The 288,358-nt window shown below is 45.7% G+C and overlaps 1 protein-coding gene and 1 non-coding gene across 7 annotated transcripts; one reads left to right on the forward strand and one right to left on the reverse strand.

Moving 5' to 3' along the window:
• Positions 1-20,367: 20,367 nt before the first annotated feature.
• TRNAG-UCC (transfer RNA glycine (anticodon UCC)) lies at positions 20,368-20,440 on the reverse strand. The gene has a single exon. It is a non-coding gene; the product is annotated as a tRNA-Gly (tRNA).
• A 31,596-nt stretch (positions 20,441-52,036) lies between these two features.
• On the forward strand, positions 52,037-187,454 carry SIPA1L2 (signal induced proliferation associated 1 like 2). 6 transcript variants are annotated; one of them, XM_052639382.1, is made up of 22 exons: positions 52,037-52,070; positions 70,272-71,987; positions 91,636-91,769; positions 93,490-93,678; positions 101,306-101,480; positions 106,351-106,454; positions 116,946-117,103; positions 120,407-120,983; positions 125,242-125,516; positions 138,507-138,764; positions 140,726-140,809; positions 142,480-142,580; positions 142,933-143,036; positions 144,698-145,083; positions 153,123-153,347; positions 158,003-158,156; positions 160,369-160,633; positions 168,768-168,899; positions 181,228-181,281; positions 181,789-181,912; positions 183,005-183,086; positions 186,332-187,454. In XM_052639382.1, exons 2-22 carry the CDS (start codon positions 70,511-70,513, stop codon positions 186,476-186,478), a joined length of 5,205 nt encoding a protein of 1,734 aa, XP_052495342.1. In that variant the 5' UTR covers positions 52,037-52,070; positions 70,272-70,510; the 3' UTR covers positions 186,479-187,454. The 6 variants fall into 6 exon arrangements, 5 of the variants coding, with proteins under 5 accessions (XP_052495342.1, XP_052495344.1, XP_052495343.1 ...); XM_052639384.1 differs by having other exon boundaries at positions 160,369-160,588; XM_052639383.1 differs by having other exon boundaries at positions 140,729-140,809.
• Positions 187,455-288,358: the final 100,904 nt, after the last annotated feature.

Raw genomic sequence — 288,358 nt, forward strand, 5'->3', positions numbered from 1 at the left:
CCTGCTTGCCAGTGCGAGAGACCTAAGAGACCCGGGTTTGACCCCTGGGGGAGGAAATGGCAACCCACTCCAGTTCTTTTGCCTGGAGAATCCTACGGACAGAGAAGCTCGCTAGGCTACGGTCCATTGTGTCGAAAAGAGCCAGACACGAGTGAAGTGACGTAGCACGTACGCCCAGTCTCCTGAAGTCTAGACTCAGAAGCGAGTGTTTAGGCCTTGATGGAGGTCTCTGTGAGGAGTGGTGTTGTGGGATTTGTGGGATTTTCCATGAGGTTTGCAGAGGCATCCAAGTCCTAATTCTTCCTCACTCACCCTTGGGCTGGGGTGGGGGAGAGGACAAGGCCTGCATGGATGTTGGATACATGTACAGATTTTCCTGACAAAATGAGTGAGGGGACAGAGCTCCCCTGACCCCCCACGCCTTTGCTGTTCAAGCTGCGCCAGTGTTAACCTACTTTCCCCCTTTTTTCTCCATGTCTCTCCTCCCAGCTGAAGCTTGGCCTCCTCCTTAGTCCTCCCACAGTACCCACCAGACACTCTTCCATTATATTCTGTTGACACTTGGTTCCCATCTTCTGTGGAGTGAGAGGTTGGCTTGCTCCATCAGGCAGAAAGCTTCATGTGGCAACAGCTCCTAGTGCTGAGGAAAGGGTTTGAGTGCTGGAGGTGTTAAAGGAGTATTGTTAAATGTTAAAGTAACTGCAAAGGGATTCTGTTTCCAGTTCCTTTCTCTCGTCTTATCTCTACCCAACTTAGAAAAAAACCCAAAACACTGGGGTAAATATGCAGTGGCATATTATTCAGCCTTAAAAAATCAGGTCATCCTGTCCTGTGACCACATGGATGAGCCTAGAGGACATCACACTCAGTGAAATAAGCAGACCCCGGAGGACAAGAACTGCGTGATTCCACTTAAAATAATCAGACTCAGAGACACAGAGCAGGAGGGTGGTTGCTAGGAGCTGGGTAGGAGAGGAAATGGGCAGTTACAGTCCAGCGGGTATAAAGTTTCAGTCACGTACATACAAGGAATAGGTTCTAGAGTCTGCTGTGCAGTGTTATGCTTGTAATTCAGTGTTGAATTGTGCACTTTAAATGTGTTATGATGGCTGATCTCATGTTGTCTTCCTTTGTTGTTTAGTCACCAAGTTGTGTCCCAGTCTTTGTGACTCCGTGGACTGCAGCACGCCAGACCTCCCTGTCCCTCAGTATCTCCCAGAGTTTGCTCAAACTCATGTCCATTGAGTTGCTAATACCATCCAACCATCTCATCCTCTGTCAACCTCTTCACCTGCCTTTAATCTTTCCCAGCATCGGGGTCTTTCCAATGAGTCGGCATTCTTAGCACAGTTAGAAAAAAAAAAAAATTGTGTGTGTGTGTGTGTGTAAACAGCCACCAAAGGGGGAAAATAAAAACAGTCCCTGAGTGACAGCGTGTGTGTGTGTGTGTGTGTGTGTGTGTGTGTGTGTGTCAACAGCCACCAAAGGGGGAAAATAAAAACAGTCCCTGAGTGACAGCAGTGTTTTGTGTTGGGCACACTGGAATCACAGTGTGACTTGAGGGGTGAGGAAATGTCTCAGGTTGAGAGTCTCATTGCACTAACCTGATTCACAGTGAAAACAGACTCCTCTGACTGGCCAGTCGTTTGCTCAAAGTTTGTAGCACGTGTTTTAACACTGAGCTGACATCTTGTTCGTGATTTAGACATTGCTGTGGCCTGGACACTGGTATTAGAGAGCACTGGGGCTGTGTGTGTGTGTGTGTGTGTGTGTGTGTGTGTACAAGTATTGAGACAGGCCTGGTTACTGGTGCTGGTGAGTGGTCACTGGTGTTGAATGCTGGACGTCGACAGGTGAGCTGGTGTCCAGAATGCATTTCCTGGAGCAAGTGGCATCATCTGACATTCATCTGCAGAATCCCCCATGATTCAGAAGTTCTCTCCCCATGTGATTGGCTGTTTGAATCTGGGCCTGGGTGCATATCCATGTGGACTGTGCGTTTGGAGTGGGTGAGGTCTGGGTTCGGGTTCTTGGCCTACTGATGATGGGGAGGTGTGACCGTGGCTCATGGCGCTGGCAGAGGCGCACCTACTGGCCCCTGGGCCCTGATGCAGGGCAGGAAGAGGCGGGAACCCTGCTGCTCAAGATCAAAGGTCACAGGTGCGTGGATAGAAATCTGCGCTGATGACTTGGCCCCTCGGAGGCATCTCATTATATTGAGAGGAGTTTTTATTTTTAAGTTAAAAATGCAAGAATAAAACGTGGCCATTCTCTGATGCTGGCTGGCTTGCTTGCCCTGGAGTACTAACAAGCATGTCCTTATAGTCAGTGGAGAAATGGTGATTTTTGAGCTGGAGGGAATATTTGTATTCTTCACAGTGGAAAGAAAATATTTGCCTTCACTTTCTCAGAACCCGGTTTCACTAGGGAAACAGCTGAGGAACCTGCTGGTGGGGACAGAGGGCCGGGCCGCGCTGTGCCTGCAGACACAGTTTTCTGGCGGAGCTTCTGGCTGAGGTGTGAGGGGCCTCTCTGGGCAGTGGGAGGAAGGCCCCTCTTCCTGATCCTCTGTGACAGTCCCCACCGAGGTCTGCGGCTTGGGAAGGCTGCGCTGCAAGAAAAATGTACTTCTTTTTTTCTCCAGAGCCAAAACAATAGCTAGTTCCCTCGTATAAACCACCTGCTTGGTAGGAAATGGAGCAAAACTCTCAAGTCCCTAGTGCCACTCAGAGGATTTGTGGTTTCCCTTCCTGTCTGTAAACAAAAGCAGCTGGTTACAAGAGCCGGGCATTAATTGTTTACAGGATGTTTGCTGTACCAAAGGAAGGAAAAGTGCCTGTTACAGAGTTGCAGTCATTGTGTGGGGGGTATTAGAACATAATTTAAGGGTGAAGAGAAATTCACTACATGATACTTAGTCATGAAACGCAGATGGTTTAATCAGGAGGATTTTTGAAGACTTATTTTGTACACTAGAGTTGAGGGTTTTATAGTAAATCAGCATAAAAAATGTAGAGCCTCTGTAGAGGAAAAAAAAAAGATTCTTAAAAGTTTGAAAAATCGTGAGGCTTGGAGACTTGAAAATTTTTGTCATTGTACAAGTTCATGCTTTGTTAGCAAGAAGCTTTCCGCATTTGTAGTGCAGTTGCGTCTCCCACGTGGGCTGCCTTTGGGTACGTTTTGGTATAAGGACTGCTGTGCCCAGGTGCCCTGGGGGTGTGTGTGTGTGTGTGTGTGCGCGCTCCAAGGTGTAGACCGACTGTCTCCTTCACCAGCTCCTACCTAGCGTGGGAGCTCATAACCAGGAGGTGGGTGGTGAACATTTGCCGAGTGGATGAATGCATGGGTGGGTCTAATACATTAGTGAAGATTGAAGCCATATGATACCGTGAATAAGTTATTTTCTGATTATCTGATGTTAGGAAGCCTTTTTGATGAGTGCTAGTTTTGTTTTAAATTTATACGCATAAACTCCTTTATTTATTTGGGCCGTGCTGGGTCTCTGTTGCTGTGCACGCATTCTGCGGTTGCGGGGAGCGGGGGCCACTCTGCTTGCAGGGCTCCGGCTTCTCACTGCGGTGGCTTCTGTTGCTGTGGATCATGGGCTGTAGGGAGCACGGGCAGCTGCATTTTCTGCACATGGGCTCAGTAATCGCAGCTCCCGGGCTCTGGAGCCCAGGCTCGGTGGCTGGGGCGCATAGGTGTAGATGCTCCTTGGTGTGTGGGATTTTCCTCAATCAGAGATCGAAACTGTGTCTGCTGCATTGGCAGGGGGACTCTTTACCGCTGAGCCACCAGGGAAGCCCGATGAATGGTATTTTTTGGATTGTGGGGAAATAGATATGATATTTTTACCATTTTAAGTGTACAGTTCAGTGGCATTAATTTATATTCACCTTGTTGTACAACCGTCACCACCATCCGTCTGGTGGTGAGCATTTTCACCTTACCAAACAGAAAATTTGTATTTATTAAACACGAACTCCCTGTCCCCTGGTGATCTGGCAACCACCGTTCTCCTTCCTGAGTGTAGAAATTTGACTCCTGGTTACCTCGTATAAGTGAAATCATACAATACTTGTCCTTTTGTGCCTGGCTTACTTTATTTAACAAAATGTCCTCAAAATTCATCCGTGTTTTGGTATACGTCTCAATTCCCTTCCTTTAAAAGGCTGAATAATGCTCTGTTGTATGGATAAAGCATAGTCTCATGGTCAGTTGGGTTGTTTTTCCTTTTTAGCTGTTGTGGATAGTATTGCAATGAACCTGGGGGTATAAACATCTGTTTTAGTCTCTGTTTTCAATTCTTTTGCGTATATATCCATATATGTCCAGAAGTGGAATTGCTGGATCATATGGTAATTCTATTCTTTTTTTTTTTTTGAGAAACTTTCCATACCACGCTTTAGGTTTTTAAACTCAGAATTGGCTATATTGGCTGCATAAGTTATGCCAGTGAGAATTTCCTTCCTCCCTCTTCCTCTTGCACATAATCTTAAATTCAGCTGCAGTTGAAGGACAAGTAATAGTACCTCTTCACCCACGGTTTCAATTCTTCATGCAAATTGAGGCAGATTAGAAAAGGAGGCTTTCGGAAGCCAAGACCTATCATAGCCTTTTCGATAGGAGACCCTAGAATGTGTTAGGGGCGCCATTCATACTGAATGGGGACAACAGTTGTAAACCTGGCGTGGAGCGGGTGTCTTGCAGGCAGCAGAGAAGCCCGTCAGTAGTGTTTCTTCCAGGCTGTGCTCACCTTGTTGCATATGGAGTCTGTTCAGTGCCATGTGTGAGAGTGGGCCCTAGCCGCTTTGCTCCAGTTTAGTTTGCAGAAATTCTCATGATTCTTCTTTTTAAAATTATGTATAATAAGAGATCATGGTCTTAGGAACCAGGCTGACTTGAGTTCGTACCCTGTTCTCTGTGACTTGCTTTGGGTGCTTTGGGCAAGTAACCAGTCTTTAGAGCACCAGTCTCCACTCCAGGGGCAAGGCGGAAAGGCCAGATTTTTTTTTTTCTTTTTTAATTAAAGTTTATTTGATTTACAATGTTGTGTTAATTCCTGCTGCACAGCCACATAACTCAGTTATCCATATATATCTATTCTTTTTCATATTCTTTTCCGTTAAGGTTTAACACAGAATATTAAATATGGTTTTCTTGAGCTTTTTTTTTAAGATGATTGTGAATTTGTAAGTGACACATATTTAGTAGGGCGCCTGGCACATAGTCCTGTGTACTGACCACCGCTGTTCTTCAAAGCAGATGCTGTTTAACAGAAAGTGAAAAAAGTGAGTGTTAGTTGCTCAGTTGTATCTGACTCTTTGTGACCCCAAGGACTGTAGTCCGCCAGGCTCCTCTGTCCGTGGAGTTCTCCAGGCAAGAATACTGGAGTGGGTTTCTTCCTCAGGGGATCTTCCTGACCCAGAGATCAAACTGGGGTCTCCTGCATTGCAGGCATCCGAGCCACTAGGGAAGCCTGCTGTTTAATAGAAGTTGGCTCCAAAATAGCTACCTGGAGCAGCAGTTCTCAAAATTTTGGTCCCAGGTCCCCTTTACACTTAAAAATGACTCAGGATCCCAAGGAGCTTTTGATTACACAATCAAAATCTTATCTCTACTTACACTTATCTCTACTGATAACTCACAGTGTTGAAACTAAAGTCAAGACATTTAAAAATATTTCTTAATTCATTTGAAATGGCAATAAGCCCTATAGTTTTTATTATAAATAATATGTCTCATGAAATCACTATTTTCCAAAACAAAAGACATCAGTGAGCAGATGACCTTGTTTTAGATTTTTTTGCAAATCTGTTACATATCTGGCATCAGAAAATAAGTTAGATACCCCTCTCTTTACACCATGATGTGTCTGCCTCTAGGAGACTGCACTACATTTTGTGTCCTGGTTTTGGTTCTGGCTTTGGATTTGGATTTGAAAATGGCTTTGACCTGCGAACCTCTGGAAGGGTCTTGGGAAGTCCAGGGTCCTCAGATCACACTCTGAGAACTTCAGAGCAGGAGTTTCTCTGTGAGTCTGAGCTGGGTCTCTTTCTTCTCTTGCAGGATCTTGCTCTTGGCCGTGTGAGCAGGAGCCTACCACCTCAGCCAGGTAAGCCTGTCAGCAGGTCGGACCTGTGAAGCCATCCTTACTTCCACAGCTTCTTCCAGTTTGAAAGTGTGCTTTTCAAAAAAGATGCTTTCTGTTCCCCTTGGCTTGCAGATTGAATGTTCTGATTTGTCCCTCCTGCAGAGCAGACCGGACTGCCCAGGTGGCTCAGTGGTAAAGAACCCGCCAGCCTATGAAGGAGACATAGGAGACATGAGACTTGGGTTCAGTCCCTGGGTCAGGAAGATCCCCTGGAGGAGGGCATGGCACCCCACTCCAGTATTCCTACCTGGAGAATTCCATGGACAGAGGAGCCTGGCAGGCTATAGTCCACAGGGTAGCAAAGACTCAGACACGACTGAAGCAACTTAGCACACACGTACAGCAGACCAGGATGAGCATTCCTGTGAGAAGCCTCTTTGGTTTGGAGTTGCCTACATTGGGGGCCTCAGGGGCAGTCACTTGCAAGTTCCAATTATTAGCTTTCTTTCCTTCCTTCCTTCTTCACTTCCTTCTTTCCTTTTTCTTACTTCCTTTCTTTCAGCTATTCAGCTATCACGTGGATGCAGTTAGAAAAGTCTGTGTGGAAATCCTCATAGGGTTGTTTTAACACGGGTTATCTTTATACCCAATTCCAGGCAGCATCACAAATCTATTCAACAAATCTGTTGTTTAAAAAAAGCATGAGTGGAGTTCATTTGTTTTGATTCTTTCTCTTCTCTTTTGCAAAGCCTTGTACTCTCACACATTTGTATGTAATGAGAACATTGTAATGGACGAGCTGCTCTGTTGCTGTTTAGTTGCTAAGTCGTGTCTGACTCTTTTGTGACCTCATGGACTGTAGCCTGCCAAGCTCCTCTGTCCATGGAATTTTCCAGGCTAGAATACTAGATTGGGTTGCCATCTCCTTCTCCAGGGGATCTTCCTGACCCAGGAATAGAACCCGCGTCTCCTGCATTGCAGGCAGACTCTGTACTGCTGAGCCACAAGGGAAGCGTTGCATAATCCTGAATAGATGATTTTATCATTCCATGTCCTCGTTTCGCATTGATGAAGTTAGGACTTATTTAACCCTCATCCAGGCTTAGAAGCCTGTTTATCAGAGGATTAGAAGACTTGTTATGTGGGGTAAGTCAATTATGATCATTAAGGGATTACTTAGAAAAATTTGGGTTGAGCTCCAAATTGTTACTCTTACGAAGATGAATAAAATTTTCCGAGACAGCCGGTACCATGGTGTGATAGTGGTGTGCATTTCATTCGTCCTTCAGATTTCTAGTAAAAATTTTTTAACTCCTTTGGCATCTTCTTATCAGAAAGCAGCTGTTTTGATGCCTGGACTATTATCTCGTTCCTCCTTTCTCTGCTCTCAGCTTCACATTCAACCTCCTGCCTTTCTGGAAGGAAAATAAATATTGTCAGGGTGGTGCTAGGCTTCTTTGTGATCCTGTCCTTTTTTCGTTTTGGCCATTTTTGTTAAGGTCAATAGAATTCTAGGACTCTATGGACCTCCAGAGGCAGCATCATTTGTCTCCATTTACTTAAAATATTCTCAGACTGTTAAGTTCCTCATGAGCTTGCCCAAGTTTCTGAATCAAAAGCCTAGTTTCTCAATTTGATCTATTAGGAAACAGCATCAACGGGTGCAGGGGGTGGGGGTGGGGGTCATTTGCTTGCTGACGGCAGCAACAATACCGTATGTTGTCAGGACCCAGATGTCAAGAGTGAGGTGAAACTGTGACGCCTGGGCATCAGGAAATGCATTCGCTTATATGGAAGACTAATCTCATCCTCAGGCTCGTCTTTTTTGCTCCTATATTCATGAAAGTTAAAGGGGCATTAACATTCTCCAGAATATGTTTAAAAACATTTGTGTCCCACTAGCAGCCAGATTTAGAAAAGCTTACCCACCTCAGGGAGACAGTCTTAAAATCTGAAGACCTAAGGGGAGAGAAACCCTGGATCCTCCAGTCACACGTGTCCTGGAGGGTGGTTGGGTTCAATAATTGTTTATTGGATAATTTCTGTAAGTGGATCCCTCTGGTAAGTGCCAAGGGGAAGAAGATGATTAAAATGCAGCCCTTCCCTTTCAAGAGTTTACAATCTTAACAGGAAGGAAAAAAGTATATACAAGTAGCTCTAATACAGGGTTCACATCCTGTAGGCATCAGATGCTGAGATAATGCTAGTGAGCCGAGATGACCCCTCCACGATGCCTGGCATGCCCTGGGCACTTAATACACACATTTCAGTGGACAAATAAATGCATTTAGACATGTCCATTTTGCTATACTTTATTCACAGCAAAAAAAAAAAAAAAGGATGTGAAGAAAGAGAAGATTTGAGAGATTTCATGGGACCCAGAGATCATGAGAATTTGGTGAGGTCGCCAAGGGCTTAGGGCAGGCGGGTCAAAGTCCCCCACATAAGATACCTTTCTCCTGTATCCCAAGACCAGTCCTACTGGTTCCTGGCCTCCTCTTCCCAAGCCTGGGAGAATGCTTATTAGTTTTCTGTTTTCCCTGAACCCATCACTTGTTTTCAAGTGATGACTTGAACAGAATAGGATTTGGTCCCTAATTTGATAGGTCTAGCACCTTGGTTTCTCTTGGACTGGTTCAGTGTAAGCAGATTTAAAACAGGAAACCAATCCTGCTTTGTATTAGGAATTCTTCTTCTTTAAAAAAAAAAAAATCAGTCAATTAATTAAGTAATTTCTGGCTGTGGTGGGTCTTTGTTGCTGCCTGGGTTTTCCTCCAGTTGCTGCAGCGTGGGGGCACTCACGAGTGAGCCTGCGGGCCGCTCAGGGTGGGGCTTCTCCTGCTGTGCAGCACCGGCTCTAGGGTGTGTGGGCTCGCGCAGCTGCGGTGCACCTACGGGGGCTCAGTACTTGCCGCTCCCGGGCTCTGGAGCGCAGGCTCAGTAGTGGCGGCACACGTGTGGTTGCTCTGCAGCATGTGGGGTCTTCCCGGAGCAGGGATCAAACCCACGTCTCCTGCCTTGGCAGGCACCACTGAGCCACCAGGGAAGCCCCTCGGAACTACTTTTTGAATGGACACAATGACACAACTCGGGATTTCTTTCTTTTTCTTTATTCCAGTTTCTTGTTCTTCCCATTAATTTCTGTCTGGTTGAATACATGACAGTGTGCCCATTATATTACAAATGATTTCCCCCCCCCCTAAAATGTGATTCTGATCAATTTGATCACATGAGGGGGGACTTCATGATCAAATAGTCTTACTGTATCTGCAGCCCATTCCCTTTATCTTCTAATAATTATGGTTGTGCATTATTGCAGCTTTATCTGCTTTCTCTTTACTGTGTGGTAGGTACTGTTGGGTACTCACGTCATGTTCCAGCAGCACTGAAGTAGGTATTACCATTCCCCTTGTAGAAATAAGGGAACTGAGTCCAAGGGAGCATAAATGGTTTGTTCAGGGTCACAGAACTAGTCATTATGGAGCCCTGAGGACCTGGGCTGTCCCAACTCACTATGACCGTGGCCCCAGGGCAGGGTGTCCAGTTGAAGGCTGAGTCATCCCGTTAGTCTACAGAGATGTCCCAACATGATCTCTTCTGCAGACAGCTACGAGGAGCAGAAAGAAGAGTTTGTACAGTTGGATTGCTAAGATGGCTATATATTGATCATTCATAAAGATAAGCCTACTGATACTGTGTAAAACCAAATGGAATCCTAACATCACTTTAAGGATGTGTGGTGGAATAACATAGAACAGTTATTGCATATTCTGAAACTGCAGTGAATGCTGAGTGAATGGCCCGCCCACAGCCTGAAGACCTACTTGTCTCAAGCCTCTTAAAACACACTTGTCCTTAAGGGTTATGAGTACCAGATCTTTGACAGCTTTGTTGGTTTTTTGGTGGCTTCTCAGTTTAAATGATAATTTGGCATGATTTCTGAAGGGTGGCTGTGACCAATATGAACATCAGCGCATTAGGGATTATCATTAGGAAATATTTGAAATGCGTTATGTCAGACATTGCGTATGCTATCTACAGCGTTACCACTGATAAAACACCCACAGTTCTGTGCTGTAAAGACTGTATTCCCTTGGAGACAGGCTGCTCACACCCATCTTGGTTCAGGAACCTGAGAGTCAACACGGCTTTTTTAGAGAACATGTAGTTTTGTAAGCTTTCTTTCCTTTGTTTGTTTAAAAAATTTTTTTTAATTTATTTATTTGGCTGTGTCTGGTCTTGTTTGGGGCACACAAGCTTCTCTCTAGCTGTGGCTTGCAGGCTAGGTGTGGGATCTTAGTTCCCTGACCGGGGATCGGACTCACATCCCCTGCATCGTAAGGCGAATTCTTCACCACTGGACCACCTCCTCTGTTTTCATTAAACATTACTCTTTGGAGAAAATATCAGTGGAAGATTTCAGTGGAAGCGTTCCACACTGGAACAGTGGATGGTGTTAAGATCTGGATTCTGAGGTAAAATATTGTTTTTCCTTGATAAAAACAACTTTCCCTGGTAATTAGTAGAGTGTCTGATAGAAGCAGAGAAGCAAAGCAAGTGTCCCCTCTGAGAATCACTCCATGTTCCGCAGCCCTCCTGCCCTGCCTTCTCTATGACTGGGAGGCTGCAGACGAGGCTCCTTTGGCCCCTTTACGCCTTGAGACGCAGTAGGAGTCAGGGCGTGGCAGCCTTCCCTTCTGGAAGGTTGTTCAGAGGAAGAAGCAGAGTCCACCCGTTGGGTGAAATGTGCCAAGTACCTGTATTTAATAACCTGCTAACAGGTGAGCGTGTTTTCTGTGGCACTGAAGCTTCTCTCTAGTTGTCATGCTCTGGCTTCTATCGTTGTGGCGTGCAGGCTTGGTGGCCCCGCGCGGCATATGGGCTCTTGGTTCCCTGACCAGGGACTGAACCTGTGTCCCTTGCACTGGAAGGTGGATTCTTAAACACTGGATCACCGGACAAGCCCCTAAACACACTGTAAAAATCAGACGCCTCGATTCTGTCTTCTCCTCAGTGTAGTGAGGCAGCTGCCAACCCTTGCTGTTTCAAGCTTCTCTTTCCTTCTTTGGGAGCAGCTCTGAGGTCGTCTCCCCACCCTGTCGGTGAGGGTATTCCAAGGACAGAGGTCACCCAGACACTTCAGGAAAGTCGCGCTCTCAGTTGCCCGAGCCGACTCCCACGTATTTGCAGACAAGCATCTGGAAAATGGACTTGGTGGAAAAACACAGTTTAGTGACAAGAACATTAAAGAACCTTCATTTTAAGGTTGGACGACAACAGGGTTTGCTCTGCAGGTGGTGAGGTTATTAACTTAATGTCACTGTTGCTGAAAAGAGAGTGGGTCTCCTGATGGAGGAGACATGTCAGAGTCCCTGGGGCGGCTGCCAAGTGTCGTTTCTTGGCTTTGTGCAGGAAAGAATTCAAGAGTGAGCTGTATTAACATGAAAGAAGATTTATTCAGGGAGGAAACACGCTGCATAGACAAAGGTGGGCCACCTCAGAAGGTGAGAGCGGCACCAGGGTGTGGGGGTGTCAGGTTTTACAGGGGTGGCTGATTTCATAGGCTAATGAATGGGAGAAGTATGTCGGTTATTTTGGGGAAGGGGTGGGGATTTCCAGCAGTTGGGCCACCACCCACTTTTTGCCCTTTCATGGTGGGCCTTAGAACTGTCATGGCAGTGGTGGGGGTGTCCCTTAGCTTGTTGGTGGGTTACAGTGAGCGTGTGCTGAGGCTCAGGGTCTAGTGGGAGTCAGCTCATCTGCCATCTTGGACCTGTTTGGTTCTAATCAGTTTGTGTTCCCTTGGGTTAGGTAATTCTTCTAAAGGTTGTGCCCTGCTCTTTCCTGTCTTATCACCTTGGGCAATTCACTTAACCTTTTATGTGTCACAGTTTGGATACTGGCAAAATAGAGATGATAACTTACCATAAAATTTTTATTTGAATTCAGAGAGGCAGTGTTTGTTATAACTGATCTAGCTATTTTATTAATTTCCTTTTGATTTCATCTGATAAATGTGCGTAAGTCCCTTTGTAAGACACTGTAATTTATTTTCCCCCTCTCAGCTTTATCATCCCCACAATGAAACTCTATGGTGCTTGTTGCTCAGTGTGAGACCCCATGGATCGTAGCCCGCCAGGCTCCTCTGTCCGTGAGGTTTTCCAGGCAAGAATGCCAGAGTGGGTTGCCACGCGCTCCTCCAGGAGACCTTCCAGACCTGGGGACTGAACCTGCGTCGCCTCACTGCAGGTGGATTCTTTACTGTCTGAGCTGCAAGGAAGCCCTTGTAGATTCCCCTTTTTATAAATACACTGAGAACAAGGAAGAAAAAAGCAAACGCCAAGTTAAAATCGGAGATTAAGGAGAATTAAAGTTTGGGTTTTAGTTTTTTCATTTTCTCATGATCTTATCTGAGTTTTTGGAAGCTGCCCGTTGTCGCTTGATTTTTATTCTGTCCAGCAGTGGTTTCTAGAAGAGCAGCACGCATGGCCTCTGGGTGGCCCATCCTTTGCAGGCTTCATCCCTGGTGCTTACGTAAGCAGATAGGTTAGGGGTCCCTGGAGAAAGAGATCTCGACAGGAGAACCCATTTTCACCTAACCTATTTTGTGACCTAAGCCTGGCCACAATGCTTGCCCTTGAACAGGCCTCAGTGATTAAGGGAGGAGATGCAGAAACTAGGGAGGCGCAGTCAGAAAACAATAGTGTAGGACTTCCCTGCTGGTCCAGAGTTTAAGGATTTGCCTCACAACGCAGGGGTCATGGGTTCCACTCCTGGTCCTGGAGGATCCCACATGCCGTGGAGCCACTAAGTGTGTCAAAACTCCCGAGGCTGCCCGCTTCAGAGCCTACGCTCGGCACCCAGAGAAGCCAGTGCGATGAGGAGCCCACTTGTCACAACCAGAGAAAGCCTGCACGCAGCAGTGCAGACCCAGCACAGCCCAAAATAAATGCATGAGACTTTTAAAAAAGGAAAGAAACAGTCGTCCCCCCTGGGGGCAGGGCCCTGGTTCCTTACACCTTTGAGTTCTGCAGAAACTAAGGCCCATCCAGCTGGAGGGTGGAATGCAGATGCTGACCCTTCAGACTTCATTCAGTTAAAGCCTGGACTCGGTTGACTTTTGCCCCAATTCTATGCTGAATTCTCCTCTACTCAAGCCCCTTCATGAACTTGCATGTATCCTTGGCTTAAAATTTCTCAGTTTTTCTCTTCAGGGAGACAACAGGTTTGGGAAGGATCCCAGTGTTCTCTTTATTCCTTGTGAGTAATTATAAAGCCTTCCTTCTCCCATGCTTTGCCCTGGTCATGTCTGCACCCACCAAGAGGTGAGCCCAGTTTTGGGATCACAATTACCTCACCCTCTAGGTTTTTGGTGGCTTCCCCTCGCCTTGGGGGGCTTCCCTGGTATCTCAGTGGTAAAGAATATGCCTGCTAGTGCAGGAGATTCAGGTTCAGTCCCTGGGTGGGGAAGATCCCTGGAGAAGGAAATGGCAGCCCACTCCAGTATTCTTGCCTGGGAAATCCCATGGACAGAGGAACCTAGTGGGCAATGGACCTGACTTGGCATAAAAACTTTGTTTCCTTAAGCAGTGGTTCTTAGCCTCACCAGAGAAGCTTTTAAAATTGTCAGGTGTTTAACACTGATACTTAAAAACTGAGTTGGAAACTAAATTTCTGATGTCTATATCTTTCAAAACTTGCCCAGGGGAAGACTGAGAACTCTGCTTTAGTGTAAGGGACTGTGAAAGCGGTACAGGCAATAATCGCTATGATGTGGGTCTCTCTTTCCTGTCTGTTTATGTGGGGGAAAACAGACCTCCTAAAGGTGACAGGTGGTGCAGTGGTAAAGAATCTGCCTTCCAGCGTAGGAAATGCAAAGAGACAGGGGTTGAATCCCTGGGTCGGGAAGGTGCGCTGGAGTAGGAAATGGCAACCCACCCCGGTATTCCTGTCTGGAAGATCCTATGAACAGAGGAACCTGCCTGGCTACAATCCATGGGGTTGCAGAGCCGACACGACTGAGCGACTGCACACACATAAAGGTGACTGTGAATATTAGAGGAATGGGGGCCTCACCCCCCCCCAGTGACTGCACACACGTAAAGGTGACTATGAATATTAGAGGAATGGGGGCCTCACCCCCCGCCCCCCAGTGACTGCACCCACGTAAAGGTGACTGTGAATATTAGAGAAATGGGGGCCTCACCCCACCCCCACCCCCAGTGACTGCACCCACATAAAGGTGACTGTGAATATTAGAGGAGTGGGGGCCTCACCGCCCCCCCAGTGACTGCACCCACGAAAAAGGTGAGAGTGAATCTTAGAGGAATGGGGGCCTCACCCCCCTCCCCCCCAGTGACTGCACACATGTGAAGGTGAGAGTGAATATTAGAGGAATGGGGGCCTCACCCCCCCTCCCCCCGCCGCCGAGCAACTGCACACACGTAAAGGTGAGAGTGAATATTAGAGGAATGGGGGCCTCACCCCCTCCCCCCAGTGACTGCACCCACGTAAAGGTGAGAGTGAATATTAGAGGGATGGGGGCCTCACCCCACCCCCCCCGCCCAGCAACTGCACACACGTAAAGGTGACTGTGAATATTAGAGAAATGGGGCCTTACCCCCCTGCCCCCACCAGTGACTGCACACGCGTGAAGGTGAGAGTGAATATTAGAGGAATGGGGGCCTCACCCTCCCCCCGAGTGACTGCACCCACGTAAAGGTGACTGTGAATATTAGAGGAATGGGGGCCTCACCCCCCACCATTTTCCTGTGCAGGCTCTTGGGCTAAATTGGCTTGCTGGCTGTTGAGACGAGGTGAGGAAGCCAGGGAGGGGGCAGCGCGGGAGCTTGTACTGCCCGGAGTGCATTTGGTGTTCTTTCCACCCCTTTGTCTATTGTTTGGAAGTTGAATGTGTAGAGGTGATTCCTCCGTGTGATCTGCTTGCTGAACTGTACTATTTTTAGGCACTAACCCACACAATAGCTTTATAAAAAGGCTATTGAACCTTTTGAGGCTGCTGGATTTTGTCTGACAAGGGCTGAGTTACAAGGAGGCTCTCCCGCCTCCCAGTTCAGGCATGTTGGATTTTTTTCTGTTGTTTCTTCTTTAGAAAGCGTCTGAATAGCTTCAAAATACAGTGGTTTGGCAGCCTGGCAGGTGATGCCAGATGTCTGTGTGGTTCTCCTCCAGGCCCCTGCTCTCCAGACACAGAGTTTCACAGGTGTATGTTGGGTTGCTAATTTTTATTTTGTCTCCTTTTCCTCTTAAAATGTGCTAAAATATGCATAGTTCATAGTGCTGGGGGCAAAAGTGAATTCATGAAGCATTTTCTTATTTTTGAGTCTCTGCCCTCCTTCTAAAGAGATGTGTTTTCCTCCGTCGAGGGGATCCCCTCGTCTGGGTCTGCTTAACAAGTGGGATTAAACAGCAAGCCGGTATGATGTTATTGTAAATTTGTTTTAAAAATGACAGTCAGACCCTACTGGTTCCTAATCCAATCTCAGTCTATGCATCCATCCATTAGGAGGCAGAAGCAAGACTTAACTAGTAGTTGTGATGGAAAAACAATTACTCATGAAATAATGTGATCCCCTTAATGTGTCCACATAATGGAGTGGATATTGTTTGTGATCCTTTTCTTCTTTTTCTCTATCTCTCTTCATTAAAATCCTATAATAGGCAGTGTATTAGAGTTGCCCCTAGATGGCTTTGACTTTTTAAAGTACGTATCTTCATAAAGTTCACTCCCATACTCATTTTCCACCAGGCAGTTAGCCAAGTGAAGATTCCCTTCCTTGGTGCTTGGTGATGGGCAGACTCCAGCTTATCTATGACAGCGTGCGTGATTAATAGGGATGGTGTTAACTCCTTTGTGTCAGTGTTATGAATGTGTGATTCTCCTTGGCTCTTCAACTGTGCTATTAGGATCCATGTCCTAGGTCCTATCCATGCCTATCCGTAGTGATATGCCTGGCCTGTCTTGATAAGGGGAACATTTTGGTTTTCCCAGATACATGTGGGTCACTTCCCCTCTTGAGTCTCATCAGTATTTCTCTAGGATCTGATACCCTTCACACCTCCTTGAGGGGTTGTTGCCAATTTGGGCAGCTCATCCCTGTTGCTGCCGTGGTTATTCTGTCAGAGTCTCTGGGACCTCTACAGGGGCTGACTTTCTGGCGCTCTTTTGCCTCCATCCCTGAAGGAGCCTGCCCGCCTGCTAAGTCACCTCAGTCATGTTGACTCTCTGCAACCCTGTGGACCATAGTCCACCAGGCTCCTTTGTCCATGGGATTCTTGAGGTGAGAATACTGGGGTGGGTTGCCATGCCCTCCTCTAGGGGATATTCCCGACCCAGGGGTTGAATCCATGACTCTCGGGTCTCCCGCATCGGCAGGCAAATTCCTTACCACTAGCGCCACCTGGGAAGCCCCTGAAGGAGTCTAGTTTCCAAACCTGCTCACTACTTGAGGTCTTTTTTTGGTCTGTGGCATGCAGGCTCTTAGTTCCTGACCAGGGATCGAACCCGTGCGTGCCCCCTGCAGTGGAAATGCAGAGTCTTAACCACTGGACCGCCGGGGAAGTCCCATCTGAGGTCTGTTTTGAACTAGCCGTTCCCAGGCCCCCTGCACACACTTCCCCACATCCCTTTCTCTCCTGCCCCTGGATTCTGGTTGACAAGGTTAAGATGGAGGCTCGTATTGTAAATGGGATCCTTCTCCTACAATCGTCCGAGTGGACCTCTGCATGTTTGGGAATCATCTTGTCATTCAGAGTGCCATTGTATAGGCGAGGGCTTCCAAGCCCAGCGTGCTAAGGAACTTAGGCAGGGTCCCACCTAGGATCTGCCAGTCATGGGTGAGGACTGTCCTGTTTCTGTGTTGTATTGTAGATGTGGCAGAAATAACCAGCAGGATCACTGGGCCGTTGCTCCTGGATGCACACAGATTGCTTTCCTGCTCATTTATTTTCCATCTCTGACAGAGAGGGACATGGGATGACTCTGTGATCTCTGTATTCAGCCTACCTAGGACCAGACTCAAAGGTAACCAGTGTAAGATCCAGCTTGAATCCTTGTACAGTGAGACACTTACTGTTAAGTGTATCACTTTGTCATTGTTGTGGTCTCATGTTTGTGTTGAGTGGGGACTTCGGTTACTTTGCATGCTGGTGGGTTCATTTGCTAAGTCGTGTCCAGCTCTTTGCGATCCTGTGGACTACAGCACACCAGGCTTCCCTGTCCTTCACCATCTCTCAGAGGTCGTTAGCAAGTTTTATACAACAAAGCAGGATCATAAGAGGGGCCCTTCAGAGTCCAGCCAGTCAAGGCCTAAATGTAGTCCTTATTCTGATGTCGTAGTGACAGACCAGGTGCATATTGCAAATTCACTTAAAATAAGCAAAGCTCACTTCTTGAAATTTGTGTGAAACCTCTATTTCCTTTACCCTGATAGACTGTGATGTGGAGTTGGGGAGACAGTCTAGGAGGACAAGGTGGTCATTTATGTCATTAGAAGGTGAAAGAAAGGTCCAGGAACTCGTTTTTGCCCGACTTGACCTTGGTAACCTGGAGATTGTGATGTGACTTCTAAAGACTTGATCCTTATAGGAAATGTCTGTATCAGCTGACTCCTTATCTGTGTGAGCAAATGTGTAAGACTCACAAGGCATTTTTAATTCTATTTTGGCTGCACTGGGTCTTCATTGTGGTGGGCTTCTTTTGTTGAGGAACATGGGCTCCGGAGTGCACAGGCTCTCTAGCTGCGGCTCAGGCTCAGTAATTGTGGTGCGTGGGCTTGGTTGCCCCACGGCGTGCAGGATCTTAGTTCCTTGACCGGGGATTTAACCTGTGGCTCCTGCAGTCGATGTGCAGAGTCTTAAATGCTGGGCCACCAGGAAAGTCCCGGGGTTGTACTTCCTACCAGGCTTGTGCGTTTGGCTGTGGAATGCAAAGCACTCTGCACCTGTTGGATCCGGCTGAGCTGAGTTTATCTCATTATTTGCCTGTATCTGGAACATCCCTTTTGTATGACGATGTTGAGGAAAAGTTTATCGAATGAGATGCTGGTGCCCAGTGATGGTGCTCTGCGTAATGAAGTACTTTTCCTCGCTGGGCTGATTTCTGTGTCACCTTTTCATCCCCTGTGGGCTGGCAGGAGGGAAGCTGGGCTCTGACTCCCTGTGGGGCTTGGACAGCTGAAGTTGCAGATGTCCAGAAACTTGTGTGAATTCAGGTCCTCCCCTACGTTACATACTGGAGATCACCGACACCCCTCTCCTCTCACCTCCCCACTCCAGCCCCTGCCCCCCACTGGTAGGATGAAGACTCTAGAGTGTGAAATTAACACATCAAGGGAATTTATATCATGGTAGCCTTGGGCTGGTTTTTGCAAATTAAATTTTGCAGACATTAGCCTCAGCTCAGCCCCAGCACTATTAATTTCATACTGGTGAAGCCAAACTTGTTTCAGTGACGTTTCTACCCTGAGAGGTGAAGAATCTGGTTTACATTAGGATGGTGAGTCTTGCTGAGTAGATTGTTGTCTCTTTTGTAAAACCTACTGTTAACCGAGAGAGATTACCCTCAGTAAAACTCCTTTGACATGGTGTAGCAGTTTGAGAACATGTGTAAGTATGCAGAATGGTGCGTCAGCCAGCCAAAGTGCCAGCCAACTCTTTCAGAAGACTCTTGTGGGTAATATTCATTATTTGGCATTCAGGAAAAAGAAAAAAAATATTCCCCAGTGCACTCTCAGACCCAATTTTTTCATTATCTCTGAGACCCGTAATCACATTAACTATGTTCACTAAGCTAAGATGCCCAATTAGTAATTTACAAAAATAAATATAACCATCATGGGACCCGGAATACTGACCTCTTCTTGATCCCCATGTTCACTGCCTCCAGGTAGGCAGAGGTCAGAAGGTTGCTGGGCACCTTTGCAGTGGGAAAAGGGGAGAGGGGTGAATTGAAGGATTGCTGGACCCCATAGTGACAGTTAAGAGGAGATACCCTGTCTAGCGGGCTTCCCTGGTGTCTCAGATGGTAAAGAATCTGCCTGCATGTAGGAGACCTATGTTTGGTCCCTGGGTCGGGAAGACCCCCTGGAGAAGGGAATGGCAACCCACTCCAGTGTTCTTGCCCGGAGAATCCCATGGACAGAAGAATCTGGTGGGATACAGTCTATGGGGTTGCAAAGAGTCAGATACCACTGAGCGCCTAACCCTTTCCACCCTGGTTAGGGGTCCTTTGCCCTAGGATGCTAGAGTTTGCTATAGGTTTCTTCTTTCCCCATATCTCCATTCCCTGACCAAAACGCCTTCCTTAATTATATTTTTACATTATTTAGACCTTTAACAGTTAAATTTTACAGGCCTCAAGGCTTCTTGTTCTTTTAAATTTGAATCTTGGTGGTGGTGGTGGGGGGGGGGTGTGGGGGTTGGTGGTGGGGGTGGGGGGTGGGGGGGATGGTGGTGGGGGTGGTGGTGGGGGTGGGGTTTGGTGGTGGATCCCCTTGCTTCTCATGCCTCTGGGGAGGGTTCCCTGTTCCAGATGAAAGCCCATGGCCTCCAGTCTCCAGGTAGGGTTCTGTTTGAACCGTGTTGTTTACGACGTGTCACTTTTTCCAGTAGGGCTGTGTCTTTGTTCTGGCTTCCTCTCCGCACCAGCGTTGCTTCACTGATGTGGATGTAAGAGTTTATATAAGAGCATTCTGCCTGAATGTTTTACCTGTGGGCTCTGTCTGTCACCTGGTCCTGTAGCACTTGGCGTCATGCTGGTACCGGCTGCTGGGCGGGGTGGCGCTTGCTAGCTCCGGGCTGCCTGGCGTTGTGTCGTTTAGCTGACAGGTTTTGTTGGTTGGTTGCTTTTTGCTTTGCATTTTCACCGTGCCAGGTACCTTGTTAGGCACAGTGAGAGAATAGGAAATTGAATAACTTTCTCTGCTTTCTAGAGTCTTAGTCTAGCAGGGGGACAGACAACATGTAAATAAATAAGTAATGATATTGGGTAGTGTTTGCCAGGATACAAAGTGGGTGAGAGCCATTGTCCCAGAGGTGGTAAGAACACAGGAAAAGACTCATTGCCTGCAGAGAAACTGTTCTTGCCGAATTTAGGGAAGTCTGTAGTGCCCGGGGTTTGGGGTAACCAGGGCTCAGTGGTAGCGAATGGAAATTCTTCTTTTTTAAAAATGTTTATACTTATTTATTTACTTGGCTGTGCCAGGCCTTAGTTGCAGCATGCGAGATCTTTAGTTGTGGCATGGGGGAGCTAGTTCCCTGACCAGGGATCGAACTCGGGCCCCTTACATTGGACGTGTAGAGTCCTAACCACTGGACCACCAGGGAAATCCCTGGGCTTGGAACTTCTGATTGAAGTCATAGTCTTGTAGGGTCTAGCAGCCTGTGGGGTTCAGAGAGTCAGTGGCATGCATGTTGAAGAAACACACAAGAAGAATTTTGTAGACCCTAGACTAAAAAAAATTAGGCTTCCCTGGTGGCTCAGTAGGTAAAGCGTCTGCCTGCAATGCGGGAGACCAGGGTTCGATCCCTGGGTCGGGAAGATCCTCTGGAGAAGGAAATGGCAACCCACTCCAGTACCCTTGCCTGGAAGATCCTATGGACAGAAGAGCCTGGTATGCTACAGTCCATGGGGTCGCAAAGAGTCGGACATGACTGAGCGACTTCACTCACTTACTCAGACTAAAATTAAACACCTACCCCTGGAGTATAGTATGTTGCTTCCACCGCTGAAAAGCTAACTAAACTCTCTGAGTCCCTTATCTCACATTTAACAAGGACGTTGATAACCATGTCATTGGACGTCCTACCCTAAGTTGAATGCCTCAAGCGGAGCCTGGACCGAAGCTGGCTTTCAGTGTGCTGTGTCCTCCTGTCCATTCTGTAAGCCTCCTGAGTCTGTTCAGTGGACTTTTCCACCAGCACCTCTGGTGGATTTGACAGGCACTGACCTTGCCAGCCTCTCACCTCCTTCTGCCCTTTTTCTTTATTTAGCGGTCGTCTTTAGTATCTGTTCATCGTTTGCTGATGGAGCACAGGTGAAAATTTACATTTGTGGGATGTAGGATTTTCTCTCCATTCCTGACTGTGGCCCTAGAATGGTCATAAGTGTCTCTCTGGTCTCTCTCTTGGCTGTTCTGGTTTCCTCCATTCTGTACTCTTTGAAATTTGGTATCTGGATCTAAAAAATGGAAATGCAGTGGACTTTAAAAAAAGTTATGTATTAATTTTATTTGGAGGATAATCACTTTGCAACACTGTGATGGTTTTGGCCATACCTCCGTATGAATTGGCCATGAGGTATATATGTGTCCCCTCCATCCTGACTCCTCCTCCCCTGAAATGAACTTTTTAAAAGAAGCGTACTTTAAGGTTTTTGGGTACATAATCTTATTTGTTGTTTTGCAGACCTAAGTCTGAGCCCCGTGTTCATTAGCTCGGAGCCTTTCAGTCTTCTTCTATTTTTAAAACACTGTAGAAGAGACGGTAAAATGTTTTACAAAGCAGAAGTTCAGGATTCTCAAGTGTGATTGAAAGTAACTCCTGGTGATGCATCCTTTCTCTGGACTTTATCTTGTTCTGTCTCTGAACTGCACACTTATGTGTCCAGTTTCCCATATCTGCGTGAAGTCTGTGTACCATTCATAGCCGCCTCCTAAGTGGCAGGGGTCACATTCCTGTTAGGGTCTGCGGCACTTCGAGCATATTTGCAGAATTTATTTTCACCAGGTGCGTTAAAACTGCACTGTGGCCCTACGTATCACTGAAGGGAGGGAAGGGAAGTTTTGGATTTCAGTCTTTCTTTTAAAAAGTAAGTGAAGGAACTTCCCTGCTGGTCCAGTGATGCAGATGCCACACTTCCTTTGCAGAGGGCCTGGGTTTGATCCCTGGTTGGGGGAACTAAAGACCCCACATACCGTGGGATGGCCAAAAAAGTAAAACTAAATTAAAAAAAAAAGTGAATGATGTTCACCAATTGGATATCTCTGCTTGAGCGACAGTGGCAGCCCCACCACCTACAAAAAGCCTTGGGGCCCCAACGCTGACATTGGGCCAACGCTGAAATTGAAGTGGAGGAGATTGGAGGGTCTACCAGCATAAGCCTTGATGATAGAGACTTGGTTCGGTTTAGTTCAGTTCGTTCTTCTGTTGGACAGTGGGTAAAGAATCCGCCTGCCGGGGCAGGAGATGTGGGTTTGATCCCTGGTTTGGGAAAATCCTCTGGAGAGGAAATGGCAACCCATTCCAGCATTCTTACCTGAAAAAATTCCATGGACAGAGAAGTCTGGCAGGCTACAGTCCCCGGGGTCACAAAGAGTTGGACACGACCGAGTGACTGAGCGCGCACACACATTCCTTTGTTAGTTTCTAGAACAGGCAGAGTTATCAGCTTTAATCACCATCTGCACATGAAGCATCGATGAACAGCGCAGCAGACCCTGAATTCCTGAGGCCAGTACTTCAGCCTGAGCACTCCTGCTATCTTTGGTCGGAATGTCGCGTCTAAGAAATCCCATGTTAGCTCGCAGGGACTCTCACCATGGGGAGGCGATCCTTGACCTGTTGACAGTCCTCTGCTTTTACGTGGGCTAGTCTCTGCTTCAGAATGCCGCTCAAGGACATTGTTGCCAGGGAAGCAGGTTTTCAGTTAATGCCCTTGTGATGGATGAACACCCCCCCCGCCCCCCCACCATTCTTCTACAATGGAGAATTCACAGAATGGCTTCATTTAGAAATGGTTTTTGCTGTTTTCTAGGACTGAGACTGCGGTCCACTCTCCTCCTGCTGTTCTGTCCTTTTCATCCGTTCATTTATTTGGAATTCCCAAAGACCCAGTGGGCTAGTGGGTGCCTTCCGAATCTGCTGATCTTCTGTGAGGCTGATGCCATGGTCTAGAGCTTTGCCCTTACATATGCTAATTATTAGGTTACCCTGGCAGTTGGGGGGCTTTGTTGGAGGGCCTTGAAAAAGGTGGATTATACATGGCTGTCTTCTCTGTCTTGGAGATGTTTCCGTGAGAGCCTGTGTATGGCAGAGCAGTGGTAGGACCTGCGGGCTGTGGCACGTGGTTAGAGCCAGTCTTTAGGACGTGGGCGGCATGGGGATCTCCATGCTCGCCCTCGTCGGGTGTTGAGTTTGGAGAGTGTTCTGTGGATTCTCTAGCCCCAGGTTAGCGCCAGGTTAGGGTCAGGGTCACTGTGAGTCAGGTTACCTCCAGACTTGCCTCCAGGAATGCCTGCTTTCCAGATCTGGCCTATGTACCGTAGGGGTGTGTTTTTGAGTCTAAACACTTTCCTGTTTAAATTTGTCTTGGGGATACCTCAACTACAAGATGACACAACACATTTCTCTGAACAGTTTCCTTTGTTCAGTATAAGTGTAGCCTGTTTCCCTAGTACTAATGAGCACAGGCTCTGCGATTCAGAGCCTTGAATAGAGTTTGTGTTATATCTGACTTTGAAGTAAAAGCCTCGGCCAGGATTGACTAATGAGTATACATCCATTTGTTTTGTTTTGGGCCACACCTCGGGGCATGTGGGATCTTAGTTCCTCCATCAGTGACTGAATCCTCACCCCCTGCCTTGGACGCTGAGTCTTAACCACTGGACTGCCAGGGAAGTCCCTGTGCATCCATTTGTAAATGCAGCTTCTGGTTCAACTTATGTGCTTTTCTCTCATAGGCACTTATTATAAGGATGCAAGTCAAATACTTAATAGGGAGAGAAAAGAGGACTTTTGGTTTTGTTAATTACAGACACTCGTGGATGGTTCGCAGCCTTGCTCACATAGACACTCATTGTTGGAAATTATTTCCCCATTGTTAGTTTAATAAAAATAAGTGAAACTTTTTTAGTCTGTTTGTTAAAATTAAACTGATAAACTCTGGAATTCCTGGGAACAACGTCCAGCTCGTTCAGCTCGCTGTGACAGCCGCAGGGCCAGGGTGCACCCCAGACATGCCTGGCTGCAGATACCGTTTCTAGAAAGAAAAACATCCTTCGTGTGCCATAGTGTCAAAATATGTCTGCGTTACGTAAATGGCACACTCCTTGAAATAAGTAATTGTTTCATTCTTCATTAGACTAGCCTTCTTGCAAAAGCAACCTGCAGAGAACTCGAAACAGTATCCTGAGAAAGAATAAAGGAAACTGATTTGAGGTAAGCTTTGTGGAAAGGGTTTTCCTATTGAATGCTTCCTTATTTGAGAGATTGGATTAAGGTAAATTTGTTAAAAATAGAACCTTGAATGTAAATATTCTATTTTATAATCCCTTCTTTTAGCAGAACCCCTTCCTGTGACTTTTCCTATGTGAGCCAGTCTCTCATTGGAACGTATTTGTCTTGTTACTGAAGTTCCAAAGCAGTCTTGCCACTGATGTGCCTTATTTTACTTAGAGATTTCTCCTTCTTTTCTGACTTTCTCTGGTAACTGCATTTAAATAATTTTTGCATTTGTTAACATCTGTCACTCAGAAGTACAGACTGATAATCAATATAGAAATTTAAAATCGAATGTATCCATTTTGATCCTCAATAGTTACTCTGTTGGGGGGAAAAAAGAAAACCAAGAACAAACTCATATTTTCTAGAGAAGAAATTGAAAGCAGTGTTGTGGGAAGATGGCTTTGTTCATCTTGCCTACTTGAGTGGATTATAAGTTTCCTTAAGTCAGAGCTTTGGGTTTATGTATCTTTCACTGCTTGCCATGGGGCCTTGCCCATTAGTAAATGCTTAATGAATGCCCGATTTCAGGAATGAAGAGGTTCGTGGAAGTTTGACTTTGTTGATGCCTTATTTGTTCTTAATCAGAAAATTTTTGTTGTGGTCACTCTTTGATGGCTCCAGCTCCATAGTCAATGGAAATGTTATGTGTGTGCTAGGAATTCAGAGTCTGGTAACAGAGAGAGGAAATATTCACAGAGGTCAAATTTTAACATGAGTTTTATAGTTGAAGAGGATTTAAATGTATATATTCTCTAATATTCAAGAAAATTAGAGATACCAACAGACTGTTTCATGCAAAGATGGGCATAATAAAGGACAGAAATGGTATGGACCTAACAGAAGCAGAAGATATTAAGAAAAGGTGTCAATAATACACAGAACAACTATACAAAAAAGATATTCATGACCCAGATAAACACAATGGTGTAATCACTCACCTAGATCCAGACATCTTGGAATGGGAAGTCAAGTGGGCCTTAGGAGGCATCACTATGAACAAAGCTAGTGGAGGTGATGGAATTCCAGTGGAGCTATTTCAGATCCTAAAATATGATGCTGTGAAAGTGCTTCACTCAATATGCTAGCAGATTTGGAAGACTTAGCAGTGGCCACAGGACTGGAAAAGGTCAGTTTTCATTCCAGTCCCAAAGAAAGGCAATGCCAAAGAATGCTCAAACTGCTGCACAATTGCACTCATCTCACATGCTAGCAAAGTGATGCTCAAAATTCTCTAAGCCAGGCTTCAACAGTACGTGAACTGTGAACTTCCAGATGTTCAAGCTGGATTTAGAAAAGGCAAAGGAACCAGAAATCAAATTGCCAACATCTGCTGGATCATCGAAAAAGCAAGAGAGTTCCAGAAAAACATCTATTTCTGCTTTATTGACTGTGCCAAAGCCTTTGACTGTGTGGATCACAACAAACTGTGGAAAGTTCTCCCAGAGGTGGGAATACCAGACTACCTTACCTGCCTCTGAGAAATCTGTATGCAAGTCAAGAAGCAACAGTTAGAACTGAACATGGAACAACAGAGTGGTTCCAAATCAGGAAAGGGGTACACCAAGGCTGTATATTGTCACCATGCTTATTTAACTTCTATGCAGAGTACATCATGCGAAATGCTGGGCTGGATGAAGCACAAGCTTGAATCAAGATTGCCAGGAGAAATATCAATAACCTCAGATATACAGATGACACCACCCTTATGGCAGAAAGTGAAGAAGAACTAAAGAGCCTCTTGATGAAAGTGAAAGAGGAGAGTGAAAAAGTTGGCTTAAAACCTAACACTGAGAAAACTAAGATCATGGCTATCGGGTCCCATCACTTCATGGCAAATAGATGGGGAAACAATGGAAACAGTGAGAGACTTTATTTTGGGGGGCTCCAAAATCACTGCACATGGTGACTATAGCCGTGAAATTAAAAGATGCTTGCTCCTTCGAAGAAAATCTGTGACCAACCTAGATAGCATATTTAAAAGTAGAGACATTACTTTGCCAGCAAGGGTCCATCTAATCAAAGCTATCGTTTCTCCAGTAGTCAAGTATAGATGTGAGAGTTGGACTGTAAAGAAAGCTGAGCACTGAAGAATTGATGCTTTTGAACTGTGATATTGGAGAAGACTCTTTAGAGTCCCTTGGACTGCAAGGAAATTGGACCAGTCCATCCTAAAAGAAATCAGTCCTGAATCTTCATTGGAAGGACTGATGCTGAAGCTGAAACTCCAATACTTTGGCCACCTGATGTGAAGGACTGACTCATTGGAAAAGACCCTGATGCTGGGAAAGATTGAAGGTGGGAGGAGAAGGGGATGAGAAAAGATGAGATGGTTGGATGGCATCACCAACTCAGTGGACATGAGTCCGAGTAAGCTCCGGGAGTTGGTGATGGACATGGAAGCCTGCCATGCTGCAGTCCAGGGGTTCGCAAAGAGTCAGACTTGACTGAGCGACTGAACTGAACTGATATACATGTATATTATATACATTTGTAAGGGGAAGAAATGGCTTACCAGGTGGTGCTAGTGGTAAAGAACCCACTTGCTAATGCAGAAGACTTAAGAGACATGGTTTGATCCCTGGGTATGAAAGATCCCCTGGAGAAGGGCATGACAATCCACTCCAGTATTTTTGTCTGGAGAATCCCAAGGACATAGGAGCCTGGCAGGCTGCAGTCTGTGAGGTCGCAGAGTCCAACTCAACTGAAGTGACTTAGCATGTATGCGTGCACGCTTGCAAGAAGAGGAAAACGTCCAGTAATTGCCAGAGAGGGGAAGAATGTAAATACAGTAACCGGTAGGGCCCTGCCTGTGTCAGCGTCCGGGTGGGCTTCTCGGCCTGGGCAGTGCGGCCACCTCCCGTCTGGAGCTGGGCCTGGGGTGAGGCCTATTACTCTTGTGTTGCCTAGAGCCTGTCACTTCCAGGAAATCACTTTTGATTTCATTGGTCCTGCCTCTTCCCCTCTTCTTTCTCCTGTTTTCTTCCCGACACCATTTCCTGGGGTAATCCATTTATTTATGCATTCTTTTATACAGCAAATGTTTACGAAGTCAGTGAGAGCCACACTCCCTTGGTTTCAGCTTTGTACCTCAAGAGTCAAGAAAAACGTGATGTTATTTATAGGCATGTTGTTATTGATACTGATGAAAGCTTTTTTTTTTTTTTTGATGTGGACCATTTTTAAAGTCTATTGAATTTGTTACAATATTGCTTCCGTTTTATGTTTTGGTTTTTTGGCCTCCTGGCGTGTGGTATCTTAGCTCCCTGAACAGGGATCTAACCTATACCCCTGTGTTGGAAGTTGAAGTCTTAACTACTCGACCACCAGGGAAGACCTTGAAAGCTATCTTTTAATCACTGATTCCTCTTGGTCAGGTACAGGGCTAAATACTGTTTATAATCAAAACCCTTCTCTGACTTGAAAACCTGGGGCTTTCAAGATAAAGTTACGGTTCCTTGACCTTGCTTTTAATGCTCAGCGCATCTGCTAAATAGTCTTTCTAGCTATAGCTTTTACTGTTTGCTTAAACATGAATTGATTGCTCTGGCCAGACCTGTGGATAACATCACCCTGTGTGAGGCTTTGCGCAGCCTGGAGCGCGCGGCCCTTTTTCTCTCTTTGAAGATAAGGGTAGAACCGTTGTTTGAGGCACGCTCCCATCTCCCCTGCGCCCTGGGCCCTGAGCCTCCTTCCTCTCACAGATCGAGCTGTGAGGACCGCCCGCCTCTCCAGTCTGGCACAGGGCCTGGTTTCCACCACTTGCTCAGATGCCTGCTGCTCGGCGCCCTCAGTTTGTGGTATCAGTGCCTCGTGGAGCAGTCAACACACTAGCAGCCATGCTCAGCGTCCGTCTAGTCCTTGGATATTAAAGGTCTGAGCGACCCTCAATTGTGTAGTGTTTCAGATCTCACCTTTTCATCTTGTATGTGGAGAAAAATTTGTTCTGGATCATTTAAAAGGCAGAACATATTCAAGGGGAAAATGAGAGGAGAAATCAACTTAATTTTTTCTTTGGAGGGCCAAACACGAGCATCATATTATCTCATTGAATCTTCCTGCCTGTCATACCACATCATTTATTACTCCTTTATGAATGGGGAGGCTGGCTCAAAGATTCGGGGTAGTTTCTCCAAGGCCACCCAGATAGTAGGTGGAGGGAAGAGGATTCCCCTTCCTTTCATGATGCTTGTTCTCTGAAGTCCTTGCAGTTTCCACTTGTCTTTGCCTGTCTCTCAATTCTGTGTTTTTGTTTAGCTGTTCCTCATCTGCACTCGCTGCTGTAAGCTGGAGCCTGATTAACTGATTTAACAGCATCTCTTCCATGTTGCCCTTTCCCCCATTTTCCTTTTCCTTCCTATTCCCATATTCTTGATTTCTTTCCTGACATGTATATATATAATTTTTTTTGGCTGCACTGGGTCTCTGTTGCAGTGTGCATATTCTTGATTTTTTTCCTGAAATATATATATATAATTTTTTTTTTTGGCTGCACTGGGCCTCTGTTGCAGTGTGCATATTCTTGATTTTTTTCCTGAAGTGTATATATATATAATCTCTTTTTGGCTGCACTGGGTCTCTGTTGCAGTGTGCATATTCTTGATTTTTTTCCTGAAATGTATATAATTTTTTTTTGGCTGCACTGGGCCTCTGTTGCAGTGTGCAGCTTTTCTCTAGCTGAGGCACATGGGCTACTCATGTTGCAGCACAAGGGCTTCTCAGTGTGGCGTGCAGGCTTCCCTACTTGTGGACCATGGGCTCTGGAGCGTGCAGGCTTTGTTGTACCGTGGCATGTGGGAGGGGTCTTATTTCCCTGACTGGGGATTGAATCTGAGTTCCCTGCATTAGAAAAGTGAAGTAAACTGTAAAAATGTTAGTCGCTCCGTGGTACCTGACTATTTCAACCCCATGGACTGTAGCCCTTGAAATTCTCCAGGCAAGAATACTGGAGCGGGTAGCTAGTCCCTTTTCCAGGGTGTCTTCCTGAACCGGGAATTGAACCCTGGTCTCCTGCTTTGCAGGCAGATTCTTTACCATCTGAGCCACCAGGGAAGCCCTCCCTGCATTGGAAGGCAGACTCCTAACCACTGGACCCTCAGGGAAGTCCCATCCATGTTTTTGAATATTTTAAAGGACATTTTGAATACAGGCCCTTTTGTTTGTTGCTGTTTGTCTGTTTTAACCCATATACCTCTTGAGTTTTCTTGTCTGTACCACTAGCCCAGGTGGAAAAGAGTTTGCCCAGCAGTGGGTTCTGTTATCTGCATTTCGAAGATGACAGGAGTGTTGGGTTCCTTGATATGAGACCAGCAGAGCTGTGACGGCAACTGACTTTGCTTGTAGCGGCAGCAACAATGACCACAATTATTAATGCTCAGAAAGGCAGAATCAGCTGTTTTTCTAAAATGTTTTTGTGCTTTGTGTAATACTGTTGAATGCTTTTCTGGTTGAAAATACTGCTGCTGTTAGGATTATTTCTTGTCTAAATGAAGGTGCTGCAGAGACTTTTGTGACCGGCAGTCCTATTTGCCTGAGTGAAAGCTATCCTTGCCATTTCTGTATTAGTTTGAAAATATAGAGGAGAAAAATAACAAAAGAAAGAAAAGGCATAGTAATTAAGGCTGACTTGTGGTAGATGGCGGGGTAGGAATGTTCTTATTTAAAATACTGGGAAATGTAAATATTTGACTAGATATAATGTGACCATACATTCTTCACTGGATTGTGATTATTTAAACCTTCTGTTGAGCTCTTAGACAGATGGTCTTCTGAGTAATGAACACGCTTTTGAATACAGCAAGATGCCATTTGGTAAACTGATGAATTGGCATTATTAATATTTTATGCAACAAAAAACCCAGTGTGAGAGTAGGCAGCTGCAGATCAAAAAATCCTGCGCTCCATCTTACACGGAGGTAAGAGTCTCAGGCATTTCAGCAGCCATCCCATTTCTGTTCTGTTTCTGTGAAGGAATGAAAAAAAGACTCATGATCACAGTTACCATTATCCAACTGTATTTACTAAGAGTCTGTGTGTGGCTGGGCTTCGCAGTGACCCAGTCTGCCTTCCTCCTTGCAGGTTATTATAATAAGACAACAGGATGCAGTGAGTTAGGCACATAGGGAAACAAAATTAAAACGATCAAGAAGAACAACAATACTGAAGAACAACAAGAACAATCAAGAAGAACAACAAAAAAACTAATTATTTTCGTACATTTCAAGCTGAAAATGTAAGCTTGATCTTTAGCTTAAAAAAAAACAAAAAGGCTTAGTTTTTCTTCCCACGTTTGTGCCCAAGCCCCTTCCCTTTATCCCCTAGAATTTTAGACACATGCAGGACCTCAGTGTTTTGTAATCATTAGGAAAAAGTGTCCTGTTTGACTTTCCCAGATAATAGAAGCTTTCATCAAATACCATGCCCATCTTAAAATCACTTGGCATAGTTTTTTAAATGAACATCATCATGTTTGTTATAATTTATGAATACATTAGAAATTGACGTGGATCCCTTTACTCAGATATCTGGGCTCTCAAGGGCATGTGCTTTCTTTTTTAGAAACAGCTTTACTTTGCCTGTGCTGGGTCTTTGCTTCAGTGCACAGGCTCAGTGGTTGCGGCACGTAGGCTCTCTAGTTGTGGCGCATGGGCTTTGTTGCCCCGTGGCACGTGGGATCTTAGTTCCCTGATCAGGGATTGAATCCTCATCACCTGTACTGGAAGGTGAATTCTCAACCATCGGCCCGCCAGGGAAGTCCTCGGCATCAGCTTTCCATTGTTGTGTAGTTAGAGAATCCACTGCTTACTTGCTGCTGCTGCTAAGTCGCTTCAGTTGTGTGCGACCCCATAGACGGCAGCCACCAGGCTCCCCCGTCCCTGGGATTCTCCAGGCAAGAACACTGGAGTGGGCTGCCATTTCCCTCTCCAATGCATGAAAGCGAAAAGTGAAAGTGAAGTCTCTCAGTTGTGTCCGACCCTCAGCGACCCCATGGACTGCAGCCTTCCAGGCTCCTCCGTCCATGGGATTTTCCATGCAGGAGTACTGGAGTGCGGTGCCATTGCCTTCTCCGATTGCTTACTTGAGAAGGGTTTAGAAAGGCCAAGTCCTATCTTAGTGTCATTATGAGAAGTTTTCATCTCGTAGGAAACCTGGAAGAGTCTCTGGGCCTTCCTGGTCAAGAAACTATAAGGTTCTCAGAGACCTGCCCACACTCAGGTGCCTTCTGTGATTCCTTATAAACTGCAGTGGGCACGTGGCTAGCAGAGTGTTCTGTTCCTCTGCTGACACTTAAGGTGCAGTTCCAGGGTTAAACACTGTGCCCAGACTGACCATTTTCATACTGTCCAGGCTTATCTTCCAAAACTAGTGTATTACTTTACCATGTTTCTGCCCAAGTAAAGAACCAAAAGCACTAATTGTGAGCTGCGAAGGTGTTAGATGAGGCTCCTCTTCTCTCCGCATGTCAGCTCACTTGCAATCCTGAGCAAATGGTATAAAACGAGGCAGGTAAGAGCTTAATCCAGTAGTGCAGCAAAACTGATTAAAGCACACTTCCATTCACGTTGGACCAACCTGGATCCAGCTAGATCCAGCCCCTGCATGGACCAGACTGTCCCCTTCCCTGCCTCTGCACACTCCACTGCAGCCAACACCCTTGCTTATTTAGCACCTGGCCCAGGTGTCGTGAGCGGCCCCGCGAGGACCTGGCTGGGCTGCCGTCCAGACCAGTTCAGGGAGCTGGAATCCCGTGGGACAGTACGTTCCTGTCATCACCAGACCAGACAGAGATGCCTATCTGTGTCCCTCTCCCCACTGTCCCTGTGGGGCTTAGCTACACCTGCCCTACGCTAGATACAGAGTGAATGTTTGTATAAATAATAAATGGATGAAGTGTGTCAGTTGAGCTGATCACTCTTGGGGGTTATGAAACAAGTGTTTCATCCTCCATAAGTCTTAATATTATAGAAAGGGAAACGCCAAACAATACAGCTATTCTGTCTTTCGTCCTGATTGTGAGTTGAGGAAAGCATACACAGGGTAGGAAGCAAATAGAGGTGGTGAGTGAGGTTGTTTGTTGTGTCTCTGAGAATATTTCCCGGGGTAGGGGGGTGGCTCTTCAGCTGTGTTTGCTTATTCTACCAAACCCCAATCTTGTGAGCCTGCTAACAGGGCAGCTGCAGAAGGAAACCATCCAGTTCTCGAATCTGTGGTTTACAGACTCTGTGAGCACCTTTGTGATTCGGGCTCTGCTTCCAGTGTATGCGTGATTATTAATAACAATGTTCATACTAATATTTATTTTTCTTTGCTCGAGTAATTGCTCTGTAGAAAAGCTTGTCTGTAAAAAATGTATTGCGTAATTACTTCTCCGGAAAATTGGCTTCTTCCTTCCTCTTAGGGGGATTGAAAAGAGTAGGAATCCCATTTGGGGACCACCAATCAAGTGTCAGAGCTTCCCAGGTGGCAGTAGTAAAGAACCCACCTGCAGGGGACGTAAGAGACGTGGGCTCGATCCCTGGGCTGGGAAGATCCCCTGCAGGAGGGTATGGCTACCTACTCCAGCATTCTTGCCTGGAAAATCCCACGGACAGAGGAACCTGGCAGGCTGCAGTCTGTGGGTCACAGCGAGTCGGGCACGACTAAGCGAGTAACGACACACAGTCTGTGTCAGGCCCTAGTGCAGGCCATTCTCTGTGGCCTTTGCACAGCACGGGTGTTAAACCAGCCACCAGCAGAGTAGTCTGTGCCTCCACCTGACTCACAGTCAGCCGCAGCCCTGCAGGTGAGAGATCTTGGGCAGGTCTGTAGTGTTTTGGAGAAAACTGCATGAAGACGAAGGAATTTGAAAATGAAATGTGGACTGTTGGTTCATCACTTATCAACAGGAATTGTTTCAGTAAACACCGTAGAAGGCCTCCAAGAAAATCTTGGTAATAATGTGGTTCAGTTGATGGAGGTGCTGACACTCTTAGATTGATCTTTTTCATGGATTTAACTTTTCATCACTGTGCTCTGTCCACCCTCACCAAAGTGATCCTCAGAACACATTTTGAAAATAAGGCTCTAGACACACATGACTAGAAAGAGACCTGTGATTCTGTCCCTTGGAGTGACTGATGGTCACGCTGTGACCCCTCATCCAGAAAGGCTTTGTGTCTTATAGGGGCTGTGTTCCCACACAGGGGTCACCTGGATGTGACTCCGAGAAGCCAGCTTCTTGCTAACCTGTGGATAGTAATCTCCGGTTGTTATTTATTCCAGTGATGGATCCTGCATACAAAAATCTGTTTTCTTTTAGGCGAGGCGAGGCAAGGTTTGGGGCCAGAGTTTGTTTTATTACTTATTTATTTAGCCTTTTATTTATTTGGAGAGATGTACTCCCATGGTCCAAAGCATATTTGGTCAGATGTCTTTCTCTCACTTCCCTTCCTTGCAGCATCTGCTGCCGTCAGCCTCTCGCCCATCCTTCCAGAGGTGTGTCACACGCATTCATGCAGATACTAATATTCTTTATGTCTAGTCCTAAAACGGTAGCCTGTGAACAGAACCTTGCATCTCTAAGTATGTTTCTTAAATTCCTTAGCTTTATATAGAAGTTAAGTTGGTTTGGAAAAAGGCATTTGTTGATCTTCTGTTTAAATGGTTCTGGAAGGCCAGGTGAGAGAGTGACTGCCCTCTTGGCAGGCACCTGGCACTCCTGGGGGTGAGACAGACCTGGTGCCTGATGTGGCAACAAACCCTCCCATCCAGGAAACATTTCTTGACTAACCAGCATTCTTACTCTCTCCTTGCCCATTTCCTCAGACGCTGTATGATTCATTGGCATGCTGACAGAAAGTTCCAGACCATTTTCCCCTCTTGCTCCTGCTCCTTGCCCCGGAGAACACACCTCACCCAGTGTGTCCTTGCCATTGCCGACTCCCCGCTCATCTCTGACCACGCTAGCCTTGTACAGTCTATTGGCGCAAACTTACCCTTTAACTGTATATGGTCCTTTATTGTCATTTGACTCATCAAAGTTAGACTGTGAGTTTGAGGACAGACACCCCAGCTTACGCGTTTTAGAGTTGGGTAGGGGGTAGGTGGTAGTTTAGCAGTAAATCTGTGTTGGAATCTAGAATCCTGTCTCTGAGTCGCTACAGAAGACGCTTCCTGAATATTTCTTGGGTCCCAGTGTGACGTCTCCAGCCCCCGGCTTCCATGACCCCTTCCAGCCTCCAGTGCACCCCTCCCTCTCCTGAAGCGCCCTGGTGGCTTCCTCTTTCTTTCTGGGCCCTCGTCTCTGGCCTGTTTCTGCCTCCTGTGCGTCACTCAGCCACACGCACGTTCTTCCGCTCAGCAGATAGCACACACCTTGTGATGGCCAGTTTAATATGTTGCCCTGGCTAGACTGTGACGCCTGGCTGTCCAGTCGAGGGTGCTGGCCCAGTGCTGCTGAGTAGGTATTCTGTAGACGTGACCCACTTCTGCAGTCTTAACTAAAAGAGATTAAGTAAAGAAGGTGATCTGGGCGGGCCCCATCCCATAGGTTCCGAGGCTTTCTGGAGGAAGAGTGCATTCTGCGTGTGGACTGCAGTCTCTGCTTGGCTCTTGTCTCCAGTTTCCAGCCCATCCTTGGAATTCACACTTGCCAGGACCCGCCCCTCCCCCACCAGTTGTGTAAACCAGCTCCTCGCCTTCCCTGTATGTGTCTACACAGGCGCTGCTCATTCTCTTTCCCTGGTGGAGCCCTGACTGATCTGCTGCTGGAAGCCTCCTTGAAGGGAGTATCCAGTCCCCCTGCCTTCCTAACGTCTCCATGGACTCATTGCCTGTGAAAGCACACAGCAGACATGAGACACAGCCCTGGGCCATATGGCTTCAGCCTCCTTGTTTTTTGTTTTTTTCTTTTTTAAAGGATTTTGCTTGTTTTGGCTGCACCACAGGCATGTAAACTCTTAAACTCCAGTTCCCCAACCAGGGGTCGAACCTGTGCTCCCTGCGTCTGAAGGCAGACTCGTACCACTTGACCACCGTTGAAGTCCTGCCCCCTCTCCTGAGAGCCCTGGTCCTCTCAGCAGCAGCCAGCCCCCAGCCCTGGCCACGGCTCTGCCGCTCTGTCCTGCCTCGGCGCTGTCACCCGCTCCTGCCGCCCAGAAGGTGCATCTTTTGCCTCCTGCTCCTCCTCTGTGTGAAGGAGGTTTCACTGCTTCTGAGCATCTCTCCTGACCAGCCCCATCTCTTGTTTTCTCGAGGCAGCTTTCTTCCTGGTGCTTCCTTAGTGCCGTGCAGCCTGTTCTCCAATCCCCAGAGCAATACTGTAGAACTCTCTGCCTCGCCCTTTCCTGGACTACATACTGTTTTGAGGAGCTGAGTTTTGTCTTCCAGAATGCCCACTGCCTGGCATAGTCCCTGGGACAGACTGAGTGGAGTGACTTGTGGTCATTAGCGTGTCATGCTTGGGGCTTTCCGTTACCCCATGAGGAGCAGGTTGAAGTGTGTTGGGTCACACCTGGTCACACCTGGCACCTTCCTGAGAGCCAAGCGTGGGGCTGTCTGGGGCCATGTGACCAGTCCTCTCACTGACGGCTGGCTGGGCAGCCTCTGCCTTCCACATCTCTCACCAGACAAAGCAGCAGGTTCGTAAAGTCATTGACTCTGACTGAGGAGGAGTGGGCCATGAAACCCTTTTGTTAAAGTAGATGAGAAGTGGTAAGTCGATGAAGGAGGAAATCTCAGAGTAAGAGTGACTTTTTAGACTTTCTCTCTTCTCCGGGCAGTGGGAAAGGAAAGTCTTGTATCAAGAGTTGAGGTGCTTTCTGAGGTGAGAGGGGCGTCTTCACAGGCAAAAGTGGGGTCACGCTGAGGATCAGCTGGTGGCAGGGAGCCTGGGAGCCGCACCCCGCGCTTTCCTAGTCTTCAGGAGCATGGGGCTACTCCGTGCTCCTTGTCTGGATCCCTCCAGCTTCTGTGAGCCCTGGGATTTAGACCTGGCTCTGGGTCTGCTGGCAGATCAGAAGGATTTTTTCATTTTTGTGATCTGAGAGTTCCTAACCGACCTGCAGTTGGCCACCTAAGGAGCGTGGCTGCTGGTCTTCCTCTATCAGTGATACCAGACGAAGGAGGGAAGACTGGAACCCCCACTGAGCCTGTAAATAGTTTATGTTCTGAAACATTATCCAACACTTTGGCATCATAACTTTAGCTCTTAAAGGAAGCCAACAGTCACTTATTAAAAGAAGTAATATGGCTGTTTATTGACATGGAAAGAAGTCATGGATATACTAATTGAAAAGAGAACACTATTGTGTCTATAGTATTTATATAACACTGCATCTGTAGTGTGGTGAAATTCTATTATTGTTACATTGTGAACATGTAAATCATTATTAGAAAACTAGAAGGACATCTTCATAAGTTTTTCCTTTTTCTGGACAGTTTAAATTTTTTTAGAAATAATTCTCGTACTTTATCAGAGTCAAAAGGTAATTATGACTTCTCAATTTTGGGGGGAGGGATGACAAGCGGTTAAAAGAAAACGGACAAAAACAAAAAGCCACAGCTTCTGTAAGGGCGGTAATCTTATGTATGATCACTGATTTTTCTGTCTGTTCCCCCTTTTTTTTTTTAAAGGTAAGCAGATTACTCATGAAAAACCAAAGTCAACTCTGGTTCTCCTAGGGTACCTAGCTCCCACCTGAGCCTGTTAGATATCTGAGCTTTAATTTAAGCTTTTGAATCACATGCTGAAATTAAATGAGAAATGTGTATGAGAAGTGAGAAGTTGGAAATCAGTTACACTGTCTGTGGCCCCAGATTCTCAGTGGTCCACTGCAGGGGGCTTTGTACCAGTGCGTGCTCCCTGAATCCCTGGGCTGTCTGGTCAGAATCCCTGGGCTTAACAGTTGCTCCAGGCTTCTTGTGATTGTAATGCATGCTTGCAAGTGGAACTACTGTGTGTTTTTTTTTTCTTTTTAAGATTTATATGTTTAATTTCTTGGCTGTGGTGGCTTTCTGTCGCTGTGCAGGCCTTCTGTAGTTGCGATAAGCATGGGCTACTCTCTGGTTGCAGAGTGCAGGCTGGAGGCACGCTGGCTTCGGTAGTTGGGGCTGGCAGGCTCCAGAGTGTGGGCTCAGGAGTTGTGGCTCACAGGTTTAGTTACTCCACGGCATATGAGATCTTCCTGGACCAGGGATTGAACTGGTGCAAAGTTGATTCTTAACCATTGGACCACCAGGGAAGCCTGGAACTACCTTGTTGTAAAGTATGAGAGTTTGGAAAGGAGCACACAGCCTTGTTGCTGGTCTGGCCTGTGCACAGATGTGTGAGTCCTGATAATTCCTTTAAAAAGAATGCCCATGCTTACCCAAAGTGCAGAGGGCTCCATGCTCACATACAGGGAGTGGGTACACTACAGCCTGAGAGAAAGGGGGCCAGTTTTAGGAGCTTGTTTTGATTGAGATAAGAGCCTGAGAATATTCCAGGCACTGGGGTGCGTTTGTCTCTTTTCCTTTAGGAAGACTTGGTACCACTGCTGTGGTTGTTATTAGGCGCCTTTTGATAGTGAAATAGGCTGACTCAGCAGGTGGGGATGTTTGCAGCTGTTGTTATGATTCCAGCTATCATACTTCTTAACTTCATTGACCAAGCTTGTTTCATGTATGTCAGGGCAGATATTATTTTGGAGAGGTTAAGGTCATTATTGTCATTTAAGCACTTTCATATTTAGAAAATAAATCATGTAAAACATTCCCTGTATCCCAAGATGTCCCAGAGCGTGGAAACAGTTCAATGCCTCTTCCATGTAGATGCGGATAAAAATATAATTTTTATAGCAGAAAGAAGGAAGATTTGTGAAGGGGGCTGGGTTTACATAAATAAATGCAGGTGCTTTTCTGTATCCCTCTACGTGTATGGTGGTGGTTTAGTTGCTAAGGCATGTCTGGCTCTTGTGACCCCATGGATTGTAGCCTACCAGGCGCCTCTGTCTGTGGGATTTCCCAGGTAAGAATTCAAGTGGATAGCCATTCCCTTGTCCAGGGGGTCTTCCTCTCCCAGGAATTGAACCCAGGTGGTCTCTTTACTTACTGAGCCACCAGGGATGCCTGTGAAGTGAAGTGAAGTCGCTCAGTCGTGTCCGACTCTTTGCGACCCCATGGACTGTAGCCTACAAGGCTCTTCTATCCATGGAATTTTCCAGGCAAGAGTACTGGAGTGTGTTGCCATTTCCTCCTCCAGAGGATCTTTCCAACCCAGGGATTGAACCCGGGTCTCCCGCATTGCAGGCGGACGCTTTAATGTCTTAGCCATCAGGGAAGCCCTATGGCCATATGTAAAACATTTGTTAGGAAAATATTATGGCAAAGTTAGAAATTCCAATCTTCTGAAGCATCAATTGTTTTATATCATGATAAAAAATATCTTTCAGGAAATCATTCAAGTTACGCTTATTTATATACGGCACATTTTTCTCTTGTTAATTGGATAGACCTCAGGTGAAAACAGAAGTGCTGTGGCTTTGCCGTGGTCTCTCGAGTCTGATCTCCCAGCAGCCGACTGTGGGCCTGCCTTCAGACGCAGTGGCGGTTGGCCGGTGCTGGACAGAGATCCTGGGGAGGGCTGTCGCAAGCCGAGTGAGCGTCCTGGAGGAGCACGCGTTTATGAAATGTACTTAAAATAGCTTCTTGCAGATTCTTGGAAAACATAGCTGTTTTGCTGTCGCCAAGGGAATTAGTAGGTGGCAAAGCCTGATTTTTGTCATGTGCAAATGCCAGTGTGTACAAACAAGTCTGTTCTGTTCTCAGCCCTGGGTGGTTTGCATAGACTTTGGGAGGACTACTTGTGAGTAGGAGAAAGGAGCAGTTCCTGGGGGGCTCAGCGGCTTCCTGGAAATGAGGTGGCTCTGCCCAGACCACCAGACACTGGCTTGATCATTTCCTAGTTGTGTGATCTTAGCTACTTTTGATCTATTTCTTCCTTTGTACACATGATGTTAATTCTTTCTGCAGTAGAGTGCTGTGTGAGTTAAATGAGGCACCTTGATAGGACTTACCATAGATGGGAGGTAACTGTGCCTTTTTCCCCATCCCTCTGTGCAGTTTGGCTTAAGTTCCTTTGACTGATACTCTGGCTTCTTGGATAGCCAGGAATGCTATAGATTGGGGTTGGGGTTGGGTTGTTGGGGCTCCTGATAGCCATGCTGAGAAATTTGCATTCGATCTGTGGCAAAGGGAAACAACCAGAGGTTTTAATAAGTTCTAAAGGACTGTGGTGATCAGACATGTGCTTCATGAAGGTTATTCTGGTCCTGTGTTTATTATCAGAGGTTGATGCATTTTAGAACTTTAAGACAAAATAATTATGAACCATATATAAGAGAACTTCTTTAAAGGTGCACTTTGCTTCCAATCATCATATGATTGGACCTACTAGAGATGAATAATTTCTAATGGATGAAATGCCCACACTTTCAAGCATGTTCAGTTCAGTTCAGTCGCTCAGTCGTGTTCGACTCTTTGCGACCCCACGAATCGCAGCACGCCAGGCCTCCCTGTCCATCACAAACTCCCGGAGTTCATGCAGATTCACGTCCATCGAGTCAGTGATGCCATCCAGCTATCTCATCCTCTGTTGTCCTCTTCTCCTCCTGCCTCCAATCCCTCCCAGCATCGGGGTCTTTTTCAATGAGTCAACCCTTAGCATGAGGTGGCCAAAGTATTGGAGTTTCAGCTTTAGCATCAGTCCTTCCAATGAACACCCAGGACTGATCTCCTTCAGAATGGACTCTTTGGATCTCCTTGCAGTCCAGGGGACTCTCAAGAGTCTTCTCCGACACCACAGTTCAAAAGCATCAATTCTTCGGTGCTCAGCTTTCTTCACAGTCCAGCTCTCACATCCATACATGACCACTGGAAAAACCACAGCCTTGACTAAATGGACCACGTATGATATAGATTTAAATTTGAATTAGTTAAAACTGCAGGATCTATTATTTACATTGCATATCTTTGAAATGATCTGATTGCAGCTTAACTCGCTATAAAATGAAATCTACCCTTTTTAAGCAGTAGGTGAAGGTGAAGTCGCTCAGTCATGTCCGACTCTTTGCAACCCCGTGGACTGTAGCCTACCAGGCTCCTCCGTCCATGGGATTCTCCAGGCAGGACCACTGGAGTGGATAGCCATTCCCTTCTCCAGGGGATCTTCCCGACCCAGGGAGTGAACCCAGATCTCCTACATTTCAGGCAGATTCTTTACTGTCTGAGCCACTTTCCCACGATGACGTAAGTAAGTGGTAGCAGTGCTATTTGTATTTATCTTAATAGCTTTAAATGATCACATCTGTGTGTTTTTTTGTTTTTTGTTTTTTTTTGGCTGCGTCATTCTGTACACAGTATCTTCGTTCCCCAACCAGGGATGGAACCAGGGCCCCCTGAATTGGAAGTGCTGAATTCTCACCACTGGACTGCCGGGAAATTCCCAAATTACTACATCTTTACCTACAAATGCTAAATATTCAGAGGGTATTTTCTTAGATTCAACACGATTTTTAAAAAGGAATGACAGCATTTTGTGTTGTCTGTTACGGGTTTGGGTAGGTGTTTTTTAAACAGTAAACAGAAATAGAGATTAGAGGCTCAGCCTGCACATTGCTTCCCTGCCCCGTTTGCTTTCTGTTTATCTGTAGTATCAAGGTTGTCTTTCCTCCAGGTCAAGCAGATGGACTGTTCTTAGATAGGAAGTGATCTTATTGATAGCTTGTTTGTGAGGTACAGTGAAGACTGGTTTCTCAAAGTGTTGATGTGATTTTCTTTCACAATTTCTTTGGTTTTTGAATTTTCCTCTTCCCTTCTGCATTCTTTTGGTTGGTCTAATAATCAAATTGACATAAGAGAGATTAACAGGAGAAAAACTAATTTCATACACAGAGGCCCCAGAGGTATGGCACCTAACAAGTGACCCAAACAAGCTGTTTACATGTCTTTATATTTTATTGTTTTAAATTGTATTGGGGTATAGTTTATTTACAATGGTGTGATAATTTCTACTGTACAGCAAAGTGACTCAGGTATATAGGTGTAAATATATTCTTTTTCATATTCTTTTCCATTACAGCTTATCACAGGATACAATATACTTCCCTATGCTGTACAGTAGGACCTTGCTGTTCATCCACCCTATATGTACTGGCTTGCTTCTGCTCACCCCAAACTACCAATCCTTTCTTCCTCCACTCCCTTCCCCCTTGGCCAAGTCTGTTCTCTGTGTTTGTGAGTCTATGTTTCATGGACATGTTTGATTTGTGTAGTAATTTAGATTCCACATATAAGTGATATCATATAGTATTTGTCTTTCTTTGACTGACTCCGCTTAGTATGCTAATCTCTAGGGCCATTTATATTGCTGCAAATGTACATGGCTTTTTAGACAAACAGCTATTTGTGGAGGTTTGACAGAACGGAAAGAGTCTAGGCTTGCAGTAGCAGATTCATGAAGAAGCGACGCAGTTGTTCATGCAGCCTCCTCTGCCCGAGTTCCCGTTCTCCAGCGACAAGGATGCCCTCCACCCTCCGGGCACAGGGAGGATGTTTCCCATGGGAGCTTTGTTTCTTGCTTTCCAGGGGACAAAGGAGGGTCAGAGTGTCCTTCTTGTACTGGCTGTTTCTCAAATAACTTTAATTCAAAATAATAAAATGCCAAAGTGACATTTTAGGGGGCAGCCTGCCCTAAACTTCATCGATGTCAATTAGAAGCATCAAGGAGCAGGTAAGTTGATGAAGGAATAAAGACTAAATCCTGCTGAACACTTTTATTGTCCAAGAGTTATTGTGTTAACTTACTACTTTAATACATAGATTCAGATACAGGCAAGAAAATAATTTAGGGGTTGTCCACTGTCAGTAAACCTGACAGTGTCTTAGATGAAGAAAAAAATCAATTCTTGATATCATTTCTTAAAGAAACTCCTATTGGCACTGAGATCTTAGAATGCAGGAAGCTGTTAGGGGTTTTACATGTTCAGATGTATTTTGGTTAAGCTTATCTGGTAGACTTCAGAGCTGTTTTCTTGGACCTCTTCTGTGTATCAGTGGAGACACCCTGGCTGAGTTCTGTCCTTATATTTCTTTTCCCTCTTTACTTCAGGGTCCTCGGCCTGTGGGGTTTCTGTCTGCAGGGAGGGAACAGGTGGTGTCTGAAGCAACAGTGCAGGGGTGCAGCTGCGCAAATGAAAGTGTGGAAAAGGATTCAAGGGAATTTAGACACCTATGCATTTCATTGCTCTTTGGCTGTCCCAGTGGGTGCTGTTGATATGACCTTGTGAGTTACGGGGAGAAAAGAGGCTGATGCCATGGACTGCCCAGCTCCGGCCTTGGCACTGGGGCTTGGCTGGGCTTTTTCTGCCATGGCGCATCCAGGGAGCATGTGCAGGCCTTCAGGTGCACCACGGGTCTCCAGATCGGTCCTCCTTGGGCCTTCCCCTCTGCACAAAAACAGCAGTTCATCACGGAACCTGGTAGAATCAAGGCAGTTCTGGTTGCCAGGTCACTGGGGCCTTCTGATGCCTGAGCACCATCCTCAGGCTCCTGGTGGGTGGACGCGGGGCCCCAGGGTGCAGCTCCGGGCTTCCAGAAGGCTGCGGATGGGGCATGCAGAGCTGAGGAAGAGCTGCTTCCTCAGTCCTTTCAGCTTCTCTCCCGCACGTAGAGTGAGAGTGTTCTGCTCTCCGTCCAGCTCAGGGCTGAGCGCAGTGATGCACGGGGTTTCTAAGGTCATGGTTCAAGGCTAAGGCCATCTGGGCCCTGATTCCCTCCGTGGAGTACTGAATCGCCCAAGAAGTTCCTTCCTAAGTAGTGCAGAATGGAAATCTCTTCTTCAGCCCTCACCGCTCCTCATAAAAGGGCTTTCTGGGTTCCGCGTGACTAAGGAATCCACTTCATTTCCACCTCATCTATCAAATGAAGAAGTTAAACTGAGATGGAGTATTCTGGCCTCACGTTTGACAAGACCCTCAACCTCAGCATCTTTTCACCCCTGGATGGAGTACTGGGAGGGACTCTTTTTGAACCCTCAAGGCCTTGCTTGAGAAGTCAGCTGGCCACCCTGAGCCGAGAGATATGATTCATAGCTGGGACCTTCGTCCGGGGCTTCTGCTGCTTTCCTTACAGTGACAAACCCAGGAGAGGGCTGGAGACTGCAGACCGCAGACGCCGAGTGGACGAGCTGCCTGTCTGCTCTGCAGAGGGGCCCAGGAGGGGCGGCTCCTTCCAGGGTGCCATAGACAGACTGCGTTGTTAGCACTCGCAGCCAAGGTCAGACAGGTTTAGGATGCATTGAAAGCAATGCAGACAAAACTCATATCCCTGGAGTATCTGTCCCTGGTCTGAGCAGATGACAAAACTAGGAAAAATTACTTCATATTCTACAGCTTGCAGATTTAAATACCAAGGTCAGATTTTGTCTTCCTCATGCCTGGTGAGTCAGCCCGCCCACGATGGTATTCTTAGTGGACTGGTAAAGCAAGTCAGGGAGAGGTTGAGCTCTCTACCCCAAATTTAGGCAACCCCTGGGTCTCATTCCTTTGTGACCCCATGGACTGGAACCCACCAGGCTCCCCTGTTTATGGGGTTTCCCAGGCAAAAATACTGGAGTGAGTTGCCATTTCCTTCTCCAGGGGATCTTCTCAACTCAGGGGTGGAACCCACATCTCCTGTGTCTCCTGTATTGGCAGGCAGATGTTTTACCGCTGAGCTATAGCCCCTCTAAGGGCCACAGAGGTCTGGAAATAGCGATTTCTTCTCGGGTGCGTGTGTGCGATGCGAGTGTATGCGTGCATTCTGGGGCTTATGTGCAGTGGCAGCACGCTACAGGTAGGGGATTCCAGGTTTATGCAGAGCAGATACGAGCCTAAGGAAAGCGCCGACAGGTTTTCTAGAGTGAGTCTCTTTGTCTGGGCGGCTTGACACCAGCAAGGTTAGGTACTGAGTTTTAGGTTATGCCGGTTGAGTACCATTGGTGGAAAGTGGCTGTGGGTTTTTTGGAAAGGCGGTCTGTGCATCCCAGAGGTGTGTTCTCCTGGAAGAAGGTGCTTTGAAAGGAGCAGAAATCGCTGTGATAGCAGCGCTCCTCTTCTGAGTCATTCTCTAGGTGTGAGCTGTTACTCAGGTCAGTCCCTCCCCTCCGCTACCTTTGAGAAGGGGGTGTCAGGGTGTGGGGTTCAGAGATGGGCCTGGGCCACGCCAGGCTGGTTGTGCTGGAAACAGCCGGAACCTCCTCTGGGCCCCTTCCTCCTCCGCCTCAGTTGTGGAGTCTGTCCTGTTACCCTCATGGCAGACAGGTATGCCAAGCCCTTCCTGGTGACTGGCGCTGGAGTGGAGTGTTTGAGCTTACACTGTTGCCTGTGACATTACTGAGACTTTTGGGGATTCATACTTAGCAAGTGTTAATGCGGGCTTCCCTGGTGGCTCAGTTGGTAAAGAATCTGCCTGCCATGCAGGAGACCGATGGGTTTGGTCCCTGGGTCAGTAAGATCCCCTGGAGAAGGAAATATCAACCCACTCCGGTATTCTTGCCTGGAAAGTCCCATGGATGGAGGAGCCTGGCGGGCTACAGTCCATGGGGTCGGAAGTGTCAGCTATGACTTAATGACTAAACTAACACCCGCAGTGGGGATTGAAGCCAGCATTTAGTCACTGATGGGATGCAGGAGACTGTCACAGATAACTTCAATGATACTTGACTAAAAAGGTCACGCCCAGAATATTTTTCCCTTATTTTTCCAGGGTGACTTTAATGAAACCACTTTTTTTAGAGATAGCTTGTCACATGTTAGGTGAGTGTTAGGCTCAGGAGGAAACTGAGCTGAGGACTGTTGAACTCATCACTCAGGGGAAGCGCTGTTCTGAGGTCCATTTGCATCACCAGGGTTAATCTTCAGGTCAGTTCTGTCATTACCTCCATTTTACAGATGAGAAAACTGAAGCTCAAAAACTTCAGTTTACTTGCCTAAGTCACACAGTCAGTGATTGCACAGCTGGGGGTCTAACCTCTGCTGATGCCACAGCCACTCGTACACAAAATCTGTCAAACAAGGACGGTGGGCGGAAATGTCAATTTTTAGGAATTTTTAAGTCAGGAAAATTAAAAATGTTCCCAGTTCAGGAAGCATCCTGTTTGACTTCATGTTTTTATCTGGGAATGTCAGTATATATTTAATATAGGAACTCTAAAAAGAAGGATGAGGGCTTCCCAGGTGGCGCTAGTGGTAAAGAACCTGCCTTCCAGTGCAGGAGACACAAGAGACTCGAGTTTGATCCCTGGGTCAGGAAGATCCCCTGGAGGAGGGCAAGGCAACCCACTCGAGTATACTTGCCCAGAAAATCCCATGGAAAGAGGAGCCTCGTGGGCTCGAGTCCATGGGGTCGCAAAGGGTTGCACACGACTGAAACTACAGCATGAACACAAAGACCGGTGGATTGCTACGTTTGTTCTTTTTAAGCAACTCAAGGGTTTTTCTTGTCCTATTATTGGTTTCGTCTTATATTTGTCTACACATGGATATATCCTAATTTTATTGATCAAAATAGGATTTTCTCCAAGAGACAGGAGCTTCTAAAATTACAAATTGCTCGGTACCACTGTACTAACCTCCAGTGAATACGACAGCACGGTCTTTAGAATGCTAACATTTAAGCCGTTAGATCTTTAGAGACTCGCACACAAGAGAGACTGGTTTCTAATGTTTTCATCTGCGTCCCTTTACCTATTGCTTCTGTCAGTCAGCTCAGGTTTTCTTTTCTTTTTTTTTTTTTTGGGGCAAAAGAGCTTTTTATTTCATTTGTTAAAGTGCAGTCACTCACAGGAATATTGCAGTCATGAGAGAAGGGACTTAGAACTTAGGTTTTGGGGTTTGTTTTCATAACTTTTCACCAGTCTGCATACAGACTCTTATCAGTGTTGTGAGCTATCAGCCCAATGACTTGTTTTGTTTTGTAGCCCAGTTCCTCTTAGGTTTGACTTTTGCTTTCAGTCTCTGGGATTTTGTGACTGGCATTGAGTACCGTTCCAAGTAGAGTGCAGGGAGCGTTTCTTTACAAGCTGTGACAGAGACGTGGTGGGAGGGGCTTTGTTTTGGTCCCTTAGATCTAGTTCATGGTGTTGACCAGCGTGGACTCCTTGCTGTTAAGTTGGATTCCCTTCAGTTTTCCGTAAAGAATCTTCTGTATGTGAAAACCATCCTCGTGTGTAAGGAACTGGTGAGGACGTCTTGCTTCCGAGCACTGAGGCAGAGCCGTGAAAACCATCCTTGTGTGTAAGGAACTGGTGAGGACGTCTTACTTCCCGAGTACTGGGGCAGAGCTGTGAAACCAGCCTCGTGTGTAAGGAGCTGGTGAGGACGTCTTGCTTCCGAGCACTGAGGCAGGGCTGTGAAACCAGCCTCGTGTGTAAGGAGCTGGTGAGGACGTCTTGCTTCCCGAGTACTGGGGCAGAGCCGTGAAACCAGCCTCGTGTGTAAGGAGCTGGTGAGGACGTCTTGCTTCCGAGCACTGAGGCAGAGCCGTGAAAACCATCCTCGTGTGTAAGGAACTGGTAAGGACGTCTTGCTGAAAACCATCCTTGTGTGTAAGGAACTGGTGAGGATGCCTTGCTTCCAAGTACTGAGGCAGAGCCGTGAAACCATCCTCGTGTGTAAGGAACTGGTGAGGACGTCTTGCTTCCTGAGTACTGGGGCAGAGCCGTGAAACCATCCTCGTGTGTAAGGAACTGGTGAGGACGTCTTGCTTCCGAGCACTGAGGCAGAGCCATGAAAACCATCCTTGTGTGTAAGGAACTGGTGAGGACGTCTTGCTTCCTGAGTACTGGGGCAGAGCCGTGAAACCATCCTCGTGTGTAAGGAACTGGTGAGGACGTCTTGCTTCCGAGCACTGAGGCAGAGCCGTGAAAACCATCCTTGTGTGTAAGGAACTGGTGAGGACGTCTTACTTCCCGAGTACTGGGGCAGAGCCGTGAAACCAGCCTCGTGTGTAAGGAACTGGTGAGGACGCCTTGCTTCCGAGTATTGAGGCAGAGCCGTGTTGCCAGTGCTGATGAGGGTGATGGTGGGGATCCCGGCAACATGAGCTAGAGGGCGGCCCCTGGTTCCTGGGTCCCATCGTGTGGTTTTCTCCCCTTTGCAGCCCCCGTCTCTCCAATGGAGGTCTGTCCTCTGGGTCTGGAGAGCGCCGGCCTCATCCGCAGGTCCAGGCAGCATGTGTGTGCCCTTAGCCTTGGCTCCCATCACACGCTGGGTGTGAGTGTCAGAGCATTCTCTCCTGCTGGAGCTCCAGGGCATGGGCCTTGGGGAAGACAGTCAGCACTGTGGTATTTGTAACTCTGACTGAATGTTAAACCGCTTTTACGTGGAGTATGCGTCACTTATTTTTCTGCTTTAATGTGTGTAAAACTGGGGCTTCCCAGGGGGCATAGTGGTAAGGAAGCCATCTGCCAATGCAGGAGATGATAAGAGATTCGGGTTTGATCCCTGGGTTGGGAAGATCCCCTGGAGGAGGGCATGGCAACCTGCTCTAGTAGTCTTGCCTGGAGACTCGCGTGGACAGAGGAGCCTGGCAGGCTCTGGTCCATGCAGTTGCAAGGAGTCAGACATGACTGAAGCGACTTAGCGCGCACACATGTATAAAACTGGTAACCCTGGTAGAAATGACTAGTAGAGGTTTTGTTATTGTTGCTCTTGAACATTTGTAATGCACACAGTACTGAGTACTTGTGAAAAGAGCTGTCACGATGGTGTGGTGCTGAATCCCTTACTACTAGGGGTGTGTTTGATGCCAAGAGTCATGACTGGCATCTGGCAGCGTTGGGCCACTGTTTCATGGTGCGTGATATGCCTAGCAGAAGTTTTGTTTTGTTTTGTTTCTTAAGAATGAGAAAATTTGCAATTGAAGACTATGTTATAGAATTTTATTTTTTGTTTTGCTTTAGACTAACTTTCAGACATGTGGTTTGCAGAAAACTGTGATTTTGGTTTTGTAGTGAAACCGTTTTGCCAGTGAAGAGCATTAACATGCAGGCTTCTGCTCATGTCATCTTTCAGACTAAAGACGTTTTACAATCAAACCATAAAAATGTGAAAATAGAGATTTATAACAGAAATGTTGATTCAATTTGAGCCGAAGCCAAACGTGCATGAAAGAAAATTAGATTAAACAGTAGATGTTTAGAGAGACTGTAAATTATGACAGCTTTAGCAAAACACATGCTATGGATGTTTCCCAGGCTCTGGGAGTCTTCTCTCTGGCAGTTTTGGAACCTAGCTTCTTGATGTTACAGCCATTTATTAAATTCTTTTATCTTTCTTTGGACTCACGGACTCACAGCTTACAGCTTAGAGTCTGGTGATCAGGAACTCTTATCAGATACATTCCTGTAGGATCAAACTCTGGTGTTGTCAGTGGAAGTAATTCCCTCCTGTCGTATCATATTATATTTTTAAGGGTCAATTGCCATTTTAGACTATGAGTATAAAGCTACCAGTTACACCTGATTTATTCCATTTGTCAAAGCTCAGCAGATACTCTATGCAACTAATTTATTTTCTTATACTATTCAGATGTGGGGAAGTTCTTGACATTGTAAGAAGGTGGAAGCTGGGTTGGAGAGCATGTAATGGGAGGGTTCATTGAGTGGTTGCATGTAGATGCTGGAACAGAGGGTCTTCTTTCTGAAAGATCCAGAGCCCTGGCCTCTGCCCTGCCAGATGAGCAGGACCCCTCTGTGGTGGTGATGGCCAAGCCTGATGCCAGCCTCTGGGGTCAGTGCGGATGGCGTGTGCTTTTGGCTCTTCCTCATCAGATGTATGATTTGCAAATACTTTCTCTCATTCCTGGATTGCCTTTTCCCATCGGTCTGCTGGTAGTGAACTTTGATGCCCAGACATTTTTGGTTTCGATTAAGTCCAACTTCATAATTTTGCTTTCATTGCCTCTTTTGATGTCCTATCCAAGAAATGGCTACATCTGGTGCTGTGAAAATTTTGACCTGTGTCTCCTCTAAAATTCTGTGAATTTTGTAGCTCTCGCTCTTGATGTTTCTGCCTCTCATCCATGTTGAGTTAATTTGGGTGTATGGTGTGAGGTAAGGATGTGCATTCCTTTGCCTGTGGGTCTCCAGTTGTCCAGCACCATTTGCCGAGGAGACTCTGCTTTCCCTCTTGAAAGTCTTCCTCTTGAGAGGTCATTGGACCCACACATGAGGGTTTATTTCTGGATTCTGTATCTGGTCTGTGGATCCACGTGCCTTTCTACCAGAACCACACTGTATTGATTATTGTAGCTTTGTAGTAAGTTTTGAAATTGTATCAATACAAGAGCCCTCCAGCTTTCTTTTTCTTCAGGAAGAAAAAGAGGCTATTTGAGGTCCCTTGAGATGCTGTATGAATTTCAGGATGGATTTTTCTAGTCACAGAGCACATCATGGGGATTTAGGTAGGGACTGAGTTATATCTTTACGTCACATTGGGTAGAATTGATATTTTAACAATATTAAGTTGTCCAGTCTGTGCACATGGCGTGTCTATTTATTTCAATCATATACTTTTAAATGCGTGTTATTTTTTGGCAGTAGTGCAGATTTGCGTATAGCCAGGCAGACATGGTTAGACTCCTGCTCTGCTACACTTAACATGTTGACGTCAGATGGATCTCTTCGGGGCCTCAGTGCTGTGCCTTCCTCTTCTCTAAGTGTGCGTGGCGTAAGTGTTTGCATATTGGGTACCAAGGGTCTAGCCGAGTGTGTGTGGCATCGTTCCCCTCTCTCTGCGCCTCTGTCCACCGTGGCCATCTGTTACGTGCACCAGCTTTGTCCTCTCTTCTACCCACCACTTTGCCTGTTCTTCTCATGTTTTAGGCTGGACTCTGACCCCTGGACACCTAACTCTGATTTAAAACCCGCTTTCATTCTTTAGCTTTCTGTTGAGGTCTTCCCTGCCACGCTCTTCGGTGTGTAGGCCTGGACCAGCTAGGATCCAGCCCTTGAGAAGCATGGACTTGGGTGAATGTCGTCACTGTAGAGAACATGTGGGTGGCTTTCAAAGGCAGCCGCTGACACTGCTTTTGAATTAATGGTTTAGTAACACGGCATGCTTGTGTCATGTTTTAGATTTTGCAAAGTGCTTTCCTGCCCCATGGATCTCAGAGATGAATCAACCTGAGACGTCTGAGGCACTTGTGAAAAACAGTCTGGGGCCCCACGCCCAGCTGCATGAGTCACAGTTCTGGAGAGTGGCTAAAGGGTTTGGGATTTTGACAGACTCTCCTCAGCCAGTTTTCCAGCAACTGGTCTGGGGCAGGTCCACAGACAGCCTCTGGGGAAGCCCTGACTGTCCTCTCTGCCACTTCTGAAATCTCCAGTTCAGAATCTGACAGGCCAGACCTGGGCACAGACAGAGCCCTGTCCCCAAAGGCAGGGTTGGCCCTAATCGGGCTCATCTCCCTGTTTTTTACTCTCGGGACCTTGCTTCTAAAGTCCTGCCTAGAGTTCCTCTGTGAGGAAAACAGAAAACCCTAACTTGAAGGAAAAAAAAAGATATACTCCAATTGTAAAATTTATTGAGTGCTTTCTAGGTACCAGGCACAGACATGAAGCCTGGGTATTTGTTGAGAGTATAGCAGCTAAGCCTCAGAATCTTTTTTTGCAGAATATACACCCCAGTTCTCTAGACACTGCAGTTCATTTTAACAGGTATTATGGGCTGTGCTTTATCACCCTCAAGAAGTGTGTGAACAATTTTGGAAGCTGAATTTACTTTTCATCCCCTTCCCCATCATCCTCAGGAAAAATGCACAAAAAATGCAAGGCAGGTCAGTGTGTATCATGTGCCCAAGTGAATGAGACATTAACTGGTTCACAGTTAAGGAGAGCCTGGCCTGAGCTGGGTGGGCAGGGTTTGAAGCTCGGCCTGCGATGTTGAAGACAGCCACAAAAATCACTGTTGGTGTGGATCAGGTTCTCAGTGTGTCTCAGGCCTGTGCTGGTAAGAATTCTGCACACTTGATCCCATTTGACCCTAGAATCCCTGCTCCTCTGATGATCGTCTCCATCTTAATAACTTTTTGCCTTCCTGTTAATCAGGCCCCCATGTTTCAGAGTCATCCTTGACCTTTCTTGCTCAGCCCATTCATCAGCCCGTGCTGCTGGGTCTGAGTTCTCATTCCCGATTTCCCCTCCCAGAATCCGTCATTCTTAGCAGACACTCTCGCCCCGTCACCCTGTCGTGCCTGGTGATCGCAGTGGCCTGACCTTTGTCTACTGGAGCCTGTTCTTACTGAAAACAGGTTACCTTCACTCCTGTGCTCAGAACCTTCTGGAATAAAAGCCCCTCCTAGTCCAGCCCTGCCGCCTTTCCAGCTCCTTTTCCAGGCTCCTTGATCTTAGAGTCTGCCCTCAGCTCCAGTCTTGCTGTCCCTGATAGGAGACCCTCTCCCTGGCCTCCTCCTGTCCGCCTGTGTGGGCCAGGCCCTCCTCCTTCCCTCCAGCTCTTCCTGCAGCCACCTGACCCTTCTGGTAACATCACACCCACACCTAAACGTCCCAGCCATTTTAATCCTGCCCTTATGGCACTCACCGCTGACAGGTTGTGTTTATTTGTCCTCTTTATCATGTGACTTCCGAGACTAGATATTCTGTGAAAGCAGGGCCTTTTCTGGCCCATTCATCCTACAGCAGTGCCAGAATGGAGCAGGCTCGCAACTCTCTGTGCAATAGGTACAGTAAAACCTCTTTTACAGATGACAGACCTGAGATTATAGGGGTTTCGGGAATTTGCCCAAGGGAGACACCGTAAGTGACTCATCCAGGCTGAACTTTAGTCTAATGTCAGCGTCTAAGTTCTTAATGGGAGTGAACTCCAACAGGAAAGCATGGAGGTGGGAATGGGATGGTGTTTTGGGGAGACAGAGGAGATTCTAAGGGTGATGTTGGTCAAATGGAGCTCAGTTTGGGAAGAGTTGTAAATGCCATATTGAGGGGCTTGAACAGTTTTGTTTTAAATTGGGGATAAAAGTGATTCCTACCACATAAAGTTATTGGAGTTAATACTTGATAAGAATGTGCTTGGCACTTAAAAAGTGCTCAATATATATTGTGATTAGAATAGATCTTTTAAAAAAATGTGACACGGTATCTTTATTGGGGCTTCCCAGGTGGCTTAGTGGTGAAGAATCCGCCTGCCAATGCAGGGGACATAGATGTGGGTTCCATCCCTGGGTTGGGAAGATCCCCTGGAAAAGGAAATGGCAACCCATTCCAGTATTATTGCCTGAAAAATCCCATGGTCAGAGAAGCCTGGATGGCTATAGTTCATGGGGTTGCAAGGAATCAGACACTGCTGAGCGACTGAACACACATACGCTGTGTCTTTATTATTTTTTATTGAACTGTAGTTAATTTATAATGGGTTAGTTTTAAGTGTACAGCAAAGCAATTCAGTTTTATATAAGTATATATATAGCTATATATATGTGTGTGTGTATATATTCTTTTTTAGATTCTTATCCATTGTAGGTTATTACAACATATTGAGTGTAGTTGCCTCTGCTATACAGCAGGTCCTTATTGTTTACCCACTTTCTATGTAGTAGTGTATATCTGTTAACTCCAGACTCTTAACGCCCCCCTCCCCCCGCTGACACACACACACCCCGACCCGAGTATATCTTGTCAGCAGAGCAGGCCTGGACTCTGGTCACCGGAGTAGAAAACTTGTAGTGCTTTGAACTTATGTAAATGGTTTCTAGAGTTTTCTCAATTTTAATTTCATTTATCTTCCTTAAAGCTAGCTAAAAAATACTGTGAGTAAATAAATTGCCAGCTGTTATATCTGAGTAAGATATTAGTACTTGAGAAAGGGAACATAGGAACATTTGAGAATTATGCATTTAGCTTTATTTTTCATCCTTTAGAATTGTGTCTAAGCTGGTAACTTCTGATCCGAATTGTGTAGGAGAATCACCTTTTCAAGCTACAGACTGAGGGTTCCCCCAAGGCCCTCTGAACCAGGATCTTGGGGCAAGAGAATCCAGGTATCAGGTGTCTCTTAGGTAATTTTGAAAAGTAGAAACTGCACCCACAGTGTATTCTGAGAAAGAAGGAATATTTTGCTCAGAAAGAGGTTCTAAAGTTTGAAGAAACCTTTCTAGTAACCCTGCATCTTTACAGAGGGACTTAGGCCTGTGCCTAAAAAAAAAAGAATGTGTGGCTAAAATAAGACTGCATCTATAAGGGAAATAGAATCAATGGTGATTCATGCTGAGAGTTCTGGCTCAACAGGACAGAATGTGGGAAAAACAGGTTGGTTCCCCTTCGGTGATACAGAGGTCAGAGGAGTTCTGCTTTAATCACCATGACGACTCATCCCTGAGTCTGGGAACCAGTGCTGCTTTCCCAGGTCACCCAGCCTGGTGGTGCAGTGCGGCTCCCAACGCATGGCCCCGTGAGAGCAGAGGCTGGGCTGCCCTCGAGATGTGACGTGGGCCCAGGGCTCACTCCTGCCTTGTGTTGGCCAGAATTGGCAACACCTACGTTTTTTCCCATGAGAAAAAATGTAAAATTTGCATCTCTTTACTCCTTGTCTCCGAGGTGAGAGAGAAAGGTGATGCTTTGCCCACCATTCTTACCCATGTCCTCTGCTGCTTCCCAGTTTTAGAGGTGGGTGGGCTTGTAATCCAGGTGACTGGAATAGGGAAGGTGCACGGCTCTGAACATGATTTTAGGTCATCTGAACCAGGAGCAAAAGCAGGAAGCCCTCAGTGGGCCAGTCTCCTGGCTCCGCTCCTGAACCCTGGCTCATGAGTTGCTTTCCCTGGAGGTTTGCATTGATCTTCTCCCAGCCAAGAGCTGTGTCACCATCCTTCCGTGCCCAGCTTGGCGTTTAGTAGGTAGATCAGTGGGTGTTTGTCACATGGATGAATCTGATGGAGACTATGATACAGTGAAGGAACGGAGCATCCTTTCAAGGTAAAGTTTCAGGGTAAACAGAGTGATACAATGAAGGAACAGAGCATCCTTTCAAGGGAAAGTTTCAGGGTAAACAGAGTGAGTTGCAGGCGGATGCAGTCCTGGGTGGTAGCTTTGAATGAGCTAGGTTTTGTTCACATCTGATGGAAGAAGAGAGACTTTGCAAGCAAGGGGATTTTCTAAGCAAAAACGTAGTATGGGGAGGGCCCAGGGGGGTGATTGTGCAGAACCTAGCCTTAGTGAGATGCATGAACCAAAATTGATCATTTCTATTAAGATCACATTCAACTAAAAAAGGAAAAAGAGCAGCTGCTAGCAGTGAGTGTTTGGGGACCCCAGTAGGAGATCCATTTTGTTCCGAACCAGTTGTTTGGCCTTTGGCAAATCAGTTAACTTCTGGGTTTATAGAGTAGGGGTGTCAGAATAGATTCTACGTCTCCCTTAAGATCTAACATTGTGACTGAGTGGGTGGTTGATATTGAAAACACCAGACAGTGATCTTTGGTGTAAAGGAAGAAAGGATGTTTATTTGCAGCAAAACCTAAAGGACCAAGTAAAAATGCTATTGGTGGTGGTGTTGTGGAAATTTTGAGGTTATTATTTGGTGGTATTGTGGCTAGATTATGTGGAATCTGCCCTAAGAAACACCGGAGATTCCCTCAGGATATTGAGTCACGGGCAGGATGAGATGGTTGGATGGATCATCAGCTCAATGGACATGAATCTGAGCAGACTCCAGGGGATAGTGAGGAACAGGGAGGCCTGGTGTGCTGCCGTCTATGGAGTTGCAAAGAGTTGGACACGACTGAGAGGCTGAACAGCGAAGGAACCGACTAGGACCACTAGCTTACGAGCTGGGCCCATGCACAGGTGTGCTTAGTACAGCTGGGCTGGGGCACTGCCACCTTCCTCACGGCCCGTCGCCCACACCCCCTCCCCCTCAACCATACCTTCCCGTAGGCCGCGGAGCAGGAAAGACAGGCCCTTTTACTGTGCTTGAAGTTAGCAAATTTGCCTTAGGTCGACTTCTTTTTTATAAAGTCAGTAATTTTTTTACTGCTTTTTATTAAGACTGTATGTAACTTTGAGAAGCTACCAGCAATGGTGGAACGAATGAAGCCGCCTGGGTTCTCGTTCTGATCTCCCTGACAGTCCTTTGATTATACTAAATTAGCTGGCCTAAGATTTCCTTATCTGAAATGGGAGGGCAGTCTCTCTCTCATCTTTTCACAGGTCTTCCTGGGATCAAATGAACAGAAAAGGATTTGGGAAATGGTAAATCCTTAAATAAATGTAACGCATTCATATTGACATTTTATGATAAAGGATATTGGTTAGTCAAGCAAGTTCTCTGGGCCCACCCTGGATTTTTAGGGAGCCCCTGGTGATCCAGACGATTGCCTTGCCAGCGACGTGAGGTCAGGTTTCCATGGCTGTCGTTGCGTATAGGTCTCAGAACAGGTAGTCATCAGACCTGCCTGTCTTCATCTCTCTCTTACTTGTTGACCTAGAGATTCAAAGAAAGTAACGATTTCTGTGACCATCATTTTTGTAAGGAAATAGGGTTCCTAGTATTCTTTCTGCTATTTTAATAAACTGTTATGTGTTGTATTAGGTGGTCATTCTTTTTTTAAAAAGAGACTTTATTTACTAATTTTAAATTAATTTTTATTGGCGTATAGTTGCTTTACCATGCTGTGTTAGTTTCTGCTGTACAGTGAAGTGAACCTGTTACGCCTATACTTATATTCCTTCTCTTTTAGATTATTTTCCCATACGGGTCATTATAGCGTATTGGGTAGAGTTCCCCGTGCTATGCAGAAGGGCCTTATTCGTTGTTTGTTGTTGCTGTTCATCCGCTCAGTCTGGTTCAACCCTTTGGAAGCCATGGCCTGCAGCACGCATGCCAGGCTTGCGTGTCCTTCACTATCTCCCGGAGTTTGCTCAGATTTGTGTCTGTGGAGTCAGTGGTGCTGTTTAACCATCTCATCCCCACTGCCCCCTTCTCCTCCTGCCTTCAGTCTTTCCCAGCATCAGGGACTTTGGTAGTGAGTCGGCTCTTCGCATCAGGTGGCCAGAGTATTGGAGCTTTAGCTTTAGCATCAGCCCTTCCAATAAATATTCAAGGTTGATTTCCTTTAGGATTGACTGATTTTATCTCCTTGCAGTCCAAGGAACTCTCAAGAGTCTTCTCCAGCACCACAGTTTGAAAGCATCAATTCTTCGGCACTCAGCTTTCTTTATGGTCCAACTCACATCCATATATGACTACTGGAAAAACCATAGCTTTGACTATACAGACCTTGTTGACCAAGTCCTTATTATTTATCGATTTTATATATAGTAGTGTGCGTATGTTAGGTGGTCATTGTTTTACTTTTTTCTTCAGGTAAAGATCTTGGGTCTTAGGTACTTTATTAAATAAATAATCAGCCCAAGTTAATTATTATGCATCTATAATTGAAAGTGGTTTATAGACTTGGCATTCACTTCATACTTTTAAACTTCCAAATGAAGTGTGATGAGGGAGTGTTTCCTCTTCAGTGCGCTGGAATCCATTCTCTGTGACTAGTGGAATGAAAATGTGTCACCCTGGAAGCAAATGCCTCATTAAAGAAGGATGTGATGGGGAACGACTTCCTGCAGGAGTCTTTGTAGAAGCGCCCCCGGCTCTGAGTTTGCAGGACCCCTCATCTTCTAGCGTGCCTTTCTTCACGCTCTCTGTGTTCGTTTCTGGCTCTGCTGGGCCTCTGTGGCCCGTGGGCTCTTTCTCGAGTTGTGGAGAGCCGGGGCTGCTCTCCAGCTGTAGTGTGCTGGCTACATTGTGGCTGCCTCCCTGGTTTTGAAACACAGGCTCTAGGGCGTGCAGGCTTCAGTGGCTGTGGCCGGTGGGCTCACTGGTTGCGGCCCCTGGGCTCCACTGCACAGGCTCAGTAGTTGTGGTGCCTGGACTTAGTTGCGCCGTGATGTGTGGGATCATCCTGGATCGGGGATCGAACCCGTGTGTCCTGCGTTGGCAGGAGGATTCTTCACCACTGAGCCCCCAGGGAAGCCCTAGAGTTTTGAGTGCACTTCCTGACTTCGTGCCAATGACATGAGGACACTTCCGGGTGAAATCAGACAGTGAGGGGATGTGAAGGAAGCCTCCTCTGCGGCTCTCCCCTTCTCTGTTTCGCTCCGGGTGAAATCAGACAGTGAGGGGGCGTGAAGGAAGCCTCCTCTGCGGCTCTCCCCTTCTCTGTTTCGCTGATACCAGTGTCTGTGCTGCAGGGTCCTGTTTTCTCTTAGGATAAGTTTATTGAAACATAGAGATGGAGAATCCGGACTGGACACTGGTATTAGCAAAATTTTTCCTTACCTGCTAGGTCCTGGGTTTATCATGGCCCAGGCTTTTGGAAGCTGAGCTATTTTCTGTTGGGGACAGTCTCCCCCTCCCCCAGTAGGTTGGCTTCATCCCTCATCCTAATCCTCCAGCCCCTGAGCCCGCCGCCCTGCAGGAGAATCAAAGAGGCAGCATGGGCTTTTCCTCCCGCTTCCTTCCCGCACGGCGTGGCAGTAGTGCTCATGTCGTGCCTTTGTGTGGTTCAGTATCTTATGTGAGCTCTCACTTGGTCTCCAGGGCCTGTCTGAGGTGTGCAGAGCAGACTGAATCCCCATCACACACGTGTTGTTAAGTCTCAGTGGATGCCTGGATGATTGAAAGGCCCACAGTTGATCCTGTCCTCAGAAGTGGACACCGCTCTCTTAATCCTGAGCCCTTTGTACTGTCTTGCAGTGTACCCAGGGTCACAGGAGGTTGTAGGGATGTGAAAATAGATGCAAATGTAAGCCATTATTTTTCTAACCAGAGTAATTCCCAGTGTGTGAGAATGGAAGGCACCATCTTTGTGAATATTTGCTATAAAAAAGCCATATGCTCTTTAAGTTAAACAATAGGCATTGCTCATCTAACATTGATATCTGTTTCCATGTTTAAATATCTTACTGTGAGACTTGAAGGAAAGGAAGTTGACGGTCACCTCTGCTTATGTGATAGAGTAATATGTTCTCTGTAACTTAAACATGCATTGATATTATGGGTGATTGTTTTTAAAATATTCTATTTATGGAGTTTAGGGCTTCCCAGATGGTGCTAGTGGTAAAGAATCCTCCTGCCAGTGCCGGAGACCCAAGAGACATGGGTTCGATCCCCGGGTTGGGGAGATCCCCTGGAGTAGGAAATGGAAACACACTCCAATATTCTTGCCTGGAAGAATCCCATGGACAGAGGAGCCTGGCGGGCTACAGTCCATAGGGTCACAAGGAGTCAGACATGACCGAGTACACGGTGATGATTTATGGAACTTAAATTATATACACTTGGATTTACATATTTATGTATAGTTACGAAGTTTGGAACTTTAGGGGAAAATGCAAAGAAGAAAGCAAAACCCAGCCATTAGCCTACCTATAATAGAGGCTCACTATACTAGTATGGGGACTTCTCTGGTGGTGCTAGAGGTAAAGAACCTGCCTGCTAATGCAGGAGATAGATGCAGTTTTGACCCCTGGGTTGGGAAGATCCCCTGGAGTAGGAAATGGCAACCCGCTCCAGTACTCTTGCTTGGAAAATTACATGGGCAGAGAAGCCTGGCGGGCTGCAGGCCACATGGTCTCGAAGGGTCGGACATGACTGAGGCAACTTAGCATGCACTGGTGGCTCAGTGGTAAAGAATCTGCCTGCGATGCAGGAGATGCGGGTTCAAGGCCTGGGTCGGGAAGGTCCCCTGGAGAAGAGAATGGCTGACCCACTCCAGTATTCTTGCCTGGGAAATCCCATGGACAGAGGAGCCTGGCAGGCTATAGTCCATGCGGTCACAAAAGAGTTGGACATGACTTAGCAACTAAACAACAGAATTTCATTATAATATGGGGGTGTTTCTTTGCAGTATTTCTATGTCTGTAGGTTTTTAACACAAAGGTTTGTATTTGACCCCTTTCACATATTATGATATTGTAAATCCCCAAAGCCATCCTTGTTTTTCAGAAATTTGGGGGTTGTGTAATATTTCGTTGTACCATATTAACTGTATTTACCCCTGAAACTTCCCTGGTAGCTCAGACGGTAAAGCGTCTGTCTACAATGCAGGAGACCTGGGTCCGATCCCTGGGTCGGGAAGATCCCCTGGAGAAGGAAATGGCAATCCACTCCAGCACTCTTGCCTGGAAAATCCCATGGACAGAGGAGCCTGGCAGGCTACAGTCCATGGGGCCGCAAAGAGTGGGACACGACTGAGCGACTTCACTTTCTTTCACTTTTCACTGACTGTTAGGCTTCCCACGTGGCTCAGTGGTAAAGACTCCACCTGCCCGTGCAGGAGACACAGAAGATGTGGGTTCAGTCCCTGGGTCGGGAAGATCACATGGAGAAGGAAATGGCAACTAACTCCAATATTCTTGCCTGGCAAATTCCATGAGCAGAGAAGCCTGGAGGGCCATGGTCCATAGGGTCACAAAGACTGGGACAAAACTTAGTGATTGAGTGTGCACGCACACACTGGCTGGTAAACTTGTATCATAATTTTCGGTCTTAAAGTTCTGGAGTGAATATCTTTCTATGCAAGTTTTCTCCCACATCTCTTACTTCTTAGGTAGATTTTTCAGGTGATGAGTATGAGTCAAATGTATTGTACAGTTGTCTTTATTGGTGTTCAGAGAGGGTGCCTTCTGCAAATAGTGTCAGAAGTGGGGTCCTGTTGTTTTAGCTACATTTCTCCTATTGCGTGTGCATTTCTCACCCAGCTAAGAGGCTTCTTGAGGATTAAGAAGCTCTGTCATTCATGTTTAATGCTCCTCCAGGCCCCCCAGCATCCAGTCCAGGGCCCAATAAAACTGAATACATTTATTTACTGGAGTAACAAAAGGGTTTTTGTATCACACAATAAACCTCATAAAGCTGTTCAGCAAAACTCAGTATCCTGTAATTCAGATAAACGAGCTCAATGAGAAGATAGCTTGGAGACTGTGTGATTAGTGAATGGAGTTTGTTGTGTATTGGCTGCTAAAATTACTATTTCTGAAAAATCAAATACTAGACTATTGTCTAGGTTGGTGCAGTTTTCTTTTCATGCCCTTTATGTTCAATTGAAAGGAAGCATCCTCAGATTGAATGGTTTTCTGGTCTACTTGTTGGGTTTTAACAAAGAACGCATTGAAGGTAGCTGCTTTGTATGTTTAGTTCAGTTTTCAATAGTATTGATTGATTTTAGTTTTGTTGAGTGAGGTGAGACAGAACCTTTGCTCTGCAAGAGTTTTCACTGTGGATTCATTAGGACATACCAGGAGTGAGAAGAAAGTGAGAGGATTGCTTCTCTTTCAGGTAAACAATGGGAAAGATCCCTAAATGTAGTTTTTAAGGCTCCAGCCTCCCAGGTGTTTATTATAAAATGCTCAGGTCCCTGTCTTGGTCACCTAGTGTCATTAAACCTTCATTTAAAGAATCGAACAGATTATTTTCTATGATATTTAAATGCAGATAACAGAGGTACAGTCTAAATCACTTGGCACCAAGTAGGAATTCTTTTCTTCTTTCCCTGTGTTTCCCTAAGACACAAATGCCTCAGCTTAAATTATTAATTGGAATGTCTGATTTCCTACTGTGTCATCTGTAAGTCAGGGGCCACATAACTGACAAAATGCCATAACTAATCACCTCCTGAGGGAAAGAGGTGCAGAGCCATCTCTTTTTATCTCTTTCTGATTTAAAAGATTTAATGGGAAATAGTCAATACCCACAGCTGTTCATCTGTCTCCTTGGAAAAGTTCCATGATCAAAATATTCCATTTCAGAAAATGGTTCTTTGTTTATTCTCTCTTGACATACACATACATGGATGGAGGGATGGCTGAAAGTAGCTTACTCTACCAGGAGTGAGTTACTATTTTTTGTTGACACACTAGAAGTTTCCAACTCCAGAATAATCTTGTTGTAATATAGTTGTGAATCTTCCCAGATGGTAAAGAGTCTGCCTGCAATCCAGGAGACCTGTGTTCCGTCCCTGGGTCAGAAAGATCCCCTGGAGAAGGGAATGGCAACCCACTCCAGTGCTCTTGCCTGGAGAGTTCCATGAACAGAGGAGCCTAGTGGGCTTCAGTTGTGGTCCCTAAAATAATTTTTAAAATATTTATTTATTATTTATTTGGCTGGTCCAGGTCTCAGTTGAGGCACCCCAGAACCTTTGATCTTTACTGTGGCATGCGAAATCTTTCATTGTGGCATGTGAACCCTTAGTTCTGGCCTGTGGAATCTAGTTCCCTGACCAGGAATCCAACGCAGGCCCCCTACACGGGGGACGTGGAGTCTTAGCTACTGGACCACCAGGGAAGTCCCCCTAAAATTATTTTAATTAGAAGTTGTAGTTGGGAAGCAATTGGCACATGACTGAAGATTGAGATCATCTTCTGGAAGCTTCTGTTTGCCTCTCGGAGAATCAGCTTAGCTATTGCAGTTCAGTTTCTGCTTTGTGTTCTGTTAGTCTTTGCATGTAAATCTGTCAACAGTAGCTGTGTTGGGTTTATGAACATGACTGTACTCTTTGGAGACAGTGATGTGTTGAACTCATTTTAGCTGCTTGATTTGCAGTCAGTTTATCAATAAATATTCATTCATACATAGATCGATTCTTCCAACTAATATTCTTTCAAACTTTGAATTTAGGAAACATAGAGACAAGCACTTGGCATTTGGATCTTATTAAATCTTTAGGCTGATGACTTTGATATCAAAGGATTATTCCCATTATACAGATAGGAAACTGAGGGTCAGAAAGGATAAGTCACTTTGCTGTGGTCTCAGCTAGCCTGTGGTAGAGCCTGGCTGCTTGCTGAGCATCACGTGCAAAGCAGTCTCTCTGCCTGCCCAGAACTGAGAATCTAGAGGGGGTTCGTGACATGTGAGCAGGCTGGTATAAAATAGTGTGTGTGGTGTTAATGTAGAGTGAGAAAGGAGGCAGGCTGCTAGGGGAGCCTGCATTGAGATAACTTTAGAACCAGCGGTAAAATTTGAGAAGGTTTCCAGAGAACTCATCTATGAACTGAGCTCTCACTTCTGACACCTGTTAGTAGAGTGGAGGGAAGAAGCCTTGCAGAGCGTTTGGGCAGGGGCCACCCTGTGCAGATCCCCCTGAGCAAAGTCAAAGGGCAGCATGTGTGGGCCTGGGGTGGGGTTCGAGCAGCAGGCAAGGGGCTGGTTAGCTACTCATGGGCCAGACCCTGCATGACCTGTGTTGGGGAATTACTGAAGCGTTTTAGGATAATCTAGGAAAAATAAGAGCGGTGGTGGCAGTTGAGACGGCTCCGTCTGTGTGGATTTGAGAACAGTCGGAAGGTCAAGCTACAGGTCGCAGTTTACGCGTGGACTGTGAACGGAGGGCAGGGTGAGTCCCGACTGCTTGGCGTGGGCACGGGGGGCTGGCGGGCCATTCCTGAGCTGGGCATGGGGCCGGGGGGGAGTAGATGGTTAGGGGCTATGCTGGAGGGTGTGAGCTGTCACAGCGTAGTGTGGCCCTGTGGTCATGGAGACATCTTCAGGCTGTGCATAGATTTTAGAGTCCTCAGCATACAAATTCACATGAAGCTGCTAGAGTTGCACAAGAAAATGGACAGAATTAGAAGGCAGCCTCGAATAATCCCTGAGAAGCATCAACTCTTGAAGAAAATCAGAGGAGGGGCCAGCCAAGAAACAAAAAAAAGAGAAGAATCCAGAATCATTGTGCCCTGATAGTGTCATGATAGTATGTTGAGTCAGTACTTTGGGGTGGTTTGATTTGCAGCCATTACAGTTTAGATGGATGGATGAAGCTAATCATGAGTGCCAGCTAAGTGCCAGGCCCTAGTCAGTGGTAGACAGAGTGGGCCAGAACCCTACTCTGGTGGAGCATGTCACCACCAGAAAGTCACATAAGAGCTCCACCTAAGAAACCTTTGGTTTGACCCTTTTATGGAGCACAGATTATTTTTTTTAATCATTAAAAGTCATTTTTATTGATTAAAGAATTTGAGGAATTAGAATAATTACAATTGATATAATCTCATTGAAAGTGAAAGTGAAAGTGAAGTCTCTCAGTTGTGTCCGACTCTTTGCGACCCCGTGGACTGTAGCCCACCAGGCTCCTTTTCCCATGGGATTCTCCAGGCAAGAGTACTGGAGTGGGTTGCCATTTCCTTCTCCAGGGGAATCTTCCCGACCCAGGGATCGAACCCAGGTCTCCCACATTGCAGGCAGACGCTTTAACCTCTGAGCCACCAGGAATCTTATTGAAGCATAGTATATTTACAAAATTATGTTAGTTTCAGGTATATTGCATAGAGATTGAGTGTTTTTACAGATTATAATCTATTAAACTTATTATAAAATAATGGCTGTAATTCCCTCTATAGCCTTGTTTGTTAACTAGTACATAGTAGCTTGTATCTCATACCCCTGATGTGCCCCTCTCCCTTCCTCTTCTCTGTTGGTAACCGCTAGTTTGTTTTCTATGTCTGTGAGTCTGCTTCTGTTTTGTTACGTACATTCATTTGCACTACTTTTTATTCCATTTTATATGTGGAACATGGATTCTGATTCAGCATCAGGTAGTCACAATACAGGGATCCAGAGGAGACTGAATCCTTCAGACACTTTTTACTTTACTTTGATGAAGAAGTCCTTAACTACACCAAGGGCATTGCTTTTCTAGGGCCATCACTTGAGAAATTCTTCCAAACAGCAACATGGAGTGCTTCAAAAAGCCGTTTAACACCAGTGTGAGAAGTATCCCCTCCAAAAGAATTATTCTCCACAAATGTTACGAAGCCTCAGGAGATGAATTTTTCTCTTTTTTAATATTCTCATTTCCCCAAATATTTATCTTTTGTACCATCCCAATGTTTAATTCAGTGGAAAACAGTGGAAGCAGTGGCAGACTTTATTTTGGGGGGCTCCCAAATCACTGCAAATGGTGACTGCAGCCATAAAATTAAAAGACACTTACTCCTTGGAAGAAAAGTTATGACCAACCTAGATAACATATTCAAAAGCAGAGACATTACTTTGCCAGCAAAGGTCCATCTAGTCAAGGCCACGGTTTTTCCAGTAGTCATTTATGGATGTGAGACTTGGACTATAAAGAAAGCTGAGCACAGAAGGATTGATGCGTTTAACTATGGTGTTGGAGAAGACTCTTGAGAGTCCCGTGGACTGCAAGGAGATCCAACCAGTCCATCCTAAAGGATATCAGTCCTGAATATTCATTTGAAGGACTGATGTTGAAGCTGAAACTCCAATACTTTGGCCACCTGATGGGAAGAGCTGACTCATTTGAAAAGACCCTGATGCTGGGAAAGTTTGAAGGCGGGAGGAGAAGGGGTCGACAGAGGATGAGATGGTTGGATGGCATCGATGACTCAATGGACATGAATTTGAGCAAGCTCGGGGAGTTGGTGATGGACAGGGAAGCCTGGCATGCTGCAGTCCATGGGGTTGCAAAGAGTCGGACACAACTGAGTGACTGAACTGAACTGAATGTTTAATTCAAGATAAATGGCTAAGAATGAATTTTCATGTCCATGCATGCTGTGGTTGCTAAGTTACTCAGTTGTGTCCGACTCTTTGTGACCCCATGGACTGCAGCCTGCCAGGCTCCTCTGTCCATAGAATTCTCCAGGCAAGAATATTGGAGTGGGCTGCCATGCCCTTCTCCAGGTCTACCAAAATATGGTTATTATGAACTGTCTATATCCATTTATGATCATCATTATGGGATAGTAGCCCATTTGTCAAATTTTTTCATATCCTTGATGTTCGTGGTCTACTATGATAAAGATTCAGGTTAGTGGATTGTTTTACAGCTCCTTAGTCATAACTTCATTGATACCAGGCTGAATGTGCTTGAACATAATGATATCATGAGACATGTGCTTCAGGTGCCTAGACCTTGCGCATGAACTCACCTCAGCTCTATCGTCTTCCTGGCCACAGAGAGGATGAACCTAGGGAACGTTTGTTCCTGTTTCTATTCCCTACTCAGATATACATGTTAGTATTAGAATCGGTAGAATATGAGTATGAAAGATGCATGTTTTTATGGTAGTTATATTTTATTATAAATCTGTTATATAATTTTAACCATTTTTTCTCCTTGAATGAGGCTCATAATTTGTGTATTTTGTGGTTTTCAATCCATTTGCTACAGGTGCAGTCCTGGTAAGTGGCTCAATCGTTTACTATAATATTGCTCTTGAGGACTCACTGACGTCTCACGGAAAACTTGGGAAAACATTCTATTTAAACACATCTATGCTTCAATATCACATTTTCTCCATTTCTGTCCTTGAAGGATTATTACCAAGATCATTAGAATGAGAACACCTTGGTCCTTCTGGCTCTGAAATTCTTTAGTTTCTCTGAGTGGCCTTTTGCTGGGTCTTCAGCACTTCCTCTCAAGACTGCCCCACCACCTGTGAAGTCAGACAGCTTCGCATGTAGATTTTAAAATGCTCACAGAGTACTGGTTACATCTTCTGATTTTTTTTTCCCCCATCAAGAGCAAAATCCATAGAACTGAATGTAGTGTAAGAATAATTGGAAACTATTAGGGGAGGATGTCCTTGACATTAGAAACGCACTCAAGGAAAGGGAGAGCACTGTCTGGAGAAACAGGGTCAGGAGAGGGTAAGTTCATTAAGTGATGACAGAAGTCAGAAGAAGTGGGTTGGCTTCTTTGTTATCTGAGAAGTAAGAAGCTGCAGTTTCTGCTGAGATGCTGGGGCAAGAAGGCCTTTCAGCAGCTGCTACAAGGACAGGACCGACCTTGATAATTGGCTTGTATTCCACACTAGTGTCACAGACTCAACACCCCCTGCACGACTTTGGGTAAAGAGAGTTCTATACTTTGGGGGTTGCATTTTCCCAGTTCTGAAGTGATGCCGGCCTGTAACCGTCTGCTCTCTGCTTTGTCTGGAGGCCAGTCAGAGCCCTCTCATTTCTGCAGGCTCCTGTTTCAAGACTCTTCTCTGAAATGTCATCCTTTTCCTATCCCTTCCATCATTTTGGGAATCATGAGCAGTCAGCCGCATGGCACGCTGCCCTACTCTTGACATACATTGTAGATGTGAGCACAGAGGATTATAAATATCTGATCAGTACAAAGGACAGAGTTGCGTACAGGTGTTTGCAGGATGCTTCCTGGATTACACCTTCATTGCTTTCAGGTACTTGCTACTAAGAGTGTGAATCCCTGTCTTTTAGAAACGTCTCAACCGCATGCAAACAGGAAGAAGGTTAGAACTAGGGAAAGAGCTAAAAATAATGAGAAACAGAGAGGTCTTATGTTTCAGGCTCCTGTAAGCCAGGCAGCTTGGTCCGGGGCCCTTCCTTGCGCTCTGTGGGGGGCAGGCCTCGCAGGGCTGGCCCGCTGGAATAGGGCGTCCTATGCCTGTGCACACACTTGTGCCCGGCTCTGCCTCCCTCTCACCCAGAGTCTGAAATCCAGGTTCTGGATTGCTCCAGAGGTCACCGCAGCTCATGCTTCGGCTTTTCATTCTCTCCATTATTTTCTCTCTGCGCTTCGCCCCCTTTAGTGCCTTTGCCCTTCCGGCTGTCTTGACATCTGCTTTTCAAAGACACTGGTTTCAATTCTTCCCCATGAACCACAGTACTTTTTTAAATTACGTGATATAACTATTTCTAACTTACCTTACTGAAAAACAAATGCTGTCATTGTTTTCGGGTGTTTTATTTTTATCACAGTGTTAAATAATATGAGTACTTTAGTGACACTTTTAAAAGAAAGGTGCCCTCTATAATTCTGTCATTAGATTTGGGGAGCTACGGCAAGCTGGAAAATGTGGCCAGGACTACGAGCTGGCAGGAAGGGACTTGCAGGCGTTCTGCTGCAGCTTTAGATTAAGTGTATTACTCAGTGACTGTCAAGAACTGTTTGACTTTGAGCACTTTGAGTTGTTAGTGGCAAACATAAAACGTGTTGTGCGTACTGTGTGTGTGCTCGGGCACTCAGTTGTGTCCAACTGTTTGCCACGCCATGGACTTACCCGCTGGGCTCCTCTGTCCATGGAATTCTCCAGGCAAGAATACTGGAGTGGGTTGCCATTTCCTGCTCCAGGGGATCTTCCCAACTGAGGGATTGAACCTATGTTTCCTGCATCACAGGCGGGTCTTTACCACTGAGCCTCTAGGGAAACCCAAATGGGAGAATAAAGGGGTGGTCATATTTCTGTCCTCTTCAGCGGTAATCACGTTGTTTAAATTTTCCATTCTTGGATCAGTTTAGGGAGTTTGTATTTTGCCAGGAAATCTTAGTTTCTTCTCTGTTTCTAAATTTGTTACTGTAGAGTTGTTTGTGGTATAATTCTTTTTCATTTGGTTTTATTTCACTTAGACATGTGTGTGTGATCATGTCCCCTCTCTCATTTCCAAACTTGTGTAAGATTATTCTTTCTTTCCCTTATTTCAGATTTGGGAAGAAGTGTATCCATTTTCTTACTCTTCAAAAAAAGCTTGGGGGAGAATGGATATATGTATATGTATGGCTGAGTCCCTTCGATGTTCATCTGAAACTACCACAAAATTGTTAATTGGCTGGACCCCAATACAAAATGTTTTTGGTGTTAAAAAAATTAAAATTAAAAAGAACGTTTAAAAAAAAATCCCCCTTTGGGATGTGTCTGTTTTTTCTATCCCCATTCCATTAATTTCAACTTTTATCTTTTTTCATGCCTTCTCTTCTGGCTTCTTTTGGTGCATTTTGTTATTGTTGAGGTGGTGGGCACTTAGTTCCTGATTGTATTTCTAGAAGCCTCACAGTTCGGTGCTTGGAACTGGATCCTTAGTAGGGCATGGTTCTTTTTTCTGCAGCAGGGATACAGATTAGTAGTAGATAATGAAAAGGGGTGTCACATTAATGCCTCGAGAATTCACATAGCTCTGTGCCAACCATTAGACGTCATCCTTACCCTTTCAGATTGTGTTGAGCGTTCAGTAAGCCCCAGACTTATCAATAGAGTGTATACATCACATAGACGCCTGCTACAGTGACTCAAACCCCATTTCAGCAGAGAGCTACCAGGCCAGAAGTTGTTTTCTTTCATTTCTCAGTTGTCATTTTTTCAGTTTCCAGGAAAGGACTTGGTGATAATCTAAATTATAGAGGGCATAACTATAATTCAGAATCATCTGTGGTTCTTTGAAATTTAATACTTATAAGTGAAATAGATAAGATGCTTTCAGCTCTGGTCCCTCTCTGAGCACTCTGGGCAGATCCTGGTCTGCTGAGTCCAGGGAAGCATCTGTCTGCTCACTCCCCCTCGGTTTCCTCATTCTAGAACATCATTATTCCCTCAGTTATGAAGCTGCCCTGGGCGCAGACAGCATGTTGTCATGCCCACTCTAACTTATTATCATTTTTCTCCAATGGAGAAGAAAGCAAGCTGCCATCATAATATCTGCTATTTCTGGAGATCACCACATGGTCATCAGAAAGTCATTAAGAACTCATTGGAGTGAGTCCTTACACTGTTTAGCTATTCGGAATTTTAACATTACTCCTAACTGAACTGCAGTTGTTTTTTATGCTTTGGTGAAGGCTGAGGGAAAGCAGCTAGCTATATTATGCCTTTATTCTCATCATTGTTTTCAGAAGAAGTAAAATCATTCTTAGAAGTAAAATCATTCTTTTTTTTAAATTCCTTATCCAGCAGCAAGATGCCTTGACAGCCGTGAGTTCAGGAAATATGTAATACCTGGAAAATATTTTTGTTTAATTAAAAACAGAATAAATTGAAAAATTATTTATAATTAAAGCGGAGGGTTAATGAGGTCAAGTTTTCTACCGGCCACAAAGGTGAATCATGTTTTAAATCTCTGAGCTTCTGTTTTCCCCCACACATTTGTCAAGTTGCTATTGGCATAATGAACTAGAAAACTGTGCTTGTTTAGGCACCAGATTCTTTTTTTTTCCTTAACATTTTATTTTATATTGCAGTATAGTCGATTAACAACATTGTGATAGTTTCAGATGGGCAGCAAATATCATTTTCGCAGAGAACTATCAGGCCAGAAGTTGTTTTCTTTCATTTCTCAGTTGTCATTTTTTCTGTTTCTAGGAACAGATTTGATGATAATCTAAATTATAGAGAAAATAATACATGTATTACAGTACATATATTACATACATGCCATATATATACGTGTATCCATTCTCCCCTAAACTCCCCGCCCATCCATGCTGTCACTTGACATTGAGCGGAGTTCTCTGCTATACAGTAGATTAAGAATCTGACACCAGATTCTTAGAAACTCCTTCTCACAGTCAGGAGGGTCTCTGTGAATTCCTATCTGTTTACAAGAAAACATTCTGAAAACTCATTGTTAATGCCTGATACTGACCTTTTGCTGCTGGACATTTTGAGTTTACCTGTTTCAGTTTAAGAATACTCAAACAATTGCATTACTGTTGTGTTACTCTTGTAACTAATTGAAATGTTGCTTGGTTAACTGAGTTAAGCCCAGCTACATCATTAGATAATGTTGATATGGAGATGAAGGGCATAGCTCCTGGCTTAGGGGAGCTTCCAGTTCAGTGGTGGAGGAGACTGATCGGTAAACCAGAAGAGTATAAGAGAAACTGCTGTGGTAGTGTGGATGTGGGTGTTATGGAAACACAGAGGAAGCACTCTTTTCTCAGATGGGGGCCCGTGGTGGGAGGGTGCTGCTTGATTGTGTGATGTAAATGCTAGGCTGCCAAGTAGAGTGAGAGGGCAGAGCGTTTGGAGAAAAGAGGAGCATGATGTGAACCATGAAACTTCCTGACAGTTTGGGGGGAACTGGAGAGAAGGGCCGGTAAGAAGCTGTATGGGGAATGTGTTGAACTTGAGCTGCAGTGATTGTTAATGGCTGTTTTCTGTTTTTTAATTCAGGTGAAGGAAACACTCCTGGCCAGTTGTCTTAAGGGATGCTGTTGGAAAGGACGGAGGTGTACAAAATTATCACAGACTGAGAAGCAAGTTGGTTTTGGGGGAACCATACTCTAAGGATGTTGTTTGCTTTTGGTTAACAAGAGGAAATACAACTCTAGAAGAAGCCTTTGTAAATAACAATGTAATTAGATTTACAGCAGTCTTTCTGGTGAGACTTGGAGCTCCTTGCCTTGGCAGACATGAGTGACCCCAGACAGTCACAAGAAGAAAAGCACAAGCTTGGCAGAGCCTCTTCGAAGTTCAAGGATCCTCCCAGAATCATGCAGTCAGATGATTATTTTGCTCGAAAATTTAAAGCCATCAATGGCAACATGGGACCCACCACTTCTTTAACTGCCTCCAGTTCCAATGAGGGTAGTGGTCCAGCTAATGGTACCCCGGCCGTGCCCAAGATGGGTGTGAGAGCAAGGGTGTCTGAGTGGCCTCCTAAAAAGGACTGCTCCAAGGAGCTGACCTGCAAGACCTTGTGGGAAAGCCGGTCCCAGACCAGCTATGAAAGTGTCGCATCCATTATACACAATGGGCAAAATGATGGGAGCGATGGCCAACAGGAGGAGCCGCTCGATCTGGACTTCGTGGAGGCAAAGTATCCCATCGGGGACATCTTTGTGCACTCCCCGCAAAGAGGACTGCACCCCATAAGACAGAGAAGCAATAGTGATGTTACCATCAGCGACATCGACGCGGAAGACGTCTTAGACCAAAATGCAGTGAACCCCAATACAGGGGCTGCCCTGCACAGGGAGTACGGAAGCACATCGTCCATCGACCGGCAGGGCTTGTCGGGGGAGAACTTTTTTGCTATGCTTCGAGGGTATCGGCTGGAGAACTGTGACCACAAGGCCACGGCCCCTTTCGGGTTCCCCGAGTTCTTCCCCTGCGACCCAGCAATCTCCCCCAGCCTTCACGCCGCAGCACAGATTTCTAGAGGCGAGTTCGTACGCATCTCAGGATTAGACTATATGGACAGCGCCCTCCTCCTGGGGAGAGACAGGGACAAGCCTTTCAAACGGAGGTTGAAGTCAGAGTCGGTGGAAACGTCCCTCTTCCGCAAGCTGCGGGCCGTGAAAAGCGAACATGAGGCGTTCAAGTTCACCTGCGAGCTGGAAGATGGGCGTCTTGAGAGGGGGGTCCGCCCTTGGAACTGCCAGCGCTGTTTTGCACACTATGATGTCCAGAGCATCTTGTTCAATATCAACGAGGCCATGGCCACGAGGGCGAACGTGGGCAAGAGGAAAAACATCACCACCGGGGCCTCGGCGGCATCCCAAACTCAGATGCCAGCTGGCCCGCCGGGCAGCTGCGACTCCCCGCTGGGGAGCAAGGAGGACCTCAACTCCAAAGAGAACCTCGATGCCGATGAGGGTGATGGCAAGAGTAACGACCTGGTCCTCAGCTGCCCTTACTTCCGGAATGAGACAGGCGGGGAAGGCGACCGGAGGATCGCCCTGTCCAGGGCCAACTCGTCGTCCTTCAGTTCTGGGGAGAGCTGTTCCTTCGAGTCTTCGCTCAGCTCTCACTGTACCAACGCAGGCGTCTCAGTCCTGGAGGTGCCCAGGGAGAACCAGCCCATCCACAGGGAGAAGGTGAAGCGCTATGTCATTGAGCACATCGACCTGGGGGCCTACTACTACCGCAAGTTCTTCTATGGCAAAGGTAAGGACACACCCTTGTGTGTCCCGGGGTCCCTCCCTGGGGCCACTTGCGACGTGCAACTTTGCGTCAGATCATCACCATCAGGGTGTCTGAGGCCGTTGTCCACTGGGCTTGACCTTGTTCTGTATCATGGAGCCTCCACCATTGTTGGACTGATCCTTCTTTATTAAAAAAAAAAAAATTAAAACCTTTCAGCCACACTGTGCAGCATGCTGGATCTTAGTTCCCCAACCAGGAATTAAACCAGTGCCCCCTGCAGTGGAAGCTCAGAAGTCCTAACCACAGTCCCGAGGTCGCGTCTGCCTCTTTTGTGACCCCATGGACTGTAGCCCTCCAGGCTCCTCCGTCCATGGGATTTCCCAGGCAAGAACACTCGAGTGGGTTCTCATTTTCTTCTCCAGGGCATCTTCCTGACCTAGGGATCGAACCTGCATCTCCTGCATTGGCAGGCGGGTTCTTTATCAGCTGAGCCACCAGGGAAGCCCCCTGGCCTCTTGACTGTCAGGGAATTCCCTTATCTCTTCTGTAGAGACCCCCAGTTCCCTTCCTTCACTGATCCCTGGTCCCTAATATGGAAACACCTACTCTTTCCTTCTCTCAGCCAATTTGTGAGCATCACAGACGTCAGACTCCATCTAGGTTTACTCCGTTTAGGGTGTCTTCATTGATGAAGTCTGTTGCTCTTGCATCCTCTGAATAGTCTTTTATTCTGTGAACAGTGAATAATTCTCGTCCTTTTGCCTCTAGTTTTTTCTGCATTTTTCTCCTGTACCTTGGCTTCATCTTTTAAATTTTATGTCTTCACAGCTCCTACTGCATTGCCGTGCCTATTGGAAGTGTTAAGCAAATCTTGTTGAAAGAATGTATGAATGTATGAATTAGTAGGACAGGCAGATTTAGGTTTCTTGTGTTTTTACAAATAGGCTTAAAGGTTAAGATACAAATAATTCTTTGCGATTGTTATTTTAGAAGTTCTTTAAGTACATGTAATATATGACAGTTGATGTTTACTTTTGTTTGTATGTCCTTGAAGGATACATCCCTCAGAAGTCATGTAGTTGAGGCCTTCCCTGGTGGTCCAGCAGTTAGCGCTCCATGTTTCCAATGCTAGGGGCATGGGTTCAATCCCTGGTCGGGGCATTAAAATACCACGTGATATTTTAGGATGTGTGGCACGGCCAAAAAAAAAAAAAAGAAGTACAAGAAATTATGTGATTCGGTCTTCAGCCTTTCAGTGTGCCCTCAATTATTCCAGAGACATGAGAATCCACTGTGTGTCAGAGACCTATAGAGAAACGTGTTTTACACGCACACAAGTAAGACATGTGGAATGAAGCACCCAGGGACTCTCACCCCACCTTCTTAGTGGGTGTGACTGCCTTCCTTTCCCCTTCCTTCCCGACACACTCTTTCGGGCTTCTTTTTTCTGAACGAGGTTCCCCTGCCAGCCCCTCCACCCTGACATTCCCCTTAGAGCGCTGAGTTGGTGGAGGTGGCCCAGCCAGCTGGGGGAGGCTCTCCTCCTGTTCCTTCGTGAGTACACCATTCTGCCACTGGCATGGATAAGTTTGAGCTGACTGCACTCTGAATTTGTTTAGTATTGGTTTCTATCTTCAGAATGCTTCTCTGCAGTCTGACTCCAGCTGTTTTGGGGTTAGGTCAGTAAATACTTACGGCCTGCATCTCATTTGCATTCCTTATCACATCTTAGTGTAGCAAGTCTGCACGATGTATACAGAGTAAAGAGCCGATGTTTTCTGCACCCAGGGTGGCCACCGTCTCATCCATTTAATGTCCTGAGGATCTGTTCCATGAGATGATTTAACTGACCTCAGAAGGTCACTTCATCCACACAGTCCCTGGAGCCTTCTTAGGGACTACACGCTTACATTTATTAAATGAATAAATGAGTTATTAAATGAATAAGTTTCCCCCACTTTTGCATCAATCTAAATTTAACCAATCATCCATAATCACAATATTATGAAGTCATATAAATTAATGAGGTGAATGTAATGTTGATAAGCACCCATAGCTAAGTAAGCAGACACTGGAATGGTGACTGGTCATATACTTTTAGTTGTTGTTGTACTGACGACATGGTGTGACTGAAATAATTTTCTCAACATGTTGGCTCCCCGGCTATGTCCCCTGCACTCCCATCTCAGCCCTGGTCCCTCAGTATCACCAGTGTGAGCTGTTGCCTTAGAGCCAGTGAACTCACAGAACCCAGGACCTTCTCTTTAGTCTATGCCAGAAATAAGTCATGGCCCTCAGGGGCAGTGCGTTATAAAACTCTGCTCATGGATGCTCTTGAGGTAGAAGTGTGGTTGTTTTGGGAAAGGAATAACAGACTGGTTCCAAATAGGAAAAGGAGTACGCCAAGGGTGTATATTGTCACCCTGCTTATTTAACTTATATGCAGAGTACATCATGAGAAACACTGGGCTGGAAGAAGTACAAGCTGGAATCAAGATTGCTGGGAGAAATATCAATAACCTCAGATATGCAGATGACACCACCCTTATGGCAGAAAGTGAACAGGAACTAAAAAGCAGTGAAAGAGGAGAGTGAAGAAGTTGGCTTAAAGCTCAACATTCAGAAAACTAAGATCATGGCATCCGGTCCCATCACTTCATGGGAGATAGATGGGGAAACAGTGGAAACAGTGTCAGACTTTATTTTGTTGGGCTCTAAAATCACTGCAGATGGTGACTGCAGCCATGAAATTAAAAGACGCTTACTCCTGGGAAGGAAAGTTATGGCCAACCAAGATAGCATATTCAAAAGCAGAGACATTACTTTGCCAACAAAGGTCCATCTAGTCAAGGCTATGGTTTTTCCAGTGGTCATGTATGGATGTGAGAGTTGGACTGTGAAGAAAGCTGAGCGCTGAAGAATTGATGCTTTTGAACTGTGGTGTTGGAGAAGACTCTTGAGAGTCCCTTGGACTGCAAGGAGATCCAACCAGTCCATTCTAAAGGAGATCAGCCCAGGGTGTTCTTTGGAAGGAATGATGCTAAAGCTGAAACTCCAGTACTTTGGCCACCTCATGCGAAGAGTTGACTCATTGGAAAAGACTCTGATGCTGGGAGGGATTGGGGGCAGGAGGAGAAGGGGACGACAGAGGATGAGATGGCTGGACGGCATAACTGATTGACATGAGTCTGAGTGAACTCCGGGAGTTGGTGATGAACAGGGACGCCTGGCGTGCTGCAATTCATGGGGTGCAAAGACACGACTGAGCGACTGAACTGAACTGAACCATGGAGAAATAGACTTCCTGCTTAAGATCATTTTTTTTAATTGATGAAGCTGTCAATGCTAGTGATAAAATAATCTCTTAGAGTTATTACACCCTGAAATCCTTAAGCAGTGAGTCATGCTGGCAAATTGAGTTTAGTAAGTAGTTTTTGTGATTCACCCTTTAAAACATCAGGATGTGAAAAAAGGATATACATGTGTTCATGTATGATGCATATTTATACAGATACTTACTGCTGGCATCTCATTTGCATTCCTTTGCATATCTTAGTGTAGTAAGTCTACAGAGTGTATACAGAATAAAAAACCAAGGTTTTCTGCACCCAAGGTGGCCGCCCTCTGATCCATTTAATGTCCCTAGGGTCTATTCCAAGAGATGATTTACGTTTGCCAGATTCTCTTGATCCTCTAGCTGCTTTTTGTAGTTTTTCTCTTGAACTCTTACTGTGACTTCCTGATGATTAGAAAGAGCTGTCTGTGAGTGGCTTATTTTCTCCACTTTTTCTGACTTGCTCCTGAGGATTTTTTTGGACTTTAGGAATGACACCATTAAACTTGGTGGATTTGAGTGTGAGATAAAACATAAAGAAGAAAAAAATCTGAGCACAGAAGACCTGTGGGTGAGTTGTAGGTCAGCGTAGACGTGTGGTTTGAAAGCTCGGGGTTGCTGGGCTCCCCCTGGGTCTGCGAATGAGCCAGACAGCTAAATCCTAGCCTGCTCAGCAAAGCCTGCACGATGAGGGGGCCGGGCAGCCACCTCCGAGGCCCTTCCTCTCGTGCGCTGCGGTCCGTACTGGGCGCCCTGGCTGTTTGCAGCTAATGGGACCTGCGGCCGGGAGGGAGCAGGAGACAGAAGCACCCTGCCCAGCCCTGCTGCTCAGTGCGCTCATGTCGCCATGGACGGTGCTTGCTTCCACCTATATTTAGCTCTTTCCTGTGGGCCCATGCGACTTCAGAATGCGGTCAGCTCCAATAGTAGCTGCTGATGCTCTGGCTGGTCTCTCTGTCCAGCCATTAAGGACTAAAGACAGAGGCAGCAGCCTGGGTTTCTGGTGGCCAGGTGGCTAAGGCTTCCTCTGTGTGGGAATGGAGCCAGGCTTTTTCCAAGGACCACATGCTTAAAAGCATGTGTCTGCCAGATAAAGTGCAATGATTGAATTAATGATTTCCCCTCATTTTTGCATCAAGCCGGATTCATACCAGCTTCAACCATTGGAATAACCCCCAACATGTCACACGTTGGAGGAACAGCATTGTTCAGGAGCAGGGGCCCTGGGCAGACTGGCCCAGATACGGAGGGTGTTTTTGCAAGTAGCTTTTTTCTTTCCCCTTTCTCTTTTCCCTTCGCTCAGTTGTTCTCTTTGGAAGAGGGCTGTCACAGAATCTTTTGACACTTTCCAAAATGCCTTTTATTTCCTTCATGATTCTTCATTGTTCTCTGTGAAACTTCATTTTCAAAAGAATGACATGGCTCCCAGCCTCTGGGAAAGGTTTAAAGACCCCATCTCTAACAAGGCGGTGGACTCTCTACTGGGCAGTTAACATGAAATGGCTGTGTTTTGTGCCGACGTGTATTCCTGTGACACAGAGTCACCGAATGGCTTTGCAAAAGGATTTATGTAGGGGAGTGTCCTGCCGTGGTGCCCTGTGGGCAGCATTGCTTGTCTGGGCAAATCCGTCTGTAGCCTTCAGTGAAGCAGCTTTTTGAAAGAGCATGGGGATTGTAGCCAGCCTGGTGAATGCTCCCTAATGTCCCTTCCTTCTACTGGCGATGACCGTGTTGCTTTGGGCCAGGCTGCTGTTTCCATCATGGATCACTAGTGAACTTATGGTTTCCTTCTGGGAGCTAAGGCCCCCTGGAAGGAGGGAGATTCCTGCTGTGGACTTGATGGGGGAACTCCTTCTAGCTTTCTTTTTTTTTTTTTTTTCCTTATACATCCAAAAGTTTTATTTAGTATTCACAACTTAAAATTTTATTTGGTTTTCTGTGCTTTTTAAATTTTTTTTTTACTTTATTTTACTTTACAATACTGGATTGGTTTTGCCATACATCAACATGAATCCGCCGCGGGTGTACATGAGTTCCCATAATGAGGTACCATTTCACACCAGTCAGAATGGCTGCAATCCAAAAGTCTACAAGCAATAAATGCTGGAGAGGGTGTGGAGAAAAGAGAACCCTACTGTTGGTGGGAATGCAAACTAGTACAGCCACTATGGAGAACAGTGTGGAGATTCCTTAAAAAGCTGGAAATAGAACTGCCTTATGACCCAGCAATCCCACTGCTGGGCATACGCACCGAGGAAACTGGAATTGAAAGAGACACGTGTACCCCAATGTTCATCGCAGCACTGTTTATAATAGCCAGGACGTGGAAGCAACCTAGATGTCCATCAGCAGATGGATGGATAAGAAAGCTGTGGTACATGTACACAATGGAGCATTACTCAGCCATTAAAAAGAACACATTTGAATCAGTTCCCTTTAGCTTTCCTTGGAACACAGCAGACCCCTGGGGGCTTTGAGCCATGTAGAGCCACTAGAGAGCAACTGGCTGTCCCCAGTGCGGCTGGAGCTGCAGCCACTCGCTCAGCACACAGGCTGTGGGCTCTGTGTGTCTTGTGTTGTTTAGGTGGTTGTGCACCTGAGAGTTGCTCATGAGTTCTAAAGCTGTCCAAAGCCTTAATTCAGCTCACACACCCAAGAATGACTCCAGAAGGTGAAATAAGTCACTTCGGGGTGAACAGAGGTCAAATAGAAGGATAAAGCCGCACTTCTTTGGTGACTCAGGAGTGAAGTGAAAAATGACAGAATTGTGTCTGAGCCTTTGGGAGCATTGTCTTGGGAGGGCCACGTATCTGGTTTGGGAACGTGTGTTTCTATGAATGTGGTGGAAAATACTATGATTGACAATATTTATTCTTTTTTTTTTTGGTCGGGGAGGTTGTTGTTGTTGTTCAGTCAGTAAGTTGTGTCTGACTCTCTGCGACCCCATGGACTGCAGCACAGCAGGCTTCCTGTCCTTCACTGTCTCCCATAGTTTGCTCAGATTCCTGTCCATTGGATCAGTGATAGCATCTCACCGTCTCACCCTCTGCTGCCTCCTCCTCCCTCTGCCTTCAGTCTTTCCAGCATCAGGTGTTTTACAGTGAGTTGTCTCTTGGCATCAGGCGGCCAAAGTATTGGAGCTTCAGCTTCAGCATCAGTCCTTCCAATGAATATTCAGGGTTGATTTCCTTTAGGATTGACTGGTTTAATTTTCTTGCAGTCCAAGGGACTCTCAAGAGTCTTCTCCAGTACCACAATTTGAAAGCATCAATTCTTGGGTGCTCAGCCTTTTTTGTGGTCCAACTCTCACATCTATACACGGAAAAATTATAGCTTTGATTGTACGGACCTTTGTCAGCAAAGTGATATCTTCGCTTTTTAATATGCTTTTTTTGGTTTATAATTTTTAAATGGCATATAAATGTTGTATGATCATTGTGGGAAAATAAGAAGAGGTAGAGAAGCAAAGGAAAAAGAAAGAAAACTACTCTAGTCCGTGAGAGAGAATTCCCGGGAACGGTTCCTCTTTATCCTGCTAGGCCTCTTCTTTTGCAGATAAACACATGTAAATATAACCTTCTCCACTGGGTGCTGTGGAGCTTGCCTTGGGTGCCCATGCTTCCTTCACGGACACTTTTGTCATTGTGTACAGAGCTCATTAGCACGCTAAGAGTCATGGTCAGTGATTTATCCCCCGTGGGTGCATGGGGAGATGCCAGGTGTTTGCTAGCCATGCCCTGGGCAGAAGAGTTAATGACTGTATTTGCTTTACTTTAAACAAAAAAGACCTATGAACTTGACAGGAGCACAGAAATAGACATTTATGTCTTACATCTATAAAGCTACTCATGTAGAATATATTGATGAATATTCGTTTTAATAATAGATCTTTATTTGAAAAGCAAGTTATTATAAAAATGCTTACATTTTATAAAATTTGGAAAATAATAAAAATTTAAGTCATAGCCTTCCCCTTCTCCACTTAAATGTGGGCTATGCTCACTCACCTGCAAAGGACAGAGTGTGGGAAGAGGGGACAAATCTGGCAAACACTGCCCCAGCAGGTGATCCAGGTCAGCATCAACAGCAGTAAACCGTGTGGGCGGTTATACCCTTGATGTGATGGGAGTGGCGTTTCTGTGATCTTCCTCTCCAAACACATAACCTCAGTCAGTTTAGGGAAAAACATTAGACAGATCCCAGCTGAGGTACATTCTAGAAAAATCCCTGCCCAGTACTTCTCACAACTGCCATGGTCATGAAAAAAGGGGAGTCTGAGAAACCGTTACTCTTAGAGGAGCCTGGAGAGACAGGGTGACAGTGTCACGTGGCGTCCTAAGTAGGGTCCTCAAGCAGGAAGAGGACATTAGATAAACAGTACGAAAATCTGAGCAAACTATGGGCTTCAGCTGATAATGACATATCACTATTGGTTCATTAATTGAACAAATAAACCAAAGTATGGAAGATGTTAACAGCTTGAAAGCTGGGTGAGTGGTATAAGAGAACTCTCCCATCTTTGCAACTTTTTGTAAATCATAAAATTTTTTAATCGTCTACCCAATTAAAAAAAATTTTAAGTTTAAATTCACATGATATATTTACAATCAGAATCTTTAAAATAAGAAAGAAAAAACAAATATGATTCTTGAGTACCAACCCTACAGGTTGTTGTTACTTTATCCAACTCCCATTAAGATTCTGCAAACTGCTGACTCCGCTGTTTAAAATAGAGTGAAAACTAACAAGCTGTCAGTTTTGTACAGCCCTTCCTGTACATACTTGCCATGAGTATCTTTCTCAAATTTGAGAGGCAGGAGGATTGTCAAGCTGTAGGATTTCCTATTTCTGCTATCTGAATTGAAACGCACAAGACATCCCCTTTAAATCTCCCCCGCCCCTTGAAATCTTCAGGTTGAGCTGAGGGACTATTTGGGATGTCCTTGGTGCTGTAGCCCCCACCCCTTCACTGAACTCTCTGAAGGAGGCGTTTGTGCCCTACTCATTTTTTTCTTATGATTTTTGGTGACAAGTACAATGAAAGAAGTATGTATCTTGTGGAAGTCCCTCATGAGGAGCTGGGTGGGTTTACAGGGCAGACTCTGTAGTGAATGAGTTCTTAGTTGTCCTCATTTTCTCCCCTCTTCCTGGTTCTTAGGGGTCCTAGTGTTTATAGTTCCACCGTGTGCTCCTGAATATGAATGACAGAGAACTTCTTCGGTTTCCCCTTCCCATCTTAGCTTTACAAGAGTTCTTAGGGGTAGGCAGATTGGAATTCTTTCCAAAAAGGTTGGAACTTTCCAGAAAACAGTGTTTAGCTGTTTCCAAGTAGACCAGGTATCCAACAAAAGCCGTATCCATACAACAATGTAGGGTATTTCCTGGCTTTTCCCAAGTCCATTGCTGTCCGTTGTGGAGTCCAAGGTCATACAGCTTACTGCACGACAGGCTAACAAGTCGAGACAAGTTGGTAGAGCAAGGAATAGCGACTTTATTCAGAAAACCAGCGGGTTGAGAAGACAGGCTAGAGTCCTAAAGATCCATCTTAACTAGAGTTGGAATTCAGGGTGTTCTAATACTGAAAGGTGAGGGAGGGGTGTTTGGCTGTTGTAAACTTGTTGGTGGGAATCCTTTGTCCTTGCACCGTCCGGGTTTGTCAGATCGTGACATTCCTGTAACCCTCCAACAAGATAAATGTTATTCTCTCTAATCGCTAAATGAATGGGGAAGTGTTGTATCATCAAACGTCAGAGCCTTGAGCATGGGCTGTCCTGTGTATGTCCCGCTGCAGGCAACATTGTTAACTTGTAGCAAAAGCAATAGGGTACAAAGGTTAAAGTAAAAGAAACAGTACCAATATGAAGTCAGATTAAGGAAATGGCACCCCACTCCAGTATTCTTAGAGAATCCCATGGACAGAGGAGCTTGGTAGGCTACAGTCCACGAGGTCACAAAGAGTCGGACACGACTGAGTGACTTCACGTTCACTCTCACACCTTAAGATACCAGCTCTTCAGCTTTGAAGGCCCTTCCTATGTCTGGCCCAGCCCTGCCCAGCGGGTCTGTCATACCTCCAGCTGATCTTTTAAGTTCACTGATTTTTAAAACTACGCTTACCCTGGTCTATGTGAATTTACCCTTTTCTCTGACGGCAGTCTTTGTCATTAATGTTTTAACTGAAGAGTCATACTTGTTTTGTACGTCTGCCGAATGAGCATATAGTAAGAAAGGATTCTTCTAGAATATGTGTGACTGCTCACTCGCCCCTCTTGCTATCAGCTGATGGTTCTATGGCAGTGGGGTTCTTTTTTCCAGTGGGCAGAGATGTCTGTCCACTCTGGTAGCTGGGGCCTGTGACTGTGCTGTATCTTTCTTTAGAAGACTTTTTATTTTGTATCGGGGTTTAGCCGATTAGCAGTGTTGTGATAGTGTCAGGTGAACAGCAAAGGGATTCAGCCATAGATAGACGTGTATCCATCCTGCCCCAAACTCCCCTCCCTTCTAGGCAGCGAGTTGGCCTATCTTGATGGAAAGAGCATAGACTGAAATCAGGCTCTTGGGTTTACATCCAAACTCAGTTTGGGGCAAATTCTTGAACTTCATTGTACCTCAGTGAATCATCTACAAAATGGGATCATTAAAAAAAAAAATCTAAAGAAAGGGCTTAGAGCAGTGCCTGTTACATTCTGTGCATTCTTGTCCTCCCAAGAGTTCTTAAATAAATGTAGGAGACTTTCCTCTGAAAAGGAACTATTATCCCCACCTCTGGTACAGCAGTTAAAGGGCAGTCTTTTAATTGTTAAAAGATGGGAAAAAAGTAGAGAGAACCAGATGGGAGAGTGGGCCCCAGGGAAAGGTATCTGGTGAAGTCTGCCACTCCATTCCAAACACAGTCACTTGAGTTTCACTAATGTGGCAGTTGTGGGCATGAGGATAATTTTACATATGAAATGAACCCCATGCCTGAGCGATGCATGGCTGCATTTGCTTTGAATTTCATGCCTGGTGGCTTCTTTTTTCCCCCCTCTTCTGGTTTTATACAGTCACTGAGGAGAATTAATAGGGAATTGAACACTATTATATTCATATGGGTGAACTGAGTACCACCTAACAATAATACTATTCTAAGATGCAAATTCCTCCTTTAGTGGGCACAGTCAGCTCAGTTCTTAACTTCAGTGCCTGGCCAGTGCCTCCACAGAGTTCCCACTGAGGTCCAGAGGGGCTCTTAGCAGGGAGGAATCACCCAGCTACAGCCGAGATTCAACCTGTGGGTTACGGTCATATGGGTTCCATGTGGCAGATGGGGTGGGGGGGCTGTGGCTGGAGAAACATACATACTGTGCTGGGGAGGTCACAGTTCCCGCCCACTGCAGCACCTTAGAGCTGTACGCTGGTTCATCGTGTCCATCCTTTGGCCTCAGGCGTGTCCTCAGTCAGCTGCTGAGGAGTAACGCTCTCATATTTCTCTTGGATGAGGTATTAATACTCTAATATTTCTGTATAGCTTGACCATGGTGGCAGTTAACTGGGAGAACTTCCTTGCATTTTGGTACTGGTGTGACAAGGAAGAATAAATCTGCCCCCATATTAGATTTTTTTCTTTTACTTTAACCTTAGTATACTATTGCTTTTGCTACAAATTAAGAATGGTACCTAAAGCCTGGAATATACAGGAGAGTCCATTCTGGAGGTGCTGATCTTTAAGGGTATTATACTTTCTTTTTCCTATGGAGATAAAAAGTTGCAGAAGAGAGAATAGCGTTTGTCTCACTGGAAGTCTACAGGAACATCATGATCTGACCTATGTGGATGGCTGTAAGAACAAAGGATTCTGAGCCCCGAGAAGCTTACAACTAACTGCACCTCTCCCTCACCTTGCATTTAAAAGTGCTTTTCTAAACCCCTTTGGGGGAGTTGAGGAATTTTTGAGCACAAGGCTCTCGTCTCCTTATGGCACTGCAGTAAACCTGTATTCCAAACTCAGAGTTTTGGATTGTTTGGCCGCACTGTGCTTAGGTCACATGAACTTATTTGTGGTAACACTGGTACAATAAAGTTGGAAATTAGGGTCTTTGGAACATTAGGTCTCAGAGTACCTGCTGCTGCTGCTAAGTCACTTCAGTTGTGTCCAACTCTGTGGACCCCATAGACAGCAGCCCACCAGGCTCCTCCATCCCTGGGATTCTCCAGGCAAGAACGCTGGAGAACACTGCCATTTCCTTCTCCACCTAGTAACTTATTAAAACCCACCTACCTGTATTTTTTGGGGCTCCAAAATCACTGCAGATGGTGACTGCAGCCATGAAATTAAAAGACGCTTACTCCTTGGAAGAAAAGTTATGACCAACGTAGATAGCATATTCAAAAGCAGAGACATTACTTTGCCAACAAAGGTCCATCTAGTCAAGGCTATGGTTTTTCCTGTGGTCATGTATGGATATGAGAGTTGGACTGTGAAGAAAGCTGAGCACTGAAGAATTGATGCTTTTGAACTGTGTTGGAGAAGACTCTTGAGAGTCCCTTGGACTGCAAGGAGATCAGTCCTGGGTGTTCTTTGGAAGGAATGATGCTAAAGCTGAAACTCTAATACTTTGGCCACCTCATGCAAAGAGTTGACTCACTGGAAAAGACTCTGATGCTGGGAGGGATTGGGGGCAGGAGGAGAAGGGGACAACAGAGGATGAGGTGACTAGATGGCATCACCGACTCGATGGACATGAGTTTAACTCCGGGAGTTGGTGATGGACAGGGAGGCCTGGCGTGCTGCAATTCATGGGGTCGCAAAGAGTGGGACACAACTGAGCGACTGAACTGAATTGAACTGAACCCTGTATTTGTTCAGATCCAAAATTAATTTCATTCTTTGTCCCACTTAAAAAATTAAAGGACAGCTGGACAGCTCCTCCCCTCAGCAATGACTGGCCCTCTCAGCTTTTATGCAGAAACCCTTTCTTGCTCTTGTAGTGTTTTCTTTCTCCTCCCCATTCTCATAGCGGATAATACTAAAATGTATACCTTATCAAAGGAACCCATCGGTATCTACCTTACTTCGCAAGTTACACTTTTTATTCAAGGCTTTCTTAAAATTGTGTCTCCTAAGATAGCATCCTTACATTCAGGAGAGGCTTGCTGTCTCATCTTTAAGTTGTGTTCATTTTACCGTGTATGAGTTGATTTTTACAATTTAAATCTTCACAGTAATGTCATCACCCTTGAGTTGTCTTTTTTTTTTTTTCACTTTTTATTTTGTACTGAAGTAATGCCAGTTAACAGCAGTGTGATAGTTTTAGGTGGACAAAAAGGGACTCAGCCATACACATACATGCATGCTTTCTCCCCCAGTCTCCTGCCCATCCAGGCTGCCACGTAACACTGAGCAGAGTTCCCTGTGCTGTACAGTAGGCGCTTGTTGGTTATCGTGTTAAACAGAGCAGCGCGTGCATGTCCATCCCCATCTCCCTAACCATCCCTGCTCCCCATCCTCCCTGCTGGCACCCGTAAGTTTGTTCACACTTGAGTTGCTTGACGTGAAGGAGCTCTAAAGCCAGACCGCCTAGGCTTGCATCCTGACCCAGTCACACGGGCTTCTGACTTTGAGCATGCCATTGACCTGTCAGCTTCAGTATTACTTTCTGTGAAATGGGAATACCTGCTCATACGTATGGAGATGAATGAGTTAATTTATATTAGGTATCCTTAATACTGTTATTTTCACTGTAATACACTGGATTTTTTAAGCTTCACTGATGCTTTGGTTAAATTTTGGTCAAAAGAGCCTTCATATAACCAAAAAGCATCATTTTCCTCATCAAATTTGATAACTTTAATCGATGAAACATTAGCAGGGAGTTTGAAGTTCCTTGAGGTTCTCTAATGATTCTTAATGTAAGTATCTGTGAAAGCAGGCCCTATTGTTTTCATCATTCATTCATTTATGAATTTGTCATTCCTTATTCATGTCTGTGTAACTCCTGGAACAGAGGAGGTGATTGAATAGTGGTTAGGAGGGGAAGATGACAGAAGATCCATCATAGGTAGATTAGACAGCAGTCACCTGCAGCCATAGGTTTAACCCAGAGAGGCAGTGAGCTGACAGTGAAATCATCAGCTGACTGTTGGAAAAGCACAGAACCATGAAAGGAAAGCTTTGCTGTGTGATGCACATGAGCAGTACTGACCAGTGCAGGGGGATGGGGCCCGACCTAGTCACCCGTGGTTCTGGTGGACTTGCTGGTGGCACCGTGACCAGGTAAGAAACCTCGTGAGGGAGAGGCGCAGGGCTTCTCTCACATGCTGGCCTCGGCAGCCTGGAGCGTTGGGAGCCTCGCCTCTTCAGTGCATGAGATGAACCCAGGACGTCTGCCGTCCAAGATTTGACAGTGCCTGGAAACAGCCTTTGGACTGAGGTTCTGCATAGCGCTTAAAAAAGAAAAAACAGCTCTTCCAAATTAGAATGTTTTCTTTTCTTTACTGAACAAAGTGCACCACAACGATGTGCTGAATCTCATTTCCTGCGCTGAAATGTTGTTAATCGATTTTTTTTTTAATCTGGCCTTTTATTTGGATGATATGTGGATTTTCATTCAGCTTTCCTACAGTCTTTTCACAGCTTCTCTTCTGCCAAGGAAGGATTTTATCTGAAGCAGTTTTATGGAAATCAGGTGCTTGGGATGAAGATGGGCCCCTTGGGTGCGGGGCTCATTGTCCTGTCCCACAGAGGGCGAGGCTCTTGTGATGCACATGAGCAGGCTGAGCAGTCCTGAAAGGGACCAGGTGTCATTTGAGGGTTACCTCGGCTCCCTCCTGGAGACACAGGGAGCACCTTTCCTGCGCTTCCCTTCATGATATGTGGAATGCCCTATGTAAAAGCTAGACAGAGTGCCCCAGTGTGCAGCAGAAGATAATTGTTTTTCCTTAGAAACACATCCAGGTAACCTGCTGTATTCCTTGGTGAAACTGAAGGCACGGAGAGATTCCTTAGAAAATAGCTACGGGGACTCAGAACTGGTGAGTCCAAAGGTGTGGTGGTTGTACACAGCAGAAAAGTCACCTCTCCTTGCATTCAGAAGCGTGTGTCTGCACTGCTATATTCAAAATGGATAGCCAACAGTATAAGCATAGCACATGGAACCCTCCTCAGTGTTATGTGCCAGCCTGGATGGGATGGGGGTTTGAGGGAGAATGGATTTATGTGTACGTATGGCTGAGACCCTTTGCTGTTCACCTAAAACAACCACAACGTTGTTAATCGGCTATATCCCAATACAAAATAAAAAGTTTGAAGTTTGGGAAGAAAAAGATAGTGTGTGTCTGTGAGAGATGGAGAAAAGAGTCAAAAACAAGTGTGGGGCATGGCTTGGAAAGATAGACGCAAAGGAAAAAAATGTTTTTCTTACTATAATTTGCCATCTTTGGTGGAAAGGGTAATATACACATTAAAAAAAAAATAATTCCTGATAGAAATTACTCAGTAAAATATTATATATGCCACTGCTTTCTTTAAAAGACTATCCTGAATGTAATGTAACCTCTGATTACAGATTAACTTTTTGAGACTAAAAGTATGAATCTCCTTCAGTTTGACTCAAGCTGTGTTGGGCTCAAAAATCAAAATGCCCATAATGCTGTTCATTTTATGTTTGCTCTCTTTTTGTTTTTCACTGAGTTTTTTGTCAGTAGGATTCCTGCCTTCAACTATAACGCTTTTCTCAGGTTATTGATGATACATGTATTATCTATATATATTTTGGAGTGGGGGGTTGGTGCTGAGGTTAAGAACGACCCAAGGTTATTAAGTAGGTAATAAGTAGGAAAGCTCAGATTCAGAAACTGATTATCAGGCTCTTTAGACTTATAGATGCTCATGCTAAGTCACTTCAGTCATGTCTGACTCCGTGTGATCCCATGGGCTGTAGCATGCCAGGCTCCCGTGCCCATGGAATTCTCCAGGCAAGAATACTGGAGAGAATTATAGATATTTAAGAATAAATGAATTTAGGGATGCTAGTTAAACTTGGCCATTTGTACATACATGTTCTCTCTCTCCCTCCCAAACACCACTAAAAAACTGATGGTGAAGGAGTACAAAAATGGCATAAAGCCACAGAGGAACAAACGAGGAAGGTGCCACGTAAGGCAAGGTATGCCAGAGTTAACTGATGAGCAGGACGGTCCTGCACTTGGAGGATGACTCCTCCCCCAGCGCTGGAGGTCAGTGTGTGGTGGGGACAGGCCATCAGAAGATAGTCTACTCCACAGAGCAGGTTGGTGGAGTGAGCTGTGGTGGAGCAGCCTTCAGAGAGCTTTGGGCTGCTTCTAAGATGCTGCTGTTGCTGCTGCTAAGTCACTTCAGTCGTGTCCGACTCTGTGTGACCCCATAGATGGCAGCCCACCAGGCTCCCCCGTCCCTGGGATTCTCCAGGCAAGAACACTGGAGTGGGTTGCCATTTCCTTCTCCAATGTATGAAAGTGAAAAGTAAAAGTGAAGTCGGTCAGTCGTGTCCGACTCTTCACAACCCCATGGACTGCAGCCCACCAGGCTCCTCTGTCCATGGGATTTGCCAGGCAAGAGTACTGCTTGAGTAAATGCCAGTGGTGACTGCTGCTGCCCTACCCAGGCTCTGGGATTGGGTCACCGCTGCATCCCATAGCCAAGGCTTCTCCCCAGTCATGGCCTCCCCACATCTACCTAAAAATATTAGAACTAATAAGTGAAGTCAGCAAAGGTTCAGAATACAAGATAATATACAGAGATCAGTTGCTTTTCCATAGATTAATAATGAACTACTGAAAGAGAGAGTTAAAATAACAATCCTGTCTAAAATTTCATCTGAAAGAATAAAATATTTAGGAGTAAACTTAACTCTGAAAACTATAAAATATTGATGAAGGAAATTGAAGATGATACAAAGAAATGGAAATTGAAGATGATACAAAGAAATGGAAAGATATCCTGTGCTCTTGGATTGGAAGGATTTTAAAATGGTCCTACTATCCGAAGCAGTCTACAGATCCAATGCAGTCTTTATCAGGATACCCATGATGTTTTTTGTAGAACTAGAACAGATAATTTTAAAATTCCTATGGATCCACAAAAATCCCTAAATTACCAAAACAATCTTGAGGAAAAAGGAACAAAGCTGGAGGTACCACCTCCCAGACATCAGATTATACTACAAAGTGATAGTAATCAAAACAGCATGATACAGGCACAAAAACAGACACAGATCAATGGAACAGAACAGAGAGCTGAGGAATAAGCCCACACATTTATGGTCAAATGTAGTTTATGATAAAGGAGGCAATATACAGTGGAGAAAAGACAGTCTTGTCAATAATTGGTGCTTGGAAGACTGGACAGCTGCATGTGAAAGAGTGAGATGAGAATGTTTCCTCACCATCTGCAAAAATAATTCAAAATGGATTCAAGACCTAAATCTTGCAGGCCATAAAGCTCATTGAAAAGAAAACAGGCTGAACACTCTTTGACATAAGTCATAGCAGTATTTTTTTGAACCTGTCTCCTGAGGCAAAAGAAATGATAGCAAATATAATCAAGTGGAACTGAGTTAAACTTAAAAGCTTTTGCAAAAGAACCCGTTGACAAAACTAAAAAACATTCTACCATATGTGAGAAAGTATCTGTAAATGATGACCAACAAGGGGTTAATAATGAAAACGTATAAATACCTCACCCAACTCAATATCACAAAACAAACAGCCCAGTCAGAAAATGGGCAGAAGACCTGAACAGACATTTTCCCAAAGAAGAAATACAGATGGGTAATCAGCACGTGAAAAAATGCTCAACATCACTAATTGTTAGAGAAGTCAAGGTAACAATGATAGATGACCACACACTAGTCAGAATGGCCATCACCTAAAAGTCCACAAATGGGATATGTTGGTGAGCGTGTGGATTAAAAGGGAACCCTGCTACACTGTCGGTGGGAATGCAGATTGATACAGCCAGTATGGAGAATAGTATAGAGGTTCCTCAAGAAACCAAAAATAGAGTTGCCATGGGATCCTGCAGTCCCAGTCCTGGGCATATACCTGAAGAAAACTATAGTTCAAAAAGATACCTGCACCCCAGTGGTCATAGTAACACTGTTCACAATAGCCGAGACGTGGAAACAACCTACGTGTTCATCAGCAGATGAATGGATAAAGAAAGGGTACATTCTTTATTATTCAGCCATAAAAAAGAATGAAACACCGCCATCTGTGGCAGTGTGATTGTGCTTGAAGTATATTATGTTTAGTGAAATAAGTCAGAGAAAGACAAGTAATTATTGATTGGTATGTAGAATCTAAAAAATAAAACAACTGGATATATATAGCAGAACAGACTCACAGATTCAGAAAACAAGCTAGTGGTAACCAGTGAGGGGAGGAAAGGGTAGAGGGTCAGGGTAGGGGATGAAGAGATGTGGGCTGTTTGGGATGAAATAGATAAGCAACAAGGATATATTGTACAGCACAGGGAATTATAGCCATTATTTTATATATAACTGTTAATAGAATAAAGTCTATGAAAATACTGAATCACTATGCTGTATGCCTGAAATGAACATAATATGGTAAATTAGCTATACTTTTTTTTGAAAAAGAAGTTGAAAGCATATGGAATCTTCCTGGACCAGGGATTGAACCTATGTCCCCTGCATTGGCAGGTGAATTCTTAACCCCTGGACCACCAGGGAAGCCTCTGACTTTCTTTTGATTCATGTTCACAGGTTTTATCAAATGCCTACCAAGAAACTGATCTGAGCATTTTTGCAAGTAATTCTTGAAATATGTTCTTAATGCATCAGGCTGTTGATAAATAACTCATTGTTGGTAAATAATTCATTTTTTGCAATGTATTTTTAATTTATTAGTTAATTATTTATTCGTTTTTAGTTTCCCTGGAGTTGTGCATGTTTGTAACAGTTAAGCAGACTGTTACCAGTACATAATTTACAAGGTTGAGGTATCCATGAAAAACAGAGACTCACTTCCTATTGTATAAGCCCAGGACCGAGGCAGTAATTCACCTTTTTAGTCCCTGAAATAGGGGACTTGCTGCTTCCAGTCCTGACTGGTTCAGAAGGAAAGTCTGTCAGTGTTTATCTCATTTGGTTGCAAGTAAAAAGTAAATGGTCTGCCTTTGAAGATGTAGCCAGTGTTCATTAGTGGCTTTGGATAATGTTTTCCTTGAGTGATACTGTTTTTCTTTGTTGAACTTAACCTGTTTTCTACTTTATGAATAACATTCCTTATTCCTTCAGAAATTACTGCGGCAGAAGATGTTAGCATAACCCAAAGAGTTTGGAATACCTGTGGCTTTTTTCAAGCTTACAAACATGTGATAGAGCATGTGTCTTTTTAACTGAAAACTATACATCAGAAAGATTGGCCCAAACCACTAAGGTGACATTGAAAAGGGATAAAAGTAGAAAAGGGGGAGGTTATTAAAGTGATTTTGCATACAGGGTGAAAAAAACCAGCTTTGTAAGTGCGCACCTTGGAGAATGGACTGGGCAGCAGTTCATTAAGAAGTAAATGAATAACACCTGGGGCTTTGCATGGAGCGCTCACTTTGCATGGATTGTTGGTATGAAGGTTTGCTAAGACAGAGAAGCAGCATGAATAAACATGGGGGTAATTGCACCCTCCGTGTTGTATGGGTTGGACCACATCTGAGTGTTGTGTTAAGTCTGGGTCCTTGCAGAAGAAGACACTTAAAAAGTGTGGTTGGAGTGAAGCTTTTATACTTTTTTCAGCAGAGCTCACTTATGCATCCAGAAGGGCTTCTCCCAGAGCTGAGCTTGCCGTCACTGGCAGCGTTCTGGAATATATGCTTCATGACGGGGGAGTTTTTCTGGGTTGTGACCCCACGGCCAGGACCATGTCTGGCACACAAGTGTTCTGTGAGTGAGAGACTAATGATCATCTCTTAGGAAGAATGTCCTTGGAGGTCCCTATGCTAGCTGCCTCATAGTCACCTACCAGGCGGGCACTCAACCCAGTGCTTTGTGCCATTCTAGAGCACTGCATGGTGGGGTGGGGCGGGGGATGGAAGGGGGTCCAGGAGGGGGCAGACATATGTATACCTGTGGCTGATTCATGTTGATGTATGGCAGAGACCAACGCAATATTGTGAAGCAAGTGTCCTCTTGCAATAAACAAGAAAAGTGCATTTAAGTTGGAGACAAAAAAATTGATCGCATTTGTGGGAAATCCTGCACCAGAGACCCTGGTGCATCTTCTGGACTAGATACACAAGTTGCAAAATCCCCGTCCTCTCCCTGCTTCCTTCTTCTCATGCCTCCACTTTCTCCATCACAGAGCATCAGAACTACTTTGGAATCGATGAGAGCCTCGGCCCTGTGGCAGTCAGTGTCCGGAGGGAGAAGGTGGAAGACCCCAAGGAGAAGGAAGGGCCCCAGTTCAACTACCGAGTGGTTTTCAGGACAAGTGAGGTACTGGGCGCTCGTGGCGTCTGCCCTGGGCTGGACCTCTGGTCACTGCTTGGGTTGTTTCCCACAGTGTGTTGCTTTTATTGTCAATGTTGATCACACCAGTTAAGATGACTGAAAGGGCTTACACTGTTTGGTTCCGAGTGAAAGATTTGCAAACTTGTGAGGGATGTTAAGTGGCAGTGATTTTACTGTCATCTCACAGGACAGAAAGGATAAAGTCATCAAAATGCAAGGTTCTTGAGCATAAGGCAGAGGACAAATCTGAACTATATGATTCAGGTCAAAATTGAAAAACAACTTTAGAATCAAATGCAGAAAACCAGGAAGCCATCCATGAGTTGAGTGTTGGCTGAGCTTGTCTGTGGCTCCAGGAGCTCTGTGGACCCACACTTCCTCCCACCAGCAACCAGGTTACTCCTGGTTGCTTTGAGTGAAAAATACGGCTGTTACACAGATGACTGAGGCACGTAGATGGGAATGTTGATTTATGTAAAGAACCAGATCTGATTTGCACTTTAGTTTTTATCCTCTTGACCATTGTAATTAGATGGGAATGTGTTGGTCACACAGTCCTGAATGTGTATTTTGGCGACTCCCGGATCTGAGTTCAGAGAGCCCCTCGAAGACTTTGCCCAAGCCTAGTACTTGGTGTCTACTTGCCTGGGCCCAGGTTCTGGGCCATAAGTAGGAGAAAAAAGCCCTCTCTGAAGATGGCATAATTTAAGCTGGATCTGTGCCATCCAGGTCAGTAGCCGCTAACTACAGGTGGCTATTTGAATTGAAGGGGATTGAGTAAGAAATATGGCTCCGCTGCCACACCTGTAACAGGTCACGCACTTCACAGCCACTTGGGGGATGATGGCTCCCAGGCCAGCCAGTGCAGCGGGGGGACGATCTCATCACTGCAGAAAGTTTTGTTGGACAGCGTGCCCTGGGCACTGTGCAGATGCTAAGCACCACTGCTACCTCCATTACCGCGGCTGCTTTGTAGCAAGAGTGCAGGGTGGGGTGGGATGGGGTGAGGGCCAGGCCTCTAGGCTGGCAGTGCTGCTGGGTTCCTTTCTCGGCACATTAGACCCGGGATTAGATTTGCTGTGTCAGAACGGTGACTCCATGAGGACATGTCCCAGATAGGAAGGAAGAGCCTTCTTGGACCTGAGTCACTTGCCCCTAGGGGTCTCAGAGTGGCCCCACCCAGCCTCAGGAATTGTCAGCAGTGGGAAGTTAAATAGAAGAACATGAAGAGTAGAAGACAGAAAAAAATAAGAAAACAAATAAAAAGGAAAAATACAAAAAAAAAAAAAAAAAAACAAAAACGAAAAGAGTAGAAGAAAAGAAGATGATGGACCGTGGGAGAAAGGAAAGGGAAGGGAAGGAGGAGGAGGTGGCCGTGACTGGCCCAGCCCTGCGGCTCCTGGCTCGGCAGCACTGTTGGCTCTGATTGTGGGGGGTGTGTCTTTATGTCTCCCTGGTGGGGCAGTGCCCCCTCCTCCTCATGCCTTGGGCACATCTGGTTATGTCAGCCGCACCCAGCTCCTTCCTGACTTCTGTATACCTCTGTGTAAAGACTGACGAAGGTTGAATCTGCTTCTTCAGACTGAGAACTGTAGTCTCCTGTACTCAAGAGCCTTCTCTTTCTTCCTCTTTTTTTTAAGGCAATTGAAACATTATGCTTTAAAGAGTCGAGGTTAACTGCAGTGTGTGCTATTTTGCCCCATAGCTGACGACGCTGAGAGGAGCAATTTTGGAAGATGCCATACCCTCTACCGCCAGGCATGGGACTGCACGTGGGCTCCCGCTCAAAGAAGTTCTGGAATACGTCATTCCTGAGCTCAGCATCCAGTGCCTGAGGCAAGCCTCCAGCTCACCCAAGGTCTCAGAGCAACTGCTCAAGCTCGATGAGCAAGGGGTGTGTATCATGTATGAGACTGAAGTGTCTGACAGTTGGTGTCCATGGTCCTGAATGTTTCCGAATTTTCCCATCCATCTCCCTTTTAAGATTATTTATTTTTAACGCCTTAAAGCGCTTTCTCTCCAGTTGTTCCCAAATGTGCCTCTATTGCTAGTTATGATGCCTTTATTATTAAGTAATGCATCTCCTGCTGAGTTGTGACTTGCATTGTTTTTTTAAAAGATGATTGTGTACTTGTTCTCTTTTTAAAATTACGTATTTATTTTTGACTGCGTTGGTCTTTGTTGCTACACGGGTTTTCTCTAGTTGTGGCCAGCAGGGACTACTCTCTGGTTGTGTGTGATGACTTCTCATTTTGGTGGCTTCTCGTTGCATTCAGAGCACAGGCTATAGGCGCAAAGGCTTCAGTAGTTAACGTATGTGGGCGCAGTAGCTGTGGCTCGCAAGTTCTGGAGCACAGGCTCAGGAGTTGTGGCTTAGAGGCTTAGTTGCTCTGCAGCATGTGGAATCTTATTGCCCAGACTAGAGACTGAACCTCTGTCCTCTCCTTTGGTAGGTGGATCCTTAATCACTAGACCACCAGGGAAGTCTGTGACGTGCATTATTTTTATCAAGGTCTGGTATGTCCCAGCCAGCAGGAGCAGATCTGATTCCTGACTGTTAGAGATCGCCGGTGTCCTTTCCCCAGGGTTTTTGTAGTTGATGTTGTTGTTTTTCAATTTATTTATTTCATTTGTTTATTTGGCTATGCCTGGTCTTAGCTGCAGAATGTGGGTCTGTGATGTGGCATGTGGGATCTAGCTCCCTGACCAGGGGTCAAACCTAGGCCCTCTGTGTTGAGAGCATGGAGTCTTAGCTGCTGGGCCACCCGGGAAGTCCATCCCCCGGGTTTAAAGGACTCACATTGGACCTTTCCCTCAACTAACATTTATTGTTGTTTACTGTGTGCAAAGCATCAGGATTACATATGGCAGTGAACAGCATGCATCAGGAGAATCGAGAAGCTAAGACCTGGTCCTTACTCTCGGGGAGGTCGCTATGACAGAGCACAAAGGCCCTTGCAAGGCAGAATGTGGCCGTGGTGGGTTTGAAGGGGCCGAAGTGCAGTGTGTTCTAGGGAAAGAGATTTGAGTAGAATTCCAACAGGGAGATATGAGTACTTAGCTCTTTTAGAAACTATGACTCTTTTCTTTTCAAGGAAAGGGCGCACGCAGGGAAGCTGAGAGTTAAAACGACGACAGTAAGCGTAGAAGAGTGAGTGCTGGGCTGAGGCTTGTGCGCTTGGTATGGGAGGCAGGAGGAAGCATTGAAGGTTTTCGAGTGGGACATGACATGCTGGTAGTTGTCCTTAGGAAGATTATTCTGGTAGAAGGGAATTGGACAGTCAGGTGAAGTAGAGCTTCATGGTGGCCTGGAGCCCATGGTGTGAATCACACAATAATCAGTTATGTGATTATTGACATCATCCGGGAGACAGTGATGGACAGGATGTAGATGCTGGCCCAGAAGATGGAAAGAGGTCTTTTAACTTCAGATGTAAGATAATTTGTAGGCAAAACGGAGAGGTAGGTGCCCAACTGTATGCAATTTGTTTTAAATGAGTGGATTTCTGTTTAAGTCCCTCATGGCTTAAACAGTTAAGAACCTGCCTGGAATGCCAGAGACCTGGGCCAGGAAGATCCCCTGGAGAAGGACATGGCAACCCACTCCAGTGTCCTTGCCTAGAGAATCCCATGAACTGAGGAGCCTGGCGGGCTACAGTCCATGGGATCGCAAAGAGTTGGACATAACTAAGCGACTGGCGCTTTTCACTTTTCTTTCACCTGGTTTAAACAGAAGAAAAAGACAATTGTGATGTTGTTCCAGAAGTTTCCAAGGAAAATACTTTGGCACATTTTGGAGGGAAGATGTGGTGTTTCCTGGCTGACCCAGTAACACTCATTGTGTTGTATTGGTGGAGTGTTTGATACTCTTGGATGGCTGGAAGTCTAAAAGAGATGAAGTTGTAATTATTCTAGCAAATCAACACTGCATTCTCAGCCAGAGGAAGCAGACACCATGATATTCAGAATGGATAATCCTGAGATCTGCCTTTCTCAACATTGAGGCCTGACATATTGAAACCAACAACTAAACCCAAGTAGTTGACTTCTAAAATTGCACAGAAGTGTTCACCATGATTATCGCTAGTAAACTGTGTGGTATGTAATGGCCGTGAGGCAGCTGAGAAAATCCTGTTGTCATGGAGGGGCAGAGCAGGTGTGTTGCTGCTGGTCTGGGGACTCAGGGTTCAGGTGGGCTTGGTGTGAAGCATTTGTCACCGAGCCAGACTTGGGTCCGCTTGCCTGCACAGAGTCAAGCCAGGTTGTGGTGAAGGTGAGTGCAGTGTTTATTTTAAGGAAACCAGTGCATCCTATAGTTCCAATTATATGTTTCGAGTGCTTTTTTTTTTTGAGATTATATTTATTTGACTCTGCTACAATATGATGTCTTGACTTCCCACAACTCTTAATGATATCTAAAGGTATCTTAGTGGTATCTTATCTCATCTTCTAGTTTCTAAAGGGTCTTTAAAAGTTACAGTCATCAGTTGGGGTGTTTGAGAGTTTCTTCCAGTTAGTGCTGTTCTTACCCACTTTCCTAATAGAAAAGCTGCCCAGGGAGGGAATGGGCCAATTTTTATGTTACTATTCTTAAGGGGTTTTAATCTCAAAAAATTAGTTACAAAGGATAGATTGTTGTTTTCTGCCTTCTTGGAGTTTGGAATCTATTCATGGTTTGACACTGAGTTTATCTGCTCTGTACAAGAGATGCTGTAATAGTGAGAGGTATGGTAGGTCCCAGGTCATTCATTCCATTCTTTACATTTGATAAGATGTGTTCAGCAGGAAGACTCCGTGCCACGGAGAGTAATAAAGAAAGTAATACTGAGCAGCACCTGAAAGTTTTGTTACTTTATGTACATAAATTCATCCACTTCTAAGATCCTTTTTTTTTAAGACTCTCCTAGTTTTTCTAACAAGTGAGTTCATAAGATTATATACATTGACTTTTTAAAAAAATTGGAGTATAGTTAGAATGTTGTATTAGTTTCAGATGTACAGTAGAGTGATTCAGTCATACATATATATTATATATGTGTGTATGTTCTTTTTACTGTAGATTATTATGGGATATTGAGTAGAGCTCCCTGGCTGTACAGTAGGTCCTTGTTTTTTATCTTTTTTACATAGTGTGTATGAAGTCACTTCAGTTGTGTCCAGCCCTTGGTGATGCTATGGACTTAGGCCCTCCAGGCTCCTCTGTCCATGGGATTCTCCAGGCAAGAATACTGGAGTGTGTTGCCGTGCCCTCCCCCCAGGGGATCTTCCTGACCCAGAAATTGAACCCATGTGTCTTATGTGGATTGGTAGGCAGATTCTTTACCGCTTGTGCCACCTGAGAAGACCATATATAGTAGTGTGTTATGTTAATGCAAAAGTCTTAATTTGTACCTCCCCGCCAGGTTGACTTTGTAAAAAAAATAATTCAGGTTGGTTATGACAGCTTACTGACTTAGAATATTTTGGCATCTTTGGATTCGTTTGTTCTTAAGCCAACTGCCCCTCCAGATATATGTTCACTCATGCACCAGGTTTGCTTGAAAGGAAATCAAAACGGTCTGAACACATGAGACTACAACTTAGAACAGGTGGTTGAGTTTAGAAAGTGCAGTGGCAGGACTTTCCTGCACACTTGAATTTATTTTCAAGGCCATTCTGAGACTTTGTCTTTTGCTACCTTCCTTTAAATTTTCTGGTCAATAATTACAGAGTTTCTGGCCTTGGGTATAGAGCGTGCGGTCTTGATCCATTCTCAGGGGGCTGGGGATCGTCTGCCTGTCTATGCAAGGTCTGTGTGTTCAGCCCTGGACACGGAAGCAGTATAGAGTTTTGACAAGTGGGTGTTTTTAGTTTTTGATTGTGGTGATGCCCGAGGTTCCTGGTTCCCTGAGGTTCCCCCCAGGACTGTGAGCATGGTGCAGTTCGCTTCAGAACAGTTAAGGAGGGTCAGTGGGAGTGAAGGTGTGGTTAAAGGTGACCTCAAGTGTAGGTGTAGAGGCCTTAGAGACGAAGCTTGTTCCAAGAGAGTTGGGGGTTTTAGTTCATGGAGAGCTGAGGCCTGACCTCCCCTTGGAATCGTGCCAGCTTTCTGATAAACCGTGGGTGGGAGGGGTCAGCCTTCGTATATTGCATTGCTGTTGATTTCATGAGGTTACTGAGAGACAGAGAGCTGTGTCTTCCTCCACACAACGTCCCATTCTGTTCTTTTATTGGACTTGCGCTACACTGGCCACTGGTTAATTCTCAGTCGCTGGAGATAATTATGTTTCCAAAGTCCCATCTTGCATCCTCTCCTACTGGCACACAGGTCACAGAGGACAAGCCGGTGAGTGTGTGTCGGGGGGCGGAGGCCCAAGTGGTGTGTGTGTGTGTGTGTGTGAGAGGGCATCTCCACTGGAGCAGAGTTCTGGGGGATGGGAAGGACACCTGGGGACTTTGAAGCCTCTCCTAGCCACATCCATGGGCCCAGGACTTCTTGGATGAAAGGCGAATCCTCTTCCCAGTTGGGATGTAGACACGCTCGTTTGTCCGGAAGCTGGAAGAAAGGATATGTGAGCGGATAGCCCTGCACTCAGCGCAGAAGCCCTGAGGGGGTTCAGTTATCTGGGTATTTGACCTCAGCTGAGGCTTCCCTCATGGCTCAGCTGGTAAAGAATCTGCCTGCAATGCAGGAGACCTGGGTTCAATCCCTGCGTTGGGAAGATCCCCTGGAGAAGGGAATGGCTACCCACTCCACTCCAGTATTCTGGCCTGGAGAATTCCATGAACTGTATAGTCCATGGGGTCACAAACAGTCAGACAAAACTCAGCGACTTTCACTATTAACTATTCTTGAGTCACAAAAGCATCATGTCCACAAGGGTAGGGACTGGAGAGAAAATATGTGTGTCCAGAGAGGGCCCTGCTTCAGCCACCGGGGCCACCCCAGCCCCCAACCCTGGGACCAGAGATGGCTTTGCGCCGGGCCTGCTCCCCAGAGGTTGCTGCTGGAGATGGTGGGGCACCCTGGGACAAGCCACAGGTGTGGGAGGGCACGGAGAAGGCGGGGTGGTGCTGGAGGAGGTGACAGGGCTCCAGGGGAGTAGTGAGCAGGGTGGGGAGCAGCCCTGGGACAGTGAGCTCCTAGGATGCAGTTGACGGTGCAGCCACCCCTGCTGGGTGCAGAGGAGCTGGGGGTGCGGGAGTGTGTGGTCCTGGGGATGCTGGGTATGCACGCCTGCTAATCACACCACAGAATTTCAGGGGGACTCGCTGTAAGGCTGGGGCCAGACAGCTGGAGAGGGCAGAAGAGAAGTCGAAACATCACAGCTCTGAGGAGGTGGAGAGTCGTCCGGGGGTCACGCTAGAGAACTAACCCAGATTCTGACAGTCACCAACGTCATCACATCGGCGGTGACACTTGTCAGTCCCAAGTGTTTCCTAAAGTACTTTAAGGTCCTGCAATGTCTTCCGAATCACTCAGAACAATGAGTGTTCATAGTGAAATAGTACAAGGCGTTTGTCTTATACTTATTTTTTTTTTAGGATGATGGTCCCTTTGCAATAAATGTGGTGTCTCTTTTGTCTCGTTACTTGAGTTGATCAGAAACGTCTATTCCTCACTCCCTGGGTGCATGGAAGTGTGTTTTGTCTCGATGTTACTAAAGACCTAGTAAGTAAATGTTAGTCGCTCAGTCATGTCTGGCTCTCTGCCAGGCTCCTCTGTCCGTGGGATTCTCTAGGCGAGGGTACTGGAGTGGGGAGCCATTCCCTCCTCCAGGGGGTCTTCCCGACCCAGGGATTGAACCCACGTCTCCTGCATTGCTGGCGGAGTCTTCACTGTCTGAGCCACCGGGGAATCAGCACAGTTCGTAGTGCTAGCAGCTTAAACCCAGCATCTCACAGGCCCACACTCGGAGCCTGGAGCCGTGTCCTCACGGTGTGATTTGGGTGATTTGCGCAGACAGGAACATCAGGCCCGTGTGCTGTCTCCCTCTCCCTCCCCCGAGCCCCAGGAGCCATCCCCGTAGGTGGGCAGGTCAGATGGTGAACAGGGAGTCATCGCTTTGGCTCCGCCCCTCCCGCGTAGCTCTCAGTCAGGGCACAGCACGTGTACCGGTGCTCAGCTGCCTGCTCAGCTCTGAGCGGCCGCAGCACCTCCACTGAGATGCCTAGCAGACGTATCCTTCCCTTTCTTGGATTGTAAGTGTCATAGGTCACTCGGATGAGACTGCTGCCATCACTGTGCTACTCGAGAGAAATTAGTACCATTTTGCCCTATTTTACTGATACAGTCAGCTCTGAGTTTTGATTAAAGGCTCTGTTTTACAGTTTGGTAATAAAAGTGAACAGTGCTGTGGACAGATGCCTTTAGGGAATTGGGAGGGCTGATAATTCGTCAGTCTTTGAGGCTCAGATTGCTGCTCGTAGGATAAAGTGCCCTGCTTTTGTGTTTGATGGGTAGTTCCTCTTTAGGGAAAATTAAAAAGCTGTAAAGGTGGATCCCATGTCTTCCCTGCCTTAGGAGGAAGTAGTGTGGTAGCTTCCATCATGGCACGGATGGACAGAGAGACAGAATCATAGCAGGAACCCTTCAGTTGCTATTAAAGTTCTTTACGGTCTATTGTATACTTAGCATATGTTTTCAAGATAGTCAAAAATGTAGAAATGACTGTAATGGCTCAGCCAGAGTTACTTTTGTGGAAATAAGACATTATTCTATCAATATACATGGATCACAATTTTCAGTGGGAGTCTTTCCTCCCCAGACCTTAATTTGAGTTGTTTTTTCCATTACAATCTTTCATATTTCCATGAATGTTCAAATAATGACAACAAAAAAACATTAAGAACCAGAGAGGGAAAACTTCTGAAAATATACAGCTTTTTTTTTTCTTTCTAACTTTGAAGATAATGCTATTTACTATACAGAGGGTATAAGATGTTTCCACAACTCTATTTTTAAATAAATGTTTGAACCTAGCTGTCTGTTTTGGAAACCTGCAAACTCCCATGTAGGCAAGGCCATTCACTGTATTTCTTAGGTTGTCTGACATTTCTCCAGCTGTTATTTTCAGGTCTCTGGATTTGTTATGAATTTGTAGGGTTTTGCAGAATGACAGTTGATTACTTTTTTTAGCTTCTGGAAATTGTCCTGGCATGCTTTCCTGTGAACAGAATTCTCAGCTCCTATAATTTTAATTTTGCTGAAGTTAGCTTGTGTGATGCTTTTTAATTTTTTAAATTTATTTTATGTTTTATATTGGAGTATGGGCTTCCCTGGTGGCTCAGACGGTAAAGAATCTGCCTGCAATGAGGGAGACCCTGGTTCATTCCATGGGTCAGGAAGATCCCCTGGAGAAGGGAATAGTACCTGCTGTACTATTCTTGCCTGAAAAATCCCATGGACAGAGGAGCCCGGCGGGCTGTGTCGGACGAGACTGAGCGACTAACAACGTAGCTGATTTGCAATATTGTGTTAGTTTCAGGTGTACACATCTGATACTTTTTGCCAAGTAATTTACCTTTCTCCCCCATTTCAGCTGAGCTTTCAGCACAAGATCGGGATTCTGTACTGCAAAGCTGGCCAGAGTACCGAAGAGGAAATGTATAACAACGAGACGGCAGGTCCAGCTTTTGAAGAATTCCTTGATCTGCTGGGCCAGAGAGTGCGGCTGAAAGGATTTAGTAAATATCGAGCTCAGCTGGACAATAAAAGTAAGCTTCAGACTTGGGTGTCTGCACAAATTTAATTCCTCAAAGGTAGGCACACCGCAGATGTCTAAGTGAGTGGTCCTGTGCCCTCCTGTTCCTGACCCCAGCAGCGGCTGAGCCGGCTTACTGGGGATGGAGTTGTGATTTCCTCAGATGAGCAGGGGGGCTTCCCTGGTAGCTCAGGTGGTAAAGTATCCATCTGCAATGCAGGAGACCTGGGTTCAATCCCTGGGTTGGGAAAATCCCCTGGAGAAGGGAATGGCTACCCACTCCAGTATTCTTGCCTGGAGAATTCCATGGACAGAGGAGCGGGGTGGGCTACAGTTCATGGGGAACCAAAGTTGGACACGACTGAGCAACTAAGCACACCCATGTACTCAGATGAGCAAGGAAAGCACATTTCTCAAGGGCATTGTGTCTGACATAATCTCAAAAAGTCAATTCTTCTTCCTTTGTAACAAGAGCAGAGATCCCCCAGTATTCTGTGAAGAATCCTTTAGTATGTTCTTTTTTCTTCTCGCCTCACCTCTGTGTTCCACCCTGTCCCACTGCAGCTTGACCAAACCTTGCATTCATTTCTGAAACGTCTAAATATTTCCACATCCATGCAGGCCATGCTTGCAGCCTTATCTTGCTCATAGCCTTTCTCATGGTATTACCTGGGGAGCTGAAGCTCTGATTAAAAAGCTGACACATCCTGTTTTCCAAGGACCTTAGTCAGATTCTCCCAAGCAGGGCACCTATGGGTTCCCTCCTATGTGTGAATTTGTCTTATCTCTCCATTTCGATAATCCTGTTCCTTATGGTCCTCATAAACTCTAAATATTCAGCCTTTGGATCTGTGTTGTGACTTAGTTGCTCTCAACACACCTGAAAATACCAGGTAGGGTAATTTTGTGTATTTGGGGAAATTCTGCCTATTGTCAAGCAGTGATTTGCTTGCCCTTTTACTGAAGAGTGAGTAAAAGGTGGGTCTGTGAGGGCATCCAGCCCTCTAGGAGGGGTCAGTGGGAACCTGTCCTGGGGGAGCGTCAGCCAGGATTGGAACCAAGGCCCTGGGGCCCAGGGCTCACCTTGCGACCATCAACGACACGTGCCTACAACAGAGCGGTGCCGCGCTTCCTGTGCCTGGCTTGTCATCAGTTCTGGGGTTTAAAAAAAAAAAGTTACCTGGAAGATAATTGCTTTACAAGGCTGTGTTGGTTTCCGCCATGCGACAGTGTGGATCAGCCATAAGTATCCCTATGTTGAGCCTCCCCACCGCTTGAGCGCCTCCCGTCCCACCTTTCTAGGTCATCGCAGAGGACAGGGTTGAGCTCGCGGTGCTGTGCAGCAGCTTCCCGGCAGCTGTCTGTCCACACGTGTGCTCTCAGTCGTATCTGACTTGTTTTTGACCCCATGGACTGTAGCCCGCCAGGCTCCTCTGCCCACGGGATTCTCCAGGCAAGAGTACTGGAGTGGGTTGCCATTTCCTCCTCCAGGGGATCTTCCTGACCCAGGGACTGAACCTGAGTTTCCTGCTTGGCAGGCAGATTCTTGACCACACATCATTGTGTATATATGACAGTGCTACTTTATCAGTTCGTCCTCACCTCTCTTCTCACTGTGTCAACAAGTCCATTCTCTATGTCTCCGTTCCTTCCCTGCAAACAGATTCATCAGTACTATTCTTCTAGATTCCATTTACACGTGCTTATATGCAGTATTTGTTTTTCTGTTTTTGAAAGTGACACTTAGAGGATAGATCACAATATCTGGAGAAAAGTTGGCTCACGTACAAGGCCCTGTGTGTCATGTCAAGGTTGGAGCTTGACTATCAAGTTGAATGTGTTTGCTCATGCCTCAGAAATGTAAAGATTAGAAACTAATATATGACACCTATTGTGAGTGTCCACTGCTTTTAAGAAAGCTCATTGAGGCCTTTTCTGAATTTTCTTTCTTTTTTCTCTGCCAAGCTCCCCTTACCTACAGACTACCATACAACCGCTAAGCATGCTGCCCTTAGGGATGCCTTCCTGAAGAATGAGCTCATTCTTCATGGGCTCATTGCTGCTCTGCATGTCTGCTGTCCTTCTGCTGTGGGAGGGGTGAGGGGACATTTTAAAAGCTCCTGATGTATACATTGCATAAAACTACAGCGTAGATAGTGCAAATACATTTTTTTCCCCTTTGTACAGAATTGACATCAGCTTTGAGTTTTTATGACCTAGGAGATATCTTTAATACATTACAGATGTCATGCTAATCATGTTAGCTCAAGGAAATAAGAACAAAATTTTGACATGTTGATTCATATTTTTATGAGCAAGGTGTTCTATGAGAGACAAAGAAATCATGGCACGTCTTCCCTTTAGAGGAACTTTCTAACAGTTGTGTTTCATAGAATGGTCAGATGAAAGTTACACCTTTTATGCAATGGGCAAGAAAATCTTAAGTTCAGGAGAATTGTGTTTAATTTTTTAATGTTTATTTATTTATTTTTGTCTGCGCTGGGTCTTAGTTGTTGCATGTGGGGTTGGCAGATGGGCATCTCGAGTTGTTGCCAGTGGGCTTAGTTGCCCAGAGGCATGTGGGATCTCAGTTCTCCAACCAGGGATTGAACCCACGTCCCCTGCATTGGAAGGTGGATTCCTAACCAGTGGAACCACCAGGGAAGTCCCCCACTGTTTCCGTTTTAACTGTGCCTGCTGCAGGACCTTAGTAAAATCTGGGCCATATTTTATTCACAAAGAGAATTCAGAGTATTTGGGCTAGAGTGTCTGAGATGTCCCCTCCAGCTTTAAAATGAGCCGTTTCTCTCTTGAGTACAGAATGACATGGGGTAGGCACAGAAGGGCCATGAGCTGCTGAGTTGCTTTGCTGAGCTGTAGAATACAGACCCCAGGCTGTGGCCACCTTTCTTTAGTTAGGTGCAGAGATAAAACCGAAGACTGCCACAGATGACCCTTTATCTCTTTTTTAGTAGAAGTATTTGCGGCAAACCCCACCAAACTTGTGAGTTTACCTTTTCCATTGCCATACTGATAGCTGAGATGAAAACTTTAAAAATGCTTAATTTCTGAAATTCATCCTTTAGTATGGGCATATTCATCCTTTAGTATGAGATAGACAAGCTAAGACCACATTTTTAAAAATTTCTCCCCCTTCCCCTCAGAATTGCACTTTTCTTCTTTCATTGCAATTTCCTGAATCTGAAGCCCACTGACCGGACTCTTAAGCATCTGTCAGCACTTCTTTTACTGAATTTTAAACATCAGAGTAAGTGTTGCGATGGGAGTCCTTGAACCTGCAGGGTTAGTTCATCCTCTGACCTTCACTGTCATTTCTTCATGGAAAGAACAGTCCTCGTTCCTTCATGACCAGCCTGCTCTCTTCCAGAGCCACTTTTGCTGTCAAGATCCTAAGAGAAGACAGTTGAAATGGAGGATTACTCCCTAAAAAGTCCTATGAAAAAATAAAAAATATGCATTTAATGAATAGTTAAAAGAGAAAATGTCTTTATTTGGGGACTTGATAGTATACAGCTAATTAGATGAATATGCTCTCTGACCATCTGCAAGTTAATCTACCAATATCCATAGATAAACATTCTACATACTCCCCTTACTTATGAAACTGCCTTCTATGCCTTCTTTTCAGTGCAAAACTGTATATTTTTTTTCTAAAGTATTTTCAGGACTATTTCTGAATGGTATATAAATGCTGGAAATAAAATATTACATGATTTAGAATGAAAATAATAAATGCTCATGAAGATTAAGTGTTTTAATGTTTTTAAAGTAAAAAGTTTTAAATTTCAGATTAAAAAAAAAAGAGAGAGTTAGCCCTAGGTAACTATTTAGAGTTTTCCCAGTAAACCCAATGGAATAAACTTCATTTTAAATAATATTGAATGGTATTGTTCCTTGTTCTTTAAAAGGTGGAAAAATAGATACAGCTCAAGGATTGAGAAAGACAGTAAGAACTGTTTACCTCTTAATTTCTGTTTATCTTTTTATCTTTATCTGTATGCAAGGTGGTTGAAAACCCCATCCTAAAATCATTACTTAGATGTTTCGTAGTCACCGTGTTGGCTTGGTGTCTGAAATTCTCAGTGAGGTAATCTGTTGATGATACAGATGGGTCTTGAATTTGCAAAGAATCGCTCTGCTTTTGAAAAGATGAATAGCTGTATGATTAACAGGGATTCAGATGTCATCGTTTTTTAACACGTGTCAGTGCATAATATACAGTAAGAGATCTCATTCATTCTCCTTGGTCTTAATCATATGACTGCATCGTCACATTGCCTGTTGAAAAGAAAATTAGTTCCATGATTCTGGAAAGAAATCCTTAATATCTTTTGTCCATATTTCCATACGAAGTCAATCCTGTTTAATTTTTCTGAGTTCTGGAGGGTCAAGTGCCCAGGAATTAACTGTAAACACACATACACACACGGGCAATATGGGACAAGGACAGCTTCTGACTAGCTCAGCCCCATCTAATCATTGCACCCAGACCTGCGCCAAACCATACCTCCTCCTCTTCTCTTGACCTGTACCCCTCGTGGCTGAAGCATCTCTCCCATGTGGCTCATCAGCCCTGGGAAGGCAGGAAGGCAGAAGAGAAGAGAGGGGAAGCCATGTGCTCAGTAGAAAGCACGTGTGAGAGCAAATGAAGAAAACCCAGGCGGCTACCATGGGCTGGAAAGTGGTGGGAACAGTGCCTGGTGTGAGAGCAGCGGGGCTGCCACGGAGACACTGCTCCTTTATAGTTGGGCCGCCTGTTCCTCCTTTCAGTTGAATTGCCTTTTGTGATAATGACCTTCTAAGTGTTGAATTGCTAATCTGCAGTGGCCTGACTTGTTCTTGTAATTAATCTTTGTTTTCAGCTGATTCTACAGGAACGCACTCCCTGTACACGACGTACAAAGACTACGAGCTCATGTTCCACGTGTGCACCATGCTCCCCCACACACCGAACAACCGGCAGCAGGTACAGCCTCCCGCTACTTCCGCAGCACGTGCCAATCCAAGGGCAGCTCTTTGGTGGTATTAGTGTGTTCAGAGTTTGCAAAGAATTGCTAGGGTTTTTTGTTTTTTTTCCTTAAATGACATTAATAATCTTTGACTTATCATTGGGAAGCATTTTGGGTTTAAAGTGATTATTACTGCACAAGTTTCATTGCACTTTTTTCTTACAAAACTTAAATACTCTCCCACACTCACCTGAATTGCTTGCCAAGCAAAACCTTAATGGGAACCAGTGTCAACCGTATTAATTACAATTTGCAAAAAAAGTCGATAAATGTAACCTGAACTTTGATATCTGCATGTGGGTAGATAAGTTACTGTAAGAAAGTATGTTATAACTCACTTGTGGCATTCTTTAATTTTAGGAGTTTGATTATATTTGGGGGCAAACCCAGAGTTAAAGCAAAGTTTGTTTTCATGCTTAAGAAACCTTTGTTTTCCTGATGTCACTTAACTGCACTCCTTTGCTCTAAATTAAAGCACCAAAGACTGCATGGTAGTTGTTCAGTAAGTATTTGTCAAATGAATGAAACTTAATTGTTGCAGAGAACTGGCCTTTCTTTTTATGTGTTTTCTGAGTGCTTGTGAAATTCCATGAAAGTAGTCAAAGGATGCTTCTTTCCGAAGAGGCTACTTGTCCTGTCCCAGGTGGCAAGAACCACCTTAGATCTCACAGCCAGGAGGAGAAGGAGGTCCCCGGCCCCAAGCCTCGTTTGTCCCGTTCGGGGCTGCAGCTCCTGTTTATTCTTCATCTTGTAGTAATTGCTAGATGGGTTTTTTCTTCCTAACACTTGACCTCAGCTCCTTGTCCATCTTGTATATTCTACAGGGTTTTCTAGTAATCTGAGCTCTGCCCACTACCTTCAGAGGATCTATCTTTTGATCACATGTCTGTGTGTTTTTATGAGATGGAGATATAATCCCTAGATCACGTGTATGAATTTGTATACATATATTGTAAACTAAGAGATTTCTAGCTCTTAAAACGTTTATTTGGAATAATGCCATGTGGACTCACTAGATATTCAGTTCAGTTCAGTTCAGTTCAGTTGCTCAGTCGTGTCCGACTCTTTGCGACCCCATGAACTGCAGCACGCCAGGCCTCCCTGTCCATCACCAACCTCCCAGAGTTCACTCAAACTCATGTCTATCGAGTCGGTGATACCATCCAGCCATCTCATCCTCTGTCGTCCCCTTCTCCTCCTGCCCTCAATCCCTCCCAGCATCAGAGTCTTTTCCAATGAGTCAACTCTTCACATGAGGTGGCCAAAGTACTGGAGTTTCAGCTTTAGCGTCATTCCTTCCAAAGAACACCCAGGACTGATCTCCTTTAGAATGGACTGGTTGGATCTCCTTGCAGTCCATGGGACTCTTATTAAGAAGCTCAGTTTAGACCATGCAGTTGTCCTGCAGATACTTACGAATCATCCAGTAATTAAATTCAGGGTGAGTTGCTGCTCAGAAATTTCATAGGGCTTAACTCAAACCCAGAGAACTTGTCAGCACATTAGTAGAAATATAACGAGTGCCTTTGAACCCCACTTACGGAGCGTTTGAACCCCAAGGTCCTGCCAGCTCCCCAGTCTCCTGAGTCACTTAAGAAAAATTACTTATTCACTTGGCTGTGTCAGCTCCTACTCACAGGACTCTTGACCTTCTGTTGCAGCACTCTGGCTCTCTGGTTGTGGCATGCAGGCTCAGTAGTTATGGCCTGTGGGCTTAGTTGCCCCATTGCATGTGGGGTCTTAGTTCCCAGATCAAGGACCCAGCCCCCATCCCTGCATTAACCATAGGGCCACCGGAGAAGCCCCTGGTGGACTCCAGACTGAATCCATCCATTGTTTCTCAGGCGGCAGCCTCTGGAATTCCAAAGCTCATTTCACTTTGCTCTTACAGAGCTCAATACTAGATTCCTCTACCCCATTTTTATTGAACTGGAATTAAAATGGTGGTTTTATGAGTTCTTTATACCTGACTTTCTTTCACTGAAACTATCCCTGAAAGGTCCTACACACAAAAATGTGGATGGAAGCACAGAGGATGGGGAGTGGGATACATGAGTGCTTTCAGTTTCCCAAAAGGGAGATTTAAAAAAAAAAGTCCCTTGCACTGAAACAGTACATCACACACTCTATAGCCTAAAGACTTATTTGGTTCCATTTTCATTTTTCTTTTGTAAGTTGAGTGAGAATCCATGGTATTGAATAAGTTATGCTGATAGATTAGAGATAGAGTATTTTAAAAAAAAAACTGTTTTGCTTTTTTCAGTTGCTTTTATATATATGGAGTACGTATGATCTTATATGTGTTTCATTGGGAAATTTACATATTCAACATAGGTAATCACGTAAAAAGGATGAGAATGTAGGGTGTGGGATAAAAATCATTGGGCTTGCATTCCGAACTTAACCGTGGCCAGTTACTTACCTTGTGGCCTTGGCAAAGATTCTTAGTCTCTCAAGAAATGTGATAATTATATAATGAGGATGGAGAAGGAAATGGCAACCCACTCCAGTACTCTTGCCTGGAGAATCCTGTGGACGGAGGAGCCTGGTGGGCTGCTGTCCATAGGGTCGCACAGAGTCAGACACAACTGAAGCGACTTAGCTGCAGCAGTGGTGTGTAATGAGGTTGTGGTCTAGGTAGCCAGTCGTGGGTGCTTAGAACCTTGTGCTGAGAAGGAAGCAGTCTACACCCAAGCTCAAACAGACAGGATGCTGTATGTTTGCGACACCTTCCAAAGGTTTGGATGTGAGGATTGACACACGTGAGTGTATCTGGACAAAATGATACATAACATCTTCCTCTTGGTGTTAGAATTCTGTGATTCTAGGGCTGTCTTTGAGGCTTCCTCCTAGGTTGGCAAAAAGCTTCAGCAGAAAAATATAGTCGTTAAGAGCAGGAATTTGAGAACCACGTTTCCTAGCTACTATCTTTGTGATCTTAGGTCACAAAAAAATTTTCTATGCTTTATTTTCCTTTATTGCTGAAGACAGATACATTTACCTCTTCTCTTTCCTGAGTATTGTATGCATACAGAGACATGCCTAGAATGCAGAGAGCCGTCAGTTCCCATTTGTGGAATGAATTAATGAATGTTTCTCAGTTGACAGAATCAGAGGAGTTAATAGTATAAAGCACTTAAAATAGTGCCTGGCACAGACTGTGCTCAGTAAATTTGGGGGGTTATTACAATTTATAACTTACGAGAATAGAGGACAAGTATTTCAGATGACTTAATTTGCATTTCATCTTCCTGTTTCCAATCCTAAAGATTTATCATGAAAAGCTAAGGCCTGAATAGCTAAGAAAATGAGGGACTGATTTATCAACAATTTCAGAAAACTATTTTAACTTTGATACTTAATACTTTGCTAATTGTAAGTTGTCATCAGAATATTCTGGTCATAGATCAGTGATGGCTCTGTGCAGTTTTGGAACATGGACTTTTCAGCTTTCTTGTGGGTTGTGCTGCTTTGCCAAATCCTCACCCACCCACCCTGTGCCCATGGAGTGTGTTACTACCAAGGGCGTAAGTGTCTGAAATGACCATCTGGGCTCATGACTGCTCTTCGAGGCCACAGCTTAGCACAGTTAACTGTCTGTACGTGAGCTGTGCCTCTGACGTCAGCCTCATTAACACCATGGTATCTGTGACTATTTAACTGGTCCAGACGCGTCCACATCACATAGAATTTCTTGTGTTTGTTCTTATGATAAATCAAGCTGAAAGCTTATTCCAAGATGTAGTAAAAAGTATTTAGAGAGTTCACCACAGTTGCAGAAGAGTTCAGTCTGACTCTTACAAAGAAAACCTCGCCAGACTTGGGAAGTGATGAGGAAGCCCGTTCCTGAATGTTTTCCCTCTTCAGTGAAATCCCCCAGGTCTGTTTGGCAGGCAGTCCGCTTTTCCCAGCACTGTCTCCCCTGGGTGCTTGTTCCCCTCCCACTTGTCCTGTAGATAAACCATAGTTAAGCTATCCTGGGGTGTTATCGGTGGAAAGATCCCCACAAGTTAGCTCAAAACATCACTTTAGCAGAGAAACCTTTTTCTTCAAGCTAAGTATATAAAACAGATAAAGGTAGCGTGGTCCTGGCACAGAGTAAGCCTCCTTTTTTTTTTTTTTTTTTTTTTTTTTTTTTTTTTAAATGTTAGAACTGCTCTGTTTGGAAGGGGTATCTGAGATCCATGGAGGTCCCTAAGGAAAAAGACCAAACTCCTGGGTTTCTGAGATTCCATCTGAAGAATCCTGGTCTTTTTCTAGGGATGGACTTGACATCTACAGAAGTAATAGGGACAGAGCTTCTTAGGCTGGAACCCCTTCACCATATAACTTGGGCAAATGGTCAGTTTGTGTACGTACTTCTAAGTCCCTCATTGGTAGGCTGAGGAAGTGAAATGAAAGTGTTAGTCGCTCAGTCGTGCCCTGCTCTTTCGTGACCCCATGGTCTGTAGCCTGCCAGGCTCCTCTGTCCATGGAATTCTCCAGGCAACAGTGCTGGAATGAGTTGCCATTTCCTCCTCCAGAGATCTTCCCAACCCAGGGATCGAACCCAGGTCTCCTGCATTGCGGGCAGATTTCTTTACTGTCTGAGCCACCAGGGAAGCTGAGGAACCATTCAGCTTCATTAAGTTCTTCATTAAGTTCCACTGCATTAAGTTCTATACAAGCAGGTCCTGACTGCTCTTGGATTCACCTATAAATAGGCATCTAGACTATTTTGGAAGCATAAGGTGCTTATTCAGCTTTTCATGATTAGCTTTATTCCCAGGCCAGAAAAAGGGATATATACTTACACAGTAAGAATTACTGCTTTTTGAGTAGGCTGGCACTACTCATTTTCAGAAGAGAAATAGTTGTATCTTCATAATCCTTTCTTATCTTCACTTTGTTATTAAATCATTAAAAATCCACATTCATGGTTTGTTTCTCCATTTCCAGAATATTCAGCTTTGCTTAACTGGTTTGTACATTTATTCTTGTCATTGTTAAAATATTGTATGTAATATTTTTACATTCGTTATATGGTGAATCAGCAAATGCATCTTTGAAGTGGTGATTAAATTTGGTATCTTCTTGCTCATCTGAGATCAGAGTGGTTAATTGTGGTCACTTTTCTGTGGAAGTGAAAAGGCAAGGTTTTCCTTCTTTAAGTATAGATCCTCTGTATTGATGTGGTAACGTGTGTGAGTTTTCCCTCTCTACCTTATTACTCAGACTACTATTTCATGTTCACTTTTTCCGTTTCATTATACAGGAAGCTCTATAGATGTCTCTTAAAAACGAAAGTGAAGTTCTAACCACTGGTGTGTGCTTTATTGAGTATAGAGTATATGGGTGAGGGCAATGCTTGCATGCATGTGTGGTGTGTATGTTCTGTGTGCACTGTGCAAAATTAAGGGAGTCTCTGGAGGAGGAGAAGCTAGCCCTGCATATAAAGAGGAGACACTTCTAAGAAAAACATTTGGTGGCACTGGGTCTAAGTTGCAGCATGAGGAGTCCTCAGTTTCATTACAGCGTGTGGGATCTCTAGTTGCAGCATGTGGGATCTAGTTTACAACTAGGGGGTGGAACTTCCCCACACCCGCAGCTGCACTGGAAATGCGGAGTCTTAGGCACTGGACTGCCAGGGAAGTCCCAAGGGCAGACACTTTCTAAGCAGAGTTAGCAAACACAAGGTGCCTACTGCAGCGACTAGCAACAGGCAGCTCTCTAGAAGGGGGTTGTGACCAGTCAGACTGTGGGAAGGATCAGGCCAGATCGGTCTTCATCAGCCCTGCTCATCCTGCCAGACTTTCTCAGACACCTGAAGGACTGAGATACAGAATTTATGATTGTTGTTTTGAATGGAAATATATTTCATATTTTGCTCACTTCTGCACTCATCTCTTTGAATTTCAGAGCTTGTAATCATTAAACATGCAGTTTTCTCTTTGAAATCATGCTCATTTTCACCTGTTTGCTTTTTAAGACAAAAAAGTCTCTCTGGAGATCTGCCTTCTCCAGTTTCAAATTAAGCATTCACATCACTGACGTTTAGAGGTGTTTTCTGAACCACATCTCACCTACTTTCTCTTTCTTATATAGGTGTAGCCTCTTCTCCCCTTTCTTCCAAAATTAGGTGTAGCGTGTTTTGTTTTGCTTTGTTTTCCTATCTTGCTAGGTTTTTTAAATAAGAATGTAACAGATGAACCTATTTGGACAGAGGCTAGTAGATCTCACCAGGTTCAACCTTATGCCATTCTTGATGTATACGAGATTGCCTGGGAATTGCTTGCTTTCACTTGCTTCTGGTTGTTGCACCAGGTTAAAACTGGACCTGTGAAACTCTGAAATTTGTTTAAGGAATTGGAAATTTGAACCCACGTGTTGCTATTTCTGTAGCATCTATATGCTTTTTCATCATGCAATTGGGTGAAGAATCATATTTTCACTTCCCTTGTCATAACAAGAGCTTATTCCTATCTCACAGCTTGAATCCAATGTTGGGAATTTAGCAGAACTGACTATGCAAATCTAATATAATATTTATTAACTCACTTTTTCCGTTGAAGACACTAAGTTGGCAGTCTTGGTGCCGAACAAGTGTTAGGAGCTTCTTATGTCTAGAAAGGCCTAGAAGACGTCATCATTTCTTAATTCCTGAAATAGTGTCAGGGACCTCTTAGTGACTAGCAGCTTGCCTTCCTGTGTGGACCACTGTGGTCTGTGCAGGCTGCCACGCCCTTTCCCTTCCACTTCGGGAGTCCATTCTACAGAGTTTCATTGACCAGTTACAACAGGATACAACTAACTACAAAAGAGAACCCTTACCTTTACATAAGAAATCCTTACCTGTATAAGTAATAAGTTATATAAATAACCTATTACTTAGGTTATTTAATGTCCGACAATGAGTAATGTTTCTGAGAACTTGTCAGATGTATTACTTTAGTCTCTGAAGAGACTCAGGTATCCTGTTAATGGGCCAGGTGTTCATTTTCTTGCACTATTCTCTACAAAGAGCTTGAGATGTTATTTTCCTCTTCTTAATGAATCTCTGTGTTCCCCACCCCGACTTTTTCTACAAAATGCATTCTGTGATCATGGTTAAATTAACCAGAATTTAAAAAATATTTCTAGCCCATTTTACAAAGCATAAGAATACATTTTTAGTGGTAACAATCCGCCTACCATTCCAGGAGATGTAAGAGGTGAGGGTTCCATCCCTGGGTCGGGAAGATCCCCTGGAGGAGGACATGGCAACCTACTCCAGTGTTCCTAGGAGAATCCCATGGACAGAGGAGCCTGGCGGGCTACAGTCCATGGGGTCGTAAAGTCAGACACGACTCTAAGCGTCAGCACAGCCCATTTTACGAAGCAAAAGAATATGTTTAAAAAGACACAAAAGCAGACTGGCATGTTATCAAAATAAGTAGCCTTAAATTTTCCTTTAACTTGGGCATTAAATTTTGTGCTTCCCGAAGTGAAGTGTGGGATTGGACCCAACATCTTCCTTCAGGAGGGAGAGAAATGGGTAGGAATAGCTACCTACACTTCACTCAGTAATGCGCCAGACCACCCTGCAAGATTGGCCCGGAGGGTGGTCACTCGGGAAGAGGGGCACAGAGTCCCCTGTGTGGCCTTGGCCACCTATCTTCTCACCAGTCTGAGAATTCCTGTGTTTTGAGGAAAGTACAGCATAAGCCACTGTATCTGTGCTCAGTGAATACACTGAAGACATTGTGAGATATTTTTATTTTTTCAAACTTTTCATTTGTTCCTGAATTTTCTAGTCCTATTACAGTACATGTAAATGATATATTTCCGTTTATCGGGGATATGAAGAAAGAATATCGTAGCCTTGTACTATTTTCAGCTTGTCGTGGTGTTTGTTTTACTTTTTTAATTTAAAAAGTTTTAAGATATTTATTTATTTGCTTGCTCATTTGGCCACCTCGGGCCTTAGATGCAGCTCGAGGATTCGTTGCTGCAGCATGAGGATTCGTCATCGCATCTTTCCGGACCGTTCGCTGGGGTGCTTGAGCTCTCTCTAGTGGTGCCGTGAGGGCTTAGTTGCTCTGTGGCATCATGTGGGATCTTAGTTCCCCAACCAGGGGTGAAACCCATGTCCCCTGCATTGCAAGGCGGATTCTTAACCAATGGACCGGCGGAGAAGTCCTCATTTTATTTATTCTATTCTATTTTTTTGGCTGCACCACTTAGCATGTGGGATCTTAATTCCACGACCAGGGGTCAAACCCGAGCCCCCTGCAGTGGAAATGCAGAGTCCTAACCACTGGACTGCCAGGGCGTCCCACGGTGCTTGTTTAAGATATATGTCCGTGCCTGCTTTTCTTTTCCTTCCATGAAATGTTTATTGTAGTTAACATCTGCGTCCATGATTGAATGGGTAAATAACACAGTGAATATACGACTAGTTTGCTACTGATTTTTTTACATGCTTCTGAAGTGGCACCTCATACTTAAATATCCAACAAACATTTTTGAAACGGCAGATGGCTCATTAATGGATATTAATATATCTTTCAACACTTCACTTGGGCGGTAAAACGATTTTCGTGTGTTTATAACTTTAACCATGGGGATTTAAATAGGAATTTTCTAGCATAAGAATCAGCAATTTAACTGGCAAGCAGTGAATTCTGGAAGAATGGACATTTCGTTCCCACTTTTCCAGGCCTTTTATCATGCTAAATCACAAGTCAGGGGCCTGACAATGAAATCGTTTTTGTATCTGGGTTTAAAAGGTTTTAAAAGTCAAACTTAATGCTCTTTACACTGAAGTATGTTCTGTAGGTGCCAAATAAATTTGAACACAAGCTTGTTGCCTTTGTTATTGCTCATAAAGAGAGATTTACTACCTGAGATTACCCTGTTCCTGCAGTGACATCACCGACTCCTGTAAAGATTACTGCCTCTATGAAAACCGAGGATCACAGGCCCTGTGAGCACAGATCCTAGTGGCTTTAGGTGCATGAGCTTATGGGGTGTATGGGTTTATCAGCGTGGATTCAGAGTGTTCAGTGTGTTACTGTGCAGTGTTGTGTGGCTGTGATTGTGTATTTGTATCATTTGTTTATTCATATTGGGTAGGGGGTGTCTGCTGTGTCCTGGGCAGGCCGTTAGATCCCAGGAAACCAGAACCCAGTCAGACACGTCTCCTGCCCTCCTGATGATTATGACCTGAAACAGGAGAAGTAAGCCAAGACTTAAAAGAGGACAAGAAAGCTAATGTGGTTGCCCTGAGCTTGGCGTGTGGCTGCAGGGCATGCACAGTGTTGCCAAGAACATTTTTCCTGGTGTTGTGGTAGCTCAGACCCGCATGGTCTAGGAGAGACTTGGGGTGAAGGGGGTGTTCTTGGCAGAAGGAACGTCTCAAGTAAAAATGTTCAGTGTTACCGCTATGGGGTTCCATCTCTTCTGCTGTAGATGTCATTTATTGGGCTTTCCAGGTGGATTCTGTGTTTCCAACATGCATTTTAAAAAGGCCAGATTTCAGTTAGTTAGTTTGAAAATATTAGCCACCAAAATAACAGCCTTCTGTACTGGTTTTAAATTTTTATATATGCACTTATGGCTGAGCAGGGAGAATCCCAGGGATGGGGGAGCCTGGTGGGCTGCCGTCTGTGGGGTCACACAGAGTCGGACATGACGGAAGCGGTTTAGCTTAGCTTAGGGTCTGTGTCGCTGCACAGGCGTTCTCCAGCTGTGGTGAGCGGGCTCTGCTCTCTAGTTGCAGCCTTCTCACCGGGAGGGCTTCTCTTGCGCAGCATGGGCTCTTGGGCGCCCGCGCTTCTGCCGTTGCAGCATGTGGGCTCAGTAGCTGTGGCTGCTGGGCTCTAGAGCATAGCTCAATAACTGTGGCACATGGGCTTAGTTGTCATACAGCACGTGGGATCCTCCCGGATCGGGGATTGAACCTGTGCCTCCCGCACCGGCAGGCAGATTCTTTAGCACGGAGCCACCAGGGAAGCCCCAGCCATCTGTATTTTTGTCGCAGACATGCACTTGTCTGTGGAAGCATGGACACAACTACGCCCCTGAGGCAAAAAGTGGAAGACTTGGAACCACTATACCTTCCCTTGGATGCCATGCCATCTCCTGCCTTTAAGTTGCAGAACTTAAGCCACAAATCTCCTTAGAGCGATTTTGGCTCTAAATGGGCTTTTATTTCAGGGTTTAAAAAAAATGATAAAGATGAAAAGGAGGGAAAATGACAGTCACATTTTAAAGTAAAAGATGAACTTAAGTATTGAGGCTTTTCTCTTCATCAGTCTTGGAAGCGTGGCCACATCGAGGAAGCTGAACTTCCTAAGAACATCTCTGCTTCTCTAAAACAAACCCCTTGAAATTGAAAGCTGAGTGCATTGTATATACTTACATATCTTGTTTTTACAGAAAACCTTGTCTATAACTGTGTGTGTGTGTGTTCACTTCCCTGACCACAGCTCCTGAGGAAAAGGCATATAGGAAATGACATCGTGACCATTGTCTTCCAAGAGCCTGGAGCACTTCCTTTTACTCCAAAAAGCATCCGGTCCCACTTTCAACACGTCTTCGTCATCGTCAAAGTGCATAATCCATGTACGGAAAACGTGTGCTACAGGTGAGTCAGCCGCCCCTGGCGCTCCGTGCTCCCAGAGTTGTTCCAACAGGTCCTCTTTTCCCAAAATATCTTTGTTGTCCAATTATTCTTTCTCAGCCCCTAATTATCCTTTGATATTTTTTTTTCTCCCTAATTACATTTCTCATGGTTACCATTCAGGTACTTTCTGTAAGTACCTTCTTCCCATTTTGAAACAGTGAAATTCCCAGCAGTTCATGAGTGTAGGTGACACCTTTCCTCAGCATTCAGGACATCATCCAGCCCTGCCAGCGCCATCGCTTGGTGGATAGCAGCCCCAGAGGTGGATGATGCGGCCTCATGAGCGCTTCCCTGAATGAAACATATGGTGATGACGCAGTATCTCTACTTGTCCAAGGTCTTGGAAACACTCACACTTGTGGGGCTCTCAAGATGGGCGTTTGATGCTTTGGTGCTTTCAAAAGGCCAGCCAGGCACCCAAGAATCGCAGGCCAGTCTGGCGGGGCCTGCCTTTCCTTCACCCCTGCTCTTCTCCGGGAAGCGGCCGTCTAGTGGGATGCTGTTGGAAGAGTGGGTCTCTGACCTGAGTGAGGGTCCAGATCTCCTGCCAGGTTTAGAGCTTAGCTTATTTTTGTGTGTCAGTTGCTCAGTTGTGCCCGACTCTTTGCAACCCCGTGGACTGTAGCGCACCAGGCTCCTCTCTCCGTGGGATTCTCCAGGCAAGAGCACTGGAGTGAGTTGCCATTTTCTTCTCTGGGGGATCTTCCCGACCCAGGGATCAAACCCAGGTCTCCTGCATTGCAGGCAGATTCTTTGCCATCTGAGCTTTAGGGAAGTCCTTATTTTGGGGGCCATTCAATTCCTTCTCTGAAAACTAAGGATAACAGTATTGACTTCAGTGTGTAGTTAAGAAGAATGAATGCTCAGATTTCAGTTAGTTTTTTTTTAAAGAAGTGATATTTGAAAAAAAAAGACATCTAGCCTGTATAAAGGACATGTGCTTAGTTGCTCAGTCATGTCCAATTCTTTGTGACCCCATAGGCTGTAGCCCGCCAGGCTCCGCTGTCCATGGGGACTCTCCAGGCAAGAATACTGGAGTGGGTAGCCATGCTCTCCTCTAGGGGATCTTCCCAACCCAGGGATTGAACCTATGTCTCCTGCATTGCACACGGATTCTTTACCATCTGAGCCACCAGGGACGATATGCCTAAATCCAATAACGTTAGTGCAAACATGCTCATTTGGCTTATTCTTCTGGGATCTCCCCCATGAATGGTAATTATGAGGAATCATCTTAAATGAACTTCCCTAATGGATTGGAAACATGAGCCTAGGGCGTTCTTGTATTTGGTGTTATTTTATCTGCTGCTATTTTTAGGTCAAATGGGGTATTTTTAATTACTTTCTATTTTTAGTTTATTCTTCTATCATGAGGTGGTTGATTAGCACAAAAAAATCTTAAAAGATAAGTAATACCTTTTCATTTTTATTTCTTTAGAGCTTTCTGGGTTTAATTAGATTACGGGGGGGGTGCCTTTGATATAGATCTTGCTTATAAACAAAGCAGCTTGCATTATGTTTTCTGTGGTGAAAGACAGTGTATACAAATGGTTCAAAGACAGGGTCATTGCCTTTTGAGAAACCACACGTTATTGCTAAGTTATCATTTACTAATGAGGTTCAAGTGTAAAGCAGCAGAATGCTTCAGGGTTTTAAAAGTGGCTTATAAACATTCATGGGCTTCCCATGTGGCTCAGTGGTAAAGAACCTGCCTGCCAATGCAGGAGACATGGTTTCAGTCCCTGGGTCGGGAAGATCCCCTGGAGGAGGAAACGGCAACCCACTCCAGTATTCTTGCCTGGAAAATCCCCTGGACAGAGGAGCCTGGTGGGCTACAGTCCACTGGGTCACAAAGAGCCGAACATGAGTGAACATATACACACACGGCGGAGTTTGCTTGTCTGTCCCAAAGACAGGCAGTCCTTCCCTGTCCTTTCATACTAGCTGAGGCCCCGCCCAGACTGTCTTCTGTCTTACAGCTCAGTTTCCCAGAAACAATTAACTCTGTACAGGGTGTGCAGGTTGCAGCAAAGGTGGGAGATCCCTGGGGACTTCGATCTATTTAGAGTCTCACCAGCTGCATCCCAGAAGATTTCACACCTGCTTTCATTTCTTAACTCACTTCTTCCAGGGTTTTCTACGGTGAAGAAAGTGAAGCATAGATGACTTCCTTTATTTATCTCGACACAGAAAATATCAGCCTGGGCAGATGTGGGGTTGGCTCTCCTCGGTCGGCAGACGCTGCTCAGTTGTTGGGGAGTAGATACTGGAGGGTTCATTCATTCACTCACTCCAGTCTTTCATCTGCTAATTTATTAATTAACTCTTATTCCAAAACAGATTTGAGGCAGTGAAAGCTTCTGTCTGATACAGGGGAGCATTATTGGTTTTCCCATATTAAAATGATTGCTATCACTCTATGTTTGAAATATCGTAAAAGGTTGTTTCCATAAAATCTTCATTTAGACTTCCAAAATGTGATCAAGTGAGCATTTCCTTCAAAAAAAAGGGACATTCAGAAATTTGGGCTCTGTAAGGATGGTCCCTGTGCCCAGTGGCGCGCCAGCAGGGCAGATCTCACTGTCAGCTGTTGGAGGGTCACTGACTCTCAGTGGTGACCAGCCACAGAATCGAAAGAGCACCAACCTGGCTGCGCACCCATCGCCCCTGCCTTAGTCAGCTCGCAGTCATGGTGCAAACCAAAGAACTGGTAGTTTATACGGCAGACATTTATTTCTCGCAGTTCTGGAGGCTGGACGTCCAGCGCCACGGTGTTGGCGGGTTTGGTTCTCCCTGAGGCCTCTCTCTTGCCTTGCAGATGGGCGTCTTCCTCCTGTGTGTTCACGTGGTCTCTGTTCTGTGTGTCTGCATCTCTGGTTGTCTTTCTGTGTGTTCATGTTTCATTTTATAAGGACACTTGTTAGATTGGATTAGGGCCCTCTGTCATGATCTCATTTTGACTTAACTATCTCTTCAAAGAAAAGACCCAGCCTCCAAACACAGCCACTTTCCCAGTTACTGGGGTTTTGGCCTTCAGCATACAAATTTTGAAGGGAGGCTACTCAGCCTGTAGCTCCCCTCCCCTGCACCTACTAAATTTGGAAGTTTTGCTTAAAAACAAAGAAAAACTTGATATCCGGAGGTGTGGGAAAGAAGAGGCGGTGAAGTAGATGGCTTCAGTTGAAGGTGTGCTCAGCAGTTACACTTCTGAAGGTAACTCTTATGGCATCGCAGTTCAATTTGTTTCTCCGTTTCCTCCCTCAGCGTTGGAGTTTCTAGGTCGAAGGATGTGCCACCATTTGGCCCACCAATTCCCAAAGGTGTCACTTTCCCCAAGTCGGCAGTATTTCGGGACTTCCTTTTAGCGAAAGTCATCAACGCAGAAAACGCAGCCCACAAATCGGAGAAGTTTCGAGCGATGGCCACTCGGACGAGGCAGGAGTACTTGAAGGACCTGGCGGAGAACTTTGTCACAACTGCCACCGTGGATACCTCCGCGAAATTCAGCTTCATCACTCTGGGCGCCAAGAAGAAGGAGAAGGTGAAGCCCAGGAAGGATGCCCACCTGTTCAGTGTGGGGGCCATCATGTGGCACGTCGTGGCGAGAGACTTTGGCCAGTCTGCGGACATCGAGTGTCTCCTTGGGGTTTCCAATGAGTTCATAATGCTGATCGAGAAGGATTCCAAGAACGTGGTCTTTAACTGTTCCTGCAGGGATGTCATTGGGTGGACATCTGGGTTAATGAGTATCAAGGTGTTTTATGAACGAGGAGAATGCATCCTTCTGTCCTCAGTGGACAGCTGTGCTGAAGACATCAGGGAGATTGTCCAGCGCCTGGGCGTAAGTACAGGTTTTGTTTTTCTACCGCCCTTAGGCCTTCAACTTCCTATTCATAGCTTCCGCTGTGGAAGTTCCACCCCAGATGTGTTACCTGGGGAACGAAGTACTTTTCCTCATGGGTAGAGCTGATTTTAAACACTGTCCTTGTGAGCGGTTACTGAATCCATGAATGGTGGAGAAGCATCCATTAGCAGTTGATCAGAAATGAAAGTGAAGCCAGCTTTCCAAAGGGAGCATTGGGCCTTATTTTTATAGTGGTTGAAGGAAGGACAGGAGAACTGACGAGATGTTGTGTGTGTGTAGAGACCTGCATGACAGTATCTTACCCGGAGGAGGTTAATAGGCATAGCATCACCATTGACCATATTGATGGTCAGAGTAAGCCCTATTTGCCCCTTCAACTCTGTGCGTTTTTATGCAGTATTTCTGTTTCATCTACCAGATTAAATATGTTATTAATCTTGCAGCCAGTTTCTTGCAGAGGTTTTATAGAATTACCTAGTAAGTTAGAAAGATTTAAAAGAAAAAGTCATGAAGGAGATTGTTATTTGCAGTACAAAGCAAAACCCTTCAGTGATGTCCATGGTATTTAGCCGTTGTATTTATAATTCTTAGTATAACAAGGGAAGATACAGATTTTAGTTTGAGTACATACAATAGAATTATAAGAATAAATCAAATAAAAGAACAAAATATGATTTGACGAAAGAATTTTTCATGTGTAAATCTTCCCCCAAGGGGATGTGTATCTGATTCATTAGAAAAAATTTAGTCAGTTATGGATCATGAGAAAAAGGAGAAATTATACCCATTTCCTGCCCCCTTTCCTGCCACCAAATACAAATTTTTTGTTATTCCAGACCACATAGAAGAGACAATGCAATCAAGGCGGTGTCTGCTGGCTTTGGAGAAATAACGTTGTTATTTGCAGGCACTCTTTACAGGAAGGGCCTCAGAGTGTTCAGCAGTATTGAAGGCGTATGTGGACAAACTGTGATGTGATTTGGGGATGATTAAGTATGTGATCAGTTTATGTATCTGGAGAATTGAATTATCTGGTGAGTCTCAGGACACGTGCTTTCAGTAATCCTGGAAATACTTCTTTTTCAGAGACCCACTGAGTCATTATAACCTGTACTCTGGAAAATACAACACAAACACATGTCCCTTCACCAACCAGCAAAATGCACGTCCCAGAGGGTCTGATACATTCACTATTCCAAGGACCCCATTGTACCATCTTTCTAGAAAAGTGACTGTGTGACTAAGCTGCCTGATAGCTGGAATATATTTGAGGAAATATTGAGTTAACCGAAAAGTTCCTTTGGGTTTTTCCATTAGATATTGCAGAAAAACCTGAACGAACTTTTTGGCCAATGCAATATGCTGTATCTAGGATGACTTATAATGGGAGATGGTAGAAATAAACCAACCCAAAGACCGCTGGGGGCTTAGAACATAAGGCTGGTGCCAGGCAGGAGACAGAGAAATGGAAAGGAAGAGGATGAAGCTGTCATAGCAGAGAGATTAGGAAGGGGCACTGTGGGACAGGTGGTGAACTCTGCATTTTCTAGTGGTGAAAACAGAAGTGCCTGTTACGCAGGTAAAGACACAGGTGGGAAATGAGAACTCCTGCCTAAAGGGACAAGCAGGGCCGGTCACTCTCCAAAGAGCCCAGGCTTGGTTGAATGCTCTGCTGTTGCCATCTTGAAACTCAGAAAGTTTTGTCGAAGGGGCCATACATTTTTATTTTGTACCAGATTTCACAGATTGTGTAGCCAGTCCCAGGTACATAGGTAGGAGGCCACCATGTGATTATTGATCATGTAATTATGTGAGGAACTCCAAGTCAGTGGAGAGCATGATCCTTCAGCCTTTGTAAATGTTAAGGAGCAAGGAACAGAAGGGAGAACGAAACTGCAAAAAGTAGGGGACGTGGCGGGTGGTTGGAAGAAATAAGAGGAAGAGACGACACGTAGGACTTGGGAAAAGCTTGGCCTTTCACTCTTCTACCTGATATGGATGCTAAATTTCAGCTGAGAGTTATGTTCCTATTGGAAAGAAGGCCGGGCACATGTCCTCTGTGACCTTTTGGTCAGCGAGCTTAGTTGAAACAAAGCTGAAAAAAGAAGTGAAAGAAAAATGTGTTCAAGTTGTATATATTACCAAAGTACTTGTTCAACAATTCTGAATTACTTCAGTTCATAGCTTTGGAAACTTCAGTCTTTCAAAACGTCACCACTAAGACCGACAATCCCTTTCCCCATTTTCCTAAGCCCCAGACTGTCACTGCACCTACGAGAAACTGATCGGCAGTGTGAGCACTGGGGTGGTAACCGTGGCAACGTCAGCCACACGGGTGACAACACTGCGCCAGTCTGGGTCCCACGGCTCTATAGGTCTTATTAAATAGGAATCTGTGTATTCAGAGCCTGTTTCACGGAGAATTTATTTTTAAAACGGAAACTTCACACCTGAGCTCTGTGCTTTGGGGGATACGGGTATGATACCTCCCGGTTTTAAATTACCCACAAGTAAGTGATGCCGTGGTCATCAAAGAGCTGCTTTGGTGGCTCAGTGGTGAGATATCCACCTGCCAATGCAAGGGACACAAGTTCGATCCCTAGGTTGGGAAGATCCCCTGGAGAAAGAAATGGCTACCCACTGCAGTATTCTTGCCTGGGAAGTCCCACGGACAAAGGAGCCTGGTAGGCTACAGTCTGTGGGGTCGCAAATAGTCCAACACAACTTAGCCACTAAACAACAGTGACAATATGTCATCAAATTATATCTTCAGTGACCCCATGTTTCTCTTCCCATTCATGTGGGCTGTTCTCAGTAAGAACTTTTGAGGGTGGCATTAACTAATTATTGGTGCTTTAGTGTACCTAGTGAGATGCTCAGAGAAGGCAATGGCAACCCACTCCAATACTCTTGCCTGGAAAATCCCATGGACAGAGAAGCCTAGTAGGCTGCAGTCCATGGGGTCGCTAAGAGTCGGGCACAACTGAGCAACTTCACTTTCACTTTTCACTTTCATGCATTGGAGAAGGAAATGGCAACCCACTCCAGTGTTCTTGCCTGGAGAAGCCCAGGGACGGGGGAGCCTGGTGAGCTGCCCTCTATTGGGGTCGCACAGAGTCGGACACGACTGAAGCAACTTAGCAGCAGCAGCAGCAGTGAGATGCTTCCTGCAGGAGTGCCTTTCTGCATGCTGCCCTTGTCCAGAGACAGTAAGGAGGCTGGCTGCCTGGCCCACGTTTGATCTGAATGGTCCTCACCACCCAGGCAAGCACGGGGAGGCAGTCCCAGGAGAGGGGGTCCCAGGGTTTAGAATAGGATGTCCACAGGTTGCTACAGAGAACACTTCTGGTTTCCTAACAGTTGGCCTTCCTGCTGCTGCCCATCCTGGGGGGCAGGTCACTAAGTGTTAGCTTGGAAAGGCATTGGGCCATTTTTTTTCCCACTGTTTGTATATGCCACACTTTATGTATCCATTCTTCCATCCATAGGCACTTGAGTTACTTCCACATTTTGAGTATTGTAAATAACACTGCTAAGCACATGTGTGTATACATACCTCTTTGAGACCCTACTTTCATTTCTTTTGGATTTATACCCAGAAGTAGAATTGCTGAGTCACGTGGTAATTCTATTTTATATTTTTGAGGAACTGCCCTACTGTTTTTCATAGCTGATGCACCACTGGGCCATTTTATAAGTTGAATTACATTGCCTAGTAGGGAATTTCCTGGCATCTAGTGGTTAGGACTTGGTGCTATGACTGCTGGGGTCCTGGGTTCGACCCTTGGTTGAAAAGTAGGATCCTGCAAGCTGCACAGTTAGGCAAAAAAAAAAAATAAAGATAATTGTCTATTAGGCTTTATTGCTTTGATGGGTGACAGGCTTCTCGTTTTTTCAGTTGCTTCAGTCTATTTGAAACAGTGGAATTTAGATGCTTGAGCGCCAAGTCAGGTGATACCGCAAGGAGAGGGAAAAGTTAGAGCCCATCTTAAGCTCTCAGGCTCTCGGTCATTGGCTTCTAGGAAAAAGCAGGACACCTGTATCCGATTTGGCTTTGAAGAATGAAACCATCATTGTATTTGTGCTATTTCTCTGCGGCTGATGCCAAGGATAATTATGATAAAGTTTAGGTTGAACCGTGTCCCTGTCTTGTTTTCTTGTCACTGGGGTAGCTGGAGGGCAGGGCCTTGGTGCCCCCCGTAGCCCTGCCTCTCATCGTCCCCTTCCCCCTTAGATTGTGACGAGAGGCTGCGAGACAGTGGAAATGACCCTGAGGAGGAACGGGCTGGGCCAGCTGGGCTTCCATGTGAACTTCGAGGGAATTGTGGCAGACGTGGAACCTTTCGGTTTTGCGTGGAAGGCCGGCCTTCGCCAGGGTAGCCGCCTCGTGGAGATCTGCAAGGTGGCCGTGGCCACGCTGACCCATGAGCAGATGATCGACCTTCTCCGGACCTCGGTGACTGTGAAGGTGGTCATCATCCAGCCCCACGATGACGGCTCACCTCGGAGGTAAGGCTCCCGTGCATGAGCGCTCCTTGGCCTCTATGACAGGTGCTCTCCTGTAAGACCCTCAGAACACGAGGTCACGCGCATCTTCCACCTAAGTTGTTTGGACATCCACCATTAGCACAACTTAAAAGATGTATTAAAAAAATCATTAGTATATAATAAATGATACACTCTCATTTTCTAAGCTCTCCTTTGGTACATTGAAGCCATTGGGTTCAGAATATGTACTTGCATGTGTGATGGAATAGTGGGAAATCAGATACACTGTTTGGTGACCACTCCATTCTGGTTGAACTGGTTCAGGGCTCTCATAAGCTATCATGGGAAACATAGAAGTGACTGGACTTGGAAAGCTCAGAGATGGATGGGTGTGAGGAGTAGGAACAAGAGTGGAATCAGAAAAGGATACTGCGGCAATGTAAATAGGAAGTTCTCAGGCTCAACATCACAGGGGTACTATGCCAAAAGGAGAAAGAACAACCCACCCACCTGGCTGTGGACCCCCTTGTACAGTAGGTAGTGTGTCTAGTGGTATCTGGAGCATCCTTTCTCCGCCTCCATCTCAAATGGAGGTCCTTCTGGCCCCCCAAGAGCTCTGGCTTAGGAGGGATAAGTGTGCTTTAAGTCCAGGCCAGGCACTAGCTCTGTGACTTTGGGTTTGTCCCTTGCTAGTTCTTATTTTCAGTCCCTCAGTCGTGTCTGACTCTTTGCAACTCCATGGGTTGCAGCACGCATGCCAGGCTTCCCTATCCTTCACCATCTCTTGGAATTCACTCAAACTCAGGTCCATCAAGGCAGTGATGCCCTCCAAATATCTCATCTTCTGTTGTGCCCTTCTCCTGCCCTCAGTCTTTCCCAGCATCAGGGTCTTGCTCTCTCGAAGCCTCACTTAATATCTGTAAGGTGGGATTATTATATTGCTTACTTCATACTGTTGATGAAGGTTAAACAAGGTGATAATATGTAAAGTAATCTGCACCCCTGGCATAGTCAAAATCCCACACATTTAGTCAAAAACAAACACACAAAAGACTACACCTTTAGGATGGTCATTTGAATTTTTTCATGCTGTAAAAGAAATTCTTACTCAAAGATAGCAAAATGACTGTGCCCACTCCCTGGTCTTGTTCCTGTGGTAACTGAGGCCCCTCTTTGTACTCTGTCCATTTCCTGCCTCCCAGCCTCCACATCAGCACCATCGAATAGCACTTTCTCTGATGACATGCTCTGTATCTGTTCCAGCTAAACAGTGGCCACTAGCCACACGGGTGGCTTGAAATGTGCCTAATGCAGCTGAGAAAATGGAGTTTTTATTTTAATAAATGAACTAAGGCTGCACCAGCCACATCTGGCTTGTGGCTGCCATACTGATTGGATGGTGTGCGTGCCTGTATGCTCCGCCATGTCTGACTGTGACCCCATGGAGTGTAGCCCACCTCATGGAGTTTTCCGGGCAGGAATACTGAAGTGGGTTGCCATTTCCTACTCCAGGGGGTCTTCCCAACCCAGAGATCGAACTCGAGTCCCCTTCATTGGGAGGCTGATTCTTTACCACTGAGCTACCTGGGGATACACTAGTTCTAAACCATGATCTTTTAAGAAAATAAGCCAGTAGTAAACCACCTTCCTCTCTGGTTAATGTACAGAATTTTACAAAACTCTGTTTCTGTTGGTTATCTTACCTTTTGCTCCCTGCTTAACTTTCTATGGTCTGATTTCCTATATCTGCCCAGTAAGGTTATAGAGTAAAGGTTAATGAGCTGAAATTCTTGAGAGTAGCAGTCACATATCACAGGAAATAACCAAGTTATTTCTTGCTGCCTTGCCAGATTCTGTCCCATTAAATTCATTTACTCCCCAAGAATCCTGTGAATCACTCCTAGGGGTATGAGTACAAGGAAATCAGAGACAAAAGTTATTTTCCTAAAAACAAGACTTGGATATAACAGAAAGCAAATCCTTTAATCTTTGAAGCTAAAATATTTGTAAGTAAAAGTCTTTAATAAATAGATTTTATTTATTATTAATAAATTATAAGCCACTTATTAGAAATTTTTCCACATGGTAAGATTTTTTTCTTCATTGACTGGAGTTATAGATTTATGAGTTTTGTGGTGAGAATCAAATATTATGCTGTCTTCAGGGTTGATTACTTCTGTTGAACTGACATAACTGTTACCATGTTCTCCCCAAATTAAAAAAAAAAGCAAAACATTTTTCTCCTATTTTTAGTTTTGGTCTGATGTTACTAAGACATGTTTTTTTAAGCTTCCAAGAGATATCATTAATAAAAATGTTGGAGTTATCATTATATTTGGTATTTAAAGCATATGATTTAGAAAAGTAGAATTTCTTAAGTAATACTGAATTGTTTTTCAGCTAAAGCAAATAAACAAAAGCTACCACATTAAAGTTCTGCCTGCTGTTTTTCTATCCAAGGATTTGTTATCTGCTTTGGTCTGCACATAATTAATTCTTTCTTTGTTTTAAATGTAAATTCTCTTACTGAAACTGTTCAAGATAATTTAGAGATTTTGCCTTTGTCTCCTCAGAATCTCCTTAATGTTATTCCCTGTAGATACACATTTTTCTCCTGATTAATCTGAAATAACTGTCTTCTATATTTTTAACCTTAGCCAGGATGAGAATAAGCTGTTTACCTGGTAGTGACTCTCCAGAAGTGGTCCACCTATCATCCACGTTTCCACAAGTCAGGAAGCTTTTAAGCCTAGCGTGTATCATCTAAGATGCTTTCACTTCAGGCTTCCAATTTTCTGTGAGTTTGAATCCATAAATTTGCAGATCTACATTGTTGTTAGTTTTGGATTCATGTTCTGTGCCAGCAACTCTCTGGACAGCCTGATGAAAGGACTCATCATTTTCCAGCAGCCTTACATCACTGGAAATTATCCTTGAAGTGACAGCCTTTGGCTTTAGACTCTCATGCTGAGGATGAGGGCTTCCCAGGTGGCAGTAGTGGTAAAGAATCCACCTGTAATGCAGGGAACACAGAAGATGCAGTTCCATCCCTGGGTTGAGAAGATCCCCTGGAAAAGGGCATGGTGGCACACTCCAGTATTCTTGCCTGGAGAATTCCGTAGACAGAGGAACCTGGCAGTGACTGAGCATGTGCACGTGCATGCTGAAGATGAAATGTCTACATTTCATCCCCACCCTAAGCAAGTCTGGGCTTCCCTGGTGGCTCGGAGGGTAAAGAATCTGCATGCAGTGTGGGAGACCTGGGTTCGATCCCTGAGTTGAAAAGATCCCCTGGAGGAAGGCATGCAGCCCACTCCAGTATACTTGCCTGGAGAATGCCCAGGACAGGAGCCTGGCAGGTTACAGTCCATGGGGTTGCAAAGAGTCAGACGCAACTGAGCAACTGAGCACAGCACAGCTAAGCAACAACAGCCTTCTGCGTTATTAGATTTTAGTAATGAAACTGTAGAGGAGGGTATAAAAGGAGAAAGGAGCAATGCTTCACTCATTTTGAAAATTAAACTGCAAACCTTTTTTAAATTTAGTTTTTATTTTGTATTGGATCATAGTTGATGTATTAAATACAAAGTTGTGTTAAGTTTCAAGTGTACAGCTAAGTGATTCAGTTATCCATACACATATATCCAGATTCTTTTCCCATTTAGGTTATTACAGATCTCTACAGAGCAGAGTTCCTTGTGCTGCACAGTAGATCCTTGTTGATATCACAACCTTTTAAATGATATCACTTCGTACCTTGATTCCTACAGCAAAATATGTAAAGATGGCCCTTTAGGTAGAACTATTCTTTTGATTTGTGGCGTGGGAAAAGGCGCCATCTTTCACAAATCAGCTCTTACTTATCAGTGAGGTGGCCAAATAAAAATATTAATTTAAATGGACGTGTGTGTAATTTTTCCTTTTTAAGTTGTCTTTAGTGTAAGAGCCATAAGGACTACTAAAATGGCCAAGTTCGTGAATTGCAAGATATTTCAGCCTTTATAAACATCATGAATAATAGAGTGAAAAATGCTTCAGTTAATTTTTGCCATTTGTCAGCCTTTTTTTTTTTTTGTCCTCCACAATATCAGGGAGAAGAAATTCCCCCCGGAGCCCATCTGCTTCTGTCAGGAGTGGGAGAGGCCTGTCATTTAATAGACTCGCTCCTAGTTGTCTGTAGGTCAGAAGGTATTTGCTTATGACTCAGAAGCTGCTGGATTAAATGAAGTCTTTAGTTGGGAAAGTATTTATATGGAATCAAAAGGCATCCCACATTTTGAAGTCCTTTTCTCAAGCCTCAGGGTGATGATAACTCAGCTGTCCCCAGGCTTGAAAGGAAGGCAGAACCCAATTTTATTTTCCTTGTGGAGTTCCAGCAGGCAAGGAGCAGGAAGGTTCCCTCTGGGAATGCTTATTAGCTGATCTCCTGCTGCGACTGGATCTGGGAGAGGCTTCATAGCGATTGGGAATGAGTGGCCAGGAGCAGTTAGGGACTAGTGCTCTTCAAAAGGAAATGAGGTTTGCGAGGGAGTGAGGGCTTTTCCAAAGCAGACAGTCTCTGTGGCAAAAATGAAGAAGAGTTTCCAAGACGCTTAATTAAGCATTTCTTGGTTTTTTGAAAGGCAGGGCATGGCCTCAGTCCCTAGCCTTCAAAGGTGACTGACATTCTATCAATGTCATTTTAAGGAAAGTGCATCAACTTAAAAGGCTGATAGAAAGGAAATAACAGCTCATCAGAATTATGCATGAGTTGTGATACAATGTGAGTGATTTAGTAAATATGTCCAATAAAAATGGAAATGAAATTCCATGCTGTGGTGCATCTGTTTTGTGTGATTTTTCATACTTCATTGACATATTGTCCAAGACGTATTTTTCTGTATAATGCAAAACAGTGGCAATTATCTCATGTTGTCATGAATCTAAATTCTTGTTCTCTGATCATTCTATAAAACTGAAGCCATAGCCGCCAGGACCTTGACCATTCAACTCTCGGAAGTACACAGAGTAGGGCAGAGAGATAGAAATGGGGAAGAAAACTCAATTTTGTCAGGTTAGCAATTGATAGATAGGTATAGATAGATGAAAACATCGATTATAGGTAGATTGGGAGACAGAGATGATAGGTAAATAGATAGGTGGTGAGTTGAAATCTGGATTAGAGCGAGGTTTTAGATTAGGGTTCCTTATATTTGTTTGGATACGTGAAACCAGTTCTACCTGGTATTGTCTCATAGACTCTAATGTAATGAATTGTAACGTGAACTGTTAAAAAACAAGTATGAAACCTCAGGTTCTCACAGTAACCCTCTGTGCCCTCTGCCCAGTCCTCTGATAGAACGTTTAGATTATCTTCTCCCTCCTAGAAGTCAGAACACTGGATTATAGAATGAATATAAGGTAGGTTATTTACTGTTCATTCATTCCTTCACTCTGAACTAGCTTGTCCAGGGCTATGAAACATGGGAAGAACAGACATAATCTTTGCATTCTTGGGCTCCTTTTCACCTGTGTGGCATTCTAAAGTATAGTACTTCTGGGACCTCCCTGGTGGCCCATTGGTTAAGACTCCACACTCCCAATGCAGGGGACGTGGGTTTGAGCCCTGATTGAGAGACTAAGATCCTGAATGCCACAGTGTGGCCAAAAATAAATAAAACACTTCCCATTTATATTTTGTCCTGATCATTGTCCAATGACGCTGGGCAATGGTGATGGACAGCCAGTGAATACAGTCTCTTGTGGAAATTTTATTTATCAGAAACCAGGTATTATATAGCTATTGAGTCTTCTGTTGAACTTTGTAATAGAATACTTTTCCTCAGCAAGCTTTCTCAGAGGGGGAAAAAAAAAAGGAAGTGGTTGGCTTCATGAAGAACTTTTTGGCCCTGGTTTGTTTGTTTTTTTTTTTTTAATATTTTAAAAAATTTATTTAATTGGGAGGTAATTACTTTATAATATTGTGTTGGTTTCTTCCTTACATCAACATGAATCAAGTTCAAAAGTCGTATTCCTTTTGAACCTCCCTTCCACCTCCCGCCTCATCCCATCCCTCTAGTTTGTCCCAGAGCACCAGATTTGAGCTCCCTGCATCATACAGAAAATTCCCACTGGCCCTGTTTTATGTTGAATGCTGTGTTTGGTCTGGGGTGCAGTGGGTGAAGACACACTCCACCCCATGTCTGGTGAGAACGAAACACAGGAAGTTGATGACTTACTCGGTAGGAGCCAGCCTCACTTCCTGTGTAATAGACACATACCTTGTCCATTCCAAGACCTTATTCAAAGGGCTTGGTCAGGTGGGTTTCTGGTTTAGATATCTCTTTCACTGTAGTCTCAGGGTTTCTCTATTTCTATCTATAAATTAAAGAAGTTGGTAGAAAAGTGAATTAATATTTCATCAAGTGCCTACCTATTTCACATGTGACACTGCCCTTACTTACCTTTACAGTCAGTTACACTGGGTGGTTATCTCCCTATTAGAAGCGTTTGATTTTTTTATGCAACAGAAGGAGTTTGTGATTCGAGTGAATGAGCACCAATTATCCCTGTCACCTTGTTGGATAATTTGGAAAGAGTCTTTCAGCTATTAGCAGGCTATTAGCATAACAGACATTAAAATGATGAAAATATCGGTGATTACTTCAGTCCCTAAGGCTATAAAGTCTCTTTAACAAAGTGCATAATGTAAAAGAATCAGATATTTTGTTTGAGGGGATCTATCTGCCTTTGTTGCCAAAGAGAATCTTTCAGCTCCTAGTGGAAACTGACACGACATGGGCTCATTAAATGTCCTTTGATAGTTTCCGAAGGAGATGGGTGAGTGCATTAGAAAGAGTGCTGAGCTAGGAGTCAGCTTCCATGTTCTAGGGTGAAAGCTGTCTCACCTTTCCAAGTCTCTGAGCCTTCTGCAAATTGTAGATGTCCTTTGTACTACCGCAGACATCTCTGTGAAATTGAAATGGTATAGTGTAGGTGGAAACCTGCAAAGTACCATTCAAGGGAAGTGTGGATTAGAAGCAAAGGACTGCATCGCAATATGTTGGAAGACTTCATGAGATTTGTGGGTTGAGGTCAAGGTTCACCGAGATTCTCCCAACAAAGTGAAACCAACAGGCAATTTCAGAGTAAATGCAAGTTGTAATTACGTGATTTAGCTGTGTTGTGGGTCCATGGTTTACCCAGTCCACACTTTGCTAATTTGTTCAACCTTTTTTTTTTTTTTTCTTCCTGGTAAGAATGCATCTCATTCCTTTAAACTTTCTCAGTTCTGTTTCTCAGTTCTTTGGGAGTTTGTTGTTGTTGCACCTCAAGAGTATTTATCCCTATTTATTATCCCTAGGATTTCTCCTACTTCTTCTTTTTTGAAAGTCATACATCCAACTTTGGTATGAGAGTAAAGAACAAAGTATCAAAATAATGATTTATTGTTCTATGGATGAATGTACACAGGGAATTTTACAGCTCCAAAATTTTCTGTGCTTCTGATTATTACATAAAGTTAAACTTCCCCATTCTGTAGTTCTGTAAATATATATTATCTAGAAAGAACTTTCAGCAAAGTATATGAGCCTTTTGCTGTTTTATATTGTCTTTCTTTATGGAAGCAAAAAATCACATTATCAGTTTGATGAAACTAATTTCTTTCCTTGATGCTTTCGCTTTGGGAAGCTTGCATACTTCCATAATTTAATCTTGACACATCCTCCGCTGTTACTGTTCCACTGGCAAGAGGTAAAACATGGGTCCGAAGCGTCTCTCCCCTTTCTGAGCTGCGTATTGGCAGATCTGGGTTTTGAGCACAGGGCACTGACTTCTCTCCCTTAGGTGGAAAACGGTTTGACTACTGTAGAGCATTTCTACTGATAATAAATTAAGGCAGCTTGGCTGGGCTCCAGCAGCGATAGTCCTGATGGTCAGGCAGTCCAAGATGAAGCCCCTTTAGAGCTGAGTTTACTGCCTGGCCAGCAGTGATTCTGGTTTCAAGCACCCATTTATTAGTGGTAAAGGGAGGGTCCTCTTCCAGAAAACCGGAGGTGTCACTTGGAAGGGATGGTGATGCCATCTTGGCGACCTTCCCGGTTGTCCCTGAAGTCCCGGGTCCATGCTACAGTGCTGAACAGTGATCATGAGTGCCTGTCAGCTGTGAGCCAGAGGGCACACAGCCTCTGTGCTGCTGAGCCTAGAAGCTGGAAAGTGGGAGCAGCCACAGACTAGAAATTACAGGTGGGAACCCCTGGTGTAGGAGCTTCTGGAAGCAGGGAGAGCATGGAAGAGTGTGGACGTAAGGCAGTTACTCAGTGTCCCTGCTAGAGGAGTAAGCTGTTGCACGGAGTCCACAATGCCAAGTGCAGAGGAACAAGTGGCGTTGTTTGTCAGAATAAAGCAGTCAAACCTAGGATGCTCTGAGGGCTCCAGCTAAGGGAGCCCCTTGTTATTCTGATAGTTTTGTAGCATCACATTTTTTAACCAGCATGTTGTTCTTGATGCTCTTGGTCTACAGAATGTTTTCCCTTCTAGGACAGATGACTGGGAGAGATTATGAGACTCAGAAAAGTTATTCTCTAGACAATCAATGTTAAAAATTAAATTTGTTTTGATCCCTGAAGCTGAGTTTGTTTTGATCCCTACCTAGCGTGGTAATTAGAAGCACACGTAGATGATGTTCGTTATGGAGCAAAGACATAGTTGTGTAAGTGCTCACGTGCCAGTGATACCCCAGCCTTATCTATGCCTTCGAGTGCCTTCTTTTGGCAGGCACACCATGAAAACGGTGCCAGAAACTAGAAATACAGTTCAAATCCACTGACTCAATTTGGAGTATTGAAAGGAGATGGAGCACGTTTATCAGTGGGGTCTGTGATTTCTCCACTAATATAGGAAAGCAAAAGATGGAGGTCTTTTCTTCAACAACAGCTCAGTTGCACACAAGATTAGCAGCTCACTTGTTCAGAAATGGGCTTTCCTAGTAGCTCAGTTGGTAAAGAATCTACCTGCAATGCAGGAGACCCAGGTTCGATCCCTGAGTCAGGAATATCCCCTGGAGAAGGAAATGGCAGCTCACTCCAGTACTCTTGCCTGGAGAATTCCCTGGACAGAGGAGTCTGGCGGGCAGCAGTCCATGGGATTACAAAGAGTTAGACGTGACTGTGCGACTGTGTTCAGAAATGACTCCTTGGATCTTTTTTGCATTTGGTCAGTTTGGGTTTGAATTGTCCTTTATTCACTGGCCAGAAATGTGTGCCAAGTGCCCTTCACCAGTGCCGGATGCTCCGATGAGTGAGGCTCTTGCTTGGCATCCTGTGTGCAGACCACACAAGGCGGACAGAGCAGTGTGCTCAAGGGCAGGTACACTTTCTGACACCGCCTGCAGCCTGATCACCTCTGAAGGTTCATTTGTAATTTTATTTTACACCTCTTCCCATTTCCCTAAAAATTGGCTGAATTTCCATATGTATCCTTCAAGGATTTCCTCATACATATGGAACAGAACTGAATTTGACTACGTTTGATGATATGTTATAGTCATATTTATTTGATGTCTTGGTCATAAGAAGTAAACAAAGCAAATATCTAGTTAGTGAGAGTAGTTACCATCAAAGTGTCATAGCAGAATTAATTTTGATTTTAAAATTAAGTCATTCTTTAGGCTTATTTTCATGAGGGCAAAAGAATGCCCGTGTTTAGTATTAAAAGATCATTTACATATGACCTTGTGCGAGAGGATGGAAATGAAATACCCAACCCCCATTCTCTCTTCAGCCTAATGTGTGGCACAAGTTTTTGTCAGTGCTCTCTCAAATATTAGTCATGATTATGCATTTATATAGCATTTTTTTATCCAAGATTGAAGCTAAATTACAGCCTCTTACTAAAGACTGTAGTCTGTGAGCATGAATTAAAGACGCTGTACCCAGCTGTCTGTCTTTTCTTTTTTCATTCTTTCTTTTTAAACCAAACCCAATAAACTGGAAACACAAAGCAACCTCTGGAAATGCAGGGTGCCCTTTCTTCCCTAAGATTCAAGGTTCACATGTGTTTCATTCAAAACACAATTCCAGGACTTTTCACTGTTAAGAGATTCCTTGACTTGGATGATTCAGGCAGCTTTAGGCTTTGAGACCCCAAAGCGTGAATCTGCTTACAACATAGGTTATAGGGTGGAAGATAGGATTCAGTTTTCTTGATGTTTTCATGTATGCTAATATCCCACCTTTATGATTTCTGATTAGGTCATTGGCCATGTGCACGAATCAGTAAGTCCCTGGGGATGTTGTGTCTAATTAAATAGAAAGACACTTGGAAACAGTATAAATCCATGAGCAAAAAATTGTAGCATCTTAGCACTTTATTTTAAAAAATGCAACCCAGTGTAAATCTCAGCTTATCAAATTTTTCCAGTTATTTAGCACATTCATTAAATCCAGAGTAATTTAAACTTGCCTGGGTAAAAGAGATGAATATTGCTTTGGGGGAAAGAGTTAAAAGATAAGAAGTCAGGTTTACTGATAAAGAGATAATCCCTACTCATTCTCTACAACAGACATCTTATCTTTTTATGATGCTTCTTTTGGTTCATCCCTTCTATTAAAGGGTAGCTAGCATCACCATTCATTTGGCTTCCAGATCCAAAAAGCAGAACGGTTTTTGATTTCGCTCGCTCTCTCCATCCCAAGCGCCAAGCACTGTTGATTTGACAGATGAGAACTTTTACCCCATTTTGCTGTTGGGAAGAATGAACTTCTCTGTGTCCTGCCTTTGTGTAGGGCCTGCGCCCTCCCCTGCCTTCTCCCCTCCAGACACTCAGGATCTCTGCTTTAACCCAGGAGTCTGAAATCTACCAGGATATGTCTTGACACACCTTTTATTCCCTTTAGTTCTGGAAATTTTTGTGCATTATTTGTTGATCATTTCCTCCCCACGTTTTCCTCTCTTTCTCTGTTAGGTGAATTTAGACTTCGTAGATTGAACTTGGATTTTCTGGGTTTTGAGGCAAAGCTCCTCTGTTTACCTTCCGTCTGTCCTGCTGGAGTTTTTTATTTTGAATTTCAGTCATCCTCTTTTTAAATTTCGGGCTTCCTTGGTGGGTCAGTGATAAAGAATCTGCCTGCAATTCAGGAGACCTGGGTTTGATCCCTGGATTGAGAAGATCCCCTGGAGAAGGGAATGGCAACCCACTCTACTATTCTTGCCTGGAGAATTCCATGGACAGAGGAGCCTGGTGGGCTGCTGTCCAGGGGGTTGCGAAGATGGGACACGACTGAGTGACTAACACTTTCACCGGTTCCTTCTCTTTCCCTGAGGGTGGTGAGCCTCGTGGCAGGGTGATTGGGTGGCTCGCACCTGCTTGTCTTTATTGTGGAGAAAGACCCCTGTCCTTTGCAGGATGATCCTGAAGCTGGGTTTGCAGGAACGAGGACACACTCGGGGATCTTGTTTCCAGCAAGGCTTTTACTTCACCTTTTGCTTTCATCTCTGCTTTCCTGGGTACCTCCTGGCATTGAGTACCTTCTTTCAGGTCATGTTCCCTTGACCATTGCTGCTGCCCCTGAGAGGTGGGGGTGGACGTTGCCTGAGGGGCCCAGTGCTGGCTGGGGGCTCACTGTTCACTCCTTCCCTTTCTCTTCCACCCTCTGTGGTGCCTGATGCTTCCTGTTCCTGCACCTGCTCAGGTGTGAAAGGGGATCGGCATGCTTCTCCCTGTCTTTCTCTTTGCACATCCCTGGGTTGGCCTTTCTCTGCTCCACTGTTGGTGTTCCACCATTTGCCTTCTATCCTTATGTACTGTGTTTCGGTGTCTCCAAGCTTTGTTGATGATCAAGTTTGTTTTGGTTTTTGTTCCCTTTGTTCCTTTGTAATGATTCTGGAAAGTTGTACTCCACTGTCTTGAGGATGCAATTCTCCTTTTTAAAGAGTGACACCTTATTGCCCTGATAGATTTCTTTTTTAAAAAAATATATAACTTTATTTATTTTAATTGGAGGTTAATTACTTTACAATATTGTATTGGTTTTGCCATACATCAACATGAATCCGCCACAGGTAGATACGTGTTCCCCAACCTGAACCCCCCGCCCTCCTCCCTCCCCATATTTCTTAGAGGGTGAATGTGAGAGTTTTTCTGTTGACTTCAGAATGTCTAGGGAGGGGCAAGGCTTCATCCGCATGCTAAAAAGGGACAAGTTACCCCGCCACTCAAAGTCGAGACTCGCCCAGTCTTCCTGTGCCCTGGCCAAACACCAGTTGGCTTTGCAGGTCACTTTAGTTAAGTCAGCAGTATCAGTCATGTGGACACAGTGTAACTTGAGGGGTCTCTGCCTTAGATCACATTTTTCAGGCTAAAGGGTCTTACATCCCTGACTGGTCAGTTGAGCCCGTGGGGGATAGTTTGTGGGGAGCCGCGACAGTAGCTCAAGGAAGTGACCATGGCAACTAAGTGACTGACAAGCAGCGACTGACGAAGTGATAACTAAGTGACTGACTAATGTGCCTCCAGCAGGATGGGCATTCAGGCTTTTCCTTGACTTGTGGCAGCTTTTGTCTAATTTGTTTTCACTTTTCTCAGATTCAGGAGAAACAGGTGACATGTGACTCAAATTCCTGATTATATGACTGTACTTTCATGTATCTGTTCAGATTATATATGAGGTGTTTTTAATCTGTTAATGTTTATTTATCACCCAGTTTCAATGCAAATAATTCCACGTATGCAGATTGGTTAAAGATCAACCCCAATCTGCCCAGGGAGTTTGCAAACTACTTGGAGAGACAGAGCCTGTGCACGAAACCCCTGACAGCCAGGGTTAACCAGAGCCACAGGCTTGAGACCAGATCCTCCTGGTCTGTGCTGGGTGACACGCAGACAAAGTACGGTCAGCCAGGTCTACTGCTGAGGGTGGATGGCCTTGTACCATCGTCCATGAGCCCCGAGAAGCACATGCGAGGCCGTCAGTGAGTCGGGCTGGCTGCTCAGTGCTGAGCACCCCCTGACTGTCTCTTCTCGGCTCACAGAGGGTGTTCGGAGCTCTGCCGGATCCCCATGGTGGAGTACAAGCTCGACAGCGAGGGAGCCCCCTGTGAATACAAGACCCCTTTCCGGAGGAACACCACATGGCACCGCGTGCCCACGCCCGCCCTGCAGCCCCTGCCCAGGGTCTCCCCGGTGCCCAGCACACCCGACCGGCTGCAGTGCCAGCCCCTGCTCCCGCAGAGCCAGGCCGCCATCCCCCGCAGCACCTCCTTTGACCGAAAGCTGCCCGATGGTACCAGGTAAGCTGGTGGCCCTGGTGAAGCACTGGCTTGGAACTTCACATGGTGGGGGACTTGTGTGTGGCTTAGTCACTTCTGAATTAGCTTGTTCTGACCAAGTGGGCAGCAGGGCCGCTGGGCAGGCCCCGAACGCTGGGGCACTTGTGGTCCCAGCCAGCGGTGGTGCTGATGGCAGGGCCTCTGGGCAGGCCCCGAACGCTGGGGCACTTGTGGTCCCAGCCAGCGGTGGTGCCGTGGACACCACCCCCCAGGGCCACCATTGTACCTCTCTGCGGTAATCCTCCTGTCAACTCGCTCTCCAAACCACATTGGGAAACCATTCTGCAGGAGCCTCTAGATAAGCGTGAACAGTTTTGAGTATAAAGAAAACAAAGCCACAAAAATCACTGATGAAATCCCATCATCCTCACGGTCACAGTATTTTCAGAGGTCCTAAGATCACTGGCATCTCTGCTTTTCTCTCTCATTTTAAGCGGAGGGAGTTGAGTTTAAAATTAAGTTTTTCCCTGAGAGGGAGCACCTGTTTAAGAGTGAAATTCAGTAGTGTTAGAAGCTGCTGAGAATTTAGAGACGTGGCACAGAGAGGTAGTTTAAAGTGAACAGCATAGTGGATTTGTTGTTGCTATTGACTTTTACGCCCTTTGTTTTAACTTTCACATAACTTATGGGCTGTGGAGACGCCAAGAGTTTCCTCACAATTCCTTGTTAGGCTTTCATCTAATAGAGCATATGTTGTAAGCAGACACTGAGCCGGGCTGCCCGCTGAACGTGTCATCACCTTGGCCTGTTACCTGGCCTCTCCCATTCTCGTTTCCTCCTATGAAAAGTAAACTTGGCTATCATAGAGACCTCCACAGGGCATTATGATGGCTGAATCAATCTGCAGAGGTTAACTGCTTAGGACACCCCTGGCCCATAGGTATAAGTCTCTATAGGTGTTAATAATAATTACCAGGATTAAAACATGTGGTCTTGCTCTGACTTCTCCAGTCTGTTTTTCCTCAAATGAGTGCAAGAATGGTGTAACTAACTTGACAGTCAATCATCTGGGCTCTGGATCTCCCTTCTCAAAGGTCTGCTGAGTTTGTATTCAGAGAAATGCATACAGTAGGTAGCCTGGGTGTAAAGGGGTTTTATCTGGAAGGCAAAGGGTCTATAGAACCTCCCTTATTAACATATAATTTACTAACTTATAAGGAATTATTTGGGGCTTCCCAGATGGCGCTAGTGTTAAAGAGCCCACCTGCCAGCACAGGAGACATAAAGAGACTTGGGCTCAGTCCCTGGATTGGGAAGATCCCCTGGAGGAGGGCATGGCAACCCACTTCAGTATTCTTGCCTCGAGAATCCCTTGGACAGAGGAACCAGTCTATAGGGTTGGCAAGAGTTGGACAGGACTGAAGCCGCTTAGCATGCACACGCACACACAAGGAAGGCTTCTAATAGCAAAATGAAAAGTTGGCAAGCACGTCTTCCTCAAATGAGTTCTCACAAGTGTCACTCATTTTTGTGTGTCTGAAATAAATAGGATTACATTCAATACATGTGCAGAAATAAATGGTTTCACCAAATTTAGAGTTTTCTCTCTGCCTCAGTTTTAAATATAGAACCACAGCGTCCCTTGCAATGTCTCATAGACCAAGTCGTAGTGATGTTTTCATAATTCTGTGTATCCTATTGCTGTCCCCCATGTTTAACTGATATCATTAGCTGTGCTTTCAATCTTTAGATGGTAAAGCCTTGTTCCTGCCACATCCCCTTCCTATAATAAATTAGCAACCATAATACCTCTGAAATCTCATGGCATCACCAATTCTCAGTTTATTTGTCCATGACCGCAATGTGTGTTTCCCCTTTTCTTCGTCATTGAAAAATGAATTCATTTGTAAGTCAAAACAAGCCAGGTCCAGATGTTGGCAGCCCACCTCCGTGCCTGTTACTGATTGTAGTCAACCTTTCAGAAGTTCGCCCAGCAATCAGTCATCGTCCAGCGACCCCGGACCAGGCAGCAGCGGACCCTGGAGACCACAAGTTGGATACGACGGGTACCACTCCTTTTCCCCTTTTGTGGGCTCCTGGGGGGACATGTCTTCAGGGCACATTCAGAAGCGCTTACTGTGCACAAGGCCACTGGGGACAGAGAGACTCAGATAGCACTTTGTTAGGGCCAGTGCTTCCAGACTGGGTAGCTCATCGTTTCTGTGAAAGTGGACTCATTTGTCTATATTCTGAAGTTGTCTGTTTTCTTTTCTTTTCTTCTTAATAAGGGAGAGTCTTTTTGAACACATGAAAATTAAGAATTTGGAGACTCTGTGGGTGATGGCCCTTGGGAGTTTCCCTTCACTTACATTGCTGACGAGGAATAAATTCACAGTCTTTCTTGAAAGTGTTTTTCTCTCCAAAACACAGCCCAGAGTCTGAGGAGGCAGATTTAACATGTGACACATTTCCTCTGCCTCCTTGAGAGCAAGTGGAAGCTGGGGGCAGGGCTGTCCCTTGTTGTGTGCACACAGCACCCAGGGGCCTGAGGGCACCTATGGACAGGACCCAGGATGGACGGACGCAGTAACTCAAGGAAATAGCTGCACACTCTTGGGAAGAGGAGGGCCGCCCCAGGAATGTGGCTGTATTTTTATAAGGAAATGCAGGCGTTGCCCCCAGCAGCAGTGTTTCTGTGCATTGTTGCAAGCCAGTGTTGCCTCTGCCGCTTGAAGGAGCTGGGTGCACTGCTGAGAGGATGGACTGTCCAGACAGCTGGGGGGCCTTGCACCAGATAAGAGACGCTTCTGTTCCTCCTCTCACATGTGCCCAGGGAAACCCTCTCCTGGGACCCTCTCTCCTTCTGGTTTGGGCTGAGAAGTAGAGATTTATAGTCTGAGTTATACGCATTCCCCGCTTTAGATGCTGGATGGGGTTCTTAAAAGTTGTACTTTTTTTTTTTTTTTTAAATTTTTGAGATGGTTAGATAGCCTCACAGATTCAATGGACGTGAATTTGAGCAAACTCTGGGAGATAGTGAAGGACAGGGGAGCCTGGTGTGCGACAGTCTATGGGGTCACAAAGAATTGAATATAACTTAGAGACTGAAAAACAATAACAAAAATGTTGTACCTACAGAAATCTTTCTTGTTTGAGTTGCATTTTTAAAGTAGGTGGGGGAGGCTTTATGTCAGTGGAAAAACCACGTCTTGGCTTTTTCTGCAGATCAGGATTTAGAACTGGGATTCTGGAAGAAAGGGTCCCTTTATAACATGAATAAGTTTTCTGCAGTTTCCTTTGGAAGAGTAAATTGTCCTATTTGGGGATTTTCATAAAACAAAAGTCCGGCCAGATGTAGTCTAGCAGCAAATGGATCTGATTTTCTTTTTCCTTAAAAAATTTGATATGAAGAAGCATCAGTACATGTATTCAGGAGAAACAGTGGCAGCAAAAGCAGCGAGCTCGTGTTCAGTCTACAGGGACCCGAACAGTCCTTTCAGCCCCTGGTGCTGGCCGCCGCCTCTATCTGTAAATGGTGTCATCCGGGTGCCTCTTTGGACCCAGGGGTGACAGAGGAGCCCCCAGGTCCAGATGCTCTAAGCTGCTCTGTCAGGCAGGGCTGCGGCAGCAGAGAGCCTCTGACGAGGGATCCCTGGGGTTGCCCCTCGGAACCAGCACCGACGGGGACACTGGCGAGACTGCGTGCGGGCGCGCCTCAGCTCTGTGTTCTCTCCAGGTGCCAGTCTCCCCTGCTGCTGGAGCACCAGGGCTCCGGCCCCTTGGAATGTGACGGGGCCAGGGAGCGGGAGGACACCACGGAAGGGAGCAGACACGCCGGTAACCTGGACCCCCGCCCCTCGCATGCCTCTCTCCTGCCCCTTCCTCCCCCTTCACTGGTTCACTCATCCATTCCCGTCTGGCCAGCACCATCCTGCCCTGTGCAGGGTAGCTGCTGGGCCCCCAAGGTCATCCGGAATGTGCTCATAGCTGGTGGTGCCTAGGAAACTGACCGTGAGCATCGTGGGGTGGTTCTGTCTGCTCTGAGGGCCTCTCTGTGGGTAGGACCAGAAGGTCCTACAACCAGTCCTGATTGTGGTCACTGAACCATGTGTTTGGCTCCTGAGTTTCTCTGCTCCTTTGTTAATGCTAGAAATTAGATCTTTAAGGCTTCTCTCTCTGTGTGTGACAGAAACCAAATGGCATGGCCCGCCTTCCAAAGTCCTGAGCTCCTATAAGGAAAGAGGCCTGCAGAAGGATGGAGGTTGCAAGGATTCTCCCAATAAGCTTTCTCACGTGAGTCTTGTCATGAACTAATGCTTCTGTTCATCTCAGCACTTGTAATTTATTAGCATTGTTGCCAGGGATTCTCAGTGGCATCACTTATCTCATAAGGGTCTTGGGTGAAGTTAAAAAGAAAAAAAAAAAGTGGGGGGGGGTTCTTTTTCTCTCTCTCCTTTTATAAAGAAATACAGAGAAAAGTCATCCAGTAAACTATTGGCAAAGCCAGGATTGTAACCTCAGCCTTTGATCCTTGGTAGTTTTAATCTGTTGACTATTATCCGCATGTGGACAAAATACAGAAGCAGAACCTGTGCGGTGGGTGATGCTGAGCCTGGTGCTGGCCGCTCAGGGAGCAGCTGCAGACGGCATGCAGGGACACCGGCAGCAGCCAACTGCCAGGCTTCCCGGGGTCCCACAGCGCCTGTGTGGTTCTGTTTACTCTTTGCAGAAATGAAAAGGAGCCATGTAGGTGACTGTAGCTCAGTGAAATGAAACTACCAGTTAAATGTGCAAACAGGAATTTTAGTTGTTGCCAGATGAAGCCAACCTTACAAAGTAGCTCATTTTTCAAAATTTGCAGACGTCTTATCAGGTCCTGACCCAAGTTGTTCCTTTTCTTCTCCTCCTCCACGTGTCATTGGCCAGCCTCAGAGCTGTTACCTGCAAACATGTGGCCTCCGTCTCTCAGCTTGTCTTGAGCCGGCCTTGCGGAGCCAACTGATGGCGCCAGCACACGGGCAGTGGGGGAGGGGAAGGGTGAACTTGAGAAGATCCACTTGTGATAACAAAGGGCATCGGGATTTGCTTAAGGATCTGATAGGGTGGAGGGAAAGAAGGAAGAAGAGAGGGATGGAAGGAAGAAAGGGAAGACGGAAAGAAGAAAGGGCCAGACCACTTGAAAATCACAGGTGGCTGGGTCTCATGACTCCACAGCCCTTGGCTGATCATCCAGGCTGAGAGGAGGGGTCGTGTCTGTACCAGAACATCATCAGATGGGACGTTTAGTCTGCTCTCTTGGTTTCATCTTCCAGGGACCTCCGTGAACCCCCAAGAGCACCCCATCTCATCAACCCCGGGTCTCCCCTGACTGGGGCTCTGGGGGTGGGTGTGGCTCATGCTTAAACAGTGCTTCTGCACACGTGAGCTGGTTGGGTCTGCACAGTAATCCCTGTGCTCAGTATAGTAAGCTCAGAGAGGAGCTGAGTGACTGGCCAAGATCCCCCCTACTGTGATTCAGACCTGGGTCTTCTACCCCACACCCAGGACTGGCCCTGTCCCTTGTCACAGGAGCATTCTCTGAAGAAAGGCTGTTTTCCTCCTCTTAATTCCCCATGTACTTCCCCAGCTTCTAGAACCTTCGTTAACTGCTTTCCGATTAGTGACAGTGTGGCAATACTTTTGTGTTGATGTACAGATAATTGAACAAAGACTTGAAAAGATACCCATTTAACTTAAGATGAATGATGGGAGGAATTATGACTCAGGGACTTTTGCCTGAAACCAGGATGTTTTTGAAAAGTAAATTCTTGCCTTGCTTCCTGCTGACAAGCGAGTAGAAAGGGTTCGGGTGAAATCATCAGGTCTGTAGCTTCGTGAGTCTGGGGAGAATAATCGCCTTCGTGTAGAAGCAAAGTGTAGGGTTTGTCTGAAGCCTCCCCGTTTCTCTCCTCAAGATCGGAGATAAAAGCTGCTCCAGCCACTCCAGCAGCAACACGCTCTCCAGCAACACCTCCAGCAACAGCGACGACAAGCACTTTGGGTCTGGGGACCTCATGGATCCCGAGTTGCTGGGGCTGACGTACATCAAGGGGGCCTCCACGGACAGTGGCATTGACACGGCCCCGTGCATGCCCGCTGCAGTCCTGGGCCCTGTGCACCTGGCAGGCAGCCGGTCCCTGATCCACGGGCGGGCAGAGCACTGGGCCGACTCCGACATCCCGGGGCCCGACGACGAGCAGGCCAGGATGTACGCGGCCCATGGCTATGCGCCTGGCATCTCCACCAGTGGGGCTGCCGACGGCAGCCTGGGCGACCTCAGCGAGATTTCGTCCCACTCCAGGTAAGGACCTCCCCACGCTGTGACTGGCAGCTACTCGGGGCACCCTGGGCGCTGTCATCTGCTGCTGGGGTGGGGGCAGGGGCCTGAAATAGGACCAGAAGGTGCCTGAGATCATTGTCACCTGTGGGCCAAACTGCCTGGCTTCAGATGGAGGGCTTATGTCCAGAGTCTCATTTGAAATGTGCATGTGAACAAGTTTGTGATTACATCTTCCTTTCTCTTTAAATTGGAGAGAAAATGAAACAGATGCTCACGGCAGTCATCAGGCCACTCGTGTTTCTCTGCAGTTCAATGTGTTGTCCCTGGGACTTCCCTGGTGGCCCAGTGGTTAGCACTCCATGCTCTCACTGCAGCAGGCGTGGGTTCGACCCCTGGTTGGAAAACTAAGGTCTCATGCGCCTCCCAAAAAGTGAAAGGTTCAGTTTGTTGTCCCAGATTTTCAGGAGGTGTGGTACCAGCTGGACAGTACTCAGATGATGACGGACAGTAAGGAGGGGTGGTCTCTGTGTTGCCGCCTGAAAGCCTGTGCCCCATTCTCCTGTTCCACGGGCCCCCTTACACAGCTGTGTGCTAGAAATGTGTTCAGATTGATGATCCACTTTCTTTTTCAATATAATGCCTAGTTACATTTAAAGGAATTACGTTCTAACTATAGATGTTTAATATATTTTTATGAGTAGTTTTCAATTCCCATATGACAAAAGTGTACAGTGACTTTAAAATGCATCACTGGTGATTCCTCCCCTCAAAGACTAAGCAAAGAGCTGCATTGATACAGGTTTGGCCGTGGCTAGAATTTCCTGCACACCAACGACCCCTGTCATTTTCCTTCTTGTCTGCAAAGCCTTCCCTCCTTCAGCTCTGAGTCATCGTCTAACTTTCCCCCAGAACTCTTCCAGCTGCTGGACTGTAGCCAGATGAACGGTGATAGGGCTGTCCCTCCAGGCATCCAGGGCAATGGCCAGTGACGATGCTCGAGGCCAGCACTGGGTTCAACACACAGGCCTCGTGCTCCTTGGCCCTGCCCTTCACTCCACCTGCTCCTCATCCTCACGTGGTCTCTGCTGAGCCTGGAGGGATGAACCAATGGACCATAGCAAGGCTCGCTGTGACCTCACACGGACACGTGAATTGCATCGGCCGTCCTCTCAGTTAAGGCATAGACCTCATCAGCGGTGCCTTGATTTTCATGACTGATACCATGGGATATGTCTCATCTTGTTGAAAAAAGTTTTAGACTTCTTAGTTCAGTTCAGTTCAGTTCAGTCGCTCAGTCGTGTCCAACTCTTTGTGACCCCATGAAGCGCAGCACGCCAGGCCTCCCTGTCCATCACCAACTCCCAGAGTTCACTCAGACTCACGTTCATCGAGTCTGTGATGCCATCCAGCCATCTCATCCTTTGTCATCCCCTTCTCCTCCTGCCCCCAATCCCTCCCAGCATCAGAGTCTTTTCCAATGAGTCAACTCTTTTAATGAGGTGGCCAAAGTAGTGGAGTTTCAGCTTCAGCATCAGTCCTTCCAAAGAACACCCAGGACTGATCTCCTTTAGAATGGACTAGCTGGAACTCCTTGCAGTCCAAGGGACACTCAAGAGTCTTCTCCAACACCACAGTTCAAAAGCATCAATTCTTCGGCACTCAGCCTTCTTCACAGTCCAACTCTCACATCCATACATGACTGCTGGAAAAACCATAGCCTTGACTAGATGGACCTTTGTTGGCAAAGTAATGTCTCTTCTTTTGAATATGCCATTTAGGTTGGTCATAACTTTCCTTCCAAGGAGTAAGCGTCTTTTAATTTCATGGCTGCAGTCACCATCTGCAGTGATTTTGGAGCCCCAAAAAATAAAGTCTGACACCGTTTCCACTGTTTCTCCATCTATTTCCCATGAAGTGATGGGACCGGATGCCATGATCTTCATTTTCTGAATGTTGAGCTTTAAGCCAACTTTTTCACTCTCCTCTTTCACTTTGATCAAGAGGCTTTTTAGTTGCTGTTCACTTTCTGCCATAAGGGTGGTGTCATCTGCATATCTGAGGTTATTGATATTTCTTAGTCCTGGAAATTAACATAAGTTAATTTTTTTACATAAATTGAAAGCACGAAGATGCCTGTACATACACACATGCTTGCTGCTGCCTTCCTGCTTTTCTTTTCCTGTCACTAACATCATCATCTGTGTCTTAGTAGCACAAATGATCATTTTGTAACCTTCTAATGTTTGTTCAAAGTGTAGCAGATTTGTAAAGCGGCTGGTTTTCTGATAACCTTGCTAGACAAGTGTAAATGGCATCACAAACAGAATTTTGCATTACTGTTGAGGAAAATTTCTGCTTTCAGAGCACCTTCATTTATGAGTAGAGTTGGGATATCAATAGGGATTTGAAGTAGGTTTTCTGGAGTACCTTGCTGCTGCTGCTAAGTCGCTTCAGTCGTGTCCAACTCTGTGCGACCCCAAAGACAGCAGCCCACCAGGCTCCCCCATCCCTGGGATTTTCCAGGCAAGAACACTGGAGTGGGTTGCCATTTCCTTCTCCAATGCATGAAAGTGAAAAGTGAAAGTGAAGTCGCTCAGTCGTGTCCGACTCCTAGCGACCCCATGGACCGCAGCCTACCAGGCTCCTCCGTCCATGGGATTTTGCCAGGCAAGAGTACTGGAGTGGGTTGCCATTGCCTTCTCCTCTGGAGTACCTTAAGCATCCATTAATGTGATGGGTCAGATGAGTAGAAAGAACTGGGAGGTGCTAGACTGCATTTCTGGTTGATGTTTCTCCTTCCCCGCCCCTGCTTTACACTGAACATGTGCACGGTGGTTGTAGAAGGGCCATGGGCCGAGGGAGGGTCTTCTTTGCCACCCAGAAGCCTTTTTCTTGCCATTCTTAGTGGACAGTGACTTTAAAGCCACATTTCAACTTCACTTGCAGGCTTTTGTTCATGTGGAATTTGTCAATAAATTAAATCTTTTGAGCACTTCTTCCTCCTGTCTGTCCCCTGCAGAAGGGCTAGAGAAAGTAATAATTTAAATATTCTAATTTTTTAGTTTTAAATTTTTTTAATGATTTTTAATTTTAAAATGTTTTTAAGTATTTTTAAGTACTATCTATATTAATATTGTATATTTAAAGTAAGATTTGAAATGTTGGTGTGTCGAGGCCAAAGGAACTTGGCTCATTAGCGCATAACGGACCTAGCTACCTCAGCGGTGCTGAGACTTGGCAGATCCAGAAATGCTGGGGCCCAGCCTGGGGCACCCGTTCTCCGTGATGATGAGTGTCGCCAGCTGTGCGCTTGTATGGTCAGCTCGGAGCTAAGGCCCACTGCCCAGGGTCTCAGTTGTGACCAGGAGTGGTCCAGGGAGTGAAAGAGGAGAAGAGGCTCTCAGGGGCTGGCATCGGCACTGAGCATCCTGGCTAGTCGCCCCCCGCCCCGCACACACTATCTCACCTTGTCTCAGCTGCTTCTCAGCACTCCCGCCCTGGCTGATGTCGACCAAATAAGGGAACTCTCTACTTTCAGCTTGTGACAATCCTTTGGTTGTTCGGGGAGCCCTCGTTCACCTCTGGAGGCCAGAAACCGCTGATGGCTGTGACGTTTCTTGCCCACCGACATGGCAGCAGATCTTTTCATTCCACAGTGAGGTGGTCTGTGCTCACAGCTTATCCTATCCCATCCACATCGCCCCCCACCTCGGCTGCAGTCATCCCTTCAGTGAAAAGCCTGGACCTGTCTCCTTCACTTGTACCCGCAGCATTTAGCACAGGCTCTTAAACATGGTAGGTGTTGCAGTGTTTGTTGAATGCAGGAAGGAAGTGTAAGAAGACTGTTGATAAGCATTTGTTGATTGAGTTAGTAAACCAGTGCCTGGATAGCCTAGGGAAATCGGAGGTGCAGAGGTTAACTGTTCCCAGTGTCCGGAGCCCAGACCTGTATATGAAACACCCTTCACGCTTTGATTCTGGGTTTTCGTCACCAACGACCACTACCATCCCCACCAGCCCCGCCACACACGCGCATGCTCCCAACAGCCATCCAGGAATAAAGCAAGTGTGAGTTGTGTATGTGGTATTTTTCTGGGATTGTACTGAGAACAGGAAAGAGATTTACAACTCGTAAAGACAAGCCGCACTGGTGTGAGGGGGGAACGGGGTGCAGGGGTAGATGTGCAGAAATCACCACCCGTTAACCAGCACCAGCATATCCCCAGCCTGTTCTCTCCTGCTGCTCCAGGCCTCTAATTCAGCAAACCCATTTGGGTTGGTTTGTTTTTTTTCCTGCAAGGGCAGGGCTCTTAGATAAGAGCTCAGAATACAAAGCTGTATTCATCTGAGCCTAACCAAGCTTTTGCAAAGTGAAATAAATCAACTGCCAAAAAAACACGACAAAAAAACCCATGTTCTGTATTCTTCTGTAAATGGCTCATGTGATTATCTGTTGCTTACCCTTATTCATGTCATCACACTCTTAGTACAAAGGATGGGAAGTTGGCAATAAAACTCTAAAATAATAACTTGAGTCTAGAAGGAAAAGATTCCCCAAAATTTTATTGCTAACAGTCTAGGATGTTTACCAGCTTCAAAGAAAAACAATGCTACTGCTGCTAAACACAGGTTTTTGCCATATTGCTTGTCAAATGGATTCAATACATTTGTTCTTAGAGTTTAACTTTTAAATTTTACGATTGGGGTAAAAGACATTTTTAATCAAGCCTAAGTGAGGAAAATCTATTTTATAAACAAATGGAAAAACCCATCAGGCTTGGACCATACTATTGTTATTCACAACACATTCTCCAAAAACGTTCCATTTGGTGATTTCAGAAGCTAAATTTGAGTGTTCCATGCATCGTATTAGTTATATTAGACTAGGGATGCCCTGGGCTTCCCAGGTGGCACTAGTGGTAAAGAACACACCTTCCAGTGCAGGAGCCACAGGAGGCACGGGTTCAGTCCCTGCGTCTGGAAGATCCGTTGAAGGAGGGCATGGAAATCCACTCTCGTATTCTTGCCTGGAGGATCCCCACGGACAAAGGAGCCTGGAGGGCTGCAGTCCATAGGGTCACCAAGAGTCGGAGATGACTGAAGCGACTTAGCACGCATGCATGCGTGGATACCCTAGACTTTAACTCTAAAATAACTCAGGGATAATCAAAGGCTTTGAAATGCATGATAGCTAAAGGAATGCACAGTCCTGCCCTGGGTTCTGAATGGGGAAACTGAAGCCATAAGCATTGTTGGACAGCTGAGAAATGAGACTATAGAGTGGGTATTAGGTAATAATATTGCATTAATGCCTGACTTGTGGTTATCACATTGGTCCTCTGTGGGAGAGTATCTCTATTATTAGGAAATATATATGGAAATATAAAGTATGATGTCATGAAGTTTGCAGCTGCTTCTAGATGGTTCAGAGAAAAACGATGCTGCTGTAGCCAGAGTAACAACTATTACATCTCGACAACGGGATATCTCCTGTCTTTATACCGTTTCTGTAGATCTGGAGTTTTTCAAAATAAGAAGCTGAGGAGAAAGATATACAGGCCTTCAGAACCCATTGCCAACAGAAGGAGTTTTCCTGTTGGGGGATTACTAACTGGTGTGCACCCAGGCAGTGGAGAGAGTTCGTTATAATAGCACCACCTCTTACTGCCTATTTATTTCCTTGCCTGTTGCTTAGGTCAGGGGACCTTGGGTCAGGGGACAGCAGTACGACATCTTTCCCAGGGCACGGACCTGGACCCCAAATTGAGGGAGCCTCCACCCTACTAGGGGCTTCCCTTGTAGCTCAGGTGGTAAAGAATCGGCCCGCAATGCAGGAGACCTGGGTTCGATTCCTGGGTCGGGAAGATCCCCTGGAGGAGGAAATGGCAACCCACTCCAGTATTCTTGCCTGGAGAATCCCATGGACAGAGGAGCCTGGTAGACTGTAATCCATGGGGTCACAAAGAGTTGGACACAACTGAGCGACTCCACCGCCACCACCATCCTACTAAGGGACACCAGACTTATCACAGGAGCCAAGTGATTCAGAGGAGCAAATAGATACTGTGTTTTATTTTGTTTTGTGTGATAATTTTTCAAATGCCACCATGTTTCCAACATACAAAGACCCAAAGATGGGTTACCTGTGTTTTGCTTTACCTTCAGAGCCTTTATAAAAAGTCCATTTCAAAATCATTTTTTAATATTAGACTTTTTTTTTTAGCTTCTGCCATTGAATGATGCTTGCTTTGTATACAGGTTTGATTTCAGAATAAGATTTTATTTTATCTAGGGGCTTATCATGTGAGGAACCCTGTGGTAAATTCTCCCAGTGGCAAGAACTTGTGGATAATTCTCTGATGCATCACTCTAAAAAGCAAATTAATGGCATTTACTTCGCTAATATTAATTCAGAAAAATCTTCGGAGCAATTCTCTGAGGTGGAGAGTATTTATCAGGTTTTTTGTTTGTTTTGTTTTGCTTTTAAAGTTTTCATTTTTTTGATATGGACCATTTAAAAATTTTTTACTGAATTTGTTACTGAATACTGTAACAAATGTTATGTTTTGTTTTCTTGGCCCCAAGACGTGTGAGATCATAGCACCCCAACCAGGGATCAGCCCACACCCCCTGCATTGGAAGGTGAAGTCTTAACCACTGGACAGCCCTTGTATGCGTTTTACAGATCAGAAAGCTGAGCTTAGTAAACGTGTCCAGGGTCTCCTCTGAACTAAGCAGTGACAGCAGTCTGGTTCCAGAACCGTTGAGGCACACTTGTGTGTCAGGGTTTCTGAAAGCAGTGCTCACCTGCCTTCCTAAACTCTGATGTTAGAACTGTAACTGAAACATTTACGACTTCATAAAATAATTCCTGATCTCTATTCTTACTTATTTTTCATAAAACATTAGAATCTTGATTTTCCTGAATTTAAAAAAAAGATCTTGAGGTTTTTACATTTCTAGGCATGGTCATATAGCCCGTGGGAGTCATTAGTCCTTCTGGCTTCAGCTGACCTGTAAGTTGTTTTTAGGGATTTTGCCTTTTGAATATTGTTTTATATCACACAGTGATACAGCATATACCCACACTGGACTGAGGAATCACCTCTACTGTGTCAGGATCCCCGAGTATTGTCCAGGAGTCACACGCCCTTCTCTTCCCCCTTCTCTGCCCCGGCTTTGGCGATGACCGTCCCCCTCGCCTTTCTCTCCATTTCGCTGTGGATTGGTACATTCCCAAACAACATATCCTTCAGTTTCACCTGTTTGTGAACTCGCTTTAAAAATGGAGCCATGCTTGATGCTTTCTGTGTGACCTGCTCCTTTTTCCACCTTGTTGGGGAAGTTCACCCCAATTGTGCACAGCCTCTGCCCACTCCTTCCTGGTGTTTTCCCGGAGTTTTTCTTTCCTCACCGTGTCTGCTCATTGGCCCTCCGTTCGCTGCTGATGCCTGCATGGGGAGCTGTTTGAATCAATGCTCCTGTCAGCACTTCTGCTGCCTGTTTCCAGCTGCACCCGTGCAGAGGCGCGGCTCGGTGTGCGCTTAGGAGTAGAATTGCTGGCTGTGCAGCTGCGCACCTTTACAGGTAATGCCTAGACTGCTTCCCACACTGTCTGCACACTCACTCCCACCAGCAGTGGGAGGAGTCACTGCCCCACATCCTGGTGATCACTGGGCCCTCGTCATCAGACTGTCCCGTTTTTGCCAATCGGGAGAACATGCCTGATACTCTGCTATGGTTTGCACGCGCGTTTCCCTGGGTTGAGCCCCTTCTCTTATGTTTATTTACCATTTGAGTTTCTTTTCTTTGGAGGCATCGGTGTGGTGCCCATTTTTCTCTTAGATTTCTCCTAATTGTGCTTTGAACATCCTGCTGGCCACAGGCGTATAGCTTTGCACGTGAACATCCTTAGCCTGTGGGAAGAAAGACTCAGCAGAGAGACAGCCCAGTTTTGCTCACAGAGGACAGGAGTCAGGCATGGTGGCCCCAAGGTCGGCGACGTGCCCACACTGCTGGGATCTGATCATATCACAGCTTCTGTCTGTCTGTTTCCCCAGCGGCTCACACCATTCAGGAAGCCCCTCGGCTCACTGTTCGAAAAGTAGCGGGTCTCTGGATACCTCCAAAGTCTACATCGTGTCTCAGGGCAGTGGTCAACAGGCCCCAGGGTCCATGTCCAAGCCCTACCACAGGCAGGGGGCAGTGAACAAATATATCATCGGCTGGAAGAAATCGGAAGACAGCCCGCCACCTGAGGAGCCTGAAGTGGCTGAGTGTCAGGGGTAAGGTGGTATCTGGTGGCAGCCTTGGGTGTCTGGGGCATGGACTAAGCTAATGTATTTTTCCCCCAGTAGAAACAAATCTTCTCAAACAGAATAATTGAGAAACATCTTTGTAAAATTCTTTAAATGTTGGCATTGATGTTTGCCTTGAAAAGTCCTCTCTTTCCATGATAACTTTAAAACAGATCTCTGTTCCTTGTTTTTATATTCAAAAAGCTGCCTGCAATAGAAAAATCAGGGTTGTGTGCTAAGTGATGGTGTGAGTATGCTTGCTAAATTGCTTCAGTCGTGTCTGACTCTTTTGTGACCCCATGGACTGCAATCTGCCAGGCCACTCTGTCCACTCCAGGCAGGAATACTGGAGTGGGTTCCCACGCCCTTCTCCAGGGAATCTTCCCAACCCAGGGACTGAACTCAGGTCTCCTGCATTGCAGGCAGGTTCTTTACCATCTGAGCCACCAGAGAGGCCCATGATGTGAGTATAGGTCCTGTAAATAACTAAGGTCAACGACAATGTGAATTCCCACAAAGCCTGTGTGTTTCCTAAACGTGTGTGTGATAGCACGAAAGAAAAAAATCCCATCTAAATTTTTAAAAGTTAATTAATCGATTGATTTGGCTGCATCAGGTCTTAGCTGAGCACTCGGGATCTGCGTTGAGGCACATGGACTCTGTAGTTGCAGCATGTAAGCTCAGTATTTGCCGCCCTCAGGCTTAGTTGCCCTGAGGCATGTGGGATCTTAGTTTTCCAGTCAGGGATAGAACCCACGTCCCCTGAATTGCACGGTGCATTCTTAACCACTGACCTTCCAGAAAAGTCTCTATTCCCCCGAATTTGAGCATGACTTTGATTTCCCTTTCAGTTGTCACATTTGTAGGGGCAAGTAGGGAGGGATGTTTTGTATCCATTGGAAAAAAGAAAAGATAAAAAATACTGATAACCAGTTCCATAACATGTGTGAAGACTGCCATGTCTTTGAAGAGACAAAGCAATCACATTTTGAGAATGCAAATCAATGGCCTGGTCAGGGCCATTTATAGTAGCTGGGGATTTGCTTATTCTTTGATGTGAAAAAAGTGAAAGTTGCTCAGTCATGTCCAACTCCTTGGGACCCCATGGACTACACAGTCCATGGGATTCTTCAGTCCAGAATACTGGACTGGGTAGCCTTTCCCTTCTCCAGGGGATCTTTGAACTCAGGTCTCCCACATTGCAGGCAGACTCTCTACCAGCTGAGCCACAAGGGAAGCCCAAGAACACTGGTGTGGGTAGGCTATCCCTTCTCCAGCGGATCTTCCCGACCCAGGATCGAACCAGGATCTGCTGCATTGCAGGTGGATTCTTTCAACTGAGCCATCAGGGAAGCTCACATTTTTTAAGGACAGCCTTAAAAATTAACCTTCACAGGCACTAAATGATGACATCAGTCTTTTGCTGTGTTTGCTTATGTCATCAGTGTGAACGGTACACGAGCGCTACAGCTGTCTTCAGAGAGCTCTTCTAGACCTTAAGGTTAGTCCATGAGCTAGGATCACTTTTTCCCTTAAGAAATGACCCCACTTCTTAAACATGTCTAGCATGGTATTGCCTTCTAAATTAAAATTACTTTTAATGCTAAACTTGAACATAGAGGACTTCTCTGGTGGTCCAGAAGTTAAGATTCCATGCTACCAATGCAAGAGGCACAGGTTTGATCCCTGGTTGGAGAATCCCACATGCCATGCAGCAAAACATAGATAAATAAATAAAAGATCATCATAGATCACTCATTTTTTTAAAACAATAATAGCAACTTAAATAAAATGAAAATTGGACATGCATTCTTTTCTTTTTTTTTTTTTCCCAGAAAAAAACCGTCATGCCAGTAATTGCAAAGGAGTTGTTTAGAAAGAAATTTTTAAGAATAACCACATGTTACGAACACGTGTTCCTGGGGTCACATTGGTACTTCTGTCTGATAGGCTTCCAGTGCTTCACAGGAGTCCGTTCTGAGGCTCCTATGTTCCACCAGTTATTTGTAGAAGTGCTTTGCACATCATTGAGAGGCTGTATCTTCCCTAAGGGTCTCCTTGAAGAGCCAGGAAAGGGTGAAGGAACCCACTTTGACATTTCTCCCTAGAGAGCCTCACCATTGGTGCATTGTAACACTCGTTTAGCAGCACTGACTTCATAAAAGAGAGCCAGCATGGGGAGTATTGTGAGTAAGGGGTTCATGTCTCTGGAGAGCAGAGGGGTTATTTCCCCTCATCACACCAGCTGGGTGCTGCAACTCGAACCCAGGCCTCCCCCAGGCTCTTCTCATGGGCCCTGCTCATCCTGTCAGATGTATCGTCCATCTAATGCAGACATGGTAATGTATCATGACTGTGGTCTTCCAGGACTTGCCAACTATATTGAGATTTGTCAAAATAATGTGTTACCAAATCACTGAAGGATATACTTTAAAAAAGATTAGCCAAGCATCATGTGTATCCCACTGAGAACTAGCAAATATTTGTGTCTCAATGTACACAAAATATAAACCAGTTGTGCCCCCCTGAAGTTCCTCATGATGCAGAAATTGCCCATAAAGTTATATTCTGGGGCTTCCCTGGTGGCTCAGTGGTAAAGAACACACTTGCCAATGCAGGAGACACAGGAAACTCAGGTTCAATTCCTGGGTTGGCAAGATCTCCTAGAGAAGGAAATAGCAGCCCACTCCAGTATTCTTGCCTGGAGAATCCCACAGACAGAGGAGCCTGGCGGGCTACAGTCCATAGCGTCACAAAAGAGTTGGACGTGACTTAGCGGCTAAATAACAAAGTCATATTATAGGTAGGCCCTTGTTAATTATTTTTGTTAATAATACAATCTTATGTTTTAAAGTGCAGCAAACAAGAGCTGCTTACTGGCTCATTGTTAAGCAGCCGTGAATGTGCGCCTTGAGCACAGTGCAGCTCATACCATCTGCAGACCCTCAGTGTCCCGAGAATACTCTAGATACATGGTGGTGGTCACCACCATGCTGGGTTTACCCATGTGGAGAATTACAGTAGGCATCAGAGATACAAAGCTAATTATATCTGACGTCCCGTTTTCAAGACTACCGCATCTCAGGGAGGAGAGAAAGGGTAGCAGTTACTAACTGCAGTATTTTATAGGCAGTTCACAGATGTATTATTTCACTGCACCACCTGGGAAGCCCACTTACTGATATATCATTTGGTAATTTTAATAAAGTCACTTAAGTTAGCAGAAAACGCTCGCGATTTTATTCAAAAACATAGGGAAACTGGGATAGTACATTTATCAGCAACTCTAGGTATTACGTTTTCATTTAGCAGTTATTGGTAAGACCCGGGTTTGGGTTTTTCTCCCCTATGTCTTTCCCGGAGTAAATAGGACCTGGAGCTCTTGCATGCCTCCACCCCGAATCTCAGGGCCCACAGCTGTGCACATCTGAAGCCCTCTTCACAAAAACTGCAGGGTCAGTTTTCCCACATGGCTTTTGTGCAGAACCCCTATCCCCCCGGGTCTTGGGTTCTTTTTTAGCTCCGTCTGCATGCCCTGCCATCCTGCAAAACCGACCAGATCTTCAGTCACATTTAGAGATTTTTATAGTTTCTGCCCCAGTCGCTATTGCTGGTGCTTCCAGCGCCAAAAAGTTTGGGACCCCACACCCAACTCGAGAACAAAGCAAGAGCTGTAGCAACTTCAGATAAATGGTTCCTAATGTCGAGCATATCTGTGTGTTTCACATCCTGATAACTTCTCAGCAAGCCATTCCCCTGTGACGCAACAGCCTTGCTTTAGAAATGGGGTCACCTCTGTGGCGCAGGACGGTGACACAGGTCATCCTCTGTGGCGCAGGACGGTGACACAGGTCATCCTCTGTGGCCTGCCTCCCGGACCAGCATCGCATTTCTGGGTCACGTGGCTTGTCCATCTCTGCTGACAGCCCAGCCCCCGGTTCTGTACTCACCACGTCTTCAGAAATGTTCCAGACCAAACCTTTCAAAAAATAACTCCCCAGTTTTCTCCCTGGAAGAGGAGCAAAAACAGTAACTCAGCTAGATAGTCTTGTTGTCCATAAATACATTTCTGTACACTGATAAGGGAGGCAGCTTCTTTACTTATTCAAGCGGCTCTGTGAAATTGCTGATAATAAAAATGCTTGGCATGTGCCCAGATCGATTACTCTTCAGTGTCAAGTTCCCCAGGGTCCTGCACGCTGTGTTGCTGGGTGGACGGTGGGGTGTGGTTGTCCAGCCACAAGAGAAAGGCTCTCTGAATTTCCTGAGAAGCACCAGGCTTTCTTCAAAGAACACAGGATAATCTCTGATGAATTATTGAAACTGTGTTTTCTGATACCGATTAGGAAAGGGAACACACAGCCTTGTTTGAAAAGTTGACTCTGTGTTTTCTCATTCAGGGCTTTGGGGATCTGATTTGTCTCTGAATTATTCAGGACCCTAACTCTGCTGTTGAGCTCATTTCACACATGTGAGATGGCATGGGGATCCGGAGGAGATGTGGCTAAAAGGAACCCGCTCAATAATTAAGAGTTGGGTGTGTGTGTGTGTGAATGTGGTGGTCAAAGGTGGAGACTGGATTTTAGTTCATAAGGGTACAGGCACTGTACATATGCTGATGACCTATCTCAATTTCCTCCCAGGCTGTATGGTGAGATGGACCTGCTGTCCTCGGCAGCTCAGCAGCAAGCAGTAGTGGGAGATGCTGTCTCAGAAACTCAGCACGTGCTCTCGAAAGAAGACTTTCTGAAATTGATGCTTCCCGACAGCCCCTCGGTGGAGGAGGGGAGGAGGAAGGTCAGTGACTTTTGTGTAGCTTTGAAGTTACCAGAAACACTAAGGAAACGCCTGAAGAGACGCCAGGATTCCCAGGGCCGTTTTCACGCTGATATTCCACCAGGAAGCAGAGTAAGGCTGAGAGAGGTCAGGAAGGGAGACTTCTGGATGGATAGAGGGAGCTGCAAGCAGGCAGGCCTGGCCTCACCTCTTAGCTGCAAGGACAGTCGGCCATGTGGCGTGTTTTTTTCATTTTTGTTTTTCCTTTTCACCATGTGATTTTCTACGTCGGCTCTGTGATTTGCTTTTTTACCTTTTAGCCATGTGATTTTGTACATGTGACTTAACTTCTGAGCCGAGTGTCGTCCTCTGCAAAAAGGAAGCAATGATAAGTGTACTGCAGAATTTACAGGCTTATAGCAGACATAAGAACCAGCCTCGCACGGGACCCATCCGTGACGGGTAGTCAGAAACAGGAGCTGTTGAAACTCACACCGCCTGACTTTTTTGCTCCAGAACTGTACCACGGGTAGGTTCTCTAAGCCATCCTGCTGTGTTGCCATCCTGTCCCACAAATGGGCAGGAGTTAGGTACTCTGCTGCCTGTTGCTACCATCAGAGTACTTATTGTCCTTATTCGTTTTAGCGTTATTATTCATTGTTACAGTCTCTCAAGCCAATTTGTTAATGTGTAGAAAGTATGAAAAAGAACTCACAGGTAATCTAGCCCAATCTCCTCTTTTGGCAAGTAACTGAGGCCCTGAATGGGGACATGTGACGTGCCCATAAGTATTTGGTGGCAGTCAGCAATGGAGTGCAGCCTTCTCCCTGCTAATTCAGCACTCTCTTGTCCAAATGAAAAGAAAAAAGTCGGGCATTGCCGTCTTGACTGTGATCAGCATAAACAGCAAGTCTTTGTGCTCCCCTATCTTCCCTATAATAAAACAATGCTGCAATTAACCTAATTGTGTTCTGAGAGTAACAGTCTAATGAGATGCTACCTCAAAGCTGCTTTAATCTAATGGGTCTGTAATCAAGTTCTGAAGAGCCTGCTGGTCGTGTGTGAAGAGGGAATCCCAGCAGAATTCAACAGAATGAGTCTTTTTTTCTTTTTTTTTTAACTTGTATCCAGTCATGTATATGGTTCTGTATGAGCTTGGGTGCAGGCTGTTGTACCAAAAATGCAAATGCCTTTTCTTTTAATAGGAACGAACTTCTCCTTGACATTTTTTTTTTTCTTCTAAGACAAACTGCCTTCTTTTCATGGTGTAAACTTTGTAGTTCATACACACTCTGGTTCCCATTCATCGGTTGGACAGCGTCGACAGAATGGAAGGAACACATACAATGGAAATATTTTTAGCCTTGTGGCTGCATTGGCAAACGTAAATAGCTGTTTCTATATTTGCTTGATGCAAACTTTCTGGTTTTTACTATTATTGATGCAAAAGGAATAAGGAATGTGGTTCAGGATATAGGAGTTAGACACTCAGATTTGATTAAATTTGTCTTGAGTTTTTGACTGCTTGCTTCGCTAGTATGAATTTTCCTTACTCTGTCTATGATTTAACAATACTTTTAATGGTTTCTTTAAATCTGATTATGATTGATTCCTATAACTCAATTTTCAATAACCGTAATAAACTTTTATGAGTGTTACTTTAAGGTGCATAGACAATAAGATTTTCCTGGACTGATACTGTCTTTCTTGAACCTGTTTGTTCTACTTAGAAAGCTGCTCTGCTCAAAAAATTGATATTATTATCTAGATTAGATTGAACCTCACATGTAGGTGATTGGTACAGAAATCACCTAATGTTAAAATGCAGTCATTTCTAATTAAAATCAAGCCACCAGTCAGTGTGGTTTCAAATAACTATTACCTGGAATGGCGACCTTCTGTATTTCCAGAAGCTGCTGTGGCTATGTGGTTATGGAGCTGCCATTTAACATTTCAGAAGTAATAAAGCTATGCATGTCTCTAATTCCTGGTAATATTTCACAGAACGTCAGAGGAGGAAAACATCCAAATCCAATAACTGCAGGAAGCCTTTGTGCGTTTGCCTCTGTGACCCGAGTGCCTGGTGTAACATCGCGAGCCACAGCCCTGCACCTTCCTGGGCACAGCTCAGAGATGCCCACAGGGCAGGTTCAGGACCCACCCGAGTTAGACGAGCTCCACGCTTCCAGCTTTCTGACATCTGTTCTCCTCTCTCCCCCGTGTGAACCCCTAGTTCTCGTTCTATGGGAACCTGTCTCCACGGCGCTCACTGTACCGCACCCTCTCGGACGAAAGCATCTGCAGCCATCGCAGGGGCTCTTCCTTTGGCAGCTCCCGCAGTTCCATCCTTGACCAGGCACTGCCCAACGATATCCTGTTCAGCACCACCCCGCCCTACCACAGCACCCTGCCACCCCGGACCCAGCCTGTGCCCAGTGTGGGGAGCCTACGCAGTGAGTGCCCGGGGCGGACAGCGCTGGCCTCACGGGCTCTCTGGGGTGGGTCTCTTACAGAAGCTGGGGGGACTTGCTTATTCTTTAATCTATATATATGATTTGGTTGGGTGTTTGGGGTTATTTTTTAGTAATTTTTAAAGGTGAAAAGACCCTGATAGCTGGGAAACATTGAGGACAGGAGGAGAAAGGGATGACAGAGGATGAGATGGTTGGATGGTATCACTGACTCAATGGACAGGGGTTTGGGTGGACTCTGGGAGTTGGTGATGGACAGGGAGGCCTGGCATGCTGCAGTCCCTGGGGTTGCAAAGAGTCGGGAATGACTGAGCGACTGAACTGAACTGAACTGAAAGGTGATAAAACCCCAAAGTGGACATTTTTCAAAAGTTAAGCACTACTGCCAATTTTGCAGAAAATTGAAAATCCCACATTAAACATTTTTATTGAGGAAAAAAACTAACCTCTCTACTGTAACTGGGCTATTATATCTATAAAGAAAAAATGTCTAAAATTTGATTTTATAAAGAGAAAATGGTGGCACGGGGCATATTTCCTGGTGGTCAGCATGCAGGGACGAAGGTTGATTTCCTCACCTTCTGTGTCTGCTGCTTCCTAACCTTTAAGACCCGCTGATGGTGATGGTGAAGGTGGCAGCTGGGCAGCTGGATGTGTGGGCCCAAGCCCCATCACTTAGATTCTCTGTGTCCAGTTCATTCTTAATATACTGTTAGCCACAGGTTGACTAGATACTTCCTAAATGATTTTCCTTCAGATCCTAAAATCTTTCCTTTTTATGTAGTGTAATGGCACCCCACCTGGAAAATCCCACGGATGGAGGAGCCTGGTAGGCTGCAGTCCATGGGGTCGCGAAGAGTCAGACACGACTGAGCGACTTCACTTTCACTTTTCACTCTCATGCATTGGAGAAGGAAATGGCAGCCCACTCCAGTGTTCTTGCCTGGAGAATCCCAGGGACGAGGGAGCCTGGTGGGCTGCCATCTATGGGGTCGCACAGAGTCAGACACGACTGAGCGACTTCACTTTCACTTTTCACTCTCATGCATTGGAGAAGGAAATGGCAGCCCACTCCAGTGTTCTTGCCTGGAGAATCCCAGGGACGGGGAGCCTGGTGGGCTGCCATCTATGGGGTCGCACAGAGTCGGACACGACTGAAGCAACTTAGCAGCAGCAGCAGCAGTTCCTTATTAACATGTCAGTGTTGAAGGGTGGTTTTTTTTTTAACATTAGTTAGCTTTATTTTCTTTGTTCATAGTTAATTTCTGTTGTATAGAAAGAATGAGGATCTAATCAAATATATCTGTCATCAGGGTTTTTTTTTTGTTTTTTGAATTTCATCATAGAAAGCATTATCTTTAGAATCCTTTAGAACCAATTTGAACCTCATAATACACATGTAAATCCCAGGCTAAATGACATAAAAGCTCTAATAATCTTTCTAATGTTTAACATAATTAGGAATGAACCTGGTCTCATAAAATTCTTAATCTATTTCTTTAAGTAACATAATATCCTGCTCGTTATGAAAAGTCCTTTTGCCCAAACTGGAGAAACCTTTATACTCTTTCTTGATAAAGATATGAAGGTCAGACAGACATATTCTAATACCCTAATATTTCTGCAAATATGTGTCCTTTTTTGTAAATAGATGACTTAAATGGCCTCTTAAAAGCTTTCCTGAAACCAGTAAAACTATGTTCTTGCACATGTTATATGTTTCACTTGAAATGCTTGAGGTGTGATGGTAAAATCTACGGGATAAATGTTAATATAGTTCTCACATTCTTGCATTCATTTGCTTCCTCGTGGAGAAAGCACAATTGGTCCTTAAACATCACAGATTTGAACTGCAGGAGTCCACTTACACACAGATTTTTTCCAGTGTGAATATCACAGTCGTGTATGCTCTACGGTTGGTTGAATCAGGGGATGTAGCACCTCGGATATAGGGGCCAACTATACAGTTACACACAGATTTTCTATTGCATGGGAAGTCCACACACCTAACCACCATATTGCTCAAGGGTCAACTGTATATCCTCTTTTTTGTTTACCGTTTTTTCTTAATAAGCATTACTTACTTAGAGCCGTCTTAGTGTCACAGCAAAAGTGAGCAGAAGGCACATAGATTCCCACGTACACAGCCCCTATCCGCCACAGGCACAGTCTCCCCATCAACACCGCTCATCATGGGGTGCGTTACAGGACATTGACGCATCTTCTTTACCCAAAGCACATAGCTTTCGCTAGGGTTCACTCCTGTCATTCATCCTATGAGTTTGAACAAACGCATGACAACACATATCTACCATTATAGTATTATACAGGATGTTTTCATCTCCCTAAAACTCCTTTGTGCTCGCCCTGTTCATCCCTGTCTCCTGACTGCTGGTAATCACTGGTCATTTTACGTCTCCATAGTTGTATTCTTTCCAGATTGTCGTATAGTTGAGATCGTGCAGGAGATAGCCTTCCCAGATTGGTTTCTTTAGTATCTCACTTAGTAAAATGCATCCAGTGTTCCTCCCTGGCTTTCCACGGCCTGATAGCTCACTTCCTTTTAGTGCTGACTACTGTGCTATTATCTAGATATGCCAATTTATTTCTCCACTTACCTACTAAAGAACTGTACTCTCTTTTTACTATGTTCAAAGGCACAGTTGAAAACAGGCAAGAGAGACTGTTCGCTATCCAAGGTTAAAGCTGCCTGACTCGAATTCATTGCCTACTCCTCTAGGAAAAGCAGTGAGAGTGGCCCTTGCTGTTTGCTCTTCTCAAGTGAGATCTTATCTGGCCATGTTGTTGCTGTTGTTTTAGTCGCTAAGTGGAGTTCAACTCTTTGTGACCCCATGGACGAAAGCCCACCAGGCTTCTCTGTCCATGGGATTTCCCAGGCAAGAATACTGGAGTGGGTAGCCATTTCCTTCTCCAGGGGATCTTCCAGACCCAGAGATCTAACCCATCTCTCCTGCCTTGGCAGGCAGCTGCTTTACCGTTGAACCATCAGGGCATGTGATTCCTCCAATTTCTAAACTTAACAACCTACTCAGAAAAAAATTCTGTGAGTTTGATGGATAGAATGACAAAATGTCAGTAAGGCAGCTGGGAGTAATTTGAATTAGTATGTCTTCTCCCCAAAACTTGTGACTCTCTCCTCCCTTCCCACCAAGAGATTCAGCTCTAAGGACCTGGTCGTCTTTGGGAAGATGCTCACCCCTGGGACCCCTGACTCCCGCTGGTTACCGCAGTGTGGGATGACCTGTGTGGTTATCTCTGTTGTGTCTACTCAAGGCAGATACCCATCATCCTTTGCCTTCTGTGATTTCTAATCACTCAGCTGAGCCCCAGTAAGCAGATCTCTCTCTGAGAGTAGTTCCAACAGGCTGACCCTGGAACACACTAGAGAGTGGACACGTGAAATCTTGTGCCCAGCAGACATCTTGAGCGAGAAACGAGGACTACTTGGGGTTGCCTAGGTGTTTCTCTTAGTTTCAGAGACTTAGCTTCACATCTTGGATCGGAAGTTAGGTTAGTGCTGCCAGGGCAGGTAGCACCAGATACTTAAATAGCAACAGCGGTGAAGCTAGAATATGCAGAAGGCACGTGTATTCTCCTGAAGTCTCACCATCGTTACTCCTGCAAGCATCTGACCTTCTGCTCATAGAGACTCGTTTGGATCTAGTTCCTAATTTGGACCAAGGACAGTGTGAGGAAGGGCTGGCAAACCTATCTTTTCACAGTGAATCTCGTGAGACCTCATCGCTGCCCCTTTTCTCCATGTAATTACCAGTCACAAGCTTCTCCTGATAGCTTTAGCTTCTCCATGTCTCAAAATTGGGCCTGTCTCAGAATCTTTCTTCTCCTGAGACCAGGATCTTAATCCAGCCTTGGGAGACAGATGACACTTAATAGGCACATTCTAGGTGCGATTCATGTCACAATTCATATATATTTCCTAGGTGGGGAGGACGCTGAATGTGCTGTATCGTTCTGTCTTCAACTTGGAGGTACAAAAAAATGACTTGCTCGAACAATTGAAAAAACTCTGAGATGTTTCTGCATTACATTTAGGGCCTTTGTTTCCATCACTGGTTTCAGAATAAAATTCCTTTAGTGGGCCAGGTAGGAAAAAAAAAAGTGGGAAATTTTGACACACAGTTCACAGGTCCCAAAGCCAAAGATACCGAAAGGTGTTCATAGGATCCTTCTCCCAGACCACGTGGTTACCTGGCTTCACTCAGTGCAGTCCCGAGCATTGACAGGTTTAGAGCATGTTTAAAGAGAACTCATGATTTTTTATGGAATATATGAAACCCTCCAGGGAATGGTAAAAATCTTCATAGGTAGGTAGACAAATAAGAATTCTTAAATTTTGGAAAATAAAGAGAGTATTAGGTTCTGTGTGTTCCCACATCCTATAGTTGTGACACCTAAGCCCCTCACAAAGGATGATCCGTGAAGTTTAAAAGGCATGAGGAAGATTTAATAGAAGTAAAAGAAATCAGTAATTTCCTTTAAATTTAGTAGCCGCTTAAGATGCCGTAGACCCCAGCAGGAGACTCAATGTGTGTGGCCCTCGCTCGCCCCACAGACAGTGTCCACAGACATTAGAGGCAGGGTGTTCTCTGACTCCATGTGGCATTTCTTTCTCTATTTCAAATGTTCTCTGTCTCCCCTGTAATGAAGAGCCCTCGGTTTCTGGAGAGTAATTGTGAAACCACAGCTATTTGACCACCAGGAAATGCTGTCAGGAAGGCTCTTCAGCATTTATAACAGCAGCAGTAAAGTCAGATTTAATAGATGGTCCCCGAGATTTCAGGGTCGGGATAAACAAACAGGAAACCACACAATCAATGTCCAGGCCGGAGAGCGGAGGCCCAGGCAGCGCTGCCTGCACTTCAGCCGTCTTTTGGAAATCATGGCTCCCTTCCTGGGTCAGCCAGGAGAGCAGCAGGGACTCCAGAGTAGCGCTGGCTTGAGAGCACTGGCCCAGAAGTAGCAGGCTTTGGCACCTAAGTCATGCCTTGTCCTCCCCATCTGGAAAGCCCAGGGAACAAGCTGGTGACACCTGCTGTGGTTGCACCAAGCACAGGGGCTAGCTCCTGCATGTACTTCCCCAGGCTGCAGAGCAGCAGCTGCAGGACTCATCTGCTCCTTGGTGGCTCCTCAAGGGCGGAACCCACATCTTGCAGGATATTCCGTCCCTGGCTGCTGGGGATATGGTACCTGCTGGGACCTGGAATACAGCGGGTGCAGAGTAGGCATCCCCAGGGTGAACCTAATGTCAGTTACAAATATTATAAAGAACTTTTGGGGGTTTGAAGCCTTACCCAGTTATATGATTTTCCAAGCATTAGAAAAAATTGGGGATTTCAAAAAATTGTTTTATATTTATTTTTATTTATTTTTTACGGTAGGTCCTTGTTGATTATTTAAAATAATTGGTGCTTTTCAGGCTTCCCTGGTGGCTCAGTAGTAAAGAATCCACCTGCCAATGCAGGAGACAGAGAGATGTGGGTTCGATCTCTGGGTAAGAAGATCCCCTGGAGGAGAGGCATAGCAACCCACTCCAGTATTCTTGCCTGGAGAATCCCATGGACCAAGGAGCCTGGCATGCTACAGTCCATAGGATCACAAAGAGCTGGACGCTACTGAAGCAACTTAGCATGCACACATCCCTTCTTTCCTGGTTCTCCATCAGAGTTGGAGGAGGTTCAAAGGATGTCCTGGCTTTGCCTGTGGCTGTGACGAGCCCTGCTGTGGGATTGCAGGGCCCACTCACCCACACCTCACTCACTCTGGGCAGAAGCTTCTGAACAAGCTTCAGATTTGTGCTGCATAAAATCAGAGCCAGGTCTCCTTTGTCGGTTACCCCGCTGGGCTTTTGGGAAAGATGCTCTTTGAGCCCACAGAGCGATAGGGACAGGACGCGGGTACGATGGACTCTAGCGCAGCACTGCTCTCTCCCTGCGTTTGCCCCTTTTCCTGTCTCTGCTGTTTTTTCCTTTCTGCCTGGCTCCTATTGGAACAGCAGTCCCCAGCCTTTTTGGCACCAGGAACTGGTTTCATGGAAGACAATTTTTCCACGGACCAGCGGCAGGGGGTCTGGGTGGATGGTTTCAGGATGAGTCAAGCACGTTACATGTACTGTGCACTGTAATTCTATTATTGTTACATCAGCTCCACCTCAGGTCACCAGGCGTTCCATCCTGAAGGTTGGGGGCCCCTGGGTTAGAGCCAGTCGGCATCGTCTGGTGGCACCGGGGAGAAAGCACAGAGCACGCAGGGTGTGCATTGGGTCTGATTTTAGGCTCCAAGATGCTGAAAGCTCGGGTGAAGGACTGTTTCTTCACAAAGGCAAAGAAAATCCTCATGTTGACATTTCTTAGCAAAACGTGACCGAGAGAGTACACTTTCTGTAGAAATGTCCATTCACCTGAACAATTTCTCACTCTCTGATGTTTTCGTCTCCAGTGAGGGAAGGAGAGGCAGGGGGTGAGGGGGTGCCTCATGCACGCTGGGTTCCAGCCCGCCCTGGGGCACCATTCCCAGAGCTGCCAGATGCATGTAAACATATATATATCCCTGACAGACTCACTGCAGGGAAATCAGTGGCAAGAGTAATTGCCACCAAGTCAAATAATTTTTTTACACTTGGTGCAGAAAACCTACTTCAGCTGCTGTCTCTTGAGATAAAGGAAGTGATTGGCAAATGACTGAAGGTCCCCCAGCTTCCTGATCTTTCTCCCTGGGGGGTTGAACCTTAAACTCTGGGTAAAGATGGGACCTGGGTGGAGTCAGCCCAGCCTCTGCCCTGTGGTGCCTCCTTGGGTTCAGAGGGCCCATCGGGAGAGGAACAGACAAGGACAGAGAACCTCATGCATAGAACATGCTGAAAGGGTTGTTAGTCTAAAGCACGAGCAAGTGGAAAGGGAGGGTGGCAGGAGCGACCTTGGTAAAGTACCTGTCACTGGGTTCCCTGCAAAATGGACGGGGCAGGACTTCCCTAGCAGTCCAGTGGTTAAGCCTTCACCTTTCAATCTAGAGGGCGTGGGTTCCATCCCTGGTTGGGGAGCAAAGATCCCACATGCCTCACAGCCAAAAAACCAAAACACGCAACAGAAGCAATATTTGTATCAAACTCAATAAAGCCTTTTAAAAAGGGCCCACATCAAAAAAGTCTTTAAAAGTAATAAGTGGAGGGGGTGATGGCTTCACATCTGAGTGGGGTGGTATTAAGAGCAGAGTGGCTCCATTATTAACTGCAGCTGCTGGAGTAGGCTAAGAGCTCACGTGGAAGGTGCTGGAGAGGGAGGGTTAGTGTCTTTCAAGGGCAAATCCCAGGCTCGCTCCATCCCGGTCCAGATGCCAGCACTTCACAGCCACCCCATAGGACGTGGGAGCTGAAATTACAGGTGCACTTGGTTAATTACGGCCCCTCCATAACTTAATTGCAGGCTCAGACAGCCAGGTGGTCATTATTTTGATTGGTCTAATTAGTCAGATGTGTCCGTGAGCAGCTGTGGGCCATGGTTCTGGGCAGGTCCAGAAGAGGCATGTTAGGGGAGCTCTAGCCTTTGGGAAGTGTGTCTGCAGATGCATAATGACTTCTTAACAGCCAGTATTACTAGTGACGTAAGCGCTTCACGTCCTGTGATGAGAGTTTAGGAGAAGAAGTGTACAAGGTGTCTTTGTACAGAAGACTAGCAAATACTCAGTGCAGGATGGGGAGCGGGTTCTGGTTTAGCCACTGATCAGACCATCTCATTAAGTCAGAAGTGAAATTCAATCACCAGTTTTATACATAGTGAAATGTAGAAGAGAGATTGTACCAAACCGTTTTTACGGTAGAGGCTTGCAACACTCTTCCCATGGGGAAGTCATCCCGAGGAAAACAGGACGTGGTCCTCAGGGTGGTCAGACCCAGGTAGTGTCCTCCAGAGTAGCCCACCCAGGAGGAGCTCACCCCTGCCCTGATCTTGCACCGGCCCCTGCCTATTGGCGACCCCTAAGTGAGCCTGGCACTTGTGGCTCTTTCACAAACAGCGGTGGGATGTCTATTTCTTTCCTGGGACAAGAACCCCCCTGGGCCCTTCTGAAGGCCCAGCCAGTACCCACACTGCTATCTGACTGACGCTCTGGGTTTTTTTCTGTCTAGATGAGTTCTGGTTCTCCGATGGGTCCTTATCGGATAAATCCAAGTGCGCAGATCCTGGCCTGATGCCCCTCCCAGACACGGCCACAGGGTTAGATTGGACCCACCTCGTGGATGCTGCCCGGGCATTTGAAGGTAAAGACATTCAGCCACTGGGGCTAGGGATGGCAGTGCAGGGGTCGTCTGGGTTAGCCTTTGGATGCTCTGCACATCTTCCAGGAGGGAACCGAGGGGGTAGCTTGGGCTGATACTCGGGGCATTTTGTTAGGGAGACCCAGGCATGTGGTGAAGTGAGCCCTAGGCAAAGGGACCCCCAAACCTGCTGCCAGGTCAGGTACCAGCTGTGGTCTGGCATCAGCCACTTTTCCTTTTCCACCTCTGTTTTCTTATGTGGAATGTCAAGGTGATGACCTAGGACACAGACTGTATGTTTCCACCCTGCTTGATGAGGTGAGACAGGATGGGAAGGCCGTGCAGAGGTCCAGGCTGCCCAGTTTGGCAGGATAGGCACAGGCCTGGGAGTCCATGCAGACTCTGGTGGGGCCTCCTTGACCCAGCGAGTGTCTCCTTGTCTGGCCCTGGCTTCCCCCTCTAACCCTGTGGTTGGGGACAGTGCTGAGCTGGCTGATCTCTGGGGCCCTCTGACTGCCTCACTGCCTCTCACCATCTCTGGTGAATATTTCAGTGAACTTCAGAGGGGAAGCTGCTCCATGGCAAACATGTTTTCTCCAACCTAAAGATAAAGGGGCCACAGACAGAGGGCATGCCTGTCTCTGTCTCCCAGGCATCCTCAGGACCTTGCGTGTAGACCCAGGGGCCCCCAGTGACAGGGTTCCTGACTTTCTTCCATTTGCTGCCAAACTCTTTCCATGACTACAGCCTTGGCTCCTGGGTAACAAGCAGGATCCGCAGAGGGCAGACCATTCTGGGGCCCTGTCTGAGGATCTCCCGTGTGTCTGAGTTATAGCAACGGTGTTCACTGCCACCAGCCCCCACCCCCATAGAGGGACAACGCCACCTGATGGGCCCTTCTCACCCCCGACCCTGTCACTGCCTGCTCGAGTAGTCAGTCCTCATCACCTGTGATGTGCAGGCTTCAGGAAAGGAATCCACATTCTTTTCCCAGGAGGGACAGGTACACTTTGCAGTCAGACTGCTTCAGGTGGAGTCTGCCGCCCTGACTGCCTCTTCACAAGCTGCCCTGCTAGTCAGTTTCACTCATCATCTGGGATCAGTGCCTCTGGTCCTAAGCACCTTTCAGGGTGGGGTCTAAGGAGGAAGTGAGTTAGTCTGGGCTCTGGGACATTTCGCTCTGATAGATGAGAGGGGGAAACTGTTAGAAAGAAATTCCTGCAAAACACATGGGCTGTTCCTGCTCCCTTGATGGAGAGAGGACAGCTGTTTTGGACCTGCCAAGTACTCGTGGGGTTTGCATTTGGATTCACAAAGTAGTTGTTCTGTGTGAAAACTTGAGAATGCTCCTGTCTGCTTGGTAACGCAGCCTTCATTTCTTTCAACCAGAAGTTGGTTAGAGTGGACTATAAAAGCTCCAGTGATTTCCCAGGCTCCCAAGACTAGCCTGGTATGACAGAGCCCCAGAAGGCATGACAGGTCTCACCTCTGTCCAGAGCAGCCTAGACAGGAGGGAGCTGCATTTTCTCTAGCATGTCCTATGCACACTCTTGTCTCACTGCCCAGTGAGAATCTAAGAACTTCCGTCTTCTCTGTTCCCCCCACCACATAAATATTTGCACAGTACATCCCACTCTGTTCTGCGTTATTCACATCTCTGTCACTTCTTACTGAGCGATGAGTTTCTCAAGGGAAAGCTGTTTCTTAAATTTATCCTATCTGTATTTATCAAGCGCGCAGCAAGGTAACCAGATGAAGAGAGCAAGCACAGAGGAGCCGGAGGTATAAGGTGCACAGGCTCCCTGCACCTTTGAGCTGCTGCAGCTCATGGTACAGATTTTAACCTCTGAGATCCTTTCGCATCGTGTATTCATTATTCTGAATTACAGCAGTGTGTGTGGGGGAATATAGGGGAATCCCTTGTGGCTCAGCGGTAAAGAATACACCTGCCAGTGCAGGAGAAGCAGATTCGATTTCTGAGTCAGGAAGATCCCCTGGAGAAGGGAATGGCAACCCTCCCCAGTGTTCTTGCCTGGAGAATCCCATGGACAGAGGAGCCTGGCGGGCTACAGTCCACAGGGTCGCAAGAGTCAGACACGTGGACACAACTTGGCGACTCAGCCACCGCCACCATGTATACACACTCCATGTCTGTCTCCACCGTCATTTGTGTCTTTGCTTGGTTCCCTTCTACCTCTGTAGAATAAAATTGCTGCTATGAAGTGGGACTTTGCAGGGAGCTGGGCTGTGGGTGGGAGGTCCAGATAGCACAGGGGCCCAGACAGCAGTGGCTGGATTATCCATCTGTGGACTGTGATTGTAATTGCAGCCCTACTGTGGGCTGCGGGCCTTTGAACAAGTCACTCAGCTATGTGCTTTATTGCAACACTGAAGGTTGATCACCATTCCTCTGAGGTACAACACTTGTGCTGGGCTTCAGCCTGCTCATCTATGAAATGAAAACCTTTCCAGAGACCTGGCAAGCTCCTCTCAGCCCTACCCTCACATTCCTTTCATCAGGGTGTTTCTGAGCTGATGTTCAAGGCCAGCTGGGCATTGGCACTGTCAGACAAGGGAGGAAAAAGCAGAAACATCCTGCTAGCCAGTGACTCAGGGCAGGAGTGCCCAAGTTGAACAGATAGAACATGGGATTCTGTTTGCTAGGGGAGCAGACTTTGGTTCCCTGCCCTTTCTGAACTTTCCAAACAACATTCTACAGAAAATATAGAGGGAGTTGAGGTCGTGTTTAAAAGTTCCACTCACTTTTTGGTGCCAAACCATAGGGTAGTATGCCATTTTGAGACAATAGTCAGTTCAGAAAGATTCAAAAATCTGCAACTCCAGACTTTTGGCTAATCAGATCCTTTTGTATCAGTGTCAGCTCCACTGTGATGGAAGTGGACACGGTGGTGACCATGTGATCCATCCCCTTGACCACTTTTGTTTTATTATTAATTAGTTTTATTGAAGTATAGTTGATTTAGAATGTGTTAATTTCTGCTGCATAGCAAAGTGATTCAGTTATATGCATATACATACACACGTGCTTTCTCATATTCTTTTTGTCCATTGTGGTTTATAGTTCTCTGCTCTATACAGCAGGACTTTGTGTTTTATCCATCCTATATATAGTATAGTTTGCATCTGCTAACCCCAACCTCCCAGTCCATCCCTCCCCTAACCTTCCCCCCACCTTGGCAATTCCTAGTCTGTTCTCTCTGTCTGTGAGTCTGTTTCTGTTTCGTAGATAAGTTCATTTTGTCATATTTTGGGTTCCACATATAAGTGATATCATATATCTGTCTTTCTCTTTCTGACTTAGCGTGCTCATCTCTAGGTGCATCTGCGCCGCTGCACCTGGCATTGCTTCACTCTCTCTCATGGCTGAGTAGTATTGCATTGTATACATGTACCATATCTGCTTTATCCATTCATCTGTTGATGGATATTTAGGTTGTTTCCATCTCAGTTGTCATGAATAGTGCTGATGTGAGCATAGGCATCCCTCAGCACTTTAAAAAGAAAGGTCTTTACTGGATGACCAGTTGCCCTGCTTGTGACTTTATCTTTCTGCACCAATTCTCAAAGCTATTCCTGAGCTAGACTCAACTTCATGAAGAAAAGATAGTCCAGAAAGCCCCTGTGTGCCTATTTAATCATTACAAAGTAATCAAGGCATCTCAAGATGCCTTACTGAGCTCAGACCCCTCTGGAAAAAGTCTGGGCCCACACATGATTAGTCAGCACATTTGAAGACAGGCTTTAAAAAATGGAATGTGTCTGTTGGGTTGAGATACCATCAGCCTTGTATAATGCCATACTGTTATTTGTCCCTAGCAGGCATGACTCTTCCCTGCTGTTCTGCCTCATTTATGTCCCACGCCTTTATCTAAGAGCTAAAATTGACACTGGACACATGGGTTTAAGAATTTGGTTTTACTATCCTGTGCCGATTCCTATTTCCTCTGATGTTTTGAGTGAGAACTAACGCAAGTGAACATTATCTTCAAGTAGTGCAGACGTGGGCTTCCCTGGTAGCTCAGCTGGCAAAGAATCCACTCGCAATGCAGGAGACCCCAGTTCGATCCTGGGTTGGGAAGATCCCCTGGAGAAGGGATAGGCTACCTACTCCAGTGTTCATGGGCTTTCCTGGTGGTTCAGATGGTAAAGAATCCGCCTGCAATGCGGGAAACCTGGGTTCAATCCCTGGGTTGGGAAGATCCCCTGGAAGAAGGCATGACAACCCACTCCAGTATTCTTTCCTAGAGAATCCCCATGGACAGAAGAACCTGGTGAGCTATAGTCCATGGGGTCACAAAAAATCAGACATGACTGAGTGGCTAAGCATAGCACAGCACAGTGCAAAAGAACCTCTACATTGGCCTGATCCAATCTGTTGTGACCTTATTGGTTGGAATTGGAATTGCACCATTTTGTGGATAAAAGGAAACTAAGTATATTCCTGAACTTAGTTTTCAAAATAGTGTTGAAAAATTGTTTGTTTTTTTTTAACTCAGTTAAAAAGAACTAAAACAGTCTTTCAAAAGAGGCATCTAAAAGTGTTCCTAATTTTGTATATGGGCTTGGGTTTTGTAACCAAGGAAGAAGCTCCTATCAAATATGAAAAAAAAAGAACACAGCAGCAGTACCAAATTAATCAGCCCCAGTCTTGGTTGCTTAAACATGTTTGAACTCTCCAGGTACACAGTGTGCTCTCTGGGTACACAGAAGATAGCATTCACAGTGGTGTAGGAATACAACATTCTCCAAGCATCCTGTGCATAGCATTCCCCAGGGGTCACTAAGAGAAGGCGCCTTTCCGCACACTTCCCTCCACAGGCATGAAATGGGAATTAAATCAGAAAATAGGAGCAAAACATAAACGAAAATCTTTAACAATTCAGACAGTTCTAAATATTTGTCTAGTGATGATTGTGCTTCCCAGGTGGCTTAGCAGGTAAATAATATACCCGCTGTGCAGGAGATGCAGGAGACATGGGTTCAATCCCTGGGTTGGAAAGATGTCCTGGAGAAGGGAATGGCAACCCACTCCAGTATCCTTGCCTGGAGAACCCCATGGACAGAGGAGCCTGGGAGGCTACAGTTCATAGGGTTGCAGAGAGTTGGACACAACTGAAGCAAGGAAGAATTTAGGACTATGATAAGAGCGTCTTTTTCTTTTCTAGTAAGTGAAGATGAAGAAGAGGTTACCTAGAAAAGTCTTTGGACTACAGCAGGGAGTAGGCATTAAACAAGAAGACTGCTTCAGAAACTTATATTTAAATGGAAAAACAAAGTGAAAATTAAGTAACTGTACTTCAAAAACATTCTACAGAGGTTGTGAAAGAAAACAAAAAAAAAAGGGGAAAGGAAGAAATCAAATGATTTTCTTAAAAAACTTTCAATTGAAATTTCTGTGCAACTTGTAAATTTAATTAATGGTCATTTTTTTCTTTGAATATTGGTAAGCCAATATAAATTGGTTCAGAAAATGAACACACAAGTGAACAAAATTAGGAATGAGGAAGGAAATTAGTATTAAATAGATGAGAGATGATAGCATGATTAAGGAATGTCACTTTATTCCTATGTAGGAATAAATCTGATGAATAAGATAATTGGATATTTCCTGCAAGAAAGTAGGGGGGAAAGAGCATGAGAAACAGTAAGTAGAAGTCACAGTGTGGAGGGCATTGAAAAAATTATGCAAGAATATTTCCAGATCCCGACTATCACCCAAAACTAATGTTTACAGTTAATTATTTCAAAGTTTCAAAGAGCGATAATGCCCTTGCATAAATTTTTCTTGAAATGTATTAGCAGCCTCATTGCATAATAGGATTTTTTCCTCATAACACATAGAAAAGAAAAATTGTAAGACAATCTTAGTCATTAATGTTGATGTGAGACAGCTTAGATGAAGCTCAGTCATAAATTGAAAAGATATTCATTGTTATTAGCAAGAGGTTAGCTGGTTTAATCAAAGAAAACTTTTAATCATAATAAGTTATAATAGATGAAGTCATTAACAGTTGTCATATCAATTTCTCAGAAAGGGTATGTATAATAGAATTAAGACCTATTTCTAATAAAAATTAAGAATCGAGAGATATCTTCAAACCCTAACAAAGAATATCAACTTTATTCCATAATACTTTTAAAGGTTCAAGTGTAGTTGATTTACAATGTTATGTTACTTTCAGCTGTAAACAAAGTGATTCAGATATATATATTATATATACAAACGTGTGTATAAATATTTAGTTTCTCTTTTTCATACTCCTTTCCCTTATAGATATTACAGAATATTGAATATAGTTATATAATACTATATCAAATAAAAACTTAATGGAAAAAAAATTTTTAATGTTTAAAGTGTATCACTTAAGTCGAGAGGCTAAACAAGGATATCCTCAGAGATCATGTCCTTTAATTTGTGCTGGAATCCAGTATTCAAAAGAGTAAATTTTGAAAGGCAATATTTGTGGATATAATTCTATATCTAGAAAATATAAATCAAAAAGAAATTATTAGATATTATAAAGTAGGTATTCTAAAGTATATTTCGTATTTTTATAAGCCTCATTTCAACGCATTGTTATTAGCCTTTTCAGTTATCTATTTCTGTATAACAAGCCACCCTAAAATTTATGGCTAAAGACTATAGTTTGTCATGTCTCATGATTCTATGGGTTGGCCAGGCTCAGAGGAGTGGTTCTTCTGTTTCCTGTTTTCAGTTGATGTCAGTCATTCAGCTGTATTCAGCTGGAGCTCAACTGGGTCTGGAGCATTAAGGTGACTCCTCTTATATGCCTGTATCTGGAACACTGGGATCTGGCTGGAGCCTTGTCCCCAGCAAAGTAATTGTACTTCTTCACATGTGACTTAAAGAGTCAGGAGAGCATAAGCAGCGGATATGTGATGTTTCAAGACCCAGAACGTTATATCCACCACATCCTGTTGGGTAGAGGAAGTCCAAGGCCAGCCCAGATCCCAGGATGGAAGTAGGCTCTTCCTCCTGATGTGAGGAGTGGCATGTGCAGTCGTCCACATAGAGTCATAAAGGAAACCTTAGCAAGGTCAAAATAAATTCCTTGGGAGTTCACCCATCGTTAGAATCATAAGGAGAGAAGGCACTGGGCACTTTGATACCTGAAAAGTCCTGATATATGGAAGGATAGGAATGGATAGAAAGCACACAGGAAAGATGAGAGCCCTTCCTGCGTTAATTCACAGATTTTGTACCATTTCAATTCAGACATCTGTAGGATACTTGCATCCATTTGGAAAATAGATGAATAATGGTCAACAATAAAAGTTTACTGTAAGTCAGTAATAATTAAAACAACATAGTAATGATTCAAAAAATAGAAATTAGTCCTTTTGAAGGAAAAAAAGAGCCTAGACCAAAACCTGTGTATATTTAAGAGTTAAATGGGAGTGGGGTGGGATTTCCATACTCCATTTGGATTTAGGAATTGGAAAAGTCGATTCTAGAAAAAGTAAAAACAAAGATTAATGTTTTACAAGCATGCCAGTACCATAACTATGGATTTGTGAGAGAACATGCAAAATGTAATGGGACCAGATAAAAGTATTTAAATCTTTTATGAACCTGGAAGAGAACATTAAAGGGGGAACTGGGGAACATGGGTAAGATTTGTAATACATTTGATAGGTGAAACCTAAGTGTCTCCAATGAATGAAGGAACATGACCACCAAAAAATACCAAATGCCTGAGAAACGAATGGTCAGGACATATGACACACGGTCCAAGAGAAGGATCACACAATAAGTAAGGACTTGAAAAGTGTTCAGCCACATGTGTAAATGTGGACAATAATGAGCTACCTTGTGAGTATGAAAAACCGCGCAGCAGCTCTGAACAGTTACGAAGAACACCCTCAGCTGGTATCGTCACAAAGATTATGAAACAATCCATCTTTGTGTTCAAGCAGTATGACAGCATATAACTAGAGCCAGAAAATGTACCCACCCTTTGACCAGAAATCTCACTCCTGAGAACTTGCTTACTGGCAATGATTCAAAAGAATAGAAACCGTTCAATACAGAAATGCTGTGTACCGTTGTTAAACATTAATTAATAAGTAAATAGATATGTTATGCAACTCTGCTCCAAAACCAGTATCTAAAAATTGAAAACTCCTTCATAAGCTTGTGAGAGAGAAGGTGAGTCAAGTGCAGAGTGCCTCTCACCAGGGTCCACACCTGCCACTCCACTCTCCTGTGATAGTTTGAAAACTGGCTGAGTCCCAGTCCTGGCTCGCTGCCATGTAGGCAGTTGTTTTGTTTTCAGGGAAAGGGGTGAGATGTGACCCTCTGCCCATCAGAACTCCGACACAGCACCTCTCATCAATGTTATTACACACTGAGGCCATCATCTGTCACCCTTGCACACTTTTCACTTCCTTTATGTATGAAGTGAAAGGAATAATGTAGGGTAGATAGGGACCAAATGATATAGAGAGAGATCCTATCCCCGCAGTATGGTCAAGTGAACAAACCCAACTAGCAAAGCTGGCTGTGGGTTGGACAATGAAACAGGAGAAGGAGAGTGGAGTCTTTTTAAAAGTCCTAGGATTCAAGGTGGTTCTCATTTGTCAGAATATCAGGGGTGGCCAGCTGGCGTGTTCTTGGGCATTTGTTAAGTGGATGATGTTGTCTTAAGTGGAACGAAGCGTTAAAGGCAGCTTTATAAACCGATGATCAGAGACTAGATGTCAGTATCCCACACGGCTCCCTGCAGGCCTTTCCTCCCCTCAAGATTTCAGCTCTTCCCCACTGGTGGTTATTATTGCAAGCGGATGTGTGAGCTCGTGGCATGTGCAGAATTAACTCATTTATCAGACACCACTGTAGAAATGAAATAGTTCATGTAAGTGTATCTTCCGGAGAAGTACAAGTTTACACTTTTATTAGGTTACCTATGCCCTTGTTTTCTTGAACAGAGCATGAAAAGCATACATTTTAAGCAAATTTTTAATTGGAGGATAATTGCTCTATAATTTTGTGTTCATTTCTGCCATACAATGACTCAGATTAGCCATAAGGGTATGTGTGTGTATATATATATATCCCTTCCCTCTTTAGCCTCCTTCGCACCCACCCCCAACCCACTCCTCTCGGTCATCACAGAGCGCCAGGCTGGGTTCCCTGTATTATACAGCGATGTGTGTGTGCCCACTTGTAGCTAGAGAGCCCCAACTTTTCTATAATGTGTAGTGTAGCAAAGACATTAGGACAGCTTTGTTTGTGGAAACGGGTTTCATTTAATTTAGCCTCACGCATGCATGTCCTGTACGGCATGCATCTGGGGCATATCTGTTCTCCTGTTCCTGGCCCTCAACAGACATGGCTAGTTGATCAAGCACTCATCCCTCACGAAGCAGGCTTGGCCTTAGGGGGTTCGTTGCTCCACACAGCTGGCCTGGAGTCCTGGGGATTATTTGCAGGCAACTGTTGTGTCAGCGATCTCAGCTCCACACGGATATGGAGTAGCCTACTGACTGTGCATCCTCTTGTTCAGTGCTGAATGCACCAAGATGAGAAACTGACAGTAAACGAGGTCCTACTGTGTAGCACAGGGAGCTATATTCAATGTCCTGTAATAAGCCATAATGGAAAAGAATGTCTGTATCTCTATATAGCTGAATTGCTTTGCTCTACGGCAGAACTCAACACATTATAAATCAACTATGCTTCAATAAAATACACTTTAAAAACTAAGAAACTGACATTGCAATCAGGTTTTTTAAAGATGATTTCAAGGGAAAACATGTACAGTGTGGGTAATTGGATCCTTGCTGTGCTCACCATTTACATGAAGTTCATATTCTGAGCCTCCCTTTTTCTTATAGTCTTGTCTGTGCCTTTTGGTTCAATGTCAGTAATTTCTTGGTTACTGAATATTTGTTATTATGGAAATAAGCTCTGGAGGAATAAAGCTTCTACTGGAAACTGTCACTAAATTAGCCATTTTACAAAGTAGTTTAGTGTCTGTACTTAATCAAGTAGCATTCTAGTAGCAATTCAACCTCCCAAGCTTTTTGGATTCAAAGTGAAATCTTCTTTGTGAAATTACATTGTTGGCAAAACTCTTTATTTCTGGCTTCTTGCCTCCTGACTGGTAGGACCTCGTTTCTCCCCAAGGAATGTTTGAATGGCTGCCAGTAGTAAGTTCTGGTTCTTCAAATATGCAGGTATTTTATCAATTCAGGTAAAAATAGATGAAGCAAGCCAAGATGTTTTCATTGAGATATTTAGACTTGATGATCAGAACCAACTATATTAAGAAAGATAGAAACTAATTGAAGTCTCACTGGGTTGCATAAAATGTGGATGAGTCAGCAAGACTTTTAAAAAGTGAGAAAAATAAATTTTTCTTTTCTTTCATTCCTTTTGTTCAGTAGTTAAGTTCGCTGTGAAATAAAAAATGTGCCTGCTGTTTTGTTTTGTTTTTCAAGTGGGAATTGTTTCCTGATTCAGGGCTGTCACAGGACAGAAGGTTATCGTGGCACCCTGGCAGCCCAGACCCCCCCACCCTTCCCCAGAGCCACTCACCCCCAGCCTGTGCACCCATCCTTCCTGCCCCACCTCTGCTGGTCACACCTTATCAGGCGTAAAAGCAGGCAGTGCCCAAATTATGCTGTTAATCTTTTTTCAAAAGCTTTTGTAATTTATATTGGTGTATAACAATTAACAATTGTTATAACAGTTAACAGTGTTGTAATAGTTTCAGGTAGATAGCAAAGGGACTCAGCCATACATAGATATGTAGCCATCCTCCCCCCAACTCCCCTCCCATCCAGGCTGCCACGTGACATGGAGAAGGGTTCCCTGTGCCATACAATAGGACCTTGGTGGTTATCCATTTTTAACATAGCAGTGTGTACATGTCCATCCCAAACTCCCTAACTATCCCTACCCCCCATCCTGCCCTCCCTAGCAACCATAGGTTCATTCTCTATATGCTGTTAATCATAATTAAATTACAAATTATTTCATCAGATGTATAAATCCTACTAGTCTATCAAGTTGGGAACATGGTCATCTCTCAGAAATGTATAGTTATAGAAGGTCTGTCATCCTATAGAAGGTGCCAAGTGTGGAGCGGGCCCTTAAGCCGTTCCGGAATGTTGACTGAAGGACACCTGAGTGCCTGTTAGCAGGCATTGAGGAGTCGTGATGGGGGAGAGGGATGTGCGGCTGGGAACCTGCTGTATGCTCCTGCAGGTGGGGTGCTCAGCACGGCACCCTGGCCCTGCAGCCTGGCTCCTTCCAGAGCTCCCGGCAGCTCCACCATCCTCTCTCATTAATGGGCTGTGTGGGACCCTCCAGAAACCACCGGCTGAGCAGGTAGCTTCATTAGGAGACGCAGCCAGCAGCCAGGGGGAGACGTAATAGGTTAAATTAAGCACAGAGCACCCGTGACACGGACCCCAGTGTGGTTTCTCAGCCATTAATCAAATCATGTGAGAAAGCGGCAGCAGCGCTAAGGCACCTGCTGTATCCCTCAGAGTCCAGCTGCAGACGCGCTCGGGCACGGGCGTGTGGAGGGGAGTCCGTGTGGACGGTGAGATGCATCCCTGGTCCTCACCTCCACCTTGCTGAAAAGCAGGGTTTTCTCTGCATGCCTTTCAGCATTTCTGGGCCAGTGTTCTTGTGTTCAGCCCTCAGAGCTGGGCTAGTCTGGTGCCCATTTCAAAGAATACCACATTCCCTTTCCTGCCCAGCTCCAGACATTGAATGTGAAGTCACTGGTGCTGGGAACAGAAATGGCCCTGTGCTGGGTGGGGGCGGGGGCGGGGGGAGGGAAGGGAGTCGCACTGATCTCTGCTTCCCGTGCTGCAGATCTTCTCTAAGGGTTTTAGGGAAAATATTTGCTAATCTCTCTCACTGCCACCATCTTCACCTTCAGGGAGCAGGTCATCCAAGCAGACCCAGAATGCTCACACCTTCCTGCAGCTGGATTGGCCTGTGTGTGGCATGCAGCTTAACTGTTGTGCATGACAGCTGTGTGTCCAGCCAGGACCATCACATGTGAAACGTACACTCTGACCACATTCTTTGGCATTGTATTACAGTCTCTCAGGGCAGTTCTTGGCTTCACACAACATATACACACCAGCAGACATGCACACACACTTACACACATCTGCAGATATGCACACACGTATACACATGTGGCCCTCTCAAACCCACACATCTGTTTTTCATAGGACCCATCACCTGCGCCTTACATGTACCCCAGAGGCACTCGAGTGAGGAGAGAGATTACTGTTCAAAGGAAAATTCTAAATCTTATTTCAGGTCTTGACTCAGATGAAGAACTTGGGCTGCTGTGTCATCACACATCCTATCTAGGTGATTGTTTGGGGCTGATTGTGGGCGCTCCGTCCTCCATAGCCTTTCCTTTCTGTTTCATTATCTGCACGTGTGCATGGTCATAGGGGATGCACAGGGTGACATGTCCGGGCCATCGTGTCTCAAGGATGCTCTCCAGGTTTGGAGAGAGGTGCCTCTCCCGAGTTCTGTTCATCACCCAACGCCGTTCTTTCACACCCAGTGACAGCTTTGGCATTTCTTGGGATGTGCACAGAAGAAAGATTGGCTGTGGCAAATCCAGTGTCTGCTTGTTTTCCCCATGGCTGTGGTGTCTGTGTGCTATGCAGCCCAGCAGGACAGCCAGTCTGAATGCTTGCTGATTGTCAGCAGCTTGCCTGAGTTTGTTTTTCTTTGTTTTCTTTAAAACAGGGCAATAACTGGTTGGGGGAGGGGCAGATTTTATTTAGAAACTGTTCATTTCCACAAGGAGACAGTGCCTTGCAGCTATTCCTAACGCTTCTGTCTGTGTGTGTCTCCCCTTCCCAGACCAGAGAGTGGCATCCTTCTGTACCCTGACAGACATGCACCCTGAGCAGGACCTGGAAGGGGCCCAGGAGCTGCCTTTATGTGTCGATCCTGGCAGCAGCAAAGATTTCATGGACCCAGCTGGGTATGTGTCCCCTGTGGTGTGCCTCCTTCCCATGTCCCAGGCCCCAGCAATTAACAGAAACTCAGCCCAAAGCAGCCAGGAAACTGTTTCACCTGTCTTCACCTAGTCCTGAAGGACCCAGAGGAGGCACTGAGCAGGCCTGACTCTGCTTCCTGCCCCGCTGGGCTGGATGGAGCTTGTGCTCCACGGGCGAGTCCTGCCTCCAAGACGTGTAGACCTCCTGGATGGTGAGGTTGAGTTCCCGTGTGGGAGGGGGTGGCCCCAGTCAGTGTCTGCCACCTGATCACAGCAGCAGCACTGGACAGGATACCTTGCTGACCACCCTCCCTCTGCCAGGCTGCACGTACTCAACTCCTGAGCACACATGCTCCCCTCAACTCTGGGCCTCCACCCAGCCCCTCACCTCCCGCTGAAGTATGCCAGGAGCCAGCTGTCTCTACCCCCATGTTCTTCTTTCTTCTTCTTCGTTTTTTTAATACTTTTTTCTGCATCACACAACATGTGGGATCTTAGTTCCCCAATGGGGATTGAACCCACGCCCCTTGCATGGCCAACACGGGGTCCTCACCACCAGAGCACCAGGGAAGTCCCTCTGTCTGTGCGTTCTTGATGTGTCCGTCACCCACAGAGTGATACTGTCTCAGTGCCATCCACTCCTAATTCTCACTCTGCTATCAGCTTGAGTGGCCAGTGACTTGCATGATCATCTTGGTGATGAGTTTCTTGATACTTTCTTGGTAGAGAAAGGCAAATTGGGGCAATTGGGTCTCTCTTTGGTTCCCAGGACTTGATTCTGGTCTGCCTAATCTCGGCTACCTAAACACATTTAGATCATCTGTCTTTTGTTTTCTTACCAGTGTATACGCCAGTAGAAATTCTGAAGCCCCTTTTAAGTCAAAAGCCACCCAGGAGGGATTTTCCACCAAAGCAGTGACATGCTGACCTTCAACATCTGACATAATCTTATTTATTTCCTTGCTGTGCTCTCGGCACATGATAGCATGTCTTCCATGAGAACATTGCCAATTTACTGAATGCCCTGGCTTGACTTCAGCACTCTTGAGTTGTTCTAAGTCATTCCTTCCTTGCTAGGGAGCGGTCTCCATCCACACTGACTGGGAAAGTCAACCAGCTGGAGTTGATTCTTCGGCAGCTGCAGACGGACCTTCGGAAGGTAAAACAATCAATTGGAAGTTCCTGCTCAGAACTCTCTCTTATACAATCAACCCCTTTTAACTACTAGGAATAAAAAGAAAGACCCTTGAGAACAATAAGTGCCCTCGTCAAAGCCCAACAGTAAATGGGAATGGAGATGCCCAAGGTCTGACTCCATCTCCTGCCCACAGCTACTGTATTTTATTGTAGGAGACTCAGGACCCAGTAGATCTGACTGAACAAGGATGAGCCTTTGGGTGGCCGGTCTTCAGAGTGAGGTAGACACGCAGCATACTAGCATTTGTCAGTTCAGTGGGTTATCAGTTATGAGTTGACCTAAAAGGAGTTAGTTGGTGCCAGGAAGCCTGGTCACCCCAAACTATGGTCCCCCCAGTGAGCCAGCGTCTTCTCTACCCAGCAACCTGTGTGTGCTCAGTCCTCAAAAGACATGACATTGTTTATTCCATGGACATTTGCTGAGCTCTTGCTGAATTATCAGTGCCATGCTGGGTAGCTGCTTCACTCTCCAGGGAAATGAAATGGAGTACAGTAGCTGGAGCGTGATAGTTGGGTGGGGAGGGTTTTGTTGGTGAAAGAAGGGAGAAGTAACAGCTGACATGAATGCTGGTGGAAATAACCCAGTTGGGAGGGAAAGAATGGTGGGAATAAAGAGTGTAATGTCCTAAGCCTAACAAGGAGGGTGTAGCCCCAGATGTGAGTAGGGACTATTCTCAATAGTTACCAGAGCAGAGTGTGTATGAGTGATTCACGCACGAGTGCAAGTCTACCTTAGAGATATTGCAGGTTTGGTTCCAGACTACTGCAATAAAGTGAATATCATAATAAATTGAGTCACATGAATATTTTGGTTTCTCAGTTCATGTTTACACTGTACTGTAGTCTATTAAGTGGTGCAGTAGCATTATGTCTACAAAAACAATGTACATTCCTTAATTAAAAAATACTTTATGCTAAAAAGTGCCACAGCAGTTAGAGTAGTAACACTGAAGATCAGAGATCACTATAACAAATGTAATAGCAATGGAAAAGTCTGGAATACTGGCAGAATTACCAGATGTGCCACAGAAACATGACGTGAGCAGATGCAGTTGGCTGAATGGTGCTGAGAGACTCGCTTAATGCAGGGTTGCCACAAACCTACAAATTGTAAAACATCAGTCTCTGCAAAGCCTAGTGAAGGGAGGTATGGCTGTAGTCCAAACAGAGACAGGTTGGCGAAGTTCTCCTCTAGTTTACTTCTTTATTCCAGAACTGAGAGTGAGCAGTGGGAAAGAGGGTGAGCGCGATAAGGATGGAGGGAAGGTGTAGAATGGAGGGTAACTGGGTATTTAGAGGGACTGTAGCATGAATTAGGTGTTTCCTCCAACATGGATGACCAACTGTCCTAGTTTACCTGGTGGGTTTTAGACACAGAACTTTTAGAGCTGGCACCGGGAACGTCTCAGACCAACTGGGACGGCTGGTAACTGTTTCCCGACAGGTGTAGAATAATTGGAGAGTTGAATTTAACCAATATTAGAGTTACGCAGTTTGTAAAGGACATGATTAAACTGAGGGACTCAGAGTCTAAGCTGGGTGAGGCGGGATAATGTCCCTGCAGTGGGTGTCAAGGGACGTTGACCATAAGGCAGGATTGGTGGATAAGATCATTTTTGAGGGGTGGATACTGAAGAAATTATTTTAAAAAGACAACAGGCAGTGATCAGGCAGTCAGGGCTTGAAACATTTAGGAACATGTGCAGTTATCAATAATAGCTTCAAGGTCCAGGATATGGCTGAGGTGGGGTGAGGGGTAGTGAGGAGGGTGGGCTTAAGATCACAGAAAGGCTGAATCATATGGATTGTCTGCTGGGTCTTGAAATCATTAACAGACATGATGAATGGAGAAGGAAAGAAGAAAAGTGAACCATGTTCTAGAATCTTCCATGATGGGAAGGGCTGGAGATACAGTTGACCATGGCAGAGAGCAGGGGTGCCAGGTCTTACAGCCAATGTCCTGCTGTCAAAGGAGCTGGGATTTTAGGGGAGAGCAATTACCTTCCCTGGGCAGCAGGGGCAAGGTGTTGGCCTGCCTTGCCTATAACCAACGTGCTCTTCAAAACAAGCCCTCACCATTCTGAGCTGCTGGGAAAGCAGCATCCCCAAGAGAGAGCCAAGACTCATTTACAGCTGAAATTAAAGGAACACTCATGGAAGAAGGTGTTTAGAGAAGGTTTTAGTGACAGGACACACTCCGTGGGTAGAGGAGAAGGGCTGGGGGTCATGAGAGGCTGGCAGCTGGGCTGCAGGGATGTCTGAGCTGTGTTGGGAATGAGAGCCCCGAGCTAGGGGAGAACAGGAGCTTGAGCCTCTTGCAGTGACCAAGAGAAGACCAGACTTGAGTGGGCTGAGTTAGCAACCAGTCCTAATCTAAACCTCCTCTTGAGACTGGTGTCTTTGCTCATTAGATGAGGCAAGTGGTGTTGGGGACGGGTTGTGGAGGGACAGGAAAAAGGAGCAAACGTCAAGGACAGGACCAGACATGCTAAGGGGGCCAGTGTCCTGAAGAGCCCTGAGCTCCCAGCTCAGTGCTGCAGGTGTGTCTGCGGTGTTGACAAACAAGTCACCTCCCTTTAAAAATGGCACTCACCGTGAGGATGACCTCCTCTTTCTCTCTTGGTCACGACATCCCTTTCAGCATTTGGGAGCTCAAATTTGTGTGTATTGGACACAAATTACTGTCTATTGGAAACTGTGATTCTTCTGGAAAGTCTTGATTATTTGAACAGTTTTTAGTAGCACACTTTGAAGGTTATTATGGAAATACAGCTTCTCAGGAAAGCTTTCAGATGAGAAGAGATGGTGGAAACCAAACCCACAATCAGCAGCTCTGCAGATTCTGACTTGTCCAGTAAGAAGGCATGCCGTGGAAGCTCTGTCCTCCTATCCAAGGCTACACCTCTTCCCAGGCCCCCTTTTTCAGAGAGAAGATGATCGAAACTGGTTTATCATCTTCCCATATAACAGCTGTCTTGGCTCCTATTGGGAGCAAAGTGGGATGAAAGAAAGAATATTCTTAGTTACTTACTCTCACCCTCATTTTTGGGGAAGCCAGAACAGGCAGTCAGATCCCCTCTGCCACCAAGAAATAAATAAACAAATCGGTAAAATACATAAGTAGGGACAGAAGTGCTCAGACTGCAGCTGGGAGGAGAGGCTGTGTCTAGCAGGTGCATGACTGTCTGTCTCCGTCCCCTCTCCCAGGAGAAGCAGGACAAGGCAGCGCTGCAGGCGGAGGTGCAGCACCTGCGGCAGGACAACCTGCGGCTGCAGGAGGAGTCGCAGACAGCTGCGGCCCAGCTGCGCAAGTTCACAGAGTGGTTCTTCAACACCATCGACAAGAAGCCGTAACCAGGCCACCGCCCAACCGGGGACCCCGGGGAAGCCTGGAGTCCCTTCATAGTCGCCAACATGTGGTTTCTTGCTGTGCTTCTGGCCCATCGTAGCTGTGTTTGCTGTCCCGCTCTGTCTAGCACCATGCCCCCAGCAGGACAGGGAGCCACCGTGTGACCGCAGAGAGCAACACCCGTGAAGATGAATGTAACGCTGGTGTCAGTGTGGACCTTTCAGGCTCTGCTGAAATGGAGCTCTGTGTGGGCTTACCTCACAAGGGACGATGGTTGGGCTTTATGTATCAGGTGACCCGGTAGAGATGTTAAAGCAGTTTACCATAGTTTGGGCTTTAGAATTGTAAAATAAACATGAGAACAAATAATCAGACATATACTTTAATGTTAAAGGTGCTCTATTTTTTTGGATGTACAGTAGTTTTATTTCCACAGCCACATTATCATAGCAATAAGAAAGAAGCAGATGAAATAGTTGGAAAAGCCGTGTCGGGGCAGGGGGGACAGAAAAAGCACTGATGTGTCTAACACAAGTTCAAATGCAGTTCCTTTAGAGACTTATTTATTTGCAGGAGCAAACGGTGCCTGAATATTAACAGTGTTCTGATTAAAAAAAGATTCATATGCCTTGTAAATGGCTCACTGAGTAGTCACTTCAACTCTTAGTTCACTTTTGTATAGTTAACGCTCTGTTGAAAAAAAGCGTCAATCTGCTTACTTACGAGAGCCCTCCTGTGTGCCATGAGCCAGCAGAATCACTTGTACAATGCCAAATTTGTTTATCTTTGTACAGAAGCTTTGATGAAGTGTCTTGTATTTAACACCCTTATTTAAGCTTATTTAACCTTAAACTGTTAATTTTATAAACTTTGGTTTCACCTGCACTATGATGGAGGGCGGTGTAGGTGGCAGAGGGCTCAGATGAGGCTGAGCTTGCCAGAGCAGAGTGAGGAGCAGGGCCGGACCTTCTAACAACTGGATGCTGCTAGTAACAAGTTGTTTGTATTGCTTTACCATTTTTAACTGTTCTATTTGAGATGAACGTACATTTTGCTTTTTTTAATAAATGTTTAAAATGAGTCCACACAAGGAACAGTGTTATCAGGTGAATGTAGACTTTGATGCTCTGAAATGTCAACAATCTGAGTGTATGAGAATTTATTCTGGGACCTTAATCTATACTGAGCACTACTTAGCCTGCTTACAGAATCCCAACCTGACTTATAAGTGAAGAGTTACTAGTAGCGTTTAATGGTTGCCACGTGCCAGAGCCTGTTCTTCACACTCTTCATCCATCTCATTGAACCCTAGCATTACCCTTCCTAGTTGGGTGCTGGGATTCCCATCTTCCAGCTCAGTAAACTAAGGCTGAAGCCAGGCAGATGCATTTGCTTTACAGGGTAACCAAGCAGATACAAAAGTTGATGTTATTTAGAGAAAACAAAGGAACCTGATCTAGCCTCCCTGATGGACAGTCTTCCCACCTCCCTAAGCCGTACCTATAGACGAGACCAGAAGGCTTCTGTTTGTGTTTTGGTCGTGCCACATGGCATGTGAGATCTTGGTTTTCTGACCAGGGATGGAACTCAGGCCACTCGTACTAGAAGCACAGAGTCTTAACCCCTGGACTGCCAGAGAGGTCCCACCAGAAGGTTTCTGTTTTGTTTTTGAAGAAATGATTCTCTATTCTAGGGCTTCCCTGGTGGCTCAATCACTAAAGAATTCTCCTGCAGTGCAGGAGACCTGGGTTCAGTCTCAGATCCCCTGGAAAAGGAAATGGCTCCTCACGCCAGTATTCTTGCCTGATACTAGCAAAGAATGAACCATCTCTCAAGTTTTCCCCCAAAGGCCATGCCAGAGAACATGACCCTGTGTGGGCCTATGGGACTTTCGTCAAATGAATGTTTCCAGTGAGCAGCCAAGCTGTAGAAAATCACGGTCCTCCCATAGTGCATGTGGTTTTGAGCAACTTGATGTCCTCATGGATACTTGTTAATTACAAAATGTACCCTTAGCAGCTCAGCACAGTTTTCTGTATGGACTTACTGTGTATAAACTAAATATTAGACTGTATCCAGTAAAAGTCATTTTTATTTCAGAATAAGTAATATCAAGCAAGGTTTCCCCTAACCATATGCAGTGATCTATTATGTGTTAAGGCCATTTTCACATATGACAAAGTTAATTTGTATTTCATAGGCTTTATCCCGCTATTCTCAGTCTTTAGGAGCAGGTTTATCATTAAAAATATAAATTACTTTGGGCATGGGCAGAGAATATAACAATACAGTTCTGCCTTCACTGATATCATAGTTATCTTTGAAATGCCAGGAATCGTCTGTCCTGCTAACCCATTAAAATGCAGAAATTGATGACATGTCATTAACTGAGGTCTCCTTCAAACTCATGAAACCATAAACCATAGTGCTCGTCTGCAGAGCCAAAGATCAAAGAGATATCTATAAAAAACAGTAAGAAGCATGCTCTTCATATATTTCCTCATGAAGAACTGTGACAATGGTCAGTAATGGAAAACATGGATCTTAACATCCCTTGTTCCTTGTGTAAATATGGTCCTGGGAAGCCTGGATTGCGGTTTAAGAAGAGAACAGACATGAAACTTAGACTGACCAAAAAACTCTGGTGGTAGAGAAGCCGTGAATATGCTCTTGAAGAGTTGACCCTAGTCTTTTTCCCACAAGGAAGGTGAATCACTAGAACAAGCCACCATCTATGGCAAAGCCACTCTCTGCCACAGTCCCTGTGAACTAGACTCACGCAAACCTTTCTGAGAGACAAAGGCCCACCACTTTTAGTCCCAGCCTCTGAAAGTTATTGATTCATCTCGCATCCTCTGAAATCAAGCCAGTGTTTGCTCTTCAGAATTTCCAAGCTGGCGGATGGAGCAGGGGAAGGGGGGTTGCAGGAGGAGGTGATGAAGGTATTTATAGATGCTTTGCCCTTTTAGGTGACTGGTAAGAATCAGTTCCAGTTCACTTGAGCATTTGTGGATTTGGTGCTTACAAATTTAAAACCGCTCCCCTAGTTCTAGCCAATGCAGTATGCATATTACACACTAGCAGAAAGGAAAGTGGATGGAGTGACTGGGTTTAATTCAACACCTGCGTAAAGGCAGGGGGGAGGGAAATGTGTTTGTTGATGCTCCTCAGAGAGAACGTGGTAGGAGGCGTGCAAAAATCCAAGGAATGCATTGGGTTTCTGACCTGTGACCTCCAAGTTAACCCAAAGACCTAGCTTCCTCAGTTCAGTTCAGTTCAGTCTCTCAGTCACGTCCAACTCTGCCACCCCATGGACTGCAGTACTCCAGGCTTGCCTGTCCATCACCAACTCCCAGAGCTTACTCAAACTCATGTCCATCAAGTCAGTGATACCATCCAACCATCTCACCCTCTGTTGTCCCCTTCTCTTCTGCCTTCAATCTTTTCCAGCATCAGGTCTTTTCAAATCAGTCAGTTCTTTGCATCTGGTGGCCAAAATATTGGAGTTTCAGCTTCAGCATCAGTCCTTCCAATGAATATTCAGGACTGATTTCCTTTAGAATTGACTGGTTGGATCTCCGTACAGTCCAAGGGACTCTCAAGAGTCTTCTCCAACACCACGGTTCAAAAGCATCAATTCTTTGGCACTCAACTTTCTTTATAGTCCAACTCTCACATCCATACCCTGACTGCCAATAATAAGACTTACACAAAAGCTTAAGCCCAAAGAAAGTCTTCTAGTGAATTTTATAAAAGGTTTAAATGAGCATCACTTCCAAAAGTGACGTTCTGATATTTTAACTTGTAAGATTCAGGAACTGTTACTTAAAATATATATATATTTTAAGTTCCCTCTAGTTCATCTTAATATCAGAAAATTCAACTATTCAATTAGCAGACTCTGAAACATACCACCCTGTGTTTTCCATCCCTAATATCCGACCTACCGAAAATTTGCAGAGCAGCTTGGTTTTTCACAAGTGCAGATAAGAAAATTATCAACCCCTTTGACATGCAAATACCATTTGGCCGCTTATTAGAGAACAGGATTAAGGGTTAGACTACCCATGTCTTGGCCGTCAGCATCCATCAATCAGTCCGTTGAGTGCTGATGTAAAGGAACTTTTGTTGTTTAAATATCAGCTCCTCCCCTAGCCTTTCCCTGTGCATTGAAATGGGGAGGAAGGCCATGTACAGAAGGGGATTCAGAGTCATAGCCTTTCAGTAAATCCTCTGCCTCGCCTAAATTGGTGCTGGCTTGGAGAAAATGGCTATAAATACACATCTGCAGCTGGAGATGTCAGCCGCTGGCAGAGCTTCTCCATCGTTGTGCAGAGCGTCAGTGGGGCCTGGGCGTCTGGATCCTCGCCTCTCTTCCCCATGACCATAATCATCGATCGCAAACCAAGTGGGATCTCACTGAATGCTCCGTTAAACTGGAATAATTAAACATGGCAGTCATGGACTCTTCTAGGATCTGATTAAACACCTTGCAGAAGTCATTACTGGACCCCATCTGGGCTGCGGGCTTGCCAAACAGCAGGCTAAAACCCACAATTCCCGTTGCCATGAATAGGGAATTCTGAGACTGGGCTTTCTGTATCCCTGTAAATTAAGCCCTTGAGAACTCAGCACTGTTCAGGGGGAAAAGGGACCCTCTCTGACAGCAGAGCTCAGGGGTCTGAGGGTTTAACTCCTCAACTCCTTCTTGAATCTTTTTTATCACTACTCTAACTATTCAAAGACCACCATTCAGTCAACATCACCCTAAAACCATTTCATCTCTTGAGTTGCTGAGCTCTAAATAGAAGGAGGCATGGAGGTAACCTAGTTAAAGAGAATAGCATATGGGGGACATGCTGCTTATACTAACTTCATTGTGGAGATGAACTCTGAAATCCAGTGTTTCTTCCTAACTGAACAGGTTCTTGTTCTATTCTTTCAAAGCAGGAGCCTCTTAAGAGATTTGTCCTGAAATGTAAAATTTAACTAAATTTGGCTACCCTGATGGTCTGATGTCTCATTGTCTGTATGAGGATTATTCCTGTCATTGACACTGATTTCCAAATGAGAAATTATATTGTTTAAATGTTTTCTAATCATGTAGCCATGTGCAGAAAGATGCCTAAAAAAATCCCACCTTCACTCGTTCAAAAAACAGCTTGGGTGAATGAGCTTAGTTCTACCATATAAATACGTTACATTAATGGATGCTAACATCTAACTTACAGATGCACATTTTATTTATAAAAGTATTTGCCAATATATATGACCATTTTCAATACCTTGTTTGGAAATTTTGACACTGCCACTCCTGCGATAACCATTGCCTGTTACAGAAACCTGTTACCTTTATTCGTCTCTGAGATTTCATCATGCATGGCCTTGTCTCCTCTTGAGTTATGCGCTGTGATGAATTGTATCATAAATGAAAAGGATAGGGCTGGGACAGGGGTTGGCAAGGATGTGGAGAACCTGGAACCGTGATGCATAGTTGATGGGAATGTAAAGTGGTGCAGCCACTATGGAAAACTGAATGAGGGTTCCTCAGAAAATTAAACAGAGATACCATGTGATCCAGCAACTCCACTCTGGTCATTACTCCCCGAAAATGGAAAGCAGCAACTCAGATATTTACAGATTCATGTTCACAGTAGCCCAGATTCACCGGAACCAAAAGGAGGAAGCAATCCAAGTGCCCATTGATGGGTGAAGGGATAAACAATGCAGCTTATACCAACTAAGGAACTTTATTCAACCTAAAAAATGAATGACTTTCTGGCACAGGGTCCAGCATGGATGAACCTGAGGACATCACACTAAATAAGCCAGAAAAAAAAGGGCAACCTCCACTTACAGGAGGTACCCAGAGTAGTTAGGTTCATAGACACAGAAAGTAGAATGATGTTTGCCAGAGGCTGGGGGAGGAGAACGAGGTTTTGTTCATGGACATGGACTTTCGCTTTGGGAAGATGTGGATAACGGACGGTAGTGATTGCACAAAATATGAATGCGTTCAGTACCAATGCACTCAGCACTTTATAATGGTGAAAATGGCCAAGTTGATGTGTAATTCATCACAATTAAGAATAAATTGTTTATTAAAAAGTTGGGAGTGGGAACCTGAATGAGTTCGTTTGTGGGGACTTGAGATGGACAAGTATAGAGACACCAGAAAGTTCAATCTTACCTCAAAGGCTTGTTGGAACAAATGCAAGGAAATATACCACCACCAACGTGCTCTCCGGATGTCAGAGAGCAGCCAGACTTTGATCGATGGCCATCTATTCAGACAGACGTCATTCCAAGAAGCTGAGTTCTGGAGGCCCGCAGGAGAAGCAATGGGGGAAGAAGCCCTCTCTCCAAAGAGTGATTAATTTGGTAATTACTGCAAAGCAGAGGAAGAACGATTCTGAAATGTTTGCTCCAGGCCCTAAATTTTCACAGTTAGCTCGGCAGTTGTAGCATCTGGTAGGACAGAGAGATTGGATGAGCTAAAGGGTGAGATCAGATGCCAGGGCAGCAGGGAAAGGATTAAAGATGAATAGCTTCAGGGGTGCTTGAGGATTCTCAAGCCTGGAAACCATGCTTCAAAGGAAGGAAAAACAAAGAGAAGGCCCTGGTACTGATTGGAAGGAAGAGGCCTAGAGCTCGAAGGGACCAACCCCTTCACTTTATATAAAAAAGGACTCTGTGCTGGATGGATGGACTGAGGGCTGGAAAGCCAGGCAAGGCCAGGTGTGTAACACGGTCTGCGATAAGGTGGTTCTTCAGTCACAGGGAAGGAAGTGCTGTGTTTGTAAATTTCATACACTCTTTGCATTTTGGGTAAGGATACCTGTACCCAAGGTTTTTAAAATATCATTTTCATTTATTTATTTGGGTGCACTGGGTTTCACTGTAGCACAAGGGACCTTTGATCTTCACTGTGGCACATGGTTTATCTTTTAGTTGCACCTCGAGAACTCTACCTTGTGGCATGTGAGATCTAGTTCCCCGACCAGAGATGGAATCCAGCCCCTGCATTTGGGAGTGCAGAGTCTTAGCCACTGGACCACCAGGGAAGTCCCGGTACCCAAGATTTGATTAATGTCAGTCAAGTTAGAACAAGACCGAGAAGTAAAACTAAGGAAGCATCACTGGATACCTTTGAGATGAGGAATCTTTGTGGGAGCCCTAATATTTCAACACTGCCTGAAATCATAAACTCTACTGTATTGAACCTGCTGATAGCCTGGTTCCCACAGTAATTTCCTCCCTGGCCATTGAATCCTTGAGCAAAATCAATGCACAGCTGTAGAGCAGGTCAGATTCAAGACTCCAAGGCCGCACATCACCACTGCAGAGGTGCTGGGAGGATTGACCAGTTTCTCATTCCTCAAAAAGGAGAAATATACAGCCCAGCCCAGCACCCAAGCTGACGGAGGCCATCCAGAAAGGCAGGTGGATGGCAAATGTGCTCGTGGAGGACACGGGGTCAGGGCTCCCCACTTCCATTCAGAACCTCTGGGGCTTCCCATTGATCAGTCATGGCACCTTTACCTGGAGAGGTCATGGTTGGCCAGTGCCTTTGGCAGTTATCAAAGGGCTAGTCAGGTGGTCTTTGTTTTCACAGAACTGCTGTGGGCAGTTACAGGCCTTGGGAGCTGGGAAACAACCCTTTGTGCCCTTGAGTATTACGTAAGCAGAGGACAGAGTTTTAACATGCACGCCCCCAAATTCTGCTTCCTTTCCGCTCGCCAGTCTTGGCAGGAAGAGAAAGAGTGCTGAGTGTTCACATGCCCTTGGCTGACCCCTCTGCTTAGAGTGTGACTCAGCTCTGCAGTTAAGAGGTAAATTCTCTTAAATAGTTGCCCGGACAGGATACGTCACCCCACAGTGGCACACCCTGCTGTCCTTCACCAGGAACACCCCCACTCTGGGTTCCGGAGAAGGGGCAGAGCCTGCCTGAGAAGGCTGAGACTGTCAGTGAGTTCTTGTTCAAGACGTTCTCTGCAGGGACTTCCCTGGTGATCCAGTGGTTAAGAACCCGCCTGCCAATGCAGGGGACGTGGGTTCAACCCCTGGTCCGGGAACTAAGATCCCATATGACGAGAAGCAACTAAGCCCACGCTCCACAACTAGAATTTGAGCTCTAGAACCCTCCACCAGCAACTACTGAGCTCACACGCCGCAACTACTGACGCCTTGCATTCTAGAGCCTGTGCTTCACAACTTTACAGTGAGAAGCCTGAGCACCGCAATGAGAAAAATGCCGTGTGCAGAAACGAAAAGCACTTGTGCCACAGTGAAGAGTGACTGCAGCCAAAATATTAATTAGTAAAAAAAAAAAAAAAAAGAAAGAGAGAGAGATGCTCTCTGCCCATTTTCCGCCTGCAGGAACCAGGTGGCCACCGTCTGTGCTTTTTAAGAGGGATCGCTGGGGGCTTCCCTGGTGGCTCAGTGGTGAAGAGTCTGCCTGCCAATGCAGGAGACCCAGGTTCGATCCCTGATCCAGGATGATCCCACATGTCGAGGAGCTACTAAGCTCATGTGCTTCAGCTGTTGATCCAGCGCTCTGGAGCTGAGGAGCCGCTGCTGAGCCTGCATGCCCTAGAGGCTGTGCTCTGCAAGAGAGGGCACCGCAGTGAGAAGCCTGCACACCTCTAGCAGAGAGCAGCCTCTCACCACTAGAGAAAAGCTCACGCTGTAGTGCAGACTGAGCGCAGTCAAAAATAAAAAATAATTTTAAAAAAAGGGATAGTTGGGTCAAATTTCTCAAATATCAGGAAACCCTGGAAGAACCATCTCATATCAGGACCTTTTTTCCTTAGCAGAATCTAGGATCTAGATAATTTATGGATAATATTCTCATGAACGATGTTAGTATTTTGGGGAGTTTTGTCCTGTAAACGGATAATCAACAGATCACCTCCCACTGACACATAACTCCTAACCACCCCCAATGACATGCTCTTTCTTTGCCCAGCCCCTTCCTCCCCTGACGCAGACTATTTGCACTACCTGCTGTGGGGCAGACAGCAGGGTGGGCGTTGAGCAGACAGCCTGAGTCTCCGAGGGAAAGATGCTGTGGGAAAGATGACTTTATGACCAGATAACACAATTTGCTGTGGAGTCTGCAACAACGCAAGGGCCAACCAAGCGATATGGGGTGGGGGGTGGACGGGCAGGGGAAGGGCTGCTAGGAGGATGGCCCCAGGACCACCAGCTGGCTAGCCTTCACCCCACAACTCATCGGGTCTTCATTCCATCTCCCACTTGTTGCTGAGAGAAGCACAGTGATAGACTCTCTTCCCAGTCATCATAGGAAAACATCTTACACCCTGGGCACCAGAAATTAAATTTGAGGTTAACTTCACAAAGTCCTTTTTCCCCATTTTGACAATTTCTTTGTCAAAGAGAATGATCAAGGATATTTAAAGTAATAGAATCAACATCTTTTTTGAGGTCCTCAAAGTTGAGAATTCTTGAAATCATCCTATGACATGACATAATTCAACTGTTTTAGATCATTTCTGTCCTCCAGACCCATATGGTTGGCAATATATAGAAGAATGTACCAAAATATCATTGACAGTCTTTAAGAAATAAATAAAAAAGCATGAGTGATACTTAGGATAAAAATCAATCTTGTAGCAATTCTTTTTAGAAAAGAAAGAAAAGGCATCTTATATACCAGTGCTGTCCAATAGGAATATATACATATATTTTTAATTGAAGTGTGGTTGCTGTAAAGTCACTTTCTTTTCCTGCCAGTGTGCACCACTATGATGGACTATTTTCTCAATTCAAACCCACAAACACCTATATAGGGGATGGCTGCTTTCAAGCTGGGCAGTGCTGGTGGAAACCGCATGCTCAGGCAGACAGTGTGAACCAGCTCGTGTGTGTGTTCGTGTGTGTGTGTGTGTTGTCTTCCGAGACTTGATGGGCATCAGTGGCAGAAACCCAATGGGACAACAGAAGGAGGCAGGACCTACCACGGAGTTGGGAACCCCCAGGCAGCCCAGGTGCCCAGGGTGAAGGAGCCACATTACTGCCCCTAGGCAGGTGAGACTCACCTGGGCCACCCCAGAGCATCAGCTCTAAGCAGCGGCAGCCCCTTCCTGGTCTGGGTCACTCAGGGACAGATTAGAATAAGGAGGCTGAGCCTGGAAGGAGGCACGGGGAAGTCCCAGATGGCTGACTGGTCATCCCTCTCTGCATAGAAAACCCAGGACACGGGAGGAGACCTGGCTCCTGGGTCTCAGCTCCAGGCTCCCCTCAACTCTCACCAGGGCAGAGTGGGCTGGGGCACCCTGGGCTGTGAACAGAGCTGCAAAGAGACCTAATAATGCATTTTCCCAGTGAGGCGCCAACTCATTTTAAGGAATGCCAGCCTGTCTCCCGTGCCAAAGTAAACTCCTGCAGTGAAAGTATTTCCCACCCTCCTCCCAAGTTTTACATTTTTAAACCTGGCAAAACAAAAGCGATCTGAGCTTGTGCCTGGCTCCAGCAGATGTCCAGAACTGGTTTCCCTGGGTGGGAGTCCCTGCAGGGACCCAGGAACAACCTGCAGGCTGTTTCCTGTTTGTGCTGCTCCACACAAGACTGCTGCCTAACCTCCACACTGCTGGGGATCGCGCCAACCCGGTCAGCCCCATGCCCCGCGCTGCGGCTCAGCCAGCTCTTCTGCAGGGGAGGTTTCCAAGCTTCTCCCACGGGATTGCATGAAAGATGGAGACGACATTGTCAGCACATGGTGAGTCCATGCCTGGGTGAACGGCAGAGCGGGTATCTGGATGTTGGGAGGCACTGAGATGGACTTCCCTTCTTGAGTCTGGGATCCTGGTTTCCCCACTCCGGATGAGATCTAACATGTCAGCTAGGCTGGGTGCAAAGTACACTTGGCTTTGTGGTCAAAGCTTCAGATTTTGGAAGGAGAACAGGAAGCAGTGATCTGGAGCAGGTCGAGGCTTGACCAGGGCTTGCTGCTCGCACAGCCAGCAGGGACCCTTCCAGGAACCCTGCTGTGGGGCCAGGTGAAAAGCCACCTGTGGTTAAAGGGAGCACAGGAGCTCTGGTTGGTGGGGATGGGAACCAGCAGGCCTGGACCGCTTTCCTCTCCTTCTCCTACCTCAGTCTGTCCACTGGAGGCTAGAAACCCAGACTACAACGCCTGTGCAGTGGACTGTACCTCTGAGGGGCTAAGAATTCTCCAGGCAAGAATACTGGAGTGGGTTGCCATACCCTTCACCAGGGGATCTTCCCAATCCAGGGACAGGTTGGGAAGACACCAGGGAAGCCCACCCAGGTGGCGCTGGTGGTAAAGAACCTGCCTGCCAACGTAGGAGATGTAAGAGAGGTGGGTTCCATCTCTGGGTCAGGAAGATCCCCTGGAGGAGAGCATGGCAACCCGCTCCAGTATTCTTATCTGGAAAATCCCATGAACAGATGAGCCTGGCAGGCTACCATCCATGGGGTCCCAAAGTGTCAGTTGTGACTAAAGTGATTTAGCACGTATGCAGGAAGCAGGTAAGAGGTGAGATGGGGCAGGAGCACATAGCCAGATGGGGGGATGGTCTTTGTGCGTGTGGGCCTTGGTTGGGTGCACACAGGATGGTCTTTGCTTTCTGTGGAGTTGTTACCCACTGCCAAGGCCACACCTGGATGTACCTTCTTCTCCTTTGAAATTGTGAGTTCTGACACCCCATTCTGGCCACACCCTCCAGGCTTTGGCTCCGTGTCTCTCTGCCATCCTAAGGCTCCTTAACCTGCTCCCTTCCTGCCCATCTTCCTCCTTCTGCCATCCCGGAAGACGAGCAGTCCTTCTGCTCTTCCCAGGCTCTCTATCCCAGTCTCTTCCTCCTCTCTTAAGGGCACTGTCCATCCCCGCCTCCCTCTCATATTCCCACCCTCTTTTTCGCTACAGACTCCTTCCACGAAGCTTGTAGATGTCACTTGCCTTCTCTTTTCTTGAAAAACCCCTTTGCTAACAGATGCCTTTCTTCTCTCCTTGTCTGACCTGTGTTTGATGACGAGGGGTTCTCCCCACTTGTCTGCAGGTTCACCCGAGATGCCCCAGAATCGACCTCCATGTCCACTGCTGCCCTCCATCCTGACGGCTCTCGTGAGGACCACCAGTGGTGGCCAAAACAGATAGCCATTTCATCTTCCCAAGCAGAGTTACCTTTCACTATAGATTTTCCACATGCCAGCCACTGGCACAGAGCGATTCAGTAGCTTCTCAGGGTTTCCAGACCTTTCCCAGGACACTGGCCATGGTGTTTGGCTAATCACTGCTGCCCCACTGCCTTCCCTTCAGGCTCCCCTGGCCAGTCCTCCAGGAGCCATCCCCGCTCCATCCTACTCCTGCAGGCCTTGATGGTTTCAAAGCCTATGAACCACCCTCTGCTTGCGAGGGCTCACTGGCTCCTCTCACCTGGAACAGAATCTTTGCTCATTGCACCTCCTTCTCTACGTCAATTCCCTCTCCAAGCTTGAGATTCCCCAACCAGGCATCTGCTCTTCTATGTCAATTAGGATGCTTTCAATTATAATTAACAGAAACCCAATTCTAACAGACTTGAACCCTAGGGGAATTTTTGGCTCACGGAACAGGGAATCAAGGTTGAACAGGCTTCTGAAGGGCTTTCATCGAGTGGCACAGGCATGCTCCCCAGGCCCTGGCTCCTGTCTGTGTGTCTGTCTAGCTCCGCAGGTCCACCTCCTTGTAAAAGTGACTCTTCTGCTGCTGCCAGGGTAGCTACCCCAGCCTCCCAGGGCGACCTGTTTCTTTCCTTGCTTCCAGAAAGAAAGAAGGAGAATCAGAGGGAGAAAGAGAAGGAAAAGCCACATGTCAGCGCCAAGGATTCAGCAAGACTCAGAAGGTTCACTTCAGCTGGGCAACCTGGGGCTGCATCCTCATCTCAGAGCTCATCACAGCAGGCAGGGTTGAGTTAAGACTTTCAGAGCCCACTAGAACTGACACAGAACCCAGCTGGCCAGAGCCAACTTCCAGCAAAGCACATGAAGCCTAGGGAAGGAGTGACTATCCAGGCTTGAGTCAGAGAACAGTCTTGCAGGGAGGAGAGAGTCATCACTAGGCATCATCACCGACCCCTACCACCTCCCCAGACAGCTCCTGCCCTGCATCCCCATCTCCATCTCAGTGGGTGATGGCGTCCGCCTCATACCCAGGCCAGGAGTCTGGGAGTCAGCCTAGGTCACCCTGCCTCTTCACTGGCTAATCCATCATCAAGATACACTTCAAAGGGGTTGCTGCTGATTTAAAGTCCCGACCCAGAAAATGTGTCCTCGAGTTTCCGTACTCTCTCCCAAGCAACACTGTTGCCACTGCCTACCTGGAATTTGGCATCTAACTCCTGAGTGGTCCCCTGGGCTCTCCCCAGTCTGTCTCCATGTGACCCCAATATCATGCTGCAGGAAGGAGGGTATTGTGAGACATCCTTCTTGCCTTGCCCAGCTCTTAGTGCTGTGCTTAGTTGCTCAGTCATGTCCGACTCTTTGCAACCCCATAAACTGTAGCCCATGGGGATTCTCCAGGCAAGAATACTGGAGTGGGTTGCCATGCCCTCCTCCAGGGGATCTTCCCAACCCAGGGGTCAAACCCAGGTCTCCTACATTTCAGGCAGTTTCTTTACCTTCTTAGGCACCATGGAAGCCCAAGAATACTGGAGTGGGTAGCCTATCCCTTCTTTGGGGTAATCTTCCCACCCCAGGAATCACACTGGGGTCTCCTGCATTACAGTGGATTCTTTACCAGCTGAGCCACCAGGCAAGCCCCCAGCCCCTGGGCTTCAGCATGAAACCCAGCCTCCCAGCCCTGAATTTTCTGGCCAGCACCTCTCTGCCCACCTGCATCCTCACACACCCACTGGCTTCTTAAACCCACCACACCATCTGGCTTCTACCTCATTCGTATGTCTCCTCCCGTCTTCTCTGCCTAATGGTCTCACGCGCTTCCTTCAAATCCACACCCAGGAACAACTTTGCTAGTGAGCTCCCCTGATGCTTTCCTCTCTAGACACCTCCAGGCACATGGCCTTCTCGACTTCACTGCCTTTGAGCCATCATATGGACCATGATGATATCACTCACCTGCCTGACCCACCAGAAAAGAGACATCAAGTGAATGGACTCATTTTGTCAATTACTCTCTTAATCACCATTCATTCAACAGACACTTAGTAAGTGCCTCCTGCTCACTTGACAGCACTCTTTTTTAATCCCTTACATCGTCTGACCCAGAGTAGGTGCCTCGCTCACATTTGTTGCTCCAAAAACTGAGATTATAGGGTGCCCACAGGGGAGCCTGGTGGGCTGCTGTCTACGGGGTCACACAGAGTTGGACACGACTGAAGCGACCTAGCAGCAGCAGCAGCATCACATTAACACATGCTAAAATGTGTCCTGGGTGTCCCTTTGCGTTGCCGCTGCTGCCAGGAGGACACTTGAATTCTGAGAACAGTGCATGTTCGCCCCTGGGCTCCTTCAGCACGGGTCTCTTCTGAGGGGCCGCACCACAGGGCACCGACCGTGTGTGCTGTGTATGCATGCTCAGTCACTGCAGTCGTGTCCGACTCTGTGACCCTGTGGCCTGTAGCCCGCCAGGGTTCTCTCACCATGGGATTCTCCAGGCAAGAATACTGGAGCGGGTTGCCATTTCCTTCTCCAGGGGATCTTCCCGACTCAGGGATCTAACCCACATCTCTTATGCTTCCTGCACTGGCAGGCGGGTTGTTTACTACTAGCACTCCCTGGGAAGCCCATGGCACCATACTGCCTGAGTTCAAATCCAGGATACTGACACTTATGAGCTGTGTGACCTTGAACCAGCATCATGGCTTCATTGCGCCTCAGTTTCCCCACATATAAAAGAAGGATGGAGACTTCCCTGGTGGTCCATAGGTTAAGAATCTGCCTTGCCATGCAGGGGATGCAGGTTCGACCCCTGGTCAGGGAATTAAAATCCCACCTGCCATGGAGCAACTAAGCCTGCAAGCTACCACCACTGAGCTTGTGTGCCACAACTCAAGAGTGCGCTCCAATGACAGATCGCCCACGATGCAACGAAGAGCCCGCCCGCGGCAACCAAGGCCCGGAGCAGCCAAATGAGCAAATAAATAAAAAGAAGGACGGTAATATTGGGTTGGTCAAAAGGTTTGTTCAGCCAACGAACAAGCGCAGACAAGCAAAGCACTTAGAAAAGTACCTGTCACATAAGGAACCACTCAATAAAAGCTAGCTCTAAATATCATGACACAGCCCTTCCAGATGGAGAGCCCCTGCCCCATCCTCTGTCCTGACTCCTATACTCCTGCCTGGCATATGCCAGGGGCTTGGCAAATGCACATTGACAGTGACAGCGCACTCGGCCATCACACTTATCAGATTGTATTTTCACGTGCCACTGTCTGCAACTGGCACATGAGTTTCTTATTCAAATGGTTGCTTGTTTCTTAGCATCCAGTCACCAGGTATCAGGTGCTCGGTGGATGCCTGTGGGAAGGATCAAGGAAGCTGGAGTCCGACTCAGAATGGCCACAGAAAGTGCATGACATCCCAGCTGAGACCCCCTGAGCCCCTGGAGTTCTGGTACTATCAGTTGTACAGTCCCTTGCCAGCCTCCTTTGTGAGACTGAATGCAGAGTCTGGAGCCCCTGCAGGTAAGCAGATCCCAATGGCTGTATCCTCACAAAATGAGGGGATCTGACTTGGGGAGTGGCAAGCCAGCCTATGCCAGACGCAGGGCAGCCCCCAGGCTCACAGCTAGTGCATGCCCTGGGCGTCTGTGTGTGAAGAGGAGGCCGGCAGGCCAGGCGTTGCCGGGCTTCACATCAAGTGCTCAGCACATCAGAGGGTGACAGAGCATACGACAAGGGACAGAGACCTGGTTACAAAGGAAGCTTAGGATAAAAGGGGATCCTACCTGGGAATGCTTAGCTAGTGTAGGGATGCTCCAGGACCATGTAATTGCCACATTCTAGGCTATTACAGCTCATCACCAGTGTGGGAAGACAGCAAATGGGCCAAGATGGCATGTTCAGGCTCTTGCCCCACATTTTATAAATAATGACTATGTAACAGCTGAGACATCCTGGAATGCGAAGTCAAGTGGGCCCTAGGAAACATCACTACGAATAAAGCTAGTGGAGGCGATGGAATTCCAGTCGAGCTATTTCAAATCCTAAAAGATGATGCTGTGAAAGTACTGCACTCAATATGCCAGCAAATTTGGAAGACGCAGCAGTGGCCACAGGACTAGAAAATGTCGGTTTTCATTCCAATCCCAAAGAAAGGCAATGCCAAAGAATGTTGAAACTACTGCACAGTTGCACTCATCTCACATGCTAGTAAAGTAATGCTCAAAATTCTCCAAGCCAGGCTTCAGCAATACATGAACCATCAACTTCCAGATATTCAAGCTGGTTTTAGGAAAGGCAGAGGAACCAGAGATCAAATTGCCAACAACTTCTGGATGATCCAAAAAGCAAGAAAATTCCAGAATAGCATCTACTTCTGCTTTAGTGACTATGCCAAAGTCTGACTGTGTGGATCACAAGAAACTGTGGAAAAATCTGAAAGAGATGGGAATACCAGACCACCTGACCTGCCTCTTGAGAAACCTGTATGCAGATCAGGAAGTGACAGTTGGAACTGGACATGGAACAACAAACTGTTTCCAAATCAGGAAAGGAGTGCGTCAAGGCTGTATATTGTCACCCTGCTTATTTAATTTATATGCAGAGTACATCAAGAGAAATGCTGGGCTGGATGAAACACAAGCTGGAATCAAGATTGCCGGGAGAAATATCAATAACCTCAGATAAGCAGATGACACCACCCTCATGGCAGAAAGTAAAGAACCAAAAAGCTTCTAGATGAAAGTGAAAGAGGAGAGTGAAAAAGTTGGCTTAAAGCTCAACATTCAGAAAACGAAGATCATGACATTTGGTTCCATCACTTCATGGGAAATAGATGGGGACACAGTGGAAACAGCATCAGACTTTATTTTTTTGGGCTCCAAAATCACTGCAGATGGTGACTGCAGCCATGAAATTAAAAGACACGTACTCCTTGGAAGGAAAGTTATGACCAACCTAGATAGCATATTCAAAAGCAGAGACATTACTTTGCCAAGAAAGGTCCGTCTAGTCAAGGCTATGGTTTTTCCTGTGGTCATGTATGGATGTGAGAGTTGGACTGTGAAGAAAGCTGAGTGCCGAAGAATTGATGCTTTTGAACTGTGGTTTTGGAGAAGACTTTTGAGAGTCCCTTGGACTGCAAGGAGATCCAACCAGTCCATTCTGAAGGAGATCAGTCCTGGATGTTCTTTGCTGAAGCTGAGACTCCAGTACTTTGGCCAACTCATGCGAAGAGTTGACTCATTGGAAAAGACTCTGAAGCTGGGAGGGACTGGGGGCAGGAAGAGAAGGGGACGACAGAGGATGAGATGGCTGAATGTCATCAGAGTGAACTCTGAGAGTTGGTCATGGACAGGGAGGCCTGGCATGCTGCAGTTCATGGGGTCGCAAAGAGTTGGACACGACTGAGCAATGGAACTGAACTGAACTGAACTGAACTACTCTATATAAAACAGATAAACAATGGGGATGTACTATATAGCACAGCTACTCAATATTTTATAATAACCTAGGATGGAAAAAAACCTGAAAAAATATGTATGCATGTGTTAAATACATATATATATGTGTGTATATATATATACATAAAATTTGAATCATTTTGCTGTATACCTAAAACTAAAACATTATAAATCAACTATACTTTAACAACAACAAAATATATATTGAAAAAATGGAAAGTCAAGATTTCTGTTCCACGTCTGGGATCTGAGACCAAAAAGAAAAAAAAGGAGATGGCTGAAAATATTATCGGGATAAGTTCTATGCATATTCTATAATGTATAAATGTTGGTATTTAGAATATGTAATGGAGAAGGCAATGGCACCCCACTCCAGTACTCCTGCCTGGAAAATCTCATGGACGGAGGAGCCTGATGCACTGCAGTCCGTGGGGTCGCTAAGAGTTGGACACAACTGAGCGACTTCCCTTTGACTTTTCACTTTTATGCATTGGAGAAGGAAATGGCAACCCACTCCAGTGTTCTTGCCTGGAGAATCCCAGGGACAGCGGAGCCTGGTGGGCTGCGTAGTCCAGACTGTGGGGTTGCATAGAGTCGGACACGACTGAAGCGACTTAGCAGCAGCAGCAGCAGAATATGGAAAGAACTCCAGCAAATTAGCCAGGGAAGAACATAACTAGAATAGAAAACCAGGCAACATATCTGAGTAGGCAAGTCACAGCTGGGGAAACCCTAACTAACAAGGATATAAAGAGGTTCTCAGCCTCGCCAGTGATCAGAGCCAGACAAATGGAAATCACAGAGAAATACAAATCATCCATGCTGGCTCAAAAGCTGGGTGGTAGGAATTGGTTATGAGGGACAACCGGGGTCCTTATGCACAGTGGGCTGGAGTGGGGCCTGCTGCGGCCCCTGGGGAAGCAGCCAGGCAGTGGGCATCTGCTGAAATGGAGCAGGGAAATACCATTGTTTGCGTGTGTACTAAGTTGCTTCAGCTGTACCTAACTCTGCAACTCTATGGACTGTAGCCCACCAGGCTCCTCTGTCCATGGGATTCTCCAGGCAAGAGTACTGGAGTGGGTTGCCTTTTTTTTCCTCCAGGGGATCTTCCCGACCCAGGGCTCAAACCCGCATCTCTTATGTCTCCTGCATTGCCAGGCAGATTCTTTACCACTAGTGGCACTTGGGAGGCCCATACTACACAGGCACCAAAAAAAGTGTGCACATTTGTGTACAAGGGAACATGTCCGAGGAAAGTCATCACGGTGCTGCTTGTGACAGTAACATTTTTGGCAGCCTTGATGTCTATCACTAGGAAAAGAGAAGGTCAGGCCTGATGCTGTTCACATGGGAAATCCCTGGCAGCAACCAGAGGGCATCAACTAGGTCTGCAGGACCAAGAATCGGTCCTCAAAGGCACAAGAGTGAGTGCAGAACAGAGAAAAAAGGAAGAGCGTTATAGCACAATACCATCTGGATAAAATTTGCAATAAATAGTAGAAAATGACTAAGGATTTTTATACGCTTGTTCACAGATATAAATGAGAATCTCCCTGGTGGTCCAGTGGTTAAGACTCTGTGCTTCCAATGCAGGGGCCATGGGTTTGATCCCTGATTGGGGAACTAAGATCCCAAAAGCTGTATGGTGCAGCCAGGTTTTTGTTTTGTTTTGTTTTGTTTTAAGCATCAATTAATGAGCAGAGAATGGATTGGATGGACCTCTGTGAATCTCGTGAAGGTGGATGCAAAGTGCAGATGGGAGATGGAGGTAAATGAAAATAAAAGGCCAACAAGGGGTTTTCCATGATGGAGTCAGCCTTGAACTTAGGAGTGTGGTGACACAGTCCTGGCCTAATAAATTCTGTTCTTCCCTGGCTGATCAGGGCCAGAGATGGTGCTTACCAGGGCCGTCTTTCTAAGCAGGCCCGGGGCACCGTGGAAATGTAGGTCTCCTTGTCCAAACAGCAGGGAGATAGTGCTGTTGACACTAAAATGGAAAGGTGTTCTTCTGTGTTCTCTCCTTCTCTCGCTACCTGCCATGTTGTTTTGTATTCACTATGTAGAATCACGCCCTTGGAAACAGGAATATTCCATGGGTGAGTGCAGACCCTTAGAGGCTCCTGGGGTCTCCACTCTGGGGCTCAGCTGGGCCAGCCACAGTGAGGGACCCTGGGCCAGCTCTCAGCAGCTCCTAAGGAACTATAGACTCAAAAACCAAGACACGCTTGGTACCTGGATCAGGGCGAGCAAGGGGCTCACCTTCATGGCCCCCTGCTGACACGACCTCCCAGCCTGGCATTCCCCAGTGCTGCACTCAGGTCTCCACTGTGGGAGGATGGCAGTGGTTGCTGAGGGAGGCCCAGGGGAGGCCAGATGGGATCTGAGATGCAGGGTGTGAGGGGGGTTCTGGCATCTGAGGACCTGTCCAAGAAACACTCGACCTGCAGCCAAACCATGCACGGGACAGGCTTCGTTCATACCCCAAAGACTTCATTTATATAACACGAATTAAAAACTTAGTTATTAAGAATTTTCAGGCAATGACCACAGAGTAATAAACCTCTGTGCCATTCATGGTTGCATAGCCATAGAGCTGACCTTCACACACACCACAACCAATGGATTTCCTCCTCAGGATCAAACTCTGAATCTCACCGCAATGCCCTGGGCACTTCCTTGCCTCCTACAAGCCAGCTGATACATTTAGGGAAGTTTGCAAGATGGTTGTTACGCCATCAGGGGCTTGAGATGGGCCGTAATGGGAGCATCTACATCATGCATGGATAAATCAGGGCTTTGCATTTCTAGGAAAGCTGGTTTTCCAGAACATTCTGAGCGTTCTTCCAAATTTTCTTCCCTCCATACAACCATCCTAAATAAACATCATGATGAAGTTGGAGGGACTGCAGCTTAAGATACAGCCCCGTCTCCCTCTTTGATCCCAGGAGGAGAGGGATGGTAGAGCCACCACTGTCAGTGGGAGGCTCCCCAAGCTCAAATTCTAGGGCTAATTTGTCCCACCCAAGGTGCCCCCTTGGCCTGAGTCCTTCATTTTACAAGCAGGAAGCTGGAAGCAGATGAATGAGTGACTCATCCAGGTGATGCCCAGCAAACATCAGAATTCGGCTGACCTCTCAGTGGGCTCATCAGAGTCACAGTTTCATGACATATAAAAACATGTTGTTGTTGTTGAGTAGCTAAGTCGTGTCCAACTCTTTGTGACCCCATGGACTGCAGCACTCCAGGCTTCCCTGTCCTTCACTACCTCCTGGTGTTTGCTCAGACTCATATCCATTGAATCTGTGATGCCATCTAACCATCTCATTCTCTGTCAATTGTTTGCCAGTTTTATTTCAATTCCATGGTGGAATGATCATATTGTTGGATATATTTGGTTAACAATATAAATCATTAAAGTGAATTTTATCTGTCCCTTTTCGTTTTTAATGTGCGTGCTAGAAAGTTTTAACTGGCGTAGCTGGCTTGCATCCTGTTTCTATTGGAGAGGTTGGTCTACAGATTACATTGGGTCCCATAGACCCAATGGGACCCGTTTGTGTGTGTGTGTGTGTGTGTGTGTGCACATGCGCACAGAGGTGCATGGATGTGTGTGTCCACCTACTTGGTGCAGGGATGTGAAGAGCAGGGTACTTCCCCTGCACCCTGCTGAAAGAGGCAGCCCTCTTCAGTCCTCCAATGTCCAAGAAAAGCTGATCACCAGCTACTTACTGAGTCTCCCTCTCATCCCATAAAGCTGGTGGTACCCACAGAGTCCAGGCTCCTGGGGTCTGCCACGGGTCCCCCCCAGCCTTCACCTCTGCCTGCATCTCTCTACACCCCTTCTCATCCAGCCTCCTCCCAAAATCATGCTACCATTTTGTTCTGCATCTTTTCTGGTTCAATGACATTTAACTAGGTTCAAATTTTCACAGCCTGGACTCCTGTCTGCTGGTCAGTGGCAAGTTAGCCCCAGCTTAGCCCAGGACTTCATGCAGGGTGAACTTCCTGGGGAATCACATAGCAACTGGAATCTTGGCTCCATAAAACTGTTTGACAGCTGCCCCGAGGGCTCTTCCCAGGGTAACCCTGTGAATCAGAATACTGGCTCCGGGTTCCTTCTCCATTGTCCACCCCACTGCACCAACCGGACCCGTTGCTATTTGTTCTGCAAAGTGAGTCCCTGGGTAAAGCTTGGAACCATGCTGTTACCCAGGACCAGCCCTAGCTGGGGGCACAGTGTGGTGCGGGAGGAGGAGGGAGCGTGAGCACTGTCTGCCCTCCGTCGCTCAGCTCTGTGCGGAGCTGGAGCCCAGGCAGCTCTGAGAGCTGTGCACACGGCCCAGCAAGCTCGTTCACTTCCGGCTGAGCTTCTGTCTTCAGGCCCCAGTCTGTGGGCACTGGCCATGGCCTTGGAGAGGCAATGGGTGCCCTCCTGACACAGCAGGGCTGGAAAAGTCTGCGTTTGTAATCCTGGGCTGTGAACCACTAGTGATGGGAGAACTTCCAGAGGCCATTTGCTTGATCATGCGTTTGCTAACACTCGTAAAATTATATCATTTCCACTCAGATGATCTTTCTTTGCTGCAAAATTGTTTTAAGGGTAGAGATTGTGTCTTATTTATCACTGGACCCTCAGTGCCTAGCATTATGCTAAATGTTCAAGAAAAGGTTTATTGTGAACTGAAAAAATGATGGTATATAGGAAAAGGAAAAAAAAAAAAGAAATATTTGGATTTGGCATAAAAACTGAGTTTCAATTCTGCTGTATATCTTTAGACAAATCAGTTACCCTCTCTGAGCAGTTGGGTTTCCCTGGTGGCTCAGATGGTAAAGAATCTGCCTGTAATGCTAGAGACCTGGGTTCGAGCCCTGGGTCAGGAAGATCCCCTGGAGAAAGGAATGGCAAACCACTCAAGTATTCTTGCCTGGAGAATCCCAAGGACAGAGAAACCTGGTGGGCCACAGTTCCTGGAGTGGCAAAGGAGTTGGACACAACTGAGCGACTAACACTTTCTCTGAGTTGTTGGTCCCTCAGTGGAATAGTGAGTATCGTAACAGGAAATGCATCGTCCTGCGGGGGAGCTTAAATGATAAGCTGTCTTTCAGACATCCCACAAGCAGTAGGCGCTCATCGAGTAGAACCTCCCAACAGGCTCGGGTGTGTGGTTAGAGTCCCTTATGATTATCACATTATCATTCTTTTCTGTGTGTGTTGCAGGGCGGGGGTGGTCAGTCCCCCAGCTCAGGCCCTTTCCATCTGGCTGGGAGGACCACTGAATCCCCAGGGAAGCTCAAGGCCAGATGGAAGTGGTGAGAATTCTCAAGCCTTCTCTGCTGAGGCCTGGGCTGGATATTTTGGAGGACATAGAGGCAGCTAGTTCATGAGCATGCTGGGCAGGTAAGGCTTATGCATAAGTAACTGGAGGCTTTAGCATGAGAGGCAGAGGGGTCATAGCTCAGAATTTGAGCCCTTCAGGAGGCCCCTTAGGATGGGACATTTAGGGAGGGACTCCTGCCCAGCACAGGTCTTCGAGGCCCCTTCTCACTCCGAGGTTTCTGACTTGTACCCTAGGAGACATCTGTGTGTGTCTTGGGGTGGAAGCCAGGAGCAGAGGCGACACCTCGGGGAATGTCCTCTGGTGGACACACCTACTTCCAAGCCTGCCCCTGGCCTCTGAGGCATCTTGGTATGAATTAGGAAGGGTGTCCCTCGGGAAGGCCCTTCTTCAGATCAGACTCACAGTGAGGCCCGAAGCACCAGGGCTGGATTCCAGGGCCCTCTCACCATGGTCCCAAACTGCACCACACACGGTGGGAGGGTCAGTCTGCGTCCCGGACACCAGCATAGTGGTCAGTTCTGTCCACAGGCAGGGTTTAGCCCGCCCACATGGCCCCGGCGTCCATCCTCAGGCCCTGGTGACCATTCCTGACTCCAAGCCTTGGCCTCTGGCTTTGGACCCTGACCTTAACTGTTGGTTCTCACTTGACCGTGCCAGCTCCTCTGTGGGCCCTGGCCTGTCCCCTATTCTCTCTCCTGACCCTGCCTCCCATCTTGGATCCCCTTGGTGATAGAACCAGCTCTTCTGTGATTCGACTTGAGTGCCCTCGAGTCATGGACGGCACCCCTCTGATCCAAGGGTTGACATGGGGTTAGATCGGCTGCAACGCCATCTGTGTAAGGACTCCACTGGTGTGGCAGGGGCCTTCCCTCCCTTACCCCTGGTCTCCATTGTGGCTCCACTTCCTGTCCGCTGCGTGCAGTTCTGACCTCTGACATTTGCAGGCTGGGCAGCACCTTCCTAATCTGGCAGGTGCTGCTGCTGCTGCTGGAGGCCATTTTTATGCCTGGCATTAGAATGACACAATTGAAACCACCAGTGGCTGATACTAAAAGAAAGCAGGATTGACAGAGGGCACTCTGTGACCTAATGAGAGCAAAACTGCCACGTGGGGTCTTGAAGAAAGTCACCGCCCAGCCGTGTCCTGGCAGGAGGGCAGGCTCCCGTCTGCAGGGTTAACAAGGGGATGTGTGGATGCAGCCGTGGGATGCTCGTGCATCTGCGGCCATGGACAGGGGCAGTCCCAAGTCCTGCACAGACTGATCCCACTACATGCTTAGACCTTTTCTGGTCTCAGGGCAAAAAAAGTTAAACCTGCAGCATCACATCCCCTGTCTGCCAGCTACTGGTGTGTTCTCTGGGCCTCAGTTTCCAGATCACTAAATTGGGATAATAATCATCTAATTCACAGAAACACTATGGGAACTGAGAGGATACATTTTGGTGCTCTGAACAGCATCATGTGTTAGTAGCTCAGTCGTGCCCAACTCTTTGCAACCCCATGGACTGCAGCCCACCAGGCTCCTCAGTCCATGGGATTTTCCAGGCAAGAATACTGGAGTGGTTTGCCATTTCCTTCTCCAACATAGGAGAACAGCATAATAGGGAAGAACAAATCTGACTCCAACTTGTTGCTACAAGTTAAGAATGTTGCCTACAGCCTGAATATGGAGGATAGCTCATCCTCAAGTCTCTGATCTTTAAAGGTATAATACTTTTCCTTTTAATTTTTGGTTGTGCTGAGTCTTCACTGCTGTGCACCGGCTTTCTCTAGTTTTGGAAAGCGGCGGCAATTCTCTTGGGGTTCTGAGCTTCTCATTGTGTGACTTCTCTTGCTGCAGAGCATGGGCTCTAGGCATGAAGGCCTCAGTAGTTGCAGCCCGAGGCCTCAGTAGTTGCAGCCCGTGCGTTCAGTAGTTGCAGCCCGAGGCCTCAGTAGTTGCAGCCCAAGGCCTCAGCAGTTGCAGTACATAGGGTTAGTCATCCTGCGGCATGTGGCGTCTTCCCAGACCAGGGATAGAACCTGTGTTACCCCTGCATTGGCAGGCAGACTCCCAACCACTGGACCACCAGGGAACTCCTACTTTTCTATTTATATGGAGATAAAGAGTTGCTGAACAGAGAACATCATTTGTCTTGTTGGGGGTTTATAGAAACATCCTGACCTGATTTACACTGACAGCTGCAAGAACAAAGGATTCGACATCTCCAAGTTTGCAACAAACAACCAGACTTCCTCTCCTTTAGGTGTAAAAGAAATCTGAATTCTAACTCAGGTAGGATGGTTCTTTGGGAGACTAGTCCACCATCTTCTCAGTCTGCTGACCTTTCAAATAAAGTGTCTATTCCTTGCCCCAACAACTCATCTCTTGATTAAAAAGTCTGTCATGCACCAAGCAGTCTGAGCCTGGACTTGATAACTACAGAAGGTATTAACTGTTTCCTCCTGGAGTTAGTTCTGGCCCCGTGACTAAACTCTGGTTGATGAGACACAAGTGGAAAGATGGAGGATGTGGGAGGAAGAGGCCCTTCTTCCCACCTGGAGCACATGCTCAGATGGATGAGCAAAGAGTTGAAGTGGGACCCCCACTGTCTGCACAACCACCAGGATTCTTTATCATGGGAGGGTTTTTGGAGCTTATTTAGGTCTTTCTGTCATCCTGATCAATTCTATAAGTGATATTCAAGTAGGCAGTGTGAGACCAGGAAAAAAGAACCTGTGTGCTGACAGAGAAGACTGAAGATGGAATGAGGAAGGCAAGATTTGCCTACTTGTGCAAGGGCTGGCCCCATGAAAACATCCTACTTTTACATCCTTATACCTTTATTTTGCACAGAGTGGCCAATTGCAAGATCTCCTTGTACTGGGAGGAGCTCTACCTACCAGGATCCTGGAGTCTCTGGGCTGCTGGCCTCACACACCTGGCTATTGTCTCTGCAGTGATGTTTTCAACTTAAGTCTGAATTTGGCAATAAGGAGCTCATGATCTGAGCCACAGTCAGCTCCTAGTCTTGTTTTTGCTGACTGTATAGAGCTTCTCCATCTTTGGCTGCAAAGAATATAATCAATCTGATCTTGCTGTTGACCATCTGGTGATGTCCATGTGTAGAATCTTCTCTTGTGTTGTTGGAAGAGGGTGTTTGCTATGACCAGTGTGTTCTCTTGGCAAAACTCTATTCACCTGTGCTCTGCTTCATTCTGTACTCCAAGACCAAATTTGCCTGTTACTACAGGTGATTCTTGACTTTCTACTTTTGCATCCCAGTCCCCTATAATGAAAAGGACATCTTTTTTGGATATTAATTCTAGAAGTTCTTGTAGGTCTTTACAGAACCATTCAACTTCAGCTTCTTCAGCATTACTGGTCGGGGCAGACTTGGATTACTGTGATATTGAATGGTTTGCCTTGGAAAAGAAAAGAGATCAGTCTGTCGTTTTTGAGATTGCATCCAAGTACTGCTTTCGGACTCTTTTGTTGACTATGATGGCTACTCGATTTATTCTAAGGGATTCTTGCCCAGAGTAGTTGATATAATGGTCAACTGAGTTAAATTCACCCAAGCTGGATTTAGAAAAGGCAGAGGAACCACAGGTCAAATTGCCAACATCTGTTGGATCATTGGAAAAACAAGAGAGTTCCAGAAAAACATCTACTTCTGCTTCATTGACTATGCCAAAGTCTTTGATTGTGTGGATCACAACAAACTCTGGAAAATTCTTAAAGAGATGGGAATACAAGACCACCTGACCTGACCTGCCTCTTGAGAAATCTGTCTGCAGGGCAAGAAGCAACAGTTAGAACTGGACATGGAACAACAGACTGGTTCCAAATCAGGAAAGAAGTACATCAAGACTGTATATTGTCACCCTGCTTATTTACCTTATATACAGAATACATCATGAGAAACGCTGGGCTGGATAAACACGAGCTGGAATCAAGATTGCCGGGAGAAATATCAATAACCTCAGATATGCAGATATCACCACTCTTATGGCAGAAAGTGAAGAAGAACTAAAGAGCCTCTTAATGAAAGTGAAAGAGGAGAGTGAAAAAGCTGGCTTAAAACTCAGCCTTCAGAAAACTAAGATCGTGGCATCTGGTCCCATCACTTCAGCAAATAGATGGAGAAACAATGTAAACAGTGAGAGACTTTATCTTTGTGGGCTCCAAAATCATTCCAGATGGTGACTGCAGCCATGAAATTAAAATATGCTTGCTCCTTGGAAGAAAAGCTATGACCAGCCTAGACTAACCCATATCAATAAGCAAAGACATTAATTTGCCAACAAAGGTCCATCTAGTCAAAGCTATGGTTTTTCCAGTAGTCATGTATGGATGTGAGAGCTGGAGTATAAAGAAAGCTGAGCACTGAAGAACTGATGCTTTTGAACTGTGATGTAGGAGAAGACTCTTGAGAGTCCCTTGGACTGCAAGGAGATCTAACCAGTCCATCCTAAAGGAGATCAGTCCTGGGTGTTCATTGGAAGGACTGATGTTGAAGCTGAAACTCCAATACTTTGGCCACCTGATGCGAAGAGCTGACTCATTGGAAAAGACCCTAGGAAAAGACCCATTGTAAAAGATGCTGGGAAAGACTGAAGGCAGGAGGAGAAGGGGATGACAGGATAAGATGGTTGGATGGCATCACTGACTCGATGGACATGAATTTGAGTAAACTCTGGGAGTTGATGATCAACAGGGAAGCCTGGCATGCTGCAGTCCATGAAGTCACAAAGAGTCGAATACGACTGAGCAACTGAACTGAACTGGTGTTTTCATCTTCGGGTAACTTGCATAATCCCTGCATGAGCTGCTCATCACCATTGCTGGGCCTTCTAGACAAAGGGAAGCGGGTTTGGGGGAACAGTCATGCAGCATGGCTTCAGTAACATTGTTCCTCCTGAGAATGGTGTCTTGGGTTGCAAATGCTGACCTGAAAATCCCATGGTAGAACTGGACCTTTGTGAGATGGAAATTGCTAAAATAATGGGTGTTTCACTGTGCTTCATGCTGACCTTCTCTTTAGAGTGTTGGGACTGTGTACACCACAAACATGTCTGCCAGAGTTCCTGAAGACACATGACCTCCATGGCATGTTCTGAGTCGACTGGCTCTGAAGGGGGAGGTTTTATTCCAAACTTTCTCTGCCCTCCCCTCTGAAAGCCACACTTGGGGAGTGTGATAAAGGGTATTTCTTAGGACGGTGGGAATAGCTATGATTCTGGGACATCTCGGTCTGAGAAATCACATATTGCAATCAGTCCCCAGAGTTTTTTTTCTTGGAATGTGTGAAATCAGCCTTGAAGAGGGTTCTTGAAGATACACATGTTAAATGATGAAATCTGCACAGGACTGAGCTATGTACAATCAATTGCAAGAAGCTGAAAGGCTATTATGCCAAAGAGTGTGGTCTGTGGCCTAATTTGATGTATCATTGTACCTAAACAAGGACCACATCCTTCAGAACATGGTCAGGACAGGTATAGAAAGTCAGAAAATGCAAAGTCATAGAGACAGATGTTGGCAGTGCCCATCTGAGCACTATCAGAGAGCATGCTCAACTGGGTGAAGGCAAGTCTCAGCTGGGTGTATCCTTATTTTCTTATTTTGCATACTCACTGGGCTTCTAGAGACAGATGCTAAACAACGAGCTCAAACAAGGCAGGGGTAATATGTACAACTTATCCATAGTAGGCAATGTTAGGGCAATAAATTTACTGACTCTATTAAACATTCAAATCATTCACAAACATACATAAGAAGATTATATACTATATCAATCATGCCTTTTTATTCTGTTATTCTATAATCTTAGCTTTTCTCTCGTGGGGCCTTAGTAACACTGGATGGAGTGCTTTTCTATCCTCTCCCAGGGTTTAACTCATTTCTAAGGAAGATGATCAAGATGGTCGATAGTCAATTTTCAATACTGAAATCAGATAGATTATATTCTTTGCAGCCAAAGATGGAGAAGCTCTATACAGTCAACAAAAACAAGACTGGGAGCTGACTATGGCTCAGATCATGAACTGCTTATTGCCAAATTCAGACTTAAATTGAAGAAAGTAGGGAAAACCGCTAGACCATTCAGGTATGACCTAAATCAAATTCCTTATGATTATACAGTGGAAGTGAGGAATAGATTTAAGGGATTAGATCTGATAGACAGAGTGCCTGAAGAACTATGGATGGAGGTTCGTGACATTGCACAGGAGACAGGGATCAAGGCCATCCCCAAGAAAAAGAAATGCAAAAAAGCAAAATGGCTGTCTGACGAGGCCTTAAAAATAGCTGTGAAAAGAAGAGAGGTGAAAAGCAAAGGAAAAAAGGAAAGATAAAAGCACCTGAATACAGAGTTCCAAAGAATAGCAAGGAGAGATTAAGAAAGCCTTCCTCAGTGATCAGTGCAAAGAAATAGAAGAGAACAATAGAATGGGACAGACTAGAGATCTCTTTAAGAAAATTAGAGATACCAAGGGAACATTTCATGCAAAGATGGGCTCAATAAAGTACAGAAATGGTATGGACTGAACAGAAGCAGAAGATATTAAGAAGAGGTGGTAAGAATACACAGAAGAACTGTACGAAAAATATCTTCATGACCCAGATAATCACGATGGCTCACCTAGAGCAGACATCCTGGAATGCAAGTTAAGGGGGCCTTAGGAAGCATCACTATGAACAAAGCTAGTGGAGGTGATGGAATTCCAGTGGAGCTATTTCAAATCCTAAAAGATGATGCTGTGAAAGTGCTGCACTCAATATGCCAGCAAATTTGGAAAACTCAGCAGTGGCCACAGGACTGGAAAAGGTCCATTTTCATTCCAATCCCAAAGAAAGGCAATGCCAAAGAATACTCAAACTACTGCACAATTGCACTCATCTCACACACTAGCAGAGTGATGCCCAAAATTCTCCAAACCAGGCTTCAACAGTACATGAACCATGAAATTCCAGATGTTCAAGCTAGATTTAGAAAAGATAGAGGAACCAGAGATCAAATTGCCAACATCTGCTGGATTATCAAAAAAGCAAGAGAGTTCCAGAAATACATCTATTTCTGCTTTATTGACTATGCCAAAGCCTTTGACTGTGTGGATCACAAGAAACTGTGGAAAATTCTTAAAGAAATGGGAATACAAGACCACCTGACCTGTCTCTTGAGAAATCTGTATGCAGGTCAGGAAGCAACAGTTGGAACTGGACATGGAGCAACAGACTGGTTCCAAATCAGGAAAGAAGTACATCAAGACTGTATATTGTCACCTTACTTATTTACCTTACATGCAGAGTACATCATGAGAAACGCCAGGCTGGATGAAGCACAAGCTGCTGGGGGAAATATCAATAACCTCAAATATGCAGATGACACCACTCTTATGGCAGAAAGTGTAGAAAACTAAAGAGCCTCTTAATGAAAGTGAAAGAGGAGAGTGAAAAAGCTGGCTTAAAACTCAACATTCAGAAAACTAAGATCTTGGCATCTGGTCCCATCACTTCATGGCAAATAGGTGGGGAAACAGTGGAAACAGTAACACATTATTTTTCTGGGCTCCAAAATCACTGCAGATGGTGACTGCAGCCATGAAATTAAAAGACGCTTGCTCCTTGGAAGAAAAGCTATGACCAACCTAGATAGCATATCAATAGGCAGAGACATTACTTTGTCAACAAAGGTCCATCTAGTCAAAGCTATAGTTTTTCCAGTAGTCATGTATGGATGTGAGAGTTGGACTATAAAGAAAGCTGAGCACTGAAGAATTGATGCTTTAGAACTGTGGTGTTGGAGAAGACTCTTGAGAGTCCCTTGGACTGCAAGGAGATCCAACCAGTCCATCCTAAAGGAAATTAGTCCCAAATCTTCATTGGAAGGACTGATGCTGAAGCTGAAACTCTAATCCTTTGGCCACCTGATGTGAAGAACTGACTCATTTGAAAAGACCCTGATGCTGGGAAAGGTTGAAGGTGGGAGGAGGAGGGGTCGACAGAGGATGAGATGGTTGGATGGTATCACTGACTCAATGGACATGAGTTTGAGTAAACTCCAGGAGTTGGCGATGGACAAGGAGGCCTGGTGGGCTGCAGTCCATGGGGTAGCAAAGCGTCGAACACCACTGAGAGACTGAACTGAACTGAACTGAACTGAGGCAAGATGAACAACTCACCTGGAAATGTACCTTTCGTTTCAATGAATCTAGAGCCCACGTCCCAACCACCTTCTCTATTAGGCTGTAACCCTAACCCTATCCATCTGCCCTAATCATCCCAGGGCCAGAGGGCCAGGCACAGACAACTAGGGCAGCCACTCTGCCCCAGAAACTGCTGAGAATTAGCAAACTAGCCAAATCTGAGGTGCTGACCCTGCCTCACCTGTTCCTTCCCATGGAAATCACTTTAAGCCTCTTGCTCACATTTTCCCTGTTCCATTTGTCTCCTGACCAGCCCTGGTCTTTCTCTACATGTCACGCTGTGGCTCCTGTTTCTAGGGATCTGTGAGCTCTATACTTACAGTTTTTATAACTTCTTCCTTCATTCCTTCATGAGAGTCATTTTTCTCTGTGTGTGCTATCATACCTGTTTGTATATATATACTCTATTCTCACCAAATATCATTTTCATATTTCACTTCTCATATAACTTGCCCACAGGGAGAGAAAAGTGTTAGCAGGCAGACCAGTGTGAACATCTGGTCTACCTGACAGTTCAATTTCTCATTCTAAAATTAAAAACAGACATTCTGGTTGTATACTTAATTTTCTAGTGAGTTTTGTGAGAATGAGTACACCTCCCCAGACCAAATGCTTCTCAGACCCTAAAGGAACAAGATGGAGGTCACAGTGAGAATGGTGATTAATTCCCTAAACCTAAAGCTACTTTGAGAAGACAGGTCTGCATGGTCATCTGCCCGCCTCAATAACATCCATGCTGCCTGGGTGTGGCCTTTCCTCTACACCCTGTTCTGAGCCGGTTGATGTATAAAAGCCAGCACCATTCTTGTTGGCCCAATCCCATGTCCAGAAATACATATGCTTACTAAGAGCCCTGCCTGTGGTCAGCCTCTTGGACCTGTAAATCGCTCTGGCTGTTGTTGTTTAATCTCTAAGTTACAGTGTCTGACTCAATGTAACCCCACGGACTGTAACCTGCCAGTGTCCTCTGCCCATAGGATTTCCCAGGCAAGAATACTAGAGTGGGTTGCCATTTTCTTCTCCAGGGCATCTTCCTGACCCAAGGCCCACAACTCCTACTTGGCAGGTGGGTTCTTTACCGCTGAGTCACTTGGGAAGCCAAGTTGCTCTGGGTGAAACACCAGATGAAAGGAAGCCTGAGCAGTGAGGAAAACCTTAGACTTGTGAAGTCATCTGAACGGTGGTTCCAGAGAGGAGCAGTGAGGACCAGACAGCCCAGCCAGGGCAGGAGTGGACCAGCCTTCCTCCCCATCCTTGTCTCAGCAGCAGGCCCTTTGTTTCCTGGCCACTGGGTCAAGGCCAATCCCAGAGCCAGAGGCAAATGTGCCCTACCCAGCTGCCTGGAAACACCTCCCCCCACCCTCTCCCGGGCTGTTTTGGAAGTGCATCTAAACTGAAGCCTCCAAACAGAAGCTGCTTTGTCTCTGTGATGCTGTCACTGCAGAACAGTGTTGGAGCCACTGAGCAGCTTCATGCAGCATCAGAGGACAGGCAGCTCTCCAAGTAATCAAGGGAGGGAGCCCTCTGCCCTGCACACCCTGGCCCTCAATTCAGTTCAGTCCCTCTGTCCTGTCTGACTCTTTGCGACCCTACGGACTGCAGCACGTCAGGTTTCCCTGTCTATCACCAACTCCTGGAGATTGCTCAAACTCATGTCCATCGCGTCGGTGATCCCATTCAACTATCTCATCCTCTGTCATCCCCTTCTCCTGCCTTCAATCTTTCCCAGCATCAGGGTCTTTTCCAGTGAGTCAGTTCTTCGCATAAAGGTGGCCAAAGCGTTGGAGCTTCAGCTTCAGCATCAGTCCTTCCAATGAATATTCAGGACTGATTTTCTTTAGCATTGACTGGTTTGATCTCCTTGCTGTCCAAGGGACTCTCAACAGTCTTCTCTAACACTACAGTTCAAAAGCACAGCCCTCCCCCATCTGTGGGCAGGTTTCCATCATCACTCCTCCCTTTACTGGCTGGTAGCCTTGGGAACCACTCTTTCGAGTCTCAGGGGCCCTTGTGAAGCTGGGCTGTGGCAAAGACCCCTGGGGCCCGGGGCTCCGGGTCTGTTTGTGCACAAATAAAGACCCTGCCACTGAGAAGCTGCTCATCTCACAATGGGGCTGCCAGAGCCTGGGTGGGAATGAACAGAGATTTCTTTGGGCCAAGGACCTTCTGAACAAATAATTAACGGGATGGGTGGGGGCTAAGGGTGCAGGGGGACAGGAAGAAGTATGACAGCTCATCTAAGCCTGGGAGGCCAGTCCTAGTTAACATCCCGAGGGAAGAAAACAGACATGCCCAAGGCAAGCCTGCAAGTCTGAGTTCCCCGCCTGGGGATCCTTGTTAGTTATTGTAAATACAAAATACTGGACACACCCAGGTAGGATCTGCATCAGCCTCAGGCAGCTCTAAGACCTTTGAGACAGGCTGTGTCAACTACCCTTCATTTGTGGGCTTGGATGAGATGAGAGAGGGGCAGTGTGGTACGAAGTGAATGGTCTGGAATCCAGGGGCCTGCCCCTGCCCCCTCTGTCGCTCTGCCCTGCCTTGGAGAGCTTTGGGCTCACCCTACAGGCATGCAGCTCCAAGGACCACCCTCATATTGGGCTGCAGCTCTGAGCAGATGGGTTTTGATCAGCTGTTTTTGAAGGTGTCACTATTCATTATCAAAGTCATGCTCTCATGCATCATGATTCCTACACTGGGTTCTAATTAGAAATCGGTCCCGCTGACGCTGTCACAGAACCACCACCTACTCTCCCCAGGAGGCCTGAGAGCCCAGAAAGTCATCCCATGGACAGATTACAACCAACAAAGAGATAAGGGAGGAGGAGAGTGTAATCAAACGGAAGCTTCACAGAAACATGGTGGCTGGATTTCGAAACAGTCTCATTTCCCCCAAATGCCAAAGATAAACATATTTACTCGAGACGTGTTATTCACAAAATGATTGTTTGCATTTTGATTGTTCCACATTTATAAAACAGTGAAGAATTATACTATCTACTGGAATCTCAGTGAGCTAGGGTTTGCTCTTCAGCAATACAGTAAAAGCTGCCCACAGAATTCTAGTTAGCATTACTACAGACTTCAACTTAGACATTTTTTTTCCATTTAGAATTTTGACATCTGTATTTGGTGTTTCCCAAGCATCTCTCATATATTGGGGCCCGCACTGAATTTATGAGACATCTACACTCTTACTGTTCTTTGACTCAATAAATACGACCCACCCCTCTCCCTCCCCTTCCAATCACAAAGTCCTCCGCCTTCAAAATATACTTAAAATCTACTGAATTTGATGTTGTTCCAACTCTACTGTCCCTCCTGCTCCCACCCGCCTGGTCCAAGTAGCTCTCGTCTGGTGATCCAGGGTACCTCCCTCCTGCCCTTCTCCTGCCCACTCTGCCTTCTCTTTAATTTACTCTGCTCAGCAGACAGGGTGAGCTTGTAAAAATAAAAAAAATACGGCCGCTCCATTGCCTGCTTGGGGTGTGGCAGCAGCCCTCCCCGTTCCTCTGGCTGTGCCCCGTTAGCTTTGCTGGCAGCCTCCTCTCCCCCCATCTCCCTCTCACTCGCTAACCTCCAGGCAGACTGGCCCCTTCCTCCTGCCTCAAGTTGCTCAAACTCCCGCTGCCTCTGGGCCTGCGCAGGCTCCTCTCTGTCCCAAGAGGCCTCGCTTCCCACTGTAAATTATCCTGCCTGCTACTGTCCACCAGGACTTCCCTGGAGGCTCAGACGGTAAAGCATCTGCCTGCAACTCGGGAGACCTGGGTTCGATCCTTGGGTTGAGAAGATCCCCTGCAGAAGGAAATGGCAACCCACTCCAGTACTCCTGCCTGGAAATGTCCATGGACAGAGGAGCCTTGTAGGCTACAGTCCATGGGGTCGCAAAGAGACGGACACAACTGAGCGACCTCACTTCACTGTCCTTAACCTGGGCCCCACTTCCTGAGAAGAGACGTTCTGATCACCCTGACCCAGCTGGTCCCTCTCTGCTACCATCTCCCAGTTCCTAGTTTTGCTTTCATGGTTCTTTCATCCTGTGAATGATATGTACAGTTCTTTTTCTTTTCTTTTTTTGACGTATACTCAATTTACAATATTTCTGGTATACAGCAAAGTGATTCAATTTCACACACACATAAGCATATACGCACTTTTTCAGATTCCTTTTCATTACAGGTTATTACAAGACGTTGAGTAATATTCCCTGTGCTGTGTCCATTTTATATATACAAGTGTGCACCTGTTAATCCCAAAGACCTAATTTATCTCCCCCTCCCAGAGGCCTGGTGTGCTGCAGCCTGTGGGACTGCAAAGTGTCGGACGTGACCGGGCGACTGGAAAGCATTCCCCTTTGGTAACCGTAAGTCTGATTTCAAGGTCTGTGAGTCTGCTTCTGCTTCGCAACAAAGTTCATTTGTACCATTTTGGAGTTTTTATTTATGTAGTATTTTTGGCTGTGCTGAGTCTTCGCTGCTGAGTGTGGGCTTCGTCTAGTTGAAGTGAGTGGGGGCCACTCTCCAGCGGCAGGCCATGGCCTTCTGTTTGCAGTGGCTCCTCTTGTTGCGGAGCGCACGTCCTAGGTGTCGGGCTTCAGTAGTTGTGGCATATGGGCTTAGCTGCCCTGTGGCATGTGGGATCTTCCGGGATCAGGGATGGAAAAAGTGTCCACTGCTTTGGCAGGCAGATTCTTAACCGCTGGACCACCAAAGACGTCTTGCATCTTTTTTCTATTAGATTCCACATATAAGTGATATCATATGGTATTTGTCTTCTCTGTCTGACTCACTTCACGTAGTTTGATAATCTCTAGGACCATCCATGTTGCTGTAAATGGCATTATTTTATTCTTTTCATGGCTGAGTAGTATCTCATCTTCTTTATCCATCCCTCTGTTGGTAGACATTGCGCAGTTCTCTTTCTAACACCCTTCTCTTCATGAGGGCAGAGATATGTTCCTAGGTCAAACTGTGTGCCTGGTGCCTGCCACAGTACTTGCCACATTGTTTGTGACCCCATGGACTGTAGCCCACCCAGCTCCTCTGTCCATGGGGATTCTCCAGGCAAGAATTCTGGAGTGGCTTGCCATGCCCTCCTCCAGGGGATCTTTCTGACCCAGGAATCAAACCAGTGTTTCCTACCTTGCAGGTGGATTCTTTACCAGCTCAGCTACCAGGGAAGTCATGAAGTAGACATGCAGTAAATATTTGTTGAATGAATGAATGTATGCCTGTGGGAATTAATGAATTCCAGTTCAGCCACTAGGGCAACAGTCCACCAAGTGGACTGAGTGTCAGGATAAAGGAGTGTAAGAACTGCCTAGACAGAAGGGGTGCTTTTCTTCACTGATTTCACACTGATTTGTGGAAATACAACTTTCAGGCACACGCTCCTACAAAGTCTTCCAAGAACGGATGGTCATAACTCTCAGGAGTTGGCGTGACTCCCACAAAGAACACAGAGTAAAAGGCTGGCGGGCGTACAGAAGGAGGGTTCAGAGTCAGTATCAGGACTCTAGTCCTGGTCAGTGTTGCTTTAAACTGAGATTAGCTGCAGCAAGGAGCCCCTCCCCTCCCTCCCGCCCTCCCTCCCCGAACATTCTGGCAGACACAAATGTGAGGAAGGTCACGTAGGGGACCCTAGAGAGGAAGCCGGGTTATTCCAAGTGCCCTTTCAATCCAAGACTCTATCGTGTCGACTGATCCAGCCCTTTTCTAACAATGGCCTTCCTCCCAGAGACTCTGAGCCCAGGCTGCCCACAGCTCTTGCTGCCTGCCTCTCTCTTGCTTCCTTGCTGCTCAGATGAAGAGCAATTACTGGGACCTACTGAGGCCCAGTTCCTAAGCTGGTCTGAGACAGCCAGATCTTTCACTTCTGATTTAGAATTCGGATATCAAAGGCTGAAGTCACGGTGCTTATCTGAAATAAATGGTTACTGTGGGCTTCTGAAAGCAGAAGAAGCCCACTGATTGATTGAGAGAGAGAAAGAGAGAGTCAGACAGATGGATGGACAGAGAGAAGGCAGGAAGAAGGAAAGATAAGGAGAAGGAATATTTGGTCCCTCAGAAGTGATAAGAGCTCTGTGTGTGTGTGTGTGTGTGTGTGTGTGTGTGTGTGTAAGAGACAGATAGACAGAGAGGAGAGGAAGGGGTGGGGAAGGCCAAGTTGGTCCCAACTCCTCACCTTCATATTCCAGTTTTATTCTGTATGTGGCCCAGATATAATTTTGCATTTTGTATGTTGAAGTGTGAAATGAAAGCTTGAGAGTTTTTCTGTTCTTTGCCATCAGTTTCCTAACCAAGACGGTCTATGTATGTCATGGGTCTAAGGTCTCACTTAGATTTCTGGTGACACTGCCCGAGTCTACCTTAGACGCAGCTGATGCTATCGGATGGGATGGTTGCCCTGCTTTCTCTTGCTAATCCATGTGTCCTCTGGAGCAGGGGCTGAAGGGTCAACAGCACCCCCATCCCCCTGTCCACGATTTCCTCTTCGGCACGTGTGTGTCCAGTTTCCCACAGCCGATACAGCTAGAGAAAAGCAAAGCGAGCACTCTCTTCAGCCTCCAGGCACCCCATTGTGGACCATCTCCTGGATCATGCCATCAGACACAGCTTACTGTCAAAGATAAGCCTACTGTCTCGCAGTCTGACCTACAACCAGATGTGTTTACTCTGGAAGGTGTCGGTTAAAGCAAAATTGCTAAACCTGTGTATTTTATCAGATTGGAGGTGGCTTCGAGTCACAAAGTCTAGAGCTGGCAAGGTTCCTCTTGTCTGCCTCTGTCAAGGTGAAGGTAGATTGAGGCAGCAGCCACAGACGCTTCTATGGATTCATAGAGTAGGAGAACTGTAAAGAAACTGAAAATTGATCTAAACTGTGTCCCTTATTAAGCAGTTGAAATAAATTAAATTATACATAAATATAGCTTCATTGAAAACAAGTAAAAATAAGAGAAACTTTTCCTTATATCACATGCCCCACAGTAGTTGCGTTAAACACTGCAAATCATTTTGTATATTTACCTAGTTATTTTATATAAATGGAATCTTTCCATGCTTATTGTTTTGAGATTTGCTTTTCATTCCTGAAGAATTTATCTTGGATGTCTTTCCATTCAGTATACATTACTCTAACAATTGCAAAATATTCCATGGTAGGGATGTACCTTAGTTTATGCAATAATTCCCCAGCAATATAGTCCTTTAGTTTATTTCCAATATTTTATTATTATGAACAGTGTTGCAATTTTGTTTACTTATAATTTTGTGCATCTGCACAAGCATTTTTCAAGGCTAGATTTTTAAATTGGAACTACCATGATGGCATAAATAAAAAATTAGATATATATGGCCAAATTTTGATCCCTCAAAGATTAACAATTTATCTCCTAGGAATATTGAATGAGAGTGAACATTTTATCACCAAAATTAGGTATTTCCAGTCTTTTTAATTTTTGCCAATCACACAAGTAAAAAAAAATTGTTGTTTATATTAACTTCTATGCATACATTTCAGGTGTTTATTGGCCTTATATACAAATAATATATATATAATTATATATAGTATAACTTTATGTTAGTTAATTATCTGCTCTTATCTTTTCTAAAATTTATTTCTATTTATTGATTTGTAAGAACTCTTTCTCTATATTATTCATGAAATATTTGCCCATTGCCATATTTTTAATAGTCTTGCTTATTTTTAAAATTTTTATCATTTTTTGTCATAAATTGTTTAATTTCCAAGTATTCAGAATTGCTTGCCTTTTTCTTTAGAACACTCAGTTCTATGTCTTGTTTAGAAAGGCCTTCTACATGACAAATTCTTTGCCTATTTTTTAAACACTTGTGTATCATTTTGTCCATTTACCTCTAAACTCATTTGGAATTTGTTTTTATATTGATACTGTGAGCATAGTATCTAACTTTATTCTTCTTTCACAGGCCACTTTCTTTGCATAATTTACTGAATAATTAATAAAATAATTTCATTATTTCACCACTGATTTGAAGTGCAAATTTTATCACATATTGAGTTTATGGCATATTTCTTGCCTCTTTTTTCATCCATTGATTTCTTGTTCTAATTAGCTAGTCTAGGCTATTAACATTCTGAGTTTCTTCTGGGCTATGTCTGTTTCTTCTATAATGGTTTTTGTTGAGATACAATTCACATACCGCATAACTCACCCATTCCAAGTGTGCGATTTAATGACCTTTAGTATCATCATGCATGCTTAGTCTCTCAGTCGCGTCCGAGTCCTTGCAACCCCTGGACTGTAGTCCGCAGGCTCCTCTCTCCATGGCATTCTTCAGGCAGGAATACTGGAGTGGGTAGCCATGCCCTTCTCCCGGTGATCTTTCTGACCTAGGAATCTAACCCGGGTTTCCGGCATTGTAGGCAGATACTCTAACATCCGAGCCAGCAATCATAAGCTTGTGCAATTCTCAGCAGAATTAATTTTAGAACATTTTCATTACCCCCCCAAATTCCCACACCGATAACAATCACTCTCCATTTCCCCTGAGCTCCCCAGTCCTAGGCAGTAATTGTTTTGCTTTCTGCCTCCATAGATTTGCCTGCTCTGGGCATTTCATAGAAAAGAAATCATACAATTCAAGGTCTTTTATGCCTCTTTTTTCACTTAGTATAACATTTTTAATTCTCACCCATATCATACACAGCATGCATCAGTACTGCATTTTTCTTCTTTTAATTTCATCACCAAATAATATTGCATGGTATGAATATACCACATGCTATTTAACCATTCATCAGTTGATGATCTGCTGAGCTTATTTCCAGGTTTGGCTATTATGAATATGCTGTGTACTTAGTTGCTCAGCTGTGTCCGACTCTTTGCAACCCTATGGCTGTAACCCACCAGGCTCCTCTGTCCATAGGGATTTTCCAGGCAAGAATACCTGAATGGGTTGCCATGCCCTCCTCCAGGGTATCTTCCCAACCCAGGGATCAAACTCAGGTCTCCCACACTGCAGGCCAATTCTGTACCATCTGAGCCACCAGGGAAGCCCAAGAATACTGGAGTGGGTAGCCTATCCCTTCTCCAGGGGAACTTCCTGACCCAGGAATTGAACCAGGGTCTCCTGCATTGCAGGCAGATTCTTTACCAGCTGAATACTGCTGCTAATTTAAATTTTATTATTTTTTCAACACCAAAAACATTTTGTATTGGGGTACAACTGATTAACAATGTTGTGATAGTTTCAGGTGAACAGCAAAGGGACTCAGCCATACATATACATGTATATTCATTTTTTCTCGAGTATATTACTAAAAGTAAAATTTCTGAGTCATATGGTAATGCCATATTTAACCTTTCTGAGGCACTTCCAGACTGTTTTTCTTTAGCACTGTACCATTATCTCCAAGTGACATGGGGGTAAAGAATCTGCCACCCAGTGCAGGAGACGCAGGAGACTTGAGTTTGATCCTTGGGTCAGGAAGATCCCCTGGAGGAGAAAATGGTAACCCACCCCAGTGTCAGACATAACTGCGCACTCACCCAAGTGCAGTTTTACCGTTCTACCGGTAGGGTATGAGGCTCCCATTCCTTCACATCCTGGCCAGCATTTGCTGTGGTCTTTTTCATCAGAGACATTCTCATGGTCATGAAGTAGTATCTCACATGGCTTTGACTTGGGCTAGTGCTGTTGAGCATCTTCCCATGTGCTGATTGAATGGATGGCAGAGCACACATTGGCTGAAAGAAGACACACCCAGCAGACTGGAGACGCACAGCTGAGACGCGTGATGACTTTCATAACTGCCTGACAATAACAGCATTTACATGTGCTTGAAAAAAAAAATAATGACATCTATTTCCAAGTCAGGCTAGTTCTTAGTCTTCAAGGTCATAATATATTTGTGGGCCTTTGTAAATACTCTGTGATGTAAATAATTGAAAATATTGACTTAAATCATTTAATTCATTTTTACTTCCTATTCCTTCCCTCTCAATTTACAGAGAAGAACTAGGATTCTGGTTTTGCTGCAGCAACTTGCCCATGACACTGGATTATCCAGGAAGAAAGACGTGGCCAATGTTAGAATTTTTTTAATTTTTTTTGACCATTTAATGTCTTACATACACTTACAAGATCAATACACTTGTCCAGTCCAGCAAACCTCAAGTGAGTAGTTTCACCATTCTGGAACTATATTTTTAAGATCAACACTGCAAATAACTTGATAAAGGAGGTGGCATTCACTAAAATTAATTTTCAGGTATACTTATAAACTACCCATTTATGTCATTAACTGTTCTTCATCCAAGGGCTTTTTTCCCTCTTCTTTTGTATTAGAATACAATTTACAGCCATCTGTGGATAGTTGCTGAGGGTTACCCCCCTTAATACTTTTCAAATTATCTTACACAAACACTAGGTGCCCAGGGCAAAAAGTTGGCACCTCGATATGAGGGTGCTGAGTGCTGAAGGTTTGGTGGGCATTTAGGCAGGTCTCTTCCCAGTACTGTAACGAAGGGTCTTTCTTTTCCCGCCAGAAGAGAGTCTCTATCCTAGCTCACACTGAGTCACCTCATGACCACAGTGATAAATTTCTACTGCCTCAGATTGCTGAGTTTGGCAAATCTCTTCAACACAGTAACAGTTGCTAAGCATCTTGCCCAGCTGTGGCCTTTTTTTTTTTTTTTTTTGTGCTTCTGGAGCAATACAGTGGGCATTATTCACCCCTTAGAAAAAGGCTATTAAAACATCCCACAAGACAGTCAATTACACGAAGCAGGTGCCTGCAGGAGAAGACTAAACATTCCACAGCCAAATATGATGATCTGGTACTAACCCCTGTTTCCTGAAAGCCTAATTTATTTCTCATCTCTCAACTAAAGTGAAGCTTTAAGCAAAAAGTGATGTTATCCTGGCTGGGCTTAGTGTTCCAATCCCAGGGATGTTACTCTCACTTTCTCTGCTGAGTTTGGTTGGGGAAATTTTAGTAATTAACCATAAAATTCTTCTCAAAGTCTCAATTATCATATAGCTTTTTAGTATTTTACCTCCAAGATTTAACATCATAGACAGAGATGCTAGGAGGAATTCTAAGCTCATGTAGCAAAAAGATTTGCTAAAGAGAGTAAAACTGGAGTCAGGCATCTCTGTCTGGTTGAGTCTGAAATGTTCCCCATTACCTATTTATCATATTTGTCTTCCAGACAAGATGATATTCATTGGGAACCCTGTCTAACTTTTGCACCCCTGGCAGACATTGTTAATCCATCACAGATTTCTCTATTGTCATAGAATCCTTCTCTCCATTAGGCCCAGACAGCCACTATAAATTGGTCAAATCTGTCATGCTCTGTGAAACTTATATGCTTTGGGGGACATACATTCTTTTGTTTTTTTGATGGAAGTATTCTAGGTGTTAAAAAAAAGTGTAAAACCACTGTTCTATTAAAATGCTCTTATTTTAGACATTAAAAAGAAATCTTAGGTCAAGAACACACAAGTTTATGGCAAAAATAAAAATTTGAGCTATGGCCTCAGACTAGGACATTTTATCTTGCCTCTTCTCTGAAGCCTCACTACATCTTTATGGCTGTCTACAAATGATTATCTCTTTGGAATGATCTGCCCAGTGCATAGAATGCTTTTACCTGCATGGACAGTTGGCCATCCACATCCAAAGCCTCCACATCAGTGGGCTCAGCCAACTATGGATTAAAAACATTGCAAAAAAAATTCCAGAAAGTTTCAAAGAGCAAAACTTGAATTTGCAGCATGCTGGCAACTATTTACATAGTGTTCACATTGTGTTTTTCAGCTACTTACATAGCATTTATACTGTAACCCAGAGGTGATTTAAAGCCTACAAGAGGATGTCCATAGGTTATACGCAAATACTGCAACATGCTATATAAAGAATTTGAGCATCTGCAGATTTAACTTATATCCAGAGTATATCATGAGAAACACTGGGCTGGAAGAAGCACAAGCTGGAAACAAGATTGCTGGGAGAAATATCAGTAACCTCAGTTATGCAGATAACACTTCCCTGGTGGCTCAGACGGTAAAGCGTCTGTCTACAATGTGGGAGACCCAGGTTTGATCCTTGGGTTGGGAAGAGCCCCTGGAGAAGGAAGTGGAAATCCACTCCAGGACTATTGCCAGGGAAATCCCATGGACAGAAGAGCCTGGTAGGCTACAGTCCATGGGGTTGCAAAGAGTTGGACATGACTGAGCGACTTCATTATACACTATGTCCACCCTTCTGGCAGAAAGTGAAGAGGAACTAAAAAGCCTCTTGATCAAAGTGAAAGAGGAGAGTGAAAAAGTTGGCTTTAAAACTCAACATTCAGAAAATGAAGATCATGGCATCCGGTCCCATCACTTTATGGGAAATAGATGGGAAACAGTGGAAACAGTGTCAGACTTTATATTTTGGGGCTCCAAAATCACTGCAGATGGTGACTGCAGCCATGAACTTAAAAGACGCTTGCTCCTTGGAAGGAAAGTTATGACCAACCTAGATAGTATATTCAAAAGCAGAGACATTACTTTGCCGACTAAGGTCCGCCTAGTCAAGGCTATGGTTTTTCCTGTGGTCATGTGTGGATGTGAGAGTTGGACTGTGAAGAAGGCTGAGCACTGAAGAATTGATGCTTTTGAAGTGTGGTGTTGGAGAAGACTCTTGAGAGTCCCTTGGACTGCAACGAGATCCAACCAGTCCATTCTGAAGGAGATCAGCCCTGGGATTTCTTTGGAAGGAATGATGCTAAAGCTGAAACTCCACTACTTTGGCCACCTCATGTGAAGAGTTGACTCATTGGAAAAGATTCTGATGCTGGGAGGGATTGGGGGCAGGAGGAGAAGGGGACGACAGAGGATGAGATGGCTGGATGGCATCACTGACTCGATGGACATGAGTCTGAGTGAACTCTGGGAGTTGGTGATGGACAGGGAGGCCTGGCGTGCTGCGATTCATGGGGTCTCAAAGAGTCAGACACGACTGAGCGACTGCACTGAACTGAGATTTGGGGATCCATGAAAGAATCCCTTGCAGAGTCCAGGGGTCAAGTGTGAATGGCTCATCCTTTGACTAAGAGTGGTCAGTGACACAGCTAATGGTGGCTCTCCTCTTGCAGCTTCACCAGTTCAGGACGCACATTTGGTACCACAGCCCTCTCACCCAGCTGACAAGAGGAAGGCGTGGTGGGGGAGTGGAGAGAAGGAGGGAACGACCTCACTGAACGTGGTATGTCCAGTATTGTACATGTGTTGCTTCACCAGACTCTGACATAACTCCGACAGAAACTGAATGACCGCACGGGGAGACCAATATCCCATTTAATAGAGAAGGGAACAGGCTGGTCATACAAAGAAACATGCCTAAGATCACATAGCTAGTAAGACCTTTGTCTAGATTTAAACCCCAAATGATTACCGCAAAGCTTGTGCTTTTGCAAATTTAAGTAATGTATAAATTTGCTTTCAGAAAAATAATTTACCATAGTTTTGAGTATAAACTCACAAATCTCCTGGTTTCTGTGGAGCCCAACTTGAGGAACCCCACATAGGAAGTGACATGCTATTAGCTGGTAGGACAGAATAGCAAAGCAGTTAGGAGCTACTAGCTCTGAGGTCAAATGGCCACCTGCGTCCAGCTCAGCTTACCTCGGGGCAGGGCACATAGCATCTCTGTGCCTGTTTCCTTCTCTGTGAAAAGCAAGCGACAATAGCCATCCTGCAGGGTTTCTGTGAAGATAAAACCAGCACCTACATTGAAAGTTACGAAGAAAGATGCCTAGTGTGCTGTGCTGTGCTTAGTCGTGTTTGACTCTTTGCGACCCCATGGACTGTAGCCCACCAGGCTCTCCTGTCCATGGTGATTCTCCAGGTAAGAATACTGGAGTGGGTTGCCATGCCCTCCTCCAGGGGGTCAGTTTTGTTTTGTTTTGTTTTGTTTTTTTACCATCTGAGCCACCTGGAAAGCCTAAGAATACTGGGGTGTGTAGCCTATCCCTTCTTTGGGGAATCTTCCTGACCCAGGAATCAAACTTGGGTCACCTGCAGTGCAAGTGAATTCTTTACCAGCTGAGCTACCAGGGAAGCCCCATCTAGTGTACCTTTAGGGAAACAAATGTATGCAGTGCAAATGTCTAACTGGGAACCAAATGAAACACAGAAACCAGGCTGGAGTCATGAGCTGATGATCAGAAAGTACATAGGGATTGTTTTTAATAGTATTAGGGAAATGGTTATTCAATTTAAAAAAAAAGTTAAGTATGGGAGAATTGTGACAAATAAGACAGTCTCAAGCATTCTGATTGATTCTGATTGCTGAGAACATATCTTCCTAGCCTAATTTGAGAAATATTGCAAAGAATTTATTTGTTAAAATATTGAGCTAAACTTAGCTCCCACCCATTAAACAGGAGGCTTGCACAATTCACATCCTCCTGCTTATGACTGTGAAAGAATTCCGAAGAGACAAGTTCAGCCCTGGAAATGAGGCTAGTCTGCAACAAACAAAAGCATAGAACTCTAACTAGTGAGCTGATTGTGAAATGTGGCCTATTTGCAGACATGGGCTCAAGCCCAGCATTGACAGAATCCAGAGCCCGAGGGAAAGGTCTGGATCCTAGGACACTCACACCAGTCATGGTGTTGGATGCAGACTCCAAGTTCCTTGCCCCTCTCTCAGTCCTGGATCCTGGAGTCTTCCTGCAAGTTTTCCAGTTCTTTGTCACCCAAGAGATACAGAAAATTTTATGTTATGCCAGCTCTATGGCTCTGATTGGAAGCAGAAACCATTCACATATTTGAAACAATTGATAATTATACAGCAAAGAAAAAATGCAAGAGGCAGGATAGTGGGCACTCAGTTACCCAGTAACCAGCATCACTTGCCTCTTCTTCGGCACTCAGCCATCTCGGTTCGTACTTATTTCAAAGTGCACTTGCATCTAGAAAACAGTTTGAGAGCATCAGGAATTTTCGCAGGAATAAGCAGCTTGCTGATGGCAGTGGGCAGAGTTGGAGAAAGTTTTGAGCACACAGTAGTGTGTGGAAATCAATGAGGTGGAAATGAAAGCTTCCCCATCATTTCAACCGGGTCATTCCATTCACTGAACTAGCTGGTCATGATGTAGGAAGGACCCCAGAAAATATACCAGTGCAATTGGCATTTGAGAAGGTGTGATACAAACAGCTAACATCACCCCCCAAGGCTAAGGCCAAATACTTGTTTCTAACAGCCAGGAATAAAGGGCATGGCTCTTTACATCTTCCCTCACAAGTTGAGGGTTATTTGCCTTCTCTGCCTTCCCTACAAGGCCTCTTGTTAAAAATTCAGGAATGATGCCAGCTACCAAGGTAGACAGATCTGGAGCATATGACAAATAAAGTAATCTAGCACTATTACTCACTGCAGACATGCTGCTTCTAGGCTACTTTATGGCTCATTTTCAAAGCATCATCCGTATCCAAAAAAGGGAAAGGTGGTTCTTATGTCTAGGGTAGTTACAATGGTCTGCAGTGAATGGGGTTCCTGTGACAAAGCAATCAACTTTTCCATGGTTGGCAGGTGAGTAAATTGGGTTTTACTAGGAGTTATTAAATATGGTTTTTGACTGATTTACTACCTTCTGGGTTTCCATGGGAGTCGAGCATATAAATACAGCCGGCCAGCAGCGTTAATCTTTTGCTCTTAATTCACTGTCATTTCCAAAGTGCAGACAGACAGGGAGCAGCCATGATGATGAGACAGAGATGCGGAATGTTGGGGCTGCCCCTTTAACACAGACCAGAGCATCTGTGGGTGGCAGGCATTGCCCCAGCTCTTGCAGTCATAGCAGAGCTGGTCCAGTCTTCCTCTTATCGAGATGCACAGTGGTGCAGGGCTTCCCTAGACAGGGACATCCTGGGATCTTCTGGCTGTCCCTTGCATAGGCGGTCCCCACTCTGGGCCCTTGTACTCCCTGCCCCCTGAAAAGTGTGTGCTGACCCTTGAGCCCCAGTTGTCCTGATAAGATGGCCCCATGCCTGTGTTAGGAAGGTTTACTCTCCTTCTTCTGGTCAGGCCACCATGCCCTTTCCCCTCGGCAGCCCTCCCATCTCCAGTTTTCCTTCCTCATCTCTGCAGAAAGACCAATGCCAGGAGTAAGATAAAATTAGAGCTGATGTTTCATCCACTCTTGATCCCAACTGACCTTCAGCTCTCTTTGCCATGGTTGCTGTAAGAACCTGAGCTGCACTGTCCCACCGTGGCTGGGCCATTCCCCTATCTGACTCAGGCCCCCAGACATCTGACACCCAAGCCCTGCCCTCTGGAGCTCAGGGCCAGGCAGCAGCAACCCCTTAAACCTCCACTTCCTGTTGGACATTCCTCTATCACCCAGTTAAAGCAGATCCGGCCCTGTCCCAAGGACCAAAGGTGCGAGTGTTTCTCTGTCTTCCCCCACAATCACTCATGTCATCAGCCCCAGAGACGACACACATGCTTCATCCGATGTCCTTGTCCCTGATAAAGATCTTGTAATGAATATTTTCCAATAAACAGTCATTGAAAAAAAGTCAGTGGTTGGTTGAAAGGACAAAGTAGATGTCTCATGGCTGGAATTTCTTTAATTAGTTTTAATAATAATAATAATAATAATTAGAATTGTGCCAAGCACTTTACCTTTTTATTTATTCCTTCTAAAAGCAAGATGGCTGCTGTTATCAGGCCTATTTAACAGACGAGGGAATAAAAGAACAGAGAGGCTGAAGACCTTGCCCAGGATCACATGGCAGGTCCACGGTAGAGCTGTTTTGGACCGCAGGCAAGCCAACTTCAGTTCATAACCATGTGTTAGGAGGGTCCCAAGTGTAACACTTGATGGATATTCACAACAGTGGATTTTTCTGTCTTCTCCATGAATGAAACCTCCTGAGAGCAGGGACTTCAGAGGATACTTGTTCACGGTACCACTTGCTGACACTCCCTGGGTTTGGGCCAACAAGAGCCCGGCCCAGGGCCCTGCAGGCGCCAGCCATGCCCTCTCCAGGGCCTCAGACCAGCTGGCGGGCCCCGGCTCCAGGCCTCCTGCCTGGGCCGCTGGTTTCAGTGTTCATCTCCCCCTGCATCCTCAGTGCTTGGTCCCCTCTCACAACCATTCTGGCACCAGAACACCTGTGTCTGCAAACCAGTCAGTCAGCCTCACGATCGGACTCCCTCATCCCCCAGACCTGGTGGCCCCCTTTTGAGACAGGCTGGGACTTGGAACCTGGAATCCTTTGCTGCCTGGTTGCACCTGGACAAACATCTCCTTGAGCTACAACAATACAAAGCAACTATATGGGACTAAAGACAGCTGAGTGTGCACACAGTTGAGACAAATTGTGGACAAGATACAAAAAGACTGAAAACCAGCTGCACTTCTGAGAGCTGGGAGCCAAAGCAGGGTACTGAGCATGCCCCCTGCACACAGCGCCACCAAAGGCGTGGGCAAACCACCAAGCTACCCCGCCGGCCTGACCCTTGGACACACCCCTGCCCTCACTGCATACAGGAATCAGCTGGCCCCTCCCCTCAGCAAGCCAGCCAGGGAACCTGCTGTCTGTTCTCGTTCCCTGCTGCTGTGATAAAGCCTTGCTTGAATTTCTTGTCTAGCCTCTGATAAATTTCTATCAGTTAAGGAAGCTGGGAACCCTGGTTGATAACACTTTTCTGAAAGTCCCCAATGCTCTCCTCCTGGAAAGGTCCATATTTGCCCATGAACCTCGTTCTGGATTGTCCTTGAGTTATTGTTGTTGTTATTAATATTATTGCAGTGAATGAATTACCCTGTGAGACAGACTCTATTATCATTTTCATTTTATCAAGGAGAAATCTGGGGGTTTGGAGCGGTTAAGTAAATTACCCCAGGTCACCCATGTGGCACGTAGCAGTGGTGGGGTTCAAATCCAGGCAGTCTGGCTCCAAAGCCACGACTCTGCTTCTCGAATCTTCATTATTAGGTGGTAGACCAAGGGTTCCCTACTAAAGAATGATCAACCACCCCCACTGCCCCAAGAGGTTCTCCAGAAGCCTTACCCAACACCTACCCAAACTTAGCCAGTGCTTGGGTCTGGGTGGGGTAGGGACCTCCAACCTGCCGTGGATCCAGGGCAGCTCCATGACTGTCTGGCCCCTGCCACCGGGTGGCCTCTTTGCCCTGAGGCCAGCTGATGGTTTAACTTTGTTTCCTCCATAGCATTTCATATCTGGTAGGTGCTGAAGAAATTTTGTTGAGTGAATCTTCATCACCTTATTAAGAGCATGGCTTTGGAGGGAAAGTTACTTGTTGTAAAACAAACTTTGGAAAGGTGAAAGCATGACTACTTTTCTCACTCCTAGTAAGAGAAAAAGTGAGAAAAACTATTTAAGCAAACTGAGAAAAAGTTGGAAGAATATGGGAAAAAGACAAAAAGCGTAAAGAAACCCCATAAATCACAGCAGCATTATTTTTACCTACTTTGTCCTTCTTTATTTTATGTCCTTGGCACCAAACAATTCATCATTCCTGTTTCATGCTTAGTGTTCAAAAATAGCACCTGGCCCAAAGTTTGAATGGGAGATAGTTTAGAAAGAATAGCAAAGTACTGAACCATCTAAAAATTCCCAGCTTTTCTGTAGTGTCCCCGCCCTCATCCCCACCTGGCGCCACTGCCCTGCACTGATAGAAATAGACAAAAGTAACAAAAGTGGGGACTTCCCTGGTGGCTCAGTGGTAAAGACTCCACCTCTCAGTGCAGGAGATGCAGCTTCGATCCCTGGATCGGGAAGATCCCCTGGAGGAGAAAACGGCAACCCACTCTAGTATTCATGCCTGAGAAATCCCATGGAGCCTGGCTGGTTACTGTTCATGGGATCACAAAGGGTCAGACACGACTTAGTCACTAAACAGCAACAATAACAACCACAGAAGTGCGAGGCACATTGTTCTGATATTTGGTGAGAAAGCTGAGTGTGGGTTAGTGTCTATTTCACATTCCTCTATTTCCGTCCTGCACAAGGCACCGTAGCCAGAAAACCGAGGATCAGATTCCCGCTCTGTTGTAGTGTGTGTGTGTGTGTTTGTGTGTGTGTGTGTGTGTGTGGCAGTGAGTAGGTGGTGGTGTCAGCTGCTGCTCAGTGCTGAGCTGAGGGAAGGGAAGGAGAAGGTGGCAACACAGGCATGGCACTGATAAGCCAAATACTTTGAGAAGAAAGTTTTTGTGAGTAATGCCCATAGTTCAGCACCCATCTCACACCCAAGTCTTTTCAGAGACTCATCGAATGATTATAGACGCTTAGCTTTTCATTTGGAAATGAGTACTTGGAAAGCATTCTCCAAATTAGATGCTTTAAAATCTACCCCCAGAGCCTTATTGATATTATTGTGTGTGCATGCTAAGTCACTTCTGCTGCTACTGCTGCTGCTAAGTCACTTCAGTCGTGTCCGACTCTTTGAGACCCTATGGACCATAGCCCACCAGACTCCTCTGTCCATGGAATTCTCCAGGTGAGAATACTGGAGTGGGTTTCCATGCCCTCCTCCAGGGGATCTTCCTGACCCAGAGATCAAACCCACATCTCTTATGTCTCTTGCACTAGCAGGAAGGTTCTTTTTACCACTAGAGTCAATTGGGAAGCCCACTGATACTATTAATCTGCACTAAATCAAAGAAAGGATTGGTTTTCCCTTGGAAAGGAAACTTCCCTATCAATAAGCAATTAAGCTCCACTTATAATTTATAGTTTCAAATAGAAGACTCTGATTTTAAGATTACCTCTGTGGTTCTTTTTAAGATATATTTATATTATTTCAGGCATTCTAATGGCATGAATGCCTATGTCCTCCCAAAGTTTATATGTTGAAATCCTAATGCGCAGTGTGAAGAAATTAGAGGTGGGGGTTTTAGAGGTAGTCATGTCCCTGAGGTGGGGCCCTCAAGAGTGGGATTAGTGCCCTTATAAAACAGACCCGGAGAGCTCCCTAGCCACTTTTACCCTGTGAGGACACAGTGAGAACTCAGCTGTCTATGAACCAAGAAGCAAGGTCTCACCAGACATGGAATTTGCCAGAGACTTGATCTTGGACTTCCCAGCCTTCAGAAATGTAAGAAACAAATTTCTGTCATGTATAAACAGAATATATTATAGCATTCTGTTACAGCAGCCCTAACAGACTAAGGCAGGCATCCACTGAGGGAACCATGAAGATAAATCCCAGGGAGAGTGTTGTCAGGATGCCTGGCATCTTGAGAACTCTGGAACCAAAGACCAAGGTCCTGAGTCATCAGTCAAGTAGGCTACAGAGGTCAACTCAGTCATGGAGCAGAAAAGTGGCCCTTTCAGAAGGATGTGGGTAGCAAGTGAGTTAGATCTGAGGGAAGTCTGAGTCAGTGCCACCAGCCCAATCCACAGACTCTCAAGCTAAGAAAGCCCTCCCGAGACCACGGGACCTTTTCCCTCCCAGGACTCTGGAGGCGCCACTCCTTACTCGTAGGCTGTGGCACTTTGCTCTATGCTCCAGGCCACCTCTTATTTTACTATTTGCTCTTTGCACCCATGCCTGTATCACTCATATTTTCCAGTGATCACATAAAGTACAAGAGAATCCAGTCTCCAAGGCATAGCTTTTCGCCCATGTAGGTGGGTTGGTGGAGCGGACACAGATGCCTAAACTTCCCAATTCCTGCTTCAGTCCACTCACTTCTCCTTCCTTGGCATGAATCCCATTTCCTGTTGTCCACTGATGCCGAAAGGCAGGAGTTAGATGGGCCTAATGCCAGAGCTGCTCATTGCAAAGCACTGACCAAAGTTTTATGAGACAAGTGAAAGTCACTCAGTCATGGCTGACTGTTTGTGACCCTGTGGACTATACAGTCCATGGAATTCTCTAGACTAGAATGTTGGTGTGGGTAGCCTTTCCCTTCTCCAGGGAATCTTCCCAACTAAGGGATCAAACACAGGTCTCCTGCACTGCAGGTAGCTTCTTTACCACTGAACCACAAGGGAAGCCCAAGAATACTGGATTGGGTAGCCTATCCCTTCTCCGGTGGATCTTCCTGACCCAGGAATTGAACTGGGGCCTCCTGCATTGAAGGCAGATTCTTTACCAGCTGAGCTACCAGGGAAGCCCTTTTATGCGGCCAAGTCCTGTCGAATTCACCCACAGAAACAAAATCATCAAACTGGAGGTGGTGAAACCCAGTCATTGATCCTCAGCCAGGCCTTGAGAATGCACTGTCTGTGCCTGGTGCTTTTCTGCATAGGAATCGATACCAGATCCCTGGTCGTTCTGATGATAAGTGCAGGAGACCCAGGTTTGACCCCTGGGTGGGAAAGATCCCTTAGAGAAGAAAATGGCAACCCACTCTAGTATTCTTACCTGGAAAATCCCATGGGCAGAGGAGACTGACAGGCTACAGGCCATGGGGTTGCAAAGAGTCGAATACAACTGAGCAACTAACACTTTGATTTTCGTTCAGCACAAGCAGAGATTTTAATTCAGCTGCGTTTGGCCCGTGTAAACAATTACTCAGTTTTAGAGTCCAAGATTCTTTTATGAAGACAGGATTAACATTTTAAAGATTGCCTCCTCTCTCCCCTTATTCTTTGATTATGAAGGATTTATTGCCAGGAGATGGCAAGCACAAACTAGAGGAAACAAAGTAAGGGTTGATGGTGCCGGGTCACTGCCACTGATGCTGGCCTCCAGGGACTGCCCGGCTAGAAGCCAATTTACACTCTGAAAGCTCAGAGAAACTTAAACTCTGCCAGGTGAGAAGTTAAAAGTGGGAAGAAATGCAGAACACTTTGTGCACTGTGTCAGGGGGCCTAGCTCCCTGCGCTTTAATTATAGTTAGAAGATGTCCTCCCCCCTTATCCCCCTTTGCAAAGTATGGCCCCATGCCCTGTCTCTCCACTTGCAAAGCAGGCCATCTATTTCATGGTGGAAGAGGAGCAACAAGACCAGATAATAAGCCATGGCAGTAAAGAGCTAACTATCTTAGATTCATGATTCACGTAATCTGCCCCGGCCACAGAGTATAGTCCATCAACAATTTCATTTTCTTCCCACGTAAGCACAAACTTCTAGTCTTTTCTGATTGCTGTTCAAGTTCAAAGCATAGGTACAAATGCTAATTGCCTTTCAGATTATATGTATAGATTTCTTCCTAGTTCTTTCCCAGCAGTATTAGCATTTAACAGGTGCCAAAGTAGCTCAGAAAGTATAAAACTACTGCCTCAAGGCAGCAGTCCATAAGGGCAGAGAATAGATGTCTTCCTTAAGACCAGTAAACAGAGACTGAAGCTTATCTGTCTCCATGCACACAAGACTCTAAAGTGCTTCTCAGCACTGAGGGTATTTGTCCAGTAGCCATTACCACGACTTTACATGAAAAGTGCCCTGTATAATTTACAAAGTCCTGTGTGGACACCTATTATCTGTCCATCCACCACCTTCTGATTCTACTACTCCATCTTCTGGGATTTTTCTAACCTCATCTCCTCCATGAGGTTCCTGTAGGAAAACCCATGTTTCACAGACCATGTCCCCCTGCCTGCAATTGATTGAGTGAGGGTTGGTCACCTGACCTTAGGTGAGCCAAACAGAGTCCTTCCTTGTAATTCTGGGGAGCAGAGTCAATTCTCTGTTGGTAAAACAATAGATGTGAAAGTTGGGGATGTCACTGACTTTGGGTTCTAACATATGCAGGAAATTAATCTCTAGGGAAATCTCCAGAGAGGCAAAGAGTGAAGAGAAAGTTCTGGGAGCATTTCAGCCCCTGGTTCCTGTCTTCATTCAGTTACAGTGTAGCTCTCCTGTCTTCATTCAGTTACAGTGCATGAGATCTTCCAGCATTCTTTTAAAAATTCCCCATTTTGCCTAAAAATGGAAGTTTTGCATTTTGAAACCAAAATAGCTTTGATGGTGTCTCATTTCAGTCTCCCAACAGTCCTGTCCAGCATGTATTAATTTTGGAAATAATAAACACAAGGCCCAGAGAGGTCAAGTTTGCATGGGAAAGTCATGTAGCTCGTACAAGGCAAAAGCAAGACCCAACCTGGTCTGGACATTTCAGGCCCAGTGTTTCTCTCTTTCCTTCCCGCTGTGTCCCTAGAAGCCCTCTGCCTGCTGCCTGCAGCGCAATGCCCTTGGTTCTCCCATCCTTGGCAGCCTATGGGCTTGGACGGGAGTGCCTCTGAGAGCGGTGCAATATAGGAGAAGGGTCTATTCCCTCAGCGTGCTCTTCCATCAGCCTCGTTTGCAAGGTTCTCTCCAGCTCCTGCCACCGTCACTTAGATTTCCATTCATCAGCTCAGCCGCAGATGGTGTCATCCGCTGGGATGTTGCTGGTTATTAACTATCTCCAGTATTCTCACCTGGGAACATGCGCCAGCTGACTTAGACTTTGGATGAATTATACATCCACCCAGCACCATTTCTCGGGGCCAGATCTTTCCCAAGACCCCATAGACGCAGGCCTGTTCCAGTGCCAATGTACCCTGACTTGGGGCTTCTAATTTGACCAGAAGTTCTCTGTGTTGTCCTCTCTTCCAAAGAAACTGCAGGCTTGTCCAAGGAGAGCTGATGCCGGTAGCTACCTGGGCTCCAGCTGTTTGGGCACAGCCTGTCTTGGCCTGCAGCCCCTCCCATCTGTCCAGGCCACTCCCATCTGCCCTGGTCCCTCCTGCTGCTCTGGGCCCCTTCAACCTGTCCTGGCCTCTCCGGTCTACCCTGGCCCTTTGCACCCTCCAAGGAGTGACAATCACATCAGCAGCCAGGGAACAACACGGCTTTGCCCTCATCACAGCTCATTAGGAACTGAAGAGAAACACCTTGGAAAAGGTGGCTTGGAAGGATCAAGTCTGAACCTGTAGGCCATGAGCCCATTAGAAAGAGCCTGTCCTATCCTTGGCTCCTCACTCTCTTTCCTCTTTCTTTCTGGTTGGGAATCTGGCTGAGGCCCAGGAAGGGGCTGGCCAGACTCGCTATTTCTGGCCTGTCATGGCCAGGAATTAGGACTAGTATGGTTCATCTGAGGGGAATGAAAATTAGGATATTTTGTGGATACTTTTTCTCTTTTTCAAAGCTCTATGCTGGGAGAGAAACAAGGATTAACCATACGCTTTCAAGCAAAGAAGATCATTTTGTAAAAGAAAAAAAAACCCATGTAGTTACCCTTTCTCTGTTTTACTTCCTCTGTGGAGATCCTCTTTCTTGATCCTCTATACATCCACACTGGTGAAGCAGTATTACTTCAGTTGTCCAAGTGTGTCCTCCAGGACTTACCTCCAGAGCGAGTCAGCAGTGAAGGAGGAGAAGCCATGGCCCTCAGTCAAGGACTCTGGCCCATTTGTAAATGTGCCTGGCAGCCTTCAAACACAGGTCTAGGCCATGTGTCCAGCCCACCAGTAAGATGATTGTCCTTTCTTTGGACACAATCTCAAGTGTTCCCTCATAGTCATACAGTTTCACAAATTATAATTGTCCATCAGAGAACTTGTTATGGAAATTAAAATGGAGGCAGTCTTGTTCAGGCTTCAGAAGTAGGAAAGCAGGCCTCTGAGCAACTTCTGACCTTGCCTGGACCCTGCCTGGAAGACATGCCTGCCTGCAAGCACACTAGTTGTTACCAGCAAGTCAAGCAGCACCTTAGACAAGAAAGAGAGTGGGTCTTGGAATCTCTTAAGCTCCTTAGGTCCTGCCCAGTGCCCCGGGGTTTAAGAAGTCTTACGATTCACACGGTGAAGCAAAAAGCATTGTAAAAGTTAAAACCAGAGCTGCACTTTTGCAGGTAAGCTGATGATGATACCACTTTGAAGCTTGGAATTATAAGCAGGAGCCCCCCAAACTGCGATTTGAAGTCTCACTTGTGAGATGGATGCACCACCCAGGACCCTTTCCCAGCTGGGACTCCAGGTTGCTGTCATTCTGGCCTTTGCAGCAATGTTCAAGTTTGGATGTAAGTTGGCACAGTTTGGTGTTGTGTACACTGTTACTTCTGTCTATTTCTGTTTCTTTTCTTTTAATGACTGTATATGGAAATTAAGTCAAATAATCTTCTTTTAAAAAGTTGAAATTGCTTGTTTGTGTGTTATGAGTGGTTTCCTTTGTTAATGAATCCTTTCAACCTAAAAGGAAAGCTAAACTTTTGATAAAACAGAGCTGAGCCTTGAATTCTAGCTCTACCCAAAAGGAACTGAAGCACCAGCTGGTGCCAAAATACAGCTTAAAATGACAAAGTCACGCTGCTTCAAGACAGGACGTCCAGAAGACAGAACACCATATTTCATGGTGATATTTGGAGAAAGGAGATCATTCACAGCCCTGTGATCTTCAGGAAGTCCAAGAACCAAAGACCCATGTTCTTTGGTTCAAACAAAGGACAGTCACTGTTCTGAGCAGCTTCCAAAGGTCCCACCGAGCTCTCCTTTCATAGCTCTTAGGGTATCAGAGATGTGACTTCCCCTCCAAACTTCCATCTTAGACATTCCTGGAAGAATGATCTGAGCCCAAATTGCTAATGTTTGCATGCCCCTCACTTAGATGATGCACAGTCAAACCTCAGTCGCATGGAAATATGAAATAGGGAGATTAGGCAAGCAGTTTGTTACAAGAAGGCTACAAGTCAGAAGCAGCAATAATGATACTAGTTAAACTTACTGAGTGCTCACTTTATGCCTTACGACTTCCCTGGTGGCTCAGACAGTAAAGCGTCTGCCTACCATGCGGGAGACCCGGGTCCAATCCGTGGGTAGAGAAGATCTCCTGGAGAAGGAGATGGCAACTCACTCCAGTATTCTTCCCTGCAAAATCCCATGGACGAGGCAGCCTGGTGGGCTACAAATCCAAGGGGTTGCAAACAGTCGGACACGACTGAGCGATTTCACTTTCACTTTATGCCAGGCTATCTATTGTGCCAAGCAGTTGACATGCAGAATTTATGTAATCTTCTCTGTAACTGTATAAGGTAAGTGCTATTACCATTTACAAATTGCAGGCAAGGAATTAGACGGCAGGTTTGAAATTGGATTTGTTTTGTAGAAAACAAATTCTTAAAGTTGAGTTTCAAGTAAGTATGATACTCAATGGGTACTGAAAGAAGCAAAGTCAAGTGAATTTTGAGTCAAGACTACATACCCTGGGAGTTTCAAAGGAGGAACAGACAGGAGGTCTGCCCTTAGAACACACAACTCTGAGGATTAACTATGCAGACCCTTCTAGAAGAGTCCTGTAGACAGATTTCATTGATTTAAAAACAATTTGTGTAGATATTTATCCAGGCCCTGCTCAGTGTTCGCTTCTCAGTTATAGATGTTAAAACAGACAGAAAATAAGTCAAAGCCTTCAAGGCAGTCCATAATTAAGTGCTGCAATGAGTGATACAGAGCATGGGTGTGCGTGGAGAGACGCATAGTGTGTGACGCCAGAGAAGCCTAGAGGGGAATGTGGGAGGAGAATGGACTTGCTTCAGGCCCTGATAGATGGACAGGAGGTGAGGACCAGGATGCTCGGAGACAGAGAGCAGAAACGTCATGCAAAGATGCAGGGAGGTGGGAAAGGACCCTACCAGAGCTTGGAGAGGGTGACACTGAGCTGGAAGTGGGCGGTTAGGGAGGCCGGGACCGAGGAGGGACTGCCTCTCTCACTCCCCAGCACCCAACTTCCACATTCCTCTAGAAATAAATACAGGAGAAAGACAGCTGGTCAATATCAAGTAGTCAGGCAGGCAGGCTCTGCCTCCTGACATGGTTCCTTTGGAGCATTTCCTTCAGGGCTGTGACTAGATGAGACTAATACCAGCTCCCCCCATCTTTGCAAGAAACAGCTGATCCCTTAAAGAGATGGATTGGAATTCTCTTGCTTCTTGGAAAGAGACTTGGTTGAAAGGTATAGTTGAAAGAAGGAGGAAGAGAGTCTAGAATAAGAATCAACCCAAACAAGCAACACATACATAATAATTTCAAACATTAAAATACTGAGAGAAACTTGCAAGCTCCTCCAGGTCAGTTCAGTTGTGTCCGACTCTTTGCGACCCCATGGACTGCAGCATGCCAGGCCTCCCTTTCCATCACCAACTGCTAGAATTTACTCGAACTCATGTCCATTGAATCGGTGATGCCATCCAACCATCTCATCCTCTGTCATTTCCTTCTCCTCCTGCCTTCAACCTTTCCCAGCATCAGGGTCTTTTCAAATGAGTCAGTTCTTTGCATCAGGCGGCCAAAGTATTGGAGTTTCAGCTTCATCATCAGTCCTTCCAGTGAATATTCAGGACTGATTTCCTTTAGGATGGACTGGTTGGGTCTCCTTGCAGTCCAAGGGACTCGCAAGAGTCTTCTCCAACACCACAGTTCAAAAGCATCAATTCTTCAGCACTCAGCTTTCTTTATGGTCCAACTCTCACATCCATACATGACTACTGGGAAAACCATGGCCTTAGCTAGAGGCTAGTCATATTTATTTGCTTATCTCGCCTGTGCTGGGTCTTCACTGCTGCTGGTAGGCTTCTCCTAGTTGTGGCAAGTGGGGCTACTCTGCTGCAGTGCGCAGGCTCCTCCTTGCAGTGGCTTCTCTCATGTGGAGCACCAGCTCTAGGTGAGAGGCTCAGCAGTTGCAGCACGTGGGCTCAGTTGTTGTGACACATGGGTGCAGTTGCGCCCTGGCATGTGGGACCTTCCCAGACCAGGAATTGAACCTGTGTCCCCAGCATTGACAGGCAGACCCTTTTCCATTGGAGCACAGGGAAGTCCTAGTCATATTGACTTTTAATGATGCCTTCTGCCCGCACCAGCTGCCTTGCTGATGCCTTGATATCTAGTACATCCGTCCTGCCTCATTTCTGCTGTAGACTACTACAGGATGTATCTACTACATCCTGGCATCACGCAGACTTCAATTAGGAACTCAGAAAGGAGGGAACAGTCATACCTGAGAGAGTGGCCCAAATCACACAGGTCATTTCTCTGACACTGCCCTGCTGTGCCCACTGCTGCATGCTGAGGGGAGCCACTGAGTGCTCCAGACACCTCCCATTCAAGAGATGCGTCTCTTGTGGCGAGTCACACCCCAGGAGGGGTGGGACTGCGGGAGAACTGGGTGGGTTCTGGGCAGTCAGGTGACTGGGGACAAGGACCAGAGGTGAAAGTGGGCAGAAAGCCAAGTGGGGTGGCTTTCCACCCCACTAGAGACAGAAAGGCGCCCCTGGATTTCAGGGGGAGGCCAGGGGGAGAGGAAGTCAGCAGCACACTGATGACATCTGTAAACCACTCAAGTGGGACCCTGCCCACTCCCCCTCAAATCCTGTAATTTGTGGGGTACAGTTATCACTGGGACAATGGATGGGTTTGGAGACAGCTTCTTATTATAATTCCCACGAACAGTATCTGAAGACTGGAGAGACAGAAGCTGGGCACATAGCAAGCGAGTCACTTTTGGTTTTAGGGAGACTTTCGTTTCCTGGGAATATTATCAATAAATATGTATATTTGTTTCTAGGGGAATCTGCAGAACTTCACAGACATCTTATAGGATGATTCACAACTTGTGTCAGAGAAATCTGTACCAAACTGATATTCTGAGTCAAATTTTATATTAGAGATGCTGGGGTTATAAAAATTTATGAGGAAATATGTGACAAAACAAGGAGACAGGCTCATACTTTCTTTGTCTCTGTTTAATATGATTGCCTCAATGAGTGTTTTTACATTACGTTTTAAATTTCATAAACATTCTCTTTCACATAAAAGCATGTGCATATATATATATAAGCATACACTCAGACCCTTGTACACACATATACTTCTTGGGCTTTCCTGAGAGTAGCACCTTTTGTTAGAGGCACATCATTTCCTGTTTGTGTATCATTTCATGATAGAGACAGTGGGGAAAAACAAATAGTGTGTAGTGTTCGTTTCAAGTACAATATCTTCTTAAAGGTCATGTGTAAGCACAGCTTTTATAAATCTCTTCACATTTTCAATTGACTTGTAGATTTAGCTACTTAAGGATGGCTTTCCTGAAATACATAATACCTCTTAATTACCAATTGGATAAGCTCTTACCTCTGTATGCTGAAATAATCAAAGAGGGAGGCTGTGCCATCCCTGGAGCTGGAAGAGTCTGATGGCTCTCCTTGCCCCTCCCCTAGGTCTCCCCAGCTTCTCAGGCTTTTCCCCCACTGGGGGTGTCTCAACATCCCTGGAGAAAGGAATAAACAAGCGTGGGCACCAGAAGGCTGATGCTCAGTGTGAACACTTCCTGCTGGTGAGCTGGTTCTCAAATGAGTATCTCTTAACTGTCTGTAGATCTGGGGCTGTGGAGCCAGGTTCACCAATCTACACATCCCCTGGGACAAACATGGCAAGGGAAGCAGGAAGGCGCTGATCTCACCAGGGGACGCCTCACCTCACCGGCTCACCCCACCAACACCAACACCTCCAGCTGTGAGGGCAGGGTGAGCTCTTGGCGTGGGATCCACACAAAGAAACCTGCTCAGCTGCTGTGCACCCCGCCTTCTCTCTGTGTGACACTGCTGCAAAGGTTTGTTCCCTTAAAAACAAAGGAATCTGGGGGAGAAGTTTCTACTTTAAAGTCCCAGCTCAACCACATGGACTACCATCATAGGATATATATAACATGACAAGGCTTCCCTGAAACTCTTCTTGGACTTTTTAAAAAAATTCAAATGTATCTATTGTCTTGCTGCTTTCCAAACAAGCCTTGAGACAAGCATTCCTACTCTTAGCATCTTAAAATACATCATGATAAGATACAGATCTTACTTTGCTCACCTGACACATTACCCAGGTGACATGCCTTCTCCTCTGGAGCATCTCAGATCAGAGATGCTTTCAGTGACTTGCTCTAAAGGTTGAAGGCACAGGGTACAATGCCTCTTGTCTGCAAACCCCTCCCTGGATAGTTAAAACTTACCCACTAACCTTGCCCATCCTAGGAGCACCCCCTTGATCAATGGGTCAACAGAAGGCACTTCTCTGAGAAGCCCCAGAAGGAAGGACAGAGAAGTCGGGGGCTGAGCATGGCCAGCGCCTTGCCCTGCTTCCCAGCATGCTATGAGTTCACTCCCGAGACACCCTGACAAGAGAAGTGTGTATAGCCTCCCCCAACACCCACCCACCAAGGAGGAGCAGCCCCAAAGAGGCGAGCGACTTGGCCAGGGTCATGGCTGTGATCCCAGAACTGGAGCCGGCTGGGCACCTTCACTGACCCTCACTGGTCCTCTGGCATGGGGAGGCTTCCTGGACTCCAGGTCCTGCCTCGGGCAGTTCCTCTCTCCACCCAGAGATGCATTGAGCTATGATCTGACAAGCCTTCCAGCAATATCGTCAGCAGAGACAAGAGCAGGCCCGGCTCTCCTTTCCGCCCATGAGCATGTGGGCAGAGCAGGGCAGGGCTTCAGCTGTCCTTTTGTCAGGCAAGTCGAGCATGTTAGAGGCTTCTCCCCAATTAAGCTTGGCTCAGAGTCAAGGGGAAGCACTCACCCTTTCTTAGAGCCCAGCCTCGAAGGCCCGAGGCCCAGAACACATGGCTCATCTTTCCCTGGGTGGGCGGACTTCAGAGATGTGGGCATGGAGCCCAGTGGGAAGCGTGTGTGTGACTGCAGCAGGGAGGATCAGACCAGGAGGGCGGGCTACAGCCCAGAGGGATGGATGGATGAGGGGCACGGGGGCCAGGAGGAGGAGGGGGATCTAGAGGGGAGAAGAAGTGCGGGAAGGGTTAGAGGGTGGAGAGGAGAGGGGAGGGGGAGAAGAAGGGGAAGGGGGCGGAGAACAAGATCCAGAGCAAGCACCTGAGAAGTGGCCAGGAAGAAAGGATCGGGAAGACAGGTGCCCTGGCCACTCGTGGGGGTGGTGGCACTTCCGGGAGAACAAATTTGGAACAGCCTGCCCTCTGTTCCTACAGCATCATTCCCTCTCCCCTTTGTCATTTTTAATTCTGTTCCAAGGAAATGTACCAACTCTGTTCAGAGTAGACTGGATCACACAAACTCTCCAAGGGAAAGAGAAAGATACACCCGTCAGACCTCAGCTTAGCTTCTGGGTAGATAACAGACCGTCTGTTCCCAGTTTTGCTGTGCCCTGCTGAGTCAGGGTCTGTGCTCAGAGTGCCCGTGGATTAGTGATTAGGTTTTTAAGAGCTTGTAAAGTTTTTTCTTTCACCCTGACCAGCAAAGTGTGAGTCAAAAGAAACCTGCCTAATTGCCCCCTCCTTTTTCCTGACCTCCCCCTTTCCATCTTAACAAGCCTCAGGGGACTGAGGTTCTTTCCTCTGGGAACTGCCTCTTGCCTGTCCCACCCCACCCCCAACCCCGCACATTGAAACGTTCTCCCTTCCTCTGTCATTTGCATCTTAATGTTCCGAACCTACAATCAAGAAGCCTTGTGTGAAAAAATAAAGAGGGCGTTAGAGAAATCTGGGCTAATTCTTAACCCTGATGAATTATACCTAACTATAGAAGCTTCGTGATGAGGCTTTGGAAAAGACCGAAATCAGTTTACCACCCAGAAAGGTGCCAGATAGAAGCAGAAACGGAGTCCTGATGTCTTTAGCCACAGTGGAGACACTACAGTGTGTCTGTGTGTGTGTGTGTTGGGGGGTGGGGATTATAAAACCCTGCCTGATACAGAATCTTTGTTTCAGATTTGGGTTCGGGTTGGATTTGTGTGTGTGTGTGTGTGTGTGTGTGTGCGCGTGTGTGTCTTGCAAAAGCATGAGATTTTATTGGGAAATGGCACCCAGACAGAGAGCAGGAGGGTAAGGGAACCCAGGAGAACTGCTCTGTTACATGGCCCTCAGTCTCGGGTTTTATGGTGATGGCATTAGTTTCCAGGTTGTCTTTAGCCAATCATTCCGACTCAGAGTTCTTCCTGATGGTGCATGTCTTGTTCAGCCAAGATGGATGCTAGCGAGAAGCGTTCTGGGAGGTGGTTGTAAGGTATAGTTCGGGCCCAGGCAGAAAAAGGAAAGATGACCTCAACAGAAGTCAGCCAGTTCAGTTAAGTCGCTCAGTCGTGTCCGACTCTTTGCGACCCCATGAATTGCAGCATGCCAGGCCTCCCTGTCTTATCACCAACTACCGGAGTTTACTCAAACTCACGTCCATCGAGTCCGTGATGCCATCCAGCCACCTCATCCTCTGTCGTCCCCTTCTCCTCCTGCCCCCAATCCCTCCCAGCATCAGAGTCTTTTCCAATGAGTCAACTCTTCGCATGAGGTGACCAAAGTACTGGAGTTTCAGCTTTAGCATCATTCCTTCCAAAGAAATCCCAGGGCTGATCTCCTTCAGAATGGACTGGTTGGATCTCGTTGCAGTCCAAGGGACTCTCAAGAGTCTTCTCCAACACCACAGTTCAAACGCATCAATTCTTCGGCGCTCAGCCTTCTTCACAGTCCAACTCTCACATCCACACATGACCACAGGAAAAACATAGCCTTGACTAGATGGACCTTAGTCGGCAAAGTAATGTCTCTGCTTTTGAATATACTGTCTAGGTTGGTCATAACTTCTCTTCCAAGGAGTAAGCATCTTTTAATTTCATGGCTGCAGTCACCATCTGCAGTGATTTTGGAGCCCAAAAAGATAAAGTCGGACACTGTTTCCTCTGTTTCCCATCTATTTCCCATGAAGTGATGGGACCGGATGCCATGATCTTCGTTTTCTGAATGTTGAGCTTTAAGCCAACTTTTTCGCTCTCCTTTCACTTTCATCAAGAGGCTTTTTAGCTCCTCTTCACTTTCTGCCATAAGAAGTAGGTTACCTTTATTCAGGCAAGGAGGGGCAACAGTCGGCCTAACGACCAGGTTGATTGCGGAGAGGGATCAGGGAGGCTCCATATTTATAGGGAGGTTTGTGGAAGTGATACGGGAAACGTTAATCAGGCGGGATGTTTTGGGTGTTCTTTAGTTGAGATGGCATGTGTAGTTGGGGAGGGGGTGATAAGTCTTTTGGGCTCGTGTAGCTGATGGAAGGTTTCTGGACAGGGAGTGATAAGTCCCAGACAGATACAACTGGCCTGGAGCATCATGGTGGGACCTAAAGTTCTGTTTTGTTTTCTCCAAAGTTAGATGATTCAGCAAGGGCCTTTGAGACTGTTGTTTTCTTTCTAGGCCCAAAGACTCCCTCAGTGGTCCAATATGTGGTGTCTCCTTGTGACCTTTCCCGAACTTCTCCAGTTGGTGATAGCTTATTAGCTTTATGTTTCTTACCAGGACCTCCTGTCATAAAACAACTCATGCACATGGTTACTATGCCTGGCCAAGGTGGGCGGTCTCAGTCAGTGTGCTTCCCCTAACATGTGCAGCAAAGTTTTATTAAAGTATAAAAAGGACAGAGAAAGCTTCTGACAAAGACATCAGAAAGGGGACAGAGAGTGCTAGTCTTATAAAGGCCTTATATATTTTTATCAGACCCATTCCCACAACATACATCTTAAATTAATAAGATTAGAACTAACAATAGAAAGGTCTTACCAAACCCTCAGATAATGAACTCCTTATTGCCAACTTCAGACTGAAATTGAATAAAGTAGGGAAAACCACTAGACCATTCCAGTATGACATAAATCAAATCCCTTACGATTATACAATAGAAGTGACAAATAGATTCAAGTTATTAGACCTGATAGAGTGCCTGAAGAACTATGGATGGAGGTTCGTGACATTGTACAGGGGGCAGTGATCAAGACCATCCCAAAGGAAAAAAATCCAAAAAGTCAAAAATAGTTGTCTGAGGAGGACTTACAAATAGCTAAGAAAAGAAGAGAAGCTAAAGGCAAAGAAGAAAAGGAAAGATATATGCATTTGAATGCAAAGTTCTAAAGAATAGCAAGGAGAGATAAGAAAGCCTTTCTCAGTGATCAATGCAAAGAAATAGAGGAAAACAATAGAATGGGAAAGACTAAAGATCTCCAAGAAAATTAGAGATATCAAGTGAAACTTTCATGCAAAAAGATGGGCACAATAAAGGACAGAAACAATATGGATCTAACAGGAGCAGAAAATATTAAGAAGAGGTGGCAAGAATACACAGAAGAACTATACAAAGAAGATCTTCATGACCCAGATAACCATGATGGTGTGATCACTCACCTAGAGCCAGACATCTGGAATACAAAGTCAAGTGGGCCTTAGGAAGCATCACTACGAACAAAGCTAGTGGAGGTGATGGAATTCCAGTGGAGCTATTTCAAATCCTAAAAGATGATGCTGTGAAAGCACTGCACTCAGTATGCCAGCAAATTTGGAAAACTCAGCAGGAGCCACAGGACTGGAAAAGGTCAGTTTTCATTCCAATCCCAAAGAAAGGCAATGACAGAGAATGCTCAAACTACCACACAATTGCACCCACCTCAGTAAAGTTCAGTTCAGTTCAGTCACTCAGGCATGTCTGACTATTTGTAAACCATGGACTTTAGCATGCCAGACTTCACTGTCCTTCACCAAGTACCGAAGCTTACTCAAACTCATGTCCATTGAGTCGGTGATGCCATCCAACCATCTCATCCTCTGTTGTCCCCTTCTCCTCCTGCCCTCAATCTTTCCCAGCATCGGAGTCTTTTCCAATGAGTCATTTCTTCACATCAGGTGGCCAAAGTATTGGAGTTTCAGCTTCAGCATCAGTCCTTCTGATGAAGTTCAGGACTGATTTCCTTTAGGATGAACTGGTTGGATCTCCTTGCAGTCCAAGGGACTCTCGAGAGTCTTCTCCAACACCACAGCTCAGAAGCATCAGTTCTTTGGTACTCAGCTTTCTTTATAGTCAGACTCTCACATCCATACATGACTATTGGAAAAACCACAGCTTTGACTAGATGGACTTTTGTTGGCAAAGTAATGTCTCTGCTTTTTAATATGCTGTCTAGGTTGGTCATAACTTTTCTTCCAAGGAACAAGCGTCTTTTAATTTCATGCCTGCAGTCAACATCTGCAGCGATTTTTGGAGTCCCCCCAAATAAAGTCTGTCACTGTTACTATTGTTTCCCCATCTATTTTCCATGAAGTGATGGGACCAGATGCCATGATCTTAGTTGTCTGAATGCTGAGGTTTAAGCCAAATTTTTCACTTTTCTCTTTCACTTTCATCAAGAGGCTCTTTAGTTTGTTTTCACTTTCTGCCATAAGGGTGGTATCATCTATATATCTGAGATTATTGATATTTCTCCTGGCAATCTTGATTCCAACTGTGCTTCCTCCAGCCCAGCATTTCTCATGATGTACTCTGCATATAAGTTAAATATACAGCCTTGATGTACTCCTTTCCCAATTTGGAAACAATCTTTTGTTCCATGTCCAGTTCTAACTTTGCTTCTTGACCTGCAAGAACTTGAACAAGTTTCCATTTATCATTTGACTTTTTCACACCCAAAATAGGAGTGCAGTATGGACTGTTACAGGGAATTAATAGTCCTTCTTCCTTTAAATTTTCAATGATAGGCTTTAACCCTTCCTTAACCTCAGGCTTCAGTGAGTACTGCTTTTGATTAAGAAATAGGTGAGGGTCTTTGAGCTTGATAATGACAGGAACAGCATTTTGGGTGTAACCCACAGTTTTTCCATCAGCCCACAGTCTAGGATTTACATTTTGTTCAGTTATAAAGAGTAGGCTCTATATTCATGAAAAAAGAGGCCTGGACCTTGCTCAGTATATCCCTCCCCAGAAGGGGTAAGGGAGACACTGGCACAATTAGAAACTCATGAGAAAACAGCACAGAGTCTCAGTTGCAGCTTAAAGGATGACTGAATAATAGCATTTGACTCATCTAAGCAGCCCCAATATTGTAGTGGATTGGGAGGAAAGCAGACCAGGGACTTCAGTTAGCACAGAGAAAGTTGCCCCTAGTGTCCAAAAGGAAATCGACTGACTGGTCCTTACAGTTATTAATACCTGGGGTTCCTCAGGTGTAATTAGAATGGTAGCTTGTGTGGGGACCCCTGGGCACCTTCTGTCCTGAGGGTTGGCTTTTTATACCTGCTGTGTGAACATTGCAAAACCTCACATTCATTCACCCATCCTCTGAGTACCCACTGTGTGTGAGGCCCGGACCCTCCCCAGCGATTTGTTCCTGGACATCACATCCAGTTCAGCCAGGTGTCACCTCTGCCTTCAGGGTCATCCGCTGGTCATCCCAGGTCTTCCCAGCCTCTGGCACTGTGCTCTACTGGAGCCACCATACCTGATGGCCGTCACCACCTGTGACTGGAGACCCTGTGTCTAATGGCCATCACCACTTGTCCTGAGAGCCACAGCCCATCCCCCGCGAGCAAAGGGCTTTGTAGGCTCCCCTCTCAGTTGGGCCGCTTGGCTCCTGCCAGCCCCAACGGACCCTAGCCTGCAGCCAGGACTGCCCTGGAGCCCACACCGTGCCACAGCTGCCGGAGGGCATAGTCGGTCCTGGTGACTCTGGGGAAGACATCTGTCTTCTTTGATTTTCTCTCTGTAAGAAGGGTCCCCAGGTTGTACTTGTGTCCTGATGTTTTATTTTTTCGGTGGGGATGGGGGGGGTGGATTTGGATTTGTTCCCATCTATTAATATTATTAACTTCCCAGCTCTCAGGCTTTGGGGTGGCAGCCAAGTGGAGAGCCCTGCAGTCCTCAGAACTGCCCCTCTTCTCCTCTCCTGAAGTATGGGTTCCCTGCTGGGCCCAGCTCCTCTTGTCTTTCTTCTCCCCTTAAAATGAGATCTTTCCACTATAAATAGACACAGGGCTTGTCCCCCAGTTCACTGGTTCAGCAATTTCAAGGTTTGTTCAAGGACAAGAATGTCTTTAAAAGCCCCCTTCCTCCAGCTGCAGAGGGGGCCCTGCTGGCTTTAGAAGCAGGGAGGCCCCCTTAGCCAAGGTCAGGCATGATCAGTTGGTAGCTAGAATCACCGTGGACCAGGTTTGGCTGCCCTCCCTCCCGAAATAGGCCTCTCTGGCCTTACACCTTGTATTTAATGGCTGATTTGTTTTGAACTGCTTTGAAAACAAATCCTGGACATTGGCCACCCGCATGACTCTCTTTCATTCCTCAGATGAATGGATGGAGCACAGCCTCGTTAAATGATGCAACATGTTGAGGGGAGACACTTGGGACAGGCAGTCTCCAAAGCTCTAAGTGTAGACCGTCTTCCAAGCAGAGCTGCCAGACTTCACAAAGACAAAACCAATGCAGAACTCCCAACTGAATTTGAATATCAGATAAGCTGATGATTTGAGTATGCTGCTGCTTTTAGTCGTTTTCTTGTATCTGACTCTTTCCAACCCCATGGACCATAGCCCACCAGGCTCCTCGGTCCATGGGATTCTCCAGGCAAGAATACTACAGTGGGCTGCCACTGGCTTCTCCAACTTTTGTGTGAAAGTTTCTGTATGAGTATGTCCCAAATTTTGCATGGAACATACTTATATTAACATTAAATATGTTGTTCTTTGTTTGTCTGAAATTCGAATCTGGGCATCCCAAAATCCACGTGGCAACCCTTCTGCCAAGGACAAGTCTTATTCTCCCATCTCTTGATAAAATCACCATCTTCCACTGAGTTTTACTTCTGCATGTTATGAAACCAGTGAACTTTAGGAGATGAATTTTGCTCTTTAAAATTGGAGAAAGAGGGATTTCTTCGGCATTCCAGTGGTTAGGACTCAGCTCTTCCACTTCAGGGAGTATGGGTTCGATCTCTGGTCAGGGAACTGAGATCCTGCATGCCACATGGCATGGCCAAAAAATAAATAAATTAGGAGAAATAAAAGCCACATGTGTTTAATGTTGTTTAGCTGGTAAGTCATGCCAGACTCTGTGACCCCAGGCTCCTCTGTCTGTGGGATTCGCCAGGCAAGAATACAGGAGTGGGTTACCATTTCCTCCTCCAGGGATCTTCCTGACCCAGGGATTGAACCTGTGCTTCCTGCCTTGGCAGGTGATTCTTTAGCACTGAGCCAACAGTGAAGACCCATGTTTTTGATACTGATGTATAAATTTTCCCTTTGACTTCTTTAACCCCTGGAAGTATCTTTTGGCCTGTCCTTCCCACCCACCCCTCCATCTCTCCTGGGTTTGGCAATAGAATCAGTTTCTAGGAAAGAACTAGCAGTGAACTTGATTCTTCTCCACCCAGAGGTGTTCAAAGAGATGAAATACTCACAGTGGCAAGAGTGCATCTTCACCATCAGAAAGAAGTCAGTGTATCGGGTCTAAGCCCACTGTTTCGACATCTCTAGTCAGAGTTTCCCCCAGCACATGAAGCTTTGACTTGGGAACAGACGGGGTTGTTGTTGTCTGGTCAAACTTCCCTAGATTCAGACTTGTTAATGACAGTCTTCCATTGAGTGGAACAAGTCTCCAGGGACTAGGGATGTGTCAGCCTCACCAGCTGGCACAGGCTGTCAGTCCCTGGGAGCTCACTCCATTTGAGAAGACACCCACACATAGCCTGGTCGAACCCAGGCCCATCCCTGAAGCACACCTCTCACTGGCCCGATGGGAGATACTGCTGATTTGGAAACAGGGACTCCACAGCAAGATGCACACTAAATACCCTCTGACAGCACTTCCCAACAGGGGTGTCAGCCTTCCAGATTGGCACATATGAGATGCAAGAGGTCATCTCTGCAGCTTCTTGGAGGAGTGGCTTTAGAAGGACCACGAGATGCTCTGACCACCTGCATCACTTGATCCTGCTTTCCTACCTGGGGTTCCCTGTGCCCTGAGGTGTTCAGCATGCTCATGTCTCCCCCAGGTGTCTGCAATGATCCTAGCTCTGCCACATTCCTGGGCAAGCTGAGCAAATCCTCCCTCAATTCATTTTCTGTTGGAGCTCTGATCCCTGCTGGAATCCCTGCAGGGAGAGGGTGGCTGAGAGGCTGAGAGCCCTCCGCCCTGGTCCAGGGGTCCTGCCCATTCCCACTCAGCACCTGTGTTGGCCCTGAGTCACCCAGAAGACGGCAGAGGGGGGCATCTGACAATTTCCTTGTTGCCAGGCAGAGGTGGTCAGTGCAACAGACCCTTCACTCAGACTATTCATCCACCCTCAGGCTTCTTCCACAAGATTGCTCCGCTTTTAGTATCTATTAAGCATTTACTACTTGAACAAAAGTTATGACTAACCTAGATAGCATATTCAAAAGCAGAGACATTACTTTGCCGACTAAGGTCTGTCTAGTCAAGGCTATGGTTTTTCCAGTAGTCATGTATGGATGTGAGAGTTGGACTGTGAAGAAGGCTGAGAGCCGAAGAATTGATGCGTTTGAACTGTGGTGTTGGAGAAGACTCTTGCGAGTCCCTTGGACTGCAAGGAGATCCAAGCAGTCCATTATGAAGGAGATCAGTCCTGGGTGTTCTTTGGAAGGAATGATGCTAAAGCTGAAACTCCAGTACTTTGGCCACCTCATGCAAAGAGTTGACTCATTGGAAAAGACTTTGATGCTGGGAGGGATTGGGGGCAGGAGGAGAAGGGGACGACAGAAAATGAGATGGCTGGATGGCATCACCGACTCAATGGACGTGAGTCTGAGTGAACTCTGGGAGTTGGTGATGTACAGGGAGGCCTGGCGTGCTGCGATTCATGGGGTCGCAAAGAGTCGGACATGACTGAGCGACTGGACTGAACTGGACTGAAGCATTTACTAGGGCTTCCCTTGTGACTCAGTGGAAAAGAACCCACCTACAGTGCAGGAGACGCAGGAGACATGAGTTCAATCCCTGGGTCAGGAAAATCCCCTGGAGGAGGGCATGGCAACCCACTCTAGTATTCTTGCCCGAGAGTCCCATGGACAGAGAAGACTGCCAGGCCACAGTCCATAGGGTCACAAAGAGTCGGACGTGACTTAGTGACTGAGCATGTACGCAAGCATTTACTATCCTCTCTCAGTGCTGTTTGGAATGACCTAGACCTTTGCCACAAATGGCTATAGACAGACCCTTTTTGAAAGGCTGCATAGGGGTTTGTGGTCCTGCTGATTTGGGCCTGAGGTGTTGCTTAGTGCATCCCTCTTAGGCCAGATACAGTCCCGGACCTAATAAGGTTAATAGCCTCATGTCTATTTGTGACCATAGGGATGAAGAGAAGGTCATGTCCCCCAGGACCAGAGAGGAGAGCCTTCCCAGTTCTGTGGATGGAGTCAGTCTGCGAGAGGTCTGCTAATCCCCACCCTAGCCTGATTCTCATAGACTGGAGATATTTTCTGCATTTGATTGACTAGGCTGACATTTACAAGCCAAATGATAAATTTTATCTCAGTTGGACTCTTACGACTGGAAAACACCACCCGTAAGCTCTGGGGGTATATTTGCAGAAGTGAGTACAATGAAGAAAAAGAGATGAACATCCTCACGTGAGCCTGATTTATTGAACTGCGGGTTCAGGTAATGGCCTTGTGTTATCTGCAGGAGGGCTTCTCTGGGGTGATGGTTAGGCCACCTGAACCATCTTCCCCAAGTGGTCCATGAGACACAGCTGACTGCTGAGATGCACACTCCTCCCAGGGGATGTGGGTCACGAGAACCTGTTAGACTCCAGTCCTGGCCTGATAAAAGTGTGGGCAGGGCAGGCAGCTTACTGACCAGGACGGCATCCCTCTGATATGTCTGTACCATCTACCTACACCTTGTTTCTAGGCTGAGAGAGAGTCAGCTCTGGGGCACCGAGGGGGACTAGTACACGCTTCTTTAGGTCACTCTAAGTCATTGAGCCCAAAGATGGACCACACATGGTGCAGATACTGAGCGGAACTACTTCTGAAGGATTCAGGGCCACACCCTTAGCAATGTGCAGAAATACAGAGGGCAGGGGGGATTGGAGCAGCCAGTCACAAACACTTGTATTTTTGTTTTCTTGCAATGCGTATTACTGAGGATCCTGGAAAATTTGACCCAGAGAGCAGTGAGTCTGGGCACCTTGAAGGGGGCCGGCCACAGTTCAGCATCAGAGCTGTGTATTGAGCAAGGGCTTGGAGAACCAGGGGGAGTGAGGAGGTGGTGGGAAAAACACACATTATCTGTGTCTTATTAACTTTCTTGGTGATAAATTTATACCTTTTACTTTTAGATTGTCAGAAGAAGAAAAAAAAACCCCACAAAACCCAAGCCCAGATAGATCTAAGATTTATTATTTGCAATTTACACAGTTGAGTTCAGGTACTTTGAGGACTTCTGTCCTCTTTCTGACAGTTAAAAGTGTTCTCCCCTTGGAAATTTGGGAGGGCAGATCCTCTATCCTCCAGGCAGTAATTGGAAGCACAGAATGTAATTGGAAGCACGTTATATAATTGGGTGGAGAAAGCAACTCTTCCCGGAAGCAAAAGCCTACTTTGAACGTGGGATGGTGTAGGGGCCTTTTGTGTCCTGCCTGACTATATTTCCAGAGAGCTGGAAAGGCTGGCCCCCCATGTCTCCTGGAGTGTTTATTTAATGGAACCCAAAATTCCATCATTCTGTATGCTCCCCATCGTCCCTTGCGTGTGTGGCAGGGTCCTTTCTAACATGCAGATACTTCTGGGGATCCCAATACAATTCTGCATTTGGAGAGAACGTTTCTGCCTGCATTACCACCTTCAGATTCTTCTTTCTCAGATGGCATCTGCAGAACAAAACTAGAAAACTATGGATTGCTACTGGTGTTCTTTAACTTCACCATCATGAGTGAGTTTGGCAGGTCATTCTGCCTTGTTGCCCTGGTGACCTTTCCCTGCTTTCTCTGCTTTATCCCATACAGGTACCCCGGCACAAACTCACGCAGCAGCACTGTGCCAAACAAGTGATTAATGGGCATTCTTGTCTTGTGCGTAAGTGTGTGTGAGTATTCAGTTGCTCAGTTGTGTCTGACTCTTGTGACCACATGGACTGTGGCCTGGCAGGCTTCTCTGTCCTTGGAATTTCCCAGGCAAGAATACTGGAGCAGGTTGCCATTTCCTACTTTAGAGGATCTTCCCAACCCAGGGATTGAACCTGCATCTCTTGTGTCTTTTGCATTGAAGATGGATTCTTTACCATTGAGTCACCAAGGAAGCCCCTCGTGAGTAAGTGAATTAGGTTAAAGACAAAAAGGAAGTGGCACCAGCCCAGTGCAACAATATCCATGATATAGTGATTTCCAGCAGAATTTCACTATGGGTTGAATTTTGTCTACCAAAAATGATATGTTGAAATATTAACCCCCAGCACCTGAGAAGGTCACCTTATTTAGAAATAGGATTGCTGCAGATGTAATTCGTTAAGATAAGTCATACCAGAGTAGGGTGGGCCCATAATCTAACCTAACTGGCATCCTTGTAAAAAGGAGAAATTTAGACATAGAGACTCACACACAGCGAAATTGCCGTATGAATGTGAAGATGGCCATAGGCAAGCTGAGGAGAGGGGTCCTGGCAGACCCTTCCCTCACAGCCCTTGGAAGGAACCAGCCCTGCAGATACCCTGATCTTGAACTTCCCGGACTGGGAGCCTTCCACACTAACAGTGCACTTGGTTGCAGCAGCTCCAGGAAATGCACCTGACTTCTAAGCCTTAGTTGCTCTGTGACTTCACAGGCTAAGGGCTTCCCTAATAGCTCAGTTGGTAAAGAATCCTCCTGCAATGCAGGAGACCCTGCTTTGATCCCTGGGTTGGGAAGATCCGCTGGAGAAGGGATAGGCTACCCAGTCCAGTATTCTTGGGCTTCCCTTGTGGCTCAGCTGGTAAAGAATCCATCTGCAATGCAGGAGACCTGGGTCCAATCCCTGGTTTGGGAAGATTACCTGGGGAAGGGAACAGCTACTCACTCTGGTATTCTGGCCTGGAGAATTCCATGGACTCGATAGTCCATGGGGTCAAAAAGAGTCAGGCCTGACTGAGTGACTTTTACTTTCCATTCACTTTCTTTCACAGGTTCTTCTTTGAAAACTGAGCACTGTTGAAATTAAGCTGATGATTTTCAGGAAGAACATGACTAAAAAGGTGAATAAAACAAATAAAAGACAGGCGAGAGCACAGAAATAAGCGATTGTTCCAGAGCGCAGGTCTGCAGGAGCAGAACATTGCCTGGCCTCAGAGTGGGGCTGCAGGCACCAGTCTGCTAGTGAGGTGACTTTGTGAGAGCCTTTTGGAGCCTCAAAATGTTGAATTTTTTTCCCTCTTTTTAAAAAATTGAAGTATAGCTGATTTACAATAGTGTGTTAATTTTCAAGTATACAGCAAAGTAATTCAGTTATACATTATATATATGTGTATATATACATCTGTTATTTCTCAGATTCTTTTCCATTATAGGACCTTGTTGGTTATCTATTTTATATATAGTAATGTGCATCTTTTAATACCAAACTCCTTACTTATTCCTCTTCTTTCCCCTTTGGTAACTAAAAGTCTGTTCTCTATGTCTGTGAGTCTGTTTCTGTTTTATAAAAAAGTTCATTTGTACCATTTTTTTTTTTAGATTACACATAAAGCAATATCACGTGGCATTTATCCTTCTCTTTCTAACTTACTTCACTTACTATTACAATCTCTAGTTCCATCCACGCTGCTATAAATGGCATTACTTTTTTTTTTGGCTAAGTTATATTTCATTATATATGTGTGTGTGTGTGTGTGTGTGTGTGTGTGTGTGTGTGTGTGTAGATATATACACACCACTCATCTGTCAATGGACATTTAGGTCAATTTTTAAAATTTTGTAAAATAGAGTTAAAATATTCCAAAACACAGACTTGTAAAACTTACATGTTTTTACAGACTGTCAAGTGCTAACAGGGCTTCTTATGTGGCACTAGTGCTAAGAACCCGCCTGTCAGCGCAGGAGACATGAGAGGTGTGGGTTCAATCCCTGGGTCAGGAAGATCCCCAGGAAGAGGACATGGCTACCCACTCCAGTACCTTTGCCTGGGAATCACAAGGACAGAGGAGCCTGGCGGGCTACAGTCCAGGGAAGTCGAGAATTGGACATGACTGAAACGCCTTAGCTTGCATGTACGCACTAAGAATGTGCAGAGAGTTTTCCTCATCCTCTTTCTACACCTGGAGGGTAGAGTTTGGCCTAGATGGCCCAGGAGACTGTGGTTCTTTCCTGTGAAGTGTCAGAGCGCACATCTGAGCCTGGTGTTAACACTCAGGCTCTCAACTCTCTCCCTGTCCCCAAATCCTCGAGTGAAAGGGTCATTAACTAATTTTCTCTAAATTAGTTAGTTCAGCTTAAAGTCACCTTACACCAGAGGATCTTATTTTTGACCATGTGCCAGAGTCCCCTGGGCTTGTGACAGCCCCCCAAAGCTGGGTCCATTCACAGGGTTTCCGATTCATGAGGTATGAATGTGGCCCCAGGATCTGCATTTCTAACAAGTCCCCAAAGATGCTCAGGCCACAGTTTGAGAATCATCATCTTGGTTTGACACTACCAGATTTTTTAATTTTTTGCAAAGTTTTCTTATTATTATCACAATCATTATTATCATTCTAGCATTTTCCGAACGTGTATGACATAAACAATCTTCATTCACCCTTAAAAAACCAGACAGTAGGAGGAAGTATTTGCAAAAAAATGGATTAACACTGGAAAGCTCTTTATTGTTTTCCATGAAACTTCTTCAGCACCCCAGAACGGACATTGAGAAGAGCTTGGCTTCTCCTTATTGGTCCTGCAGTTCCCTGGAAGGCCGATGAGATGGGCCTCCAACTCCTGCCTCTGGGCCAAGGATACTGCTGGACTCTGCCCTCCTGGGAATGGCCAGACAATGTCTGAAGTCCTGCTGGTCCAAGGCTTTCCTGATTTTTTTCCTTGCTAGGATGGTATGGGAGTTAGGGTAGAGATGCGTCCAAGGGTGCATGAATTCCAAATGAAAAGAGTTATTTAAAAGTTCTAAACGTTGGGAATGATCCTGTTTGTACAGTGAAATCTTCCTCTCCTTCTACCTCTAAAGGGACTGCTGGCCCAGTCAAGTGCTGGGTACAGGGCGGCAGTACTATATAGATACAGATATAGTTATACATATGGATATATACAATGTCAGTGTAAGACAGTTATATATGTAATGTAGTTATATATAATGTCTATATATGTGTATGTGTATATTAATATACACATATATATACATAGACACGCATATATATAATGCCTTTATGTATACACACACACACACACACACACATATATATATATGCATTTTTGGAGAACTCATTGTATTAGGTCCCTAGATATCCTATTATTACCCATGCCTGGCTTCTCTGGAACTTGCTTTCTGGGTGGTTATTAAATGCTGGGATGCAGTTCATCTTCATCTGTTGTTCCTGGTTAACCCCCAGGCCAGTCTTCAGCATAAATAAGACACTATCTCTGATAAAACTGTGCCTTGTCCCATTTCAAATGCCCACCATCCCAGAGGAGCTGGTCTTCAGTCCTGGCTCCCAGATGGCTTAGGTTATTTTCCAGGAAGAGGGGATTAGTTTAACCTCATGCTGTTCTTTAAAAAACTTAAAATAGAGCTACCATAGGACCCTGCATATATCCAGAGAAAAACTGCAGCACTGTTTACAAGAGCCAAGACATGGAGGGAACCTAAATGTCCATAGACAGAGGAATAGATAAAGAAGAGCTGGTACATGTATACAATGGAATATTACTCAGCCATTGAAAAGAATGAAATAATTCCATTCACAGCAACATGGACGGACCTGGAGACTGTCACACAGAGTGAAGCAAGTCAGAGAAGGAGAAAGACCGTGTGACGTCCCTTACACCTGGAATCTAAAAAGAAATGATACAAAAGAATTTACCTACAAAACAGAAAGAGACCCACAGACTTCGAAAGTGAACTTATGGTTGCTGGGGGCATGGGATAGCTAGGGACTTTGGGGTGGTCATGTAAAACACTGCTGTATTCAAGATGGCTAACCAACAAGGACCTTTGTATAGCTCATGGAACTCTGCTCAATGTTACATTCCAACCTGGATGGAGAGGGGTTTGGGGGAGAATGGATACATGTGTAGGTACGGCTGAGTCCCTTCGCTGTTCACTTGAAAATACCACACCGTCGTTAATTGGGTATACCCCCGCTACAAAATGAAACGTTTAAAGTCTAAAAAAAAAAAAAAGAAAAATTTAACCTCAGGCTCCGTAGAGATGTGGCTATGAGGGACCCCTCTTTATCCAAGTGTTACCTGCTGCAGTGATTCCAGAGGCATCATAAGATAAAGGTGCAATTATTTCAAGGCTACATTTCAAAGTCCTGTAAACAGATAGTAAAGTACAGTGTACAGGATGAAAGGAGGCGTTTTCTCTTAAGAAGGGTTATAGACTGAGTGGATGCTGACAGCTATGCGCCCCTGTCTTTATCCCTCAATGACAGCTGGGGGCCTCCTACTCCTACCAGCCTTTCATGGACCACTAGGAACAGGGGAGATTAAGAAAGGGAGATGAAGGAACGTTGTAACAGAAAGAATGACCTCAGTAGATGAGTCTCACACAAGAAGAGGGCACGAGGGACACAGTCTCTGAAAGGCTGCTTATCTTTCTGAATTTCACTTCATCGCACACAAAGTCCAGGTGGATGTGTCCCTCTGATGTCTAGTTGCTTCTGAACCTGTGTCACTTTCCCAACTGAGGGTCCACTTGGCAAAACAGCTGGATGCCCTGGACACAGGAGAGGACTTTGACTCAGAAGCAGTCTTTCCCTGTAGGCAGAGAGTTACTGAATCCATTCTTAGCAGAGGGCTGGATACCAGCTGCCCCTTCTCATGCATACAATTTCCCACTCTCTCCTTCTAGACTCCCGTGTATGGTGGACTTTGTGCTTGCTAGGGAAACAAAATAAATAGCCTTATTTAGGCTTCAGAGACAAAGCAGAGCAGGCCTCTGACTTTGCTCTCACCTGCCTGGACGCTGTCCTGATGGTGAGTGACCGCAAGACTTGCGGCACCATAGATAAGACAGCCGCCAAATCTTGAGATTGTGGAGCCCCAGGAGGGGGGTTGGCCAATCAAGCCCAGACTTAACAACATTCCAAGTTTTATGCATTAACATGAAACCAGAGCTGCTATTTCCTCACAGATTGATGAAGATATCAGTTTGCCTCTGTCTTGGGATTACAGGCAGGAACTCAAGCTGCAGTCTTTGAAGTCTCACCCATGGAGAGGATGTGCTACTTCGGACATTTTCCCGACTGGGACTCCGGACGTGCTGTGATCTGGGACTTCCCAGTGCTGTTGAGTCTTGATGCTGGTCAAAACCCAATTGGTGATGCATTCTCTGTTGTTTCTCTTTCTCTTTTCTTTTAATGTTAGTGTATTGAAAGTAAGCTAGATAATTCAATGTTGGTGACTAATTTTGTTAACAAATCCTTTGAACCCAAGATGAAAGTGAAAACTTTCAGTAAAATAGGACTTTACAAATTTTATTAAATAGGCTTAGTTTTGGTTAAAAAGTGTGTGTTTCTATGGGAAGGAAATTTGTACCTAGTTTTGCTCTTCAGAGCCATGAGAATAAGAAGACCTCCACCTCACTACCTCACTCCAGTGGCCCCTCCTCTGTGACACAGCTTCTGGTTCCTGTTCAGTCTCATCTTCTCCAGGCAAACATCTCTGGAATTTTCAATCTTTCCTTCTTGGTCAGTATCAGGAGGGTTTTTCACCACCCTGAGCACTATTTTCTACCAGGGCATTAAAGAGGTGCATTTTCCAAAGTCATACTTACGACCCTAAACCCAGAATCACACATTATGCTCCTGATGTGGACACACCAGCCCAGAGTGAGCCCGTGTTGGCAGTGGTACATCGGTGCAGGCTGAAATCTCACTGGGTGTGCCCTTGGGAAGGCAAGGGAAAGTTCATCAGGGGTCATGCTGAGCCCCTTGTCCTCTCCTGCTCTTTGTATTTTTTTCATGATGTTCAGTCAGATGCGGCCACAAGAGGGGACATGAGGGAGGGGTGCAGACAACAAAAGTTATTATACTCAGATCCGTGCCATAAGCAGGCTACGGGGGTGAGAGTGAGCAAGGAAGCAGGCATACTCAAGCAGATGGGGAGCTGAGAAAGTGAGGACCTGTGGGCAAGTGGGGGTAGGATGGAGAATACAACCACAGGTGTGAGGGCATTTCACTACTGTGTTTGAATGTAAACACTAGGTCACTGTTAGGGGAGGGTAAGAAGGGGAACTTGTGACAGGCACCAGCCATGTCACCCGAGTGCACCTAGTCATCTGGGTGGGATGCTCCGAGCCTGTTTGTGGGGCTGTTGAGGATCAGAAAATATGAAGTTTGAGAATTTACAACACCCTAACCCAAGGTTGATGCCACCAAAGTGTTGCATTCAATATGTCAGCAAATCTGTAAGACCCAAGAGGGGTCACAGGACTGGAAAAGGGCAGTCCTCATCCCAATTCCCAAGAAGGGTAGTATTGAAGAATGTTCTAACCATCAGACAATTGCACTCATCTCCCATGCTGGTAAGGTCATGTTTAAAATCTTGCATGCTAGGCTTCAATAGTATGTGAGCCAAGAACTTTCAGATGTCCAAGCTGGGTTTAGAAAAGGCAGAGGAACCAGAGATCAAATTGCCGACACTTGCTGAATCATAGTTAAAGCAAGGAAATTCCGGAAAAACATTTACCTCTGTTTCATTGGCTATGCTGAAGCCTTTTGTGGATCATAACAAACTGTGGAAAGCTCTTAAAGAGATGGAAATACCAGACCACCATACCTGTCTCCTGAGAAACCTGTATGTGGGTCAAGAAGCAACAGTTAGAACCCTGTATGGAGCGGCTGATTGGTTCAAGATTGAGAAAGGAGTATGACCGGGTTGTCTGCTGTCTGTCACCTGTTTGTTTAACCTGTATGCTGAGCACATCATGAGAAATGCTGCCTGGGTGATTTGCTGGGTGAGTTATAAGCTGGAATCAAGATAGGTGGAAGAAACATCAGCAACCTCAGATACGCAGATGATACCACCCTAATGGCAGAAAACGAAGAGGGACTAATGAGTCTCCTGATGAGGGTGCAGGAGGAGACTGAAAGAGCTGGATTAAAACTAAGTATCAGAAAAACAAAACCAAAGATCATGGTAGCCGGCCCCATTACTTCAGGGCAAATAGAAGGGGAAAAGGTGGGAGCAGTGACAGATTTCCTCTTCTTGGGCTCTGTAATCACTGCAGATGGTGACTGCAGCCATGAAATCAGAAGATGATTGCTTCTTTGCATGAAAACTATGACGGACCTAGGCAGTGTGTTGAAAAGCAGAGACATCATTCTGCCAACAAACGTCCATATAATCAAGGCTGTGGTCTTCCCAGTGGTCATGTACAGTTATGAGAGCAGGACCATAAAGAAGGCAGAAGGCCAAAGAATTGATGCCTTTGAACTGTGGTGTTGGAGAAGACTCCTGAGAGTCCCTGGGACTGCAAGGAGATCAAACCAGTCAATTGTAAGGGAAATCAACCCTGAATACTCATTGGAAGAACTGATGTTGAAGCTGAAGCTCCAGTATTTTGGTCATCTGATGGTAACAGCCTACTGACTACAAAAGTCCCTGATGCTGAGAAAGACTGAGAGCAAAAGGAGACGAGGACGTCAGAGGATGAAATGGCTTGATAGCATCACTGACACAATGGACATGAACTTGGGCAAACTTCGGGAGATGGTGAGGGACAGGGAGCCCTGGCGCGCTACAGTCCATGGGGGTCACAAAAAGTTGGACACGACTGGGTGACTGACCAAATAAACCTAAGTTTACACCATGAGCCTGCTGGGGCATCTCTTCCAACTCCGGGTGCATGGTGTCAAGATTTTCTAGGTAGTTCAGGGTGGGGTGTGTGGCATGCATGTCAGCTTAACTAGGTCTTGTTGCCCATTGACTTGACAGGTAGCTGGACCTGCCTGATTTTCCAGCCCTGGGATGCAAGCAAAGGCTTGATTTACCTGGGCCAGAATGCTTTGTAAAGAATTTGTCTCCAAATTCCTTTAAAGGTCATTGTTATAGGCTTGGCCTAAGCAATCAAGAGCCATGCTACTGTCATAAGGAGAGCGGCCACCAAAAAAAACACATTTCAATAGCCATTCAGAGGCAGGGACAGAGGAAAGAAACATCAGGCTCCCAAAGGAATTGAGGTTATAAAATTTCAGTGTCTAGGGACTTCCCTGGTGGTCCAGGGGCTAGGACTCTGCACTGCCAATGAAGACAACTCTGGTTTGATCCCTGGTCAGGGAGCTAGATCCCACAGGTCACAAATAAAAATCCCACATGCCACAATGAAGGGCAAAGATGCCGCTTGTCACAACTAATACCCAGCACAGCTAAATAAATGAACAAAAATAAAATTACTTAATTTTAAAAAAGATTCAGTATCTGGAATTCATTTCTTTTTAAATTTCGCACTGTCAAATGCTCACCATCATCAGGAAGGCTGAATTAACTCATTGCATTTTTCCAGGGGTCTCTTTATCTCTATCTCCATTCAACCAAGATTTGAAGAAGAATTATATGAAAGAGAAGCATTTTATTTCTGACAGAGAAGCTTGTATATACGGCTCCTTTGGGTGAAGATACAATTCAACAGCTAATCTCCAATAATTGTATAATTAATTCTATAGTTTACTTTGTACAAGTCACTTTATTTTTGCAGGCTGGTTTCTCAACAGTAAAATAAAACCATTAAACTGAAACAACTCTAGGCTTCCCTTTTAGCTCTTAGGTGTTAGGCATGTTCTCGGGCCCCATGGTTTGAGTTTCTGTGGGCCACTGTCACAGATGTTGAAAGACTCTAGCCCCTCTGTCTGTACTTGCTCCCGTGTGGGGAGGGCCTGGGTCCCCACTTCTTTTCCCCGTCACTACAATGACTTTAACTGGAGGGATTAATGACAGAGCATAACCCTCCAGTTACTCTGGTTGCAGGGACCTACTGAAGGTCATTGGTCATTGCTAGGGGTCAGGAAATGAAAACCTGCCCTACACACGGTTCATTGCTCTTCCTCCTTCAGTGAATGGAGAACCTAAAACAGGCCTGCCGTGTCAGACAGTCACACAGAGATTGCACTTGTGTGTGCTTTCTCTTTGGCCTGGCTGGGCCAGGATTTTCCCAGATGTGATGGTCACCCTGCTCAGTTCCACGCACCGTATCTGCCCCCTTCCATGGGCTCCAAGTCCAAGAAGATTCTGCAAATGCTTCCTCTCTGGTTCACCTGCCTGATGGCCTCAGAAGTTTCTCTGAGTGCCAAGGACCACTGGAACGGCAAGGACAGGGAAACAGACAAAGGCCCTGGGGTGGGGGTGGCTGAGCTGTGGGTCCTGCAGCTGGCTTAGTGCTCGGGTGATATTAGGATGTCACGGGGCCTTAGCCAGCCTCCCCTGGGACCTTCCACATGAACACCAACATGTGTGTGGTGGGGCCATGGCACATGAGCCCATCACTTGATATTTCTGTGGAAATCACAGAGTTCATTTTTATTTTCAGGAGAAGCGTGATGAAGCAGAATGCTCAGATGGTTGACCCCAACGCCACTTTCAATTACTCTCCTATTAGGTTTTCTGCCATGGATCCACTTTTAATACATTATAATTCTGTGAATATGGATTATCCGCAAATAGTAAACTACAAACAGTGTTCCGTAGCCCACCTACATTGGGATCTTCTGGATGTTCATTAAAAAGCAAATTTCAGTTCCCAATCTTCGGCCTTTGGAACTGGAATGCTTAAGGTCCTGGCACAGAAATCTGTATTTAGAAACTCCCCTGTGATGTTTACACCATCAAGTTTGAGAATCAAGACTCATTAAAATTTCTATGTGGCCCCCCATTATTGACTTTGTGAATAATGAAGGATCTACTCTGCCAGGAATGCAATGAGCTTATCAGATAAAAAGCCTTTTAAACAGATGAATCATAAAAACTCTTCTTCTCAAAGCCCCCAAATGGAGGATAAACTGACTTTTTGAAAACATTTTTTATGTGGATTCCTTCATCACTAGCCATTGGTTGAGAATCACTTTAACTGGTCCTTCTCTCTGGGTCCCTCAAAGTTCTTGATCAAGCCAGCCCCACTCACCTTCTAAATCTGAAGTTTGCAGCAGCTGGGGGTGTTGGGGTGCCCTTGGGGGTGAGGGTGCTGGTGGCGTGCGCATGTAGTAAAGAGGCCAGTCGGCAGCTGGGCGTGGCCTGCAGAATCCCAGCTGGAAAGGTGGGGACAGGAGACTGTAGTGGGAGGAGGGCTGTCTAGCTGGGAAGCACTGGTCATTCCTCACCCCAGTATCACTCTTTTATTCTGCTGCCAAACCCAAGGGTGACCAGGTGAGGAATCTGATACAAACTTGAGTTTTTTGAGGTCAAAGATGATTTCCATCAGATAGGTCTCTTGGGGGAAAAGAACAAACAAACAAACAAAAAACAGCTGCCGAATTTTGTGCCTCATCCATCTGACGAATCAATCACAATGGAATCTGAAGTTTGAGGCCAAAGAGTCAGCATTTTGTCTTTTTATAGTTGATAGACAGTGACCCTTGCCAAGACGCCGGGGACATGAAGGTAATACCACAACCCATTAAATTTATTATGGGACTGGGAGGTGGCAAAACTGCCCGTAGGGTCAAAGCCTCGTAAAGAAGAACAGAGCTCTGCTTTAGGTCTGAAATCACACACAATGTCAGCACCGTGTCGGAGGCTGGGAGGTTAGGAGGTTGCTTTGAAATCCAGAACTGCTAAGTAAACCAGCCTGTTCATATCCTTCTGTGTTCTTTCTTGCTTCTGAGGAGGGTTCTGAACAATTCATAGTGTAGGTCGGGGTTGCAGAGGATCTTAGCTGGGCTGTATTTACCCATGTGTCCTTTCCAGCAGAAGCTTTGGTGTTCAGTATGTAAGAGAAGAGTCAGAAATTGCCCCTAGCTGGGCTGAAATAGCAGTGAGAGGTCAGAAGAGCTGGGAGAAGGGTGCTAGGCTTCACCAGTTTAGGGACCAGTCCTAGTACCTCCAGGTTCCTAAACCAGTTTGTGCCTAGGGTTTGTGCCTAGCCCCCATCACTTTATGCATCATCTTTCGGGAGTGGCCGATAGGAGGGAAGGAGCAGAGAGAGCTGTCCTCTTGCAGAACACCCCTGCCACCTCGCAGGGACAAGGTCCTCCCTCAACTCGTCTGTCTTATCATCCTCGGCACAAAGAAATCTTCAAACTGGGGCCACCACCAGGTTTGTTGGTGTCAGCAGGGCAAGGAATAGCTTCCTTTCAGACAAGGGATTAATCTCAGCTCTTTAGTCTGAGATGAAGAGAAAGAAAAAAACAGGCCCGCCATCCTCTGCTGGGCCCTCAGTGCATCAGAGTCGCAGCAGGGGTCTGACCTTCCCCAGCTGACTCACCCATGACCCGACTTGGCAGGCCCCCTGCCCTACCCGCTGTCTCTCACTTGTCACTAGGTGAGTCTGGCCACTGTCAGTTCACGAGGTTCCTGTGGAAACAGGTTCTCATGACTCCCCAGTCTGTCAAAAATCTGCAGAGCCGGGGGCAAAATTTGCTTCATGCAGACTGCTATTTAGAGGGTGTGACGGAGCCTTCTCGGCAGAGTGTGCGTCCAGAGAGGGCTGTGCCCCAGACTCCCATGGGCTGTTAGCAGACACCTGCTCCTGTGTATTAGTAACTCAGAGTGGCCAGTTTCCCTTTTTTTAACTTGTAATTTTGTGGTGGGGTATAGCTGATAAACAATGTTGTGATAGTTTCAGGTGAACAGCCAAGGGACTCAGCCATATATATTCATGTATCCATTCTCCCCCAAACCCCTGGATGGCTGGGTTTAAAATTGGGTCTGCAGTGGGGGGAAGTTTGTGCCTTTCCTCTGCACAAAACCACTGAGTTCATTCTCAAACCTTCTCCTTTTATGAATCTAGGAAAGAATCCAGGAAAGAGCTGCTATGGGGATGAAACAAGGAAGGGATCAAATGAGCACGCCGTTTTCCTAATAGATCCACACCAGCCTTGGTCCTTGTTCTCTAGTAAATTACCATTATATATATTTTACCACATGCAAATGAAAAGCCTGTGTCATCTGATTCATTTAAAATCTGTAGCCCAGAGATCAGAAGATCCTTCCCAATCAAACCACTTGGTGTAAAGCAAGGGGAGGGCTTCCCAGGTGGTGTTAGTGGTGAAGAACCCATCTGACAAGGCAGAGGATGTAAGAGAGGAGGGTTTGATCCCTGGGTCAACAAAGATCCCCTGGAGGAGGGCATAGCAACCCACTCCAATATTCTTACCTGGATAATCCCATAGACAGAAAAGCCTGGCAGGCTACAGTCCATAGGCTCACAAGGAGTCAGACACGACTGAAGCGATTTAGCACAACACAGCACAGCAAGGGAAGCAGCTGGGATTTGGTAATATTTTTTTCCTTCGCACTCAAACATCGAATGCTTTGCCTGTGAGACGGAGAAAGCCTCAGCGCCCTTGGAATCTGAGGTATAGGACATGGTTTTGCACTGCATCCATCTAGATGTCAAGTTGCACCAAAATCTACTTAGCAGTTAGCAACTCTGGCCTCACACTCACTGAACTACAATGTGCAAGCTCCAAGCCCTCCAACCACTCGGATCCGCCTTCCAACCAGAGCAGGCTCTGGGGGCCCTTCTAGTTAGACGGGCTCCCACCCAGCCCCAACTTTGCTGACTTCCAGTCTCCTTTCCCGCAATCTGTACACTGAGGCTGACCCCCCACGCACCCCCGGACCACCCTGGAGTTGAAAGGCTGGAAAAAGATGGCAAAAAGCACGTATTACCCTCAACAAAGAACTGCTGAACTCCTCACTCCCTCGCCATCTCTGATCCACCTCCCATCAGTGCCCTCAAGGCCACCCCAGTCAGAGCTCTTCCCCAGTGACCCCCTCCCATCCGCCAGGGTCATCACCCCTGCTGCTGGTCTTCAAGAGCTGACTCCGTCTCCCATTTATTGTCTCTCCATCCTCTGACCTCAGTCCTTGTCTGTGTAAATCTCTCTGCCCATTTGCTTTTGAGTCTCAAAGTCTCAAAAGTACTCTCCCTTTATGAAGGTAGTGACTTTATGCAAAGGTTTTTCAGTAAATGGAATCCTTTCATTTTTTAAAACAGGATTTTCCACAGAGTCCAATTTGTGAAGCAGATAAAAGGAGACTTTCCCTGGCTTGACCTCACCGCACCTGTGCACCTCTTTTCACAAAATCTTGAGTCTCTTACATGTCATTGATTCTTTCCCATTATGTCTCAGCTTTTTAAAAGAACTTAAGTAGTCATGTATGGATGTGAGAGTTGGACTGTGAAGAAGGCTGAGCGCCGGAGAATTGATGCTTTTGAACTGTGGTTCTGGAGAAGACAGTTGAGAGTCTCTTAGACTGCAAGGAGATCCAACCAGTCCATTCTGAAGGAGATCAGCCCTGGGTATTCTTTGGAAGGAATGATGCTAAAGCTGAAGCTCCAGTACTCTGGCCACCTCATGTGAAGAGTTGACTCATTGGAAAAGACTCTGATGCTGGGAGGGATTGAGGGCAGGAGGAGAAGGGGATGACAGAGGATGAGATGGCTGGACGGCATCAGTGACTCGATGGACATGAGTCTGAGTGAACTCCGGGAGATGGTGATGGAGAGGGAGGCCTGGCGAGCTGCGATTCATGGGGTTACAAAGAGTCAGACATGACTGAGCGACTGAACTGAACTGAACTGAAGTAAGAAATAAACTCATCTTTGGCTCTCCTGATCACTGTAGCTTCCATTTAATTTTTACCAGTTCTTTTAATGCATTTCTCAGAGAGGTCATTTATATGTACACTACCTTGGCTCCACTGGGGGTCTGTGCGTGGTGAAATGCGGCCCAAAGTTCCTCCCATCCCTATCTAAATGCCTCTTTGCAATGTGACTACCATGATTATTTATGTGACCTTGCCATTCTTCCCATTTCCCTAAATCTGAGCGTAGCAGTGTGGCTTTAGCCCATGGTACATAAACAAGTGTGATGTGATCCACAATCAGAGGCTTGGAAAGTACTTGTGCACTGGGGCTTTGCCTCTTTTTCTGCTAGAAACCCTTGCCTCCACATGAATAAGACCAAGAAAACCTGAAGAACAATGAGAGACATGGAGTTCAGCTGGCACCAATGGACAGCCAGCCCTTCTGGCCAGATATTCAAGTCAGTCATCTTAGACAAAGCACCAGCCAGCTCCAGGGCTGACTGCAGAGCTGCTCAGGGAACCACAGACTTGGGAGCAATAGTAAAAATGTTCAATCTTTATATTTGGGGCAAAGTGTTACACAGCAAAAACTAACTGATATACCCGCAATGACTGGGTTTATATCAATATCATCCTCATGCTCAGTTGCTAAGTCTTGTCCAGCTCTTTGCAACCCAGTGTACTATAGCCCCAGGCTCCTTAGTCTATGGAATTCTCCAGGCAAGAAGACTGGAGTGGGTTGCCATTTCCTCCTCCAGGGTATCTTCTTGATCCAGGGAATGAACCTGAGTCTCCTGACTGGCAGGCAGATTCTTTACACTGAGCCACCAGGAAATTCCGCCCCTATCAATATAGGGACTTATCGTTTTTTGCCTCAATATCTCTGTCCCATTTGAGGTCACCTGCTTTGCTGGAGGTCTTTAAAATGGATGCATATGGGGTGTTCAGGTATCACCTTGCTTCAAGTAAGAGTTAAGTGTCTCCTGAGAGATCTTAGTTTGCATAGGTAACTCTGTTGATATGGCAGTTAAAACAAACAAACAAAAAAGACAGGGTAATTCAGGAAAATGGTCTTAGAATATGATTTTTGTGCCTGCTTTTCAGTTGTGGACAAACCTTGATATCAGCAGTGACTCAGTAGTGGACAATAAGCTCAGCCGATCAATGGTTTATAATTGCGAATTAGACCCTACCTATTCGCATTAGTCAGGGTTCTACAGAGAAACAGAACCAGTAGTGTGTGTTGTGTGTGTGTGTGTGTATGTGTGTGCATGTGTGTGTATAGACAGAGAGTTATTTATCTTAAGAGAACGACTCATGCAATTTTGAGGGCTGATATGTCTAAAATCTGGAGAGCAGGTGGACAGGCTAGAGATCCAGCGAGGAGTTGAGGCTGTCATTCACATTCATAAGGCTGTCTGGAGGCATAATTCCCTGTCCTCAGGGGATCTTAGTCTTTTTTCTACTATGGCTTCAACTGATCTGGTGAGGCCCCCCATATTATGGAGGGCAATCTGCTTTACTCAAAGCCCACTGATTTAAGTGTAAATCACATCTAAGATGCCTTCACCAGAACATTTGCCATGATGTTTGACCGAATATCTGTTTACTGTGGCCCAGTCAAGTTGACACAGAAGATTAATCATCACACTAATCCTGTTGCTGACTGACTCCCCAGACAAAGTCATCATGCCTAAGAAAGTCACTGTTGTCCTTGACCATATAGAACTGTCTAGACTAAGCGGCTGGATACAGCAGATTTCTGCATGGCTATGATCTGGACCGTGTGTATTGTTTATGACTAATGGATCATACCAAACATTCCCTCCATTTGCTTCCCTCCTTAATTTTTACTGATGAATTCTGGAGGAGGGAAGCTATGCATCTGAGTAGTCATCTAAATGAATAGAAATTTAGGAAATGAAAAATACACGGAATTCCACTTTGACAGAATAGTATTAGGGACTGCAGGGGTGGAGTTTCCACTTTTTTTTTTTTTTTAATTAAATTTGGTTGGAATTACAATGATGTGACCAAAGAGTAGCAAATGTGTCAGAGATAGAAAGTGTGATTTCACAATCCTTTGTTTACAGGCTTTAAAAGTCTTTGTCAGTTTATGCAAAAAGCTTCTAAAAGTAGAAGGATTAAAGCCACAGGATATAAAGGCTGGGACCAAACAAATGGATGCAGTTAATAACAGATATGGAGGCTCTCAAGGATATTAACATAAATAAAAATTCATCATGAGAAATAATTACATTCCCCATTTTGGCCCACCCTCTAATTCTCCTGGGCATGAGAAAATAATGGGAAGGTTAACATATTTCTCACATTTCTAAGCATGTTATTATTTCTTGCTTACACAAAAATTACATAAAAGCAATCACTTGGAATCTGAGAGTGTATGACATATACTAGACTCGGATAAAAGCTTAACCAAAATAGAAAAGCAATCTGGTATTGCTGACAATATTATCACAAAAATATTACATTTTATGAAGGGGATTTCTCAGAATTCAATAACAACATGTTTAGCAGTTAAATTGAGTCATTTGCATATAGTGGCAAAGTGAAAATACAATAATCTCATTTTTGCTGCCTAATAGGATTTCCTGGGGCTGGATTGCTGGGGACACACTCATCGCCTTGCTTTCTGCCCATCATATCCTTCCCTCCATGTTTTTTCCTCTCCATCAAGCTTTTTCTCTCTTTTTGCTCTACCTTTATTTGCATTCTTCTTCTCCACCCCACACTCTCTTTGTTTCTCCCTTTTCTATCAGTTTCTTATTCACTAAAAGTGACCCCCACTGACTACTATTAACCCATTCCTGGCTATGAGCAGAGAAAATGCATCATCATTTCTCATCTCTCTTCTTATGCGAACTTTTCCCTCCAGTCTGCCTTATCACTGTTATTATTGTTGTTTCTATCCTGGCAACATTTTCTAGACCAGGTCAAAAGAATTGTTGGACTTGACTGTTCACTAGAAGATGCAGATAAAATCCCACAAAATCTGGAAAAGGAGGATTATATGCTTATTGAAGGTGTGTGTATGTATACAAACATTCACATATGTTTTGATTATTTCTTTCTTTTCCGTATAAATTATCTGGATAAACTTTAAACCATCAGGACCAGAAAGGCATGGTGATTAAGAGGGAGGGCTCTGACATTAGATTTAGACTCACACATTTGGGGTTTTTCACTTGGAGTCTCTTTGAGATTCTGAGGCTACATGTGAGTCAGACACTGATGGTGACCCCTGGTCCTTGTCATCTGCTCGCCCAAGTTCCTACTGGGGTGTCCATTGCTCTCCCACCAGAGGCTCTCCAAGGTAAGTTCCTGTTTGGACATGGAACTTAGGGAGAACCTTGGAGCCACTGCCCTGTGATCTCAGGTTTGCCCTTCCTTCTGGAAGCTTGCTGTGCTTCTGGAGGCAGTGTGGGCACCCGCCGTTCCATCACGCACCCGTCTCACTCCTCCTCCCCAGTCCTGGGAAATTCTCTGTCTCTTTCTCTCTCCCCCTCTTTTCTTTTACATCAAGTGCCTCTTTGCCTCTAACTTCTTCCAAGTCCCTCTGCTTCTTTCAGCCAAGCCCTGGCTCTCTTCTACTGCCTCTGCGAATCCTCTTTGTCCTCTGAGCTTGCCCAGGACATCTTACAGGCACATTTCCCTTGAAGCAATGGAGTGCAGGACTTTCTTCCATTTGAATGGCTTGGGGAGGAGAGCAGCCAATGTGCAATGGGGAGAAAAGAGAAAATATAGGAGGAAAACCTTTCAAATTAATTTCAAAACATTATCTAGCTGCATAAAAATTAAACATTAGGATTTATTTTTCACCTTGCTGAAACTGAACACTTTTTAATAACTTTTCTCAGCCCTACCTTACGTGCTTTCATTCTTGAGACAATCTCATCTGTGACTTGGCCATCTCCCAGTTTCCTCATATTTCTCTTCTAAGACCTTTCTCCATAGTTCATTGGAGCTGCTAACACAGAGCACCATAGGCCAGGTGGCTTAGAAACAATACAAATTTATTTCTCACAGATGCAGAAGCTGGGAAGTCCAAGGTCAAAGTACTAGCAGTCTAGTATCTGGTGAGAAGCCACTTCCTGATTCATGGACAGCCAGCTTCTCATTGGGCGCTCACAGGAGAGCAGAAAGCCAGCTTTCATATCTCTTCTTAGAAGGTAACTGCTCCATTTTGTGAGGGCCCTGCCCTTATGATCTAATCATTTTCAAAAGCCCCTACCTCGTAATATTATCACATAGGAGGTCAGGATTTTTTTATTAAAATATAGTTGGTTTACAATGTTGTTCATTTCTGCTGTACATCACAGTGATTCAGATACACACGCATACACACATTCTTTCTGGGGCTTCCCTGGTGGTTCAGCGGTAAAGATTCTGCTTGCCATGCAGGAGGTAAGGGTTCTATCCCTGAGTCGGGAAGATGCCTGGAGAAGGCAATGGCAACCCACTCCAGTATTCTTGCCTGGGATATCCCATGGACAGAGGAGCCTTGCAGGTTACAGTCCATGGGGTCACAAAGAGTTGGACATGACTTAGCAAGTAAACCACCACCACGGCATTCTTTTTTATATATAGTTATATATGTATTTTATATATTTATATATATATATTCTTTTTCATATTATGTTCCATATGGTTTATCATAGGATATTGAATATACTGCGGTGTTGGAGAAGACTCTTCAGGTCCCTTGGACTGCAAGGAGATCAAACCAGTCAGTCCTAAAAGAAATCAGTCCTGAATATTCATTGGAAGGACTGATGCTGAAGCTGAAGCCCCAGTACTTTGGCCACCTGATGCAAAGAGCTGACTCATTTGAAAAGACCCTGATGCTGGAAAAGATTGAAGGCGGGAGGAGAAAGGGATGACAGAGGATGAGATGGTTGCATGGCATCACTGACTCAATGGACATGAGTTTGAGCAAGCTCTGGAGATTGGTGATGGACAGGGAAGCCTGGAGTGCTGCAGTCCATGGGGTCACAAAGAGTTCAGGACAGAGTGACTGAACTGAACTGAAATGATTGAACATAATTCCATGGGGATTAGGGTTTAAAATATAAATTCCGAGTGGCCACAAAGGTTCAGTCTATAGCATCACTTGTTACCTTGTTTGGTTCCTTCTTAATGTAATAATGTTGACTGAGTGATTACCATGCCTCAGCCCTGGGTCTACACTGGTCAGATGAAGTTGTCCCTCTGGCCCCCTTGATTGTTCCCTCTCTAGCCTTGTGTTATAATAATTTCTACAGCTAATAATAGTACAAGTACAAATTACAAGTTTAGCAAACTCTCCCAGTACACTAGGTCTTAAATTCATCTTTGTAGTTTCCAGAGCACACAGGTAGGAATACAATAAATATTTGATGAATTAATAAATGATACATGATAATGCTATAAAACATTCAAATAGATTTGTAGTGATAAAATTTTATCAAAATATTACTAAAAACACTATGTTTGCTGTTAATAGTTTCATGCCTGGGGATGAAATACAGCTCTAGGTCTCTGAAGTTAATTAGCAAGTGAAAAGTGAATATTCATCACTCAGTAATGTCCAACTCTTTTTGATCCCATGGACTGTAGCCCAACAGGTTCCTCTGTCCATGGGATTCTCTAGGCAAGAACACTGGAGGGGGTTGCCATTCCCTTCTAAGGGGAACTTCCTGACCCAGGGCTTGAATCCAGTTCTCTTGCATTGCAGGCAGATTCTTTACTGTCTGAGCCACTAGGGAAGTCCCACTAGCTAGTGAACTAGTACAAATTTCATTAGAGGAAAGAGACAGGTATGGATGACACGCAGCAAACACAGTGCTGCTGCTGCTGCTAAGTCGCTTCAGTCGTGTCCGACTCTGTGCGACCCCATAGACGGCAGCCCACCAGGCTCCCCTGTCCCTGGGATTCTCCAGGCAAGAACACTGGAGTGGGTTGCCATTTCCTTCTCCAATGCATGAGAGTGAAAAGTGAAAGTGAGGTCACTCAGTCGTGTCTGACTCTTAGCGACCCCATGGATTGCAGGCTACCAGGCTCATACATCCATGGGATTTTCCAGGCAAAAGCACTGGAGTGGGTTGCTATTGCCTTCTCTGCAGCACGCACATTACCTTGCCCTACTTTTTCTCCTGAAAATTCACTGATTATTTGTGTGTGTGATTTGTTTTGGGGAAGGTTTAGCTCTCCTGACCCAAAGCTGTTCCTGGTATTGGTTCAGTGGTGCATGCTGATGCCTGTCTTTTCCTTATCGAGCCACAGGCTGATGTTTGAGATTTCGTTGTCAGAAAGGACTTCGTCCTCTAAAGCTTTGATCTGTGTTAAATGAAAATACTCATTGAGTGGAGCACAAGGTGAGAACCAGGGCTCTGGAGGGAAAAGTTTTCAAAGAGAATGTTCACGTTTATAGAAACTTTCTTTGGGGGGCTTCCCAGGTGGTGCTAAGTGAAAGAGGAGAATGAAAAAGCTGGCTTACAACTCAACATGCAAGAAATGAAGGTCGTGGCATCCAGTCCCATCATTTCATGGCAAATAGATGGGGAAACAATGGGAAGAGTGACAGACTTTATTTTCCTGGGCTCCAAAATAACCGCGGATGGTGACTGCAACCATGAAATTAAAAGATGCTTGCTCCTTGGAAGAAAAGCTATGACCACTCTAGACAATGTATTAAAAAGCAGAGACAAAGTCCCTAGCCAAAGCTATGGTTTTTCCAGTAGTCATGAATGGTTGTGAGAGTTGGACCATAAAGAAACCTGAGTGCTGATGGGTTGATGCTTTTGAACTGTGGTGCTGGAGACGACTCTTGAGAGTCCCTTGGACACCAAGGAGATCAAACCAGTTAATCCTTTAGGAATCCTTTAGGAATCAGTCCTGAATCTTCATTGGAAGGACTGTTGCTGAAGCTGAAGCTCTCATACTTTGGCCACCTGATGTGAAGAGCTGACTCACTGGAAAAGACCCTGATGCTGGGAAAGATTGAGGGCAGGAGGAGAAGCGGGTGCCAGAGGACAAGATGGTTGAATGCCATCAAAGACTCAGTAGACATGAGTTTAAGCAAACTCCAGGAGATGGTGAAGGACAGGGAAGCCTGGTGTGCTGCAGTCCACGGGGTTGCAAAGAGTCAGACACGACAGAGCCACTGAACAACAACAACCACATCCAGGTGGCCCTAGTGGTAAGTAGCCCACTTGCCAATGCAGGAGACAGAAGAGATGTGGGTTTGATTCCTGGGCCGGGAAGATCCCCTGTAGGAGGGCCTGGCAACCCACTCCAGTATTCTTGAAGGAGAATCCCCAAGGACAGAGGAGCCTGGCAGGCTACAGTCCATAGGGTTGCGAAGAGTCGGACATGACTGAAGCAACTTAGCACACACTTCCTTTGGGAGTTTAACTGAGTCTTCCTTAGAAGGCTGAGATGTTTGGTGGAGAGATGCTTTACCAAAAAAAGCCATTCTAACTGAACTTAACTGGACATTAAAATACTTGTTTTTCAATTTGTGTCTGTGAATAGAGTTCTAAAAAAATTGTCCTAAAGAATTAGAGAGCTTGAAAAAGTTACAATAACCAGTTTCTGTTTTTAGAATTGAATTTTGCAGCAGGTTCCCTATTTCTGGCTAATAAGTTTTGGCTTATTAAACTCAAGTTTCTTTGCATCTTCCCCCAAATAGATTTTTTTCTTCCTGGCATTTTATGTGAATAGGAAACTTTCAGGGTTTCTGTTCCTTTGACATTTATGGATATGAGGGCATTAAAAGAAAATTGACTGGTTTTTCCTCCACCTCATCTTCCTTTGACTTGTTTGCTCCTATTTCCATTCCATTTATTATTGATAGAGTGTTTATTTTCAGAACTTTGGTGCATTTTATAAAACCAATCCACAGCTCTTGCTCCTGAACAGGAGGAAGGTGGCAGTTGCTATTAAACCAGTGGCCACTCACTTTTCCTTGGGTACCACAGCCTGTGTGCTCTTGGTGTTTCTGGGATATGGGGTAGGGCGTGGTCTCCTGAGGGGTTGGAACAGGGGGTGGTCTCCTTGAGTGCCAGGCTAGAGGGTGGTCTCCAGTCATTCAAGGTGACTCACCAACCCTGAGAGCGGTGCCATTTCCAGGGTCACAACCCTCTCTGGTTGACTTGAGGGCATTTGATCACATCTCCTGGGAACCCTTACTTTGCAAGCTCTTTTGTTTCCTTGAAGAAAGGTCTGGCAGCTTGCCCTGTCTAGGCCCTGGAGAACTGGAAAGAAGTTTCTATTTTCCTCTAAGTGGGTAATGAACAAAGAGTAACAAAATCACTCACTGGGAACAGCCAGGATGTCCCAAACCATTCATGTCTACAGATTTTCAGTAATGCTTGCTGTCCCACCCACATGGCTGCCTTCCCAACAGTTAGTAGGGGTGACTGCCTGAGAGGCAAACGCAAAAATGTGCCCCAGTGCCCCGGCTCTGTGCCCCCACCGTGGTGGTCTGGAGTGATTGAGGCCTCGGGCTCCTTCCTCATGGACAAGAGATCTGAGGGTCTCCCTGGGAATCTCAGCGGCCAGGCACCTCCCACTTCCCTTGGGTTAGAGGCCCCTGCCCCACCACCTAGCTGCTTTGCCCTTTGGCCCATGCTGCTGCTGCTGCTCCTGCTAAGTTGCTTCAGTCGTGTCTGACTCTGTGCGACCCATAGACAGCATGAGGTCAATACAAATAGTCCTCTCTCCCGTGCCCGCCCCTGCAGTGGTACCTGGAAACTCCCTTCCTTGGGCTGACCGCCAAATGGCCTGCTGGACTGCCTGGCCACCAAGTGGGAGCAAACACAGGATGCTGTTTTTGTTCTCAGGAGACCAAGTTCACAATCACAGCACAGAGTGTGGGAAGGGAGGTGGGGGTGCCTCCCTCCTATCTGGCCATCAAATGTCTTCTCCGTGGGAGTATCATTTCCCAAATAGGAGTCAAGGAACTGGACCCGGGAAATAGGGTCCTACCAGGACCTCTGAATGAGAGAACCAGCCCTGGGAGATGTCAGGAAGTGTGTTTGGTTCAAGGAGATGCTGAGGCCCACAGGCTCAGCTTGCCTTAGGCCTGTGCCCTCAGGGTGAGACAGGCAACACCCAAGAGCCCCAGTTCAGTTCAGTTCAGTCGCTCAGTCCTGTCCGACTCTTTGAGACCCCATGAATCGCAGCACACCAGGCCTCCCTGTCCATCACCAACTCCCGGAGTTCACTCAGACTCATGTCCATCGAGTCAGTGATGCCATCCAGCCATCTCATCCTCTGTCGTCCCCTTCTCCTCCTGCCCCCAATCCCTCTCAACATCAGAGTCTTTTCCAATGAGTCAACTCTTTGCATGAGGTGGCCAAAGTACTGGAGCTTCAGCTTTAGCATCATTCCTTCCAAAGAAATCCCAGGGCTGATCTCCTTCAGAATGGACTGGTTGGATCTCCTTGCAGTCCAAGGGACTCTCAAGAGTCTTCTCCAACACCACAGTTCAAACGCATCAATTCTTCGGCGCTCAGCCTTCTTCACAGTCCAACTCTCACATCCATACATGACCACAGGAAAAACCATAGCCTTGACTAGACGGACCTTTACTGGCAAAGTAATGTCTCTGCTTTTGAGTATGCTATCTAGGTTGGTCATAACTTTTCTTCCAAGGAGTAAGCGTCTTTTAATTTCATGGCTGCAATCAACATCTGCAGTGATTTTGGAGCCCCCCAAAATAAAGTCTGACACCATTTCTACTGTTTCCCCATCTATTTCCCATGAAGTGATGGGACCAGATGCCATGATCTTCGTTTTCTGAATGTTGAGCTGTAAGCCAACTTTTTCACTCTCCTCTTTCACTTTCATTAAGAGGCTTTTTAGCTTCTCTTCACTTTCTGCCATAAGGGTGGTGTCATCTGCATATCTGAGGTTATTGAGATTTCTCCCAGCAATCTTGATTCCAGCTTGTGTTTCTTCCAGTCCAACATTTCTCATGATGTACTCTGCATAGAAGTTAAATAAGCAGGGTGACAATATACAGCCTTGACGTACTCCTTTTCCTATTTGGAACCAGTCTGTTGTTCCATGTCCAGTTCTAACTGTTACTTCCTGACCTGCATACAGATTTCTCAAGAGGCAGGTCAGGTGGTCTGGTATTCCCATCTCTTTCAGGATTTTCCACAGTTTATTGTGATCCACATAGTCAAAGGCTTTGGCATAGTCAATAAAGCAGAAATAGATGTTTTTCTGGAACTCTCTTGCTATTTCCATGGTCCAGCGGATGTTGGCAATTTGATCTCTGGTTGCTCTGCCTTTTCTAAAACCAGCTTGAACATCAGGGGGTTCACGGTTCATGTATTGCTGAAGCCTGGCTTGGAGAATTTTGAGCATTACTTTACTAGCATGTGAGATGAGTGCAATTGTGTGGTAGTTTGAGCATTCTTTGGCATTGCCTTTCTTTGGGATTGGAATGAAAACTGACCTTTTCCAGTCCTGTGGCCACTGCTGAGTTTTCCAAACTTACTGGCATATTGAGTGCAGTACTTTCACAGCATCATCTTTCAGGATTTGAAAGAGCTCAACTGGAATTCCATCACCTCCACTAGCTTTGTTCATAGTGATGCTTTCTAAGGCTCACTTGACTTCACATTCCAAGATGTCTGGCTCTAGATTAGTGATCACATCATCATGATTATCTTGGTCTTGAAGATCTTTTTTGTACAGTTCTTCCATGTATTCTTGCCACCTCTTCTTAATATCTTCTGCTTCTGTTAGGTCCAGACCATTTCTGTCCTTTATTGAGTCCATCTTTGCATGAAATGTTCCCTTGGTATCTCTAATTTTCTTGAAGAGATCTCTAGTCTTTCCCATTCTGTTCTTTTCCTCTATTTCTTTGCATTGATCGCTGAAGAAGGCTTTCTTATCTCTTCTTGCTATTCTTTGGAACTCTGCATTCAGATGCTTATATCTTTCCTTTTCTCCTTTGCTTTTTGCCTCTTTTCTTTTCACAGCTATTTGTAAGGCCTCCCCAGACAGCCATTTTGCTTTTTTGCATTTCTTTTCCATGGGGATGGTCTTGATCCCTGTCTCCTGTACAGTGTCACGAACCTCATTCCATAGTTCATCAGACACTCTATCTATCAGATCTAGACCCTTAAATCTATTTCTCACTTCCACTGTATAATCATAAGGGATTTGATTTAGGTCATACCTGAATGGTCTAGTGGTTTTCCCTACTTTCTTCAATTTGAGTCTGAATTTGGCAATAAGGAGTTCATGATCTGAGCCACAGTCAGCTCCCGGTCTTGTTTTTGTTGACTGTATGGAGCTTCTCCATCTTTGGCTGCAAAGAATATAATCAATCTGATTTCGGTGTTGACCATCTGGTGATGTCCATGTGTAGAGTCTTCTCTTGTGTTGTTGGAAGAGGGTGTTTGCTATGACCAGTGCATTTTCTTGGCAAAACTCTATTAGTCTTTGCCCTGCTTCATGCTGCATTCCAAGGCCAAATTTGCCTGTTACTCCAGGTGTTTCTTGACTTCCTACTTTTGCATTCCAGTCCCCTATAATGAAAAGGACATCTTTTTTGGGTGTTAGTTCTAAAAGATCTGTAGGTCTTCATAAAACCATTCAACTTCAGTTTCTTCAGCATTACTGGTTGGGGCATAGACTTGGATAACTGTGATATTGAATGGTTTGCCTTGGAGATGAACAGAGATCATTCTGTCGTTTTTGAGATTGCATCCAAGTACTGCATTTCGGACTCTTTTGTTGACCATGATAGCTACTCCATTTCTTCTGGGGGATTCCTGCCTTCAGTATTAGATGTAGTGGTCATCTGAGTTAAATTCACCCATTCCAGTCCATTTTAGTTCGCTGATTCCTAGAATGTCGACGTTCACCCTTGCCATCTCTTGTTTGACCACTTCCAATTTGCCTTGAGTTATGGACCTGACATTCCAGGTTCCTATGCAATATTGCTCTTTACAGCATCGGATCTTGCTTCTATCACCAGTCACATCCACAACTGGGTATTGTTTTTGCTTTGGGTCCATCCCTTCATTCTTTCTGGAGTTCTTTCTCCATTGATCTCCAGTAGCATACTGGACACCTAATGACCTGGGGAGTTAGTCTTTTGGTATCCTATCATTTTGCCTTTTCCTACTGTTCATGGGTTTCTCAAGGCAAGAATACTGAAGTGGCTTGCCATTCCCTTCTCCAGTGGACCACATTCTGTCAGGCCTCTCCACCATGACCCGCCTGTCTTGGGTTGCCCCGCAGGCATGCCTTGGTTTCATTGAGTTAGACAAGGCTGTGGTCCTAGTGTGATTAGATTGACTAGTTTTCTGTGAGTATGGTTTCAGTGTGTCTGCCCTCTGATGCCCTCTTGCAACACCTACCATCTTACTTGGGTTTCTCTTACCTTGGGCGTGGGGTATCTCTTCACGGCTGCTCCAGCAAAGCACTGCCCCTGTTCCTTACCTTGGACGAGGGGTATCTCCTTACCACTGCCGTTCCTGACCTTTAACGAGGGATAGCTCCTCTAGGCCCTCCTGTGCCTGCTCAGCCTCCACTGCTCGGGTTGCTCCTCCCTGGCCTCGGGCATGGGTGGCTCCTCCCAGCTGCCACCCCTGGCCTCAGGCTCCGGGTGGCTTCTCAAGGTCACCGCCCCTGGCCTTGGACGCGGGGTAGCTCCTCCTGGCCGCCGCCCTGACCTTGGGCGCAGGGTGTCTCCTCCCGGCTACCCCTGACGTGGGGTAGCTCCTCTCAGCCGTGCTTAGGCTAAGTGAGCTTGCAGCCGCCCAGCCCCAAGGCTGGGAAATCCCCGACAACACAAACAGGCACACCTGGTAATGAATTCTCATTGGCAGCCGGCTCAGTGAGAGGTGAAACTCACCTGGGAACAAGTTTTCAAGATATCTGCTAGAAGAGAAAGTCAAGGAAGCTTCTGGAACACTGGGGCTGAAGGGGAGAATCAGGCAGGGCCCAGCCTCAGGTCCAGATGAAGATTTTTGGTCAATATTCTAGGGTTTATTTATTTATTTATTTTTTTTATGTTTGGCTCTATTAGGTCTCCATTGCAGCACGCATGTTTTCTCTCGTTGCGGCCAGTGTGGCCTAATCTCTAGCTTCCACGCCTGGGCTTCTCATTGCATTGACTCCTCTTGCTGTGGAGCACAGGCGCTAGAGTATGGGCTCAGCAGTTCTGATATCAGCCTTAGTTGCCCCGTGGCATGTGGGATCTTCACGGACCAGGGATGGAACCTGCATCCTTTGCACTGGCAGGTGGATTCTCAACCACTGGACCACCAGGGAAATTCCCTAGGATTCATTCTTGACCCTGATTGACTTCATCCAGAAGCAGCAAGCTAGTTGGCAGGAGATAGGCATGGAGGTGGGGTACAGGGCTGGACAGCTACCAGCCCACTTGTCCTCTCCAGTTATTGGACTAGGGGAAATTCAGCTTCATCCTTCCCCCAACAAGTCTGTATAGAGCACCTCTGTGTGCTGGGTTCACTGAGGGAATGAAAAAGTGAAAGGACATAAGGTCCCTGACCCAGAGGGTTTACTCTCTGGGAGAGGAAAGATAATAAACAGGTGACAAATAAATAAAACACTTTAGAGAGCGAGGCACGTCCTGAAGAGCTTGAAGAGAGCAGGTTGTTGGGGCATAGCCATGTATGGGTGGCCTTTGAGGACACCAGGTGATGATGAGAAGGTGCCAGGTACACAGGGGCCTGAGGAAGAGCATCAGGAAGAGGGAGGGACAAGTTCAAAGGCCCAATTCAGAACTAGGGGTCACAGACCAAGCCTTCCCCTCTGCTCATCTACACAGTGGCCTCACCAAGCTTCCAAGAAAGAGCCAAGCACATTATGGGCTGTCAGGCGTAAGTCCTTGAACTTGGCTGACAGCACAGTCCAGGCAAGGACCTAACCTCTGGTGGCTCTCGATTTCAACGGCACAGACCACCCCCGACTCCCCACTGCTATTTCAGCCCAGTTCCCCACACGCCCCTCCTGCACAAACCTCCCTGTCTCCTCTTCTCACCAGCTCATTAGGTTAAGAGACCTCACAAAGGGCTGCCTGCACGGAGCTCCCTGAGCAGAGAGTGACATGAATGGGTGTGTGTGTGTGTTCACCGTGGTTGACTTTCTGTTCTGAGCATATATCATACTAATGCACAGGACATCTTTGGGATTCTGAATTCTAGAAAACCATGGAATCATGAACTGAAGAAATCCTCAGAAATCCTTTGGCCCCGCCCCCTGTTTTGTAACAGATCAGCTACTAAGCATGAGCGTCCTTCCCGCATTTAAAGGTCTCCTTGAACAGTGTCCCAGATCCCTGGACTGATGTCCTCCTAGGCTCTGTTCGCGTTCTGAGCAGGAAGCTCTTCCTTTCGCTGATGCGCCCTCCTCCTGCACGTCATCCCTGTTTCTGGTCCCTGTGGAGACAGAGGACCAATGGGGAAGAGCATGGCTAGGCTTCCTTAAGATGCTTTTCTCCAGCTGAACAACCCCAGCTTAATCTTCCCAGGGGGCTCCAAGGAGCAGTGGGAGGAGGTGCCCATAGTTCTAGCTGCAGAGATGGGAGCCAGAGAGGCAACTCACTGAGCCCCGCTGTCATCTCCTCAGGTCACACGGGTTCAGCCTTTGTAAACAAGTCAGAACAGCAGGCAGTGCTCATCCAGCTGCACCTCTGGGCTGGGCTCGTGGCAAGCATCATTTCATGCCCACTGCTGTCGTGCAGCGGGCACTGTGGCTCCCACTCAGCCAGTGAGTGAGCTGACATTGGAAAAGAATGCATGATTTTCCCAGGACTCATCCTGCAGCTGAAACTTGAACTCAGCTTTGATGCCTAAGTCAGTTGCCATAATGCAACATTTTAAAATAATGACGAGCTATTTAGAAAGAGCGTCCCTACTCCTCCTCCCTCCCTCTGCCTTCCCAATCCTGTATATTGAGCAACTTTTGATAAGGAGGGCTTCCCTAGTGGCTCAGATGGTAAAAAATCTACCTGAAATTCAGGAGACACAGGTTTGATCGCTGGGTTGGAAAGATCCCCTGGAAAAGGGGATGGCTACCCACTCCAGTATTCTTGCCCAGAGAATTCCATGGACAGAGGAGGTTG

This window comes from Budorcas taxicolor, chromosome 5, assembly GCF_023091745.1.
Source record: "Budorcas taxicolor isolate Tak-1 chromosome 5, Takin1.1, whole genome shotgun sequence".
Lineage (NCBI taxonomy): Eukaryota > Metazoa > Chordata > Mammalia > Artiodactyla > Bovidae > Budorcas > Budorcas taxicolor.

Coding starts and splice junctions, on each gene's coding strand:
- SIPA1L2 (XM_052639382.1), top strand. CDS start 70,511: ATGAGTGACCCCAGACAGTCACAAGAAGAAAAGCACAAGCTTGGCAGA. Junction 140,810..142,479: donor CCACAAGTTGGATACGACGG/GTACCACTCCTT, acceptor TGTTCTCTCCAG/GTGCCAGTCTCCCCTGCTGC. Junction 168,900..181,227: donor TGCTGCCCGGGCATTTGAAG/GTAAAGACATTC, acceptor ATCTTATTTCAG/GTCTTGACTCAGATGAAGAA.